General features: G+C 42.9%; 1 protein-coding gene across 3 annotated transcripts; it reads right to left on the bottom strand.

Annotated features, from left to right (window-relative positions):
• Positions 1 to 29,024: 29,024 nt before the first annotated feature.
• On the bottom strand, positions 29,025 to 161,789 carry LOC148534549 (lipopolysaccharide-induced tumor necrosis factor-alpha factor homolog). 3 transcript variants are annotated; one of them, XM_088466911.1, is made up of 8 exons: positions 160,582 to 161,083; positions 155,775 to 155,869; positions 148,608 to 148,689; positions 73,403 to 73,506; positions 71,351 to 71,458; positions 38,239 to 38,304; positions 37,985 to 38,135; positions 29,025 to 29,133 (listed from the first exon to the last, which is right to left on the bottom strand). In XM_088466911.1, exons 2-8 carry the CDS (start codon positions 155,851 to 155,853, stop codon positions 29,025 to 29,027), a joined length of 699 nt encoding a protein of 232 aa, XP_088323037.1. In that variant the 5' UTR covers positions 155,854 to 155,869; positions 160,582 to 161,083. The 3 variants fall into 3 exon arrangements, with proteins under 3 accessions (XP_088323037.1, XP_088323038.1, XP_088323039.1); XM_088466912.1 differs by lacking the exons at positions 29,025 to 29,133; positions 37,985 to 38,135; positions 38,239 to 38,304; ... (1 more) ...; positions 73,403 to 73,506; positions 160,582 to 161,083 and adding exons at positions 119,366 to 120,194; positions 129,011 to 129,137; positions 134,326 to 134,430; positions 161,642 to 161,789 and having other exon boundaries at positions 148,612 to 148,689; XM_088466913.1 differs by lacking the exons at positions 29,025 to 29,133; positions 37,985 to 38,135; positions 38,239 to 38,304; ... (1 more) ...; positions 73,403 to 73,506; positions 160,582 to 161,083 and adding exons at positions 119,366 to 120,194; positions 129,011 to 129,137; positions 134,326 to 134,430; positions 161,642 to 161,782 and having other exon boundaries at positions 148,624 to 148,689.
• Positions 161,790 to 271,504: the final 109,715 nt, after the last annotated feature.

Here is a 271,504-nt window from a genome sequence, read left to right as displayed (position 1 = left end):
TCTCTGAAGAAGCTCCACTTCCTGGATCAAGCCTTGGAATGGAACACTAACGTGTTTCAACTATAGCTTTAGTCTCTTTCAAGGTGTAAAAAATGGTGGAGTAAAGTCCATATATATACCCTCCCTAGGTATCTCATTGGCTAGTCCCACAAAGGTTAAAACATACACTAATATACACTGAAGAACGGTGAAATCCGAATGGTAAGTATTGTTACATAAATGGGTTAATCATATGTGCATAGAGAACATAAAAACATTAAAGAACCATAGAAAACAGTAAATCATGCTGAATTGGAACGCGGAAATGTCTCTCTTCCGATTTGGTAGTGACACGCAGACAGGAAGTGACACGTGCGTCGGAGCGTGTATGACACGCAAAAATTCATCACATCCGGTCCGGAGTGACACGCAAACGTCACTTCCGGCACCGGGTGGACGAGGCCAAAGATTTCTACGTTAAGAAGGCATTTTCCCCGCTTTCACCCACACAATGGGCGGTGCTTATCTGACAACGTTGTCATGTGACTAGAGGCTTTTAAAGGGACACTCATATAAAAAAGGGACACATTCATATAACAGAAAGAAGTCTTTCACGCCATCTTAGACCATGGAATTTGAATTAAACTGGGACATATAGTACCAATGGGCTAAACTTATATAATTGCTACATAAATATAAAAAATATCAACCATTTAAAAATATTTAAAAATAGTTAAATACTGGGAATAAAAACAGGAAGATATCATAAATAAATTTAAAGTGTGGAAAGTCATAAGAACCATTTTAACTCGAAATCAGTATTCAAACCATTAGGTTTAAGAGTATTGAGATCAAATATATATTTCATTTCTGTCTGGGCCAGGTGGGCTTCCTGATCTTTTTCTCCAATGGTTCCACACCTGTTTGATTATAATCATTTGTTTAATATTACCGATTGAGTTGTTATGTACTTCTTTAAAATGAGCAGATAAGGAGTGATTTTCGAAGCCCATTTTAATATTTCTAAGATGTTCTACATTGTACAGGCTGTGTTTGAAAAAAAAAAAAAAAAAAACTGGTTGGTACTTTCTCTCTCCACTATATCTCTCTCCGAGGCTTGATACTTCTCCCCCTGAAACTTAAGAAAATCAGATACCTGTTGCTGTTTTGTATTTACAGAAATAATTGATGGCCACATCCTTGTAAGCATCCTTAATATAAGTGTACACATATGAATCTTACTGTACCACTGGTAAACAAGGGTCCTGCAAGTTGTTGAACTTAAATGCTATAATGCATGAGTGGTGTGAATAGCTGTGTAACAGACACCTCTACATGAAATATAACTGAAAGTACAATATTATGTTTAGCAAACCATATTTACTACTCAGCAGCAGCTGACCCAGGTGCACCTTACAGCTATATATACAGTTGAGGGAATGGCGCTTTATAGATGAGGATAGTGCCAAAGGCCAACAGAAAACTTGAGTCAAAGATCACCATACTGGGCGCTAGTTAAAGACCCCTCTCCCTATTCTTACTATCATGTGAATAAAACAGTCGCTTACTTATGATTGAGTATGTTTCGTATATTGGAAAATACTACCAGTGTATTTTATTTTCTTGGTATAGCGATGTCTGTGTGCTTCTTAATGATCCCTTTTTAAATGACTTCTCTGCTACCTTGAAAATAGTTTATACATCTAGGCTGCTATTTGTATGTTTTAACTTGAACACATGCTATATAAGTCTGATGAAATGGGTGAAGGGGAACAAGAATAGTATGGTTTGTGGTTCCAGTGGTCTGGCGAGAACCAGCCAGACACGTAGATTGTTATTTCTGTCTACCAAAGCATGTGGGATATTCAACGTTAACTTTAAAAAAAATCCCTATCTCCCATTCATAATTGGACCACGGCCACATACACCTGACCTGATTCCTTTTCCTCCATTTAACTGGGTGGAATTTACAATTCAGAAGAAGAGAGAGAGTTACTTAAGCCCGCTGCTTAATTGAGCAAAGTGAGCTAAATTACTTAGTTGGGGATTTGAAACTTTCAAAGCAACAGGTTGAAATATTAGGATCCAGGTTACTCCAATGAAATTTGCTTGCTAAATCCAAAAGGTTTTCTGTGTTTAGAAAGTGACATAACCTTACATGTTACTATGAAATGTAAGGTTCCCCTTGTGTCTGTAAAGAGATTTGATGGAGGAACTATGGTGCCTAAAGCTAAACCCTCTTTCCCACACCCTAACCCTCCCGGGAGGGGGATGCCTAACCCTAAGTCCCCCCCTTCCCCGGGATTCCTAAAGCTGACTCTCTTCGCCCCCAACGCGGCTAGAACCTAAGACACCCTTAGTTCGGTGTGTCGGGATTTCGTCTTGGGGCTAATGATAGGTGTCGGGATTTCAACGCCTATCTTTAGTCCCATGTCGAGATTTTGGCGGACGGGATAGCAGCTGCCGGTATGCTGACTACATCCGTTGGCAAGTCTGTGATGATTTAAAAGGAGTTGCTTGGACTGCAGGGTGGTTTTATGAAGTGGTGTTTTCTGTGCTTATGGGATAGTTGAACATCACAGCAGCGTTACATTGTGAAGGACTTGTCCATAAGAGAGTTTGTCCCCAAAAGCACTATTAAGTATGGCCCTTTTAGTGAAATCTGAAATGATGCCTCTCCCACCATTACATTATTAAGTTAGGCCTCATGAAAAAAAAAAATTGTAATGGCTATGTACAAAAATGTTGAAGGTGTTGCGTAGAAATGAGCGGTTTGGATTTTTGCAAATCCGAACACTCCTGAACTTGGGGTTTCAGAGTAGTACCAAGGCTCGGGTGTTCCAGCCAAGTTCGGGTATCAAAACGAGGAAAAACTTAATTTTCCCAGAAATCTTGTGTTTTGGATTGCCTATAAGAGTCTGCCCTGTGCAAGATGGAGCCTGATCACAAGGGACAGTGTATGAAGAGGGTGTGGACTTAAAGAAGGTCAAGTGGTAAGAAGGTGTACGAAAGGGCATTCCTAATCTAAATGTTAGACAATCTTTTAAAAAAGCATCACATCGAAGTACGAAGTTAAAAAATGTAAAATTGCAAACATGCCATATACCACACACAATGGCAAGTTAAGGCTCAGACCATGTCCTTTATTGTGAGTTGTTGTCCTGCTACTGTTCTTTCGTACAGAATGCCTATAGTGAAAGCCAGGCCAAATGCAGTCATGCATCTTCTGTAACCTCGCATGCACCACCACCTCGCTCTGAGTCTAGATGTGTCCCCTCTAAAACAGGCAAATCAGGGCTCAAAAGAACAGTAAGGCTGAACAAAGAGTTGACAAAATTCACAGATCCTTAAGGAGAGTCAACGAGTGCTATGTGTATCTGACATTTCTGATCCCCTGCAAATGTGAGAATGAGTATTAGTAAAAGTAATGATTATGGTTTAGACATAGAAATTGAGGAAGTGCAACAGGATGAGGGGGATAATTGTGTATTTGACACTAATAAGGATGTTGATGAATGTTTTGGAAAGAACAAGTTGATAAAATTCATGAGGATGTTTTGTGTCGGCCACCAGTGGCAGCAGATCTTGCCATTGATGGACATTGTCATGCCTGGGCATGAAACAAAATAAACACACCATCCGTGTGGAATCATTTTTACCCAAATCCTTACAACATTTGTCAAGGGATTTGTACTGCGAAAGTAAGTAGGAATATTAACTCATACTTGTTAATCATTTGCAGCTAGTGCCTGCAAATTATGTATAAAAATCTGAAAAATCATAAAATAACAAGTAGTCCAGCATCAGTTACCTGCAGCTTGGATAGATCCCATCACGTGCAGTCTCCACCTTCATCAACATCATTAATGATTGAAGGTAGTCCTCCTGCATCCAATTTACAAAGGCAAAGTGACTCCTCTATTCCAGGATTCCCAAGAATAATTCTTGTACGGTAGGGTTGCTACTGCTGCAGATGATGAATCTTCATCACAGAAGGGGACCAAGACGACTAGTATTTTTTAAACAATTGACTGTGAAACAATTACTTGCAAGAAGAGCCAAGTATGACAGCTGCCATCCTGTTCCACAGTGGATTACTGAAACCACGACTCACTTATTTCCATTAGATTTGCATCCAATATATCCAGTTTGCATCAATGCATCTGGTTTTAGCTGATTAGTCGAGGTCATGTGTCCCACTACCAAATTCCATTTCTATTCTGTTTTGCCAGAACAGCAATTCCTCACCTGTACCGACATTAAAAAAAAAGTTATTTCTTCAGGTTCTATAGGGTCCACAGGAATTACCTTAGGGTATGTGGTTGGAGTGATCCAGGCACTAAATAGGTACAAACTTTAGCTCCCAGGATGCACTGGGTCCTCTGCATATACCCCGCCCCTGGCTACAGGCACTTTAGTTTTTTTGTTTGGTGCGAAGGATCTGTGCACCTTATACAGGGGACTGCTCCCGCAGTTTTTTTTTTTTTACATGAGTAAGCAGCGTAGGCCGGATGGACGGCAGTGCTGCTGCTCCATCTACCGACACCGCAACACCAGTGGGGGAACTGGTGAAATTGGCAGGTGCCAGCGGAGTTTGATAGCCGCTGGGACTGCAGCTGGAGACATCAGGGAACCAGGTAAGGTGGTTCCCCGCTTGCAGGGAACCAAGTGGCAGTCTTTACCTCTGGCAGTGGCTCCCACTAGACCACCGGGGCATAAAAGTTCCTGCGCCGGGAACAGCATAAGAAGCCAGTGCACCCGGTGGATCAACACCGCCTAGAGGAGGTAGGCTGTCCCTGGCTTCCCCAGCCCAGACGCTGGTCCAGAGACTAGGTTTCTTGTGTCTGGGTTGCTCCTCCCTGCCTCCCTGTTATGAGATGCCCAGAGACCACTTTCAGCTGCTCTACTGTAGATGTGAATCTCAGGAGGTTTGGTCAGTCTCTGTGTATATCTCTCCTTAGGTGGCCAGGTTATACAGAGCTCAATATCCTACTAAGCTTTCATACTTTTCGTAGTTGACTAAGAGCTTATTGCATATATACAGATATATCATAGCATTGTATTGTATTATGTAAGTTCTGTGTGTTATACTGCCTCTTTTCTGAATAACTCAGTTATAACTATCACTGCTATTTCTCTTCATAACCCTCTGCTACAGGTGTGTGGGTTATTTTGGGGGTTGACACTGTCACATTGTATTGCTTGGTATAACAATGTATTATGTCTAAAGATAAGGAGAAACAGGAGGCCAAAGCCCCTGTGCTGGTTTCATGTATGGCCTGTCAGGTGGGCTTGTCCCCTCGGGATTTCATACAGGATGGATTGTGCGGTTGCTGTTATAAGGTACCACCACATCAGTTCAGCCTACCAACTCCTGGGCAGGTACCCCCTTGGGCTTCCTTTTCTCAGATTATGGTGCAGGTTGTGAACTGTTTTTATCTACACCCATGCCGAACCCTACTATGGGGTACTCTAAGCAGCTACAACCTATGTTTATGGATGGATGTTTATGCCCACTCAAGCCAGAGTATGGTTCCGTCCCCTGCTGCATTTCAGCAAATGCAAGCAGGCAGGCCGGTAGTTCCTAAAACCAGAAGGCGGTCAGCTTCTTCCTATCAGTCCGTTCAGCCTGCACATTCTGATGCATTTTCAGATGATTTTGAAGAGGTACAGGGGTCCTCTCAGGAGAGGAGTAGCATCTGGCAATAGTGGATGCTCCCTCCTTGATTAGGGCGGTCAAAACTATTTTAAACACAGATGGTGAAGAGCCAGAACCTAGGAAGTCTCCGGTGTTCATGTGCCAGTGGGTCTTTAAGGCTGAGTTTCCTAAATCTCTCGGAACTTATGGGGGAAGCATGGAATTCTCCTGATAGACAATTCCATGTTACAAAGAAGGTTACAGCTTTATACCCCCTCCCACCTGATGCTAGATGGGAAGTTCTGCTGACTGTGGATGCTCATGTGGCACATTTAATTAAGAGCACCACATTGCCCATACCATTTGCTTCCTCCTTTAAGAATTCAGGAGCTGCTACCCCCTGGCCATGGCCTGGATATCTAAGGCCATTGAAGGATGGACAGGAGCACTGGAAAATACTCTTCCATAGGCTTCCAGAGAGCAGATGATGTTTATCTCCTATATCAAGGAGGCAGCCTCCTATATGGGAGAGGCGGCATTAGATGCCGGTATTCTGGCTTCTAAGGCATCAGCTACCTCAGTTGTTGCTCGCAGAGCCCTATGGTTAAGCAGGAAACTGGAAAGCAGATGCAGGGTCCAAAAATACATTGGAATCCCTGCCGTTTATGGGCGGTATTCTGTTTGGCACAGTATTGGATAAGATTGTAGCTACTCTGGCAGCTTCCAAAGCGGCTGGTCTGCCTTCAACTACTAGACCTAGGCAGTCATCCTTTCGAGCCTTATGCCCGCAAGGAAAAGCGAAAGTTCAGTCTTCCTTTCGACAACCCAGTTCTCGTAAGAGACTGCAAACTAAGATCTTGGGCAATCAGACGTCCGGCTTCCAAGTCAGATGATAAACCCTCGCCCTGATGGGGCGGGTCTCCACCTGGGGAATCTTACTACAGTTTTCGGATACCTGGCATCGCACAAAAGATGCCTGGGTCAGGGAAGTGGTCTCTCAAAGGTACACCCTTAATTTCTGGAAAACTCCCCCACAAAGGTTTTTTTTTTGCACAACTCCTCCCTCGGAGTCTGCAAAGGCCTTAGCCCTCCAGCAGGCCATTAGTTCCTTGCAGGATTCAGGGGTAATAATCCCAGTTCTGTTAATAAACAAGGAAAGGGTTACAATTCCAATCTATTTTTGATCCAGAAGCCCAATGGGTCCCACCGGCCTATTCTGAATTTGAAAGGTCTCAACAAATTTATCCGGCTGCCCAGGTTCCGTATGGAAATTCTTCGGTCAATTGTTCTGGCAATGGAACCGGGAGATTTTATGGTGTCCTTGGACATCCAGGATGCATATCTGCATTTGCCAATTACACCATCCCACCAAAGGTGTATGCAGTTCTGTAGAAACATTTCCAATTTCAGGCACTGCCTTTTGTTTTGTCAACAGCTCCGCGGGTCTTGACCAAGATAATGGCTGTAATGACAGCCTACCTCAGGCATCAGGGAGACAGAATACTGCCATACTGGGACGACCACCTGATATTGGCACAGTCTCCAGAGGTATTACAGCATCATCTCGACGATTGCCTGCCTACACAGACACTGCTGGATCATAAATTGAAAAAAATCATCACTTTCTCCAGTACAGCAGATGGTGCATTTAGGTGCACTCCTGGATCCTCTGGCACAAAGGATATTTCTGCCAGGAGACAAGATTGTGGACCTTCAATTGCGGGTTCACAGATTTCACCGCAATCAGACGGTGTCTATACACTCAACGATGCAGGTTCTGGGGTCCATGGTGTCCACCTTCGACATGGTGGAATATGCTCAGTTCCACTCCAGGCCACTGCAACAACTGATCCTCTCCCGATGGTGCGGGGAGTACCAATTAAAGTCAGACGATCTGTCTTTCTCCAGAGGTTTGGCTTTCCCTCTCATGATGGTTGCAGACGTTTCATCTGAAAAGAGGTCGCCCCTTCTCTATTCCAGATTGGGGTACTCCTCACTACGAATGCCAGCCTTTGCGGATGGGACGCAGTGACGGGTCATCACACCTTTCAGGGAAGATGGATGACCACGGAGGGTCACCTATTCATAAACATCTTGGAACTTCAGGCAGCATTCAGAGCACTCGTTCAGGCACAGGATATACTGAAGGGCAGGCCTGCCCAGATACAGTCCGACAACGCGACCGCAGTAGCCTACCTCAACCATTAAGGAGGCACATGAAGTCTGGCTGCCATGGCGGAAGTAACAAACATTTTGGTCTAGGCAGAATATCATCTTCCAGCAATCTCGGCAGTATTCATACCAGGAGTCCTCAACTGGGGACGTATTTTCAATGGTGTAAGCATTTAAAAATATGATCCTAAAGTCTTTAGGGTTTCACAAGTGCTTGTTTTTCTCCAGGCTGGGTTAGACCTGGGTCTCTGTCTGGCCACCCTAAGAGTTGAGGTATCTGCACTCTGTTTGGTTTCACCGAAGGATCGCACTGCTGCTTGATGTTAGGAAATTTTTTCAGGGTGTTCTGAGGGTTCAGCCTCCCTTTGTCACTCCGGTAGCTCCGTGGGATTTGTCTTTGGTCCTCAGGGCTCTACAGGCTCACCCATTTGAACCCCATCAGTAGACCTTAACTGGTTGGCAGAGAAGATTGTTTTTCTTCTTGGTATCTCCTCTGCCTGCAGGGTCTCTGATTTGGCAGCCCTTTCCTGTCTCTCTTCCCTTTTTTTATTTTTCATCAGGATAGAGTTGTTCGTACCAGGATAGGTTACCTTCCTAAGGTAGTATCCCGTTTTCATGTGAATGAAGAAATAGTGGTTCCAGTCTTCAGACCTCCTTGGTAGGTGAAGCTTCTCTGGATGTGTTGCGGGCCCTACATATCTACACGCAGATCGCACCAACTCCATTAGGTAAAATGGATTCTCTTTTTGTGTTGTATGGCTGTCATAAGCGAGGCTGACCAGCTAACAAACACACTGGCTAGATGGCTTCATATGACTATTTCTCAGGTTTACACACAAGCTGATCTCTCTGTTCCAAACACAGTAACAGCATATTCTACTCGATCTGTGGGACCATCATGGGCGTTCCATTGTGGTGCCTCTGCTGAACAATTGTGCAAGGCAGCCACGTGGTCTTCTATCCACATTTTACACATTTGATACTTTTGCCTCTCAGGATGCTTCCTTTGGGCGTCGGATTCTCTTTTCTACTAAACAGGAGCATCCCCCATCCTTAAGGGAACTGCTTTGGGACATCCCCAAGGGTAATTCCTGTGGACCCTATGGACCCAAAAAAGAAAATAAGAGTTATGGTATAACATACTTTTTGTTAACATTTTCTTCGAGATCCATAGGGTCCACAGGGTACCCACCCTAACGGACCTGGTTACTAACGCACTATTGGCTAATCTTTTTTTTTTCTTTTGTATTTCAATGATTCCCTCTTCTAAAGCTGGGCATCCACTATACAATTATCTGTCAGATATCTGTCCAATCTAGCTGGTTGAAATGAAATCTGGTAATGTATGCGATGAAATGACAATTGACCATTTGCTCACAAATACTGGAAAACAGACAAAAATTTACTTTCAGCCAAATTGGTTAAAAGTTAAAACACACAAATTTAACCAATTTAAACAATTGTTTTTTTGTCCTCTTTCCCGTGTTTAAAACCATATGATTGACTGTCATTTGCTCCCATTCATTACCAGGTTTTCATTCCAACCAGCCAGATTGGACAGATCTCTAAAAGATAATTGTATCGTGCAGGGGTGGGGAACTTTTTTTTCTGCTAAGGGCCATTTTGATATATATATAATATTATTCATGGGCCAGGTGCAGTCCACACTCCCTCAATCACATGGGGGCGGGGCCACGATTGCCGGTGAATACAGCAATGCCCGGAGTATCCTGAGGCTGCTTTGGGAGCTGTAAGGGCAGTGGTAGGACGGTCAGATGGTCACAATAATGCTCCTGGAGCACTGCTGCATAGATTCTGGTTGCAGGGTGCCATTCTAGGCACCGTCCTAGCCAGATGAGGCTAGCAGAGAAAAACTCTATGGGCCAGACCAAATGTCCCCGCGGACCATATATACGGCCCCCAGGCCTGAGGTTCCCCATCCCTGATCTAGTGGATGCCCAGCTTTAGAGAGTGTGTTTCTGATGTACAATTCTCCTCTCTCCTTCTCCTGCCTTGGGCTTGGTAACAAATGAAGTGCCTGTAGCCAGGGGTGGGGTATACATGGAGGAGGACCCAGTTCATCCTGGGAGCTACAGCTTGTAACTGGTGCCTGGATCACTCCAACCACATACCCCAAGGTAATTCCTGTGGACCCTATGGACCTCGAAGAAAGAGTTGAGTTATAGTATAACATACCTTTGTTATTTTGCCTGGAAAATGTTAGTATACTAACTATTCAGATAACTACTGCAGCAGCATTATCGAACAACATACAATGCCAGCTCATTCATAGACGGGCAACTCCCTGGCTTCACTAAGATCTTTTGGAAAAACTCAGATGTGATGGCAAAATGGCTTACCCCGCTAGGTCAATTTTTCAGGGTTTGGCATTTCCCATAACTCAAGTAACATACTAGCATTACAACTGGGTGAATTTCAAGACATGTCAGGTTTCTTTTTCATCCACTGAGGTATAGTCTGTGGTGTCTGGAGCATGGCACCTTAAATTCTAGGTGATTTCAACCTGGTTCGTCTATACCCACCTGACTTCAAATTAGTAGCTACATCGTGGTTCAGCCCTCACTGTATGGAGTTTCACCACAGAGACCGTGTCTGGCCACCACTTCTCCTCTACCTTCTTCTCATACAGAGTTGAGGTCTGTGAGTTACATTAGCGGGGGCTCTGATATGCTTTTAATGTTTTAGTAACACTTCTGTGTCTGTACTTTTATGGTAGCCATTCAGCAAGGGACAAGGCCTGATTCAGCTTTGGGGAAAAAAAAAGAGTACAATATTGCAAGTAAATGTGCATCTTGGTAAAACCGTTCTGCACTGCAGGTGATTCCGTTTTAAAATGTGTAGCGACATTTAGATTTGGGAGGAGTGTGTCCAAACTAAAATCTAAATTGCAGTGTAAAAATAAAGCTGTGCAGTATTTGTGGGCTAAATATAAAAGCAGCCAGTATTTAACCTACATACAAAAGAAATTTATGTATTTGCACCCCTTGCACTGCAACATGGTTTGTCCAGGTTCACATTTACTTGCAATATTGTAATCTATTCCCTGAAACAGGCCCTTATTCAGCAATACTGTTACAGTAGTTTGTATTGGTTTTCTTTCTATCTTTGCTGTGTTGTTCACTGTCTTCCTCTCTCCTAAACTATGCAGCACTCTGTCAGATTGCATGTCAGTGTTTTTTAATTAGTAACTCCATAGCTACTAATGGTGAGTTTGACATTTTGTATGTTGTTGTTGCACTTTATTTATAACCATTGAGTAACTTGTGACTGTTGAATTTATTCTTCTAATTTGCCTCTACCCAGTCACAATATGTCAGGGAAGGGCGGAACGTTCAAAAAGTTTTTGCTTGTGCGACATATAAAACAAAATTTTCACATGCACATTCAGACTGGGTGGCGGTTAGGGATTCTTATGCAGCGGAGGTTCAGATTGCGACAGCGCCAGTGAGTATGTCTCCTGTGGATGCACCAGCTTAGGTGACCATACGGGTCGGGCCATGTCATAATTATTCTAGACAAGTGAGTATAATCCCTTCTCTGGCAGGACCTTCAGGCAGTCCTCCTCCTGATGTAGCCACTCAGTCAATTGGCACCTAAACCTTCTTAGTCACTTGAGCCCAGGGTTTGGCCCGTTCAGTCCAAGGGTTGGTACAAGCTTCCTCCTCTTTCAGAGAGGCTTCTGGATTCCTAGTTCAGAGTTGTCAAAAAGGCGGAAGGCTCATCAGAATCTGCGCCTTCCAACTATTTTCCAGTCGGGACAAATCTAGCTCTGATGGATTATTTCAAGATTTAAAAGGGCCTCCAGAAGAATCAGTCCTGTATCTATCTTCGGTACCAGATGATGATGCATCTGATGCTCAGGGTGCAGAAGCCTTAATTAATGCAGTTCGCCAGGTACTAAACATCTCTGCTGCAAACTCCTCAGAGTCTCAGGAGGTAGCTTTAATAGGAAATGAGAACAACTGGTTACTTTTCCAACCTCCCCACAATTGGATGACTTAGGGGTAAATTTACTAAAGTGTTGATTTTTAGAAGTGGAGATGTTGCCCATAGTAACCAATCCTGTTCTAGCTATTATCAAGAAGGTGCTAGTTAAATGTTAAGTAGAATCTGATTGGTTGCTATGGGTAACATCTCCATTTTTAAAAACCCGCACTTTAGTAAATATACCCCTTAATGTCTGCTGCATGGACACATCCAAACTGCAAGTTTACACATGTCAAGATTTCTTTTTTCTCTTTACCCGCTGCAAACCGCAGACAGACCCAAGTGGGAATCCCCGCCATTGGTAGATCATTCTGCTTCCAGACTGTCCAAAAAGACCACCATCCTGGTACCTGCATCAACTTTGTTCTGGGATGGGTTGGGTCGTAAGATTGTCTACTCTCAGATCGATTTACGTGGCTGCTGGGACTTCTCTAAGACCCATCATGGTATTGGCTTGGGTAAATAAAGTAATAGAACGGGGCAGACATTCTTCCGGAAGGCCTTCGCTCAGGTGCTCCCAGCGCTGATCTCATTCTCTTGGTAGAGCACCTAAAAGAATTTGGCATTTTATTTGGCAGAGGATGCTTTAGCTGCGAGCCTGGTTTGCAGCTGTCAAGATCTTCAACCCGGTTAGTAGTACCTTCATCTGGATGACTAACAGATTGGGGTCTGCTGGATATTGATTTTATGGCATCTTGGCTCAACCACAATGTTCCTTTATATTGCTCCAAGGTGCTCTGGTGGTGGATGATCTGTGTCATGGACCTTCTGTCTCATCTACCTGTTGCCGCTATTTCCTCTTCTCCCTGGGGTCCTTTAAAGGCATTAAACAGGAACGAGTTACTGTGATCTTTGTGGCTCTGAATTGGTGGAAGGATTACCCTTGGCCTCTTTCTCTTCATCTGATACTGTTTCTTCAAGTGGATTTGGATGCTGGTCTGCGCCTGGGATCTATGAGTGTGCAGGTGGCAGCTCTGTATCTTAGGAAGCAATGCCAAGTGGTGTTGGAAAAAGACAAAAATTATGCAAGGGGTTCTCCATCTTTGGAATCGGTATGATATCCCAGCAGAGGCAGCGCTGGAAATCCTGATCGTGGTAAGGTAAGTATTGTCTAATCTAACCTAATCCCCCTAACCCTAACCCTCCTTAGGGGTGCCTAACACTAACCCTCCCTCCCCCTAGCCTAACCCTCCCGGGGGGGTGCCTAACCCTAAGTCCCCCCCGGGTACCCTAAACCTAACCCCCCCCCCCGGAGCTGTCCGCTCGCGGTGCCCGGCATCCACTCGATCGGGATGCCGGGCGCCTCTCTCCCGGCGTCGGGGAAATGAGCGGCGTCTAGATATAGACGCCGGTCATTTATCCCACAGCGGGATAAAGCAGTCGGGAAGCTGGCAGCCGGTTTACCGATTGTATGCCCCATCATTAACTCCCCTTTCTTCATCCCACAGTTCTGAGTTAGTCTTCCAAGTAAGGCATGTTATCTTCCTCTTTGCAATTGCCGCTGCGAGGAGGGTTTCCGCACTAAGTGCCTCGTCTTGTCAATCTCCTTTTCTGGTTCTCAATTATGACTGGGCGGAGCTCTGTACTAAACTCTCATCTTGTTAAAGGTTGTCTCTAAATTCCACATAAATCTCTCTGCTTCCCGAACTTTGAACTTACAGTTGTGTCCTCATACACCTAACCTAAGTATGTTATGTGGTGAGAGTGAGACACCACATCCCGTACAACTCTGTTAGCACCGAGCTTCTTTGTCGATTGCACTAATTAGTTTGATATGCAACACTTTTATATTTGTGCAACTTAATCTGTATACGAAGCACAATACAACATGGCGTGGGAAAAAAACAGCGGCCCCTGCATTGTGGCACTTCGTATACAGATTCAGACTCCGTCTCACACAGAGATACAAGTGTCGCAAATCAAATCAATTGGTGCAGTCTCGTGGTGTTTCCTAGTTACATCACCAGACACTGGGTTTCATCCCTGGTGATGCTCTGCCAGGCCTCTACTGCAAATGTCTTCAGTTCCTGCTTGTTCTTGGGGCATTTTCCCATCAGTTTTGGCTTCATCAAGTGAAATGCATGCTCAATTGGATTCAGGTCAGGGGATTGACTTGGCCAATGCATAACATTCCACTTTTTAGCCTTAAAAAACTCTTTGTTTGCTTTTTGCAGTATGCTTCGGGTCATTGTCCATCTGCGCTCTAAAGCGCCGTCCAATGAGTTCTGAAGCATTTGACTGAATATGAGCATATATTGCCCGAAACACTTCAGAATTCATTCTGCTGCATTTGTCAGCAGTCACATCATCAATAAATACAAGGGAACCAGTTCCATTGGCAGCCATACATGCCCACGCCATGACACTACCACCACCATGCTTCACTGATGAGGTGGTATGTTTTGGATCATGAGCAGTTCCTTTCCTTCTCCATACTCTTCTCTTCCCATCACTCTGGTACAAGTTGATCTTTGTCTCATCTGTCCATAGGATGTTGTTCCAGAACTGTAATGGCTTTTTTAGATGCTGTGTGGCAAACTCTAATCTGGTCTTCCTGTTTTTGTGGCTCACCAATGGTTTACATCTTGTGGTGAACCCTCTATATTCACTCTTGTGAAGTCTTCTCTTGATTGTTGACTTTGACACATATACATCTACCTCCTGGAGAGTGTTCTTGATTTGGCCAGCTGTTGTGAAGGGGTTTTTCTAATAAATAATTCTTCTGTCATCCACCACAGTTGTTTTCCGTGGTCTTCTGGGTCTTTTGGTGTTGCTGAGCTCTCCGGTGCGTTCTTTCTTTTTAAGAATGTTCCAAACAGTTGATTTGGCCACACCTAATGTTTTTGCTATCTCTCTGATGGGTTTGTTTTGATTTTTCAGCCTAATGATGGCTTGCTTCACTGATAGTGACAGCTCTTTGGATCTCATATTGAGAGTCGATAGCAACTGATTCCAAATGCAAATGTCACACCTAGAATCAACTCCAGACCTTTTACCTGCTTAATTGATAATGAAACAATGAGGGAATAGCCCACACCTGTCCATGACATAGCTTTTGAGTTGATAGTCCCATTACTTTTGGCCCCTTAAAAAGTGGGAGGCACATATAGAAACCGTTGTAATTCCTACACCGTTCACCTGATTTGGATGTAATTACCCTCAAATAAAATCTGAAAGTCTGCAGTTAAAGCACATCTTGTTTGTTTCATTTCAAAGCCATTGTGGTGGTGAATAGAGGCCAAAATATGAAAATTCTGTCAATGTCCCAATATTTATGCACCTGACTGTATATACTGTATTCTGAACCAAATAGCCACTGGCGCTGAACAGAGTCACAATAAAGTTAAACAATCCCCACGCAGCTGTCCAATATGGTAGCAAGCCAAAAAGAAACTATAAAACGAATGGTTGGACAGCGCTGATGAGGTATAAATAAGTCAAAAAATATGTATATCAACATGTGCCCATGGTTGTAATATAAATCAATAACTATTATTAAACATATATTTATGCTCAATTTGAAAATGTATATAAAAAAAACACATCACATCTGTAAATGCATACCAATCTACGAATAATATATCTATAAATATAAAAAAATGTGTCAGGTAGATTGGAATAATTTAAAATGTCCACAGCAGCAAAAAAAAAAAAGAGGATTTTTTTTTAGGAGAGCTGTAAGGGCAGCGCTGTGACCGTCTGAAGTCTCCTAAGGAAGCTCCAGGTGGCACTGCTGCAAAGATTCTGGCTGCAGGGTGCCAGTCTAGGCCCTGCTAGCCAGATGAGGCTAGCAGAAAAAAAAAAAAAAAACTCTGAGGGCCAGACCAAGTGATTCCACTGGCCTTATATGGCCCCCGGGCCTGAAGTTCCCCATCCCTGACATAGAAGGAGGGCAAGTTACCACCTTACTGCAGCACACTGGAAGATACTTTTATTTGTATGCAAGCTACTGAAACCATTTGAAATTGTAACCAATTAGGAAATTTCAGACACTGCCAGGTCACACTCGAACTTAAACTACAGGAAATGCAGCTAGAGAAGATAAAGGAGGAGATGAAATTAAGCGATTCCACTAAGTTTGTTGGCCTTCTAGATCAAGTTCCTTATTCTCTTTGCCAGGGCTCAAGGGTTTGGATCATCTTGCAATTGAATCAGTAACTTTTTCCAACCATGTTTAATCCTATGTAATGTCTGTCTTTCCAACTGGCACAGATTTAAAGAGATGCATAGAGCTCCTTGCAAGCAAGTTGTAAGCTCGAGTTGCACATGACATGATGACGTCTCCTGCAAATGACCTTTTCCAAGAGACCCACTGGTGATAGTGATACGGTGATTGACACCTCTACTGTAACATAATCTGATATTGTAAGCATCAAAAAAATTTAAGATTCATCATATCCAAGGACAATACCATCGTGCACCACTTTTCATTATGGGCTTTGCCAAGATTATGTGTGTTTGACAGGCAACGTATATTACTGTACTTTACTGGGACGTTGATGTTCTGTATCTTGCAAGACCTTTCATTACCAGCTTCTCATTTAGGTGTATAGGCCCAGTTTCTGGCAGCTTCTCCTCATATACAGAGTAGTATCATCCTCCTTATCATACTTTATTACATGTGTTTTCATTTAAGATTTTTCTCCTTTTAGTAGATGTTGAAGTATCAGCTCCAGCTTCTCAAATCTCTTCTAGAGGGCACGGCAGTAGTATACATCTCGTTCTGGACAGCCAGTTGTCAGAGGCATTGATGTTCTCTATTTTGTATCTTGTATCTGTATGATTTGATTGGACCTGTGATTTGCTGGTTGCATTCAGTGTGTTTGTAAACTCCTATTTGAATGCTTGTTTTTTTAGTAGTTTTTTTCTACGTCATTGGAATTGGAGTACCAAGTATTTAATCACTGGTATTGGGCTTAGGGCTGTGATTTGCCGGTTGAATTCAGTGTGTTTGTAAACTCACATTTGGATGTTTGGGGTTTTTTTTAGTAGCTTTTTCCATGCCAGTTAATACTTACTACTCTACCTCCAATCACTTGTATTGGTCTGAGGGATGTGACTTGCTGTTTGGAGAAGTGTGTTGGTAATATATTATATTTTTTATTAGCATTTCATTTTAAGATATTAGTTCTTGAATTATTAAAACATGCTATAGGATTGTATAGTTTAATACACTTCCATCCTGTCTGCCACTGCTGTGGTACTATGTGTTTGTGCCACTGATCTGTCACTTAGTTAACTAGCCAGCTTGCTGCTGCCTTTGGCCAATATTGGTGAAAACAGTATTGTGAGATGGTCAAAATTGACATGAAATTAATGCAATTGATGTTAATATTGTAGGAGCAAGGACAGGTCCAAATTATATGATTTTAGCTATTTTATAATTTTTTTTAAAGAAATCCAAAACAATTGGGAGTGTTTTTATCAAAACACAACTATGGTTTTGAACCTAAACATGAGGATCTGCACACATCTCTAGTTTTGAATATTTGAAAGGGATATATTAAGCATCGCATTATGGGTGCGATATATCCCGACACTAACCACATACATACCGGCGTTAATACCGCTGATATGCACATACAAATGTGATTAAAATCACATGACCCATGAGGACAGTTTTCGAAATTGAATGATGCCAAGGAATGTATATTTGTAGGCCTAAAAATTAGACTATTTTTTAAAAGACAAAACCTTTTGAAGATGGACAATGTGGCTAAATTAGCTGCATGGAAATCCTTCGGATCTATGGTTGGCGGGATTTTAGAAAATAAAGCTGAAAACTTTACAGAGCTGAATTACAGAATAGCTACGAAAAGTTAGGATGCCGTATGTCATTGAAGATACATTTCTTAAATTTGCACCTGGGCTTCTTACCGGACAGAAATGTGAAAAAGTGCTTCTATGATCCAGTTATATATCAAACTTGGTCCGAAAGATGTTTGCTTATAGAAAGGGGAAAAAATTTTAGTTTTGAGTAAACTGTAGAGGGTTGATAATCTGTAAAAAAAAAATTGTCTAGGTAGGTTAAAAAAAAAAAAATAGTCTGAGAATTTTCTAAGCTAGTCTAAAGACAGAGTTTCAGGGAATGCTTGACATTTTGGAGGTTATTGGAAAGTTGAATAAAAGGGAGGGAATTGTCCGCAGATGCAGACCACGAAAAGTCCTGTAACTGAGAATGAATGATCTTTTGAGATAAGTGAATAGATGTATATTAGTGCACTTTTGTTAATGGCTTTGGGTGGAATGTATCAAGCATCACATTATGGATTTGATATATCCTGCCACTTACCACATACATACCGGTGTTAATAATGCCTGTATGCACATACAAATGTTATTAAAATCACAGGACCCTTGTGTACTTCTGCACCTGTGCTGGCCGATGCGTGAGCCATGGGGGACATTGGGAGGGATCCTATCTGGGTACAATGTGAAAATAAGCCCATAGGCCTCTATTGGGCAACGCGTGAAGCCTACCAGGTACAAGCACTGGAAAGTTTTGCTTTCTGGAGCTTTTTACATATGGGGAATGTGGTCAACACTGCATTTTGACTTTAGTACATCCCGTCTTTTATATATTAGCAGATGTATTTTATATTGGATGGGATAAAATAAAGACAACCAATGTAGGGACTAGCAGGGTAGAGCAACAGTAGAATTATTATTTGTGGTTAAAATTACTCGTCCTATTTAAATGTGTTATTTTGCAGTTCTATAGGTTTGTTTTATAAAGTTCTTTACATCTCTGTCCAGCCTAGAGATGGGAAGTTGTTTCTGTGGTCTTGTCCTGGAACACTAAATATAGCTCACTATAGGGGGTTTTAGTGCCTGGGTTGATGATAAATTCATACATTATGGTCTAGATCTTCCTGGCATAATGAAATATCTTGGCCTCACACAAGTAGTTTCCTATTTTACCCACAAAAATGGTCACATACTTGATCTGGTCTTCTAGACTGGTCTAACAATTACTCTAGATATAAGTTCCTGTGATGATCCTTGTTCTCTTGTCCACTATCCCCTTAGGGGTGGACTCATTGACTAGCTTTGATCATGTTGGTGTAGGAGACAAAAAAAAAATAGCCTGGAAATGTGTCCTATCTATGATCTGGAATCGGGCAGAACTCAAGAAAAAAGAAAATGTATGCCGCCTTTTAAATCTGCATTTTTATGTACCATGAAGTTATGTATAATCTATGGGTGAGTGGGTTCGGATTTCTGAAATCCGAACTCCCCCCGACCCGAGGCCGATCCAAGTCAGGCTCGACTTTTCCCGCCTGACTCGGATCTGAAATCGAGGCAAAACGTTGTCATCCCGCCTTTCCGAGACTCGCGGGTTTTGGATTCTATATAAGGTACCCGTGTCGGCGCCATTTTCTCACTCGGCTGTGGACAGTGAAGAGGGAGGGTGGGAGTTAGGGCTGGCTGGGCTGTGTAGTGTAGTGTTGTGCTCTGCTGTGCTGCTGTTGTCCATAGGGGCTGTGTCCACTCCACCAAAGTCCATAGGGGCTGGCTGGACTGTGTTGTGCAGTCAGTTGTCCATAGGGGCTGTGTCCACTCCAAAGTCCTGTGCAGTGTCCCAGTCCTAAAGGGGTGCTGCAGTGTTGTCCAGGGGGTGCTCTGTCCATCAGGGGTGCTCCCTCCAAGTGCAAAAAAAATAAATATTTTTTTCTGATTGTGAATTGTGTGCACAGTAGCCTCACGTGCGCCTGTGTCATAAGTAAAGGGCCGGCTGGCTTGACCATTAAAAGGGTGCTGTAACCCCCAAAGTGCACTCCAAACAAAATAAAAAATTATTTTCTGTGTTTGTGAATTGTGTGCACTGTGGCTGCACGTGCATCAACAAAGGAGCAGCGCCAAGCATGCGTCTGTCTGTTAAAGGGTGGTGTAACCCCCAAAGTGCGCTCCACAAAGAATAAAAAATTCTTCTTTTTTTTCTGTCTTTGTGAATTTTTTTGCTGTAGCTGCGCGTGCATCAACAAAGGAGCAGCACCAAGCGTGCGCCTGTGTCCCATAAGTAAAGAGCCGGCTGGCTCATTTCTTAAAGGGTGGTGTAACCCACAAAGTGCACTAGTCTCCAACAAAAATAAAAAATTATTTTCTGTGTTTGTGTGCGCCTTAGCTGCACGTATATATCAATATAACATAAATGGAGGACCAAACTTTCTCCGATAAAAATAAAACGGGGAAAGATCAAGAATCACTTCCTCCTCGTGCTGAAGCTGCTGCCACTAGTCATGACATAGACGATAACATGCCATCAACGTCGTCTGCCAAGGCCGATGCCCAATGTCATAGTAGAGGGCACATACAATCCCAAATGACCTTGAAAAAACATTGAAATCATCTGAAGAGAAACGTAAACTTGCCAATATGCCATTTACGACATGGAGTGGCAAGGAACGGCTAAGGTCTTTCCCTATGTTCATGACTAGTGGTTCAGCTTCACATGATGATGGAAGCCCTCCTCCCGCTAAAAAAGCACAGCGAAGAACTGTGTATTCTAAGAAGATATCACAAATACCCAAGGAGAGTCCAAGTGTGGTGGCGGTTGCGATGCCTGACCTTCCCAGCACTGGACGGGAAGAGGTGGCTCTTTCCACCATTTGCACTCCCCCTGCAAGTGCTGAAAGGAGCACCCACAGTCCACTTGCTGATATGCAAATTGAAGATGTCACTGTTGAAGTACAACAGGATGAGGATACTGGTGTAGCTGGCGCTGAGGAGGAAGTTGGCGAGGAGGATTCTGATGGTGATGTGGTTTGTTTAAATCAGGCTCCGGGGGAGACAGTTGTTGTCCGTGGGATGAAAAAGCCCATCACGGTCATGCCTGGGCAGAAGACCAAACATTCCACCTCTTTGGTCTGGCAATATTTCTATCCAAATCCGGACAACAACTGTCTTGCCATATGTACCATATGTAAAGGTGAAATAAGTAGGGGTAGGGACGTTAACCACCTAGGACAGTGTTGGCTAACCACGACACTCCAGCTGTTGTGGAACTATATATCCCAGCATGCCCTGCCACAATTTTAGCATGCCCTAATAGCAAAACTGTAGCAGTGCATGCTGGGTTATGTAGTTCCATAACAGCTGGAGTGTCAAGGTTAGCCAACACTGACCTAGGAACATCCTCCCTTATACGGCACCTGCAGCGCGTTCATAAAAAGTTACTGTCAAGTTCAGAAACTTTGGCTAAGACCGTAAGCAGTCCAGGGACACCTAAATCCCGTTGTCCTGTTGTATCCAAGCGCCTGCAAACCACACAGTCAACTCCCTCCTCGTCAATTTCCTCCTTAGTCAGGATCGGAAGTAGTCCTGCAGGCCATGTCACTGGCATGACTGACTCTCCTATCCGGGATTCCTCTGGAGGATCCTGCATTGCTACGCCTCCTGCTGCCGCTGCTGCTGTTGCTGCTGCTGGGAGTCGTTCATCATCCCAGAGAGGAAGTAGGAACACCACTACTTTTACTAAACAATTGACACTCCAACAGTCCTTAGCGAGGAGGATGAAGTACGACAGCAGTCATCCTGAAGCAAAACATATAACTGAGGCCTTGACTGCTATGTTGGTGTTAGACATGCGTCCGGTATCCGCCATTAGTGCAGTGGGATTTAGACAATTGATGGAGGTAGTGTGTCCCCGGTTCCAAATCCCGTCTAGATTCCACATCACTAGGCAGGCGATACCGAGACTGTACAGAAACGTCAGAAAAAGTGTCCTCAGTGTCCTGAAAAATGCAGTTGTACCCAATGTCCACTTAACCACGGACATGTGGACAAGTGGAACAGGGCAGACTAAGGACTATATGACTGTGACAGCCCACTGGGTAGATGTATCGCCTTACACAGCAACAACAGCAGCGTCACCAGCAGCAGCATCTCAGAAACGCCAGCTCGTTCCAAGGCAGGCTACGCTGTGTATCACCGGTTTCAGTAAGAGGCACAGCGCCGACAACCTCTTAGAGAAACTGAGGGAAATCATCGCCCAGTGGCTTACCCCACTTAGACTCTCCTGGGGATTTGTGATATCTGACAACGCCACCAATATTGTGCGGGCATTACATCTGGGCAAATTCCAGCACATCCCATGTTTTGCTCACACAATAAACTTGGTGGTGCAGAATTTCCTGAAAAGCGACAGGGGCGTGCAGGAGACGCTTTGGGTGGCCTGAAAAATTTCTGGCCATTTTCGCCATTCAGCGACTGCGTGCCGAAGACTGGAGCGCCAGCAAACACTCTTGAACCTGCCCCGCCATCACCTGAAGCAAGAGGTTGTGACGCGGTGGAACTCAACCCTCTATATGCTTCAGAGGATGGAGGAGCAGCAAAAGGCCATTCAAGCCTATACATCTACCTATGACATAGGCAAAGGAGGGGGTATGCACCTGATTCAAGAGCAGTGGAGAATGAGGGTAATCCTACGTAGTGTGCCCAAGACGGCTGCCTCATTTGGTACCTATTGTGGGTGGAATATATAACCCATGGAAGTTATTTCCCAAAATGTCTGCACCAACCCTGCAATATGCTTATTGTGCTCTCTAGGTTTCGGTTGATTTTAATTATCTCTGTGTGGTTTTCTATTTTTTTGCAACACCAAATCCTTGTACAATGTACCATGTTTTCTGATGTCTTTAAAGCGACCTTGAATCCTAAGGGAGAAAAGCGCTATATAAATAAAATTATTATTATATGCGCCTTCCTCTCCGTCTACTCCATCTGTGTCTCATCTGTTTGTCTGCCCTTCCACTTTAGAATGCAAGCTCTTATGAGCAGGGGCCCTCTACCCTCTTGTGCTTCTCCTTTACTTTCATCTACTACTTAACCCCCACTAGGGCACCTAACACTTGGTTGCTGAAGCTCTGCTGCTTATGTGGGTGTTGTGGTCGCTAATGTAGCAATGTATATTATCCATGTCCTTGTCCTGCATTCTATTGTATTGTACTGTATTGTAAGTCTTTACACAGGTATTTGTTTATATACTTTGTAAGGTGCTGCAAAACACTTGTGGCGCCTTATAAATAAATGATGATAATAATAATAACCAATCTGCTCGTAACTGTCATTGTACAGGCTGTTTGAAAAATTAGTTAGGAGCTGATTGGTTGGTACTTTATCTCTCTACTTTTTCTCTCTCCAAGGTTTAGTACAAAGGGGGAGATGTATTAACGGTGACATCGCCGTTGCGGTACATCCCCCCCGACTTCGCGTACATACTGCGGTTCATTACCGCGGTATGTACCAAGGATTTCGCAAAGGACAGCTCTCTCGATGAGAGCAGTCCTTTGCGATGCTGCCGGGCAGAGGGACTTCCGGATTGAACACCCAGAAGTCCTTCTGCGCATGCGCAGAAGGGCCGCGAGCTGCGGGGGCTCATGGGAGTGATCCGATCGGATCCCTCCCAGCCCCGAGCGTCACGCTAAGAAGCCCATAGGCTTCTATTGGGTAACGCCACCTGAAGGTGGCGTTACCTAGCGACACGAAGCAGCAGAATGCAGCGTATTCTGCTGCTTAATACATACGGGGAATGCAGTAAAACCCACGAAAACTGCATTTTCGGGGGTTTTACCGCATTTTGCCGTTAATACATCTCCCCCATAGACCCCAATATTTCTAAAAAAAAAACAAAAAAAACGAAGAACTGAGTCAGACCTTAATAACAATAATAGAGAAGCTTGTGTAGATGCAAAAATACTACTGTACATATTAGAGATGAGCGGGTATGGTTTCCAGGAAAACCAAACCCACCCGAATTTGCCCGATCCAAGTGTAACTGAGCCAGGATCGGATCTCCCCACAATTTACGGATTCCAGAACAAGGCAAAACGTCATCTTTCCAGCGTCGGATCTTGCGTATTTTGGATCTGATATAAGTCCCTACTGCGGTGATTCAGGCACCATTTGACACAGGACTGGATGATAGGAGGAGTGACGAACTAGAAAGGACCCACATGTCCCTTAGTGTAAAATTGGCCGAGCTAGCATTTGATGTAGGCAGTTAGCAAAACATTGTTTTTTTATTTTTATAGTGCAGGAACGGTATGCGTTCAGCATCCCAGAGGTCAGGATGCCGACGCCAGTAAGAATCCCGGCATCGGCAACCCGACCGTCGTAAGTCAGGAATCCTAGGCTTTTAAAGTAGGAATTTTTTTTGGTTAAAAAAATATGTTGCAAATTAGTAATAGATCAGAGAAATAATAACCAATAAAAATGTTGGTCTATGCAAAACAGACCGTCCCCAATAATAAACATTTTCAGAATCAAACAATTCCCTCCCTCCCATATACTACCCCTTTCCACCAACCTTCCCTTAGTGGTGCCTAACCCTAATTCCCACCCACCCCCCTTTCACCGGGCTAACCGCACATACTTACTCGGATCCTTGATTTCGGCAGTCGGAATGCCAATGCCGGTACCTTGATCCCATTCAGGATAGCGGCGTCAGCATTTTGCCGGGCAGAGGGATTCCGGCATCTATATAAAAACGCCTGGCATCCCGTCCGCCGGCATACTGACTACATCCTCTGCTGTCGCTTTGCTTAGTCAGCCAGCTAGCTTGATACAACCTTTTGGCCTAAACTGGATACAAACAATTTTGTGGTCAAAATTGACAGGAAATGACTGGAAATTAAGGAAGTTAATAATACTGTAGGAACAATAACAGGCTCAAATTATGTGACTTTAGCTGTTTTTTTAATAATTTTTTGATAGAAATCCAGATCCAAAACACGTGAGCATGACTTTGGCAAAACCAAAACACGATGATGAATTAGAACCAAGACCACGGGGCCGGCACACATCTCTAGTACATATGTTTCTGCAGCTGTTTTTTGAGATGTAGGTAAATATATATATCTAGCAAATAGATGTGTCTTGAGTAAAAATTGTGTCCATCTACACCTTGTAAACTGTCATCAGACCTGTGCAAAGAGGTGTATCTTAAAAATGTCTAATGTGATTTGTCAATAATTCCCATTTCACAACTCACTAGAATGATAGACAAGAAACTAACATTCATATGAATATTTATTGTTATATTAACATTTATACATAGTCATACTAACATATTTAAAGTGTGCTCGAAAAGTAGTTTTGGAACAACATATTTATGATCATACCCAATTTAATGTGCAGTTCATATCACACACACAGACATTGTGTTAGAGAAAAATGGCTACAAAACATTGCACCTCTTCTTCCGTTTTTCTTTTAATCTTAAGCCTGTATGCTTGAAGTGTAATTGAAATGGGTTGGGTATGGGATGCCGGCGCCCGGGGGGTCAGAATCCCGATGCCGGCATACCGTCATGGTTGGCATACCGACAATGGTTGGTCAGTATGCTAACTCCCCCCCCGTCTCTCTTCCATAACCCTCCTCCCTTCCGGGTGCCTGACCCTAGCCCCCCTAATGCCTAAACCTAACCTCACCCTCCCCACACCCTAAACCTAACCCTCCCCCGCTAGTGCCTAACCATTGCCCTAGTGCCTAACCATAACCACTAAACTGTAGCCTAACCCTCCACCCAACCTTGCCACTTATCTTCGGTATCCGAGCAGTCGGGAAGCCGGTGCCAGGATTGTGACCGGCGTCAAGATCCTGGCGCTGGTAATGTAAGCGTAATTGAAATTAATGTGATCTCTTAAATGCCATGTGTGTTTCTATAAGAAACCAAATATAATGCTAATGTCTTACAGCAGGGACAGACCCCTTAGTCAATATATTGTAGTCATCCTCTATTTCAAAACACAAACTTAAAGCTGGGTACACACTTGTCCAATCCTCTGGGGATCCAACTTCAGACCAGACTGTTGTCACAATCCTACTGGAAACCTGGTCACAGATTCAACATCCAATCAATGCTTACACTGCTGTCCAATTTTGATGCAGATCTCCAATATGCATCTGTGTCACCGTAAAATATTTGACAGACCAGCTGCCACTCACACACACATTTACATAATAATGGTAGATGTTATGATGTTGCAGCATTAGCATAAATACATAGCTGCATCTAAGCATATGATACAGATGCTTTATATACTGTACTTCCTGTGCTCTATAGCAGCCTCTGTGTCAGGTTACGGGATGCAATCGGGAAACCGGCTGACATGATCCCGACAGCCGGCTTCCCGACTGCTTTATCCCAGCGTGGGGTAAATGACAGGCGTCAGCCGCGTGGGGGGAGGGTTAGGTTTAGTGTACCCTGGGGGGGACTTAGGGTTAGGCTCCCCTCCGGGAGGGTTAGGGTTAGGCACCCCCCCGGGGGGACTTAGGGATAGGCAGCGGGGAAGGGGGGGTTAGGCTTAGGCACTTGGAGGGGAGGTTAGGGTTAGGCACCCCTAAGGAGGGTTAGGGGGGGTTAAGTTAGTTATTACTTACCTGGGGACGATCAGGATTTCCAGCGCTGTCGGGCTGCTGCTGCCGGGATCTGTTCATCTATCGGGCTGCTGCTGCCGGGAATCGGCCATGCGGCCGGCGGTATTTCAGACCAATTCCAGGACACTGCCTATATGAGATGGATGGTGCAGGAACAGCATATTCAAGCTAATACTGGCTGGAAAACCAAGCAATTATTTTATTAAATAGAAAACTATATAACCTGAGCTTCCCCACGCTACAGGCAGCAACATGACATGCTGGCTAGTCCCCTCACAGGGCTGTAGTCAGATTTGTGACTGTTGACATCCTGACTGTTGGGATACTGACAGTGGCATCCTAACTGTCAGAATACAGAGGAGCCATTCTGAGAGTTGTCAGACAGGCACAGGGCTCATGCTAGCAGGCTAGCACTGTATGTAACATACAGGTATCACTGCCATGTACATATGTGGACTACTGCATTGACATGTGCATGCCCATATAGCACCACAATTCAGTGTGTATGTGCTGTACTGCACTGATATGGGCAGGCCACTTTACTGTACTGTAACAGAGCCTTTCTGTGTTTGTGCATGCCCACCTTGCATTTGTACAGCAGTGGCTGCTGGTGAGGAGCAGATGTGTCCTTACACAGCAGGGACAGGTGGCGTCTTCATGCTGCTAGACACAGTAGCGTTGTGGGCAGATGTCTGCACCATGCCACAGGCTAGTAGGGTCCCTGCAACAGCAACGCTCAGCTCTCCTGGCTCCCTGTTAATTCCAACCCCCCAGCTGTCCTCAGCTCCTCCAAGTGCAGGCACAGAGTACAGTTGGATCCCACTCTGGTCCCAGTCCTCTGATACAGCTGAGGCCAGCGGGCTTTGTGAGGAGATGCTCTAAAGCTGTCTACAGGCAGTGGGTACTCATATGAATGCATCAGGAAAAGACTTGGAGAAACCAGTCGCAAAAGCATACACACTTCTATATCGATCGGGTGATCGGTGGCCTGGTCTCCTGATTTTTAAGTAGGTTTATAAATCTTTTGACAACCAGGAGTGTATGAAACCAGAGGTTGTGTCAGCGTACACACTCTTCCAATGTCTGACCAATTGGTAGGTTGAGTGTTGGATTGAATGTAAATTGTACAAATGTGTACCTAGCTTAAGAGCTTTACAGGTCACATAATCTAAACACTACCCATTACTAAGCAGTCAACAGCAACCAAAATACGTATTAAATTAAGTGTGGGTTTCAAAGATCACTTGTTAGATTTAAAGCTCTGCATATGTTAGTAATGCTGGGCATACACATTACAATGGGAAGCCGACGGATGAAATCCCGACCGCCGGCTTCCCGACTTTCTAATCCCGGCAAGGTACTAATGACAGGCGTCGAAATCCTGATGCCTGTCAATAGACCTACGCCGGGAGCCCGACACCCGGCATACCGATCGAAGGTAAGCCGAGTGAGGACAGCCGGAGGGTTAGGGGCTCCAAGGGGGGACTTAGGGTTAGGCACCCCCCCCCGGGAGGGTTAGGGTTAGGCACCCTTAAAGGAGGGTTAGGGTAAGGAATTAGGTTAGCGGTACTTACCAGAATGAACGATCGGGATCTTCACCCCTGCCGGGCTGCCGCTGTTGGGATTAGAACCGGCAGTAAATAAGAATAATTGTGCATTGAAAGACTAGGAATGGAGTAAGTAAATTCAGAAAATATAAAGATAAAAGAAAAACGAATATGGTAGCTGATTCAGAGATATATGTTCATGGGAGGATGAACGCACATCTCCGATGTTTAGGGGGTCTATGCCTTTGCTGGACCCATTCTGCGATCTCGCTCACAGACCCCACCAAGCCAGGAGGGATGAAGCCAGGGTCTGCGTTGGCGGACCAGACACCAGCCAGGCTGAGGGAAACTTCAGCTCCTGCAGCCTGACCAAATGAGCGACCATCGGTCGCGATGGTGGTCGTAGTGCTGGGATCACAAAGGAAGCAAGGAGGTGTCTGTCACCTCCTTCCGCATTTGCATCTGAGATGGATGGATTTGCACAAATGCGAATCCATCCATCTCTGAATTAGGCCAAAGTGGAAAATTGGTGGACAATAGTTTAGGTGCTCTAATATTAAAGACACGTGGCATGTATAGAGAGCTAAGCAGCCAATCTGTTGGTTGAATCAATATACACTAGAATACAGACTATAAATTCACTAGTAAATTGTGTTGAGGGTTAAGAACAGGTGATGTACTGTACAGATTTTCATTAACTGATCCCATCACCGTATTGCAGTATGATAATGTTAAGTTTAATGCACAATTGTAATTCACCTGTATGTAAGGAGGGAAATACCAAAAGTAAATTTGCAATTTTCCTAAATGCCAGAAAACAGATGAATATGGTCGTTAGACAAGTTTGTTAAATGTTTGATCTAAACAATTTGTTCAAACAACAGTTTTTGTCCATTTTTCGGCATTTGGGAGCAAATTGCTGATTGCCATTTGCTTTCATAACTTACCAGATTTTCATTCCAACCAATCAACTAGTTGGATTGTTGGACAGAAAATCTTTGTATGTATGCAGCTTCATGGAGCTCACAAACATTTAGCTCCCATGCAAAGTTTTTACAGCCTCAATGGCCCACCTAGTGTATCACACTTATTGCTCTTTTGGAGATGTGGGCATTTGTGCTCACACATGGCAACTTTGTATGGGCTGCACAAATAAGCAATGTTAATTTTATTTGCATTTTTATAATCCCATGATTTATGTGCCTGTTGCATGCCCAATTTAATCCAGTGCAATATAGATTTAGTACATTGTATTCTTTTCTCAAAGTCTTCTCTATACATATGTAATTCCTGTATAATTCCTACAGACGTTTGTATTTGTGGATGAGGTGTTTGCAGTAGGGACAGTAGTGGTTCACATCTTTGCAACTGTCGACACACAATGGTATTAAGCAGCAACCTATGAAACACCTAAAAAAAGAAGAAGAAAAATAGATTAATGCAGGTGATACAAAATACACATTTTTCACTGCGGTAAATAAATTTACATACTGTACTTTGTCCATTTCTAGAATATTAGATTTAGTACTTTTGGGAGTTCCTCTATGATTATGGTAATAAACCTATTACCCAGATACTTGGCTGTACTCTATACTAACAGTTACACAATATAGTCTGCTAAGTTCCATATTTATTTATATATATTGTATACATACATACACACATCATTCACAGATATATATATATATATATATATATATATATATATATATATATATATATATATATATATAATTTTTATTTTTTATTTTTTGTCCTGTATGGTTTATTTGGAAATGCACCTTTTTTTTACATATGTACTAACTCATGGAATAAAGTAAAATGTATTTTTTTTTTATATACCATACTGCATTTGGAATACATCTTTTTAGGAACTTTTCTGTGAAATTGCTGCTGTTTGGCATCTGTGTTGATCTATTTTACCTTACGGATGATTTTTTCTATATTTGAACTGCACAGTGATACTTTCTCCATTTTTTGCACAGAGACACTTTGAATTGTGGTGGATATGGCTGAGGGGTCTTACTCAGGAGGCAGATATACCTTTTAACCCACTATTGTTCCCGGTAGGGGATATTTTCAGCTACTCTGAATCAGAGGCTGAAAGTATACTAGAAAAAGAATGCCTATATGAACAAGTTGAACTGTTACCTCCTGAATTTATTTTTAGAGATTTTCTGAAACTTAAATAACGAGAAATTGATTTCCAGTATCATGGAATCTGCTTAAATGACTACTATAGGTCTAAAATGATTCCCTGTGGCTTCAGGATGAAAAACGGCCTGACCATTGGCAGATATGACCCTCAATTCTGCAAAAAATGAATCGGGATATTAAATAAATGTTCCTTCGATCTGATGCTCCTAGTTATTGAACAAACAAAGAAAGAGTTAAGTACAGTCAAAGAGAAGATTATATCATTTGAAACCTCTACCGAGCTAGCAGATTGATGCTGAGACAGATTGAGTGTCTAAACTGAACAACCAGATTTCAATTTATAAACGTGATTTATTGAATTCAAGAAGGAAAACTCACTAAAGGTAGAAACTGATTTTTTACAACATCGAGTGTGGTTGGCAGGAGGTGTATCCAAAATGCCAAAAAACCTTCTTTAGACACAGATATCCTAAATCTGCTTTTGAAACTGACTCTTTGGCAGACACCACTAGCACTGCAAGTGATACTGAGTAATCTTCTAGTAGAAAGATACCTTTGGGGGCATGTAACCAGTCAAAAAATACCAGAGAGGTGTTAAATACACCAGACGAGACGGACAGTCAAAAAGGAAGGGGTCATGGAAAAAAGCCACCACTCCCCAAGAGTAAATAATTTTTAATCTTTTCTCTTATGAACTTACAAAGGCCTGAGATCAATTTACTAAACAAGGGACTTTCATTCCGAATATGCCTTTCCAGGATTTTCAATGGCAGATTGAAAAGAGCAAATTGAACAGGCATCTTAAATTGAAAGAATTCTTTAACAACAAGCCACCTAGTAAGGATCCAGCTCTTCCACCACAACTAAAAAAGATCCTCAGATGCTCTAATTTTGAGCCTATATCAAACAATGTTTACATTAAAACCTATATGTGCATGCTTGAGGAGGAGACTAATGTTATTACTAAAGTACCACCCCTAGTATACCCTAATTTGTCACCAGATGAAAGAACGGCCATTAAGACGCTATCGGACAATACCAACTTAATTATACGGCCAGCAGATAAAAGGTGGCTCAATTGTTCTACAGGACATTGGAGATTACAGACTAGAGACATTGTGGCAATTGAATGACACTAGGACATACTGTAAATTACAGGAAGACCCTACAGCTATGTTTAAAACAGAACTCACATCTATATTGTCTTCAGCCTTTGATAAAGACATTATTGAGAGAGACATTTTTGATGCCTTAGGGCCTGATTCAGACCCACTCGCGAGCGGCTGTCCACTCGCAAGTGGGTCGATGGTGTGCACTGAGCATGCGCACGACGGAGGGAACTCCGTCGTGCGCATGCGCCAGACGCGACGAGCGAAGGAAAGTCCTTCGCTCGTTGTGTCCAATCAAAGGGGGCGTGCTGTCAATGTTGATTGACAGCACGCCCCCTTTGGTAGGTGTGCCGGGGGCGTGCCTCCCTGACGGGGGCGTTCCCACGGGAACGCCTCCCGTCAGAAGCCGGCCCACTGACATCACTAGTGATGTCAGTGGGAGTGATTTTGGCTCTGATAGAGCCAAAATCACTCCGGAGCTTGCGGTTGAAAACCTCAACCGCAGGCTCCGGCTCGCAATTTCGATGGTCGCGATGGTCTCGACCATCGCAGCCATCAAAATGCACGCTCGTATAGCCTGTGGGTGGTGACCCACAGCTATACGAGCGTCCAGAAGGACGCTCCATTTTCATGGAGGCCGGCACTCATTCAGAGCGTGCGGCTCTGAATGAGGGCCTTAATTCCTTAATTCCCATTTACTCCACTATTTTACACCCTTCCAAAAGTGCATAAGGCCATTAACCCTCCTCCAGGTTACACAATTATTGCTGCCAGAGGTTCCTTATCACAACCTTCTTCCATTTTTTTGAACGCCATACTACAACCATTGGTCCAACAAAATAAGAACTATTTATTGGACACTACGATGTTCCTTAATAAGTTAGAAAATTTAGAAGAAGTGCCTAATGAGAGTTGGATGGTGTTTGCAGATGTAACCAGTCTGTACACTGTGATCCCACATCGCGAGGGGTTGCAGTGTGTTAGACTACTATTACAGATAAGAGATTTATATGATATTGTTGACCTTTGTCTTTTGTTGCTAGAGTTTGTTCTGACAAAGAATTTTTTCTTGTTCGATAGTTGTTACTACTTACAACTCACCGGGTGTGACATGGGTTCAGCAGTCGCCCCGGCGTACACTAATATTTACATGTTCAGCATCACACAGGAAATTTTCTTTAAGGATTATGATATATCTTCTAAGACCATTTTTTATATTTGGTTTATTGATGACCTGTTTATCTTATGGAGTGACTCTGAAAACAGGTTAAAGGCGACTACTGACAAGTACAATGCGACAGATTCTCCTGTTAAATTAACAGTTAGAATGAATCAAGAAAGCATAGACTTCTTAGATGTATAAATTCTGAAATTAAATAATGTTCTGTCTACTACAGTACATACAAAGCCCTCATATCACAGTACACTGTTACACATGCATAGCTGCCGCCCCAGGAATCTAAAAGTGGGTTTGCCATAGTCACAAATGGTAACCATTCATAACAGAACTTTTAGCAAAACATATCTGTACCTCCCCTCTCCTTCATGGTCCCCTCATAAATGGGTCGCAACATAGAATTTGTCTTTTTGGAGATGATCGTCAGGGGGCTTGGCTTACCCAATCTAGCACTCTATCAAGCTGCGTGCTTGGTTGATCAGCTTAGTGATTGGTCGACTGTTCTTAACCCTAAACCTTGGGTTAGGCTGGAAAGTGATATGCTGGGCAAATTCCCCTTTGTGACTTACTCTGTATTCCATCTAGTTCTAGAGCCTCTTTAAAATCTATTTCCAGGGCAACACTAGTTTCTCTTAAAGCATGGGATGGCCTATCCGCCCTCCTACAGTTTAGCCTACCATCTGTCCATCTTTGAATTCAAGGTCTATCATATTTAATCCCAAATCTAAACCTGCTTCCCTGGCACCTTAATGGTATCCGCACCCTACGTGACCTCTTTATAAATAATACTCTGCATTCATTCGTCCAAATACAAGCTTGCTTCTCCATCCCCTCTAGAGATTTCAATAAATTCCTTCAAGTCAGACACTAGATTCAATCCTTTCTGCCATTGGTAAGCTCGACTGGTATGGTCTTCAATTTCTCGCAAAGGAGGTGTATCTTTTTGGTACTCTCTAATACTTACGACAGGAGAACCAGATAAGTCACCAGCCATTTTTTAATGTTTAGACTCGCATGTTTGGACGCAAGTATTCTTTTCTATTTCTAAAATGTATATATGTATTTCACATATTGAAATGTATAGGAAATTGTTCTATTTTATTTACTTGACTCCTGATAGATTGCACAAAATTTGGCCTTCCCAATCTGGTTTATGTTGGCGTGCATGTGGTCAAGTTGGAGAGATTTTCATATTTTTTGGAATTGCCCTTTGGCTGAAGGTAGAGGATTTGATTCTGAAAATTACCAGCCTGCGGCTGACTCCCTCCACTGCTCTCTTACATATATTTCATGATGATGTCCCAGTTTACTGCAGATATTTTATAAGTCATGTACTTATTGCTACAAGGGCAGCTATTGCTCAGTTCTGGAAGCAGGATAAACCTCTCCCCCTTTCTTTGATTATGTCCAAAATAAATTATAGTTTTCTGATGGAAACTTTGAACTGCCCCTACTCCTCTTCTGCTAACTCGCCGATGATAAAGTGGTTCTGCTGGCATGAGTTCATCACGGTGGGTCCCTGGCCTGGAGTGAATGGAGCTGAGTCCTGGCTGCGGCTCCTTATATGGAGTCCAAAACCCACGAGAATCAGACTCCAGGAGGATGACGTTCGGCCTACATATGACATACTATAGTGTTTCTTTTATGTTCTGTATTTTGGTTTGTCTATTAAAGATGTAGAGTGTTCTCTACTATTCGTGTATGTTATACACTGATTTTGATTTTTGTTTATTGTGGTGTTTTGATTTTCGTGAATTACATTTGCCTTTACCACCCCCCGTTCTTTTTTTCCCTACTCTCTTTTTTTCTGTACCCCTTCTTTTTGTTTGAAAAAAAAATGCAATAAAAATGGTTTAAAAAAAAAAAAGAATAACCATATCATGACAATATTGCGTTCAAACCGATTGTATTGTTTTATTGGATAATGAAATTTATATAGAGGAAGCTGTTAGACTCTTGGGTAATTGTGGCTTATATAGAAAGCTAACAATACCCAACCAATAAATGTTCAGTTTGTTAGTAAATAGTAATAGAGTAAAACAACATGGTCACTTTGCTGCTTAGGGTAGTCAGCTGTTTAGCTCCTGATGTTTTTACTGAAGTGACAAATGGAAAACTCCATTATTTAAAAGTATACAACCAAAAGCACTAAGAATTGTGAAATAAATGTCTTCTATAGAATTTGGTGTGTGTTACATCATTGTCATGGGTCAACTGTAAAGTCACACTACAACATGCTGAAAACAATATTACTGTGGTTCCTCCCCCTAGCTAACATCCCAGACACTAATACATGTAGCCAATTTCCTGTGCTATCTACATAGCTCTTACAACCACAGCCAAAAAACAGGAGAAAGGGCTGGAGAACCAAACACAAGCCGCAATTATGAAATTCTATTTTATGATTGGTCTTCTTGCTCAAATTACTCTGTGATTTCAGTGTTGCATTATTGAGCTGACACATCCCGGGAAAAAAATCCTGCATGGAGTAGTCACTGGGACTTTGGCTAGGGGCATGTCAGTAAAATTTTAGTGTGGGTGGCAGTGCAACTTTAAATTAAACAGAATTTCTTTTTTTTTTTAAAGCCTTGTAACATAGCAATTATACTAATTGTGTATTACACTGAGGATCAAATAATGAATTGCATTGTCCACTGTTAAATCGAGGTCCCATGCTGTCTTCCCTAGTGGAGAACCATTCTTAATATATACAGTAATACCACACCCCAAATCATTCAGGGCCTAATTCAGAGGCGCCTGCTATTCGAACGCAACAGCGATTTTCACATTGTTGAATGATTATTTGTAACTGCGCAGGCGTGAAAAGTTCGGAAAACCCCTACAGCCCATGCGTTACTCAGAGTATATGTACAATGATGCTGTTGCAATCAAGACAGAGGTTATCAAATATGGGGCAGTTAAGTGATGGACGATCATGGGGGATGACTGGGATGTGGCCTAAAATGAGCGCAAAAAAGTCTGTCTTATAGACTATTTATGGGGGTGTCGTGGGGATATAAGTGAAAGTGGATGAATTCTCAGACGCAGACACAGAGGCCATAGTCAGATGGAGACACTGCACTTGCCATAGGGCTAGTGCAATTGTTGATGGTGCAGCAATGATGGTGTGTGGAGAATGTACAGCAGTGTTACACTGTGCAGAGACACTGAAAGTGGGCTTGTAAAGGAGCTGGTTACTGCACCAGGGGTGGAAACGAACAACAGATGCAAGAGCGGACGCAGCAGCTTCCACCTCTAAATCAGGCTCTCAATGCTTTAATATAGTGACACTGCCACACCCCCTCCAACAAGAAGGATAGGAAAACATTCTGTTGCAGGTCATGGAGGCATGTCCAGCACTTGTTATGTGTTGGACAGATAGTGTGCGCCGAAGTGTCAGTTCAGCACTTAGGGGTCAATCTAATTAAATGCAAGTTAACTTGTGCGAGCCATTGTTACAGCAAGCTCGCACTGCGACTTGCCGGTGCAATACAATACCAAACTATTTAGGAAAGTCACATTTGTTTGTGAGAACCCCCCTCAGGGTGTGAGATGGTGGAAAATCTTTATTTTAATGTAAAAATGTCAGGACACAGTGCAGTATCCATTGGACAGCCTCCTATTGACTAATTAGGCATTTAAATTAGCTTAATTGCCCAATAATTACATGCCATTTTTGGGAATTTAAACGAAAAATGGCCTCAGATTACCCCCAAATCAACTTTTTTGTTAGTTTAGGCACCCCAAATGTAATTACAGTATCTTTTTAAATAAAAAATAATTGTTCTATATAAGTTTATTTATATATTTTTTATAAAAGTTAAATTAACACAAAATATTTTTTTTTGCATTTTTTCTTTACTTTGAGATTAAAAATGCACAAATCAGCTATTTGACACTATTTAAGAACCCCCAGTACTTTCCTTATGTCCACTAACAGCCTTCTATACGATTCTGCTACTGAAATTGTCACTTTTGTGGAGTCCAGAAAGAGAACAAATGAGTGTGGTATAAGAGATAGACAGTAATTAGATAGACAATGTCTAGATAGACCCCATATGTTAGAAAGTCAGTAGGTCGACAGGTACAAAAGATCGACAGGGTCAAAAGGTCGACACAAAAATGGTCGACACACTTTAAAAAAAATTTTTTTTAGCCCTCACTCTAACTCTAACCCTAACCTTCCCCTTGGTGTCTAACCCTAACCCTCCCTCCTGGTGCTTAAACTAACCATCAGGGTAGCTGCCTGACCCCAACTGTCCCTTTTAGTGCCTAACCCTCCCTCCTGGTGCCTAACCCTAACAATCGGGGCAGGTGCCTGACCCTAACCGTCCCTTCTAGTGCCTAACCCTAATCCTCCGGTAAGTGCCTAACCCTCCCTTCTGGTGCCTAACCCTAACCATCTTGGTAAGTGCCTACCCCTAACCCTACAGTAAGTGCCTAACCCTAAACCTAACGCTAAATTTAAAAAAAAAAAAAAATGATGTCAAACATTTTTTTTGTCGACCATTTTCATGTCGACCTTTTGACCCTGTCGACCATTTGTACCCGTTGACCTTCTTACACGTCGACCTTTTGTACCTGTCGACCTTTTGTACCTGTCGACATATTGACTGTCTAACTTCTGGGATCTATCTAGACATTGTCTAACTAATTAATGTCTAACTACAGTCCGGAACCCAGAGAAAACTGTTTCCGCCATGAAAAGAAATAAATCTATTTCCATCATAAAAACAAAAAGAAAAATTAAAAAGGAATCAAATACCCATCCAAAATATGATTAACAAGCCTCCAATGTTTTATTTTCCACTTATGCATAGGACATATACTGTGCTATTGTTGATTTTTCCCTTCTATCTAAAAGAATGTTATGTTCAAAAATTGGTCCAGTAAATGTATACTGATTAAATTGATAATAAATACAGTACATTTGAATCCAGGTCAATTAGCTTCATTTAGGTTGATAGCACCACCATTCACGAGCATGTCTAACTAAAGGGAATCATGCTTCTTACATCATTATTAGAAATCTACATTGCATTACATTCATTAAATCAGAGGTTCCAAAACTCCGCCATTAAAGTCCACATTTAAGGATATCCATGCTTGCGCATAGGTGATTTAATTAGTACCTTAGTCCAGAGGTTCCCAATCACGGTCCTCAAGGCTCCCCAACAGTATGCAGTTGGGAAGCCGGTAGACCTAATCCTGACAGCCAGCATTCCGACTGTCATATCCCGGCAAGGGTCTAAAGACAGGCGTCAATATGCCGACGCCTGTCATTAGACATACGCCAGGAGACCGACGCCCGGCATCCCGATCGAAGGGACGCCGAGCGCGGATAGCCACAGGGGGGGGGGGGTTAGGTTTAGGGCTTCCAGGGGGTACCTAGGGTTAGGCACCAATAAGGGAGGGTTAGGGGTTAGAACTAAGTTAGCTAAAACTTACCTGAGGACGATTGGGATTTCCACTGCTGCCGGGATACTGGTGTCGGGATTCCAACCCCCGGACGCATGTAAATCATACCGATTCCTCCCCAACAGTTCAGGTTTTAGAGATATCCATGGTTGAGCATAGGTGATTTAATTAGTACAGTACCTCAGTCAATTTGATTTAACCACCTGTGCTTAACCATGGATATCTCTAAAACCTGAACTGTTGGGGAGCCTTGAGGGCCGCGTTTGGGAACCTCTGCCTTAGTCAATTTGATTTAACCATCTGGACTCAAGCGTGGATATCCTTAAAACCTGAACTATATTGGAGGTGTTTGGGAAAATCTCCATTAAATACATGATTGTAAATTAACTGTACAACTCACCCAAAGAAAAATAATAGACAACATAAAAGGGTTGTTAAACACCCTGATTTGTACTCAATTGTTGTCATACATGGCAGGTTGCAAGAAGGGCAAACAGTCTGTCCTGGAATATCTCTCAGATTTGTCTTCACAAAGGCTTCAGGCAGTAAAACTAGTTATAACATAGAGATAAACAAGGGAGTTTATTAGCATGATTATTCAGCATTACATATTTCAGCATCAAATGACTGTTTAATTTAATGGTTTGCACTTACCTAGCTGTGGTTGTTGTCCTAATTCGCTATATGGTGGTGGTGGTGGATAGGCTGCTTGACCCCAGCCTTTAAAAAAGATAGAAAGAAGCAAATCATAAGGATTAAACTTTTGCAACACTTTTCAAATTAATTGCAAAGCTTCCTTTCTGTTGTTAAAGGGAAAGTCTCCCACCTGACATGCCACCAACAACATACAAATATGGGAGCTGCAAGCACAGTGGAGGCCCACAAAAGGATAAAGGTTCATAAAGAAACTAAAAAAAAAAATTGAAGGAGAGGTGCTGCCACCATCCAATCAGGTGTCCCCATTGGTTACACACCTCTTTGGACACCTGTTGACATTCTACATGGCTCTCCAATCCTCTATGTGTTTGGAGGACTCCACTGTTTCAGAGAGTCCAGTAGAGATGCTGGGGGAACTGACAGAGGATTTTGGCGGTGGTCCATAGATGGCCCAGTAAATCTAATCCACTAAATCAATATATAGGGCTGAATTCAATTAGACGTGAAAAGCCGTAATCGGCGTAAAACTGTTTTGCCTATTGCCGCTATTCGCCTGTTCAGAACTTATCTCCAAATTCAATTCCAGGCGGAATTCGCCTAAGCGGAAACTCAATGCATTGCAATAGGAAAAAAGTTTCTCCAATGAATAGCCGGTGACAAGTGCAAAATCTTTATTTTGGGTGCAAACAAGGGGAAACGACTCAGAACCCTAGGGACAGCCACGCAAAGGACAAATCTGCCAAAAAAAAACAACTAAGAACACCCCAAAAAAGACATGTCATTTTTGGGTGAAAAAGTAAAAAGTGGGGAGACAAGCATAAAAACTAGTGAAATAGGCTTCTTGGGGGGCTGCAAGGATGGGTCAGGTGTTTTTGGGATTGCAGGTGCATGCAGCAGGTGGATTTTTCAAGTTTTTAAAAAATTAACTTTCAGATATAAAATATGCTAGCACCCATTTTCAAGTACCCCAAATTTGACTGGAATACTTATTTTCACTGAGAAAAACCTGCTTTATGCTATTCTTCACCACTTTTACAAAGACGCTAATAGCAAGCAATTTACGCAACTTAAGTACCCCAAATAGTTTTATTAGGGCTATTAGTGTACATCTACATTGATTCCCTATGTTAGTGCATCTTTTTCTGGGGTACAGACTTATTTCCCCAATTCTTTCAGTAGTTTCCGCCTGTTCCGCATTCGCCTGTTTTGGAATTGAATAGGGCGAAAAGCGGGGACACGCACAAGGATTTCGCCTCTGAAACAGGTGGAATGTCGGTCAGGCAAAACTTTTCCGTCTTTTTGCGTCTAATTGAATATGGGCCTAAATGAGAAGAAGACAGGGGAAAGATCAAGTGTCTTTAAGTGTCCCAATAATACACAACAATACTTATACTACTTGTTATGTGGGGATGATAGCTCCACTTTAAAGCAGGCTTGAATTCATTTAAACATTTATCCTCTTGAGCTACTCCTTGTATAAAACAAATTCTCTATTTTCAGGTCTTGCTAAAGGCTCCTAATGGCCATATTGTTCAAATATTGTATGAAGGATAATCCTCTGCATCAATTCTTAACATGTATCGGTCTCCAACAGTCTAAAGCTGGCCACACATCTAAAGATTATCTGTCCAACCAGCCAACTTGTTGATTGGTTGGAATGAAAATCTGGTAAGGAATACAATCAGCAATTTGCTCCCAGATGCTGGAAAATGGACCAAAACTGTTGTTTGAATAAAGAGTTTAGATTAAACATTTAACAAACTTGTCTGATGCCATTTTCATCTGTTTCTGGCATTTAGGAGCAAATTGCTGATCATCATTTACTCCCATACGTTACCAGATTTTCATTCCACCCAATCAACAAGTTGGCTGGTTGGATCTAAGTTGGTCTAGTGTGTGGCCAGCTTAAGAGTAGACATCTGCGGACCTGTAATTCTCTGCCCTAGCTAAAACACCAATCTAATGATGGACTTGTTCACTGGTTTATACACAAAGAAAAAATACAGGTGCACAACTCCAAATTAACTGATTATATATAAATAAATACATTTTGCAGTAAATACAATAGAGGTTTTTGGCATAATCTTGGCCAAGCTTATGGGCCTGCCCACCATATCCGGGTAACATCTTGTCGGGCAGGTCCCTAACATACTAAGGCTCAAATCCAGAGCGCAGGACACCCCCAAACTAGCCCAGCCAATCACACCCCAAAGCACCGCTCTAATAAGAAAAGTGAAGTGTTAAGAGCAGCCGCTGGCCGCATATAAAGCATATAATGATATGGTTTCATTTGAATTGTTGTCTTACTGAAGATCACTGTCCCCCAGTCTCTTTTTCTAATAATACCAGCGTTCCTACTGTCCAATATGTGTCTCCTGCACAATCGTCTTGGTGTCTTCAGCCCATCCACCCCTATGTGTCTCTTCAGTGCTTTCCCCTGCGCCTCTTCAGCGCCATCATCCAGCGCCTCTCCAGCACCATCATCCTGCGGCCATTTTTCCGGTGTTCTGAGCAGCGCTGACACCCGACACAGGACCACGTACAGATAAGTTTAAAATAATATGGGTACAGGGTGTGCAGTGCGGGGCCCCCCTGGACCTGGTGGCCCATGTGCCCCACACACACTGCACCCATTATAGATACACCACTGCCCCAGCATCTCCTGGCTGCCCCAGTACCCCTATTTCTTCCCTGTCCCTTCCCAATGAGGCCATGGCCCTTTTTCAGGTGCACTATCTTATGTCCCTATGTAAAAATGAGGGGGGCGCCAATGCTCTCTCTGGCACCAAAAAGTCTAGTTACCTCTCTACTGCTCTTGTTCCCAATCATTCAGCCACTGATGATGGTGCAGGTGTAGTGCAATCAGGGCATTCTGTGTAGTAGTCCTGTCCTGTATGTTCAGGGATGTTCAGTTCCTAATGTGCAGAACAAAGGGTTTATTTAGTAAGTGTTGGGTTCTCAAACCTTGCGCTTTTGATTGTGTTTATGCCCCAAATTAGAGTGGTGCTTTGGGGTGTGATTGGCTGGGCTAGTTTGGGGGTGTCCTGCGCTCTGGATTTGAGCTTTAGTATGTTAGGGACCTGCCCGACAAGAGGTTACCCAGATATGGTGGGCAGGCCCATAAGCTTGGCCAAGATTATGCCAAAAACCTCTATTGTATTTACTGCAAAATGTATTTATTTATATATAATCAGTTAATATGGAGTTGTGCACCTGTATTTTTTCTTTGTGTATATATCAATGGTCTCCACAGGTAGCACCTCCAATTATATATATATGTCCAGAATGTGCAGTCTGAGATCTATTTTCTTTGTAACCTAATTAGTGCATTGATTTGCACACCTGGGAAGCCTGAGCCACTTCCCACTCAGACTAGCACTTCTACTACATTGGTTACAGCATGGAGTCTGGCAATGTAATATGCACACCAGTCAGGGCACAATATAGGTAAGTCCTGCTAATATTTAGACTGCGTAGTGCAGCTTTGGTTCATTTTTGGGGTGTGGGTCCCCCTAGATTGCTTTGCTGATCTGCTTCAGGGCACCGCAGTATAACACATTTTCCTTTAACACATTTTAATACTTCACTGTCTGTTTCCTTTATATATATGTATTTCACTTTTTTATTTTTATGCTTTATATGCGGCCAGCGGCTGCTCTTAACACTTCACTTTTCTTATTAGAGCGGTGCTTTGGGGTGTGATTGGCTGGGCTAGTTTGGGGGTGTCCTGCGCTCTGGATTTGAGCCTTAGTATGTTAGGGACCTGCCCGACAAGAGGTTACACGGATATGGTGGGCAGGCCCATAAGCTTGGCCAAGATTATGCCAAAAACCTCTATTGTATTTACTGCAAAATGTATTTATTTATATATAATCAGTTAATTTGGAGTTGTGCACCTGTATTTTTTCTTTGTGTATATATCAATGGTCTCCACAGGTAGCACCTCCAATTATATATATATGTCCAGAATGTGCAGTCTGAGATCTATTTTCTTTGTAACCTAATTAGTGCATTGATTTGCACACCTGGGAAGCCTGAGCCACTTCCCACTCAGACTAGCACTTCTACTACATTGGTTACAGCATGGAGTCTGGCAATGTAATATGCACACCAGTCAGGGCACAATATAGGTAAGTCCTGCTAATATTTAGACTGCGTAGTGCAGCTTTGGTTCATTTTTAGGTGTGGGTCCCCCTAGATTGCTTTGCTGATCTGCTTCAGGACACCGCAGTATAACACATTTTCCTTTAACACATTTTAATACTTCACTGTCTGTTTCCTTTATATATATGTATTTCACTTTTTTATTTTTATGCTTTATATGCGGCCAGCGGCTGCTCTTAACACTTCACTTTTCTTATTAGAGCGGTGCTTTGGGGTGTGATTGGCTGGGCTAGTTTGGGGGTGTCCTGCGCTCTGGATTTGAGCCTTAGTATGTTAGGGACCTGCCCGACAAGAGGTTACACGGATATGGTGGGCAGGCCCATAAGCTTGGCCAAGATTATGCCAAAAACCTCTATTGTATTTACTGCAAAATGTATTTATTTATATATAATCAGTTAATTTGGAGTTGTGCACCTGTATTTTTTCTTTGTGTATATATCAATGGTCTCCACAGGTAGCACCTCCAATTATATATATATGTCCAGAATGTGCAGTCTGAGATCTATTTTCTTTGTAACCTAATTAGTGCATTGATTTGCACACCTGGGAAGCCTGAGCCACTTCCCACTCAGACTAGCACTTCTACTACATTGGTTACAGCATGGAGTCTGGCAATGTAATATGCACACCAGTCAGGGCACAATATAGGTAAGTCCTGCTAATATTTAGACTGCGTAGTGCAGCTTTGGTTCATTTTTGGGGTGTGGGTCCCCCTAGATTGCTTTGCTGATCTGCTTCAGGGCACCGCAGTATAACACATTTTCCTTTAACACATTTTAATACTTCACTGTCTGTTTCCTTTATATATATGTATTTCACTTTTTTATTTTTATGCTTTATATGCGGCCAGCGGCTGCTCTTAACTAGGGGTGTGCACCGGCCACTTTTCGTGTTTTGTGTTTTGGTTTTGGATCTGGATCTTTCTTCGTGTTTTGGATCTGGATTGGTTTTGCCAAAACCACCCTTCCGTGTTTTGGGTTCTGGGTTTTGTGTTTTGGATCTGTATTTTTTTGAAAAAAAGCATAAAAACAGCTAAAATCACAGAATTTGTAGGTTTTTCTGCTCCTATGCTATTATTAACCTCAATAACCTTAATTTCCACTCATTTCCAGTCTATTCTGAATACCTCACACCTCACAATAGTGTTTTTATGTCCAAAAGGTTGCACCGAGGTAGCTGGATGACTATGCTAAGCGACACGAGTGGGCGGCACAAACACGTGACCCATCTAGGCTTGAAACTGCAGTGGCAGACAGGATGGCATTGAAAAACTAGGCCCCAAACTGTACATAATGCAAAGAAAAAAAAGAGGTGCAAGATGGAATTGTCCTTGGGCCCTCCCACCCACCCTTATGTTGTATAAACAGGACATGCACACTTTAACAAACCAATCATTTCAGCGCCAGGGTCTGCCACACAACTGTGGCTGAAATGATTGGTTCGTTTGGGCCCCCACAAAACAAGCTGGCAATTTATCTGTCCCTGCACAAACTGGCTCTACGGAGGCAAGATGTCATCCTCATCCTCCTCATCCACCGATTCCTCACCCTCTTCAGTGTGTACATCCTCATCCTCACAGAGTATTAATTCGTCCCTGCTGGAACCACAGGTCCCTCTGTACGTTCTGGAGGCTGGTCTCCCTGGAAGAGTTGATAATTCATTTTATGAACATCATCTTCTCCACATTTTGTGGAAGCAACCTCCTACGCCTTTCGCTGACAAGGTTCCCGGCTGCACTAAACACTCTTTCGGAGTACACACTGGAGGGGGGGCAACTGAGGTAAAATAGAGCCAGTTTGTACAGGGACCTCCAAATTGCTTCTTTTTCCTGCCAGTACAGGTACGGACTGTCTGACATGCCTACTTGGATGCTGTCACCGATGTAATCCTTTAACAGACAGACGCACGCTTGTCGCTGCTGCTTTGAGGATTCAAGTGCGGCTACAGCCCACACAATTCACAAAGACAGAAAAAAAAAAAGAATATTTTTATTGTTTGTGGAGCACACTTTGAGGGTTACACCACCCTTTAACAGACAGACGCACGCTTGTCGCTGCTGCTTTGAGGATGCAAGTGCGGCTACAGCCCACACAATTCACAAAGACAGAAAAAAGAAGAAGAATATTTTTATTGTTTGTGTAGCACACTTTGGGGGTGTCACCACCCTTTAACAGACAGACGCACGCTTGTCGCTGCTGCTTTAAGGATGCAGGTGCGGCTACAGCCCACACAATTCACATAGACAGAAAAAAGAAGAATATTTTTATTGTTTGTGTAGCACACTTTGAGGGTGTCACCACCCTTTAACAGACAGACGCACGCTTGTCGCTGCTGCTTTAAGGATGCAGGTGCGGCTACAGCCCACACAATTCACATAGACAGAAAAAAGAAGAAGAATATTTTTATTGTTTGTGTAGCACACTTTGAGGGTGTCACCACCCTTTAACAGACAGACGCACGCTTGTCGCTGCTGCTTTGAGGATGCAAGTGCGGCTACATCGCACACAAGTCACAAACACATAAAAAAAATAGTTTTTTATTTTTTGGAGCACTTTGAGAGTTACACCACCCTTTAACAGACAGACGCACGCTTGTCGCTGCTGCTTTAAGGATGCAGGTGCGGCTACAGCCCACACATTTCACAAAGACCGAAAAAAAAAGAACAATATTTTAATTGTTTGTGTAGAACACTTTGAGGGTGTCACCACCCTTTAACAGACAGACGCACGCTTGTCGCTGCTGCTTTAAGGATGCAGGTGCGGCTACAGCCCACACAATTCACATAGACAGAAAAAAGAAGAAGAATATTTTTATTGTTTGTGTAGCACACTTTGAGGGTGTCACCACCCTTTAACAGACAGACGCACGCTTGTCGCTGCTGCTTTAAGGATGCAGGTGCGGCTACAGCCCACACATTTCACAAAGACCAAAAAAAAAAGAACAATATTTTAATTGTTTGTGTAGCACACTTTGAGGGTGTCACCACCCTTTAACAGACAGACGCACGCTTGTCGCTGCTGCTTTGAGGATGCAGGTGGAATCTAGACGGGATTTGGAATCGAGGACACACTACCTCCATCAATTGTCTAAATCCCACTGCACTAATGTCGGATACCGGACGCACGTCTAACACCAACATAGCAGTCAAGGCCTCAGTTATACGTTTTGCTTCAGGATGACTGCTGTCGTACTTCATCCTCATCGCTAGGGACTGTTGGAGGGTCAATTGTTTAGTAAAAGTAGTGATGTTCCTACTTCCTCTCTGGGATGATGAACAACTCCCAGCAGCAGCAACAGCACTAGGAGGAAGTGGTTCTTGATCTTTCCCTATTTTATTTTTATCGGAGAAAGTTTGGTCCTCCATTTATGTTATATTGATATATATACGTGCGGCTAAAGCGCACACAAACACAGAAAATATTTTTTTATTTTTGCTGGAGAGTAGTGCACTTTGTGGGTTACACCACCCTTTAAGAAATGAGCCAGCCGGCTCTTTACTTATGGGACACAGGCGCACGCTTGGCGCTGCTCCTTTGTTGATGCACGTGCAGCCACAGTGCACACAAGTCACAAACACAGAAAATATATATTTTTTTGGTTTGGAGTGTACTTTGGGGGTTACAGAACCCTTTAACAGTCAAGCCAGCCGGCCCTTTACTTATGACACAGGCGCATGCTTGGCACTACTTTGTTGATGCACGTGCGGCTACTGCGCACACAATTCACAAACACAGAAAATAATTTTTTTTTGGGTTTGGACTGGAGTGTACATTCGGGGGTTACAGCACCCTTTAACGGTCTAGCCAGCCAGCCCTTTACTTATGACACAGGCGCACGCTTGGCACTACTTTGTTGATGCACGTGCGGCTACTGCGCACACAATTCACAAACACAGAAAATAATTTTTTTTTGGTTTGGACTGGAGTGTACTTTCGGGGGTTACAGCACCCTTTAACGGTCAAGCCAGCCGGCCCTTTACTTATGACACAGGCGCACGCTTGGCACTACTTTGTTGATGCACGTGCGGCTACTGCGCACACAATTCACAAACACAGAAAATAATTTTTTTTTTGGTTTGGACTGGAGTGTACTTTCGGGGGTTACAGCACCCTTAATGGTCAAGCCAGCCGGCCCTTTACTTATGACACAGGCGCACGCTTGGCACTACTTTGTTGATGCACGTGCGACTACTGCGCACACAATTCACAAACACAGAAAATAATTTTTTTTTTTGGTTTGGACTGGAGTGTACTTTGGGGGTTACAGCACCCTTTAACGGTCAAGCCAGCCGGCCCTTTACTTATGACACAGGCGCACGCTTGGCACTACTTTGTTGATGCACGTGCGGCTACTGCGCACACAATTCACAAACACAGAAAATAATTTTTTTTTTGGTTTGGACTGGAGTGTACTTTCGGGGGTTACAGCACCCTTAACGGTCAAGCCAGCCGGCCCTTTACTTATGACACAGGCGCACGCTTGGCACTACTTTGTTGATGCACATGCGGCTACTGCGCACACAATTCACAAACACAGAAAATAATTTTTTTTTTGGTTTGGACTGGAGTGTACTTTCGGGGGTTACAGCACCCTTAACGGTCAAGCCAGCCGGCCCTTTACTTATGACACAGGCGCACGCTTGGCACTACTTTGTTGATGCACGTGTGGCTACTGCGCACACAATTCACAAACACAGAAAATAATTTTTTTTTTGGTTTGGACTGGAGTGTACTTTCGGGGGTTACAGCACCCTTAACGGTCAAGCCAGCCGGCCCTTTACTTATGACACAGGTGCACGCTTGGCACTACTTTGTTGATGCACGTGCGGCTACTGCGCACACAATTCACAAACACAGAAAATATATTATTTTTTTAGCACTTGGGGGGAGCACCCCTGATGGACAGAGCACCCCCTGGACAACACTACAGCACCCCTTTAGGACTGGGACACTGCACAGGACTTTGGAGTGGACACAGCCCCTATGGAGAACTGACTGCACAACACAGTCCAGCCAGCCCCTATGGACTTTGAAGTAGTGGACACAGCCCTTATTAACAACAGCAGCACAGCACAACACAGCCAGCCCCTATGAACTTTGAAGTAGTGGACAACAGCAGCACTACACTACACTACACTACACAGCCATAACTCCCACCCTCCCTCTTCACTGTCCACAGCCGAGTGAGAAAATGGCGCCGACGCGGGTACCTTATATAGGATCCAAAACCCGCGAGACTCGGAAGGCGGGATGATGACGTTTTGCCTCGATTTCAGATCCGACTCAGGCAGGAAAAGTCGAGCCTGATTCGGATCGGACTCGGATCGGGGGGGTTCGGATTTCAGAAATCCAAACCCGCTCACCCCTACTCTTAACACTTCACTTTTCTTATTAGAGCGGTGCTTTGGGGTGTGATTGGCTGGGCTAGTTTGGGGGTGTCCTGCGCTCTGGATTTGAGCCTTAGTATGTTAGGGACCTGCCCCACAAGAGGTTACCCGGATATGGTGGGCAGGCCCATAAGCTTGGCCAAGATTATGCCAAAAACCTCTATTGTATTTACTGCAAAATGTATTTATTTATATATAATCAGTTAATTTGGAGTTGTGCACCTGTATTTTTTCTTTGTGTAGCACCTCCAATTATATATATATGTCCAGAATGTGCAGTCTGAGATCTATTTTCTTTGTTCACTGATTTAGCCTGCAGAATGCATCCTTGGGGGTTTATTTACTAAGCGTTGGGTTCTTAAAACCGGCACTTCCAATCATGTTCATGTCTGAAATGCAAAAAGGCAATGCTGTTATTAACCGTGTTTTGTTAGTAAAATCATTGCCTCTCTAATTTGGGGCATAAACACAATCAAAAGCGCAAGGTTTGAGAACCCAACACTTACTAAATAAACCCTTTGTTCTGCACATTAGGAACTGAACATCCCTGAACATACAGGACAGGACTACTACACAGAATGCCCTGATTGCACTACACCTGCACCATCATCAGTGGCTGAATGATTGGGAACAAGAGCTGTAGAGAGGTAACTAGACTTTTTGGTGCCAGAGAGAGCATTGGCGCCCCCCTCATTTTTACATAGGGACATAAGATAGTGCACCTGAAAAAGGGCCATGGCCTCATTGGGAAGGGACAGGGAAGAAATAGGGGTACTGGGGCAGCCAGGAGATGCTGGGGCAGTGGTGTATCTATAATGGGTGCAGTGTGTGTGGGGCACATGGGCCACCAGGTCCAGGGGGGCCCCGCACTGCACACCCTGTACCCATATTATTTTAAACTTATCTGTACGTGGTCCTGTGTCGGGTGTCAGCGCTGCTCAGAACACCGGAAAAATGGCCGCAGGATGATGGTGCTGGAGAGGCGCTGGATGATGGCGCTGAAGAGGCGCAGGGGAAAGCACTGAAGAGACACATAGGGGCGGATGGGCTGAAGACACCAAGACGATTGTGCAGGAGACACATATTGGACAGTAGGAACGCTGGTATTATTAGAAAAAGAGACTGGGGGACAGTGATCTTCAGTAAGACAACAATTCAAATGAAACCATATCATTGATGCAAATGGTACCAAATGAGCAAATATATTTTATTAATATAAATTTGTTTGATAAGGGAATCTCACATTTGTCCTGGCCAAAAACTTCTGTTACTAGTATTATTTAGTTGAATACTGTTGCATGATTGTGACATTGGCTTTATTGCTACGGAAACAGGTGGTTTCCAGACCATGTGATCTCCTGCATGAATAGTGACTACCGACTTAAGACATGGCCTGTCCAGGATCAATTTCTTCAGAGGTTCCCCATTACAGAGAAATTATATAGGTAAGAAAATTCTCATTCACATGCTGTGTTTATTCACTTGAGAGAGGGACTGTGGGCATGCACATCAGCTCCTCGAGCGGTGAGCATGCCCCTAGCATGACGAAAATGGCGGGGAGTGGCTTGCAGTCATGGCATTTCAGGTGAGGCCACACCCCTTGCCATGAGGCCACGCCCATTTTTTTGGGCGCGCGCCTAACGCGCACACACAGGGCCTCTTTGGTGTTTTTTCCAGGGCCACTTTCAATTCCCAATCCGCCACCTGATATGAGGCAATATATATATATATTGGCCAGTACTGGGATGGGAGACCTCCTGGTAATACCAGGTGTTGTAGTGTCCATACATATTTACAACAGGGCGTATGACATTCAGTCCCTGAATGAAGATAACTCTCCACCTATGCTTAATGGTACTCTATACACCCCTGCCTATACCTTCTGATATCCAGCCTATAAGCCTCTAAAGATGACGCTATTTTGCGTACGCAGTTATACAGTAAATAAAGACTCCAGACCTAGAACCTGTGGTTCCAAAGCGCACAGTATTATTCAAGTAAAAGTACAGTCAGTTACACGCTAGTTATAAGTAAAATTTAGCGCAAAGGAATTATACTGACCCAAGTACAGTTATACATACGCAGCGCTCTGGACCAGATGTAGGCATCAGCAAGAAACCCCTCGTCAGTCAGCATTCAGCACGAAGACTAGGAACCCAGGGTCAGAGCACACCTATTTATACCCCCCCAGAAATAGACAACACAATAGAGAAGTTTGTTGCTAATACCATTGCTCCTAAAGGAGAGGACATATGTTACAAGGCATCTAACAGGTTGGTTCAAATAGACACAGTCCAGCCTCTAACAACTGGTGGTCTCTGGTTTCCCGCCTTATGCAAATCCTAACAGTTGGTCATATAATGTACATTTTGTTGCTTGAAGTCTCTGCGGTCCATAAGTTGAGAATGCATGTTGCGATCTCTACATCGATGTTACCGGAATACTGTTGAGAGAGTACGCATCATACAATACCAAACATGGCTTATTTATCACGTATAAAACCTTAGTTACAAAATAATCTTTATTTCATAGCAATTATAGTAAATGTGCATACTTGAATCTTATACCTTAAAGCTTATGGAACCTTGTATGTGGATATGTAATGTGTGAGTATGTGGGGTTTGATGTAAAGACGCTAGTTAACTTGGGGCAGATGCGTGTGCATGAAGCTAATATTTGGCGTTTTCATACAAGATCTTATGCATTCGCTAATATGCGACTAGTTAACTGCGCAATTGTGCGTATTAATGTGTGTATGAGAAATGGTGTAAGATGCAATCGCATGATGCTAATAGTAATATCGCCACATGTACTAAAGTGTGAGTTTATCTAAAATGGCGCTTGGGCAGCCATTCACAAAATGGCGTCTTGCGATTTCATTTCAAAGATGGCGTCTTGCGGCCAGTCGCAAGATGGCGTCGCTGCGATTCAATTTTAAACTGATCTTGTCTCAGCCAATAATCCAGCTTTGACAGTGGATGAATGAAGGCCTTACAAATGATCCCTCCTTTGCTATCTTCATAAATATATCTACAAGTTAAAAAGGAAAATTGCTCTTATTCAAAAAAATTATCTTTTTTAATGTTTTTTATTCCATTTATCCTTTTACAATGGTCAGCTCTAAAATATAAAATATACACGTGGGTCGCTTAGCAACATACTGTGCAATCGTCATTATCTCTTAATATTTTATCTAACTATCCCTTTTCTTAATTAGCGTATCTGGTTTACCTTGTGAAATGTTTTTATATAGTATGTCGATCTATATGGATTTACTTTATGTCCCCTTAAATGTCTAGGCTTACTGGTCAATATTATTATATTATTTTTTTTTTTATTTTTTTTTTATATCACTGTATAAGTTTGGTGTTGTATCTCTAGTCTATTACTATGGGCAAAAACACCCTATTCCAAAATGGTGCACGTAACTTCAAAAAACGATTAAGTCTTTCATTGGCTTTCGCAGATAGATGGCTCGGCGAATAAGGGTTGTGACTAAGTCAGGATAAGAGGACGCCGGGCCGAGACGGGACATCTTGACGCTAAATATGGGCGGACATTCGGTGCGATGATTGTTACCACGTGGAGACTGGAGTGAGGGCGGAAGTCACATGGACCAGACGGAAGTCAACTTCCTTGCCGGATGTCCCCTTGTAGATCCAGACGATGACGGAAGTTGTTTCCCACGCCAGATACCCCCACGTGTGCCCGGATGAGGATGGAAGCCACATCTTTTGGGCGGAAATGACTGGATGGTTTTGAGTATTAGTGACTCATATAGATTATGAACATTTAATATATTTTGACATATACTGATATTACTGGAATACTGATTCATGCTATAATTGTTACATTATTTTACAGGAGTGTTTTAAAAGCTCCGTGTGTTACCTCTTACAGCTATACCATATATGAGGTAATCAATTAACTTAATGTGGCTTAAACAGTTCTGTTTAAACCTGGTATAAATATGGAGTCATGTTTGGCAGCTGTCATCCCTTGAAAATGTCCCATTTGATGAAATGCATTGGGAAAGCTGTACTTTTGCCTTTATGAGCTACTAACATAAGCATTTTAAAATCTGTTGCTGGTTTTAAATTAATTCTCCATGCATATCATCTTGCTTTTTATATATTATTGGGGTTGTGCAATATTTAACATTTGCACTTTATTCAAAACTATGGTGTTGAGATTCTCTATTTATTGTGTTTTTAATCATTGCTATTAAGTATTTATCCATTGCTCTTATAATTTAAGAGGTCCTTTTAAACTTCGAGATACTAGACACTTTAGAGGACCAATTGTATCTTATTTGTGTCTATTGTGTGTGTTCCTATTGTCTGTCTTGAATTATTTATTATTTGTATAATTTGGAATAAATTGTCTATATTTTGTCGAAACTGGATTATTGGCTGAGACAAGATCAGTTTAAAATTGAATCGCAGCGACGCCATTTTGCGAAATGGCCGCCTAAGCGCCATTTTAGATAAACTCACACTTTAGTACATGTGGCGATAATACTATTAGCATCATGCGAATGCATCTGTGACCATCGCCATAAGTTACGGCGATTCACCAAAAGCCTATTTCATGACTTTACGTATTATAAAGGATATATTTCAGAAATGGCTTTACAGTATGCCAAAATTGCATTGCATTAGCTGAATAGAGCAAATGGCCAAGTGACAACTAGCTTGTGTAGCTAAACTTCCTGGAATAACGTCTGCTCTCACTCCAGGTGGTCCGGCTAGAATACACACCTACATTAGCAAGCTTCCTGCAATGACATGACTTCAAAGACTAGAGTGTGATCTTAGGTTTGTGTCATGTAGTTGGGCTATTTGCATTTACACAAGAGACTGGGAGAATAAAGGGTTTTTCTTTTTAGCTTGGGAAAGGGGGGGGACTGCTGACAGAGTGGGCATGTGGAACTATCATGCTCAGCAATCCACACTGCTAGATGTTCACTTAGTAAGTGTTAAGTGCACCATTTCTCATACACACATTAATATGTCTTTACATCACACCCCACATACTCACACATTACATATCCACATAAAAGGTTTAATAAGCTTTAAGGTATAAGATTTAAGTTGGTTCAGTTAGAATAAATGCTGTGAAATAAAGATATTTGATAACTAAGGTTTTATACATGCTAAGAAAGCCGTGTTTGGTTTCGAACTGATGCGTACTCTTTCAACAGAATTCCAGTGCTATCGGTGTGGAGATCGCATCATGCATTCCCAACTTATGGACCACAGAGACTACAAGCAACAAAATGTATATTTTATGAACAACTGTTGCATGGATGTAGCATGGGGGTGGGAAGGGCAGAGACCACCAGCTGTTAGAGGCTGGGTGAGTCTATTTGAACCAGCCTGTTAAACGCTCTGTAACAGATGCTTCTCCCCTGGGAACCAATGATATCATCAACAAACTTCTCTATTGTCCTGTCTATTCTGGGGGGGTATAAACATGTGTGCTCAAACACTGGGTCTGAGTCTTCTTGCTGAACGCTGAGGGACGAGGGCTTTCTTGCTGATACCTAACATCTGGACCAGAATGCACTGCGTATGTATACTGTACTTGGGGTCTGTATAATTCCTTTGCATCTAATTGTGTATGGATCAATAGCGTGTAACTGATTGTACTTTTTACTTGAATAATACTTTGTGCTTCGGAACCACACGTTCCAAGTCTGGAGTCTTTTATTTACTGTATGACTGCGTACGCAAATTGGCGTCATCCTTAGAGGTTTATAGGTAGGATTTTAGAAGGTACAGGCAGGGGTATATAGAGGTTCTGATCCAGTATCATCAGAAGGGGGCTCATCGAGTGAAGTCACTTACCTACTCACACTGCACATGCGGCTATCGATATCTCAGCAAATGGTGGAGTGGCCACATGCAGACGCTTTGTGCTGAAAAATCGCTATCCGTTTTCGTGTGAGCCAAGGAAGCTGACTAGAATCCAGGGACAAGAAAGGAAAAAGTTTGTTTTCCTTTGTTGATAGAACCTAACGTTTAAAAGGGGTGCCGCAGTATTGAGTACGCAGCTGAGTCGCAGTTTTGCGCACAGTAAAAGACGCACTTTTGCGTACGCAGCTAAAAAGTCATTATACGGTTGTGTGGTAGTCGAATTATTTTGTATGTGGCTGGTCACACAATAGCGTATACGTACTTCCGGTTGTGCTGCCATGGTGTTTAAACAAAGCAGTTGAGTTTTACATTTTTCAATTGTAAGCAATATCTGGGTTAACGTTTATTTTTCTGCGCAGGAAAAAGTGTGTAACAGTGAGTATGTGTTGGACAGTTAAGGGTATCGTATGATCCTTAAGGGCTAGGTGCAAGGTTTAGTCTAGCCGCTCGGTAAGCAGCTTACCATCCAGTACACAGAGCAGGTGTATGGTTTGTTATTTTTGTTAGGGACTGGCTCAGTGTTCAATAATATTTGAACATTGTAGTTGAGCTGCACTAGGTGTGATTGTGAGCTGAGAGATAATAGGTGAGCGGGGGCATCTAGAATTTCTTCCGTAGGTGAGCGGGGGCATCTAGAATTTCTTCCGTAGGTGAGCGGGGGCATCTAGAATTTCTTCCGTAGGTGAGCGGGGGCATCTAGAAATTTCTTCCGTAGGTAAGTGAGAGTATCTAGATTATCTTTCACCAGTTTAAATCTTTATTGAAAAGCGTAGGATTTTGTCTCAGAATGGGAGCCACGCAAACAGTAGAGATGTTAGACAATGATGTGCTGCTAATGAAAGCTCCGATTGGATCAGCCCGTCGTATTATGCATACTAAGTACGGTACTTATGCAATAAGGTATTGTGATGTATGGTTTAAAATGACGATGAAGAGTGTTAGACCGTTTCCCAGAATTGGTAGTTTTGATAAGAATGTATTAGATAATGTCCGGGATCACATCAGTCTGATGCGCTCCCAAGAGAAAAAGGTCAAATATTGTGAATGTTTAAAATTGTGGCAGTATGAAGGGGATGCGTGGCTTAAAAATGTGGAAGCGATGCAAACTAGCATCGTGAGCGCATTGCCAGAAAATACATCCGCGGCGCTAAATTGCAATATGGGCGAGCCGCAAAATGGCGAGCACTAGCGGCAAGGTAGCATTGTGGAGAGTATTGTCAGCAGTTCACGCTCACCTCCCCCACATTATGTGGATGGAGGTGCAAGTACAGTTACCAAAAATACCCATACAAATGTAACAAGCAATTTGTACCCTCTCTTAAGCAACCATAACGAAAATGTTTATGATGTGGATGATGAGCCTATTGTAATATCTGCCATTTCCCATGCTGTGCAAATGATAGATGCTGCAGCACCACAATCATGGGTGGTGCCGCCATCTCCATCGGTAACAGTAAGGGAAGTGTTAACACCCTCTGCACCCGTAGAGGAAGTTGTTCATACCATATGTAGCAGCAGCAGATTAAACCCCCAGTCAGGTAACCAGTTCAAAGGTAGCAGCGCTGCCGGTCTGCATCCCATTCGGACGATAACTGTTCCGAATGGAAATGCAGATGCGAACGGTGTAGTGCCCACGAGGGAAGTAGTAATGCATTGTCCCTGGACAAGAGCAGAACTAAATTCCATCAGATTTTTGAGAAATTTGGGTAGTTCACATGAGCCAACTAATAAAGATTGGCGTGTGGTGTTAAGGGCATGTCTGCCATGCAATACCGAGGTGACAAAATTTATCACGGATTGTGTATTGGATGGCGATGTTCCCTTAACAGACCAAGTAAACCAAGGTAACATTTCCCGCATTGTAACTCAATTGGGTATATATTTTCCAGTAGTAGTTAACTGGAACTAAATTTTCACAATCAAGCAAAAGGAGAGTGAAACTGCAGAAGACTATTGCGACCGGGCTCTGCAGGCTATCACCCAGTACACTGGGATAGAAGATATTAAAGATAACACTCACCACAGGGGAATGATAGTCACGGTACTCATGGATGGTCTGAAAGAGAATTTAAAGACTCGGGTTCAGACCTCACAGCCTGGCTGGAGGGGACACAAAATAGATAACCTCATAGAGTCTGCCATAGAACATGATAAAAATATCACAAAGAAGAGAGAGACCCAGAGCGAAAAACTAATGGCTATCAGTATCCAAGCTCTGGAAGGAATGACAATAACATCACAGCCAACCGACACACCTGCACCTGAACAATTACACATCCTCACCAATCCCACACCACAGCAAACACATTCTTTCCCCACATATCATACACAACCACAGGCCTCATACTACCCACAAACTTCATACCTCCCACCATACCCTTATCCTCCATATCCTTACCCATACCCACCACCTTTCCCTCTTGCTCAAATCCACACAACAATCTTTTCATCCACCTCGCTCGAAAACATGTTTTAACTGCAACCAAGCGGGACACATAAGTAAGTACTGCAAAGTAAAGAACACCACACATGAACACGGGTTTCCCATGGGTTCATAGGTAACCCCAGTATCTTCTCCCAGGCCTTATATGACTGTTTACAATCTTTTCAACCTGCCAATGTATCTGTTATAATGTAAAATGTGGACGATTTATTGTTGTATTTTAGGTCATGTTTAAATTATATTAAACTGTTGTGCTTTATCTCCCACTCATAGGACACAAGGTTGCTAAGGATAAACGGCAGCCATGCCAGGCTGAGGTCGACTACTCGGAATACTATCCAACCCAGTGGCCCAGGCATTATTTAGAGCAGTAGCTATTAATAACAAGATTTAATTGCAGGAACCTGTATGCAGATACTATATCCCTAGAATTATTTTTACAGGTGACGTTTCCAATGGGTAACAACACTAAGATTATCCCAGGCTGTCTTTTCCTTTATTTGCCCCCCTTTGAGATACTGTTCAAACATCCAGCCTCATGTGAAAATATGATAATGAGGTTACTGTGCAGGGTCTCACGAAGATGAATGAGAATAACCGAAATTGAAAGTATTATTAACTAACATGTCTAATGCAAACTGTAATAATGTCAAACCTGGAGAATTTGTTATGATCCAAATTTTTTTTAGCTCAGGTTGTTTGACTGATCAGTGGAAAGGTCCATATCTGACGATACCCCATCCTCAAAGGGTGGCCGGGGAAGGTACGTGGGTCCATCCCATTCACTATAGGGAGGTTAACCAACCGGTGGAGATACAAGGTGGAGACAAGGCCGATAACGTGGACCTGTCGATTGCGAGCTTGTGCCGGAAGGATTAAAAAGGTGACGGTGAGATATCTGAGCTAAAGAAATGTGTAGATCAGTGCTTCCAGCAATGGAGTGGTCTGCTGTGGTCATCCTAGTTCTTTTTCTTTCCAGAGTTTTTGTTGTGATGATCTGTTTGGGGATACTCAGTGTCTGTGATGGAGGACCGATTGAGGAAATGGTAGCTGATGGCAGTGCTGATGGAGTGGAGTCAGGAGGAGTGCAATGCCAATCAGGGGAGTGTCTGACCAATTTTAATATTGTAATTGTTTTGTTATTTGGGAAGAATACTTCCAGAAGTTATGACCCTCACACATGTTGAAATGCTTGGTATACATAAAAACTCACCATCACCATATCTTCACACACAATATGAACACAGAGGCAAAAGAAACATGATACCCGGTGATGTGCATAAAGCCACTCAGTTAATTAGTGGGACAACTGGCTTTCAAGTTGTAGTGGCACTGGATCCCACCAGGATCGCTCGGGGAACACTAAATTTTAGATATATTCAGGAACTTGCTAAATTCATAGATAATATCACCGAGATGTACGATGACACATTCAGGTATACAGGGAGAGAATTGCAAGCGTACAAGAAAGAACTGGTGCAACACAGGCTAGTGTTGAATTATTTAACTGCTGTTACTGGAGGGTATTGCGTAATGTTAGCCACCCAATTTGGAGTAAAATGTTGCACCTATGTCACCAATGATACCAGCGACCCCATGGAGGTGATAGGACGGAGGATGGATGAATTCTGCAGGTAAAATGGGAGTTTTGTAAGAACCATAATGCTTCAGTGGCTGAAGTAGGGGAAAAGATAGAAGGATGGGTTTCATGGCTGAACCCAGTAAAATGGTTCTCAGGTCTAGGGGAACTGATCCAGGAAGTGATTGCCAGCATAGGCAAATTCTTGACCCTTATACTAATTGTCATCATAATAATTGGCATATGTGTCCGGTGTGTTCCTATTGTGTTGAAGTGTGGAAAATGTAAAAATAGAGTAAAACGAAAGAATGAAATCATGATGGTGGCCAGTATGAATACCGAGGTAAATACAGAACTGCATTACAACCCTGAGCTAGGAACTACCATCATTTAATGTATTATATTTAGCCATGCATAGAATGTATTATTGAAATATTATTTTTAAAACACCTCAGATAATGTAAAGTCTAAATTCCCCTTCAAGACTGCTTTTATAAGACTGGTGCATCCCCACACCTTTCACATGATCTTCCAAGATCAGCGGTGTGCGTATAATAGTAGTTTTATGTCCCCAACCAGAGACACATTATTGATGGATTAAGAACCACCTTGTGCCATCCCATAATAACAGTAAATAATATGTAAATGTAAGCCTAAATTAAATTTTAAGATCAGATTGTGATAGCATGTTGTTCGCTATCAAAGAGTGGACTGTCGAAACTAGATTATTGGCTGAGACAAGATCAGTTTAAAATTGAATCGCAGCGACACCATTTTGCGAAATGGCCGCCTAAGCGCCATTTTAGATAAACTCACACTTTAGTACATGTGGCGATAATACTATTAGCATCATGCGAATGCATCTGTGACCATCGCCATAAGTTACGGTGATTCACCAAAAGCCTATTTCATATTACGTATTATAAAGGATATATTTAAGAAATGGCTTTACAGTATGCCAAAATTGCATTGCATTAGCTGAATAGAGCAAATGGCCAAGTGACAACTAGCTTGTGTAGCAAAGCTTCCTGGAATAACGTCTGCTCTTACTCCAGGTGGTCTGGCTAGAATACACACCTACATTAGCAAGCTTCCTGCAATGACATGACTTCAAAGACTAGAGTGTTATCTTAGGATTGTGTCATGTAGTTGGGCTACTTGCATTTACACAAGAGACTGGGAGAATAAAGGGTTTTTCTTTTTAGCTTGGGAAAGGGGGGGGACTGCTGACAGAGTGGGCATGTGGAACTATCATGCTCAGCAATCCACACTGCTAGATTATCACTTAGTAAGTGTTAAGTGCACCATTTCTCATACACACATTAATACGTCTTTACATCACACCCCGCATACTCACACAGTACATATCCACATAAAAGGTTTAATAAGCTTTAAGGTATAAGATTTAAGTTGGTTCAGTTAGTATAAATGCTGTGGAATAAAGATATTTGATAACTAAGGTTTTATACATGCTAAGAAAGCCGTGTTTGGTTTCGAACTGATGCATACTCTTTCAACAGAATTCCGGTACTATCGGTGTGGAGATCGCATCATGCATTCCCAACTTATGGACCGCAGAGACTACAAGCAACAAAATCTATATATTATGAACAACTGTTGCATGGATGTAGCATGGGGGTGGGAAGGGCAGAGACCACCAGCTGTTAGAGGCTGGGTGAGTCTATTTGAACCAGCCTGTTAAACGCTCTGTAACAGATGCTTCTCCCCTGGGAACCAATGATATCATCAACAAACTTCTCTATTGTCCTGTCTATTCTGGGGGGGTATAAACATGTGTGCTCAAGCACTGGGTCTGAGTCTTCTTGCTGAACGCTGAGGGACGAGGGCTTTCTTGCTGATACCTAACATCTGGACCAGAATGCGCTGCGTATGTATACTGTACTTGGGGTCTGTATAATTCCTTTGCATCTAATTGTGTATGGATCAATAGCGTGTAACTGACTGTACTTTTTACTTGAATAATACTTTGTGCTTCGGAACCACACGTTCCAAGTCTGGAGTCTTTTATTTACTGTATGACTGCGTACGCAAATTGGCGTCATCCTTAGAGGTTTATACTTAGGATTTTAGAAGGTACAGGCAGGGGTATATAGAGGTTCTGATCCAGTATCATCAATTCATATATACTAATTTTTTGCACTTGCATTTTAATTATTAGAGACACCTGTCGCTATATCACCATTTCCCCATATATGTTCTTGATAAAAGTCATGTGAGACTGAAACGTTGAACAAGGCAGACACAGTTGTCAAGTTTGATTCTTTCATTTCATCAGACCTGTGAGTGCCGCCTTTCCCTTTCTACATATGCAAGTGGGTGTTCAATTGAACTTCCAGGAAGGCACCAAGGCAAGTAATTTATTTTGCATTTATGTGGAGTGCCAGCCATTTGACTATATATATATATGTTTTAAAGGATGGCACTCACCAGTAGTTTGCAGTATTTAATATTCAAAAGAGAGGGCTTACATACAGGGCGACGTTTCCGTCCACTACACGAACCTTTCTCAAGCAGTCAAGCCTCAGGTATAATGAATACCAGGTACAGGTCCCCAACAATCAGATCTGATTGTTGGGGACCTGTACCTGGTATTCATTATACCTGAGGCTTGACTGCTTGAGAAATGTCCGTGTAGTGGACCGAAACGTCGCCCTGTATGTAAGCCCTCTCTTTTGAATATTAAATACTGCAAACTACTGGTGAGTGCCATCCTTTAAAACATATAAATTGCTGGAGATCCTGGGATTATGGTATTGCAGCTGATATGCACCCCTTTGACGTGTATGGACATTGCCTGATGTGAGTGCTGGACTTTGGATATGAATATATATATATATATATATATATATATATACATCCAAGATCCGGCACTTATGATGTGCAGATCATAGCCAGCTGAGTGCCCTCCGCAGACAGCCCCAGAACCAGGATGAACTGAATATAGTATCCACAGGGCGGCACTCCGTAAATAAAAAACTTCAAACAACACTGCTGAGTCTGCAATGTTTCAGCACTTTAATCTGCCTTTTTGTCAAGCGTAAAGTACAAAAAGTGTTTTTGTTCTTTATGCTTGACATATTTGAAGTTTATTCTTTACGGAGTGCCACCCTGTGGATACTATATTATTATATATATATAGGTAGTCACAATTGCTCTGACACCCCATGTTCTTATATGCAAGTCAAACTTTGTCAGCATATACCACAGTTGTCATTAGTTAGTATGCTTGGGTGTGGTTCTATCTCTTTAAGCCAGTGAGCCAGCACCTAAACTTATTGGAAAAGCATAATGTGTATTTAAATCTATGTGATACCTAGAGCAGGGCAGTTTCTAGGGTCTGAGGCTCCCAGTGCGAGCAGTCAAAATGCCCCCCCCCCCCTTCCCTCAAGAAGCAGTAATATTGTGGGCGTGGCCTAATCATGGGGGGTGTGGTACCACAGTAAGGGAGCGTTGTCTTGAAAGACCACAGAATGTCAGCTGCTGTGACTACTGAGCCCAGGGGTGGCTAACCTGTCAGAGGCAAAGCGCTGAAAAATATATGTAGTTAAGAGAAAGACAGACATCATGCGCGCGCCTAAGGCGCGCGCGCTAAAAAATTGGGGTGTGGCCTAGCTGTCACAAACCCACGCCGCACTTGTGTGTGCATGCCTTTGGTGTGACCCCATTAGTAGTGCCCCCTATAGTCTTGTGCCCCTTGTAGTCATGTCCACATTAGTAATGTCCCCAACAGTGATGTCCCCAGTAGTAGAGCCCAGGTGCCCCCAGTGGTAGTGTTTCGCCCAGCAGAAGTGCCCCCAGAGTAATGTCCCCAGTAGTAGTGCCCAGATGCCCCCAGTGGTAGTGTTTCCCCCAGCAGAAGTGCCCCCAGAGTAATGTCCCCAGTAGTAGTGCCCAGGTGCCCCCAGTGGTAGTGTTTCCCACAGCAGAAGTGCCCCCAGAGTAATGTCCCCAGTAGTAGTGCCCGGGTGCCCCCAGTAGTAGTGCCTCCCCCAGCAGACATGCCCCCCCCTCCAAGTATTGTCCCTAGTAAAAGCCGCGTGCACACACAAAAAATAAAAAAACACTAATACTTACCATAAGCCCCGCTCCGGCGTCCGCTCCGCTTGGCTGCTCCTCTGCACTATGGGAAAGACGTCATGAGTCATGACGTCTTTCCCATAGTGCTCACTGGGGGAGCCGGAAGCCGGAGCTTCCGTCTCCGGCTGCTCTGCTCTGCTCTGCCCTGCCCTGCCGGGCGCCCGCTGGTAACTGAATCTCAGCAGGCGCCCGGCAGTTCACAGGCTTTCTACAGCAGGGGTCGGAGGAGGCGCGCCCCGTGCGATTGCACGGGTCGCCCGGCCCTAGAAACGGCCCTGACCTAGAGCCAAATGCTCATATTTTTGAAAGTCGGCATAGAGACTGACCAGAATGGGAAGACCGTGATGTGGTTGGTCAGCTTGACAAACTATTGCAATACTTTGGAACTAACATTCCCTGGAATCATACGTACAGTTTGGAATATAGTGGTGAGTGCTGAGTTTTATGAATTTTTTTATTTAAATGTTGTGGTCACATACCACTGGCACCGCAGATTTTTGAGTGCCGTGGGCAAAGCCAATTGTATGTATGTGTAAATATATATATATTGGAAATTCGAGGCGGCACTGAAGGTCTTATTATGCTTTTATTCCATAAACGATACCAATGTTACAGGGCTTCAGCCCTTTTGTCAAGGTTTTACCAACGTTTCAGGGCATCAGCCCTTTTGTCAAGGTTATACCCTTGACAAGAGGGCTGACGCCCTGAAATGTTGGTATCGCTTATGGAATAAAAGCATAATAAGACCTTCAGTGCCACCTGGAATTTCCAGTATGCTATCTCATTAAGGAGGGCACGGAGGCAAGTTGCAGTGTGTATAGGAGTGTGCCGGACCGATGCAAGTATGTGTATATAGTCACAATTCATGAGGTAAAATGTATGTGTGTGTCATGTATTTATAATGGAGTATTGTACTTCATGATATATATATATATATATATATATATATATTTTTTTTTAAATGTATTTACATATTGGTTTACAGCAGGGGTGGGGAACCTTTTCTCTGCCGAGGGCCATTTTGATATTTATAACATTATTCGCAGGCCCGGTGCAGGACACGCTCCCTCTGTATGATGTCACATGATGCAGGACCACAATGCCAGTGATTTACAGCAATGTCCTGAGCATCCTGAGGATGCTCCGGGGAGCTGTAAGGGCAGCGGTGTGACCGTCTGCAGCGTCCTAAGGGTGTTTCAGGCGGCACTGCTGCATAGATTCTGGCTGCAAGGTGCCATTCTAGGCACCCTGCTAGCCAGATGAGGCTAGCAGAAAAAAGCTCAGAGGGCCAGACCAAATGATAGCGAGGGCCTTATACGGCCCCCGGGCCTGAGGTTCCCCATCTCTGGTTTACAGTATGAGGTACTTTTTTTTCTCTGTAGTGAGGTTGTGCCCTAGTGTGTGGGATGCACATCCACTGGAGAGAAAGGGGTGGAGTGATATAGCTGGGAGTGATTTGGTTCCTGTCAGGGAAAAAGGGTCCGCTTTGAGAGAGGTATATAAGAGCAGTCAGCAGCAGCTGAAAGTTAGTCTGCTGATCCCTCCATTCAGTGCCTGCCCTCCAGTGTCCCAGGCAGCCGACGAGCGGTGATGTGCTGCTGGGCACAGGTGGAGGCTGGTAGGCAGCAGTCGTAAACTTGCCCTGCCTGGAGAGGTACTTGCGGTGGTCCAGGTCCAGGCGGAAGAAGCAGCTGCAGAATCCCCAAGGTGGATGGCTCCTGCGGCGGCAAGACAGCGGATACCCAGTACTCCTTCATCCAGAAGGAGGCTGAGCGCTGTCCTAAGGATCAGCACCAGTAAGGAGGGACCGGCTTCAGCACTGCCACAGCCAGGCAAGTTTCTCAAAGTCGGTGATAAGGCTGAGCTGATTGGAACCTGACAGCAGTAGATGTATACCTCAGTTCATAATGTGAGAGAATGGACTCTGCTTAAGTGGCCAGTTCCCATCAGTGATCGGGTATCAGTGAGTTTCCATTACATACACTGAGCAGTCATAAGGGGGAAGAGCTGGGGGAGGGATAAGGAAATTTTTATGCCATTTTTATGCACAGGCAATAACAAATAATCTCAGCTGGCCATTACCTACAGTACCAGCCTGTAGTACAGAGGAGTTTGTAGCCCAACTGAAAATAGAGACTGCTAGAGAGTTTATAAGCATAAACTGAGTGATCACAGTGACAATTTAAGGGAGGATAGATGTCTGGAGTTATCTTATTAGACTTGTATTATTAACTATATACATCTAAGTTATTACTTCATATACCGGGACAGAGTATTACTTTGTTCAGTTAAATATAACCACTCATATTTTAATGCATTTATGTATTCTGTGTGTGAAGGTAAAGTGTTAATATTTGCAAGTGTCAGTTTGTGAAAGTAAGTAAAAATATAAATATGCTGTGATATAATCTGAACGTGAGTTTACTTACATTAGGGAAGTGGTTGGGAAAATACCTGGTAATATTAATTCACATAACTACTAGAAGTTTGTGACTTAAGCGGCCCATACACGGTGCGATGAAGCAGCCGATCCGACTGATTGGTGCGATTTGGCTGCTACATCGCACCTTGTATGGGCCTTATGTTGGCCCAAGCGCGCTCCCGTGGGGTCGTACATCGCATCTCCTGATCGCACTGGAAAACCAGTCAATCAGGGTATGTGATGCGCGATCCCATACAGCACTATGCGGTTGAGGCAGGGGGGAGCCGGCATATCAGGCGATCGGCCACCCGATCGCACTGGGTGTGGGGACCGCTCGATATGTCGGACGTCGGATCCCCTGTCGCCTCTCATGGTGCTATCACACCGTGTATGGCCGGCATTAGACTTCTAGTTAGGTTTACCCAAGCAAGCCTAAGGGCCGGATTCAATTAGGCACGAAACATTGCATTATGGTGAAAAGCATTCACAGGTACGAACTTTTCGCAGATAAATGATCGCATGTGCGAAAACTCCATAGACAGAAACAGGCAAAAATTTTCCCCATCTTGGAGCAGGTGCACAATGTGCAAAATCCATATTTTTGGCTAAAAATGTGGCGACTTGGTTCAGTACCCTTTAGACACCAACCCCCCTCATCCCCCCAATGATTACTTAAGCAAAAATATTTTTTTATTTAACTTAATTCCCCATAATATGTCATTTTTGGGATGAAATTTTTTTTTATTTAAACAACACTTTATAGACACATAAATATACTAGCACTCATTTTAATTTACCCACATTTTAACGGCAGTAATTATTGTCTCCAAAAAATATTGCTTTTATAAATTTTCCACACTTATGCAAGTATGCATATAACAACCATTTCACACAATTTAAGAACCCAACATACTTTTATTAGGGCTATTAATACACTTCTATATTGATTTCCTATGTTAGTCCTTTTATGGGGTACAGACTGATTTCCGAAAAATGTGCTGTACTTTTCGCTAGTTTCGTCATATGCAATTATCACACATATGCGTTTATGCGTGTTTTGGAATTGTTTAGTGCTGGAAAAGGAGCGCGCATTGCAAAAAGACGCAAAAATATTGCAGTTTTCGTTTTAATTGAATCCGGCCCTAAATTGCTTATTATGGGTTTTCCCAAGTAGGCCCATTACTACTTAATGATCAGGGCAGTCTCCAGGGGTCTGAGCACCCTATGCCGGCCCGGTACGCTGCGCCCCGCTATCACGACTGAAATTGGGGGTGTGGCCTCATTACCATAGGCCACGCCCTCTACATGACATTATACGGAGGCGTGCCCGCATGGCATGCCTCCAAGTAACGTCACGGCTGGGGGTAAAGCCCAGCCCTCCGTCACTGGCTGGGCTTCCATTCACACTCCGGGGGTCCAGCACCGCCACACAGCTGCGGCGGTGGGGGTGCTGGTATTTAGGCAGTCGTCTAACCCCTTTTCAGAAAACCTCATGTGAAAAATACAAATAAGTAGATAAGATGGATATTCTACCATGATAGACAGTTATATGAAAAACAATATTCATAAATAGTTTACGGAGGTGCTCCTATGAGAGTAAGTGAAGTATACAGAGGTCAAAAGAGAAAAGAACAGTACTCTCTTTTTAGGTGCCGGTATTTAGGCAGTCGGCTTCCCGATTGCTTCCCGATCTAAGCACTGGTCAGAAAACCTCATGTGAAAAATACAAAAAAGTAGATAAGATGGATATTCTACCGTGATAGATAGTTATATGAAAAACAATATTCATAAATAGTTCACGGAGGTGCTCCTATGAGAGTAAGTGCAGTATACAGAAGTCAAAAGAGAAAAGAACAGTACTCTCTTTTTAGGGGCACTAATCCATCATGAGTGATTCTGAGGCATGTATTAAAAATAAAACTTAACTTTTAATGTAGTATATTAAAAAGAAAAAGCAAAAAACTCACATAGATACAACATCAAAAAATAATAAAATAGCATGAATAAATATTTAATCATCTTGTTTGAAATATTCAGGGTCTCACAGTTGCTGAAATAATACGTCAGTCAGACCCTACTGACCTAATGCCAGATTAGTACATACTGTATGATAATAATAATTAAATTGGGAACAGTAGGCAAACATATAATGATTTTTACACAGTATAATCAACAAATTTGTTAAAAAATAGTTCAATACTATCCCCTGGCGAACAAATATATATGATATAATTCTATATAAATCAATGGGAGTAGTTCCCAGATATAAATAGACTGCGGTCACCACAGTAATATCAAAAATACAATAATCAATGCAGCCAATCAAATGGTATAGGCCTTAAATAAGCAATGAATATCTCTGCAGAGCAGTATTATATATATAATTAAAACCAGGTACAGTTCTCTGCTGAAACTTAAACTTATAAACAAAAAGTAAATCATGAAAGAAAATTATTCTTATGTATCAGAATTTGCATAGAGACAATTGGAGATCAGCGTAACCTGTAGCAGGGTTAAATACAGTAGATAAATTCAGATGTTGTTCAGTTACAATATCTCCACATTGCATATATCAATCAATTTGCACCGGTTATTAATTGTATATGTTCTAGACAGACAGAGGTACAATCAGAGTGTATCAACCAATTAGCATTGGATAATACTCATACAGGTTGAGTCTCCCATATCCAAAATGCTTGGGACCAGGGGTATTTTGGATAATGGATTATTCCGTATTTTGGAATATTTTGCATATCATAATGAGATATCTTGGGAATGGGACCCCAATTTACACACAGAATGCATTTATGTGTCATATACACCTTATACACACAGCCTGCAGGTAATTTTATACAATATTTTCAATAATTTTGTGGCTCAAAAAAAGTGCGTGTGCATACATGAATTTCATTTATGTTTCATATACACCCTATACACACACAGCTTGAAGGTTATTTTATACAATATTAATAATAATTTGTGCCTTAGACAAAGTTTGTGTACATTGAACCATCAAAAATCAAAGGTTTCATTATCTCAGTCATGCCAAAATTATTCCGTATTTCGGAATATTTGGATATGGGAGACTCAACCTGTATATGTCCTAGACAATCAGAGATATATGGTTAAATATGAGTGTGTATGTGATTACACCAGCTCATGCATAGAGATCAGTATGATCAGATTCATGGTAAAAGGATACAGAAATAGTTAACTCCTATTCATCCCACAATCACAGGTGGCTAGCAGTGAATGATGTGTGAGCGGACCTGCTGTATAGGGGTATAAAAAAGCAAGTGGCATCAAGGTGTGGGCCATCCTTTCAAACCTCTGTTTGTTACTCGGACATCACTAGGTGTAGCCCGGGACCAACCCCAGTGTTGACTTTGACATGCCACAACTGTCGTTTTATTCTGGTAGGAACCCATATTATGTGAATACGTTTGGTAACATATTGTGATACGTTTGGATATTGGACGTGATTCAGACCTGCTTGCTAGCAAGTTATCGCTCGTTGCTGGCGATGTTTGCAAATGTGCACATGCGTATAGTACGCAGTGTGCAAACTAGTACGAGCGATCGGGATGCTCTTGCTCGCCCTGCAAAGACAGCCAAGAGAAATGAGTGACAGGAGAGGCCGTTTGTGGGTGGTAACAGGGGCAGGGCAGTAGTAACGGGGGAGTGGAGTTGCAGACGCAGGCGTGCCTGAGTGTTTAAATGCCGTTTCAGAGGCATTTAAACCCTAATTCCAGTCATTTTCAGTAATTTTTTACCACCTCATAGCATGTACCCATACACACACCTTAAGCATTGTACACATACTCACTGTACCACCTGGTTGAATTATACACTGAAGTGCTCGCAGTGCTTGCGGTAGGGTACAGTCAACTGCAAGCGCTGAAGTCATATCCGATGGTCCCCGATGTACCGATGGTTGTATATATACTTCCTGGAGATGACGTTCGCTAGTGGGCAGCTATAAACAGGCTGGTGGGCGTCTCAAAACACAAAGTGATCGCTCACAAAGACATAGTAGGCGTGCTTATGCCTTGCCGTGCGAGCGCCTGCCTTGACATCACTTAGCTGAATTTCCATACGCTGGGAGCGAGCGGCCGCATCTAGCGAGCGGGTCTGAATCAAGCCCATTGTTTTAAAAAAATATTTTCTATACATATAAAAAGTGTGCTGCACCAGATTTTTCTGATTACTTTACATATGCAATGATGGGAAGCATGATGTTGTAGATATATTAAGGAGTCATCTAAGATCACACTAAGGGGTCTATGTAATAAAGCTTGATGAGAGATAAAATTGTGAGAGAAAAAGTATTAACCAATCAGCTCCTAACTGTCATTTTTCAAACACAGCCTATAAAATGTAAGTTAGAAGCTGATTGGTTGGTGATTTATATCTCACAATTTTATCTCTCATCAAGCTTTGATACAAAGGCCCCTAAGGGCGGAATTTATCATAAAATTGTGAGAGATTTAGTGGTCTATGTACTAAGCCTTGGAGAGAAATAATGTGGACGGAGATAAAGTACCAACCAATCAGCTCATAACTGTCACTGGTTTGCACTTTATCTAAGTCCACTTCATCTCTCTCTAAGGGCTCTATTTATTAACATTATTTTTACTAAAATAAAGTGAAAAAGGGTGTTTTCGAGATTTCGGGGGGCATGGCTTAGTGACGGGGCGGGGCTTAGCGACGGCCGGTCGACGCAAGCGTCGGCAATTGTCACGGTATTTTTGCAAAAATACAGTGATAAGTGTGCGGAGGGGATTCGCAGGGACAGAGCTTTATGGCAATGCAAATTCAGTCGGTAAGATCACAACTACAATCTGCATTCAAAATGCGGATTGTGGTAAATAGAGCCCCAAGGCCTAGTACAGTACAACCAATCAGCTCTTAACTGTCATTTTTCCAACACAGCCTGTAAAATGTAAGTTAGAAGCTGATTGCTTAGTACTTTATCTCTCACAATTTTCTCTCTCTCTCCAAGCTTTGATAAATATCCCCCTAAAGGCGATATGAAAGGCTTTCATCTTTATTCCTGACAGTAAGTGTATTCAGTCACACAAGACTGTGGTTTGGGATTTTTTATGGCTCTACTGGATAAGGAGGACTTCTCTACATTTTTTTATTTAATTTATGGGTGTATATTATTGTGTCTTTTACAGTAATACACATTTGTAGTTTTTCTTTTATATTTTCAAGTGTATTGATTCTTGAAGATTTGGAAACAGCGCTTAAAGAGTAAATACAGTCAGGTCCATAAATATTGGGACATTGACAGAATTTTCAGATTTTGGCTCTATTCACCACCACAATGGCTTTGAAATGAAACAAACAAGATGTGATTTAACTGCAGACTTTCAGATTTAATTTGAGGGTAATTACATCCAAATCAGGTGAACGGTATAGGAATTGCAACGGTTTCTATATGTGCCTCCCACTTTTTAAGGGGCCAAAAGTAATGGGACAAACTAAACAATCCTAAATCTAACTTTCACTTTTTAATACTTTGTTGCAAATCCTTTGTAGGCAATTACAGCCTGAAGTCTGGAACGCATAGACATCACCAGACGCTGGGTTTCATCCCTGGTGATGCCCTGCCAGGCCTCTACTGCAAATGTCTTCAGTTCCTGCTTGTTCTCGAGGCATTTTCCCTTCAGTTTTGTCTTCATCAAGTGAAATGCATGCTCAATCGGATTCAGGTCAGGGGATTGACTTGGTCATTACATAACATTCCACTTTTTAGCCTTAAAAAACTCTTTGGTTGCTTTTGCAGTATGCTTCCGGTCATTGTCCATCTGCACTGTGAAGCACCGTCCAATGAGTTCTGAAGCATTTGACTGAATATGAGCATATAATATTGCCCGAAACACTTCAGAATTCATTCTGCTGCTTTTGTCAGCAGTCACATCATCAATAAATACAAGGGAACCAGTTCCATTGGCAGCCATACATGCCCACGCCATGACACTACCACCACCATGCTTCACGGATGAGGTGGTATGTTTTGGATCATGAGCAGTTCCTTTCCTTCTCTTCTCTTCCCATCACTCTGGTTCAAGTTGATCTTTGTCTCATCTGTCCATAGGATGTTGTTCCAGAATTGTAATGGCTTTTTTAGATGTTGTTTGGCAAACTCTAATCTGGTCTTCCTGTTTTTGTGGCTCACCAATGGTTTGCATCTTGTGGTGAACCCTCTATATTCACTCTTGTGAAGTCGTCTCTTGATTGTTGACTTTGACACATATACATCTACCTCCTGGAGAGTGTTCTTGATTTGGCCAACTGTTGTGAAGGGGTTTTTCTTTCCAGGGAAATAATTATTTTGGCATCCACCACAGTTGTTTTCCGTGGTCTTCCGGGTCTTTTGGTGTTGCTGAGCTCTCCGATGCGTTCATTCTTTTTAAGAATGTTCCAAACAGTTGATTTGGCCACACCTAATGTTTTTGCTATCTCTCTGATGGGTTTGTTTTGATTTCTCAGTCTAATGATGGCTTGCTTCACTGATAGTGACAGCTATTTGGATCTCATATTGAGAGTTGACAGCAACTGATTCCAAATGCAAATGTCACACCTAGAATCAACTCCAGATCTTTTACCTGCTTAATTGATAATGAAATAATGAGGGAATAGCCCACACCTGTCCATGAAATAGCTTTTGAGTTGATAGTCCCATTACTTTTGGCCCCTTAAAAAGTGGGAGGCACATATTGAAACTGTTGTAATTCCTACACCGTTCACCCTATTTGGATGTAATTACCCTCAAATTAAATCTGAAAGTCTGCAGTTAAAGCACATCTTGTTTGTTTCATTTCAAAACCATTGTGGTGGTGAATAGAGGCCAAAATCTGAAAATTCTGCCAATGTCCCAATATTTATGGACCTGACTGTATATCACAATTTTTTTACAATCACAAATATTTGTGTATAAATCCAACATCCAATGTGAAAATTGTCTTGTGAGATTCACATATGAATGTGGAACATTTTCCAGACTGTTCTAGAACTTTGAAATAAACACAATTTTAAAGGAAACTAACTCACGAAAAAATTAAGATTATACATAGTATCTGATGTAGCATACCTGCTTGTTGGTACAGTAATTGGCCTTCTGTATTTATTGCATATGGTGGTACTGTAGTGGGCATAGCCAGGGCTGATGTAGGATATCCAGGGATAATTACTTGATCTCCTTTTAGTGACAAGAAATAATTGTTTATTAGAACATAATGTCAATCAATGGTGATGCTTTACAGTTCTTTCTACCATCAGTCTAGTATGAAACTGTACAGGTATAGACACATGGCCCAATTTCAGCTGCAATCACCTTGTGATAGCTAGACAAATACTAACCATAAGATCCTCGGGGAAATGCATTAATTATATAAACAGCACTTTTTTTTAAATGTATGATAAATCTTTAAAGCTTCCTCTATTGTGGTCCATTAGGCAATAAAAAAATGTGCATTATTAGAGCTTCTACACTTCATAAAATGCTCAATGAACCCTATGTAGATGGCAGCACTTAAGCATCCAGAGTGAAGACCAAGGATATAGACTGTCCTACAGTTTGCATACTGATTGTGGATTATAGACCACATACTGTAGATAGACCTGTCCTAAACCTCCCTGTGAATAGAGCAGTATCAGTCCTGAAAATAGTGATAACAATGTTAATACTCATGGCACTGACTAATATCTGGATGAATCATGTACAGATTTTCAGGGTTTTACAAAGTCAACTATCCATGTATTACACTTATAGGGGTCGATTCAATTAGCCTTGGATTCTGTTCACTTCTGGCTGCGACTTTCTGCTATTCAATTAGAAAATCCAAGTTTAGTAAAAATGGGTCTCAGTGAGACTTAACGCAACTTTTAGTTTGGAGTCCCTGAGTATACGAAAAGTAGAGGAAAATCTTTATTTTGAGGTCAAAATGTTGGGACTCTGCTTGGTACACCCCTCTCAGTGAATAATCATACACATGGCATTTAATAGCATAATTGGCCAATAGTGACATCAGCTTTTCAGTCATTTTCTGCAAAAATCCTAAGAAAGGGTTGAATTACAGGACACGTATTTTGGGGGTGTTTTATAGATTGGCAATGAGTTTTTGATCTTGCAAATGAGAATTACAAGTGTTTTAATACTTGCTTAAAACCACTTAAAAATCACTTTAAAGACATTCTTCTGTACCCCCAAAATAATCTAGACTGTTTAATTTGGTAATAGACACTTGCTTACTATAATTTTTTCACTGTTAATAAAAAAAAAAAGAAAAATCAGTCATTTGACACCTTTTAGGAACCTAAAATACTTTGCTTATGGCCACTTATAGAGTCTGATTCAGAGGTGGACACCTGCGACTTTAGGAAAATGCAGCTACAAAGTCCTTCCCTGTGTACATTCATGTTTATGAATGTGCAAGGGCTGAAATGGGTGAAAAGGGACTTGTTTGGGCACCCAAACGGCACTTTTCGCAATCACACCCAGCACTTTGGTCAAGGAAAGCCGAATTACGTGGCTAAACCCGACCACTTTGGGCATGATCAATGCGAAAAGCAGTAAAAATTGAATAGTGCTGTGCGATCTCCCGTCACTTTAGATGGGAGATTCGGATGGCGAAAACAATTGACTACCGCCCTCTGTGTAATGAATGCGCTAAATGTGTTTTTAGGGATTTTCATACAAGCACAGTCACAAATAAAATTTCTCAACTACATCAGCATCAAAATTGCATGCGACTCAGAATCAGGCCCATAGCCTTCTATATTGTTATCCAATCTTACAGTATTTGCAACTTTTTTGAGGTTCAGGGTCATTTCCCCACTTTTTCACACACTTCGCCCCCAGGTTGCACACTGTAGAAATACCTCATGACATTGCCACGGGTTCCGCATGCACTTGTCAAAAACCCTGCAAAGTGGGCATTAATATAACTTATGGCTTCCACAGATAGAACTCGCGACTCATTGAATCAGCTTAATAGTGTTAAAATGTCTATTTTTTCATATCTATTTAGTGGAATAGGTTTTTTTTTAGTCACCCTTTTAGTAACTTATTAATTTATAATTTATATATATATATATATATATATATATATATATATATATATAATGTGATTTACATAAGTACCTGTTCCTTGGACCTGTACTTGTGGATCCATATTGATTCCATAGGTTGGAGCTGGCAAGGCCATATCTGTTGCAGCTGTGACTTGCTGTCCTTCTTTAGACATACTTGGAAAGTTACAGACTCTGCTGAAAAAAAAGTAATTATTAATTAAGAATTTCACTAAAGTCTAACGAAGATAGAAATGTGGGTGTGACACACGGTCATGCCCCCAAAACAGCACACTTCAGGGGGCGTGACCTCGCATGTATTGTCACACCGGATGTCACCACCCACAGTGACGCCACTGACTACAATCTTTATAAAACACCATAGTTCTGATCTGTTTTTATATTAGCAACATATTGCATATACTTCTAATTAGGGAACTGAGGTATACATCATGTGTCAATAGATATATGTGTCAAGAGAAGGTAAATGGATGTCCGGCCATCAAGACAATAATTATATTTTTTGTCACACATTCCTCTATCTTCACTTGATTCAATAGGCACCAGATATGTGCCAAATCATAGGGGTGCTACCACTTTAACTCCAAGAATACTAAATAAACTTGAAAAAAAAAATATTTATTAAAAACTTTAATTCGACTCAGTTGTTTCCACTGCATGTTAATACAAAATTTATTAAAAAAAAACAATTAAGTCCCGAACAGACACTCTCCTGATAACATGTATCCCAAATACTAAGGGTAATTATGTTCTTGTTCAGAAACTTTACCTTATTGTTAAAATTCTAGAATATGAAATGTTCATATCGTATAACAATGGTTAGTCATATGGCCTCCATGCCAAGTTCCTCCTTTAACTTCTTCTTTTCTCAACATATAAAAGGACCTTTTTATATTATTGAAGTATTCTGGGTAAACATGTAATTAGGAGAGCACCTGTGCAGGACTTAATTGTTTTTATACATTTTTGTCTATTCAGAAGTAATGTGAACTGCTATTTTGTCTCTCTGGCTGCACTCTCTCCAATTCTTGCACTTTGTGTTAATAGACAGTAAAATATTTTTTTCTTGTATACGGCTCATATTTGGGTCTAATATTAGGACATTATAAAAAAAATCATAGTAGTGGTGTGGATTATTTTGTCATAATGTTGACATGTCTACATTGACCATGTCGACATTAACAATGTCAACACTGATGAAATGTTGATACAAAACGAGCATCCAAAATCCCAATGAGATGATTGATTACAGTAATAATATAACTATGAAGAAAAACAAATCTGAAACATAGAACAATGTATTAAAAGACAAGAGAAGTAGTGCACTATAGAATTGTTTTCTGGGCCTCCCTCCCACCCTTATGTTTTATATTAAAAAGGACATGCACAGTTTAACAAACCAAGCACTTCAGTGACAGGGTCGTGTTTGTGGTTGAAGTGCTTATTTATTTGGGCCCCCACAAAACAAGGTACCAAATGGCTTAAGGTGGCTAGCAGTGTTGTTAATCGTGTCTACATTTGGAAAATGTGTTAATATTATCATCACCCAATATTCGCTCATCTCCAATGAAATTAACAGTTAGAGAAGTCTCTGCACTTTGTTGTAATTGGCGGCAAAGGTCTTCCTCATAAAATTTGTAGTTGATTTTTATGAACACCAATTTGTCCACATTTTTAGGAAGTAGCCTCCTACGATAATCACTCACCAGGTTCCCGACTGTGCTAAACACTCTTTCTAGGTACACACTGGAGGGTGGACAGCTCAAGTAAAGCAGAGCTAGTTTGTTCAAGGGGCTCCAAATTGCATTTTTTTTTCTCCCAGTATTCAAAAGCACTGTGTGACATGCTAATTTGTACATTGCCAATAATCCTCCATCATTCTATTGAAGCTTAGTATAGCATATTGAGTCATAGTAGATGTGTCAATAATTTGGGGCATTTCTTTTAAGCCTGACTAGATGTCATAATGATGTTTGGTGCACTGAGTTGTCTCATTCTCATCACCAGTTGGTCTTGAAAAAGGTCAGTTTTTCCCTGGAAGCAGCATTTGCAAGAGAAACTGAAGCAAGAGATGTTGTGTCATTTGCCACTTGTGATGACAACTTGCTTGCATGGTGCTTTTTGCATCTCCTCAGATCTGTGTCAGTTGGAAAGAAAGACATTACATACAACATAAACCTATGATCAAGCATGGTTGCCAACATATAGTGATCCAATTGCAAGATGTTGCAAACCTTTTGGTCCTGGTGAAGGAAATAAAGAAATTAATCTACAAGTCTAACATACTTAACATAATCTTTGTTTCATCTCCTCCTTCAGTTTCACTTCCTGCTTTTCCAGTACTTAAAAGAATCACCTGGCAATGTCTGAACTCACTTCATTGGTTACTAATTCAAATGGTTTCAATCCGTTACATAAAATGGAGAGTATTCTCCATTGTGCTGGAGTAATGTATAATGTCCCCCCTCTTCCAGTCCCTATGTAATAACTTTTTGTGTATGTTTGGATGGCATGTTGCTTTTCTTCTAGTCACTGAGGCATATAAAGGGTGGAATTTCACCTGGTTGCTACCTCTTGCTTCAGTTGGTGGCATGGCAAATGGAACTGTACTTGCACCTGCTGCAATCTTCTACATGCAGTTGCTGAATGTCAAAAATGGCCACAGGCAGCATGTCCACAGGCAGCTGTTATTTTCTAAAAAATTCTGAACCACCAAGTTTATTGTGTGTGCAAAACATGGTACATGTTGAAATTCATGCAGTTGTAATACTCATAAAATGTTACTTGTGTTATCTGAAATGACAAATCCTAAGGAGAGTCTTAGCGGGGAAAGACATTTTGCTATGAAATCCCTGAGTTTTTCCAACAGGTTGACACTGTTATGGCTCTTAGTGAAGCCTGTGAATGAGCTGGGATTGTGTGTTAGATACTTCTGCTGCTGAAGGCAGTACACCCACTTAGTGGGCTGCACAGTCATGTAATCTTTAGTTTGAACAGTACTACTTGTCCACATATCTGTAGTTAAGTGGATATTCAGTACAATGGCATTTTTTAGGCCAAGAATAGGTATATTTTAATTGTCCCAGGGCATCCAAGATTTTGTTGTTCTGGTAAATTGGAATCGAGATGGAATTTGGTAGCAGGGACAAAGGACCTCAATTAACTGTCTAAAACAAGATGCATTGATGGCAGATACTGGACACAGATCTAATGCTAGCACAGCCATATTGGCTTCAGTGATCCACTGTACAATTGGATGGCAGCTTTTATTCTTCCTCTTGCAAATGATTATTTCAGTCAATTGTTGTTTGAAACTTCTTGTCTTTTTGGTCCCCTTCTGTGATGAAGATTACACCCAGCAGCAGCAGCCCTAGCATGCATGAATTATTTTTGTGAATCATGGATAAGGAAGGAGTCAGTTGACCTTTGCAAATTGGATGCAGGGGGATTACCTCTTATCATTGGGAGATTGATGATGAAGGTGTTGGTGGTGAAGATTGCATGTGCTATGATCTATCCATACTGATGCTGGCTGAAGCTGGTCTGCTTTTTATTATTTTAAAGGATTTTTGAGATTGGTTAAATAACTTTCATGAACTCACTGCAAATGATGTAACAGGGAGCAGGTGCCTAGTTGGTTAACTTACTTTGGCCTCAAAAATGATACAGATGGTCTTACAATTGTTATCAGGATTTGGGTAAAAATAATTCCATGCACAAGACGTAGCTCTTTTGGTATTATACCCAGGGATGACAATAGCCTTTTTCTTATCACTGACAGAAACTGCTGCCACTGGTCACTGACTTACTTTGACACAAAGAACATCCTCCTCCTGAATTTTATAAATGGCTTCTTGTCCAACACATTCATCAGCAACATCCTCATTAGCATCAGATACACAAATATCACCCTCATCCTGTCGCACTTCCACTATAGCATCATCAATTACTATGTCACCATCATTACTTTTACTGCTACTCATCCTCATATTCTAGAGGGTGCAGAAATGGTGGAAGGAGCCTTCTCTACAATTACAGTTTCATAAATGTCAGACTCACACATAGCACTAGTGGACACCTTTGCCCTGATATTCCTGTTTTAAAAGTTAAACATCTAGTCTTAAAGTGAGAAGGTGTTTAATGTGAGGTTACAGAAGATGCCTCACTGTGTTTGGGCCAGCTTACGCAATAGGCATTCTAGGATATAAAACAGCAGTAGTAGGTCCTCCATTTGCAAAGAAAGTCCATGGTATAGCCTTCCTTGCCACTGTGTGTGGCACGTTGGCAATATTAATTTTTTTTACAGTAAATGTTCCCTTTACTGTTAGAGATTGTTTTTTTCTTTAAAACTGTGAAATATTTTTTACATTTAAAGTGCCATTTCTTAAACCTTCTTTCTCCTTCAGTAGATGTTGAAATACTATGACTGGCAGCAGCCACAGCACTAGTACTGGGTTGCTGCTCCTGCTCTTCTATCGGCTAAGTAATGCTACTGTTGTTCAAAAAAACTGCGACCACACCAAGTAAACGTACAACCATGGGTGTAACTACCATAGGTAGGGGTGCAGCTGCTATTGTCCCGAAGCTGAGGGGGCTCATCTTCCTTGTCAAAGTTACATGTGTTAGGTACATTTTTCATCATTAAGCTGCATACACACATAACGATTGAGTTAATGAATGATTTTAGTAAACGATTTTCTACCTTGAAAAAATTGACTAAAATCGTTTACTAAAGTTGTTCATTTACTATGTTCATTTAAATGTAATGAATGATTTTTATGAACTACAAACAATTTTTGCATATTAACTTAATGAAAATCATTGAGTTGACAAGTCTGACTGAACTACAAATGTGAACGCGCTTGAACAATAATCGTTCATCGTGTAAATCAAACAGTAGTGATAATTCCTTGGCGCTCAGATATACTTAAAAAATTTTAAAATAAAATTATAAGCATTTTATTGGTGACATGAACAACATATAAAAACATATAAAATCCACAGATGATAAAGTGCTATGCAGTACTGAGTAATTTCATAAGGTACTGAAATGTGTTAAAACATATCCATTATATGGATATCCTGGATAATATTGCACAAAGTCCAAGGTGCTGGTTAATAACGTGGGTGCTGAATATGCATAAAATAAGAGAGAGGATCCTACCCAGCAGAAGATATGGAGCCACAGGATGTTAACAAAATACAGGGTAAAACCGGATTACCCTGTATAGGCTCCACAAGATTTCATCCAAAAAGGCAGGATCGTCTCCCAGGTTGGTCCAAATAAAAGTGCAGCATGCAGGATCCACCAACGCGTTTCGAGCAACTATGGAGCTCTTTGTCAAGGTGTAGATCTTAAGAATGCTTCCTATCTTCCTTTATACCCCAGCTAAATGAAATAAATGCCGCAAACCAGAAGTGCGCGGCCGTCAACTTCCGGTTTGAGGTCCATGTGCTCCAGCGTGTATACCGGAAGTGCGTCATCCCGCGACTTCCGGTTTCTGTTCAAACGTCGATAGCACATAGAAATTGAAACAAGTTGTTCAGAAAAGGAAATCCCAAAACGTTTTTCAAAGGATTCTTAACCATATGTTCAATGGAGGTTCAAATGGTGGATCAATACCTCAAACAAATATAAAAAACAATTAGTGATATATTATGGTAAATAACGAGGGCAATTGTTAGATGCTTTAAATAAACATATAATTGAAGGCTAATAATAAATATCATACATGTAAAACAGGGACGGTTACAGAAACCATTTTAATTCGAAGTCCTTGTTAAGACCTCTAGGTAATAATGTTTCTAAATTAAAAATCCACTGCATTTCTCTTTGTGCAAGACGACTTTCAATGTCTCTGTTTTTCCAAGAACTTTTAATGCAGTCTATCGCCATAAATCTTTTGATATGATTTGGAGAACAATTATGAATTTTTTTAAAATGTTCCGATAAGGAATGTGTCTCCAATCCCTTTTTAATATTTCGAATGTGTTCACTCATACGTGTTTTAAGGGCTCTAGATGTTCTGCCGATATAGATCAAACCACATCAACATTCGATTGAATAAATAACATTGATAGAATGGCAAGTTAAAAAATGAGTGATTGAAAATTCTCTATTGTTCATGTAAAACGTAGATATTTTTGTTTCTTTGCTTTTGACTGTTCTGCACATAATGCAGACCCCACAATGATGAAATCCTTTGGTTCTGATTCTCGTTTGATTTTCTATGTCTAGAGTCCCGGCCCTGCACATCTCTCATTGAAGGTCTCCATGTGCGTTTGGGCGTGTGCCAATTCCCGTAATTTTCTGGTCGGTTATTTCTCTTTCAAAAATTAGAAGGGTTAAAAGAATGGAGAGAATTGTGGTTTCTCCTCATGTATGATATATCATGTATGATATTTATTATTAGCCTTCAATTATATGTTTATTTAAAGCATCTAACAATTGCCCTCATTATTTACCATAATATATCACTAATTGTTTTTTATATTTGTTTGAGGTATTGATCCACCATTTGAACCTCCATTGAACATATGGTTAAGAATCCTTTGAAAAACGTTTTGGGATTTCCTTTTCTGAACAACTTGTTTCAATTTCTATGTGCTATCGACGTTTGAACAGAAACCGGAAGTCGCGGGATGACGCACTTCCGGTATACACGCTGGAGCACATGGACCTCAAACCGGAAGTTGACGGCCGCGCACTTCCGGTTAGCGGCATTTATTTCATTTAGCTGGGGTATAAAGGAAGAAGATAGGAAGCATTCTTAAGATCTACACCTTGACAAAGAGCTCCATAGTTGCTCGAAACGCGTTGGTGGATCCTGCATGCTGCACTTTTATTTGGACCAACCTGGGAAACGATCCTGCCTTTTTTGATGAAATCTTGTGGAGCCTATACAGGGTAATCTGGATTTACCCTGTATTTTGTTAACATCCTGTGGCTACATATCTTCTGCTGGGTAGGATCCGCTCTCTTATTTTATGCATATTCAGCACCCACGTTATTAACCAGCACCTTGGACTTTGTGCAATATTATCCAGGACTATGTTTTAACACATTTCAGTACCTTATGAAATTACTCAGTACTGCATAGCACTTTATCATCTGTGGATTTTATATGTTTTTATATGTTGTTCATGTCACCAATAAAATGCTTATAATTTTATTTTAACATTTTTTAAGTATATCTGAGCACCAAGGAATTATCACTACGGTTTGATTTACACTATTATATGTTGTGGGATTTGGGAATCCCACATTGTGTTTAATTTCACCGGCAGACTCTGAGCATTTTTTGCGCTTAGAGGAGTTCTATATTATCATAGATCAATAATCGTTCATCGTTTGACTCAGAAAGTGAACGATTTTTTCAAACGATTATCGTTGAACGATAATCGTTCAAAAAATCGTTGTGTGTGTATGCACCTCTAGGTGGTACATAGGGGCCCTTGCAAGTTTTTGCTATGTTGCTCAATTATCTAGTTACGCCATTGCGTACAACAATGAGGAATTTACAATGCAGTTTTATTAGAGGAACAGAAATATTTTTTAACACTTGCTAAGAAATTATTTGGAGGGAGGGGGGTGGAACCACCACACACATCAGCGCTTACACTGGAAGGAAAACACACTATGCAATTTAAAAAATAATAGATTTTTTTACACAAACACTTGCAATTGTTTTCATGCACTAGGAGGAACAGGTTTCCTGTGCGAGTACTGTTTTGGGGTGCAGGTGATGTGGTGGGAATACCACCTCACACACCGCCACTCAGACTGGAAGGAAAAAACACTATGGAATTTTTAAAAATAATTGATTTTTTGACACAAACACTGGAAATTGTTTTAATTCACTAGGAGCATCAGGTCTCCTTTGCAAGAATTGTTTGAGGTGCAGATGATGGGGAGGGGATACCACCACGATGAACAGTAATATATGCTGCATCACTCGTCTCAACACACACTTCTTGAAATACACAATATTTTTAAATTTAATTACTAATGACTGCAGGTTTATTTTTTAGACATCAGGAAAAAAATATATATTTCTTTGCAATATTTTTATGGCAATACAAAATAGTGGTTGCTCATATCAGCTTAATGGTTGAAAATGCTTGTAAAGCATTACACCCCTGGACTCCCCTGTACTCTGGACTACAGGAAAACTTAAAAAAAGTTTCCCTCTACAACACTGCAAAAAAAACCCACGCCCACTCTGGGTCATAATTGCATACTGTTGTGCCACTTGATAACATCACATACATAAATATATTTAAGTTGAGAGCCAACTCACCTAGGAGGTACCCCAGAAACCTCCAAATAGCACTACAGGCACCAGCACATCCTCCCAATGCTGGTCCCATCCATGCCTCTCATGGAATACAAAATGCTGGTTGCTCATATCAGCTTAATGGTTTTTCACAGGTGCTTGTGAAGAGATGGATTTACTCTGGTTTACAGAAACATTTTTTTCCCTCCAGCACACTGCAAAATGTTTGAATACTACATGATAATAGAAATCAAGAGGTCTTTGTTGCATATATTTGCAAATAGAAAATTTGTAAAAAAAACTGCCCTGGTTATTTCAATTAGTCAAAGGCTTTCCACAAATCTAAAATATATTTTTAGTTTATTAGTAACAATAAGTAGATACTTATATTCAAGTTTAAGAGATATATATACATAAATAGTTACACTAATGCGTAATAAAATCACATAATATGAAATCAGCTATGTAAAGGAGCCTATCCATTTGCCGACTTTCTGCACGATGCAACCAAACCCAGGAGGTTTTGGTTGGAAAGTGCAGAAAGTCTGCTAGTGGATAGCCAGCAAGGACCAGCGATGCACGCGCATGCTGGGTCCTTGCCGACCCCGACTATCTATCGAACATGCCGGTCAACCTGACGACTGTCATCAGGTTCGGCATGTTAATAGATAGGGAGGTTGGGCTCCTGCACTGAAGACGTTCAGTGAACGTCTTTCAGTGCAGTGCCTGCATCTCAGCGACATGAAAGTCTGAATGCTGGACGTTCAGACTTTCATGTCGTTAAATGGATAGGCCCCTTAAGAGGTTTATCCTGTGTACTAATAGTCCGAATAATGAATTCAACACGTATTGAGGAACCACATAAAAAGTAAATAATAAAAACACTTTCTCAGTTAGATGAGGGTCAGAAAGCAGTGTCCAATGTCATAGGATTATTCCATACATTCCTTTAAGGTGACCACATTTTTCTGTTAAAATGTCTGATGAAGTTTAAAGGCTTACCTGCTCCTTGTAAAGCCGACAAATAGAGAACCAGTAGAGTGCTTGTTAATATGCAATCGGTTGATTCATTCGCACTGCGCATGCATCGCAGTGCGCAAGGCAGATGCTGTGATCGGAACTGCAATCACAGAGGCTACGCAGACCCATGGCAGAGTGATTGACAGGAAATGCCATTTGTGGGTGGTGACAGGAAGGGGGAGGGTTGGCTGAATACAGGCGTGCCAGTGCGTTTCAACGCTGTTGCAGGGGTGTGCATAAATTATCCACTACGATACCAGATGCCGCCTGAGGCGTCATAGCGTGCGCAAAAGTAAGCAATTCCTGAGTAAGGTCTGGGCTTCATTAACTGTCTGATGTACTCGATGCTAGCGATTGTTTCTCTATGTTAGCCGTCTTTATGTCAGGCTGCAATCGCAATGTGAATGCAAACATTTACATGTCACCGCTGATATTAGCAACTGCAGAATAGCGATTCATAATGAATCAGGCCCTGAGTCCGGACTTCAGTGCAGGACATCCACAGCTGTCCCGCGTATTAGCCGCTCTGGTCTCCGATCATATTACAATGTGCTTGGAATGGAGGACCCGCCGGCTTTCATGTAGTTCACCAGCAACTGTCGCGAGTATCAGCCGCTCTCCGATCTTGCATCGGTATGCTTTAATTGCAGGGCCCGTCGGCTCTGGGATAGTTCACCAGCACCTATCACAAAAGGGCTACCGATCTCCAAGTAGCGTGTTAGGACTACGGGGCACGCTGGTTTCCTAGTCCCATATAATAGCAGGCAATATTCTGACTTAAGTCAGTGCTGTTTAATAGGCAGAATCCTTCCAATTCATTGGTTCACCAGAGGAGTGGAGCATAAAGTAGTATGGACACAAATCATAGCATATTTGTGTCCTGTCAGTTTGCAGATAGCATTCTTCTGCTGACCAATCACAGTATGGAGATATACAGTTGCCAGGTTTATTTATTCAAGAGAAATCATTTCTGCAGTAAAGAAAAATCCCTCGTTTCTCTTTGGGGTTTAATCCTATGTATTGCTATACCCAATCCACAAAATTTAAAGGGTGTTCACATATTCATATTAGAATATTCCATGGATGTATCCTGCAGTTGCCTGTTATTTTGCTGTAATCATACTGTTCACAAATCATAGCATAAAGATATGAAGGTGGCCAGCTTCACTCATTAATGTACAATTGTCTGCACTAACTCCTGTGGAGACTAGAGCCATCTATATGTAACTTTTATTAGGGGTTACTAGGATGAGTTACAAATATGTTATGTATGAGGTAAATGGTTAATAAATATATTATGAGGTAAAATATAATATTAACATATATGTACACTGTAGTGGTGAGAGTTAATGTTAATGTGATGTACTTAATTTATATACATTGTGATTAAATATATATATATATATATATATATATATACACACACACACACACACACACACACACACTGTATATAAGGGCACAGTTGTGCCCTTATATTAAGGCTGTATCTAAAAAAACGGATTTCTCCACAGAGACTTCTGGAGGGGGCGGCAGGGTGTTCAAGAGGCTACACCTCAAAAGCTATCAGAGATACGGATCTGAAATTTAGCATGGCCGGGTAGAACTGTCACTGGGTGCTGCACGCCAAATTTCAGGGCATAAACATAAAAAATGAGGATTTGGGAGTAATCTAAAGCTCCAACTGTCACTTTTTTCTGACATTCTCAGTTAGGAACCCTTTTCTACTATAGTCTATGGGGGAATTTTGGGAAGGCATAACTCAGGGTAGGGGTGGAATTTAGACTTGGGTTTGTTTTATTAGGTAGGTATTGTACCAGGGTACGTGCTTTTGGGGTTCAGATAAATTAGAAAGTTACAGTTTTTAAACTATTACCTCAAGAATGCGCCATTATAAAAAAAGGACTTTTCAACTTGTTGCGCAGCCTCAGTAGGAGCCTCAAGCAGGTGTTCTCACTGTAGCTTCACTTAGGTGCACAAAGATGGCCGTCGTTTGTGGACGATAGCAGCGCTGGAAAACACCAATGGTAGCAGTGGCGGGGACATGGAGGTGGCGGTGGGGACATCAGCGGTGGCACGGGTGTCGGCGGTGGTGCTGGTGTTGGCGGTGGGTCGCGGGTGTCGGCGGCGCAGGTGTCAGTGGGACCCAGCGGTGGCAGAGGTTTGGGCATTGGCTGCGCGTCTGGATCTGAGAGGATCCAGTCCCCACCAGCCATTCTGCTGAGTATGGCAGCGGCGCCCATTTCAAAAATGGTGCCTCAGTGCCATTTTTGAAATTCAAAGCTGGCCGCAACAAGCCAATCACGGCTCTCGGATCCAGGCCCGCCACCGACACCCGAACAGGCACCGGTCCTGCAGCTGCCAGGTGCCGCCGACAATGATGTCGCGAGCCATAATTGGCTTGCGGCTGCCATCTTTGATTTTCAAAGATGGCCACCACGAGCCAATCATGACTCGCGACGTCATTGGAGGTGGCAGCACCTGAAGAGGACCACTGAAACCCTGGGGAGGTGGCAGCCACTCCCCAGGTGAAGACGTTGAAGCCCTGGCGGGTTGGCGCCATCCAGGCAAAGACGCCATAAGTCCTAGTGGGCAGTAGTCATGAAAAAGAGCTGACACAGGCTGTCGCCCACTAGGTGAAGACGCCAAAACCCTGGCGGGTTAGCACCCACCAGACAAAGACACCAGAAACCCTAGTGGGTGGTGGCCACATAAAAGAGCTAACACAGACTGGCGCCTGCCAGGTGAAGAAGCCAAAGCCCTGGCGGGTTGGCACCTGCCAGGTGAAGATGCCAAAATTCCAAGTGGGAGGCAGCCACGAAAAAGAGCTGACACAGGCTGCTGTGCGAAGACACCAGAAGTCCTAGTGGGAGGCAGCCATGAAAAAGTGCTAACACAGGCTGTCGCCTACTAGGCGAAGACACCGAAGCCCTTGCGGGTTGGCACCTGCCAGGTGAAGATGCCGAAATTCCAAGTGGGAGGCAGCCACGAAAAAGAGCTGACACAGGCTTCCACCCACTAGGTGAAGATGTCAAAGCCCTGGTGAAGACGCCGAAGCCCAAGCGGGTTGGCACCCACCAGGTGAAGGTGCCGAAGCCCTGGCGGGTTGGCGCCCACCAGGCAAAGATGCCAAAAGTCCTAGTGGGTGGCAGCCATGAAAAAGAGCTGACACAGGCTGTCGCCCACTATGTGTAGATGGCGCAGCCCTGGCGGGTTGGCACCCGCCAGGTGAAGACACCAGAAGCCCTATTGGGTGGCGGCCACGTAAAAAGGCCAACACAAGCCCTTTATTGGGGGGGTCCCCAGATCCTCAGGGAACCCCAGCCTGGACTGAATAGCGGTCAGGGTTGATGCTGTGGCTTGGGTGCCCGTTAGAAATATTTCTGAGCTGGTTCTGGAGAATACAGGGGTACCCTACTAATTTTTTCCCCTTTATTTCCTGAACCAAGACCAGATAAGAGCCCAGTGCTGGTTACGCAACTTACGGGGGACCCCTACGTCATTTGTCCCCCATTTTGGCAACCAGGGCTGGTTCTGACTATCCCGGTGCTGGTTGTGCTTAACTACATGGGACCCCTATGTCATTTGTTTCCTGCATTTAAGCATAACCAGGACTGACTGCCTGTGTTTAAAAAAAAAAAGACAAAAAATATGGCGTGGCCCCACTTACCAAACAACAACACCAGGCTTTGGAGACCCAGTACTGGTTATGCTAAATACAGTGGACAAATGACGTAGGGGTCCCCTGTATTAAGCTCAACCAGCACCAGGCTTTTCAAAACCATTCCTGGTTGCCAAAATACGGGGGACAAATGACATAGGGGTCCCCAGTATTTAACACAACCAGCACAGGTCTCTGAGCCGGTCCTGGTTCTGGAAATACAGAGGGAAAAATGCGTAGGGTCCCCCTGTATTTCTCAGAACCAGCACCGGACTCCTCCTAGCAGGAGGTGATGCCACAGCCAGGGGAGCCCTTTCACCCGGCCCCCCAGGCCCAGCGCCACCCCTGATCGCTAGTCAGCCCAGGCCGGGGATCCCTGGGGAGTTGGGGACCCCCCCAACAAAGCCGGGTAGAACCCCAGGCCCAGGCTGATAGCCCCGGGCTATCCTCAGCATCCCTGGGCGGTGGGTGCTGGGTTGATTTATGTAAAGTGTGGTGCATATGAAAATATAAATATTCTCTTTTGCTGTGGAACTACAGTTCCCATCAAGCCTCCCCCGCATGCTGGCACTTGGAGAACCACAAGTATCAGCATGCGGGGCATTACGGGCTTGCTGGTACTTTTAGTTCCACAGCAAACGCAATATTAAAGAAAACACACAACACACCGTAGAAAAGTACAATTTTATTAAAACATACATGCACACACACATGCACACACTATCTCACATACTCACCTAGTACCCCTGAAGCCATTCTGTCTTCATCTCCAGTAGATAATCTAATGGGGAGTACCTGTAATAAAAAATTCCATACTTGCCTCCTCCTATGCGTAGATCAGATCCTCTTCACACAATTCAGGGTCTTGGCAAAAAAAAAAAAAAAGATATCCGGATCCTCACAGATTAGTAGTGATCTCTAAGAACACTACTACCCGAATGACAGCTCCGCCTGGGATTTCAGTACAGAAATCCCGATGCGGAGCACTCATTGGCTGAGAGAGGTGAGCCTTCCACCTCTCAGCCAATGAGCAGTTCTCACCATTGAATTCAATGGTGAGAACTGAGCGTGCGCCACTTTTGAAATTCAAAGATGGCCACCGCGAGCCAATCACAGCTCGAGATGTCATCGCCCCACCTCATCGGCTGGCTTAAATTCCTCCAGCGCGAGTTGCCATGCACTCAGTTGGTGGCGGGGAGGCAGCAGAGAAGAGCTGCCGAAGACAGAAAACGCAGCGGAAGCCTTGGATGGGCAATGGCCACGTAAAGGAGCTTAAAGGCCGTCGCCATCCAGGTGAAGATGCCATAGAAGTCCTGGGGTAGCGGGAGCCATGTAAAAATGTAAAAAAGCTTAAGGCTGCCGCCCCCCAGCTGAAGGTCCCACTACATATAATATTGAAAAAAACAGTGTCTGTCTTTTTTATTTGAATATTTATTTTGCAGGGGTGCCACGCCTTTTAAAAAAGCTATGAAATTCCATAGACAAAAAACCTTTTGCAGGGGTGCCCCGGCTGCTGGTACTTGTGGTTCTCCAAGTGCCAGTATGTGGGGGATGCCTGCTGGAACCTGTAGTACTACTGCAAAAGACAATATTTATATATTCATATGTACCACATAACACAAATCAACCCAGCACCCACTGCCCAGGGGTGCTGAGGATAGCCCTGGGCTATCTGCCTGGGCCTGGGGTGCCCTGGAGAGGGGGACCCCTTTAATGGGGGTCCCCCAGCTCCCCAGGGATCCCCGGCCTGGGCTGACTAGCAGTCAGGGGTGATGCTGCTGCTGGAGGGCACGATGAAAGGGCTCCCCTGGCTGTGGCATCACCACCCTGCTAGAAGGAGTCCGGTGCTGGTTAAGGGAAATACAGGGGGACCCTACGCATCCCCCCCTGTATTTCCAGAACCAGGACCGGCTCAGAACCCTGTGCTGGTTGGTAACCAGGGCTGGTTCTGAAAACCCTGGTGCTGGTTTTGCTTAATACGGGGGGGACCTACATTGTTTTTCCCCTGTATTTAGCACAACCAGTGCTGGGGCTCCAAAGCCCAGTGCTTTTTGCCCTCTAGGGGGTGGGGCTATGCCTTTTTTTTTTTTTTCTACACATTCAATTTTTAACAGATGCGTAGATGGATCTCACTGCTGCATTCCTCCATCTGTGACTTATTGATTTGATTTTCTCAGGTGCATACGCACTACCAGTGAGTCCTCTGTCGCCCACTGATGCCCCCTTTGCACTGCACCACTGCCACTGGCCGGGCTCGGCAAGGAGAAGCAGTACAGCAGTGAATGGTGAGCCGCCTGCTAGAAGACTCGCAAGATAATGACAATGACGTCATCATCTTGCGAGTAACGTCCAGGAAGGAGAGGAAACGGTGCGCGCGCGTGGGAAGGTACGAGCATGGCAACCGCTCTCCCCACACACCACCTGGGGGCCCTGACTATTACCACTGCTGACCCGCAGGCCGCAGCCGCATTAGTCTATTGGGTCAAGACGCGGCTGGGTCTGGAAAGTGCTCCTCACAACACCCGGCTATTACCGCTGCTGACCTCGGGCCGGGACACCACCATCTGCAGCAAGAAATTAATATTCACTGCAGATTATGGTGTCCAGGCCCGCGGTCAGCAGCGGTAATAGCTGTTGCCATATGTAAAAGCAGCACAGTATACAGGCATACCAGGGACATTGGTTGCCTTAATAGGATATGTGCAGCCTGCAGGAGGTTTGTACATTGCATTGTAGGGCTAGGATACATTAAAGGCGAATATCTATTGCAAGGCACCTCTGCTTTTTCCCTTCATGCTTGTATTCCTCACACCTTTTCATCCCAGCTTTCTGCAATACCTCTTTATATGAGAATGTGCATTTATCCTAATCAGAAATCTAGAATTCATTGTCCCTGCATGTTCCGATTGTAGCATCTGCGAGAGGAGCTCCTGGGATGTGGGGGTGAGATAAGGGAAAATACAATTTGCAACCACACCTCCCACCCACCATACACCCCTCCTCTCTTCCACAGTTCAGCAATGCACAATCTGCCATCAACAGTGGCGTAACTACCATGGGTGCAGGGGGTGCGGCTGCTATGGGGCCCGGCTCAACCCAGGGCCCGGCCTTCCCCCTGCACCTATGGTGCCAGGCCGCTGTCCGCTGCCCTTCCCTCCGCACCCTCCTCACTCCCCTATCAGTCTCCTCACTCCCCTCTACTGCACTTACCTGCTCCTTGGTTGGGTCCCCCCCCACTCTGTGGTCGCGTCTTCCCAGTCAGCTCCGGCTCTCCCCATTGGCTGATACTGGGAGAAGGTGTGGCCATCTCCTCCCAACATCAGTCAGTGAGATGGAGCCGACCGGGAGGGAAGGTGGGTCTGCCCTGCACAGCGCGACCATGGATCAGGTAAGCCGGGGTGCGGGGGGGCCTCAGACCGGGGGGGGGGCAAGAGCGGGATGAGATTGGGGGCCCGCGAGCTTAGAGGGGGCCCATAAAATGTTTTGCTATGGGGCCCCTGTAGGTATAGTTACGCCCCTGACTGCAGCCCCACCTCTGGAGCCTCCACCAATCATAAATTACCAGGGAAGTCCAGACCAGAGCATTGCGTCCCTCCTGGAGAGGGTCATGTTGGGAGGTATGATTTAAAATATATATATATATATATAAAATAATAATAAAACTAAACCTTCAAATATGTTTTCAAGCAACTGTTATGTTGATGCAATTCAGTATATATATTTGAACAAGAGTACTGAGTGGCCATTATATTACTGTGTCAGGTGTAGGTAATAGTGCTGCAAGCTGCACGTATATATTTCACAGGCATTGGAGACAGTTGCAAAAGGAGGCGGAGTGATAAAGCTGGGAGTGATTTGGTCCTGTCAGAGAAAGAGGATCCAGTTTCAGAGTGGTGTATAAGAACTGTCCGCACAATTGACAGACTGCTGTTCGATCCCGTCCACTGCACACCTCCCCGTGGCTGCGGCTGCCAAGCTATAGACAGAGTTAGGCACAGGGGAGAGTGTAGCCCAAGAGAGAGTCCAGGTCCTACCTCTTAATTAGAGACAAGCTGGGGATAGTCTGGCCAGAGCAGCTGGGAGAGAGAGGAGCTGGGTAGCCAGCCAGTCAGTGTCTGCGTCAGCTCCATGGTGGCAAGTAATTAAGATGCCAGCTGAAATATAAGAAACTCCACCCCAGTACACAATGTGAGGTTCCCCGCTAGCCACCAAAGACAGTGTGAAGAGCTGGGGGAGCGACAGCTGAAGGGATCCACAGGCAGCCAATCGTAGGGAAGCTGTACTGGTAGGGTAAGATAAATATTGACTGCACTGCGTACACCATAAGCGGCATTTGAATAATGCAGGCGAGTAGTGGCACCATGTACTCATAGAGCCTATGTACAAATTAACAGACTGCTCAGCTATATAGTCAGACTTTATAAGAGAATCAACACTCCATCTAGTGGCCTAATGTAGCAATTGCCATAATTTATTGAGACAAGTTGAAAACATAAGAAGCCTCACAATATATATATTTTGGTGCTACGAGACTTTTTATCCACAACTCTAACCAACCTATACCAATCCATCTATGGACTGGAGCTCCATTTTTAATTTCAATTAAAAATATATATGCATATATATGAGGACTACATCTATATTATTGATATGTAGTTCTGGTACCAGTTAACACAAAATAAACAGTTATATGCCCCTTTCTTGTATAATGTTAGTGAATGTCTAATTAATTGTATTGTATAGCTTAGTTATTAAACATATTCGTGTAGGGACACCTTGTGTATCTAATTCTCTAGGCTGTTACTATGGGTTTAGGGTAATTACATACAACAAGTGTTATTTGGCTATGTAACGTGACTGTTTTTCTGCAATTTGTTTGTGAAATTACCTAATGGTAGCGAAGAAATAAAACTTACACCATATACCGGGTACGGTATATCCGATGGTAAGTGGTGACTGATATATACACAGGGGTAGGTGCAGTGGTGTAACTAGGGGGGGGTGTCAAGCGGGGCTCGTGCCCTGGGTACCATCGGACACCGACCAGGACATGGGTGGTCAGTGTAGTGCAGACCGCATAGAGTGCAGTCCGCATTACACAGTAACAAACACAGCCGCTGGCTAGTACACTTGTGCTACCTGGCGGCAGTGTGTTTGTTTTGGCAGCAGCCAATGAGAGTCAGACACTCTCATTGACGGCTGCGCCCACTGCCGGAGCCGGGCTGGAGCTCACTCATGAGCTCCATCTTCCGGCTCTCGCAGTGGGTGATGGGAGAGAAGTCATGAACGGCGGTGGTGGGCGCAGGAGTGGGGTTTAGTGTTTGTTTTTTTGTTTTTTTATACGTGTTTGTCTTTGATACTGCTGGGAGGGGGCAACTACAGGGGGCACTATATAAGGGGCACTGCATTGGGAGGTCCACTAATGGATGCACGGCATTGGGACGGGACTACTACTAGTGTCACTATACAAGAGGCACTACTGGGGGCACTGCATAGGGGGGACTACTACTGGGGGCATTATATAAGGGTCACTGCATAGGGGGGACCACTACTGGGGGCACTATATAAGAGGCACTACTGGGGGCACTGCAAAAGGGGGCACCACTACTGGGGGCACTGCATAGGGAAGACTACTACTGGGGGCACTGCATAGGGGGACCACTACTGGCGGCACTGCATAGTGGGGACTACTATTGGGGGCACTATATAGGAGGCACTGCTTGATGCACTGCAAAAGGGGGCACTGCATAGGGGGGACTACTACTGGTGGCACTGCATAGGGGGACTACCACTGGGGGGACTGCATAGGGGGGACCACTACTGGAGCAGAGTATAAGGGGCACTACTGGGAACCCTGTATAAGGGTGACCACTACTGGGGGCAATATAAAAGGGACACTACTGGGGCACAGTATAAGGGGAGACTACTACTTGAGGCACTCTATAAGAGGCACTACTGGGGCACTGCATATAGGGGACTACTACAGGGGGCACTGCATAGGGGTAACCACTACTGGGGCACTGCATAGGGGGAACTACTACTGGGCACATTTTATAATGGGCACTGCATAGGGGTAACCACTACTGGGGGCACTATATAAAAGAGCACTGAAAAAGGGGGGACCACTACTGTGGGCACTGTATAGAGGAGACTACTACTGAGGGCACTGGTTAACGGGCACTGCATAGGGGGGACTGGAGGTAGTACTACTGGGGCACTATATAAGGGGCACTGCATAGGGGGACCACTACTGGGGCACTGAATAAGGGGCACTGCATAGGGGGGACCACTACTGGAAGGACTGCATAGGGGGACTACCACTGGGGGGACTGCATAGGGGGGACCACTACTGGGGCAGAGTATAAGGGGCACTACTGGGAACCCTGTATAAGGGTGACCACTACTGGGGGCAATATAAAAGGGACACTACTGGGGCACAGTATAAGGGGAGACTACTACTTGAGGCACTCTATAAGAGGCACTACTGGGGCACTGCATATAGGGGACTACTACAGGGGGCACTGCATAGGGGTAACCACTACTGGGGCACTGCATAGGGGGAACTACTACTGGGCACATTTTATAATGGGCACTGCATAGGGGTAACCACTACTGGGGGCACTATATAAAGGAGCACTGAAAAAGGGGGGACCACTACTGTGGGCACTGTATAGAGGAGACTACTACTGAGGGCACTGGTTAACGGGCACTGCATAGGGGGGACTGGAGGTAGTACTACTCTGGCACTATATAAGGGGCACTGCATAGGGGGACCACTACTGGGGCACTGAATAAGGGGCACTGCATAGGGGGGACCACTACTGGAAGGACTGCATAGGGGGCACTGTATTAGGGGCACTACTGGGAGCCCTGTATAATGGTGACCACTACTGGAGGCACTATATAAGGGGCATTACTGGGGGCACTGCATAGGGGGGACTAGTACTTGGGGCACTATATAAGGGGCACTGCCTAGGTGGCACTGGGAGCACTGTATAAGGGGCACTACTGGGAACACTGCATAGGGGGGCTCCTACTTGGGGCACTATATAAGGGGCACTGCCTAGGTGGCACTGGGGGCACTGTATAAGGGGCACTACTGGGAGCACTGCATAGGGGGGGCTACTACTGGGGGCAATAAATAAGGGGCACTGCATAGGGGGAGCACTACTGGGGCACTGTATAAGGGGCACTGCATAGGGGGGACTGGGGGGAATACTACTGGGGAACTATATAAGGGGCACTGCATAGGGGGGCACTGCTGGGGCACTGTATAAGGGACACTGCATAGGGGGCCACTACTGGGGGAACTGTATAAGGGGCACTACTGGGAGCACTGCATATGGGGGGACCACTACTGGGGGCACTGAATAAGGGACACTGCATAGGGGGGACCACTACTGGGAGCACTGCATAGGGGAGACCACTACTGTGAGCATGGCATAGGGGGACCACTAGTGGCACTGTATAAGGGGCATTACTGGGGGCACTGTATAAGTCGTACTACTGGGGGCACTATATAAGGGTGAACTACTGGGGGCACTGCATAAGGGGCACTGCTACTGGGGACATTGCATAATGGGCTCTATTACAGTGGTCACTGCAAGAGGGGCACTACTACTTGGGGCATTACAGAATGTTCCCAGAGTGACTAGAAACGGTGGTGTGTCTTGCTGCCATGCCCCCATTTCCCGGTGGCCACTCCCCTTATGGCATGTGGCCACACCCACATTTTCAACGCATGCCTTCGGAGCACACCGACTTGTGGGGGTGGCTATGTTTTTTAACTTGCCCTGGCCTCCAGATACCCTAGTTACGCCACTGGGTAAGTGTCATATAGCTGTCAAAGTATAATTATCATCACTTCTACATCATAAGAGGGTTTTCCAAAGTATGCCCATTGCCACATACCAATACTTGGGTGGAGGCACTGATATAGAAAAGGTATACCACTTAACGGGAGGTTAAGAGTGGGTGCATTCTATTCACAAAGGTAATTTTTAACCTAGGGTCCCTTTAGAGGTTAAAGGGGGCATTGCACATATTTAGTAAGGAGGAATGCCAACACATGTTTTGCTTATACCATGTTTTGTCCAGGATAATAGGTCCTCCCTGACCTTTATAGAATAAACTGGTGGCAGCCCGTGTGTGACAATGGATGTGAGAATACTTTATAGGATTATTTTAGGTAATCTGTAGATGGGTTATAGATGAACGAGATTGACCTCTGAAATATTGAAGTAACGTTACAATATCAAAGTTCCGCACTCAGTGAGTGCTTGTGTTTCGGACAATTAGGAGAACATTTACTAAGGTGAGAGTTTTCAGAAGTGGAGATGTTGCCCATAGCAACCAATCAGATTCTAGCTATTATCTTCTAGAAGGTGCCAGTTAAATGTTGTAGAATCGGATTGGTTGCTATGGGCAACATCTCTAATTCTAAAAACTTGCACTTTAGTAAATTACCCCTTAGTGTCTGTCAAAATGTATCCCTGACAATTCTGAAAGCGGTGGGATTAGATCTTTTTTATTTTCAGTCCTCAAAGTACCTTCCAGGTTTTAAAGATATCCATACTTGTGCTCAGATGGTATAATCAAACTAACTGAGGTTCTAATTAAATCATCTATGCTTAAGCATGGATAGCTTTAAAACCTGGACTGTTAAGGTAAGTTGAGAACCTAGTTTGAGAACCACTGTTCTAAAACATCTAATACCCCTTTCAGACTTAAGCCTCAAACCCGGGTTTTTGCTCTTGAATGCGCATCAACACGGTTCTGGTGTAAGCCTGAAAGGTGCAACCCGGGTTGACAGTTCTGGGTCCGTGATCCTGCTCACTAGCAGGGTTTTTCCCAGGACTTGCAACCCGGGTTGATGACCTGGCTCAAGTGTGAAAGGTGCGACCCGGGTCTTGATGACCGTTGTCACGCCTAAAACATACTGATTGGCTGGGGACAATGGCACTTGGAGATAAGGTAATTTCCAAGCACCCACTGAATACTGCAAGACCCAGGTCAGGTGTGAAGGGTGACGACCCAAAAATAATATGGGGCTTATCCCTTAGTGTAAAAGGGTTAGCCCGGCTTCAACCCATAATTAGTGTCCCAGGTTCAAGCCGAGTTGAAGCTGGCATATTATGTCTGAAAGTGGTATAAGTAGTAATTTGAAGAAATTATTCTGAACACTTAGGGGTAAATTTACTAAGATGGGAGTTCTATTTGAGAAGTGATGTTGCCCATAGCAACCAATCAGATTGTACTCATTTATCTAGCACCTTCTAGAAGATAATACCTGGAATCTGATTGGTTGCTATGGGCAACATCACATCATAACAGAACTCCCATCTTAGTAAATTTACCTTTTAGAATCGGTAACAACGGATTATATAAACAAGACTCAATGCTTATAAGTGGTTACCAGATATACATGCATGCACATCATGCATACAATACCCTTTCCTTCTTTTTTTCTTTGGTAGTGTTACTGTTAGGATGCCAGCCGATTCCTAGAGGCAAAGCAGTTTTGAAAAGCCTCTGCAGAGAGGTCTTCAGTGGAATAATGACACAAAAAAGCAATGATGGTTTGTGCGTTATTGGAGAATGACGAAATTGATCAAAGTGAGGATGTGGTCACACAACTAAAATATCCACTCACCATGATCGATATAGCAGAACTTAGTGCAGAGAACCAGCTAACAGCTATCTCCTGCCGTATAAAGGACCTGATTGTGAGTCGCAAGCAATTCCGATATTCACGCAAATGGTCTGTTTTTGATATGCATTTAAGTAGCTACAAAGAGACACAGCGCATGCGTCCCATGGTGTGCGCGCAGAGCCACAGTAGCGATTGAGACGTATGGTCTCAGAAATGTATTGGGCATTCCCTGGCAGTGACTGGGAGGTAGCTATACAGACACACATAGATGTACTATCTTATAAGTGTGTTATGCCAGTGTCATGTGCATTTCATATAACTAGTTGTGAACTTAGACACCTAATCGCTTACATTGCATGCCATACTCTAACAGAGATTCTGCACCTAACATGGGGCAGGTGCAAGTTACGATGGTGCATCTGATGGTTGCATGTAAAGACGCACCAAGATGGATGGTTTCATCGAAAATGCACAAAGTGGGCATCCCAGACCTTGAGAATTTAGACAGCACACTTGTACTGTACACCAGGAGAAGGGAATGATACTAGCATTAGCATAATGTTGTAGGAGTGACTATGGAAAAACATACTTAAATGGTCACAGATGCGCGTGACTCTGAATCAGCCCAAAGTCTCACAGAGATTATCCAGCTGAGGATGACTCAACCAATGCTTTCATTATGTATTCCAATGGACTCTTATTCCAAGCGGCAGGCCGTGTCTTGTGGAACAGCTGAGATATCTAGAGGAGAGTATTGGAATAACTGTTAAAGAGGTATCATATTATGGGGAGCTCTAGACCCCATTCAGGCTAGAGCAGTGTCACCAGGTAGCCACCGAGGTGCACCGTATAAAAGTGTCTTAGTAGAGTCACTATGGGATATGTTACTGAGGAGCCGCATTCAGATGTCCAGTTTACTCTGCAGCATAAAGCTGATGTGCTAGCTGTGTTGCTGGGGAAGATTGCTTATGAATAGGACGTAAAAATCTAAGTCAGCTTGGCGCTAGTAAAAGTTTATATATAAATGTATAAAAGTATAAATATGTAAAATAGCTGCATACACCTAAGGGTTTGTGAGGAACCCCAAAAAAATTAGATTACCTAGGTAGTCTCAGACTGTGACAAGCACAAGAAGAATGTTGGTGTTGCGCTTATAAATGACCAATTCAAATGTTAATTTAATAACAAATATGTGTGATTGTAATATTGGTGCAAATGCTAAATAATATATAGAGAGAGATTTATTAATCATAAATTTGGTGTCTTGACTCTATTTTCTGCCATGCCCAGTTATTAATTAATTTAATATTTGAATTGGTCATTTATAAGCGAAACACCAACATTCTTCTTATGAATAGGACGTACTGTAATTGCTGGCGATACATATTTTGTGAGAGAAGTGGGAGTGTATGATAAAGTTACCAATAGTATGAGACAAAGTAGGCTGTTGTAATGATGCCAAATTCTGTGATAACTCAGTAGAATTGTGTAATAGAGATGAGGTCATCTATATTAATGTCATTGTGTGTGCAGCATGTTGCATTAGGGTGTGCACCCAAAGAAATCTAGAGAGGGATATTCAAAGCTGAGGGGCATGTCTAGCACCACCCAGGGGAATGTCAAGCCCTTTCATGCCATGAGTCCCCGCCCTCATATCTCCCCAATCTACACCCATATTATCAATCATACCATCAATTTACTGCACTGGTCCGTCATCAGCCCCTCCTGGGTCAGGGATAATTAGGACATGGAGGGCACCACTACACTCCTACACTCACTACACTGTTATTTCATCAGAATACCAGTGGCACCAATAATTTTACTGATGAGCACAGAGACAGTGTCTGACATTAGAGTGTACCTCAGTGCACACACTAAACCAGGGGTATTTATCATGTGGCCCTCGCCTATGATACACACAGAGACCCAGCTGATCCCCATTGAGTTTTTAACGATCCCAGGCAGCAGTGTTTGGAGCGGAAATAGTCTTAATTTTATTGCTTTATTGGCATCCCTCTGGCAGTTTTGGACTGCGCTGCAGCCCCCACCTTGCAACCGCCACTGCCTATGATTAATGTTGAAATCTGCACTCTATACAAATACTTGATGGCTCTGAAATAATTTGTGATGCGTTTAAACCCTGTAATGAGGTAAAAATGGTATGATAATACTGAAGTCAATTATCAGCATAGTATTTAGACAGTAGTACATAAGAATGTTGAATCTGTAGCAGAATCTTTCCCGAACTGTTTGCAGATCTCACATTATGGGGTAAATTGTGGCTGGGTTTGTGGTCGTTTTTAGTCGATCAATAACCCAACCTGACCAAATCAGAAGGAAAAGGACAGAAAACCCATCCAAACAATAGACCTGTCTAAGGTAGACAAGCTTGGGGTCGACATCAGATGTCAATTGAAGCTGAAACCCGACGGGTGATAATCAGTTGGTTTTTTGACAGCGATGTCAGTCAGTTACAGTCAGTATTGGTTTAGAACCAAAAGCGATGGTTATTAAATTTACCCCATGTGTTAGTGCCAGTGAGAAACTTTTCTACCTACACTGAACTTGCCACTGATGGTGTTAGAGTGCTAGCTGAAAATGGTATAGGTGACCATGTTAAAATTGTCAATGTCAGAATCTAAACCTGTATTTGTGCAAATCTCACACACAGCGGTAGGGACAGCAGATGCTATCTCTGCAAATGTGCTGCATTAGATGGTTCACATGATCCTTTGATTGATTATGTGGGAATACAGTAGGTACCGACAGTGGTTTGTATTACCATGTGATTGTGAGGAGGGGCAGAGAGAAAATGTGTGTCCTCCTATCCTAGGCCTATAAGTGCCCAATCAAGGGGTAGGTGTGTAATGATCCCACACATCTGAAAATGCGAGGGAGGGGTGTGTTCTCCTATGTAGTCCCCTAGAAAAGTTTAAATTAACAGGGCCAGTGTAAGGCTTTGGGGGACCTGGGGCTCTTTAGACAGTAGTCCCCTATGGAATAAAATTAAAAACAAAGTCTCTCACTCTTTCACCGTCTTTGTATCTCTGTGCACAGCCCAGACTGGACAAGCAGCAATGCTTTCTCAGTGCACTATGGTGTCACAGCATCTCTACTCCGATCCTCAGAGGATGCAGTACTGTTTTCCTAGCTGCAGTGGTGCTTGTGCCTGGCCAGGATCTTGTGCCTATCAGTGAACAGGCTGCATTTGGGGTACATGCAGTTTCCACACGCAGCTCCCAGAGTGACCCTGCATGGACACCTCCAGCACATAATTGCAGCAACGAGAACATTTGAGATTGAGATTCCAGCCGCAGCCAACATGTCAGTCAGACACCTCTGCTGCTCCCTCTAACTTTCAGAGAACCTGAGCAGGCTTTCTGCCTCCTTCACTGTCAGTGGGAAGCAGTGAGAGTGGTGTACACAGGTAGGAGGGAGGAGCCCGCAGAGGGGATCATTATTGGTGATGCAATAGGTATTACGGTCTGGCTCTTTAAAATAATGTTGATTTGAGAGGACCACATAAAGGGGACCACAACATTACCTCTGTGCAGACCAAGGAATGTGGGAAAGGGCCAATGTGCTACACTGACAGAGAACTGTGGAACAAGGATAAAGAGCAGAGTGAAGAGTGAGTGGTTCTGTCACAATAGCAGAGATTAATAATTAATTGATGTAGGAAGTTGTGACAGCTTGTTGGAGGCAACTCAGATAGTGGTGTTTATCCAAGGGAAGGGGGAGTGGAAACCCCAAGCACTGGCATAGTAGTAAAAATATAGGTAAGTGGTAGTTATTTTTTTAGTTACATTTTTGGGATATAAGAGCCTAAAGTGGTGAGTAAATATGGAGTAATTAAAAGAAAAGTAGAAGAACTCAGATAGTGGGTCAGATGCAGAGGGGTAGGAGGGAGTTCCAGGTCAGATCCAGGCCCCAACTTGTGCCGTAGCTCTCCCTGGAAGTACAAAGAATGTGACACCGATGGACAGGAATGAGGAAACCGGGCTGTATCAGGATGGCTGCCCCCAGAAAGTGTCCATTGGGTAATTGAGCAAAAAGCTTTTACCAAGAGCATGGTACAAGGTAGAGGGGTATAGGCTGTTGGCAGGTGGTCAACCTCACACCCCATTTAAAGGATAGGGCTGTGAAGTTCATGGCATAGTTAGGAAGAGGAACATTATGAAAAAAGTCCTCCATTAATAATAGAATTGACTATTATTGTTTCAAAAATAAAATAAAAGTAGGGTCAATGAGGGCAGGTAATGTAAATTATATTACAGTAGCTACCTTTTGGTTTGTTAATGTGCATTTGTACAAGTGCATTTGTAAGACAGTTCTATTATTCTGTGACAGCTTGTGCCAGCACACCCAGGGGAAATTTGCATGTCAAATCTTCAGGTGAATCAATATGTAGTAAATACACATTTATCTTTCAAAAGTCATGTTCACAAAGGATTACACAACTGGTCAGAGGTTTAGGCAGCCACTCATAGGAGTGCTGTACATCACATCACAAAGAGAAATTACGAAGTGTTTAAATGGGTAACAGTTTTGAAATTATAAAACCTCAAGGGGCTCAATTTCAAATCGGAAGCCTGTCCTATATTCTTTCAGTAATATAGTCATCTGTAAGTTTATTTTCTGATTTATTTATACCTTTTTATTTTAATTGATTTTGCAAATATTCTTTTATCAATTCTGTATGTCATTTCGTAAGCACTGCATTATTTTGAAACACATTAAAATCTAATGTATTATGTTTGCCTTTGATTGTTAACCCTTTTAAACGGATGCGAGAAGCGTCAACTCTCTACTTACCAGGCAGCAGAGTGTGTATTGAGTGTGTGCATTTGTCAGTAAGTTAGGTTCTCCCTGACCTGAATAAAAGGGAGTTGTGTCCGCCTGAAAGTGACAATAGATGTGAGAATACAGTTTTCCGATATTCTAGCTCATTTCTACCTCAGTGATAGGTCACAGAAATTGAGCAATGAAATATTGAAGTTACCTTACAGTAGTATTCATAGTCCAGCACTTAGCGACTAGTTATTTTTCTGACAATTGATGCCAGTCAGGCCGTGCCATACAGTGACCAAGAACTGGAGAAATATGGAAGATCTGAGCTCTACAGTCTTACTTTATGGAGAAAATTATAAATCGGTAGAAGAAAGGAAAGAATAAAAACTGACTGACTTATTCTGCTTCTCTGATGACAGAAGAATCCCTATCTGTAGCAGCAGATATATCCGGTAGATGACTAAATGGATCCTTAGATGATCTGAAAGATCTCAGAATGGCAGGATCTGGGCCCAGAAGTTGGAAGACTTGAACCAAATGCCAAAGATGATTGGGACGTAAGATGGGGTCTTGTGAAATACAAATAAGATGTCACATCAAGGACACTAGTCTAGAGGTTTAGCATCAAATGTTGAGGGATATTAGGAAGTGACATGTCTCATTGTGTGGAGGTTTTTCCTTACATCATGCCATATGACAAGCTTTGTCTTTCCCATCTTCACATAACGAGGCAGAAGACAACAAGAGAACCCTTTTAGACAGTTGTCTATCTTTTTTCTCATCCTTTAGCAACGTATTAGCCTCCCAATTTGAACTGTAAAGATGACACTGCCATAATTTATTACAAACTCAAGTATATTTGCTCTATTGATCACCTGTTGTAACACGTTACCCCCACCTGGTAGTGAGATTGTATGGTTGTTAGGGTTTCCTGTCCTGATCAGGCAAGGGTGGCAGTTATTAATCTGGTTTCTCCCAATAGAAATGTGAACATGGCACACTGAGTACCAGGACTGACTGCAAAGTGCAGTTTCAGCCATTTCAGATCTCTGTGAACTAAAACATAGTAAGATGCAGGTATATATGGTTTCTAAAAAACCTGCACTCAGTCATTTAATACCAATGTTTGTGTGGCTATTTCCTATCAAGTGTCAAAGCCGAACGCACAGATGTATCGGGACGAAAAGATAGTGGAGTGCGCTACTGCGCAGACCCATGCTTAAAGTACCTCCAGGGAAGCTTCATTCCCTGATCCAAGATGGCCACCAACATAAGCACTGCACATGCACGGGGCCATCTTGTTACGGTGTAAGACTGACATAGTGAGAGATGGATGACTCCCACTACTGCTGTTCCAGCACCCTGCACTGCTAACCATATCAAATATGCACTCACTGACTAGTGAGGTGAATCAGACCCCGCTCCGCTCCATTTAAACCAGTGTATCACAGCGAGTACGACTGTACAACACTTATCACCAAATAAACCATCCATCTGGTTAAGCAACTGGGGTGTCTATAGTGATAAGGTATTCCACTGGTGTGTACATAACTTTGCCATACCTCTGCACCTGTATACAGATATTTCCAACAGGTTATTTGAAAATGGTATTCAGAAGAGATAACACCTTATCCTTTTTCCACCCCTTCGCAAATAGATTTTTCACAATAAGGAATGGATTCCATGCAAGGCTGATTATGAGCTAATGCTCGAAGTACTGATTTAGAGATCAATGGGAACATGGTAATTAATGTAAGTAATTACGAAATTGTAGATTACAATGGTGACAATGATTTACAGGTTATATATGGTCAGGGTGCATCATATAAAGCGTGTGCTCCAGGATACAGCTCCAGTGGGAGGTGCCAGCTGCAGTGGATCAGCCTTTTTTCAATGTTTAAAATATACTGCCCTGAGCCATCCACATGTCCTGGGAGGTCTTAGAACTGCACAAAATTACAGGGAATCCACTCAGTTTCCATAGAGGATGCAGCTCAGCCCACTCCTTTACAAATTCTGTGCCCCTTGACCTCTGCTTCTGTCACATGACCTATGCTCCTGCCCTTTGACTTCTGCTTCTCCCACTGATATCTGCTCCTTGCTCACTGTTTTAGAGTGAGAAGAAGCATTGTCTCCACTTCTTAGCTTCTTTATTGTACACGCCCTGTCTATAGATCCACAACTGAATGAGCATCAGTTACAATAATAATTATACAGGGCCCACAGCACAGATGGAGCACACAGATATACAGGTACAGATGCCGCAGGCAAAGTTTTTTGAACTTATATTCTATTTTAGAAAAACAGTGTAAGTAAATATATTGTAAAGTGGTAACTTCGCTGGTGTCTGTAATCCATGGGTGTATCTGTATTGTATGGTGGCAACTAGGATTCAGGGACATGCAGTCAGGGTAGTCAGAGTTTCCCCTGTCATACTCTTGAGATTTGATATAAAAATTATTCTAATAATACAAAAAAGATATTTATAAAACTTATAAGCAGCATCTTTGTTTATTGTAATAATTTTTATAGTTAACACTCACCAGCTTTGTGGAGCTCCCTGGAACTGCGGGGAGATGAGAAATGAGGCAGCAACAGCTCAGCCTCGCTTCTGTATAGTCAGACACTGCTTGCAGAGCTGGGGACGGGGCCACACCACTGACTGTAAGCTACACAGAAAGAGAACTAATAAAGGCATGCCTCAGAGTATGGGGGGGGGGAATGCCTTGAGCACTGGATGGGTATTGTGACCAGGAAGTGCACTGCAGTGTTTAAAGAGCACAGTCAGCAGCAGCAAGAGAAGACACAGTGATGTAGGTAGGAGAATCGATGAACACAGTAGCTTAGTGTAGTGGGCGGAGAGGGATACAGTGAGTAGGGGGTGAGTAGGCTCCCAGCACTCAGACCCATCTCCATGTGTGCCTCTCCAGCCATTGACTTCACCGCATGTCACTGCTAGGATTCTAAGTGTAATGTATGGAAATGTACTGTATATTGTATGGCGGTCATTAGGATGCATTGTATGGTGTGCTCTAGAAATCTTACTATATTATATATCAATGTGACAAGATGACGGTCCAACAACCTTTATCTCATCTCGACCAAAGTAGTGACACAGACATTGAACTTTTTACAGCTTTCCCTTGCTTCTCACTATATTAGTGGAGCTGCATGACCAGTGAATATCCTTGTTGCCTGTTATTATTATTATTATTATTATCCTTTATTTATATGGCGCCACAAGTGTTCCGCAGCGCCTTACATAGTAAACAGAACTAATAGGTGAACAAGGAACAAGTAACTTACAGTACATTACAGTGCAGGACAAGGACACAACTTATATACATTGCTGAAATAGTGATTAAAGCACTCACAATAAGCTGCCGGGAGTTGGCAGTCACGTGTTAGGTGCCCTATGGGGAGTAGAGAGTAGAAGAAAATGTAAAAAGAAGCACATGAGGGAAGAGGTCCCTGCTCATGAGAGCTTACATATGCTAAAGACTGGGGATATTGTAATGTACATTTTAATAGCATAGGTAATGTTGCCAGATTTGTTAGTATTACCTTTATAATATGTGGGAAGTTGTCATTGTTTCCTTACATTGTTTATATATAGGATTTAGAGGTACAGGGAGGGAATCTACCCTAGTCAGCTAACTATCTCCAAAACCCCCACATGTGCAAATCACCAGGACCAGAGATAACCAAGTTCAGTGTTGTATGTTCAATCTTTTATTTGAATTGAAAGGTACTTATTATTCACAAGAATGACATCACCAGACTTTAAGGGGGGTATTCAATTGTGAGCGAGGTTTTGTCTACAAAAAATTACACGGATCTAGAGCCCAATTTTGGAATACCGCGATTAATGTGCACTCCCGATATCCGAGGTATTCAATTTACAAAAATAAACCTCCCGATGCTCAAAAATGAAAAACCTTGCACCGAATTGCTAATCTCACCCAGGGCCGAAACTAGGATTTTTGTCACCAGGGGCAAGACAGTAATTTGGCGCCCCCCATGTAATTCCCCCTGCAGTAGTGCCCATATTGTAATGCCCCCATAGTAATGCCCATATGTTAATACCCCCATAGTAATGCCCCTGTAGTGCCCACCATACAGTAATGCCCCTGTAGTGCCCATGCTCCCATATTAATGCCCCTGTAGTGCCCATGCTCTCATAGTAATGCCCCTGTATTGTCCATGCCCCCATAGTAATATCCCTGTAGTGCCCTTACAGTAATGCCCCTGTAGTGCTCATGCCCCCACAGTAATGCCCCTGTGGTAATGCCCCTGTAGTGCCCATGCCCCAATAGTAATGCCCCTGTAGTGCTCATGCCCCATTAGTAATGCCCCTTATTGCCTATGCCCCCATAGTAATGCCCCTGTGGTAATGCCCCTGCCCCCATAATAATGCCCCTGTAGTGCAGCTTATTAAAAAAAAAAAATACTTACCTTGAACCCCGCTCCTGCATCCAGCGTCGCGTCCGGTCCGCCGGCTGCTCCTTGGAACTATGGGGGAGATGTCATGACGTCTCCCCCATAGTGCCCGTGGGGAGAGCCGGAAGCTGGAGTTCGGGAGAGAACTCCAGCCTCCGGCTCCGGCTACACCGCGTCGCTGCAGAGAAGGAGCCGGGCGCCCGCTGGTAATAAATATTACCAGCGGACGTCCGGCTTGGAGCCTCTCTGCAGCGCCGGGCTGGAGGTCACTGGCACCAGGTACAGCGGCTCACCCGGTGCACGTGCACCTCCAGCCCCCCCCTAGTTGCGGCCCTGATCTCACCCATAATTGAATACCCCCCTAAGTCACCTTTAACCACAAAAGGGAGACTATAACACACTACTTATGGTAATGGTCACTATACCACCTAAAAATTTTAACTGACCATCTGAAAGCAGACAGGGACTGCAAGTGGGGGTGGTGACCATACGGAAGGAGATGAAAGAGGCACAAGTGAGAGCCTCACGAGCATAGTTGGTTATTTTCAGTGAGAAACTGGCATCGAAGTTGTGGCTTCTGCCAGGTGCAGTGAGGTTCTGCAGTATATTTGCTTGGTCCATTGGGAGCTTACCGTAGATCAGTAGTTTGCTTCACAGGTAATCTCTGTACAGGGTGTATAGATAGTCTTTGGTGCAGAGGCTTCCACTGATAATCTAATCAGATTTACAGCAAGGTCTTGAGCCCCAATTTAAGATGTCTAATTTAGACATAACTTCTACCTTTTCAAGAAAGCAGTGCAAAATTTATGCATGTATAATATCTGGCGACACAGGACATGACTTCTGGTAGTAATCTGCTTAACACAGGCAATAATAATAATGCTATAAATATTGAGGGTTAATGCAATACATTTGCTCAGTATAAGGAGTCAATTTACTAAGATTTGATTTGGTCCTGATTTGTTCCGTTTTTCAACTCTGATAGCCATTTTTAATCGATCCTGTTTTTTTCACTTAAAAACAAAAAAAAAAATCAGGAATTTACCAAGCTCCCAGTTTTAACAGGATTATTTTGATTGATGGTGTATTTGGTCGATCCTGTCTGTTTTGAATTCCCAATTTCACTGGCCAAATTTCTCTCCCGAACAAGCAGCCTGCACGTATCGGTGAAATATGTGCAGACTGCTTGTTTATTTTTTTGTATGCTTTTAGGGTTAATTTTTTTTTTTTTTTTTTTAAATGACATGGAGCTTCCCCCCCTAAAACAGAACCAGCCCCGGACTTTTCATAGCCAGTCCTGGTTGTTTAAGTACAGGGGAAAAAAAATGCGTAGAGTTCCACTGTGCTTCGTACAGCCAGCACTGGGCTCTGGGAACCAGTTCTGGTATTACAGGGAAAAAAAAATGCGTAGGGTCCCCCTTGTAATTCCCAGAACCAGCACTGGACCCTTTCTAGCGGGGGGGCTGATGCTACATTAATGTAGTACTAATGGCACATTTGTTTTTTCCCAATGCAGGAAGCTACTAATTGTGGAAGTATTCTAGAAGTTTTATATAACGTAGCATTCAAGATTCATTACATATAGACAGGGCCGGATTAAGGGCAGGGCAACAGGGGTGGTCGTCCTGGGGCCCCCACTCACTGTCCCCGACCCCTGGCCACATGCCCAGCGAAAAGGTTGATCGTGATCTACTGGAAACTCACGGAGCTCCCGCCTGTACATCGCAATCAACTTACGGTAAGTGGGAATGTTGGCCTCTGAATACTGATCGCTTCAGAGGCCAGCGTTCCCAGTGATGCAGTGCACGGGTGACATCATGACATCACTCGCACACTGCAGAGGAGAGGAGCCTGTGCACCAGATCCAGCAAACAGCGGCAGCAGTAGTAGTGACGGCGGCGGGACTCGGGAGCTTTGACTGCGTGGAGCGAAGACAGGCAAGTTTTTTTTTTTAACAGGGTTGTGGGCGGGTAGGGAGAGCTACTGGGGGCACTACTTTACGGGGCACATCTACAGGGGTCATTTAAGAAAAGGCACAACTACTGGGGGCATTGCAGGGGGCATTGGAGGAAAGGCACAAATACTGGGGGCATTGCAGGGGGCATTGGAGGAAAGGCACAAATACTGGGGGCATTGGAGAAGGGGCACAACTACTGGGGCATTTAAGAAGAGGCACAACTACTGGGGGCATTGCATGGGGCACAAATACTGGGGGCATTGGAGGAAAGGCACAAATACTGGGGGCATTGGAAAAGGGGCACAACTACTGGGGGCATTGCACGGGGCACAAATACTTGGGGCATTGGAGGAAAGGCACAAACACTGGGGGCATTGGAAAAGGGGCACAACTACTGGGGGCATTGCAGGGGGCACAAATACTGGGGTCATTAGAGGAAAGGCACAAATACTGGGGGCATTGGAGAAGGGGCACAACTACTGGGGGCATTAAAGAGGCACAACTACTGGGGGCATTGCAGAAGAGGCACAAATACTGGGGGTATTGGAGGAAAGGCACAAATACTGGGGGAATTGAAGAAGGGCACAAATACTGGGGGCATTGGAGGAAAGGCACAAATACGGGGGGCATTGGAGAAGGGGCACAACAACTTCGGGCATTGCAGAAGGGGCACAACTACAGGGAGCATTGCAGAAGGGGCACAACTACAGGGGGCATTGGACATCAGGCAGATAGAACGGTATGTGTATACAGACCTTAATCCGGCCCTGCGTATAGATACCAATCACAACCCAGGTTATCAACAGTCAGTTCCACTTCTCCGCATTGTTCAGATATTAAACATAATAAGCCTATGCCATCTTGTAATCTATTCACTCTAGTTATGCTTTGTTAAAATGCCAGGGAAGGCCTACAGGTACTTCCATTATACAATGCAGTTTACACTACAGCAAGAGACCGACAGCATATGCCATACAATGTATTTATTTTAAAATGTATGACACGCATAACCAAAAATGTAATTTAACAAAAAGTAAGGGTAAAATGGCAACCAGAAAAAAATGGTTTCTGCCAAGGTCATTTCCCTTGTTAATACATACCTACCAGAATATATTGGTACAATTGGGACCTTAATCTGCAGAAACCAGGCCCACCTATTCACATACACTTTCTGTCTCTTTGAAGGCAGGGTGTGGATTAACAGAGACAGTAAAAAAGTTGACAGTGTCTAGATAGACACCTGGTAGACAGGGATAAAAGGTTGAAACATTAATGGTCGACAAGGTCAAAGAGTTGACACAAAAATGGTCGACATGATTTTTTTTTATCAGGGTCCTGAATACTTAGGGTAAGCACCAGGAGGGAGGGTTAGTGTTTGGCACTAACAGTTTGATGGTAGGTGCTGGACCCTAACTGTCCCTTCTAGTGCCTAACCCTGACTTTCCCTCCTGGTGCCTAACCCTAAAAAAAAAAAAAAAAAAAAAATCATCAGGTGTCAACCATTTGTACATGTTGACCTTCAGTGTGTCGAATTTTTGTCCCTGTTGACCTTTTGTCCCAGACGACCTATTGACAGTCTAACATTTGGTGACTATCTAGACATTGGCAACCTTTTTACTGTCTATCTACAGTCCAGAACCCTTGAAGGCAATATGTAGTAAATCTTTTAAATTTGGAATCCCACTTGTGGTACCCCAGATGTATCAGGCAGTGAAACGAGTAGAGAAGTGAACCAGTGGAGAACTTACCCATAGCAATCGATCAGCTTCTACCTATCATTTTATAGAATGTACTTGATAAGTGTCGATTCGGTATGAAATTCAAATCCCGGCAGGGCCAGCCCGTCATGGAAGGAAATCCCGATAGTCTAGAAGGTAAGTATAAACTAACCCAACTCTAACTCCCTAACCCTCCTTTAGGGTGCCTAACCCTAATCACCCTCTTTCCCCGCCGCCTAAACCTAAGTCACCCGGGGGGGGTGCCTAACCCTAACTCTCCCTCCCCCTAGCCTAACCCTAATCTCCCGGGGGGGGGGGGGGGGGGGAGTGCCTAACCCTAAATCCCCCCCGGGAACCCTAAACCTAACCCTCTACCCCCCCACAGCTGTCCACGCTGGGCATCCCTTTGATAGGGATGCCGGGCACCGGACTCCCGGCATAGGTTAACCCTCACCGGAATGCTGTAGTCTAGATGCCGGCGGTCGGCATTGTGACCGCCAGCATCATAAACATATACCGATAAGTGCTACTGCTCAAAGCCAATTGGCTGCTATGGGCAGCTTATCTACTGGTCCACTTCTCCACTCTTATCACTGTTTGAAACATCAACCCCATATGACAAAAGGTTCACCAGAAAATCCTTTTTTTTTTTCACATCACAATATATTTTGCCTTTGTTTACAAATTACACATTTTTGGTATTGAAATGTGTTTTTTGCCTGTGTATAACTTATTTATTGTGTTTCACCTGCTATTCTGGAAGCAGACTTTTCTGTATTCAGGCAGTTGTTCAATTTTAGTGCTATTGGACACCACATGCAGCTGTTCTCTATGTACAATTCTATACAATATATGAAGCAGCGATATGCTGTAACCAAATGCAACATACATAAACAACTCTGGTTGTACAGATAAAAGCATGTCATCATATAAATTGGCGATCTTTGTGCGTGTGATGCGTTTTCAGGCTATAACCTTTTAAAAGATAAAAATCTGCTTTCCAGTCGCATGATTCTTTATGACACCATCTTTATTACTAAGCAGTGACCTTGGTTGAGGAATAGTTGTTGGGTCATGCTGTAGATATTTATGAACTTACGTCTTAAGTTCATTCTAATAATAGCAGCAAAAATAAACATTATTACTTTTATACAGTGGTGTAGGAAATATTTATAAACGGGTACAAGACATAAAATACTAACTTGCTTTTTGTTGTTAATCCTGATCAAATTACAATATAGCATAATGCTACAATTGTTACAGAAAGTATGTAATTACTGTAAACCAAAATAGGACAATCTATATTCTTAAATACTGAGCATTCTAACCTTGAATAAACATAGATACAGGGTAATCCAGAAAGTAAAGACAGTTCGTGCATTCCCCCACACAGGTCACTCATTCTTCTCTTTCTTGGTCAGATGGTCTCCCTAACTTTTTTTTCTAAGTGCTCTGAGACTGACGTGCTGTTATGGTTGTTTTTGGCGATGTTGTGTGCTGAAATAAACCCTACTATGCAAAATAACTCAGAAAGTGATAGTGGCTGAAATAAATCATCAATTAAAACAGGTTTATGGTGATGTGAGAGAGTTTTGTGAAGTGTTCAATAATGGACAAACAAGTGTACGTGATGTAGATCATCTGGGATGCCCAGCACTTGTCACAGTTTTGGGTGGGAGGTTTTTGATGATCCACCTTATAGTCTGCACCTTGCTCCAAGCGATTTTCACCTTTTCACTAAGCTTGGAAAATTATTTGGAAGTGATAAGTTGAAGCTTGCGACCAACAACTAGTTCAGTAGGCAGCAGAGTACAACAAGGGGAGCCCAAAAAGTACCAAAATAGGCTCAACAGGTGTAAAGAAAAATATTTTAACAGTGATAAACAAATGTATCTTTATCACCGCAAGAAAAATAACCAGGTGCAGCCAATAGAAATAGGTTTTCTACTGTTGAAAAAGTTTGTATCTGTATCTAAAAGCTAATAATATTTGCTTTGGTGGTGTAAAACTTTCAGCGAATCATTTTACATAGGCAGACGTTTCAACCAACAGTGTGATATTGAAATTAGCGTGCTAAGGGGCATATGTATCAAAGCTTGATGTGAGAGAAAATTGTGAAATATATATCACCAGCCAATCAGCTTCTAACTTACATTTTGCAGGCTATGTTTAAGAAATTAGTCTGGAGCTGATTGGTTGGTGATTTATATTTCATAATTTTATCTCACATTATGCTTTGATACATATGCCCCTAAAACAAGAAAGTGATAAAATAGCATGTAATTGCAGATTACAGCAATAATTGTCTGCATTAGGTCTATACTTCGTATACCATGTGTATAGCAGAAACAAATGTTTATCATGCGTGAACTGGTAAAGTAAATAAAATACAATAAATGTCCAGTTACCAATCACATATATTACAATGTCCAAGCATATATAGTACATTCCCATGACCCTCCCATACATTCTTAATTCCTACCATAGTTTCATGGCCAATCATGTAATAATGTAAATCGTGCAGCTATATAACCCCATCATCCAGATTCCAAAGTTGCTGCTGCCATTCAAAAGGTACAAAGACAGGCATTGGGCTAAGCAGGAACTATAGAATTGTGAAATGCATGGAGTACTACCATGGTAACACTGTATAACCAATGATAAAAAAAAGTTTCTCCTATACAGTGATATCAACATGTGACCATGGGACATGGAAAGTTTATAAGCCTGTTGAGCAGAAGTCTATTTTCAGAGTGGATCTTGCATGTATTTGCTCTGCTCATCCCATGGAAATAAAAAGCACTCACAACTATTGGTGAGGCAGAGTCATACAAAAACCAAATGCATCTCCACTTTTAGCTCAAGAGCATAATTTGGTTGTAATGGGGCATTCTCATGTAAGCAAAGTTTAGAATGGGCGGGTTAATGGAACTGCGGGCTATGTAGAGAAGTACATACAAGGAGAAACTTATATTCAGACAGATCTGTTGCACCAGGAATAAGGCTGGTGCAAGTGCACACACACACATTATGAGGACATGTATAAAACCAAGCTCTGTGCATGGACTGCCCAGTCCAGGTACATAGATGCATACATTACTCATATGGCTGAATATATACATTTAGCTCCATGCACATAATGCAGGAGGAAATACGACTTACTTGTTCAACTGGCAGGTAGGCAATGCTTGATAGTGTAATATCTTTGATACCAGTAAATTTGAGGTATATGCTCAATGTATATGCGTGCCATATATACACTTGATAGTTAAGCATATCAAATGATCTTTAAACATCACCCAGCAGGATTCCACAATGGGAAAACACTTTTAACACGCTCCTTCCTTCAAAACTTCAGGATGCCACAGTTTAGATTACAGCAACCTGCTGGCTGATGTTTAACAACCAGTTGATACGCTTAACTATCAATTGTATGCATATACATTGAGCCAGAGCCGTAAGTAGACTTTTTGGTGCCCTGTGCCAGAGAGAGCATTGGCGCCCCCCCTATTATTAAATAGGGATATAAGATAGTGCACTTGAAAAATGGCCATGGCCTCATGTGGAAGGGCCTTGGAAGAGATAGGGGACTCCAGGAGATTTTGGGCATAAAAGAGGAGGAAGCTACAAGTGAGAATAGTAATAAACAGGAAAACTGACAGGCCCAAACAGTGCCCCCTGCCCTGCGGTGCCCTGTGCCATGGCATTGGTCGTACTACTCTAGTTACGGCCCTGCATTGAGCATATACCTCGAATCTACTGGTATCAAAAGATATTACACTCAGGCACTTGTCCTTTTCCCCTTTTTATATTTCTAGAAACTATCCATCTTACCAAGCGGCAAATTGTAAGGACTGAGCAGCCACATATACAAAGGAGGAGCATAGTATGATTTCAGCACTCGAGGGAGGAAATGAGCTGGTTCCTCCTCTTGCACACAGACTGTTTTTGACTTTTCCTGGTGATTGGAAATACACTTTTACATATAAGAAGCAGCGCAACAATTCTATCATCGTCTCATGCATTGGTAATTATTTATTTTTATCAGAGTGAAAATGTTTTTAAAATATATGTACATCTTGTGTTCACCTCCTGATATTTCGCTTCATATACACACACACACACACACACACTGGTCCATCACATAGCCTTTAGTCACTGAACTGCTCAGATTGGATATATGCTGCACGATATACAGTAAGCAGTTGGTGCCAAAAAACATAACTGGAGAAGGATATTCCTGGATGCATTACAATATTTATTATTATTATAATTGCTATTGGATGGGATAGTTGGTAGCAGCAGGCAATACCTTGCCAAAAAGGCCATCCCATGCTAGTATGTAATCCAAAAACAGGACGTATGAAATATTTTTTATAGATCTACAAAAACAGGACACTGAATTCCATAAGATTATCAGTTGGCTAAAAAGAAGATAGCTGGAGAATGATAGGGGCTAAGCACAGCAGTAAATCCAATGTTCATGATCATTATTTGTATGTTGGGAGTGGACATTTTACCCTTGTAATGAAGCACATATAAGTCCATCAACAGTGAGTCTTCCAGTTTTTGCAATAAGAGGCTCCTATGCAAACAAATGTAGAGGTAGCAATATCTTAAATGGGAATATCTGGTGTGATCACCAGTAAGACCCATAGAAGTCACAAAGATGTACTACATGCCTTCATAGCAAAGGCTGCTGGACAGAGTGACACTTGTAGCTCAGCCATCATCTGTAAAAATAATAACAACCCAAAATAGCTCTCTCCCCCCCTCCCTGACTATCCAGTCCTCTCTAAAATTTTGGTTAAATAGTACTATAAAGAATGCAATACATTTTAAGGTATGTCAGTTTACATATATTTTTTCTCTATAACGTTATGTTGAATTCGTCCCAATTTTTAATTGCCAAACTTTCCTAGATTAGTGCACTTTACTTGTGTAGACTGGTGCAATGATCACACTCATCAACAAACCGTGAAAGACAACAAATACAATCAATGCAGAAAGCCCTACTGTATAGCTATAATATTGCATATACAGTCACCCATTTAAGAGTAAATGAACAGTTTTGTTTTATGAACATAAAAAATGTAAATCATACCAAAAATATAAGAAAAAAATGTCTAAATGCATTTCTTTAACAAATCTAGATTACAAAAAGAAAAATAATAATCCTACCTGTTACAATAAAGCACAGAGCCTTGCAGCGATCCTCTCCTGAAGTGGGGTTATGAATTATCAGAACAGTTGAACATATCAGGCCATAAAAATAGGGTGAGGCAGGTTCAAAGTTTAACCAACTAATCAAATGACGTTCTAAGCATGAAGGGGGAAACAAGGTACATTATACTATGTCTTGAGAATTTCCGCATTAATGAAGGGGATGAAAATGTGTAAATATGAAGCAAATGTTAGCTAGATATATAATTAAAGAACTCTCATTTTTCACTACTACAACTCAGACAGACTAGCACGTTATATAGTGTCTGGAACCCCAGCATTCAATAGATAAATTCTGCTTCAGTCCAACGAAGGGAGTTGGTATTTAAAAAAACATATCACCTTTTAAGAGCTGAACCCCAAGGCCCTATCTTTACAGCTCACCCTGATGGAAAGGTTTCCTGTTTTCCATCCTCCCTAGACCAGTTACGTTGTTTTTGTGCCCTAATATTACCTTAACTCCTAACCATTCTGCTTTTTCTTCAGGCAGACTGGATTGTACATTTTCAAGTTATCAAATATTTTATTGGACATTGCACGGCTTTGTCAACATTTTAGATAACTACAGCTGGGTACAAACCCGATAGATATATCTTCAGTTCGACTGATCTGCAGATAAATCTGCAGATGGTTATTCATACACACTGAACCACCATCACTGCCATCTGTCTGGAGGTCGCATCGCATCCCCCTGCCCGGCAGAATGTGCAGCAAGTGTACGGTCGGTCGTCGGACTGCACGTACACACAGCACAATGTGCAGATATATTTGACAGCCACTATGCTGCACAGAGTATAAAAACAGGGAGACTGACAGCCGTAGAGCTTCCCAGGCTTTAGAAAGGTTCTAGTGCTTTTATCACTAAAGTAAAATAATGAGTTATACCTTACAGGATTAACTGTATCTTTCCTTAAAAGTTTTGCTTTGCCTCCTCCCCTTGTGCTTTTTAATAATTAGAACCAACTGTTGCTCCTTTGTCAGCCGCGGGTTTGTAATTGTGCAGGATTGCGCACAAATGACAAATACGGCTGGCTGCAGCCCACGGTAGACAGCATGGGATGCCATAATAGCAAGGGAATGGCTTTCAATAGAAAGTGCTGCTATCACAGTCCGTACTGGCAGTCCCAGGGGGAGAAAACACCTTTCCCATGGACTTCTTGCCCACCATGTGATTAGCACGGAGCACTTCCATGGGAAGTCACTGCTACTGCTAGGCCGTCCCTGTGGGTGGCAGATTTTACTGGAAGGGGAGGAAGGGGGGCTACAAGACAAAAAAACACCAAGGTGAGCTCAGGGAGGACAGAAACCTCCCATGGAGCAGAAGGGAAATGCTGTGCTTTGAGAACATGAAACATTTCATTTCAACAAAATAACCTTGTTCCAAGATTGTGTCTTTAGCAATGTAAGTTCAATCCATTAGACCAGATGGCTGAAAACATTAAAAAATTAATTCTTGATTGTACATACATAATGTAGCTTATGCAATACATAATCATAAACTCTTAATAAATCTACTGCTTTTCTGAAACAGGAAAATTTCAGTGTTTTTTCCATGAGTCAGAGCCCTTACCTTAGCAAACATTGCAGCAGGACTCAAATTGAGTCACAGAATTACCATTAGCTGGAAGCAAATTTGTAAAGAATATGGGATAAAGTACATTTCAACATGTCAGTGCAGAAGCGATACAGATGTAGTCAAATATTCTGGCTTCAAGGTGATCTTTTATCTTTTACAAATAAAATGCTGATTGCTGGACAACTGTATGAATAAGTGCATACAAAAGGTAATTTGTCATTTACTTTTTTTTTAAACCTTTTATGTCAAAAAGGTGAATAATAATAGACATCTCATACAGTAGTTTATAAATCTCCATTAAATGTAGACTCAATGAGCATGACTGAAAGCAGCCTTACCATAAAGCACAGTCTAATTAGAAAGCCAAGAAATTCTCTGCTAGTTTTAAAACTCCCTGTGCAGGATGCATCAATGCTAAAAATGCTGTCAAACCTCTGAAAATGCTGGTTTAGGAGGTTTGACTGCATTTTCCAGCTAAGCTTTCCAGAGCTTGGACGAGATAGGCAATGCCATCTGTGATACCCCTAATTTTGGCAGTATCACTTGTGTATTATGAAGGGTAAAAATACCTTTTTGTTTATAAAAGATGTACATGTTTTATTGTAATTATGAATTAATGTTCTTTCAAAACTGTAACAAGTACATGCCTCGTTGTGTGCCAACAGACTGTCCCTATTTCCCCTGGGATTATGGCCTGCTTTACCGGCCTGGGACAACTGCTAATAGTGGGGCACAAGGCAAGAACTCCCCCTCAATTCTTGAGGGAGAGCCCAGCATGTCCTGGAGCCCGGAGCAGTGCTTCAGCACGCGGGACCGGAGCCGCCTTGTGTAGGAGATCCGGAGGGATGATATAAAAGGGGCTACCTGATGGACCGTTGGGAGTCCTGTGGTGCGGAGAAAGAGTAGCGGAGCTACGCCAGAGCATTTACCTGAGGGGCTGTGGCAGGGCCGTAACTAGGGTAGTGCGGCTTGTGCCATGGCACGGGGCACTGCAGGGGGCACTGTTCAGACCTGTCAATTTTCTGTTTATCATCAGTCTCACTTGTAGATTCCTCTTATTTCATCCCAAACATCTCCTGGCCTCCGCTATCTCTTCCCGGGCCCTTCTCCATGAGGCCATTCTGCTTTTTCGGGTTATTTATATCCCTATTTGAAAATGGGGGGGCACCATTGCGCTCTCTCGCACAGGGAACCAAAAAGTCTAGTTACGGCTCTGGGCTGCACTGAACGGGCAGCAGCAGCCGGCTGTCTGGAACAGTGGAGACTTCCTATGAGCCGCAGGAGGAAGCAGGTCTGCCTGGCCAAGAGGAGGGTCAGGGGCAGTGGCCAAGTATGGAGGCTGGGACCTGAATGGAGGAGCTGGCTGGAAGGGGCGGTAATTGCCCTAAGGAGAGAGACAGAGGTCTGTAACCAATGACAAGCACAAGTAGCGCTCCGCATTACTACAGTGTCATCCAGCTGACAGCCTACAGCAGCTAATGCAAGGGACTTAGTCATTTAACACATTATTATACCCGATACCCGTGTAGCGGCCCCATGGACAGGAAAGATAAACAGTAGGAGCAGCCTGTTTCACCTCAGAAAGTGACAGATTCAGGTTATAACCCAATCTGCAATTAATTTATTGGGACAGTGTTCCAGTTATAATCAGTTGCTGAAAATTAGCAGGAGGCTTTGTTATTAAATGGAAACCCCTACATGTAGGATGGGGATGTAGTCATTGCGGCCGCCAGTCACAATCCCGATATTGGAATGCCGGCTAGGGATTTAGGATAGGTGTCGAAATACAGACACCTATCATAATACCGATGCCGGAATGCCAAAGATGCTATCCCGAACAAAGGTAAGTCTGGGGCACCCTTAGCGTTAGATTCGGGGGGGCGGGAGGGTTATGATTAGGGAGTCTAGTGGGGTTAGGATTTGGGGGGGTGGCTAAGGTTAGGCACCCCTAGGTGGGAGGGTATGGTTTAGGCACACCCCCCGGGAGGGTTAGGGAGCGGTAAGGGGGGGTTATTGTTAAGGACTCCCGGGGGTAGGTTAGGGTTAGACACTAGGGGGAGGTTAGGGTACTTACCTGCCCCAGTCAGGATCTAATTCCTGTCAGGCATCCGCCACCGGCATTTCAATCCCATTCCTCTTATTTGGACTCTGCAGGTCCTTATAGGAGCAACATTATCAGTTTAGCAATACAATACTGATTAATCCAATGTTTAAAGTAAATTACAGGACAGCCTGCATTATACCACTGATTGTAACAGCTTTACTCACTGTTCAGAAGGAAACAGACAAGCAGAGATAGAAACAATTAGCAACTCAGTTGCTCTATTTGAAACATTCACTGGTACTGCTACAAATGTTGCCAGATCCCCTCTATTTGGCCAACAGCACAGGACAGGATTAAACTGGGTAACACTTAGTAGTGCAGAATTATGAATAGAGCTAGGAAACTGCTTCAGTGAATTCCTAAGGAGCCAGTAAGCCAAGTTACTCATGGTCATTCATGTTTTCCAGAGGAAAGTAAGTTCGCCAAGTCAACACTTGTTGGCCAATTTTCTCTGTATAGGTGGTGCACAACTAGTAAACTATATTGACTTTTGAGTTTTCATAACACTTATGTTATAATATACAGATACTTATATGATATTTAGTTAAAGTATAATTGTACTTCTTTATTGTTCTGACCTAACACGCTTCATTCTTAGACAAACAGCCCGGAGGCAGAGCAGTTCCAGCAAAATAAAGTATTCCTGGGTCATGTGTAATCTCTCCATATTGCATAGTTTTGGCATGTATCATATGTAATATATTAAGTGAAATATTGTTGTCGATATTCTGATTACCTCCTTTGTACTTATTACTGTTAAATAAAGTACAAGAGTTTATGGTACCAATTGGCCTGATAGATATTGTATGATGATCAGAGTGCTTTCTCTTCTGTTACAAGAGAATCAGAGGAGGAGTGTTCCTGAAAGAGATCCCACTTAGTATGGTAAGACACCAGACATCTTCAGTGTTAAGTGTAGGGTGTCACACATCTATAGTTTTTTTCTGTTAAATTCCCCTAGAGGGATCCCTGCATCTTGATCATGCGCAGAGGGACTCTCGACCACACCACAAAGGACAGATCATATCAGAAGAGCTGTCCTTTGCTTAAATATTCATGCATACAACATTACTAAAGACCAGTATGCATGCGACCATTGGAAGGATGCATCGCATCAAAAAAGCGATGCTTGATGCATCCCGTACCCTCTCTCTATAGCAGGGTTTCTCAAACCCAATCCTCATGGAACCCTAACAGTTCATGTTTTCCAAATCATCTAGCTAGAGCACAGGTGTGTTCACCAACTAACACAATAGATCTACAGCTGATAGTAATTAATCCTATGGATACCTTGAATACATTCACTGTTAGGGTTCTATAAGGACCAAGTTTAAGGAAGACTGCTTTACAGTGTTGAAGTTGACATACTTACATTCAGCCAAGTAGGACTGACCTTCTTGACCCAGCCACAGAGCACACAAGGTGACTAAATAAACCACTATAATAGGAGGAGCAGTATTTATAGATGTCAGAGGATGGATAATTCTAATAGTAGAAACTAATGTATAATTATTTGCACAAAAAAAAGGTCAGTTTCCTGAAATGGACATACATGAGACACCTTTGTGTGTGTATGCTAATACATCAGAACAGAACATTTCTTGCGGTATCTCTCTTTTATTCTGTAACCAGCAAATGGTAAATATGCAGTACAAACAAGGTAAATGAAAAATCATTCATAAAAAAGGTAAATCTCACCTTTACATAGTAAAGTGTATTTTCTACAATATTAAGTGCTGATAAACAAATATAACGCATAAATACTAAGACTAGATAAATGCCGTATGCTATAAAACACAACACATACTGTATAGCAAAAGTAAATCACATTTACAGTAAATGAGGTGACAAAGGCATTTAAGCTATGACTGGAGAAGGGTAAAATAACACAACATACATTAACAGACTATATCTATGTGCCTCTTTAAGAGCACAATTTGTGCTGAGTTTTAAGAAAGAGGTGACCTAAAGTTGTGTGATTTATTTACATCTGTTCTCACCCAGATTAATGATGCGCCCATGTCTACAAACACTTATATGTGGACTGTCTCATAATTATGTGGCAAAACAACCAATGTGAACGAAACAGTCTACACCATACTATGGTACAAACACAGACTGAGTTATTATTCCCAATTAAGGAGAACAGGCCAGATTTGTAGAACCCTGTTCTTTAGAGCTAACATTTTGTATCAGGTAGTGATATTATGACCTTCATTATATTATGAGGCTTGTGTTTATAATCTGTACAAGAATGCATAAAAAAACACTTCATTTCAGTCATTGAGCCTGTTCTCAGTTCTCCAATACAAGTGAATTACATTCTTTTGTACTTATAGATAAGACAGTTACAACGAGGGCAAAAGTGGTTCACATCTTTTGTGCGGTTCATACAGAAGGGAATGAAGCAACATCCAGCTATGAACCTAGAGAAGAATCAAATTGAAATCCTGGTTATAAATGATCATTATTTGAATAAATTAGTACCGCAAGAAAAATCCTCTCTTATCCCTTCTGAATGTATATCTTTCCATACAATTGCGCAATAGAAACAAATGTAGCCATGTGCAAAGATGTAGAGGAACAACATGTGCAAACTTCCACAGAATATTCGCCACACTTCACTTCTCTTTTGACCTTGTGTGTCCCCAGGGCAACCCCAACTCCACCACACAGCAGAGTGAGCTCACCGTATTCTCTCCAGCTTTAGTCAACTAAATTTTGCAAAATGGATTTATAAATACAGTGCAGACAGTGCCATAACTAGGGGTGGGTGCCCAGGGACAAGGATTTGGCACTGTTGCTGCCCTGAAACACCTGTATTTGGTATGCAGGGTGCATGGAACAGCACTCTGCAGCCTTAAAGAAGCAGTCTGGAGCATACTGAGGAAGCTCTGGATGCTCATCGTCTCTTTGGTCCTATAGGCCCGTTCCCTCTCATTATGATGTCATAAGGTTACATTTGGAGGCAGACACATTTTATACTTCTAAAGCGCTCAGTGTAAAGTTATATATTCTATGGAATGATGAAGTAAAAGCAGAACTGTAAAAATATATCACTGCATTTTTGCTTTATGTAGACATATGCCATGAAAAGTGCTCCATTTTTAACCCCTTCTTATTTCGGATTACACCAGAATACCTGGACAAACCAAGATCATCATAAAATGATCTGCAGTATTTACATCTAGAATATATTCAGCAGTTTAAGCAGAAAATCACATCTATTGTGGGGTTTAAAGCTCAGTTTATTTAAGAAAGTTGTATAAATTAAATAACAGTGCCTGACAACAGTCTATAGCTGGTCAATAAGGAACATTAGCAGATAAGGAAATTGGGGATCAAGAGGAGCCATTAGGTGACTATTATGCAAGTTATTACTTCCAGTCATGTGTTTAAAACTTACAGACTTTATAACCATTAACAGACAGACACAGACTGACTTATGCTGGCCATACACGCTACAATTATCGGGACGATCCGCCCGATATCGGCGGATCACCGCGATAATTGGAGCGTGTGGGGGGGCGACCAAGGGTTAAATATTGCTCAGTCGGGAATGCTGGATTGTCCAGCATGCCCGTCCGATGCAATATTTCCCGTTAAACTGTTGGCCGCATCGGGAAGTGTATGCCCAGCGTGGCCGACAGACAGACATTTCCTGTGTTCCTTCCTACGGAAGGAACAGGGAAATGTCTCCTCCCCCGGGGGCGGAGCGTGGATGTCTGCCGAATACACTGTGAGAGAAATCTCGCAGTGTATGTTGGCGACTTCTGCGGCTGGCAGCCGGCCAGATAAAACGTCTGTCGGTCTGACAGACATTTTATCTGGTAGTGCATGCCCAGCAATAGGAACGTAATCACCTGACAGATCAGCCAACAACTCTTTCACATGGAGATAAACATTGCACAGTTATAAATGCAGTACAATTAACTATTATCATGAAAGCATACATGCATGTACTGTGTGATATGCGCACACTGGATTGGGTACGGGATGCTGATGCTCGGGATCCTGGTGGTCATAATATTGACGCCGGCATCCAGATCAGGTTAGAATGGCTCAACAGAAAAAAAAAATATATATAAATATATATATATATATATATATATATATACATACACACATATATACACACATACACACACACACACTCCACTCAACCCAATGATGCAGCAGCGTGCCCAGGTGCCCCTCCAAGTAAAACTAGTGTATAGTCGACAATGACGGTCGGGCTCTCCAGGTCTCAATACTCAAAAAAGTAACGACAAGCTACAGCAGTAAAGTCAACGCGTCAGAGCTCAACGCTCTTTTATCAAGACGGTTAAAGAAATACAGAATATATATATATATATATATATATATATATATATATATATGTTCAATCCACGTCAGCTTGTCTGGAGTCCCGATGATGTCATAGGCGTGCCTCACGCCGATGGTTGGTGACTCACTAGGGGGCGTGGTGGTGATGAATACCATCACCAAGGAAACTAATGGGTATGGAACATAAACAGGCATCACATGACACAAAGGCAGAGAGCACACAAGGATAACTGGCAGCAAACATCATGAGCGGCTAAAAACACATAACTATGTAACTGTGCAGAACCCAGTGACAATATAATAAACCTAATCAAATGGTAACTGGCTGTATAATTACATCACTATACATGTCACTAAATGGTCATGCTGCAGTGGTGACTGAACAGATAGAAAAAATAAAATCAATAATAATAATAAATGACGGAGGCTCTGTACAAAAACAACTCTTATGCAGTAGCACCTAGTGAATGAAAACTGGTCCTACATAAAGGACCATGTAAAGTCATACATCTAATAACTAATGATAAACTGAGAACTAAAAGGGTCTCATACAAAAATGGAGAGAATCAGATGAGAGTATTAGAGAAAACAACATCTCACTAAGGCCCCCTGGGTGCACTGTTTGCAGTGTGTTGATCCCATAGGCTTCTTTCTGCAGTAGCGACTGATCTCTATCTCCCCCTTTACAATTTGGGGGTACCTAGTCAATCATTTTGTATCTGATCGTAGATACACCATACTGGTGGTCTCTGAAGTGTTTCACTACTGGTTGATCCGAACCTTTACCATCGATGGCTGCCCTAATATTAGAACGGTGCAGGGCCATTCTCTCCTTCATTTGTCTGGATGTCTTTCCAATGTAAAACATGCCATAAGGGCACCTGATGAAGTACAACACATACTGGCTAGAGCATGTAAAGTGGTTACTTTATTAAACATTTCTTGCTGGATCATGGATGAAAAAAAGCATTGCCGGTTTCTAGGAAGCTGCAAGTAATGCATTTGCAGTTTCTGGCTTGGCGAGACAAAAAACGAGTACCGTAGTTTATGGTTTCACATGTTGACTAATGTCATTATGTACTACAATGTCTAATGTTTTTGCCCCTCTTGAAAGATGGTAAAAAGGTAGAACCTTGTAAAGAAGGCAATTTGGGGTCATTAGCAATTATAGGCCAGATGTTTCTAGCGGTACACACCAATTGTGAACTAGCAGTCATGTATTGTTGAGTCCAGACTATTTTATGCACTTTGGATTTTCGTCCTGTCAATATTAGTGATCTGGATACTAATAGTACTTTTTCTTTAGCTTTCTTGAGGGTGCTGTAGTGGTACCCCCGGGACATATCAATCTGGGTGATAGCATCGTCTCGGTCACTACAAATTCTCAAAATTGTGAGTATGGGAGTCCCCATTTCAATGACGGTGGATGATGACTACCTGCTTGTAATACAGTGTTATGGTCAGTTGGTTTGAAGAACATTGAAGTACTGCACATTCAGTTCAGATTAATAGTAACGTCCAAAAAGTGTACAGAATTGTAACTACATTCATATGTTAATTTAAATTGGGTGTTCTTTATTGTTTAAGTCTGATCAGTTGTATAAATCATTCTTGAGGGCCAGACCATAAAAGGAAATTGTCATCTATATACCGTGAATATCCATCCAATGATATGTTTAGCAATGTTGGCATCAGAGAAATAGCAATCTTCTTCTACATGGAACATGTATATATTTGTAAAGCTCGGTGCCACACATGAGCCCATGGCGCATCCTGAGAGTTGAATGTAAATCTTCCCATCGAATAAAAAAATTGTTTCTACTCAACTTGCGTTCCAAGAGTGATGTAAAGAAATCAATGTCTGGACCTGTGTACAGCTCATTACCGCTAATGAATCTACTAATCTGACAGTGAAACACCATGGAGGTAATAATTCACTTCGTTTCTTTAAACGGGACAACTGTGTTATAAGCTGTTTTGTAGTATCATCTCCAGAGGTATCCTGTAAATTGGCTTCAAATAAAATAGTCTCTGCTTCAGTGTCTGTAAATAAAAAAAAAGGAAGGCCAAGAAAGATATACCCCAGGAAGATGATGTCTTCAATTTGTCAACTCGTGTGTTAACCACTGATTAAATCAAAGTCTTCAACAAAGGTTTATCCTTTGTCCCCACCTGCCTTCTGGATATTTTCCAAAATAAAACGGATTTAAGTTTGATTGCAGACTCAAATGAAAAGAACATTTTGGCCCAGCAATGACACTTACCAGTGGTATTCCGGTGCGTAAAAAAAAAAAAATCTACATTCATTCCACATTCCTCTAATTTGAGCATCAAGTGTTTCACCAACCACATGGACAATATATCGAATTACACTCCATTGGAGCATTCCATCCAATGCAATTTATCACATAGTGAAACACTAGCCCTACAACAGCTTGGCAGTTACACAGATATCACAATTCGCCCGCCGATAAAGGCGGGGGAATTGTGGCACAGGATTTGTCATCATACAAAACTGAAATATACCGTCAATTATCCGATCATTCAGTCTACGAGTTGATGAATGAAGATCCGACCAACCGATTTCAAACAGAATGGTTTGACTTATTGAACCAGGCAGTAGATAATATGGTCATAACTGCTAATACCAGAGATGCTTTGATACAAGATGGTCCCAAAATACCGGTACTATATACCATCCCTAAATTGCATAAGGATGCTAACTGCCCTCCAGGCAGACCTATCATCGCTGCTAGAGATTCATTATAGTACAGGATCTCACAATTCCTGGACTATTCCCTACAGCCGTTGCTTATCACTAAATCATCTTTTCTCAAAGATACCACAGCATTTATCCTTAGACTACAGAATCTTTCACCTCTACTTCTCGTCATCTGATGTGTACAATTGACGTCTCCAGTTTGTATACGAGTATTCCCCATAGTGAAGGTATTGAGGCCACCCGTAGATTCATTAGCGGTAATGAGCTTTACATAGGTCCAGATGTTGATTTCTTTACATCACTCTTGGAACGCACATTGAGTAGAAACTATTTTTTATTCGATGAGAAGATTTACATTCAATGCTCAGGATGTGCCATGGGCTCATGTGTGGCACCGAGCTTTGCCAATATATACATGTTCCATGTAGAAGATTATTTATTTTTCTCTGATCCCAACATTGCTAAACATATCATTGGATATTCACGGTATATAGATGACATTTTCCTTTTATGGTCTGGCCCCCAGGAAAGATTTATACAACTGATCACAGACTTAAACAATAAAGAACAGCCGGTTAACATATGAATGTAGTTATGATTGTGTACACTTTTTGGACGTTACTATTAATCTGAATGTGCTGAATACTTCAATGTTCTTCAAACCAACCAACCGTAACATGGTATTACAAGCAGGTAGTCATCATTGACAGTCATTGAAATGGGGACTCCCATACTCACAATTTTGAGAATTTGTAGTGACAGACGAGATGATGCCATCACCCAGATTGATTACATGTCCCGTAAATTTCTTAAACGGGGGTACCACTACAGCACCCTCAAGAAAGCTAAAGAAAAAGTACTATTAGTACCCAGATCACAAGCCCCAATATTGACAGGACCAAAATCCAAAGAGAATAAAATAGTCTGGACTCAACAATACACGACAGCTAGTTCACAATTGATGTGTACCGCTAGAAACATCTGGCCTATCATTGCTAATGACCCCAAATTGCCTTCTTTACAAGGATCTACCTTTTTACCGTCTTTCAAGAGGGGCAAAACATTAAAGACATTGTAGTACATAATGACAGTAGTCATCATTTCAAACCATCAACTACTCAATTTTTGTCTCACCAAGCCAGAAACTACAATGCATTGGATGCATTACTTGCAGCTTCCTAGAAACTGGCAATGCTTGTTTCCATCCACGATCTGGCAAGAAATGTTTAATCAAGTATCCACTTACATGCTGTAGCCAGTATGTGGTGTACTTCATAAGGTGCCCTTGTGTCATGATTTACATTGGAAAGACTTCCAGACAAATGAAGGAGAGAATGGCCCTGCACCATTCTAATATTAGGGCAGCCATCGATGGTAAAGGTTCGGATTAACCAGTAGCGAAACACTTCAGAGACCACCAGCATGGTGTATCTATGATCAGATACAAAATGATTTACTGGGTACCCCCAAATTGTAAAAGGGGGAGATAGAGATCAGTCGCTACTGCAGAAAGAAGCCTACTGGATCCACACACTGCAAACAGTGCACCCAGGGGGCCTTAATGAGAAGTTGTTTTCTCTAATACTCTCATCTGATTCTCTCCATTTTTGTATGAGACCCTTTTAGTTCTCAGTTAGTTGATCATTAGTTATTAGACATATGCCCTTACATGATCCTTTATGTAGGACCAGTTTTCATTCACTAGGTGCTACTGCATGAGAGTCATTTTTGTACAGAGCCTCCATCATTATTGATTTATTTTTTCTATCTGTTCAGTCACCACTGCAGCATGACCATTTAGTGACATGTATAGCGATGTAATTATACAGGCTGTTACCTTTGCTTAGGTTTATTATGATATTGTCACTGGGTTCTGCACAGTGTTACATTGTTATGTGTTTTTAGCCGCTCATCATATGTTTGCTGCCAGTTATCCTTGTTCGCTCTCTCTGCCTTTATGATGTGTCATGTGATGCCTATGGTTTATGTTCCCTCCCCTTAGTTTCCTTGGTGATAGTATTAGTTACTTCCACGCCCTCTAGCGAGTCACAGACCGCCGGCATGAGGCACGCCTATGACGTCATCGGGACTCAGACGGGCTGACGTGGATTGAGCACTTGGGTGTTTCTGATACAGGTATGTTTATGTATGTGATGTATTGCATTTTTTTAACAGTCTTGATAAAAGAGCGTTGACTTTATTACTGTAGCTTGTCGTTACTTTTTTGAGTACTGAGACCTGGAGTGCCATCCATAATTGTCTGAATAAATTATTATATATATCTCTATCTGACAATGATATAATCAGACAATATATTCACAACACTTCACTTTTCCACATTTTGTTATGTTAAAAGCCTTATTCCAAAATGGAATACATTAATTTTTGTCCTCAAAATTCTGCACACAATACCCCATAATGACAACGTGTAAAAAATTTTTTTGAGATCTTTGCAAATTTAATAAAAAAAAAAAAATTAAAAAAAACCCCACTAAAAAAATAAATAAAAAAAATCACATTTACATAAGTATTCACAGCCTTTGCCATGAAGCTCAAAATTGAGCTCGGGTGCATCCTATTTCCACTGATCATCCTTAAGATTATCCTACAGCTTAATTGGAGTCCACCTGTGGTAAATTCAGTTGATTGGACATTATTTTGAAAGGCATCCACCTGTCTATATATAAGGTCCAACACTTGACAGTGCATGTCAGAGCACAAACCAAGCATGAAGTCCAAGGAATTGTCTGTAGACCTCCGAGACAGGATTGTCTCAAGGCACAAATCTGGGGAAGGGTAGAGAAAAATATTTGCTGCTTTGAAGGTCCCAATGAGCACAGTGGCCTCCATCATCCGTAAATGGAAGAAGTTCGGAACCAACAGGACTCTTCCAAGAGTTGGCCGGCCGTCTAAACTGAGCGATCATGGGAGAAGGGCCCTAGTCAGGGAAGTGACCAAGAACCCAATGATCACTCTATCAGAGCTACAGCTTTCCTCTGTAGAGAGAGGAGAACCTTCCAGAAGGACAACCATCTCTGCAGCAATCCACCAATCAGGCCTGTATGGTAGAGTGACCAGACTGAAGCCACTCCTTAGTAAAAATCACATGGCAGCCCTCCTGGAATTTGCCAAAATGCACTTGAAGGACTCTCAGACCATGAGAGACAAAGATTGAACTCTTTGGCATGAATGCGAGGTGTTAATGTTTGGAGGAAACCAGGCACCGCACATCACCAAGCAAATACCATCCCTAGAGTGAAGCATGGTGGTGTCAGCATCATGCTTTAGGGATGTTTTTCAGCGGTAGGAACTGGGAGACTAGTCAGGATAGAGGGAAAGATGAATGCAGCAAGGTACAGAGACATCCTTGATGAAAACCTGCTCCAGAGCGCTCTTGACCTCAGACTGGGGCGCCGGTTCAACTTTCAACAAGACAACGACCCTAAACACACAGCCAAGATATCAAAGGAGTGGCTTCTGGACAACTCTGTGAATGTCTTTGAGTGGCCCAGCCAGAGCCCAGACTTGAATCAAATTGAACATCTCTGGAGAGATCTGAAAATTTCTGTGCCCCAACGCTTCCCATCCAACCTGATGGAGCTTGGAGGTGCTGCAAAGAGGAATGGGCAAAACTGCCCATATATAGGTGTGCCAATATTGTGGCATCATATTCAAATATACTTGAGGCTGTAATTGCTGCCAAAGGTGCATCAACAAAGTATTGAGCAAAGGTTGTGAATACTTACTGCATGTACATGTGATTTCTAAGCTGTAAGAAAATCTTAAGGATGATCAGTGGAAATAGGATGCACCCTAGCTCAATTTTGAGCTTCATGGCAAAGGCTGTGAATACTTATATGAATGTGATTTCTTTAGTGGGGATTTTTTTTTTTTTTTAAATTTGCAAAAAAAAAAAAAAAAAAAAAAAAAATCTAAAAAATTTTTTTTACACGTCGTCATTATGGGGTATTGTGTGCAGAATTTTGAGGACAAAAATGAATCCATTCCATTTTGGAATAAGGCTGTAACAACAAAATGTGGAAAAATGAAGCATTGTGAATACTTTCCGAATGCACTCTGTGTGTATGTATGTATGTATGTATGTATATATATATATATATATACATACTCTTTTTTTCTTTTGAACAGCGTCATACTCTATACAGTATCCAAAAGTCTAGCAAATATACATACCCCAAAAACATAATGCCTGCACATAAAAGCCAGGTAAGAAGTCCAGAACGAAAGGCCACCCTAGTTACAACATTCTGATGGCAGAACGGACATGTTGTGGCACCAGGCAAATCAAACAGAATTCCACCTATTAAAAAAGAAAAAATGTAGAAGTGCAGAATGTATAGAAGAAAAATCTCAGTTGATATGTAACATTGATTTATTGCAAATTATTTTTTTCCCACATGATACACTGAAATTCATTATTACAGTTATACATTATACCAAGGTTTAGGCGGAGGAAGTGACTAAAGCCAGAAGAGATTGCCCAGCTATGAGAGAAAGCAGACGTGCTACCTTTCAGGTTCAGAGTGGTACAAATCATAAAAAGGATTGGAATCTGGGTTTTCTCCTGACTCATTGACCAACTACCTGTTTGTGTGGACCCTGGTCAGTGTTTCTTTAAAGATTTTACAAGTATTTGGCTTTTTTTATTCTGGCCCATGGGCACCTCTCCGGTGTCTGTCCAGGCTAGCGCTGAGATCCACTCATGCTGTGCATCACTCCCAGATGGCACAGAGGTCCACTCACGCTGCACATTGCTCCCGGCTGGTACTGATGTCTGTGCTGCTCCTGCCTAGTCTGCTCAGTGTCCTGTCACTGAGCATGGAGATGGCTCTCCACAGCCCCTTGTTCACAGTGTGTCTTCCCAGCATGATTGACACACAAGCTGCACACCAGAGAATAGGCGCAGCCATGTTGGACTCTTTCACCTGATGCTCTTCCTCCACTTAGAGCGCTGCTCCCAGACCAGCTGATCACAGCATCCAATACCTGGAGATCCTCTCCTATAAATTCCATTTCCTGACGGGCCTCTGTTGCCAGTACAATGCTGCTTCTGCTGAAGTTACAGCTCTGTGCTGAGCTCCCAGGTACTCTGTATCTGTTTGGTCCCAGTCCATTATATTCCAGTTCCAAGTCTGGTTATCGAGTCTCCTATTCTATCTAACATTCCAGTCTGGTTTTACCACAGAGAATTGTTAAAATTAACCTTTATCGTTTCAAGCTGATACCTCCAACCATCGGTCCCAAACCGATCCAGTACTGCAATTCATCAACATCGGTCTCAAACCGATCAAGTTCTTCAATTCATCATCATTGGTCCTAATTCGATTCTACCCATCTTTTCAGTATTATATATCCAGTTCCCATTTAAACCAGCTTTTCAATAAAAAGACATTTACTTTACTGTCCTCGCCTTCATCATAGTTCACGTCACCTGGCTGGTTTTTACAGTGCACGCAGTAGGGTATGGTCAGCAACAAGCGCTGCAATCGCATCCGATGGCACCGATGGTTGTATAGACTTCCTGGAGACGACGTCCGCAAGTGGGTGTCTTTAGACTAGCTGGTGGGCATCTGCATACACAAAGCGATCACACGCCAAGACATAGAGGGTGTGCTAATGACTTGCAAACGCCTGCCCTGCTGAATTTGCATATGCATCGGGCGTGCGAACACAAAAAGCAAGGGGTCTGAATCAGGTCCTATGTCCCGGGTCAGATCATACAATGTTCTCTGTAGAACTTGACACTAGCGCCTCTCTTAGCCCTGCCTCACTTAATAAATCATTGCTTCTGAAACCCGATTTAGTAACAGAAACTGGGGAGGCTATAGAATAATTTTATACTCTTCGCATCATTCCCTGGACCTTTCCCCTCCCATAAAATGGGAGGGGTTTAAAACCACTTTAGATGGTCACTTAATATAGGTGATCTGTGGTTCTGATCATCTTGCCTTAAATAACAGTATCAATTGAATTGATTCAAGAGGGTCATCTATTCTGACAATGTCACCTGCCTCTAATTAATGTTTGCACCTTTTGGAGCTTTTCGTATAAAAACTCAGCAATCCAGATGTATCTGATATCAGAGTTGGTCCCTGCGAAAACAATATTTTGCTACATACTGATGACCTTTTATTAACAATGACCAACCTCAATAATAAGTAATGACTCTAAATAGAGCACTCAGAGTTAGGGAGCAGAGAGAATCAAACTCATTTCAGGTGGTGGAAACTAGAGATGTGCAGTTCGGCTTTCCTGAAAACCAAACACACACGAACTTTGGAGTTCCAAGCCAAATCAAGCCCCGGCTCCAATCACTTTTGTGGTTTCGAGTAGAACAGGGTCCTGGTTTGGTTCTGCAGTAAGTTTGGAACTCAGATTAAAAAAAACAAGTCTCGGGTTCTGGATTGCATATAAACAACAGGTCTAATTGACGGATTTTAGATATTTTTATCAATTTTAAAGAAATCCAAAAAGCAAAACCAAATCCTTACAAAAAAAAACAAAAACAAAAAAAAAACACCACACTTGAGGGTGGTTATGCCAAAACATTTGAGGGTGGTTTTGACAAAACATGGGGGGTCCATACACATATTTAGTGGAAACGCAAAGTTAAATGTCTGGGGATCTATCTAACATATAAGACCAATTGTACAAGGAAAATTACCACTTGAAAAACATAACGGCAAATTTACATAAATGGAATTCATACCATATCACTTGGACTGGGCAGGCCTGTGCAGTAAAGACAAATGCTCTACTAAAGCTCCTATGTTTGTTCGAAAGTTCCTTACCAGTGGATGTATGTTTATCTGGGCAGGCAGTGGACCATGTGTGGAAAATGCACACACTCTAAAGACCTGCAAAAGGATGAGGGTTTGGGAATCCCTAGCCTCTCTTTCCTTGCCACTTATCTGATTTACTATGTTCTCTAGCACTCACCTAACATTAGAGTGTGGGTATGCAAATCAGGACCAGATTAACAATGTGGTGGGTGGAGCTACAGCTCCAGGCCCTCCCATCAAAATAGGCCCACAGGATTTTTTTTCTTCCTGTTACAGCCTGCCTGCTGCCGTCTGACTGAGGGGCCCCCGCTCCCCCATCCTCCACGGCCACCTGCGGTTCAAACACCTAGCATATATTTGGTAGCTGCAGCGCAGTGGAAGGTTTCACTAGTACTAGCCCACCCTGCGCTGCATAGTCTTAAGGACTGGTAGGGAGGCTCCTCCTCCAAGTGCCATGACATCACTTCACTCATTCTAAACTCTGCACCAGCAATGGTTTCCTCATCACCCCTGCTGCACAAGATACATCTGCTTCCCCGGTGTGTGGTTGGTAACTTTGGATGATCTCGTTGCAGCCAGAGGAGGATTTCATCCTCCAACTATAAAGGTACTGCCTCGCACTGACTGGGGCTAGCACTGCAGTGAGACAGCAAACCACACGCAGCACCCGGGCTGCACTGACTGCCACACAAACCCTCATCTCCACAGCTTCAAAGAAGCCCAGATTCCCACTACTGGCAGTCCCCTTACCCCTTCTGCTTTCCCCCTTCCACACGCTTACCTGTCCCTGTATGCTCATCTTCCCTCACCCTTTGCTACCTGTTGCTGCCTAATATATCAGACCCCTTTACAGGTGCAATTGTATCGAAATAATAAATGTTATTCACTTCACCTATTAGGGGTTTTTAATATTATGACTGATTGGTATGTGTGTGCATAATAATAATATATATATATATATATATATATATATATTATGTCAGGTCACCTCAGTGTGCCCCTGCTCCTCTCCATCCCCAGCTCTAATACTATAGCTATGACAGTGCTGTGTTGCCCCATACATCACAGAGGGACGTATTTGACAGCATGCTGTTCTTCCTGTCTTTCACGCATGATATAGTGGACGGCACAGTGGGCATGATGGCGCAATCACATCATTGTGGCCCCACCCTTCCTAAACAATGCGGCAGCTATCTATCTGCAATGTGAAGCAGGGGACAGGGCCACAATGACGGAATTCAGTACAAATCGCGTCACTTGCCATCTGGACCGCCCACTGAACTTGGGAAGGCCTCAGGCGTCACTGGGAGACCCCTTAGAAAAGGGTCCTATGTGGCCCTGAATATAGATAGATATAGTCATATTTGTTTATTATTTGTGGCACTTAGGAACTTTTTTTTTTAGTTCTTATTATGGTGTCTAGATCTAATTTCTTCTGGTGAAACACTCCCCTGCGCCGGCACACAATAGGCCTTTCATACATTTCAGCTCCAGGCCCAAGTGAACCTTTATCTGGCACTGATACAAATAATCTACACCCACTAACTTAGACTTGATAACCTCCTCCTTCTAGGTCCTTCCTCAGAGTAGAGCCTCAAGCATTAAAAACCACCCACCCGTAGCATTTTCTTTGAAAATTTTGGAATGCCACAAAATCTCTTTAATCAGATACTCCGCTTTCTCATATCAATAGGCCTTTCCCCCTATGTTTGTTATGCGGCCCTCCGTATGGATTAAAATGCAAATACTGTAACTAGCGTACATTCTTAGAAGTAATGAATGAAGATACTAACAAATGGGAGCGGGACCATGGAAGACCCTGGAACTGGACAGTGAACTCCTTCCATAACTAATGTAGCATCATCCAACAAATATATGCATATCAGGGAACATACTATTAATGTTTAAATAAAGGTGGTAACTTGTTCCCTCAAGACTACAGAAAATCTTTCCAGAAATCACTAGCTTTTGTGGGAAGGTTCCTTGCCCTACATTTGGTGGGAGTTCCCAAGGCTATCCCCAATATGGAAGGAAGTAATAAATCTCAAATTTAACATAACATATGTATGCATGCCTGCATCTGTTACTCACCGTTACATCAGCCCATATTGGACACTAAAACGGAGACTAGTGCTGCACATACTAAATGCTGCCACGTCTCAGATTAGACCTTTTACAAAAACTCACCACCTACATTTTAAAATCTATACTAGACATATTTTGGATTGTGTGGCAAGAAGCATATCATTTGCATTATTGCTAATTCTCCAGCCAAATTCCTGACCATTGTTTTAGATCATCAGAGTCCCACCAGAACTAAACTAGATTCTGCTGAGAGCATTGTCCTTGAAATTTAGTCACTGACTGCTTTCATGTACATATTCCCATCTTGACCATCTACCCTTCGATTTAGCATTTCTGCTCGATTTATATGCGATTCATGTTCAGCAATTAGTTTGCATATATGGAGGTGAATTAATTCATCTAGTATTGTGTACAACTGAACAATCACACTTATCTACTGTACATTGCATTCACCCAAGGTGGTCTAATTTGTGTTGCTATGAGTTTAATGTTTCCCAATGCTTGTACATAGGGGTCTCAAATTGGAAGAGTTCAGTAGGAAAAGGATAGATTACATTTGCATTACTAGGGAACAATGGAGTTTGAAATACACAATTAGTTAAATGAAAAGCATGCACTTACCAATGTATGCAGCCGGTGGTTGGGTTCCAAGTTCTACAGAGAAACCGGGAGCTGGTTGCGGACAGAGAACTTTAGGTTGTTGTGGCGTACAAATTGCAGATATAGCTATACAACAAAAACAAAGGAGGGGGCTGGAAGATAGGTTTAATGTATACACTGATTCATAGGAACTGGATTAAGTGAAGATCCAACAGTCAAAACCATATTTACAAAAAACAATTTAAAAACACCTTGTTTTGTTGTCTTTTTATGACTAGTATAAGCCAAAATATACCAAGGCTTTAAGAAAGAAAACAAACAATTAAAATTTACACAGCATACACATATAACAAGATTAAGGACCAAATGTAACAGGCACCAATTTGGCAAAAAAGTGCTGAAAGGCTGATCATGTTGAAAGAGGATAATCCTGCAGATGTGCTGACGAAAGGGGCCACATCACATTCACTTATGATTTTTGAGTAAAAGTGGACTAGAAGTCATTTGATACAGGTTGCGACATAAATGTTGAAATTAAGTGTTTGTAGGCTTGTAGCGAGGGAGGGTGGGGGGCTATTGAAAGAGGACTGTGCTATTGCACAGACTCTAGTCTGATGGACTCCAGTATTCCTGTTCTCTGTGCCCTGTTTCAAGATGGCACACCGCGCTCGCTACTGAGCATGTGCCGGTGTCATCTTGTCTGTACTGTGAGAGTAACATGGTGGGAGAAGGAAGTTTCCCGCTTAGTTCCTATTAGAGACCAGGGTAATGCCTACATTTAAATCTGTTCCAGCATCCTTGCACCACTACCAGTGTGCAGCATACACTCACTGGCTGAATGGAATCCCACGCCGCTCAAGCTCTGCTCCATTACCAATATACATATAACAGTGAGTACGACTATCCTTCAATAAACCAACACCACTGGGCTGGACTGTTCATAGTTTGAGTCATTCGCTGGTGTGTGCCTACATAACTATACAATAAAAATACCTGCACACACCATTTGCAACATATGAAGACCCCAAGAAGCCACATACAGAATTCCACCTTTTATTTTTTTGTGCAATATTTAATTTAATTAATAATTTTCAGAATTTAATTTTATAAATTTAAACATTCTATAATTCAGATGAGCATTAAAACAGAGTACAACTTAAATAACTAAGTAAAAACACACATCATACAGTGACATTGGTGTAAAAGATAGAGATGAGCGGAACGGTTTTCCAGAAAACTGAAAACACCAGAATTTGGGGTTTCTGATGAGAATATAATCCCAGCTCAGATCTTCATGCCAACTTCGAAAAGGAGGCAAAACTTAATTTTCATGGAAACCTCGGATCTTGTGTGTTTTGGATTGTATATAAAACAGTCCATCCCTCTTGATCAGACGACATTTCACACGAGAGGATGTGGGCGATAGTTGTGCTTCAGAAAATTCCATTAGAACACCATTAGCAATAGTATTAGATTAGAGAGAGTTGTAGTAGGCAGATTGAGTAGGCTGAAGGGTGACTGCAAGCATGTTTGTTACGGTGTGTCTTTGTCAGGTTCACTAGCTAGCAACTGCAATCCAGTGCACTGCAAACAGGCTACTATATATTAGTTTGTCAGATATAATAGAACAACGAACAGGCTGTTGTATATATATTGCCAAAGTGAACTTCTTGCACTTGTTTTTTTCACAAGGATATCTAATCTAACACTGCAGTATACAATTTATATTGTCATTTGTGTATGAGGGTAGACCAGCAGTGTGAGTACAAGATTATTTGTCCAAAAATGACTGTGCTGCTGTCAAAGATAGAACACCTCTTTCCTCTAAAAAAGAATAGAATTAAAAAAATACTTTTTATGTGCAGTTTATAAATCAATTTAAACAATATTAAAAAAAAGTGCACGTCTTGCAAAGGCAGTGTATATTAATGCACTGTCGGTATTGTAGTCTTGCCCCCATTAGTTGTACCACAAAAAAAAACTAAAGTGGAAAAAAGAAAAAAAAATATTTTATCTGGTATCAAAAAAATCTGCAGTGTTCATAAAACTGTATGGTAAAAGGTAACTCCTTCATTTCCCTCGCTCATTGTACATTCACTTTGTGTGGTGGCAGATAAGCTCAACTATAGTAGCTAGCTTCACTCCTATCCTGGTGTAAAAGATAAATTAATCATGGATCAGTCGATAGAAGAAGAGAAACCTAGTACTACTGCTGGCAGACATAATACTTCAACATCTACATTTTAAAATGAGGTTAAAGAAGGTGTAAGGAAGAGCACCTAAAATCAAAAAAGTACGATGCATTTTACAATCCTAACCACTTAACTGGCTAGTATTTTTATATATATGTATGTATACATACTTTTTTTTTTTTTTTAACACAATATTCTACAAATAATATTTTGGAAAAAAAAATCACTGCATGCGGGGGCAGCAGAGGCACTGCTATGTAGGGTTGGCCATTGGTAGGTTAAATATCGATGGTACTATTGGTGGCGAACCTCAATGGTATGAAACCATCAACGGGGAACCATCATTGGTTTCGCCCACCAATGGTCATCACTGCTCTGACTCAAGGGACCAATCACAATCGAGGGCAGGGCACTGCGGGTTGTGTAGGGGGTGGAGCTATACTCAATGTACTACTGCTGAATAAAAAGAAAAAAAAAAAAAAAAAAAGAACACCATTGCCTGGCTTTGTGCCATCAATAGGAGAGTACAATTAGTTCTTCAAATTGATGGCAAAACCACTGGTGATTAACCATCGATGGTCATTAACCATCCCATCTGCTATATTTATAAACTGGCAGAGGGGGGCACTGATTACGTTACAAATGTCCAGGTGGCTGCTCCACTCTGCAGCCTACAGGTATATAAAGGTGCAGAGCTACTCCCTTCATCACTTTACCCCAGCAGCTGCAGAGAAGAGCATCTGTCAGGTTTAGACAGGAGCAGTTATTAGAAAAAAGAAAAAGGAGTTGATGGTAATGGGCGCACAAATCAAATATATTACAAGATAAAATTTAACTTTTAATGGTTATTACCTTAAAATGGATATCCCAATAAGGGAAAATATACAGTGAAATATAAAGTAAAAAAATTGATATCAAAACAAAACACACATGTAAATAAAAGAACGGCAGGTCCATATATATGATATTTAGGGATGTGAATTTCTTAAATTTAAATACAACTAATACCAATAAACGATCTATATCATTGTGGACTGGATTATAACCAGCCCATAACAAATAGTTAATAAGACAGTATATTAATATGCCGATGTTTTTCCGTTTGGATGTAATTTAACAGCAGTGAACTGCTGATGTATGGGAAACAAATACTTTAATACAAAAATATAGGTATCATTTCAATTGAAGGATTTTAGTAATTGTATAATAAGAGATACCTTCATGATGTGATATACAATACCCTAAAATATTGGCATTTACCAAGAGGTGTAATCGGTAATTACCACGACAAATCTGAAGTGGTGCTTAGACAATATTAATACAAGCAATCCCTCTTTGTGGCACACCCATTACAGTGGATGATATACTTACCTTATGAACCTAATAATATAAGGGCTATGGTCTTACATTATCACAACAATAGTCCATAGTTAATGAATATTTGTTTTGTCGCATACCTATCATAGCATCCATAGTGGTGAGGTATTAATTGATAATAGCTTTCCATTGTGTGTAGGGATTCCTCCCGACAATATATGTTTTGACATTAGTCAATACTGCACAACAACACATCAGTGGACCTGCCTTTCTTTTATTTACGTATGTTTTGTTTTGATATCAATTTTTTTACTTTATATTTCACTGTATATTTTCCCTTATTGGGATATCCGTTTTAAGGTAATAACAATTAAAAGTTAAATTTTATCTTGTAATATATTTGATTTTTGCGCCCATTACCATCAACTCCTTTTTCTTTTTTCTAATAAATGATTCAATTTGGTTGATTAGGGCTGCACCCCCATGACTACGAATAGATATTATATTAAGATCATATAGGGGTTTTGTATTATATGATAGAGTGCAGGTATTTATTCCCCCTTTTCTCTTTTCCTTGATAAAGAATTAGACAGGAGCAGACCAGCTCCTACTCACATGTCCCCAGCGACAGCTAGGAACAACCACAGGGTATAAAAAAGGAGCAATCTTGCTCCTTTTACACAATATCCCGGCGGCTGCAGCAGCTGGGTGGAGGGGGTCTGCCGCTGCTGCCCACAGTGATCAGGGCACACTAGGGGTGGAGCCATGGGTGTTGAGGGACAGGGAGGTCCCTCCAAAACTGGTGGCTGCTGGAAAATAATCTTCCAACAGCCGCCCACAGGGTGTTCGACTGGTCAAGGCATCAGGTGTGACCTGGTCAGGGAAGGCCCAGCCTGGTGTGGTCATATCTAATGTGATCGTGCCAGGCAAGTGGTTAGGTACTGCTGAAAAATGTTAAATATCCAATATGCTATACAGCACATGCAGTGGCAAGGAAAGGCTAAAGACCATGGTCTTTCTTTGCAAGTGGTGGTCCTGCTACTGTTCTTTCATACATTAGAACATACAATGCAAAAGCCAGAGCCAAACAGGCAAATCATTGCACTAAAACAAACACCAAGAGGGAATTCAATTAGCCTCATTGATTTTTTGCACACGAAAAACTGTTTTTTGTGCTACAGTATTTAATTACATGCCTTTTTTGTGCAAAAGAAATCATGGATTCTGTGTGTATTTAGGTGAATCCCATAGGATCACAGACCTATGTCTGTTCGCATGCGCAAACATGAAAATGGGGTAATTATTGGGAATAACTGCCAGCTTCAGTGCCACTTGAATTACTGCAGCTAATTAAATTCCACCATAAGTCTGAAGAACAACAGTGTTCACAAACTTCAGATTCTTGAGGAGAGTCTAAGGGTGTCCAAGCATTCTATGGGTAGGTTTCACTTTCTGACACTGCAATTCCAGAGAACCCTTCTTCCACCATTTCTGAACCCTCTAAAAATGTGAATATGAGTTGTAGTAAAAGTAATGATGATGGTGGCTTAGACATAGAAATTAAGGATGCTACTTTGGAAGTGCAACAGGCTGAAGAGGATAATTGTATCTGACACTAATGAGGATGTTGATGATGAATGTGTAGGAAAGAACAGTTTAAGATTCAGAAGGATGATGTTGATTGTGTCAAAGTCAACAACCAGTGGCAGCAGTTCTTGCCAGTGATAAGTAGAAGAACATTATCATGTTTGGGCATAAGATAAAAAGAGACACTTTGGAGTGTGGAATAATTTTTACACAAATTCTGACATTTGTCAAGGCATCTGTATCATTTGTGAAGCCAAAGTAAGTAGAGGTAGTGACGTTAACCAAGTAGGCACCTTACTTATTATGTCATTTACAACGTGTTCATGCAATTTATTTATTAAAATCAGTAGAATCATGTAAAATAACAAGCAGTCCAGGATCAGCTGCCAGCAGCATGGATGATTCCCAGCACATGCAATCTCCACTGCCAATAACTTCATCACTAACCTCCTCATGAATGATCAGAGGTAATCCTGCACCCAATTTGTAAAAGGAAAACAGACTCTTCCCTATCCAGGAGTTCTAAGAAGAATCCTTGCCTGCTGGGAGTGAATAGTCCTCACAGAAGGGGACCAAGAAGACTAAGGGGTATATTTACTAAAGTGCAGGTTTTTAGAAGTGAAGATGTTGCCCATGGCCACCAATCAGATTCTAGCCATTATCTTCTAGAAGGTGCTAGATAAAGGTTTAGTAGAATCTGATTAGTTGCTATGGGCAACATCTCCACTTCTAAAAACCCACACTTTAGTAAATACACCCCTAGTAGTTTCAAACAATTGACTGAAACAATTTGCAAGAGGAACAAACTATGACAGTAGGCATCCTATTGCACAACAGGTCACTGAAGCAGTGATTGCTATGGTAGCATTAGATATGCATCCAATATAGGCCATCAATTAATTTGGTTTTAGACGATTAGTTGAGACAGTGTGTCCCCAATACCAAATTTAATTTTAATTCTAATCTACCAGAATAGCAATAGCAATTTCTCACATGTAGAAAATGCCATTGTACCAACAAACCACACTTATCTACAGATATGTGGACAAGCTGTAATGGTCACACAAAAGATTACATGACTGGGACTGCCCACAAGGTGGGTGTATCACATTCAGCATCAGTATCTAGCACACAATGTCATCTCATTCATAGATAGAGAGTAGCCTATCACTGGCTTGAATCTGAGAGACAAACTCATGGATAGGATAGCAAAATTACTTACCCTGCTATGTCTCTCCTCAGGATTTGTAATTTCCAATAATGCAAGCAAAGTTTTATGATCTTTTCAACTGGGCAAATTTCAATAGATGCACAAATATTAAACTTGGTGTTTCAGAATTCCTTAAAAATACTACAGGTGCATGCAGAAAATGCTGACTTTGACCCATAAAATGTCTGGGTATTTTCTGCATTCAGTAACTGCATATAGAAGATTGCAACAGTTGCAACAAATTTCAATTTCACATGCTACCAACTGTAGCAAGAGGTAGTTATAAAAGGTGAAATTCCACCTTTTATATGCTTCAGCAACATCTTCCAATTGGAACCATGCTTGATCCTAGGTTTAAGTCCTATGTAGTGTTTTCCTTTCCAACTGACAGATATTAGGAGTTGCAAAGGGCTTCTTATGAGCAAGTTGTCAGCTCAAGTGGCACATGACACAGCAATGCATCCTGCTTCAATTTCTCCTGCATATGCAGCCAGAAAAATGTTTTACCTTTTCCAAGAGACCCACTAAGGGTGATGAGTCAATTCAGCAGACCAGAGTGAAACATATTGAGATCTAATCATGCTTAAAAGAATTGCCCACACAACTTTACAGTGACTAATTCTGATAGAATAATCACAAATAGAATAATAGATTACTTGAATGATAATGTACAAATTAGCATTATACAAAGTCAATTTGAATACTGGGAGGGAAAAAATGCAATTTGGAGCCCCTTGCTCAAGCAATGATGTTCTTGTTACCAAACCACCAGTATGTACTCTGGAAGAGTGTTTAACACAGCTGGGAACCTAGTGAGAGATCAGTGCAGGAGGCTACTCACAAAAAACAAAATTTGAAAAAATTTCAGTGGGGATAAGCTAATATTGAGACTTAAGGATGAAGATATTAACAACAGTGATAAGGGTTATGATGAGGATGATAACATCTTCCAACTGTGAGTAAGATTAACACTGCTAGCTATCTAAAGTCTATTGACAGCTTTGTTTAACCAAACCACCAAGATGTTTTCTTTTGAGAGGGTCCAAACAAATCAAGCACTTCACGGTCTATTAAACCATGCACGTCTCCTATTTAAATATACAACATAAGGGTGGGTGGGAAGGCCCAAGGAAGGCCTACCATGCACCACTTTACCACTTTTCATAAAGGACATTGCCCAAATGTTTCATCAGACATCGGAGAACTGTTGGAGATGCAGTTCCGCCCTGGGTACACCATTCCATCTTTGGCAGGCATGTCCTTTGACAGTACAATACTGGCAAAATGTTATAAAGACTGTGGAGGTGGTCATGGATGCAAGGTTTGGTTGCTAGCATTATTCACTATGCTGACCTGAAAACACAAAAACCATTTTAGTGGAAACATTTGAGAAATGCTGAAATGGAAGGTTTGCCCAACACTGGAGAGAATCCTACACCCTTCCTCTGAGGGAATGTTAGGTAGACTAGAGTACTAGCGATCTTTCATCTCAACAAATTTTGAGGTAGGCTTGGAGCACTTGTAGAAAACATCTGAACTTGGAGAGACCATTTTTCATAATCAAACATCTTTACTGCGTGTTATTTAATGGTCTATTTGACTAAACCCCTATTGTATGTTTTGCAAATGCTTTTAACTTTTATGATTCCTTCTGGTATTTCTAGACTTGCAATATAAAGTTTTCACCTTGCATTTACATTTACATTTCCCTTTCCTATTTACTGCAATATAACTTTATAACTTGTCAGACAGCTACAACTACTATACACTTAAAACTTTATTTGACTAAGGTCTGAGCATCAGTTTATTATCCACATTGGTCTCTACTGCATGACGGTGAAACCCCAGCATTGAATTGGGAATGGAAACCATATCTTAGAATGTAAGCTCTCACGAGCAGGGACCTCTTCCCTCATGTGCTTCTCTTTACATTTTCTTCTACTCTCTACTCCCCATTAGGGCACCTAACACGGGACCGCCAATTCCCGGCAGCTTATTGTGAGTGCTTTAATCACTATTTCAGCAATGTATATAAGTTGTGTCCTTGTCCTGTACTGTAATGTACTGTATGTTACTTGTTCACCTATTAGTTCTATGTACTATGTATGGCGCTGCGGAACACTTGTGGCGCCATATAAATAAAGGATAATAATAATATCTTGCATCCAATCAGAACACTAGAACGTTAACAGCAGCAAATAGCCTTTCAGAATTAAGGAAGGAAATTTATATGTCTAGAGGTAAAACCCAAAGGTTGAAGGTAGTTTACAAGTGCCAATAGTTGGCTGTTAAAGTGTGTTCTCTGCTTCTGAGCAGGTTCGTTAGTTGGTGTTGGTTTAAGTGATGGATTTATGGGTGGGGTTGCAGTGTTTTGCAGCATATTTGCTTGGTACTGGCCTCTTTTTTCTTCAGAAATTGATAAGGAAAGTGGCATTCTATTATTGTAAAATGAAACAGATGGAATTTGATAGCGGGGGCACAACAGATACATTAATGGCAGATATTGGACAGAGATCTAATACTAGCATAGCCGTCATGGCTTCCGTGATCTGCTGTGCAACTGGATGGCACTTTCATACTCGCTTCCTCTTGCAAAGGATTATTTAACAGTCAATTGTAAATAATTCCACACAGAGATGGATTTTTTGGTCTTATGTCCAGGCATGACAATGGGCAAGAACTGAACCCACTGGTGCCTGACATACACAAACAGCATCCTCATCAACAACATCCTCATTATCGCTGACATCAGCTATACAAATATTCCCCTCAACCTGTTGCATTTTCTCAGTAGCATCCTCAATTTGTTTGTCACCATTTTATACTTATGCTTCTCATCATCAGATTTGCAGAGGGTGCAGAAATGGTGGAAGGAGGCTTCTCTATAAGTACAGTATCATATGTCAGACTCACACATAGCACTTAGACTCTTGAGATGTGACATTTCTGAATGCACAGTGCCCGAATAAGCTTCATATGGAATAGCTAAGGTGCTTGAAAGCAGCTTAGCTATTCAGTCTATGCCGATATGGTAATGCAGCAGGAGGCATCAAGCCTCCTGCTGCATTCTGTATCCGAACTGCATTGTCCAATGCAGCATTGGACATTCTGTGGACCATCAGCCAGCTAAGGTGACCCATGGGATTAAGTAGCTGTGAGGAAGAGGCCAGGAAATCTCAGTCAGCCAACGGAGATCCTGGCCTCTTTCCTCCCCCCCCTCTCCCGACACCAGTGACACGCTACCATTTCAGGAAACTGAGGTCATTGCCGCCCTCTCCTTGCCCTCAAATGGCAGCAGACTGTCAATCACTGACAGTCTGCTGTCAGTTTACACAGGGGATCACAGACCCGTTTTGCACATGCACAGAATCTGCGTTCAGCAGTGCACTAACATGCACTGCTGAATTTGGCCCACAGTTTGTACTTCCGCCTTAGTGTTTTATTTCCTGCACTGATTTGCTGGTTTTAATTTTGACACATTTTCTAGAACGAGTGAGAAAGTGTTGCATTATCATATGAGCTAACAGATGAAGATGCCTGACTGGCAGCAGTTGCAAAACCACCACTCACAAATTAAAACTAAGGCCTGAGCCTTTCCTTGCCACTGCATGTGGTGTATGGCATGTTGGCAATTTTATATTTTTTGGCATGAAACTTTCCCTTTATTATTAGAGGTGATGTTTTCTTCTTTAACATTGTGGAACATTGTTTTGATTTCAGGTGCCCTGTCTTACACTCTCTGGGCCTGATTCAGACCCGGACGCTAAGCCGATGATGCTCGCTATGGGCGATTGTCACCCATCTGCGCATGCGCAAGCCAGTCATTGCGATCGGGAATTGTGTGCTCGTTGTACACAGACTGAGCACTGCTTTGAGTGAGAGATAGTGCCATTTGTGGGTGGTAACAGGGGAAGGTGCTCGTGAACGGGGGAGTGGTGGTGCGAACGCAGGCTTGTCTAGGCATCAAAACGGAGTTTAATGGGTGTCCATAATTAGCATGGAGGTGTCACTGTACACATCACTTTGTTGTATTTCAGCCTGCAGTGATCGCAGTGCTTGTGGTGGGGTAAGGTCTACCTCAAGCGATGCAAGCAGCTCCGATGGCTCTTGATGTTACTGATTAGTCACACACTTCCTGGAAATGACGTGTGCTAGGAAAGAAAAGTTGGCATCATTACACCAGCGTGCGCTCACTCTGCCATCGCTCTCTAAAACATAGAGGGAGTCCTTAAGCCGTGCGATCGTGGAATTTGCATACCCGGTCCCTGACGGCTGCAAGAGAGCGCAGCTTAGCACCCGGGTCTGAATCGACCCCTCTATTTCCTTGAGCACCGGCTTTAGTAGATGTTGAAGGACTAGTATCATCATGATTTGCAGCAGCTGCAGCGACAGTACTTGGTTGCTGCTCCTGCTCTTCTGTGGATCACGATCAGTCCATATCAATTCACAGCACTTCTAATATTAATATTTTTTTATAAAAAGGAGTTTATTTTATTTTTTAACAAAATGACACAATACACTGCTCCTACATGGCTTATTTTAATGAAGCACAGTGCCCTGTAAAAAGAAAGCATAATGTTAATGGTGGTTTTTGTTCTGAGAATAGTATTAAAACTGTTAAAAGTCTAGACCTGAGTTGGATGCTGCGTATATATATATATATATATATATATAGTCTGACTTTTTATTTAACAGTTTTTAGACTATTCTTAAAATGGGTTGGGTGCGAAATACCGGCAATTGGGATGCCAGCTGTCAAAATGCTGACAGCGACATCCCGATGCTCGGTATCCCGACAGCATTATAGGTAAGTATCCTAACCCTCTCCCTTTAACACTCTAACCTTTCTTTGTGCACCTTAATCCTCCCTACCCCATACCTTAACCCTAACCCTCCCCATTAGTGCCTAAACCTAACCCTCCCCCCTTGGTGTCAAACCCTAACACCCCACTAGTAGTGCCTAAACCTCCTGTCCGTAACCTAACCCTAAAGTGGTGCCTAAACCTAACACCCCCCCCAAGTGGCTAACACTAACCAGCCTACTACACATACGATCGGGATGCCGGTTGTTGGTATTTCGGCATCAGCATCAGGTCTTCTGGTTGGAAGTGGAGATTTCAGCTGTAGGTATCCCAACTACATCCCATCAAAAGCCATTTATATGTATAATTACTATATAAATAAATTTTATCTAAATAAATACATATTTATTTTCATGCTGGCAAGGTGTGTGCCCCTCAGTTGCTGGTTTAGGTGCAGCTATAGAGCCCCTCTGCTTTGTCCAATTTGGTGGTGTCCCTTCTGTTTGCATGGTTTGCAGGATTTTACCAAGTTTTCAACTTATGACATTTTTAAAAGGTTGGAAGCAGCTAACCCCAACTCTTTGGGATTTCAGATGACCAATGACTTGCATATTGGGGGTTTGTTAGTTTTGTTTGTAGTTCTGGTTATGAGGTTTTGTTTTTTGGTTAGCTTTTTATGGCCTTTCACTGCGCATTTCAGGTGAACCAGACATTGTTGAAAAAGGCCCCACTTTGTTGCTCTTTTCTCAAGTTTTAGCAAGTATATTCTCTTTTATGCAGGATTCAGGGTTTCAAAACCAACAAGGGCATTTGTGGTATGGCCATCTAAGTGGTGTAGCATTCGATTTAGCTTAGAAAAGGGTCAATTTGGTGAGGTCACATTTATGTTAACATTCGGATGCATTGTTGTGTCCCTTCCTGTGATTGATTTCAAAGACACAGATGAAGGTTTGTTTTTGTTTATTGAACATTTTTTGAGGAGAGTTTCTTAAGTCTAGTATGCATACCCTGCAACATGACCCCTTCCATCTGGTACAAAATGTTCTGCTCCTGGACTTCCCACCCATTAGTTCAACACAGGTGACTGCATATACACATTAAGTGGGACATAGCAGTGGCAAATGCAGGATATCTAGGAGGGGTGTTTCCAAATGCTTGATTTAGTGAGTGAGCGCGGCAAGTCCATTAATAATTAGCAATTAACCAGTTTTAGTATGAGTCATGCAAATTGTATTGTGTGTCATAATTCCAGCATATACAGGACCAGTAATCACAGTAAGGCATTAGATGCGGCAGTAGTGCCTTCCTGTCTGACCTAAATGTTTTTATTTCAGATGTGGGCACCATTCCAGAGCATAGGAGCAAGTCTGGGAGAGCAACAGAAGAACCTAGCACTGCCCTGGACATATATGTACATATTGGTATCCTTATGCACTGGATAGTGTATGATTATACAGTATTAATAATTAACCCTATTGATGTTCTATAGCAGTGCACCCCTAATACTGCGTGTTTTCCAACTCTCCTAGTTGGTGCACAGGTGTATTTATTACTGGCTGACATGTGTAAATATATCCACAGGTGGTGCTAATTACTACATTTGAGAAACTGAGGAGAACATGCAGCACTAGTAAAATTCTATTATATTACTGTTTCTATTGTGGTTATGGTTTGGGCTGGGGAGTTTCCAGGCAACCGGAAACCCCCCTGCGTTTGCCTATGGACATACAGGAGCAGAAAATTTAGTGCCTGAAGGAATGGGTCATGTTGGAAGGTTCGAGTATGGTGGTGGCTTGTGTTCCCTATTGAAGTGTCATGTGGCAGGAAAAAATGGTAGCAGTGGCTGGCTGGCAGTAGTGCTCTCCCCACCAATACATGGGTTAGGATAATTCTACCCTACTGGGGAGAGGAGCACCACCTGTAATTTTTGTGTATTGGGAAGGGAGCTCGGATACCTTGAGCTATTGGTAATGGGATGGCAGTTGGGCATTTATGAGATGAGCAGATCTCATGGCAGGTAGTGACCTGTTCTCTATTGTGCAAGTAAGTGAGGGTAGAGACGCCTATACCAGGGACAAAGTTTACAGAGAGGCAGGAAGCCACAGACACAGATAGTGAAAGCAGCATCGTCTCCAACAACACAGTATTTTGAGGCTACTGTCAAAGTGAAGATTGGAGCAAGAGGGAGAGAACAACATCTAAATGAGACAAACACTAAACAAAAAACAAACTTGTTTTAACCATGATAAAATATGTTGAAATCTACTATCTTATTACACAAATGCTTTGTGTTCCTGAGTAATAAATTATGTAGGGCAAAATCAGCTGGTCTCCTATGTAGGCTTTCAATTAATCTTAAGTTTATAGGGTTTCTTTATCAAAGACTTAAGTCCTGAAAGAAAAATGTAACTTTTATTTTTTGAAGGATTTAGGGCATTTAAATATTCATTAGCACACCCTCTGCTGGAGATTGGCTATCACCAGCGATAGCCTTATCCAGTACATTCTACAATGCTTTCTCCTGCAAAGCATAAAGAAACCATTTTAGCATGTGCAGCTGCTGTTGCCAATGCCATCGCAGGACGGTGCTAGCCAAGGTTAGCCACAGCAAAAAAAATAAAAAAATGCTTTATTTAAAAAAATATATATATATTACCGTATTTTCTATTTTTTTTTTTACATTTTATTCTAAAACAAGCTTATTGTGTTTTTAACAATAAATCTAGACATAGAAGCCAGGCTTCTAGTCCCTGCGTGCATACAGAAGCTGATAAAGCTCATGCAGGCACACCTTGACAAGTAACTGCCCTGTCAAGCAGCAAGACTACATTTATCATTGTCAGCTAGTGCTGCCAGGGAGCTGAGCTCAGTTGCCCTTGTGACTTTTTATTTTGTCTTTAGAAGTTACCGTAAAAAAAAATATGTTTCTGATGCGGCAATGATCAATGAAAGAAAATATATTTACGAAAGCATTTTAATTAATAGACCCCTAAATGTCTTTTACCTGAATCATGTGTGGAACTTTGGACATAAAGGAACCACATTAAATTTTTTACATGGTACCTTGTCGATTACATTTGTTTCCCCATCATTTACACGTTAAAAGTCACCTCTTCATGTCACTGAAACAGCAATCCTGATCCACAACATGTTGCATTAAACAATCCCAGGGCACTTCCAGTAAACACAGTGTACTTACAGTAGCTCTCACCTTGTGGCTGTGTGATGGTAGGCAAAGGCTGCATGCAGTATTGTGGAGTAGACAGGAGTCGAGGATCTGTTGAGATTGTGAAACATCACTTTAGTTCAACATACAGTAAGATACAACATTGACAAGTTTAGTGTGTAGGACATGCTCGTTGGCTGGAACCCACATGTAACCAGCCAATGAGCGGCTGTTACATGAAAAGCGGGCGCTGATTGTCTATGGGAAATACAGATGATAGCGATCATCTGTCATTTCGCGCAGTGTAAATATATGTGACAACATATACTTACACCTGTCTGCCTTGGATCGGTTTACTCGATTTTTTTATTTTGAGTAGGGAGATGCTACGGAGAGCGGCGCCAGCTTTAGGAGAGTATGGGATCTATTTTCCAGGTACTCCCAGTGGATTCTACATGGACAAGGGGACAGACCAGCTGGCAGCAGGTAAGTATGTAATAAAGTTGTACTATATACGGTGTGCGAGTTGTGGTTATTTGGGGCTGGTTATGTTTTTTGAAGGGGAGACCGCATGTAATTTTTAACAAAACACATTTAACCCCTTTTTTTTTTACAGGTATAACACACAAGTAGCCTACATATATCTCACTGATAGGTGCAGGCTGCTTGTTTGGGAGAGTTTTGCAGAGAGAAAACACTGCAATCTTGGGTGAGTAATCTCATCTAAACTTGCTACTCAGGGGAGATATCTCGATCTGCTTCACCATCGGAAAACTCACTCTCAGCTACACTCACTTCTTAGTAAAATCTGTGAGTTTCAGGAGCCTCAAATTATCAGAGTTTCGGCGATGTTAAATGAGTTTATAAAAAACAAAAAAACAAAACAAAACAAAAAAAAAACACACAACTCGATCATACTCGAATCTTAGTAAATTTACCCATAAACGTGCTGAAACACTTTCTTTTTGGTAAAACAGACAAATTAAATAAAAAGCTCCCAAAACCTTCTGTGTACACACATGCCAAAGTGTCAGATACTATTTTACTTCTCTAGAAGTGTTTCGTCTAGTTGGCTAACAGAGATTGACAGATTGCAAGAAGAAACATTTCTTGATAATTATAGGGCAACTTAAGCATATTTACACAGATTTTTCTTCACATAATTGTGGTTAATAAATATATATTTTTAAAAATACCAATTGTGCTACTACTTCTAGGTTTAGAGTAGGGATGAGCTGGTTCGGATTTATGAAATGCGAACCCTCAAGCCCCCCGATCCGAGCCGGACTCTGTTCCCGGCTCGGGTTTTCCCGCCTGACTGATCTGAAATCGAGGACAAACTTATTAATTCCGCTGTCGGATCTCGCAGGTTTTGGATTCCATAAAAGATCGCCGCGTCTGCGCCATTTTTCACTACGGCTGTGAACAGTGAAGAGGGAGGGTGGGAGTTAGGGCTGGCTGGGCTGTGTTGTGTTGCTGTTGTCCATAGGGGCTGTGTCCACTCAGTCCATAGGGGCTGGCTGGGCTGTGTTGTGCTTCTGTTCATAGGGGCTTGCTGGGCTGTGTTGTGCTGCTGTCACAGGGGCTGGCTGGGCTGTGTTGTGCAGTCAGTTGTCCATAGGGGCTGTGTCCACTCCAAAGTCTATAGGGCCTGGCTGGGCTGTGTTGTGCAGCATCCCATAAAGGCTGTAGTCCTAAAGGGGTGCTGTAGTGTTGTCCAGGGGGTGATCTGTCCATCAGGGGTGCTCCCCCCAAGTGCAAAATAAACCAATAATTTTTTTCTGTGTTTGTGAATTGTGTGCGCAGTAGTCGCACGTGCCTCAACAAAGTAGCAGCGCCAAGCGTGCTCGTCTGTTGTAGGGTGGTGTCACCCCCAAACTGTCGGAAAAAATAAATAAATATATTTCTGTGTGCCTTAGCCACACGTGCATCAATATCACATAAATGGAGGACAAAAATTTGTCCGATAAAAATAAAAAATAGGGAAAGATCAAAAACCACTTCCTTCTAGTGCTGAAGCTGCTGCCACCAGTCATGACATAGACGATGAAATGCCATCAACGTTGTCTGCCAAGGCCAATGCCCTATGTCATAGTAGAGGGCATATAAAATCCCAAATGGCAAAGTTCAGGAAAATGACCTTAAAAAATAAATTTAAATCTTCTGAGGAGAAATGTAATCTTGCCAATATGCCATTTACAACACCTGCAAACCACACCGTCAACTCCCTCCTTGTCAATTTCCTCCTCAGTCGGGATCGGAAGTAGTCCTGCAGGCCATGTCACTGGCATGACTGACTCTCCTATTCGGGATTCCTCGGGAGGATCCTGCATTGCTATGCCAACTGCTGCTGGGAGTCGTTCATCATCCCAGGGAGGAAGTAGGAAAACCACTACATCTTTTACTAAGCAATTGACCCTCCAACAGTCCTTAGCGAGGAGTATGGAGTACGACAGCAGTGATACTGAAGCAAAGCAGATAACTGAGGCCTTGACTGCTATGTTTGTGTTAGACGTGCATCCACTTCACTAGGCAGGCGATACCGACAATGTACAGAGACGTCAGAATAAGTGTCCTCAGTGTCCTAAAAAATGTGGTTGTACCCAATGTCAACTAAACCATGGACATGTGGACAAGTGGAACAGGGCAGACTAAGGACTATATGACTGACAGCCCACTGGGTAGATGTATCGCCTTATGCAGCAACAACAGCAGCGTCACCAGTAGCAGCATCTCAGAAAACCAGCTCATTCCAAGGCAGGCTACACTGTATCAGCGGTTTCAGTAAGAGGCACACCGCCGACAATCTCTTAGAGAAACTGAGGGAAATCATTGCCCAATGGCTTACCCCACTTAGACTCTCCTGGGGATTTGTGATATCTGATAATGCCACCAATATTGTGTGGGCATTACAACAGGGCAAATTCCAGCAAGTCCCATGTTTTGCTCACACGATAAATTTGGTGGTGCAGAATTTTCTGAAAAACGACAGGGGCGTGCAGGAGATGCTTTGGGTGGCCCAAAAAAATTTCTGCTCACTTTCACCATTCAGCAACTGCATGCCGAAGACTGGAGCACCAGCAAACACTCTTGAACCTGCCCCGCCATCACCTGAAGCAAGAGGTTATGATGCAGTGAAACTCAACCCTCTATATGCTTCAGAGGGGAGGAGCAGCAAAAGGCCATTTAAGCCTATATATAGGTAAAGGAAGGGGTATGCACCCGACTCAAGCGCAGTGGAGAATGATTTCTGTGTTGTGCAAGGTTCTCCTGTCCTTTGAACTTGCCACACGTGAAGTCAGTTCAGACACTGCTAGCTTGAGCCAGGTCATTCCCCTCATCAGGCTTTTGCAGAAGCAGCTGGTGAAAATGAAGGAGGAGCTAAGATGGAGCGATTCCTCTCAGCATGTGGGACTTGTGGATGAAGCCCTTCATTCGCTTTGCCAGGATTCGAGGGTGGTCAATCTGCTGAAATCAGACCACTACATTTTGGCTACCGTGCTTAATCCTAGGTTTAAAGCCTATGTGGTCTCTGTTTTTCTGGCTGACACAAGCCTGCAGAGGTGCAAAGACCAGCTGGTGAAAACACTGTTAGCTGAAGCGGAACGTGACGCGTCAACAGCTCCTTCATTTTCTCCGGCAACTGGGGCTGCCAGGAAACAACTTAGGTATCCTAAGCAACCTGCTGGCAGTGATGCAGGGCAGACAGGACCAAGTTTGGACATCTGGTCCAGATTGATGGACCTGGCAACAATTTCTGACATGTCTACTGTCACTGCATATGATACTGTCACCATTGACAGAATGGTGGAGGATTACATCGGTGACAACATCCAAGTAGGCATGTCAGACAGACCGTTCATGTACTGGCAGGAAAAAGAGGCAATTTGGAGGCCCCTGTACAAACTGGCTCTATTTTACCTGAGTTGCTCCCCCCTCCAGTGTGTACTCCGAAAGAGTGTTTAGTGCAGCCGGGAACCTTGTCAGCGAAAGGCGTAGGAGGTTGCTTCCACAAAATGTGGAGAAGATGATGTTCATCAAAATGAATGATCAATTCTTCCAGGGAGACCAGCCTCCAGAAAGTACAGAGGGACCTGTGGTGGTGGATACCAGTGGGGACGAATTAATACTCTGTGAGGATGAGGATGTACACAACACTGAAGAGGGTGAGGAATCGGTGGATGAGGAGGACGACATCTTGCCTCCATAGAGCCATTTTGTGCAGGGACAGATTAATTGCCAGCTTGTTTTGTGGGGGCCCAAACGAACCAATCATTTCAGCCACAGTCATGTGGCAGACCCTGGCGCTGAAATGATTGGCTTGTTAAAGTGTGCATGTCCTGTTTATACAACATAAGGGTGGGTGGGAGGGCCCAAGGACAATTCCATCGTGCACCTCTTTTTTTTCTTTGCATTATGTACTGTTTGGGGCCTAGTTTTTCAAACTGCCATCCTTTCTGCCACTGCAGTGTCACTCCTAGATGGGCCACGTGTTTGTGCCGCCCACTTGTGTCGCTTAGCATATTCATCCAGCTACCTCGGTGCAACCTTTTGGCTTAAAAACAATATTGTGAGGTGTTCAGAATAGACTGGAAATGAGTGTAAATTAATATTATTGAGGTTAATAGCATAGGAGCAGAAAAACCCACAAATTCTGTGATTTTAGCTGTTTTTATGCTTTTTTCCAAAAAAATACAGATCCAAAACATAGAAACCAGAACCCAAAACATGGAAGGGTGGTTTTTGACAAAACCAATCCAAATCCAAAACATGAAGAAAGATCCAGATCCAAAACATGAAAAGTGGCCGGTGCACATCCCTAGTTTAGAGTAGGGATGTGCGCCGACCCCAGTATTTTGGTTTTGGATTTGTATCTCCTTCATTTTTTGATCTGAATTTGGTTTGGTCAAAACCGCCCTTGTGTGTTTTGGATCTATAATTTTTTTCAAAAATTGATAAACTGCTAAAAATCACAATTTGGGCTTTTGTTCCTACAGTATTATTACCCTCAATAACATTAAATTCCACTCATTTCCAGTCAATTTTGACCAGCTCACAATATTGTTTTCATCTGGTTTCAGCCCAAACTTTGCACCAAGCTATCTGGCTGACTAAGCTAAGCGGCAGCAGCAGGCGTCACAAACACATGGCAGTTCAACTGCCAACATGGCACATAAGGAAACACATATTTTCATTAATGAAGAGGCATGAGCAAGATATAGTATGTTTGTAGTTGAAGACAGGGAGATGAAGGGTTGATTGGTAGTACATTTTATTTACTTAATTGATTCTGAAGCAAATTTATGGAGGGAGGAGGGTAGAGCTTCGGTGAACATTATGTCCTATGTTTTGTCCACAAAACCAACTTGGTGGTTCAGATTGAGAGGTAGGTTATAAAGGTTATCAGCCATAAATGGCGGTACCCAATTAGCTTCAAACATTGTTCAGATGCTAATTGATCCCCTGAGGCTATCTAATTAGCCCCAAAGTCCGCCTCAATGCCGGCCCTAATTGGGGATTTGTTTTTGGGACCTGATGGCGAAAACACATAAGTTCACGGATTCTATGTGTTCTCAGGTTAATTATCCAATTTGTTTGCCCCCAAAACAAATAGGATACAAAAGAAAAAAAAAAAAGGGATATCAGTGAAAAATCTGTTTTTTTTGCCCCCCAAAAAATATAGGGGCTAATTGGATACCAGTCAAACTGTCACTGTAACGTCATGGTCCCTAGTAACTGCATCATGAAATTGATTGGTTAAGCCTACAAAAATGCATGCTGCCCCTATGTTTAAGCCACATGTCCATTTAAAGTTAGATTGTACTAAGCAAATTCACACTTGCCTACTGTCAAATCTCAGGTGGCACTTCCAGACACCCGTAAGAGAGAGCAAGTCTCCTGGAGCCACCACTGACCTGACCTGATTTGTTCTGAAACGCTTCGAGGCCTCAAGATTAACGGCATTTTGTAGTGGTGCTAGTGATATACAATGAAGCAATTGTTCCTCATGCCCCCCACTTTGCCACACCACACCCCGCAGAGCTGGCCTAGGTGCCTCCTTTCGGAAGAGGCAATCAAGAAGTTGGCAAGTATAAGCAAATTGTACCACCAGACTTGGCACCAGGAACTGTGTGTTCTTTAATTAAAATGTACAATAAATAGATGAATTCCATTTTTATGACCATTTTTTTTTTTTATGATGAATTCCATATTTATGACCATTCTAACAATTTGCCACTCTATGCGTTTTCTGTTGCTCTCTAATTTCCCTATTGTCAAATAAAACCAGAACCCTATTCCATACCTCCCAACTGTAGCGGTTTATGCTGAACAGTCCTCCTGCAGCTGGAAAGTCAGGTATTTCTTCTGTAGAAGTACTTTGTATAGCAGAATACACAGCATGTGGGCAGGTGAGATACTGTAACTAAGGTGCAGCATAATGCATCACAAAGCTAGACATGATTCACCTGGGAATGTGACCATATCCCATAATAATATGTCCCCTGCCACATTTCATCTGTGTAATATAATAAATGTATTCAATCTATAACTGAAATTATCAATGATTATTGGCAAACATACTGTATATGAGGAAAAAGGGAATGTGATGATAGAAGGGGGCATGTTTAATGCCATCACCCTAGGTCCATGTCTATGTTTTCCACAAATATGTGCCAGTAACTATGGTGGAGATGTATCAAGCACTGTAAATAGTGGAGAAGTTACCCATAGCAACTAATCATGAGGTAGATTTACTAAGTACACTCTATAAATTGATAGGTAGTACTGATTGGTTGCTATAAGTAACCACTCCGCTCTTTACACTGCTTGATAGACCCCTCATTAGGGAAGAGATTATGTCCTAAGCCTTGGGGAGAAATATAAAGTACCAACCAATCAGCTCCTGTCATTTTTCAAACACAGCCTGTAAAATTAAGTTAGGAGGTGGTTTTTTGATACTTTATCTCCATGCACTTTAGCTCTCTCAAAGGCTTAGTAAATAGACCCCTATGCCTGCGTACTAAGTGCACATTATGAAGTGGGAGCATGGTAAATATGGCAGACGCATTTGTGCACAAACCTTTTTTTCCTCAGAGTAAACTGTTAAAAAAATGTACACTGAGACGTGCCCAGGTTATGCCCTGACAAGCCCAAACCATTACTCTGACTATTATGCAGTCCAAAAATGCCCATACCTTCTGGCTGTTGGTATGTTGGAAGATCGGTACTCATCTTATCCATATTTGTTGTGCTTGAGATCTTCGAGTTAATCATATCTATACTTTAAGCACTGAGGAAAAAAAAAAAAAAAAACAGTTTGACAGAAGAAAAGCCAGAAAAATGCACCATAATAAACAAAAAAAAAATGCTATGTATTTCTTTCACCACATATCCAAATAAAACTAATTTGACATATTTCTTGAACAAAACTAACAGTGATTCTCATTTTTGGTGGGTGGGTAGGGTGAACTTGATGGCCCCAAACTGGCTTGTGTGTTTTACCATACCTTCCCTGTGTTTCTTTGGACTGTAGTGGGCAGCTGTGTAGAAAACCCTAAACAGTTATGGGAAAAGTGTAAAAAAATAAAAATAAAAAATGGGAGGTAGCTTTTGCATATACACAGAAGTAAATACATATAAGCATCCATCCTTTTAAAATCTCTGATCTTGGACATTCCTGGCACAGGGGATATAACGGGAATTTATTTTCTTAGTATTTTCAATATTGAGGAGGAGATGGTAAGAAGAGGCTGTAAGTGTCAAATGCGCTAGAACCAGCACTAATTCACACTTACATCAAATTTTGTACTATACGAAAGCAGATAACAGAGAAAATCACTTTTTGCTATGATATATGCAAACATCTAACCAGTGTCGTCCCTCCAATGGATGGCCCCGATTCGTCCAGTAGAGTAGTGTAAAAAGGGGCGGGGTCTCACTGTAAGTGGGCATGGCCCAAACACCCCGTTTTAGTTGAGGGTACCCCACGTAAAATGCTCCCGGGGACCAGTGTATTTGCACTGCCGGCTCCCACACTGTGTTAGGAGCACAGTGCTGCACGTGATGCTACAGTGCAGCACCTGGCTCCTGTCACTGAGACGGCACTTTGGTGTCACACCTGGGTGCGGGCCGCACCCTCCTTGTGATGCCACTGCATTTGTGGTTTACCATTTCTACACACATCGGCATGGTTATCTGCCAATGTGTGTAATTTGCAGTGTTGTCGTCCATGGATGCTCGTCCGCGCATAAAATCTTGCAATGTTTGCGAGATCTTGCGCATGCACAGCAGTGGCGTAACTAGGGCAGGGTGAGCGGGGTTCGTGCCCTCGGTGCCGTTGGACCGGCGGCGCGCCCCCGGCCAGGGTACCGGCCCGCCCTTGTTAGCCAGTGTAGCGCCAACCGCAATGAGTGCGGTCAGCGCTACACATTTGCACAGGACCAGCGCTAGGCTTCCAGCGCCGGTCCTGTGCTGCACGCCTGAGCCCGTTCCCTCCCCCTGAGCGCTTGCCCAATAGCGCTAGGAGGTGGGCTCAGGCTGTGCATAACACACGCATCGCCGCCAGCGCTGGCGGCGATGCGTGTGTTAAACAGCAGCCAATGAGAGTCACAGACTCTCATTGACTGCTGCAGCACCCACTGCAAGAGCAGGACTTCCGTCCGGCTCCTGCAGTGGGTAATGGGACTGACGTCATGACGTCTGTCCCATAATGCTGAGAACGCCAGCCCGGGCGGACTGGCGGGTGGGAGCGGCATCGCGGACAGGAGCAGGAGCAGCGTGGAATAAGTATATTTTCATATATATTTATTTTTTAACCTATTTGCACAACGGGGGAGGGGGGTGGCTACTACTGGGGGGACCTCTACTGGGGGAGGTGTGGCTACTACTGGGGGCGCCATTGGGAGGACCTCTACTGGGGGGGGCTACTCTACTGGGGACTACTACTTGGGGGGGGGGGGAACTACCACTGGGGGCATTCTAAAAGGGGCCTATTACTAGAGGCACTGCACTCGGGGGACCACTACTGGGGGCAATTATAGGAAGGGCCACTACAGGGACAACTGGATAGGGGGGTCACTACTGGGAGCCTGCATCAGGGGGACCACTACTGGGGACACTGCATGGGAGGGGGGGGGGGGGACTACTGCTGGGGGCACTATATAAGGGGTTTACTGCTAGGGGCACTGCGGGGACCACTACAGGGGGCACTAGATAGGGGGGGATCACTACAGGGTGCCTGCCTAAGGGGACCACTACTGGGGAAACTGCATGGGGGGGGGGGGGGAGAGACTTCTGCTGGGGGCACTATATAAAAGGGCACTGCATATGGGGGGGGGGGACTACTACTGGGGGCACCATATAAAGGGCACTGCATAAGGGGATACCACTACTGGGCGCACTGCATTGTGCGGACTGCTACTGGGGGCACTGCATAAGGGGGACCACTACGTGGGGCACTGCATTTGGGGGGGCCACTACGTGGGGATACTGAGTAAGGGGAACTAATTGGGGGCTGTATAAGAGGGACCACTACTGGGTATACTGTATAAGGGGCACTACTATGGGCCTGCATGAGAGGGACCACAACTGCATACTGGGGGTACTGTGTAAGGGGTACTACTGGGGTTAAGGTGCATATGGATAGGAATGTTCAGTTTGAAAATAAAGGGGTGTGTCATGTTGACGCCCCATTTTTAAGTGACCACGCCCATTTTTTTTTGCCACGCGCGCCTTCGCCGTGCGCACATCAGAAGGGTGAGGCTCCCTTTTCAAATTTGACCTGGGCGCCAAATAACCTAGTTACACCACTGATGCGCAGTAAGGCCGAACAAGAGACAAGATGCAGCACTTTAGTACTAGGCTGATGCGCTATGTGACTTACACGGATCGCCGAAGTTGTCCTCCACTCTGGCTGATATATCTTGGTGTTATTGCTTCACTGTAATTAGAGGCAAAGCAGGAAGAGCTACTGAGCTTTGCTGGTTTTTCACAGCAACAATCTATATCCCCAGATCTTAGTGGCAAGTTGCCATGGTTCAAATGTGATAACTGGTGACAAGTTACTTTGAGTAATAGCAGGAATTGATACTACATTTTCATGCAGGGGTGATTATTTTATTGATTGAACCACTTCATTGACAGAAACTTGACCTAAAAGGGAGAACTTTTAAGTTTCAATATGAAACCTGAATAGATTTTATGAAATGTGTAGCAAGAGAATGATACTATATCAATCAAAAACACCAGGAATACAAGTGTCTATTCACTAAGCTTTGGAGAAAGATAAGTCCCAACCAATCAGTTTTCAAAACACGGCCTGTAAGCCAACAGTTAGGAGCCGATTGGCTGGGACTTTCTCCATTTTATCTCTCTCCAAGGCTTAGTGAATTGACCCCATAGCAGGGCCGGCTCCAGGGGTCAGATCACCCTGTGCCGGCTTTTTACAGGGTGCCCCTACATTACGCGTGACCGAAAATGGGGGCATGGCCTAATTACCATAGGCTATGCCCCCTACGTGACGTTATTTGGAGGGCACGCCTCCAAATAACATCAGGCTGGGGGGAGCCTCACTAGCTGGGCTTCCCCCAGCCCTCTCCCTCCACTGAATGGCTGCCTCGCTCATGCGTGCAGCATCCATTCAGACTCCCGGGCTCGGCATCACCGGGGGTTCCCAACCTCCCAATTTTACCACCCGCTGGCCACTTCGGCCCATGGGTGGAACAGCGGGAGGTTGGGGAGAGGTGTGCCCTCTATGGGTGGCGCCCCTGTTCAACTGCACTGGCCGGACACCCCTAGAGCCGCCCCTGCCCTATAGGCTTTCGATTATGATGAAAGACTATATTATGCCAAGGTATATTTCCTTGTAGAATTTTTTTTTTTTTTAACGCATCAATAAAAAAAAATATATGCTATTAAAGTTAAATAAAATGTCACATTGGCACACACTCCATTAAATGTTTCCACTGTTGTTCTTAAGGCTAGTAGCTCCCTGGTACTGCAATGTAGACAGAGCCCCAGCAATGAGGAGGGATTTCAAATGTCCATAGTTATTTACAGCGTTATTCTGTACAATACACAAGTCTTCCTAATAAATACTCAAGTGTTAATAGAACTGATTGCATATTAAGATTATAAACTGTAATCTGTATAAACAAACTGTCACATATTTCAGTGTTTATAGCTTGTGACTACATTTTTTTTTACTGTTGGTAACAGAATAAGAAGGGAAACAAAACAAACTATGCATCTAATAAATGCTATTTCAGTTATTCATTTCACGCTAACAAAATCATTCAGAAAAGATTACACATACAGCTTTGTTGTACTTAACCCAGCGTTAGGTGCACCTCTGGGACTCCCAGGTTCAGGCGCAGTGCGCCTGACAGGCGCCTGTTATAAAATAGTCATTAGCACCTAATTAACTCAATTCTAACGTTCTCAGTGACCTTCATTAGGATGTACAAAGAGAGAATATATGGAAATCTGATTCACAAAACCACATTAACCTTAAAGCAAGTAAAACAAAAAAATACTACATTTTAAGAGGCGCTGTGTGCCTATAGGTGTATACACACACACAACAATTTTTTGAACGATTATCGATAACGATATTTAGTTATCGATATATAGAGTTATAGAGTTAAAACGATGAACGATTATCGTTCATGCGCGTTCACGTTTGTAGTTCAGACTTATCAACTCAACGATTATCAGTAAGGGAATATGCAAAAATCATTTGTAGTTAAAAAAACAAAAACGTTCATTACATTTAGTAAGTGTACGATTTAATAAATGATTTTCATTCATTTTTCCCTTGAAAAAATTTACGAATAGCTTTTACTAAAATTGTCCATTTACTAAATCATTGTGTGCGTATGCAGCTTAAGAGGCCACCCTGGACAAACCTACATATGTCCGCAAAATACCCACAACCTTTGTAATTTTCATTCATAAAATTAGCAAAATACACAAAATTGTGAGAATATAAAAAGAAATACGTACTTTCAAAAGTCGGACGAGTTCGGGCGCAATGAGCCTGAGAGGCCAGGAAGGTCACTACTGCACTCCACGCAGCCGGCGGGAAAACTGACTAAGGGGGTTTCAAACAGCACCCAGAGATAGGAAGGTACTAGGAGGGGCAGGCCCCTGCGCCCCCTTGCGACAGAGAGGTGAGAGAGAACAGCTTTGTGGCGCCTGTCGGGCCAGCTGCGCCTGACGCAGGGTTGAGAGAACAGATCAGTATTTTATTTTTCATATGGATGACAGACCACTATTACTTCTAGTTCCACAGTCTCCTTGATAAAGTACCCATGTACATTGCTGAACATATAGGCTAGCAAAAAAAAAAAAAAACTACTGAACTTTTGTTATAAATGTCTCTTAAGTTGCATCCATTGCATAATGAACTGGAACACAGTTGTTCCTGCTAATCAAAGTTTTAATTGCCTATATTTTACTTTTTAAAGCTGTGTTTATAGGAAATATCTGTAACTGTTTAAACAAAAAAGATAAAAATAAAAAAGGAAAACCAGCAAAAAAGCATTCAACAATTCCAAACACAAGGGGCTCAATTTCATTTCATGTGATTTGCGTATGGGTAAGGGTGGACTTTTATTTGCCATATGCAGTACCCCAAACAGCATAGATACTTGGAAATGTTTGTGTGCAGCTCTATGGCATCAAACATTACTCAGCAATTAGGTTTTGCATGGGATTCACATTCAGGAACATTGCACCTGCAACTTGCGGGTAACTAATTTGACCCCACAGAAAATGTATTGCATACAATTAGGTTATATACCTCACAGAAATTGTAAATCAGATGTATGCAGAATAATAAATTCAGTACAAAAGGTGCAATTTTTTTTTATATTAATATGGAAGTTTTTGCAGTCTTCATTTTAGTCAACAGATTATTTCACTATAGCTTTACTTGTAAATAATAAAAGGAAACAATCCACAGTGGTCAAAATGGTTTTCAAATGTTTCTAAAAGCATAATCATAATATGTTATATTTTAAACCCTCATCAAATAATACAAAAAATATAAACTCTAACTTACATTCAACTCAGCCAGTGTTCATTACTATGCCAGCACCCTCCCAATACAGGGCCTAAAGATAAACACAGCTGAATCAATCCCACTGTGCTCAACAGTGCCATGTGGGATAATTACTGTCTCAGCTAATTAGACTCATTTGGAGAAACTCCCTTTACTAGAGGTAATGGCGTAGGAAAATGTGGAACACTCAAGCCTTTTAGCATTGCTGAACAGTCAGATTAATACATTTAAAGCTGGGTACACATGTAAAAATTTTCTGTCCAACCATCCAACTAGTTGATTGGTTGGAATGAAAATCTGGTAAAATATGGGAGTAAATGATGATCAGCAATTCGCTCCTAAATGCCAGAAAACAGATGAAAATGGTCATTCAGACAAGTTTGTTAAATGTTTGATCTAAACAATTTGTTCAAACAACAGTTTTTGTCCATTTTCCGGCGTTTGGGAGGAAACTGCAGATTGTCATTTGCTTTCATACTTTACCAGATTTTCATTCCAAACAATCAACTACTTGGATTGTTGGACAGAAAATCTTTGTGTGTATGCAGCTTTAGTCCACACAAGGTCCCAGACAAGATACTAGTTTTAGGTACCATAACTATATATATATTAGGGGTGTGCACCGGCCACTTTTCGTGTTTTGTGTTTTGGTTTTGGATCTGGATCTTTCTTCGTGTTTTGGATCTGGATTGGTTTTGCCAAAACCACCCTTCCGTGTTTTGGGTTCTGGGTTTTGTGTTTTGGATCTGTATTTTTTTTAAAAACAGCATAAAAACAGCTAAAATCACAGAATGTGTGGGTTTTTCTGCTCCTATGCTATTATTAACCTCAATAACCTTAATTTCCACTCATTTCCAGTCTATTCTGAACACCTCACAATAGTGTTTTTATGTCCAAAAGGTTGCACCGAGGTAGCTGGATGACTACGCTAAGCGACACGAGTGGGCGGCACAAACACGTGGCCCATCTAGGAGTGACACTGCAGTGGCAGACAGGATGGCAGTTTGAAAAACTAGGCCCCAAACAGTACATACTGCAAAGAAAAAAAAGAGGTGCAAGATGGAATTGTCCTTGGGCCCTCCCAGCGCCAGGGTCTGTCACATGACTGTGGCTGAAATGATTGGTTCGTTTGGGCCCCCACAAAACAAGCTGGCAATTAATCTGTCCCTGCACACACTGGCTCTACGGAGGCAAGATGTTCTCCTCATCCTCCTCATCCACCGATTCCTCACCCTCTTCAGTGTTGTGTACATCCTCATCCTCACAGAGTATTAATTCATCCCCGCTGGAATCCACAACCACAGGTCCCTCTGTAAGTTCTGGAGGCTGGTCTCCCTGGAAGAGTTGATAATTCATTTTATGAACATCATCTTCTCCACATTTTGTGGAAGCAACTTCCTACGCCTTTCGCTGACAAGGTTCCCGGCTGCACTAAACACTCTTTCGGAGTACACACTGGAGGGGGGGCAACTCAGGTAAAATAGAGCCAGTTTGTACAGGGACCTCCAAATTGCTTCTTTTTCCTGCCAGTACAGGTACGGACTGTCTGACATGCCTACTTGGCTGTTGTCACCGATGTAATCCTTTAACAGACAGACGCACGCTTGTCGCTGCTGCTTTAAGGATGCAGGTGCGGCTACAGCCCACACATTTCACAAAGACAGAAAAAAAAAAAGAATTTTTTAATTGTTTGTGGAGCGCACTTTGAGGGTTACACCACCCTTTAACAGACAGACGCACGCTTGTCGCTGCTGCTTTAAGGATGCAGGTGCAGCTACAGCCCACACATTTCACAAAGACAGAAAAAAAAATAAGAATTTTTTAATTGTTTGTGGAGCGCACTTTGAGGGTTACACCACCCTTTAACAGACAGACGCACGCTTGTCGCTGCTGCTTTAAGGATGCAGGTGCGGCTACAGCCCACACATTTCACAAAGACAGAAAAAAAAATAAGAATTTTTTAATTGTTTGTGGAGCGCACTTTGAGGGTTACACCACCCTTTAACAGACAGACGCATGCTTGTCGCTGCTGCTTTGAGGACAGTATCATATGCAGTGACAGTAGACTTGTCAGAAATTGTTGGCACGTCCTTCAGTCCGGACCAGATGTCCAAACCAGCCCTTGACTTATGACACAGGCGCACGCTTGGCGCTGCTACTGTGTTGCTGCACGTGCGGCTACATCGCACTCAAGTCACAAACACATAAAAAAAATATTTTTTATTTTTTGGAGCACTTTGAGGGTTACACCACCCTTTAACAGACAGATGCACGCTTGTCGCTGCTGCTTTGAGGATGCAGGTGGAATCTAGACGGGATTTGGAACCGGAGACACACTACCTCCATCAATTGTCTAAATCCCACTGCACTAATGGCGGATACCGGACCCACGTCTAACACCAACATAGCAGTCAAGGCCTCAGTTATACGTTTTGCTTCAGGATGACTGCTGTCGTAGTTCATCCTCATCGCTAGGGACTGTTGGAGGGTCAATTGTTTAGTAAAAGTGGTGGTGTTCCTACTTCCTCTCTGGGATGATGAACAACTCCCAGCAGCAGCAACCGCACTAGGAGGAAGTGGTTCTTGATCTTTCCCTATTTTATTTTTATCAGAGAAAGTTTGGTCCTCCATTTATGTTATATTGATATATACGTGCGGCTAAAGCGCACACAAACACAGAAAATATTTTTTTATTTTTGCTGGAGAGTAGTGCACTTTGTGGGTTACACCACCCTTTAAGAAATGAGCCAGCCGGCCCTTAACTTATGGGACACAGGCGCATGCTTGGGGCTGCTCCTTTGTTGATGCATGTGCAGCCACAGTGCACACAAGTCACAAACACAGAAAATATTTTTTTTTTTGGTTTGGGCTGGAGTGTACTTTGGGGGATACAGCACGCTTTAACAGTCAAGCCAGCCGGCCCTTTACTTATGACACAGGCGCACGCTTGGCACTACTTTGTTGATGCACGTGCGGCTACTGCGCACACAATTCACAAACACAGAAAAAATATTTTGTTATTTGGTTTGGAGTGTACTTTGGGGGCTACAGCACCCTTTAACGGTCAAGCCAGCCGGCCATTTACTTATGACACAGGCGCACGCTTGGCACTACTTTGTTGATGCACGTGCGGCTACTGCACACACAATTCACAAACACAGAAAAAATATTTTGTTATTTGGTTTGGAGTGTACTTTGGGGGTTACAGCACCCTTTAACAGTCAAGCCAGCCGGCCCTTTACTTATGACACAGGCGCACGCTTGGCACTACTTTGTTGATGCACGTGCGGCTACTGCGCACACAATTCACAAACACAGAAAATAATTTTTTTTTTGGTTTGGACTGGAGTGTACTTTGGGGTTTACAGCACCCTTTAACGGTCAAGCCAGCCGGCCCTTTACTTATGACACAGGTGCATGCTTGGCACTACTTTGTTGATGCACGTGCGGCTACTGCGCACACAATTCACAAACACAGAAAAAATATTTTGTTATTTGGTTTGTAGTGTACTTTGGGGGTTACAGCACCCTTTAACGGTCAAGCCAGCTGGCCCTTTACTTATGACACAGGCGCACGCTTGGCACTACTTTGTTGATGCACGTGCGGCTACTGCGCACACAATTCACAAACACAGAAAATAATTTTTTTTTTGGTTTGGACTGGAGTGTACTTTGGGGGTTACAGCACCCTTTAACGGTCAAGCCAGCCGGCCCTTTACTTATGACACAGGCGCACGCTTGGCACTACTTTGTTGATGCACGTGCGGCTACTGCGCACACAATTCACAAACACAGAAAATATATTTTTTTGGTTTGGAGTGTACTTTGGGGGTTACAGCACCCTTTAATGGTCAAGCCAGCCGGCCCTTTACTTATGACACAGGCGCATGCTTGGCACTACTTTGTTGATGCACGTGCGGCTACTGCGCACACTATTCACAAACACAGAAAAAATATTTTGTTATTTGGTTTGGAGTGTACTTTGGGGGTTACAGCACCCTTTAACGGTCAAGCCAGCCAGCCCTTTACTTATGACACAGGCGCACGCTTGGCACTACTTTGTTGATGCACGTGCGGCTACTGCGCACACAATTCACAAACACAGAAATTTTTTTTTTTTTGGTTTGGACTGGAGTGTACTTTGGGGGTTACAGCACCCTTTAACGGTCAAGCCAGCTGGCCCTTTACTTATGACACAGGTGCACGCTTGGCACTACTTTGTTGATGCACGTGCGGCTACTGCGCACACAATTCACAAACACAGAAAATATATATTTTTTTGGTTTGGAGTGTACTTTGGGGGTTACAGCACCCTTTAACGGTCAAGCCAGCCGGCCCTTTACTTATGACACAGGCGCACGCTTGGCACTACTTTGTTGAGATGCACGTGCGGCTACTGCGCACACAATTCACAAACACAGAAAAAATATTATTTTTTTAGCACTTGGGGGGAGCACCCCTGATGGACAGAGCAGCCCCTGGACAACACTACAGCACCCCTTTATGTCTAGGACACTGCACAGGACTTTGGAGTGGACACAGCCCCTATGGAGAACTGACTGCACAACACCGTCCAGCCAGCCCCTATGGACTTTGAAGTAGTGGACACAGCCCCTATTAACAACAGCAGCACAGCACAACACAGCCAGCCCCTATGGACTTTGAAGTAGTGGACAACAGCATCACAGCGCAGCACAGCACAGCACAACACTACTCTGCACTACACTACACTACACAGCCCAGCCAGCCCTAACTCCCACCCTCCCTCTTCACTGTCCACAGCCGAGTGAGAAAATGGCGCCGACATGGGTACCTTATATAGGATTCAAAACCCGCGAGACCCGGAAGGCGGGATGATGACGTTTTGCCTCGATTTCAGATCCGAGTCAGGCGGGAAAAGTCGAGCCTGACTCTGATCGGACTCGGATCGGGGGGGCTCGGGGGGGTTCGGATTTCAGAAATCCGAACCCGCTCACCCCTAATATATATATATATATATATATATATATACACATGCATATGTGTGCAAATATATATATATATATATATACATACAAATATATATATATATATATAAATATATGGTACTTCCGTATCTTTGCGGCTCCCGCTACTTAACTTACTTAGGCACTACATAAGGTATTGTACTATTGACTTTAGCTAATGTATTTCGGTGCTGACGCCGCGCGATATTTCTGTTTTGTCCCCCACTGTTTTGTCCCCATTTCGTGCCCCCCCCCACGTTGTTAGTGGTAAAAATTTACCCAAAATGATGACGACAATTTTCTTTACCCGCCGAACACTCACCGCATATGAACAGCCGAACACACTCGCCCCCACATATGAAGATACGTAAGTAGCGTAGCCAGCAGGGAGCCGCAAAGATACAGAAGTAACATATATATATATATATATATATAGATATACATTAGGGGTGAGCAGGTTTGGATTTCTGAAATCCGATCCCCCCGAGCCACCCCGATCCGAGGCCGATCCGAGTCAGGTTTGACTTTTGTCGCCTGACTCGGATCTGAAGTCGAGACAAAACGTCATCATCTCACCTTCCGGGTCTCGCGGGTTTTGGATTCTATATAAGATACCCGCGTCGGCGCCATTTTCTCACTCGACTGTGGACAGTGAAAAGGGAGGGTGGGAGTTAGGGCTGGCTGGGTTGTGTAGTGTAGTGTAGTGCAGTGTAGTGTTGTGCTGCGCTGTGCTGCTGTTGTCTATAGGGGCTGTGTCCACTCCTCCAAAGTCCATAGGGGCTGGCTGGACTGTGTAGTGCAGTCAGTTGACCATATGGGCTGTGTCCACTCCAAAGTCCTATGCAGTGTCCCAGTCCTAAAGGGGTGCTGTAGTGTTGTCCAGGGGGTGCTCTGTCCATCAGGGGTGCTCCCCCCAAGTGCAACAAAAAAAATATTTTTTTCTGTTTGTGAATTGTGTGCGCAGTAGCTGCATGTGCATCAACAAAGTAGCGCCAAGCGTGCGACTGTGTCATAAGTAAAAGTCCGGCTGGCTTGATCGTTAAAGGGTGCTGTAACCCCCAAAAGTGCACTCCAAACAAAATAAAAAAATATTCTCTGTGTTTGTGAATTGTGTGCACTGTGGCTGCACGTGCATCAACAAAGGAGCAGCGCCAAGCGTGCGCCTGTGTCCCATAAGTATAGGGCCAGCTGGCTTGTCTGTTAAAGGGTGGTGTAACCCCCAAAGTGCACTCCTCAAAAAATAAAAAATTCTCCTTCTTTTTCTGTCTTTGTGAATTGTGTGGGCTGTAGATGCACCTGCATCCGCAAAGCAGCAGCGACAAGCGTGCGTCTGTCTATTAAAGGGTGGTGTAACACCCAAAGTGCACTCCAACAAAAATAAAATATTTTCTTCTGTGTTTGTGAATTGTGTGCACTGTACGTGCATCCTCAAAGCAGCAGCGACAAGTGTGTGTCTGTCTATTAAAGGGTGGTGTAACACCCAAAGTGCACTCCAACAAAAATAAAATATTTTCTTCTGTGTTTGTGAATTGTGTGCACTGTACGTGCATCCTCAAAGCAGCAGCGACAAGCGTGCGTCTGTCTATTAAAGGGTGGTGTAACACCCAAAGTGCACTCCAACAAAAATAAAATATTTTCTTCTGTGTTTGTGAATTGTGTGCACTGAACGTGCATCCTCAAAGCAGCAGCGCCAAGCGTGCATCTGTCTGTTACAGGGCGGTGTAACCCTCAAGGTGCGCTCCACAAAGAATAAAAAATTATTCTTTTTTTTTCTGTCTCTGTGAATTGTGTGGGCTATAGCCTCACCTGCATCCTCAAAGCAGCATCGACAAGCGTGCATCTGTCTGTTAAAGGGTTGTGTAACCCCCAAAGTGCACTCCAACAAAAATAAAATATTTTCTTCTGTGTTTGTGAATTGTCTGCACTGTGCGTGCATCCTCAAAGCAGCAGCGCCAAGCATGCGTCTGTCTGTTAAAGGGTGGTGTAGCCCTCAAAGTGCGCTCCACAAAAAATAAAAAATTCCTCTTTTTTTTCTGTCTTTGTGAATTGTGTGCACTGTAACTGCAAATGCATCAACAAAGGAGCAGTGCCAAGCGTGCGCCTGTGTCCCATAAGTAAAGTGCCAGCTGGCTCATTTCTTAAAGGGTGGTGTAACCCACAAAGTGCACTAGTCTCCAACAATAATAAAAAATTATTTTCTGTGTTTGTGTGTGCCTTAGCCGCACGTATATATCAATATAACATAAATGGAGGACCAAACTTTCTCTGATAAAAATAAAATAGGGAAAGATCAAGAACCACTTCCTCCTAGTGCTGAAGCTGCTGCCACTAGTCATGACATAGACGATAACATGCCATCAACGTCGTCTGCCAAGGCCGATGTCCAATGTCATAGTAGAGGGCATATACAATCCCAAATGACAAAGTTCAGGAAAATGACCTTAAAAAAACATTTAAATCATCTGAGGAGAAATGTAAACTTGCCAATATGCCATTTACGACACGGAGTGGCAAGGAATGGCTAAGGTCTATCCCTATGTTCATGACTAGTGGTTCAGCTTCACATGACAATGGAAGCCCTCTTCCCGCTAAAAAAATCAAATGAGTTAAGCTGGCAAAAGCACAGCGAAGAACTGTGTGTTCTAAGAAGATATCACAAATCCCCAAGGAGAGTCCAAGTGTGGTGGCGGTTGCGGTGCCTGACCTTCCCAGCACTGGATGGGAAGAGGTGGCTCTTTCCACCATTTGCACGTCCTCTGCAAGTGCTGAAAGGAGCACCCACAGTCCACTTGCTGATATGCAAATTGAAGATGTCACTGTTGAAGTACAACAGGATGAGGATACTGGTGTAGCTGGCGCTGAGGAGGAAGTTGGCAAGGAGGATTCTGATGGTGATGTGGTTTGTTTAAATCAGGCTCCAGGGGAGACAGTTGTTGTCCGTTGGATGAAAAAGCCCATCACGGTCATGCCTGGGCAGAAGACCAAACATTCCACCTCTTTGGTCTGGCAATATTTCTATCCAAATCCGGACAACAACTGTCTTGCCATATGTACCATATGGCAAGCTGAAATAAGTAGGGGTAGGGACGTTAAACACCTAGGAACATCCTCCCTTATACGTCACCTGCAGCGCATTCATAAAAAGTTACTGTCAAGTTCAGAAACTTTGGCTAAGACCGTAAGCAGTCCAGGGACACTTAAATCCCTTTGTCCTGTTGTATCCAAGCGCCTGCAAAGCACACTGTCAACTCCCTCCTCGTCAATTTCCTCTTTAGCCAGGATCGGAAGTAGTCCTGCAGGCCATGTCACTGGCATGACTGACTCTCCTATCCTGGATTCCTCCGGAGGATCCTGCATTGCTACACCTACTGCTGCCGCTGCTGCTGTTGCTACTGGGAGTCATTCATCATCCCAGAGAGGAAATAGGAACACCACTACTTTTACTAAACAATTGACCCTCCAACAGTCCTTAGCGAGGAGGATGAAGTACGACAGCAGTCATCCTGAAGCAAAACGTATAACTGAGACCTTGACTGCTATGTTGGTGTTAGACGTGCGTCCGAAATACGCCATTAGTGCATTGATTTAGACAATTGATGGAGGTAGTGTGTCCCCGGTTCCAAATCCCGTCAGGATTCCACTTCACTATGCAGGCGATACTGAGACTGTACAGAAACGTCAGAAAAAGTGTCCTCAGTGTCCTGAAAAATGCGGTTGTACCAAATGTCCACTTAACCACAGACATGTGGACAAGTGGAACAGGGCAGACTAAGGACTATATGACTGTGACAGCCCACTGGGTAGATGTATCACCTTACGCAGCAACAATAGCAGCGTCACCAGTAGCAGCATCTCAGAAACGCCAGCTCGTTCCAAGGCAGGCTACGCTGTGTATCACCGGTTTCAGTAAGAGGCACACTGCCGACAACCTCTTAGAGAAACTGAGGGAAATCATCGCCCAGTGGCTTACCACACTTAGACTCTCCTGGGGATTTGTGATATCTGACAACGCCACCAATATTGTGTGGGCATTACATCTGGCAAATTCCAGCACGTGCATGTTTTGCTCACACAATAAACTTGGTGGTGCAGAATTTTCTGAAAAGTGACAGGGGAGTGCAGGAGACGCTTTGGGTGGCCCGAAAAAGTTCTGCTCACTTTCGCCATTCAGCGACTGCGTGCCGAAGACTGGAGCGCCAGCAAACACTCTTGAACCTGCCCCGCCATCACCTGAAGCAAGAGGTTGTGACGCAGTGGAACTCAACCCTCTATATGCTTCAGAGGATGGAGGAGCAGCAAAAGGCCATTCAAGCCTATACATCCACCTAATACATAGGTAAAGGAGGGGGTATGCACCTGACTCAAGCGCAGTGGAGAATGATTTCTGTGTTGTGCAAGGTTCTCCTGTCCTTTGAACTTGCCACACGTGAAGTCAGTTCAGACACTGCCAACTTAAGTCCCCTCATCAGGCTTTTGCAGAAGCAGCTGGAGAAAGTGAAGGTGGAGCTAAGATGGAGCGATTCCGCTCGGCATGTGGGACTTGTGGATGAAGCCCTTCATTCGCTTTGCCAGGATTCCAGGGTGGTCAATCTGTTGAAATCAGACCACTACATTTTGGCCACCGTGCTCGATCCTAGGTTTAAAGCCTATGTGGTGTCTCTCTTTCTGGCCGACACAAGCCTGCAGAGGTGCAAAGACCTGCTGGTGAAAACACTGTCAGCTGAAGTGGAACGTGACATGTCAACAGCTCCTTCTTCATTTTCTCCCGCAACTGGGGCTGCCAGGAAAAACTTAGGTATCCTAAGCAACCTGCTGGCGGTGATGCAGGGCAGGCAGGACCAAGTTTGGACATCTGGTTCGGACTGAAGGACCTGGCAACAATTTCTGAAATGTCTACTGTCACTGCATATGATACTGTCACCATTGACAGAATGGTGGAGGATTACATCAGTGACAGCATCCAAGTAGGCATGTCAGACAGTCCGTACCTGTACTGGCAGGAAAAAGAGGCAATTTGGAGGCCCCTGTACAAACTGGCTCTATTTTACCTGAGTTGCCCCCCCTCCAGTGTGTACTCCGAAAGAGTGTTTAGTGCAGCTGGGAAACTTGTCAGCGAAAGGCGTAGGAGGTTGCTTCCACAAAATGTGGAGAAGATGATGTTCATAAAAATGAATTATCAACTCTTCCAGGGAGACCAGCCTCCAGAACGTACAGAGGGACCTGTGGTGGTGGATTCCAGTGGGGACGAATTAATACTCTGTGAGGATGAGGATGTACACAACACTGAAGAGGCTGAGGAATCGGTGGATGAGGAGGATGAGGATGACATCTTGCCTCCGTAGAGCCAGTTTGTGCAGGGACAGATTAATTGCCAGCTTGTTTTGTGGGGGCCCAAACGAACCAATAATATCAGCCACAGTCGTGTGGCAAACCCTGGCACTGAAATGATTGGTTTGTTAAAGTGTGCATGTCCTGTTTATACAACATAAGGGTGGGTGGGAGGGCCGAAGGACAATTCCATCTTGCACCTCTTTTTTTTCTTTGCATTATGCACTGTTTGGGGCCTAGTTTTCCAAACTGCCATCCTGTCTGCCACTGCAGTGTCACTCCTAGATGGGCCACATGTTTGTGCCGCCGACTCGTATCGCTTAGCATAGTCATCCAGCTACCTCGGTACAACCTTTTGGACATAAAAGCACTATTGTGAGGTGTGAGGTGTTCAGAATAGACTGGAAATGAGTGGAATTTAAGGTTATTGAGGTTAATAATAGCATAGAAGCAGAAAAACCCACAAATTCTGTGATTTTAGCTGTTTTGATGCTTTTTAAAAAAAAATACAGATCCAAAACACAAAACCCAGAACCCAAAACACGGAAGGGTGGTTTTGGCAAATCCAATCCAGATCCAAAACACGAAGAAAGATCCAGATCCAAAACCAAAACACGAAAAGTGGCCGATGCACACCCCTAATATACATTTATATGCTATAAATGAAGCAAAAATCTACCAATACTCAGAAAAAAGTTACTGTACCAGCACTCACCTAAAGGTACATGTGGATACAAGAACAATAGTATACTCTAGATAAGTCTTCAGAATCTTACTTTATTAATTTCTATAACAACTCCATCAGTTTGCTTCTGTTTTCGAGAATTAAAAATAATAGGAAAAATAAGTGCCAGCAGAAAAAATTATATATATCCAAAATATAGGAGATTTTCATAGATACCGTATATACTCGAGTATAAGTTGACCAGAATATAAGCCAAGGTACCTACTTTTACCACAAAAAACTGGGAAAACTTATTGACTCGAGTATAAGCCTAGGGTGGGAAATGGCAGCAGCTGGTAGTGCCCCCAGTAGTAATTTCCCCTGGTTGTGCCCCCAGTAGTAATCCCTCCTGGTAGTGCCCCCAGTGGTAATCCCCCCTTTCAGTGCCCCCAGTAGTAATCCCCCCTGGTAGTACCCCCAGTGGTAATCCCCTCTTTTAGTGCCCCCTGTAGTAATCCCCCCTGGTAGTACCCCCAGTGGTAATCCCCCCTTTTAGTGCCCCCTGTAGTAATCCCCCCCTTTTAGTTCCCCCTGTAGTAGTCGCCCCCTGGTAGTGCCCCCTGTAGTAATCGCCCCCTGGTAGTGCCCCCTGTAGTAATCGCCCCCTGGTTGTGCCCCCAGTAGTAATCCCTCCTGGTAGTGCCCCCAGTGGTAATCCCCCCTTTCAGTGCCCCCAGTAGTAATCCCCCCTGGTAGTACCCCCAGTGGTAATCCCCTCTTTTAGTGCCCCCTGTAGTAATCCCCCCTGGTAGTACCCCCAGTGGTAATCCCCCCTTTTAGTGCCCCCTGTAGTAATCCCCCCCTTTTAGTTCCCCCTGTAGTAGTCGCCCCCTGGTAGTGCCCCCTGTAGTAATCGCCCCCTGGTAGTGCCCCCTGTAGTAATTGCCCCCTGGTAGTGCCCCCAGTAGTCCCCCCCCCCAGTAGAGAGAGACGTAATAAGAATAAAAAAAAAAATCACTTACCTGAAACCCCCGCTTCTGGTCCCACCGCTAACAGCTCCTCCGGCCGCTTTGCATGGGAGAGACGTCATTACTCATGACGTCTCTCAAATTACCTACTGCGGGAGCCGGAAGATGGCTCCCGCAGTGGGAGCAGCAGCAGCCGCTGAGAGTCTAACAGTCTGACAGACTCTCAGCGGCTGCTGATTACAGCAAACACACAGTTGCCGGCTTCGGCGGCTGTGTGTTTGTGCTGTGTAGTGCTGACCGAACTCCGTCCGGTCAGCGCTACACTTCACTCGAGTATAAGCCGAGGGGGTACTTTTTCAGCACAAAAAATGTGCTGAAAAACTCGGCTTATACTCGAGTATATACGGTAAGAGTATTTATCACATATCACTAACAGTAATGTTTCTGAACACCTAGCTTTCAGATACATTGGTGTTTGTGACATGAGATAAATAATAAAGGATAAAGGATAATAATGATACTTTCATCTATGAAGACCTGGGGTAGATTTACTATAGCTTCTAAAAATGAAAAGTGGTGCTGTTTCCAATAGCAACCAATCAGATTCTGTCTATCATTATCTAGGATGCAATAGAGAAATTATAAGCAGAATGAGATTGTTTGCTATGGGAAACACCACCACTTTTAATTTTAGAAGCTTTAACAAATCTACCCACTGGAATACTGCCTATTATTTCCATTAGCATTCGTACTTACAAGAAAAGGTCACCTAGGCACTTAACACTACATTATATTGGAGTGCCATTATTATCATTCTATAAATACATATATATATATATATATATATATATATATATACAAGGATGTTTCAATAAGTAAGGCAACAAGTCCTCTGACATGTGTAATGTTCTCTATTTCATTATAATTTCCCACCAATCCAGAGCAGGTAGACCACTGCTTCCCCTCACAGCCATTAGACTGCAGCTCCTATCAGTCATACTGTCCCAACATTAGGTGTAATATGGCAGGAGTGGTGGAAATATGGTGAAAAATTGATGTGTCTAGTGCGATCAGATTTCTTCATATAAAGGGAACATCAGCAGCTGAAATTCATCGCCAACTTGTTGAGGTGTATGGTGATAACAACATGTCACGCAAACAGGTTTGGATTTAGTGCACGCCCTTTGATAACAGCAGGACAGACATTCAAGATGAGCAGCGATCTGGCCAGCCAAGCACGTCCACCACAGATGACAATTTGTGCCGCATTGAAGGTCTGATTCAGGGGGACAGATGCATTCTAGTTTGTGATATTGCTGATGAACTGAATAACTCAGCTGGTACTGTGAGCAATATAGTTCTTGAGCAACTGGGGTGTAGGAAAAAGTGTTCACGCAGAGTACCGAAACAACTCACAGAAATTCACAAAACCAGTAATGGAATTGTCTCTCGTGCACTTGATACAGTATCGTGAGGAGGGAGTGTAGTTCCTGCAGTGTATACAGGCGAAGAAACGTGGGTGCATCATGTGACACCAGGGCTGAAGCAAGCATCCATGACATAGAAAAATGCATCGTCCCCACCAATAAAGAAATTCAAAACAATTCAATCAGCAAAGAAGGTCATTGCGGTCATGTTTTGGGACCACATGGACATTCTTGTTGATTTCCTCACCAAGGGAGAAACTGTGAATGTTATCCGCTATTGTGACACATTGAGATGGTTATGGAGGGCAATGAGTTGAAAACAACCTGGGTTGCTGTGAACAGGTGTTGTATTGCAGCACAATAACGCCAGAGCACACTCATCCAACCACACATGTGAGTAGTTATGATGCTACCATTGGGAGGTACTGGAACATCCCCACTACAGCCCTGACCTAGCACCAAGTGATTTCCATCTCTTTGGACCATTGAAGAAGCACCTGGGTGGAAGGCAATTTGCAACCAATGGTGTATATCAGCAAACTGTTATGTTCTGGCTTCAGGCACTTGACACTGATTTCTTCTATGCCAGGATAGATGCCTTTGTTTACCATTGGAACAAATGCTTAGACAAGTATGGGAACTATGTGAAAAAATATTCTGTACCAAGGCCATACTATTGATTATACATATATATGTACCAGTCAAATTAATATACGCAATGATATATCTTGTTACCTTATTTAATGATTTAGATTTCTCTTCTGTTCATTCACTTTGCATTTTGTTAATTGGTCAACATAAACTATTAACACTTCTATTTTTGAAAGCATATAAAGCCCTCACTCACAAAATCATTTCTGATGGCTGTGGCTTCTCTTAACATTTACTCACCGTGACAAAGATCTGACATCAGACCAAAATGTTGGAATATGTGCAATAATACAGGTGGTATGTAATCAATAAAAGTCTTTTTACTGCTGCAATGGTGAGTGCCCTCCAAACTTCTATTTTTATTTTATATATATATATATATATATATCTTTGTTACTCACCTTGACAAAGGGGCACTGATGCCCTGAAATGTCAGCCTGTTTTCCTAAATATGGATTAACCACATTAATTAATTTGCCTATTTGAGACTAGGAGTGCCGCTATTGTCTCCTGCTGCTATATATTGTGGTATATTGTGGCAGTATCACCAGATGTGACACTGATGAGCAGCAGATTCTGTATGGGGCAGGGGAGATCCACCCACACAGACTAGAAAAGCATTGTGGAAAGATGCCTAATTGCTGCCTAATTGCTGCCTAATTGCTGCCTTGTGGATAGAGCTCAGGTGTGGGCTGATGAGAAGGCAGACCAGGCAGGCTGCTGTGGGAAACAATCTATGTGGGATTGTGGCAGCCAAAAAGCCCAGTGAAGCTAAGCGAGCCATTGGGGGCCAGGAGGCCTGTGTCTAGACCATGCAGGAGGCAAGGGGGGACCACAAAGTCTCCGACTGCGTGATCTGTATGATACAGGGAAGGCCACCAGGACTGTTGTTGGCAGACTAGCTGCACCATTGATAGAGAGGGCTCAAGAAGTGAGCTAGTGCCCTAAGAGGGGGCTAGGTTGTTTTTTATTTTATATTCTTGTTTCCTGACTATCATGCTGAAGTAAAGCACCTCTTCCTTTATTTTACTGGAATGCCGTGTGTGGACCCTCATTAAGCCCCTAAACACTGCACCAATTCACCCTCTGCTGAGCTAATTATCCCCAAGCCATCACTATATATATATATATATATATATATATATATATATTATATATATAGAGAGCGAGAGAGAGAGCAGTGGGCATTACTGAGAGCACTCACCAGGCTTTCCAATTCATGCCATCTTGAAGTTTTTATTAATTGACAGCGACATAGTTGACATTTTATATGACACTATGTTGCTGTCAGTGAATACAATTTTCAAGTTGGAATGAATTGGAAATCCTGGTGAGGGATCTCAATAATACCCACTGCTCTAGATTAAGGCATCACATTTTCTGGTGACCTTTTGATGACGCACCCAGAAACAACATCTATCTATCTATCTATCTATCTATCTATCTAATCACAATCCGGCACTCCTACTCACACTGGATATCTTCCTATGTGCTCTTGCTATACAATTCACAGATTCACCTTACTAGTACTGCGACTAGGAAGAAACATGGCACTTACAGGAATTTTTAAATGAACTTATTTATGTAGAAAGCATACTTGCATTAATACACCTTAATCCTCATGTAAAGTCAATGTTAGAGGGCCTCCAGGGACCCCGTCATCAGGACTGAGGAAATGCAGTATAGACAACCTGAATCAAGCATAAAGATCACTTTAATAATCCACAAGAACCCTACAAGAACATGAGAACTCCCTACAGATATTACTGTACCTGGGATCAGAAGCGAACCCATGACTTCATAACTTTGAGCCAGATAATAGTCAGATGATGTTATTATCATCTACCAATAAACAAATCAGTTTATTTTAAGTTATAAAGAAAAAAGTGGGTTCTGAATACACAGAATAGTATCATACTTTAACTACTACTTTATAACTTTTACTGTTATATCTTTCCTATTCAGCTCTCTCTGCCTTCTTCTATGTTTCTTTCCCTTTAACTTGCAGTAGTTTATATATCTGAGGTCCATTGACCTCAACTGAAATGAAGGCAAGCTTCACAACTGAGGTTCCCTTTCACAATTTGCGAATCTCTGCCAAAGCCTCTCTGTACCACACTAAGGGGGGAATTTAATTGAGTGCAGATCTGGTTAAATCTCCAGTTCTCTGCAATTTTATTGGCTGAATAACAAACTGATTGATTTTACCCAAAAATTTATGAAATCCTGTCATTATCTAACATCAGTTGCAGCAAATTCCCATCCTTTTGTAAATGCAAATCACTGGCAATGTGCAGCGTGTTTAAAAACCTTAATCAACATACTGTATGGTTATCCCAAACCGCTGGAGGTTTGTTGAAAACTTCTGCTATACTGTACTTTTGGGCTTCTGTACATAGGGATACTTGGGTCAATGCTAAGTAGCATTGACCCCATCTTAATAACCCTTACCCTAAAAATGAAACAATATGTCTCATTAATTAATAAGTTATTTTTGTACACCATTTAATTAATAAGTAATTATTTGTTCCCTTTAAATAATACAATTATTTTTGTGTCCCTCTAATAATATTTCAGAATTACATTGCCCCTTAATATTTTTTTTTTGTATAATCTATTTTTAGTGAAAGAAAATCAGCACGACACACATATGGCCAACAAATACCAGCACATAACCATAAAAAAGTCTTGCTATAACCAAACAGTATACTGCTGATATAGATTAAAAAAAAAGTAAACATTTTAAAACAATAAAATAAATAGAAGTAAAGTACAACAAAGGGGGAGAAAATAAGGAAAGAGATGTAGGGAAGGAAAAGTCACCCATTTTGATAGTCATAGGGGCAGAAAGGGTATACACTGAGGTTTCCTTAAAACTCAACCAACTATACTAAGTGGCCGTAAAATCAGAGGAAGGCGATTTCAAAGAGGTGAGATCTTTCACAAGCATATAATGATCCACTCTCTGGAACCACCAAGAGATAGGATGAGGACCTCCAAAAACACGGACAGTCGCCCTTGCAGCATTCACCAGATGTCGGAGTGAGGACTTTTTATAAATCAAAATAGATATATCCATTAAGTTGAGCAGCCAAGACTCAAGCATATTAGGTAAGGTAAGACCAGTGATCAATCACGTTATCCACCGAACTGTCTCCCAGAAGTCAGCCAGTGCCACCAACTATGGAGAAGGGAACCTGGCTACCTCTCCAACATAGAGCAGGTAAATTTGGGAACATCTGATGTTTGTGTACAGGGCACATGTACCACCTAGCTACAATCTTAAGAGTCTCATAGACTTGAAGTGAAGAGGAACTAGCAAAGGTAAAACCAAAACTTTGGGACCATCGGTCTTCCATCAATTCCCTCCCTAGTTCACCATGCCAAGCAGAAACATAGGAATGTAAAGTGGCCTTAATACATTTTTATGTAATATTTGTTGGAAATGTGTGTACAGTTGATTGTTTGTCAGAGTTAATCTATACATCAGTAGAATGTGTGATTTACCCAAGGATAAGTCCAGTGTAGTTTAACCAGACAGTGTGGTTTATTGAGAAACCGATAGTACAGCCATACTCACTGTTACCCTGGTTGAAGACAATGAAGAGTAGCAGGGTGACTTTCTCTTGGATTTGGTAACAGTGTGGGTGCTGTAACAGTGGTATTGCGGATAAAAGGTTGCAGGTCTCAGGAGCTAAAGGGGAGATACCTATCTTCCATTAAATCTCTCATACATAGTGGCAAAATGGCACTATGCATGCACAGTAGTAGGGTCTGGTGGCCATCTTTGTAGTGTGAGTAAAGTGTTATCCCTGGAGGAGCCATATTGGAGTCTGCACAGTAGCACTCTACTATTCTAACAACACCTTCGCTGCAAGCTTCTCCATGTTACACAAGCTCACAATTGTAGCTTTCACATAGCAACCTGTAAAAAAGTGAAGTTAGGCATATAAAAGAACAATAGCCAAGCATTATGCACTTTATTGGCTTTGAATTCAACTTGCGTGTTCTCTCTTTTGGTATATGGACATAAGCAGTACTTCCAGATGTTCTAAGATGTTTCACACTTGGTTTTCTTTGACCAGGCTTCAATAGGAGTTATGTCTTTTAGGGTAACTGTTGGTGATGATTTTCCAGGTAAACTGCTGCATACTTCTGCATGCATCTTGCTTTCATCAAGAGTATATGGTTTACTTGTTCACTAACACTATATTGCTCTGGAGCATAGCTAATGGTCAAGTGATGCTCTATTCCATATTTTCTCAAGAATTGTTCCACCTTTCTGTTGAGATACAGATAGGCCCAGATAGTTTGTTTCTTATAGCGCAACATTCAGGTTTCTGAGTCGCATCTTCGAATGTTGTGTGATGGCTGTACTGTGGTGCACTGTGGCATTCTACAACATAAGAGAATCCATGGCATTTAATACACCACATAACCGATGAGTGGCAAGTGCTCCACTGATTAAATTTATACTACTGAATACCATACTGTAGAAGTGGATGGATATCCCTGACAAACGGGCCAATCACGTTATCACAGTGTATTTGCATGTTGCATGTTCGTACAACCAATCTTTTTAATGATATTGCAGAAGCTCGTTGAATTGGATGCAAATCAGTACACATACAGTACTGTATGGTAGTGTAATTGGCGTGTTGTTATGACAGTATAACCGATGCATTAACGAGATGCACACACAGTTTCACTGAGACGGGATGAACATTTATTATTATTATCAATATTATTATGCTTCCTTCACTGCACCCTTCCTAACTGTAGAGGGTGGGTGGAGTGCATAAGGATTCAGTAGATGGATGTGAAATCCTTCTTGGCCTAGTGGTAGAGTGGTGGTTTAACATTGCCATGGTCCAGGGTTCAAAACTCACCAAAGCCCAATACTATTTAGTAATCATGATTACTTTAGATTCATTCCTCTATAGTTTTCAATAAGACCATACAGTTATGGGATGCAGGGGCACAAATGTCGTGTTCACAGGGGCTTAAACGGGTCAGATGCAGCCACAGGTGTTGGGGTTCAGGGACTCAAACACGACCTCAGTTTTCAATAAGACCACATGATTTCCTGTTCAATAATGTTGCAGTAGTGTATTGAGGGGTTTGCCTTTCCTCAAAACTACTACAGAGCCCTTAGAGTCTTAAAAATTCTACAGCAAGCTGTAAACGACAGGGTGTACCTGTAGCGTCCAAAGTACGGTACGGGCGGCACTACTGCAGCAATTCTGGCTGCAGGGTGCTATTCCTGGTACCCTGCTGCTAGAAGCACAGGCCGTGGGGTGGCACCGCTTGAGTATACCTACTATAGTTACTGCCAAGATGTGAGTAAGGTGCACTACTGTGACATAACCTGGATAAGGGGCATGACTGTGTGAAGTCAGACAGCCCTTGCCTGCCCTGCCCTGTCACAGATTGTCCATGAGCTAAGTGCTTCATCATCTGTTATAAAATACTGTAACATCATAATGTAACATGATAACGAAAATGGATCAGAACCTCTATATACCCCTGCCTATACATTCTAAAATCCTTCCTATAAACCTCTAAGAATAACGCTAATTTGCATATGCAGTCAGACTGCAAATAAAGACTTAGACGTGGAATCTGTGGTTCCAAAGCACAAGTGTTATTCAGGTAAAAGTTCAGACAGTTACACGCAATTGATCTATACACAATTTAGGCATAAAAGGAAATAATACAGACCCAAGTACAGTATACATACGCAGCGCTTCCGGACACGGAGATAGGCATCAGTAAGAGACCCCCAGTCATACAGCATTCAGCATGAAGACTGAAGACTAGCATTCGTGCACTCATATTTATACCCCCCAGAATAAAAGGACAATAGGGGAGTCTGTTGCTGATATCATTGGTTCCCAGAGGGGAAGCATATGTTACAGCATATTTAACAGGCTGGTTCAAATAGACTCTCCCTGCCTCTAACAGCTGGGAATCTTTCTAATCACGCCCTCTGTAACATCCTAACAGTTGTTAATGAAATAAAACATTTTGTTGCTTGTAGGTTCTGTGATCCATAACTTGAGTTTGCATGATGCGATCTCTCCACCGATAACACCGGAATGCTGTAAAAAACATACGCATCAGAACAAAACCAAACACAACTTGCTTATCATATATAATACCTTAGTTATCAAATATCTTTATTTCTCAGCATTTAAACTAACTGAACAAACTTAAATCATATACTTTAAAGCTTATTAAACCTTATGTGTGAATATGTAATGTGTGAGTATTCGAGGTTTGATATAAAGACGTATTAATGTGTGTATGAATATGGGTGCACTTGACTCTAACATCTTAGCATGCTGGGCCAGATAGTTCTACATGTCCTCTGTCAGCAGGCCCCCACGTTTCCTGTGTTCAAAGGAAACTTTATTCTCCCGGTCTCTTGTGTGAAAATGCAAAATATCCCAGCTACAAGAGACAGACCTAAGGTGACACTCTAGCCTTTGAAATCATGTCATTGCAGGAAGCTTGCTAATGTATTCTAGCCAGACCACCCGTAGTGGGCAAACACTATGCAGGAAGCTTACTACACAAGCCAGTTGTCACCTGGCCACGTGCTCTAATGCAATACTGTAAAGCCATTTCTGGAATATATCCTTTATAATACGTAAAGTAATGAAATAGGCTTTTAGTGAATCGCCGTAACCTATGGTGATGGTCACAGATGCATTCGCATGATGCTAATGGTATTATCGCCATATGTACTAAAATGTGAGTTTATCTAAAATTGCGCTTAGGCCAATAATAATAATAAACATAATAAACAGTGGGGTTTTGGTTCATGAATTGATCAATGCATTTAAGCTTGCAGCCCATCGTCACGGGACCCCACTTTACTGCAAGTCCCTACTCTATTGCTCAGAATTATAACATGGACATAGCCATCACATTAGTGCAAACTTGCATTTAACAACATCCTATGGACAGATGAAACAAAGATCAACTTGTACCAGAGTGATGGGAAGAGAAGAGTATGGAGAAAGAAAGGAACTGCTCATGATCCAAAACATACCACCTCATCAGTGAAGCATGGCGGTGGTAGTGTCATGGCGTTGACTTGCATGGCTGCCAATGGAACTGGTTGCCTTGTATTTACTGATGATGTGACTGCTGACAAAAGCAGCAGAATGAATTCTGAAGTGTTTCGGGCAATATTATATGCTCATATTCAGTCAAATGCTTCAGAAGTCATTGGACGGCGCTTCACAGTGCAGATGGACAATGACCCGAAGCATACTGCAAAAGCAACCAAAGAGTTTTTTAAGGCTAAAAAGTTTAATGTTATGCAATGGCCAAGTCAATCTCCTGACCAGAATCCGATTGAGCATGCATTTCACTTGATCAAGACAAAACTGGAGGGAAAATACCCCAAGAACAAGCAGGAACTGAAGACATTTGCAGTAGAGGCCTGGCAGAGAATCACCAGGGATGAAACCCAGCGTCTGGTAATGTCTATGTGTTCCAGACTTCAGGCTGTAATTGCCTGCAAAGGATTTGCAACAAAGTATTAAAAAGTGAAAGTTAGATTTAGGATTGTTTAGTTTGTCCCATTACTTTTGGCCTCTTAAAAAGTGGGAGGCACATACAGAAACCATTGTAATTCCTACACCGTTCACCTGATTTGGATGTAATTACCCTCAAATAAATCTGAAAGTCTGCAGTTAAAGCACATCTTGTTTGTTTCATTTCAAAGCCATTGTGGTGGTGAATAGAGGCCAAAATATGAAATTTCTGTCAATGTCCCAATATTTATGCACCTGACTGTATATATATATATATATATATATATAAATATATATATAAGCTCCTACAAAAACGGCAGCACTCAGAGACTTCCAACAAAGTGATGTATTCAAAAAACATGTTAGACGCCAACGTTTCAGGACCACAATGTCCCTTTGTCAAGATAAGTACTTGACAATGGGACATTGTGGTCTCAAAACTTTGGTGTCTAACGTTGGTGTCTAACATGTCTTTTTGAATACATCACTTTGTTGGAAGTCTCTGAGTGCCGCCGTTTTTGTAGATGCTTGTGGATTTCATGCATGTGGAGGGCACCGGAGCTGCTGAATACCTCTTAAAGTGAGTGGCAATCCAAACCTTGAGAAGTGTCTGCTAAGTACAGAGAACCAGTTGCAAAGATTCCAAATGGAGAGGAATACCAAAGAAATGGAGTGCAATGTGAATTAAGTGTGGCAGAGTCTGAAATAATTGTACAAAAGTTGAGACTTGCTGAATATGAAGTTGTGGAGAGCAATCTGCTGCAATCTGAGAGCAAGTTGGAAAGCACCCTGGCGAAAATTGCCCAGCTGGAAGAGCAGCTGTCTATGGCTAAGAAAAAGTTCAATATGGTAGTGGAAAATCAGAAGAGGAAAAGAAGTAATAATATTCTGAAGATGGATTCTGGACCCAAAATGCCGTCCAATGTCTTCGCTGAACCCAGTGTGACATAAACACAAGCAGCAATTGTTACAGGTTGATCTTGAATAGGCTGGCATGCATAGTGATATGCTACTAGTACAGAGTGTCTTGTGTGATGAGCAGTGGGACCATAGAGATGTCCTCATTAACGATTCCAGTGTACAAGAAGGGACAGAAGTATCAGAGTTGGGAAATTCCCTAAAGGTCCATCTTGTAAGAGTGGATGAGATTCCTTGCAGTGTTTTTCAGCTTGCAGTGATAGCTGAGGGTGTGAAGTCCTCCCAAAAGGACACAGGTCCAGTTTGCAAAACTGGGTCCGAACTTAAAGAACTGACGTATACAGATGGTGATTGCATGACCTGTCAAGCAAAGTTGCAGGATGTACAAAAGTCTACGGTGATAGTGATGGCTTCAAATGATGAGACTCACTTGTTGCCGAGTGTTCAGAGTGACATGAATGTGACTCAGTCACACAATTTTGCTGTGGAAAGCAGCACCTTGGAGAAAGTTAATTCTGAGAGTCTTGTGAAGAATAATACTCATGTATGTGAAACAATACCTTCATGCAAGCAGAAAGGAATTTGCAATGCTGCTGAATTTTTCTATGAGGAAGTGGAGTGGTCTCACATGATAAAGCTTAAAGCAAGTAGTCCAGCTAGACAGTATTTGAAAAAAAAAGATCTCTGTGGAGAGTGAACTTCAACCTGTGCTGGTGGAACATGTTTAAATTGTTAATCATATTTTCAAGGCTCAAAAAGTGGGAGCATAAGAAAATGCAAGTGACCTATGCCTTAATGAAGTGGCAGATAGCCATCATGAGATAAAGTCTGTGGATAAATGGAGTAAAGACTCAAGTATCTTACATGGACATGAGAGTCTGGAATCTGAGGGTGGCAGTGCCAGTACATGGTTTGTTGACATAAAGCCAAGATCCAGAAGTTGTGATGCTGATGACTCTCAGGATACTGTTGACCCCTTCAGAAGAGGAGCTATCAGTGAAGTATGCCAGTAGCCAATACAGGGCTTTAAGGCTGAAGGTTAAAGATGTGACAAGCAGAAGTTGGCCGAAATGTGTGCCTTTTAGAGGTTTAAGCAACAGGAAACTTTGTTCTATAAAAAATAACAAAGAAAAAGCTGTTCTTGGTCTGAATCAGAAGATTCTGAGGAAAACAACTTGCTGGATTTTGATGCAGTTGACAAATATGAAGATGAAGCATGTCACTTTAGGAAAAGTTACTTCAAGTTTTTAATGCCTGACGTGGCACCTAGGGATGAGCCTCAAGTACTGCATAAAGAAAGCAAGAAGTACCATTGCTACCATAAAGTGAGGAAAAAAGTTAGGAAGAAAATAAACTCCAGAATCTGGAGGATGAGACCCCCAGAGATCACAAGAGTTTGTATGACCGGGTATGCGGTAGAGGGACATCATCATGAGAATGCTTCATCCCATGTTGCTGAACCCAAGGGTTTCAAGCTGGGGAGGGGGATATGTGGCAGTATCTCCATAAATGGCACTGGTGAGCAGCAGATTCTGTGTGGGGCAGGAGATATCCACCCTAACAGAGGAGAAAAGGATTCTGGGAAGATGTGTAATGGCTGCCTTGTGGAGAGAGCTCAGGTGTGGGCTGATGAGAAGGCAGACCAGTCAGGCTGCCATTGGTGACAGCCTAAGTGGGACTGTGGCAACCAGAGAGCCTAGTGAAGCTTAGCCAAGCCATTGGGGGCCAGGAGGCCAGGGTCCGGACCTGCAGGAGGGACCACAAACCTCTCAGACTGTGTGACATTGAAGCAGCTGGGCTGCAGGCTGAGGAAGCCAGAGCCTATACCGGTAGGATACAGGGAAGGCTACCAAGATTGACTTTGTTTTGGATAGCTGTGGCAGCCAAGTCAAGCCAGGCTGGAGCCGTCAATAGACCTGCAGAGAAGCAAGCAAAGGCTTTATTGGTAGACTAGCTGCATCACGATAGTAAGGGGTCAGGAAGTGAGTTAGATGGCCTAAACAGGGGCTAGGTTGTTTATTATTTTCTGTTTCCTAGTTTCCATGCTGGAAAGTAAAGCACCATTACATTAATTTACTTGAAAGCTGTGTATGGACCCTCATTCAGCACCTAAGCACTGCACCAATTCACCCTCTACTGAGCTATGGGCCTGATTCAGACCCGTTCGCGAGCGCTGAGCACTCGCAATCGGGTCGATGTTGGCCAAGTGTGTATGCGAACGAGGGAACCGGCTCCGCCGCGTGCATGCGCGAGACCCGCATAGCGACGGGCAAGCCGTTGCTATGGGGCTCGCTAAAAAGAGGGCATGCTGTCGATGTTGAGTGACAGATTGCCCCCTTTGGTGATGTCAGTGGGAGTGCTTTTGGCTCTGATAGAGCCAAAAGCACTCCAGGGCTTGCGGCAGACGAGACCCTACCACAAGGGTCTCATCGCAAGCCCAATGGTCGCGATGGTCTTGACCATCGCGACCATCTTTTTGGCCGCTTGCTATAGCTGTGGGTGGTCAACCACAGCTATGTGAGCGGCCAGGAGGCTGCTCTAAAAAAAGAGAGGGAGGGCACTTATTCAGAGCGATCACAATATATATATATATATATATATATTTTTTTTTTAATGAGAAACAACTAAAGCAGCGCTCCATTTAAAAGGTAAAAATACACATTTTAATAATACAAGACAAATTTAAAATCATTACATGACTCACAACTAGGGGTGAGCGGGTTCGGATTTCTGAAATCCGAACCCCCCCGAGCCCCCCCGATCCGAGGCCGATCCGAGTCAGGCTCGACTTTTCCCGCCTGACTCGGATCTGAAATCGAGGCAAAATGTCATCATCTCGCCTTCCGGGTCTCGCGGGTTTTGGATCCTATATAAGGTACCCGTGTCGGCGCCATTTTCTCACTCGGCTGTGGACAGTGAAGAGGGAGGGTGGGAGTTAGGGCTGGCTGGGCTGTGTAGTGTAGTGTTGTAGTGTAGTGCAGTGTGGTGTTGTGCTGTGCTGCGCTGTGCTGCTGTTGTCCATAGGGGCTGTGTCCACTACTTCAAAGTCCCATAGGGGCTGGCAGGACTGTGTTGTGCAGTCAGTTGTCCATAGGGGCTGTGTCCACTCCAAAGTCCTGTGCAGTGTCCCAGTTCTAAAGGGGTGCTGTAGTGTTGTCCAGGGGGTGCTCTGTCCATCAGGGGTGCTCCCCACAAGTGCTATAAAAAAAAAATTGTGAATTGTGTGCACTGTGGCAGCACATGCATCAACAAAGGAGCAGCGCCAAGCGTGCGCCTGTGTCCCATAAGTAAAAGGCCGGTTGGCTTGTCCGTTAAAGGGTGCTGTAACCCCCAAAGGGCACTCCAAACAAAATAAAAAAATATCTTTTTTTGTGTTTGTGAATTGTGTGCGCAGTAGCCGCACGTGCATCAACAAAGTAGTGCCAAGCGTGCGCCTGTGTCCCATAAATAAAGGGCCAGCTGGATTGACCGATAAAGGGTGCTGTAACCCCAAAAGGGCACTCCAAACAAAATAAAAAAATATCTTTTTTTGTGTTTGTGAATTGTGTGCGCAGTAGCCGCACGTGCATCAACAAAGTAGTGCCAAGCGTGCGCCTGTGTCCCATAAGTAAAAGGCCGGCTGGTTAGTCCGTTAAAGGGTGCTGTAACCCCAAAAGGGCACGCCAAACAAAATAAAAAAATATATTTTTTTGTGTTTGTGAATTGTGTGTGCAGTAGCCGCATGTGCATCAACAAAGTAGTGCCAAGCGTGCGCCTGTGTCCCATAAAGGGCCAGCTGGATTGACCGCTAAAGGGTTCTGTAACCCCCAAAGGGCACTCCAAACAAAATAAAAAAATGTTTTCTGTGTTTGTGAATTGTGTGCACTGTGGCTGCACATGCATCAACGAAGGAGCAGCGCCAAGCGTGCGCCTGTGTCCCATAAGTAAAAGGCCAGCTGGATTGTCCGTTAAAGGGTGCTGTAACCCCCAAAGGGCACTCCAAACAAAATAAAAAAATATATTTTTTTCTGTTTGCGAATTGTGTGCACAGTAGCCGCACGTGCATCAACAAAGTAGTGCCAAGAGTGTGCCTGTGTCCCATAAATAAAGGGCCGGCTGGATTGACCGCTAAAGGGTGCTGTAACCCCCAAAGGGCACTCCAAACAAAATAAAAAAATATTTTCTGTGTTTGTGAATTGTGTGCACTGTGGCTGCACGTGCATCATTGACGGAGCAGCGCCAAGCGTGCGCCTGTGTCCCATAAGTAAAGGGCCGGCTGGCTCATTTCTTAAAGGGTGGTGTAACCCACAAAGTGCACTAGTCTCCAACAAAAATAAAAAATTATTTTCTGTGTTTGTATGCGCCTTAGCAGCACGTATATATCAATATAACATAAATGGAGGACCAAACTTTCTCTGATAAAAATAAAATAGGGAAAGATCAAGAACCACTTCCTCCTAGTGCTGAAGCTGCTGTCACTAGTCATGACATAGACGATAACATGCCATCAACGTCGTCTGCCAAGGCCGATGCCCAATGTCATAGTAGAGGGCACATACAATCCCAAATGACAAAGTTCAGGAAAATGACCTTGAAAAAAACATTTAAATCATCTGAAGAGAAACGTAAACTTGCCAATATGCCATTTACGACACGGAGTGGCAAGGAACGACTAAGGTCTTTCCCTATGTTCATGACTAGTGGTTCAGCTTCACATGACGATGAAAGCCCTACTCCCACTAAAAAAAAATCAAACGAGTTATGCTGGCAAAAGCACAGCGAAGAACTATGCGTTCTAAGAAGATATCACAAATCCCCAAGGAGAGTCCAAGTGTGGTGGCGGTTGCGATGCCTGACCTTCCCAGCACTGGACGGGAAGAGGTGGCTCTTTCCACCATTTGCACGCCCCCTGCAAGTGCTGGAAGGCGCACCCACAGTCCACTTGCTGATATGCAAATTGAAGATGTCACTGTTGAAGTACAACAGGATGAGGATACTGGTGTAGCTGGCACTGAGGAGGAAGTTGGCGAGGAGGATTCTGATGGTGATGTGGTTTGTTTAAATCAGGCTCCGGGGGAGACAGTTGTGGTCCGTGGGATGAAAAAGCCCATCACGGTCATGCCTGGGCAGAAGACCAAACATTCCACCTCTTTGGTCTGGCAATATTTCTGTCCAAATCCGGACAACAACTGTCTTGCCATATGTACTATATGTAAAGGTGAAATAAGTAGGGGTAGGGACGTTAACCACCTAGGAACACGGCACCCTTATACGGCACCTGCAGCGCGTTCATAAAAAGTTACTGTCAAGTTCAGAAACTTTGGCTAAGACCGTAAGCAGTCCAGGGACACCTAAATCCCTTTTTCCTGTTTTATCCAAGGAATCAGTGGATGAGGAGGATGAGGACGACATCTTGCCTCTGTAGAGCCAGTTTGTGCAGGGACACATTAATTGCCAGCTTGTTTTGTGGGGGCCCAAACGAACCAATCATTTCAGCCACAGTCATGTGGCAGACCCTGGTGCTGAAATGATTGGTTTGTTAAAGTGTGCATGTCCTATTTATACAACATAAGGGTGGGTGGGAGGGCCCAAGGACAATTCCATCTTGCACCTCTTTTTTTTCTTTGCAGTATGTACTGTTTGGGGCCTAGTTTTTCAAACTGCCATCCTGTCTGCCACTGCAGTGTCACTCCTAGATGGGCCACGTGTTTGTGCCGCCCACTCGTGTCGCTTAGCATAGTCATCCAGCTACCTCGGTGCAATCTTTTGGCCATAAAAACAATATTGTGAGGTGTGAGGTGTTCAGAATAGACTGGAAATGAGTGGAAATGAAGGTTATTGAGGTTAACAATTGCATAGGAGCAGAAAAACCCACAAATTCTGTGATTTAAGCTGTTTTTATGCTTTTTAAAAAAAAAATACAGATCCAAAACACAAAACCCAGAACCCAAAACACGGAAGGGTGGTTTTGGCAAAACCAATCCAGATCCAAAACACGAAGAAAGATCCAGATCCAAAACCAAAACACAAAACACGAAAAGTGGCCGGTGCACACCCCTACTCACAACTAATGTGTATGAATGAATGTAAGCACAGATGATTTTTTTTTACCCTGTCAGGCCCAATGCCAGCTTCATAGACAAATTTTTGTACTGTACTGCATCTGTTTGTGTTGTTAATCGGGTAGAGACTTGTCATGCAGTAGGATTTTTTTTTACTGTACTGTACATCACAGTGGTTTTTTTTTACACAGGAAGTGAATGGCGCCAAAGGCACCAGGCAGAGGGGGACCATCCCCATGCCCAGGAGGCCGCAGCAGGGCAGCACTGCCCTTCCAGGCATCGTAAGTACTGTAAACTACATTGTCTACTATCTCCCTACTTTGTTTTCTTTTCAAAATGTATTTATCCCTCCGGTACTCCAAAAGGATCATACACACTAGACGATATGCTCCATGAGCGATCTTGTCTAGTGTTTGCCCGGGCTCTCCCAGGCAAACGATACAGTATGAGCATTCACACTGAACGATATTGTTAAAGACATCATTAAGGATCCATGGGAAAAATGCGTCGTTAGCAATATCATGCATACACACTGGATGATATGGAACCATATGAACCATAACGATGTTGTTATCGTCCATATGGTTCAACTTATCATGTAGTGTGTATGCGGCTAAAGACCCATCTCCATCTCCCACCTCTTCTCCTTACATACGAATTCTTACTTGTGTTTTTTTTTCAGTACGTTGCAGTATGGTTCGGTGACCTTGTCTTAAGGGGCATACACACTAGATGATTTTGATGAACGATAATGATATTGTTCAACAATATATCGTTCATATCGTCTAATGTGTATGCACTAAATGACCAACGATGCACGCTCAACGATATCCCCAGTCGTCTGTACATGCAGCCCAACCTAGAGATATCATTAATGATGCCATGCTGCCGAATGCAGCATGCCCCCCCACCCCCCGTCATTCGTCGCTGCTGGCATCATCAAGTGTGTATACAATTGCCGATGCCAGCACCCCCGCCAGGCTCATTGCTCACGATATCGGCTCATACACACATCATCTTGTGTGTATGAGCCATAACTGTATACTTTCAATAAAGTGTAATAATAGTAATAGTACTGTCTGGCTTTATTTATTGAATTTTTTTTCAATTGTTTTGTGGCAAAATTACATTGTGCTCTCTTTTCATAGTGCCAGACACGGAAAAGGAAGAGCAGGAGGAGGAGCCAGCACAGGCCCAGGTAGCCACAGTAGGACCAAGCAGTCCTTCTAGGCCTCGTAAGTACTGTACCTCTACTGTACACTACTGTACTGTACATTGCCTATCTCTCAACTTTAGTTACTTTTTTAGAATGTCTCTCTCCCTCCTTTACTCCAAAGACCAATCTCCAACCTCTGCTCCTTACAAACAAATTCTTAATTGTGTTTTTTTTTTGCAGTACTATGCAGTTTTTTCAGTGACCTTCTCTTATACTGTCAATAAAGTGTAATAATATAATAGTAATACTGTAGTACAGTCGGGCTCTACTGTATTTATTACATTTTTCAAATTGTTTTGTGGCAAACTTACATTGTGTTTTTTTTTCACAGATGAAGAGCCACGCCACCACTGCCGCCGCCCTTCCAGGCCTTGTAACCTTGTAAGTACTGCACACTACATTGTCTTCTATCTCTCTACTGTTTTTTTCCTTTTCAGAATGTCTTTCTCTATCCTGTATTCCAAAAGGATCATACACACTAGACGATATGCTCCATGAGTGATATCACCTAGTGTTTGCCCAAGCTCTCCTGGGCAAATGATACAGTATGAGCATACACACTGAACGATATTGTTAGCTGTATCGTTCAGTGAGGTCAGCCTGCTCCATCCACGAACAGGCTGAGTCTGATAATACTGTATCTTCAGATTCTCATGCAAGTTCGGGGGATGGTAGACATCGTTAACGATCCGCAGGAGCTTGCATCGTTAGCAATATCTTGCATGCACACTGGACGATCTGGAACCATATGAACCATAACAATATCGTTATCATCCAAATAGTTCAACTTATCATCTAGTGTGTATGCGGCTAAAGACCCATCTCCAACCTCTTCTCCTTACACACCAACTGTTACTTGTGCTTTTTTTTCAGAACTGTGCAGTATGTTTCGGTGACCTTGTCTTATATGGTCAATAAAGTGTAATAATAGTTAGAGATGTACGCCGACCCTCGTGTTTTGGTTCTGGATCTGGATATCCCCTGGTTTTGGATCTGAATCTGGTTTTGGATTTTTTTCCTTGGCAATTTGGTTTTTCGGGTTTTGGTTTTGGATCTGGATTTTTTCTTAAAATATCATAAAAACAGCTAAAATCGCATAAAATGCGCCTGTTTTTGTTCTTACAGTATTATCAACCTCAATAACATTTATTTCCAGTCATTTCCAATCAATTTTGACCACCTTACAATATTATTTTTGTCATCTAGTAAAGGCCAAAAGGTTGCATCCAGCTAGCTGGCTGACTAAGCTAAGCGACACAGTGGGCGGCACTAACATGTGGCAGTTCAGCTTCCAAGTTTCAACACAGATACAGTGTGTTATACAGTGTGGGTTGGATACAACAATAGTGCACTTACTGTGACAGCAGTGTCGGCACTGTGGGGTTCTGGCGGTGTCCTCAATGCGAGAGTGCCAGTGGTGTCCTCAATGCGGAGGTGCCATCAGTGTTGGCAGTGTGGCGGCATTGGCAGAGTGGGTGCCCTGGCAGTGTCCTGAGTGCATAGTGCTGGCAGTGTTGGCAGAGCGGAGGTGTCATCAGTGTCCTCGGTGCAGGAGTTCTGACAGTGTTGACTGTGCAGGGATGCCCTGGGTGTGATAGTAGTGGCAGTCGCTGATGGAGTCCTCAATATGTGTGGCAGTAGTGCGGGCGTGCTGGAAGTGTCCTTAGTGCAGGGTGCCGGTGGTGTCAGCAAAGCAGGGTTACCAGTGGTGTCCTCAGTACATGTGTGCTGACAGTGTCGACAGTGCAGGGGTGCTAGTGGTGTCCTCAGTGTGGGAGTGGCAGCAGTGCTGGCAGTGCCTGCAGTGTGGGGGTTGCAGACAGTATCCTCAGTACATGGGATGGCAGTGCTGTGGTGCTGGCAGTGTCCTTAGTAAAGGGTACTGGTGATGTCGACAGTGCGGTGTCTTTAGTCCCGGTTTGCTGGCTGTGTCGGCAGTGCAGGGGTTGCTGACGGTGTCCTCAGTATGTGGAATGGAGTGCTGCGGGGCTGGCATTGTCCTCAGTGAAGGGTACCGGTGATGTTGGCAGTGCACGGGTGCCAGCGGTGTCTACAGTGCAGGTTTGCTGGCTGTGTCAGCAGTGCAGGGGTTGCTGACGGTGTCCTCAGTACATGGAATGGCAGTGCTGCGGTGCTGGCAGTGTCCTCAGGGAAGGGTACCGGCATGTCGGCAGTGCAGGGGTGCCACCGGTGTCCTCAGTGCAGGTTTGCTGACTGTGTTGGCAGTGCAGGGGTGTTCTCAATGCAGGGTGCTGGTGGTGTTGGCAGAGCGGGGGTGCCAGCAGTGTCCTCAGTGCATGTGTGCTGACAGTGTCGGCAGAGCAGGGGTGCTGGTGGTGTCCTCAGTGTGGGAGTGTCGGCAGTGTGGGGGTCACTGATGGTGTCCTCAGTATGTGGGGCAGCAGTGCAGGGGTGCCGGCAGTATTGGCAATGGTGGTGTCGGCAGCGGGGGATGCTGCCAGTTGTGGTGCCGGCAGTATTGGCAGCGGGGGCTGCCGGCGGTATCAGGCAGTAGGGGATGGAGGGCTCCATCTTCTTTTGCTTCCTGTGTGCATATTAAATGGGCTTAACACTGATTGGCTGAGAGCCACGACAGATGGCTCTCTCAGCCAATCAGCATTAAGCCCGCTCAATACAAAACCTCATGACAGTGGGATCACAAGGTTTTGCCTCGGGTGAGGGATCCGGGGCAGGCAGGGAGATCCGTGCCTGGTCAGATCGCCCTGGATCCCCAAAATTTGGGTGGGTTCGGTTCTCTGAGAACCGAACCTGCTCATCCCTAATCTGTGATCAGGTGCTGTGTATGCCTGTAGAAGCCAATGACCTGCTCTGTGGGGAGAAAAAAAGGTACAGTATTGCAACACTAATATACAATACTTTGACATCCACTATGGACTGTTACTACTGTAAATACAGTACTTTACCATGAGTCATGCGCCTGATTGGATGTGGCTGTGGGCTCTGAGCCTGTTCATGGCCCGATCTGACTGTATTGTGAAAAAAAATCATTATTCACATTACAGAACAGTACTGTATTATTGATCTTTATACCGTATGGTGCTACAATGTTTGAATAGCTCCTAACAAATTACATAAACAAATGAGCAAAACAATAAAACAGCTACTGTACGTAATGTACAGTAAAAGATAATGCAGGACAAGTACCGTACAGTACATGGGTTACTGTAGGTGCTGTTGTATGGAGTAGATAATAGTGTACTGTAAGTAAAAGAAGGAAAAGCACAAGAAGGGAGAGGGCACTGCTCATGAGAGCTTACAGTACATTTTAAAGGGTGCATGCAGAAAGTGAGCATGGAACAAAGGGATAGTATGAGAGATGGTTGGGTTTAATGAAGTGGGTCTTCAGAGCCCATTTTAAGTGTAGTCAAGGTGGAGAATTCCAGAGGGAGCAGCATTTGCAAAATCTTGGAGATGGGAATGTGAGGAAGTAATAACTAGGCAGGATGTAAATGGGATAGTATTGGGTCAGTGCTTTATAAGTGAGGGTGAGAAGATCGATTTGGATTCTGAAGGGGAAGAGGAGCCAGTGTACTGCTTGAAAGAGAGGAGGAAGATACAATAAGCTGGACAGCAGCATTGAGGACAGAATTGAGTGGGGAGAGGTGGTACAGTAGTAAGGTACAGTATGCCAGATACAGTAAGAGGATGTTACAGTAGTCCAATCTGGTGATGACTAGTGAGTGGAAGAGGGTCTTTCTAGCATCTACTGTAGGGTGAGACAGCCTCAGATCATGGAAATGGCAGGACTGCGTGAGGTACTGAATGTGTGGTTTTAAGGAGAGGGAGGATTCAAGGATAACTTCAAGACACATGAAAATCTTGCCACCTTCAAATCTCACCACAGTTAAAATACACACAATGGAAAATTATACTAAGAAGTACAGAAAACTGTAACAAATTAGAAGTACTGTACCTCGGCAGGCATGAGCTCTCAGCCCCTGTTGGCCACATGGTCCCTAACAATACCCGATTATTTGGGGATGTGGGCGTAGGAGCTTATATGATAGCCTGCGAAATTTAGGATGTGTTGCAAAACAACCTGGTTTTGCCTTGTACATTCCATGATTGCAGATTAAAAAATACATGGATACTGTACTTGCCGGAACTCCAGCACAGCCTGCATCTCGCTAGAGTATTACAAAAGCCCCATAGTCTGTCTGTTTTGGAAAAGCAATAATTTACATTGCAGTATAGTTTGAATATGGTGATGTACAGTGCATTATTTACTATTACTACTGTACAATATTTACTTTATTTACCTTCAATCTCCTCCTCCTCTGTGTCCATAGGCTCTTCTTCTAAAGGTAAAAGGAAAAAGAAAACACATTGGCTCTACATGGAAGTGAAGTGTGAAAGTGTGAAGGGGGGACATGATGGAAACTATTCAGGGGCATTTCCAAAGAGGAGGGGGCCCGTGTGCAGTCTCCGACATCCGACATAGAGTCTATAGTGTATGCACAGGTCACCGAGAAAATGGCCACGGTGGCCATTTTCCCTGTACTGCGCATGCATAAATGACGGGAAAATGGCCACCTCGGCCATTTTCCAGTCCTTTTACAGTGCTGGAAACCCGTGCCAGCGTGGGACTTCAGAGAGGTAAGTAATATTATGGGAGCAGGGTGTGCGGTGCGGGGTCCCCCTGGACCCAGGGGCCCATTTTCCCTGCACACCCTGCATCCTTTATAGATATACCCCTGAAACTATCAACTATACAGTATCAAGGCTATTAATAAGGTAGAGTGCAGGTGGGAGAGAGACAATCTGAAAAGGAACATGCAGTACACAGTGGTAGAATACAATGTGCTGTACACTACAGTACTTATGGGTCTGGGGAAGGCTGCTGTCCTCAAGGGACACTTCCTCTATTATGAGGTAGTCTGTGTGTCAAAGAAAAACAAAATGTTGTAAAGTCATAAAATTACAGTAACTACACAGTACTGTGGGCCTGATTCAGACCCAGACGCTAAGCCGTGGACGCAGGCTATGGCCGATAATCCCCTGTTTACGCATGCATTTGCATCAAAATGTGAATGCACGAGTCACTCACTGTGCTCGGGAATTGTGCGCTCATAGTACACAGACTGGATGCTAATTTGAGTGACAGGTAGTGCCTTTTGTGGGTGGTAACAGGGGAAGGAGCTTGTGAATGGGGGAGTGGATGTGCGAACGCAGATGTGTCTGGGCATCTAAATGGCATTTTATGGGTGTGCATAATTAGCAAAGAAGCGTCATTGTACACGTCACTTGGTTGGATTTTAGACAGCACTGATCGCAGTGTTTGCGGTGGGGTAGGGTCTACCTCAAGCGCTGCGTGCATCTCCGATGGCTCTCAATGTAACCGATTGATCATACACTTACTGCAGATGACATGTGCTAAGAAAGAAAGGTGGGCGTCTATATACTGGCGTGCGTTTGCTCTGCCGTTGCTCTCTAAGGCATAGAGGGCGCCCTTCCACCAGACAGTGCGATCGTGGCATTTGCATACCCGGCCCCTTTTGGCTGTGTGAGAGAGCAGATTAGCGTCTGGTTCTGAATCGACCCCTGTGTCCCTATCAGTACTAACCATTACCACTATCAGAAGACTCCTCCTGGGGTGGGGACTTGTCCCCTTCGGTTTCTGGAACTGTGGAAAAAAACACAGTTGTTATTTTGCCCAAAAATAGTGTGAAAAATTTCAAAAAATAAAGCCTGGCATTACTACAGTATTATTACAGTATTATTACACTTAATTGACAGTATAAGACAAAGTCACCGACACATACTACTGTTACAAGTCGCGGTCACGACTTGTTTCCCTCCAGCAATGTACCTTGTATATGTATCTATGTATATATGTATGTATTCTACTACCAGCTCTGAGCCACACCACTGACTCAAAGCCGCACCATCGGCATTCAAAGCTGCACCATCAGCGCTTAAAGCCACAGCACTGGCTCTCAAGCTGCTCCATCAATTCATCGGTGCTTAATGCTGCATCATCAGCTCTCAAAGCCACATCACCGGCTCTCAAGCCACTCCATCAATTCTCCAAATTCTACTACCAGCTCTAAGCTACACAATTGGCTCAAAGCCGTACCATCAGCAATCAAAGCTGCACCTTCGGCGCTCAAAGCCGCACCTTCAGCTCGCAAAGCCACACCACTGACTCTCAAGTCACTTCATTAATTCTCCAAATTGCACTACCAGCTGCATAGCCGCACTATCGGCTTCCAGACTGCTCCACTAACTTTTACTTGTATTCAGTATCTCACACTATTCTCTGGTTCCTAGAGGTAATCCATGTAAACCACTACTACTCCGAGTTTTAAGACCAGGCGGCCACTTAAGTACCGGTGAATGCTTCCAGTTCTAAGGGAACAGCGGGTGGCTGTTAGTGGCGGAAGACCTTGTTAGCCTGGGTTCTAAGGAGTTTACATGGAGTAGCCTTAGGATCCATAACAACTACACAGTACTGAAAAAAAAAGTAAGAATTTGTGTGTAAGGAGAAGAGGTTGGAGATGGGTCTTTGGAGTAAAGGAGGGAGAGAGACATTCTAAAAGAGAAACTAAAGTTGAGCAATAGAAGACAATGTACAGTATAGTGGTGTACAGTAGAGGTACAGTACTTACGTGGCCTGGAAGGGCTTCTTGGTCCTGCTGTGGACGCCTGGGCCTGTGCTGGCTCCTCTTCCTGTTCCTCCTCTTCCATGTCTGGAACTGTGAAAAAGAGAACACAATGTAATTTTGCCACAAAACAATATCAATAAATACAGTAGAGCCCGATTGTACTACAGTATTACTAATATTACACTCTATTGACAGTATAAGATGAGGTCACCAAAACATACTGCACAGTACTGAAAAAAAGCACCATTAGCAATTCCTGCGTAAGGCAAGAGGTTGGAGACGGGTCTTTAGCCACATACACGCTAGACGATAAGTTGAACCATATGGACGATAATGACATCGTTATCATTCATATGGTTCCAGATAGTCCAGTGTGTATGCATGATATTGCTAACGACGCGTTCTCCCACAGATCGTTAATGATCGTTAAGTTCATTGCCTGAACTTGCAGGAGAATCTGAAGATACAGTATCGTCAGATTCTGCCTGTTAATGGATGGAGCAGGCTGACTTCACTGAACGATATCATTCAGAGAGCCCGAGCAAACTTTAGATGATATTGATCATGGAGCATATCATCTAATGTGTATGATCCTTTTGGAGTACAGGAGGGAGAAAGACATTCTGAAAAGGAAAATAAAAAAAAGTAGAGAGATAGAAGACAATGCAGTGTACAGTACTTACAAAGCCTGGAAGGGCAGCGGCGGCGGTGGAGCGGCTCTTCATCTGTAAAAAAAAAACAATCTAAGTTTGTCACAAAACTATATTAAAAATGTCAATAAATACGGTATAACCTGACTGTACTACAGTATTACTATTAAGACAATGTGGTTCAAATAATGGCACCAACTAAATGTAAAGTGGCAAGAGTAATGTATGTTTATTTATGTTAACGTTACTAAAACTGGAGTCGCATTGCTCATGTGGGTCTGATAAATAACAAGTAGGGAACTATGTAGGTGAATACTAGTTACCCTATTTTATTGTCTCTGAATATTTAGGTAAAAAGTCAGTTCATCCATAGATAGGCAAATAATATATATGTTAATGAAGTCCAAAAGTGGTGTTACGCTCTGGAGGAGTGGTGTCCCGTGCCCTCTGGTCCATTAACTTACCCTGCTTCTATCTTAAAGTATGCGTGTCTTCTTCCTGGTGGACTCCTCAGGTCTTATCCGCACCTGTCCACTGACTTCCATGAAGTGTGTGCCCCATTACACACTCTCAATCATGCCCGATGTAATCCCCAGTCACTGCGAGACTTCCGGGTCTCATGCTTTCTTATGATAACATGGTCTCCTGTAGTATCAAGCTGTGACCAGTACTCCAATCAGCCCGAATGGTGAGGAGCAGTGGTGGCTCTAGAGGTGGGGCTGCAGGGCAGTCCAAAACTGAAATAGGGTAGCCACACCAACTGTCATTCCAAACAACGCTGGCCAGGACTCACTGGCAGTTGGTGTGGCTCGCTTATTTCAGTTTTGGACTGTGCTGCAGCCCCACCTCTAGAGCCGCCACTGGTGAGGAGTCTGGGTGCATTGTCCAGTCATGTTGGAGGCCAGAGTGTGTGTGCCTGGTTACACATTCTGTGTCTCCTGCTGAAGCTCTATGCTGGAAGTCGACCTTCTGAGGCTTCCAGGTACAGTTGTGGATATTGCGAGATCTCGTGAACCTATGTAGCTTGTCCAGGGGATCCTGGCCAAAGCAAGTCTTACTAGTAAAGGGTAGCGAGTGAGTGTCTAATATTGCTCAATAAAAGTTCTTAATGGGTGTAGTAGTCCGAAACATAGCGGCCTGCATGGCTTTCCTCAGGGACATAATCAACAAGTGATCTATGCTTGTTTATTTAAGGAGGGAGATACTCTGATAATCCTCCCTCTGGGAGGTGTCCATTGTCAAGGTGATGTAAATGTAAATAAACAATTAGACAATTAATTTGGTTGTCTTATTAGCGTATTTATCCTGTATGCTTATGCTACTCTCTAGTGGAGTATTGTGTGTGTAAAACAGTTTAAGGATGTTTTAATATATAAAGACAGCAGACTTATGTACATTTGATGAAAGATGCCTTTTACACATATTTCATGCTTCCTACCATACAGGGAAAATGTTGTATTGCTTAAAATAGCAATCTTGTGTATATTTTTGAATCAAGCATAAGATATAATTTTATATATTGAGATGTATACCTAAGGTAACCTAGGTATCTGGAAATATTGATTAGGTATCTTATAGATGTTATTGCAAACCCCGATTATTCATGCTTCCTGATTTCTATGGGTGTCCCAGTTATTGGATCCAGTGTGTGATATGGTTGTGTGTTAATATATTTATGAAAATTATGTAATAAGAGAATTCTATTTGTAGTCACAATCTACTTAGCGGAAATGTTAGTCATAAGGTAAATTATTACTGCTACTGGAAGTATGCATTAGTGCTTGATGATGGATCTCACCTCATTAACTATGTTAACGCATCTTGGAGATTGTGGCCCTGATTCAGAGCCGGACGCTCTGACAGAGTGCTCGCTCTGAATCAGGGCGGTTTTTTTTGTTATGGAGCGGCCTCCCGGCCGCTTGCATTGCTGTGGGTTGCCACCCACATCTAATGCGAGCGGCCAGGATGATGGTCACGATGGTCAAGACCATCATGACCATCAGGCTTGCGATGAGACCATTGTGGTAGGGTCTCGTGGCCTCAAGCCCCAGAGAGCTTTTGGCTCAAGCAGAGCTGAAAGCTCTCCCACTGACATCACTTGTGATGTCAGTGGGGCTGCCCCCAAATGGTAGGCGTTCCCATGGGAACACCTCTGTCTGGGCAGCCACCCCCCTGACCCACTCACCAAAGGAGGCATGCTGTCACTCAACATCGACAGCATTCCCCCTTTGGTGTGAGACCCGGAGCGATGGATTGCCCGTCGCTATCCGGGTCTCGCGTATGCGCACAACAGAGCTGGCTCCATCGTGTGCATGTGCTCTGGGCCACCATCGACCCTGTTGCGAGCACTCAGCGCTTGTGACCGGATCTGAATCAGGCCCTGTGTTCTCAATGTGAAAATCCAGAGTTGAGAGGCACAATTATATTCCTGTATGGTTAGGTATTGTTCTTATCTGTTTATTGCTTTGTTGAAATCACCTCCCCTGTAGTGTTGTAGTGTAGTGTAGTGCAGTGTGGTGTTGTGCTGTGCTGTGCAGCGCTGTGCTGCTGTTGTCCATAGGGGCTGTGTCCACTACTTCAAAGTCCCATAGGGGCTGGCTGGACTGTGTTGTGCAGTCAGTTGTCCATAGGGGCTGTGTCCACTCCAAAGTCCTGTGCAGTGTCCCAGTCCTAAAGGGGTGCTGTAGTGTTGTCCAGGGGGTGCTCTGTCCGTCAGGGGTGCTCCCCTTAAGTGCTATAAAAAAAAAAAATTCTGTGTTTGTGAATTGTGTGCACTGTGGCTGCACATGCATCAACAAAGGAGCAGCGCCAAGCGTTCACCTGTGTCCGATAAGTAAAAGGCCGGCTGGCTTGTCCGTTAAAAGGTGCTGTAACCCCCAAAGGGCACTCCAAACAAAATAAAAAAATATCTTTTTTTGTGTTTGTGAATTGTGTGCGCAGTAGCCGCATGTGCATCAACAAAGTAGTGCCAAGCGTGCGCCTGTGTCCCATAAGTAAAGGGCCGGCTGGCTAGTCCGTTAAAGGGTGCTGTAACCCCCAAAGGGCACTCCAAACAAAATAAAAAAATATCTTTTTTTGTGTTTGTGAATTGTGTGTGCAGTAGCCGCATGTGCATCAACAAAGTAGTGCCAAGCGTGCGCCTGTGTCCCATAAAGGGCCGGCTGGATTGACCGCTAAAGGGTTCTGTAACCCCCAAAGAGCACTCCAAACAAAATAAAAAAATGTTTTCTGTGTTTGTGAATTGTGTGCACTGTGGCTGCACGTGCATCAACGAAGGAGCAGCGCCAAGCGTGCGCCTGTGTCCCATAAGTAAAAGGCCGGCTGGCTTGTCCGTTAAAGGGTGCTGTAAACCCCAAAGGGCACTCCAAACAAAATAAATAAATATATATTTTTTGTGTTTGTGAATTTTGTGCGCAGTAGCCGCAAGTGCATCAACAAAGTAGTGCCAAGAGTGCGCCTGTGTCCCATAAATAAAGGGCCAGCTGGATTGACCGCTAAAGGGTGCTGTAACCCCCAAAGGGCACTCCAAACAAAATAAAATTTTTTTTTCTGTGTTTGTGAATTGTGTGCACTGTGGCTGCACGTGCATCATTGAAGGAGCAGCGCCAAGCGTGCGCCTGTGTCCCATAAGTAAAGGGCCGGCTGGCTCATTTCTTAAAGGGTGGTGTAACCCACAAAGTGCACTAGTCTCCAACAAAAATAAAAAATTATTTTCTGTGTTTGTGTGCGCCTTAGCAGCACGTATATATCAATATAACATAATTGGAGGACCAAACTTTCTCTGATAAAAATAAAATAGGGAAAGATCAAGAACCACTTCCTCCTAGTGTTGAAGCTGCTGTCACTAGTCATGACATAGACGATAACATGCCATCAACGTCGTCTGCCAAGGCCGATGCCCAATGTCATAGTAGAGGGCACATACAATCCCAAATGACAAAGTTCAGGAAAATGACCTTGAAAAAAACATTTAAATCATCTGAAGAGAAACGTAAACTTGCCAATATGCCATTTACGACACGGAGTGGCAAGGAACGACTGTCTTTCCCTATGTTCATGACTTGTGGTTCAGCTTCACATGACGATGAAAGCCCTCCTCCCGCTAAAAAAAATCAAATGAGTTAAGCTGGCAAAAGCACAGCGAAGAACTATGCGTTCTAAGAAGATATCACAAATCCCCAAGGAGAGTCCAAGTGTGGTGGCGGTTGCGGTGCCTGACCTTCCCAGCACTGGACGGGAAGAGGTGGCTCTTTCCACCATTTGCACATCCTCTGCAAGTGCTGAAAGGAGCACCCACAGTCCACTTGCTGATATGCAAATTGAAGATGTCACTGTTGAAGTACAACAGGATGAGGATACTGGTGTAGCTGACACTGAGGAGGAAGTTGGCGAGGAGGATTCTGATGGTGATGTGGTTTGTTTAAATCAGGCTCCGGGGGAGACAGTTGTTGTCCGTGGGATGAAAAAGCCCATCACGGTCATGCCTGGGCAGAAGACCAAACATTCCACCTCTTTGGTCTGGCAATATTTCTGTCCAAATCCGGACAACAACTGTCTTGCCATATGTACCATATGTAAAGGTGAAATAAGTAGGGGTAGGGACGTTAACCACCTAGGAACATCCTCCCTTATACGGCACCTGCAGCGCATTCATAAAAAGTTACTGTCAAGTTCAGAAACTTTGGCTAAGACAGTAAAAGACCGTAAGCAGTCCAGGGACACCTAAATCCCTTTTTCCTGTTTTATCCAAGGAATCAGTGGATGAGGAGGATGAGGACGACATCTTGCCTCTGTAGAGCCAGTTTGTGCAGGGACACATTAATTGCCAGCTTGTTTTGTGGGGGCCCAAACGAACCAATCATTTCAACCACAGTCATGTGGCAGACCCTGGCGCTGAAATGATTGGTTTGTTAAAGTGTGCATGTCCTATTTATACAACATAAGGGTGGGTGGGAGGGCCCAAGGACAATTCCATCTTGCACCTCTTTTTTTTCTTTGCAGTATGTACTGTTTGGGGCCTAGTTTTTCAAACTGCCATCCTGTCTGCCACTGCAGTGTCACTCCTAGATGGGCCACGTGTTTGTGCCGCCCACTCGTGTCGCTTAGCATAGTCATCCAGCTACCTCGGTGCAATCTTTTGGCCATAAAAACAATATTGTGAGGTGTGAGGTGTTCAGAATAGACTGGAAATTAGTGGAAATGAAGGTTATTGAGGTTAACAATTGCATAGGAGCAGAAAAACCCACAAATTCTGTGATTTTAGCTGTTTTTATGCTTTTTTAAAAAAAAATACAGATCCAAAACACAAAACCCAGAACCCAAAACACGGAAGGGTGGTTTTGGCAAAACCAATCCAGATCCAAAACACGAAGAAAGATCCAGATCCAAAACCAAAACACAAAACACGAAAAGTGGCCGGTGCACACCCCTACTCACAACTAATGTGTATGAATGAATGTAAGCACAGATGATTTTTTTTTACCCTGTCAGGCCCAATGCCAGCTTCATAGACAAATTTTTGTACTGTACTGCATCTGTTTGTGTTGTTAATCGGGTAGAGACTTGTCATGCAGTAGGATTTTTTTTTACTGTACTGTACATCACAGTGGTTTTTTTTTACACAGGAAGTGAATGGCGCCAAAGGCACCAGGCAGAGGGGGACCATCCCCATGCCCAGGAGGCCGCAGCAGGGCAGCACTGCCCTTCCAGGCATCGTAAGTACTGTAAACTACATTGTCTACTATCTCCCTACTTTGTTTTCTTTTCAAAATGTATTTATCCCTCCGGTACTCCAAAAGGATCATACACACTAGACGATATGCTCCATGAGCGATCTTGTCTAGTTTTTGCCCGGGCTCTCCCAGGCAAATGATACAGTATGAGCATTCACACTGAACGATATTGTTAAAGACATCATTAAGGATCCATGGGAAAAATGCGTCGTTAGCAATATCATGCATACACACTGGATGATATGGAACCATATGAACCATAATGATGTTGTTATCGTCCATATGGTTCAACTTATCATGTAGTGTGTATGCGGCTAAAGACCCATCTCCATCTCCCACCTCTTCTCCTTACATACGAATTCTTACTTGTGTTTTTTTTTCAGTACGTTGCAGTATGGTTCGGTGACCTTGTCTTAAGGGGCATACACACTAGATGATTTTGATGAACGATAATGATATTGTTCAACAATATATCGTTCATATCGTCTAATGTGTATGCACTAAATGACCAATGATGCATGCTCAACGATATCCTCAGTCGTCTGTACATGCAGCCCAACCTAGAGATATCATTAATGATGCCATGCTGCCGAATGCAGCATGCCCCCCCACCCCCCGTCATTCGTCGCTGCTGGCATCATCAAGTGTGTATACAATTGCCGATGCCAGCACCCCCGCCAGGCTCATTGCTCATGATATCGGCTCATACACACATCATCTTGTGTGTATGAGCCATAACTGTATACTTTCAATAAAGTGTAATAATAGTAATAGTACTGTCTGGCTTTATTTATTGAATTTTTTTTCAATTGTTTTGTGGCAAAATTACATTGTGCTCTCTTTTCATAGTGCCAGACACGGAAAAGGTTAGAGCAGGAGGAGGAGCCAGCACAGGCCCAGGTAGCCACAGTAGGACCAAGCAGTCCTTCTAGGCCTCGTAAGTACTGTACCTCTACTGTACACTACTGTACTGTACATTGCCTATCTCTCAACTTTAGTTACTTTTTTAGAATGTCTCTCTCCCTCCTTTACTCCAAAGACCAATCTCCAACCTCTGCTCCTTACAAACAAATTCTTAATTGTGTTTTTTTTTTGCAGTACTATGCAGTTTTTTCAGTGACCTTCTCTTATACTGTCAATAAAGTGTAATAATATAATAGTAATACTGTAGTACAGTCGGGCTCTACTGTATTTATTTACATTTTTCAATTTGTTTTGTGGCAAACTTACATTGTGTTTTTTTTTCACAGATGAAGAGCCACGCCACCACTGCCGCCGCCCTTCCAGGCCTTGTAACCTTGTAAGTACTGCACACTACATTGTCTTCTATCTCTCTACTGTTTTTTTCCTTTTCAGAATGTCTTTCTCTATCCTATACTCCAAAAGGATCATACACACTAGACGATATGCTCCATGAGTGATATCGTCTAGTGTTTGCCCAAGCTCTCCTGGGCAAATGATACAGTATGAGCATACACACTGAACGATATTGTTAGCTGTATCGTTCAGTGAGGTCAGCCTGCTCCATCCACGAACAGGCTGAGTCTGACAATACTGTATCTTCAGATTCTCATGCACGTTCGGGGGATGGTAGACATCGTTAACGATCCGCAGGAGCTTGCATCGTTAGCAATATCTTGCATACACACTGGACGATCTGGAACCATATGAACCATAACAATATCGTTATCATCCAAATAGTTCAACTTATCATCTAGTGTGTATGCGGCTAAAGACCCATCTCCAACCTCTTCTCCTTACACACCAACTGTTACTTGTGCTTTTTTTTCAGAACTGTGCAGTATGTTTCGGTGACCTTGTCTTATATGGTCAATAAAGTGTAATAATAGTTAGAGATGTACGCCGACCCTCGTGTTTTGGTTCTGGATCTGGATATCCCCTGGTTTTGGATCTGAATCTGGTTTTGGATTTTTTTCCTTGGCAATTTGGTTTTTCGGGTTTTGGTTTTGGATCTGGATTTTTTCTTAAAATATCATAAAAACAGCTAAAATCGCATAAAATGCGCCTGTTTTTGTTCTTACAGTATTATTAACTTCAATAACATTTATTTCCAGTCATTTCCAATCAATTTTGACCACCTTACAATATTATTTTTGTCATCTAGTAAAGGCCAAAAGGTTGCATCCAGCTAGCTGGCTGACTAAGCTAAGCGACACAGTGGGCGGCACTAACATGTGGCAGTTCAGCTTCCAAGTTTCAACACAGATACAGTGTGTTATACAGTGTGGGTTGGATACAACAATAGTGCACTTACTGTGACAGCAGTGTCGGCACTGTGGGGTTCTGGCGGTGTCCTCAATGCGAGAGTGCCAGTGGTGTCCTCAATGCGGAGGTGCCATCAGTGTTGGCAGTGTGGCGGCATTGGCAGAGTGGGTGCCCTGGCAGTGTCCTGAGTGCATAGTGCTGGCAGTGTTGGCAGAGCGGAGGTGTCATCAGTGTCCTCGGTGCAGGAGTTCTGACAGTGTTATCTGTGCAGGGATGCCCTCGGTGTGATAGTAGTGGCAGTCGCTGATGGAGTCCTCAATATGTGTGGCAGTAGTGCGGGCGTGCTGGAAGTGTCCTTAGTGCAGGGTGCCGGTGGTGTCAGCAAAGCAGGGTTACCAGTGGTGTCCTCAGTACATGTGTGCTGACAGTGTCAACAGTGCAGGGGTGCTAGTGGTGTCCTCAGTGTGGGAGTGGCAGCAGTGCTGGCAGTGCCTGCAGTGTGGGGGTTGCAGACAGTGTCCTCAGTACATGGGATGGCAGTGCTGTGGTGCTGGCAGTGTCCTTAGTAAAGGGTACTGGTGATGTCAACAGTGCGGTGTCTTTAGTCCCGGTTTGCTGGCTGTGTCGGCAGTGCAGGGGTTGCTGACGGTGTCCTCAGTATGTGGAATGGAGTGCTGCGGGGCTGGCAGTGTCCTCAGTGAAGGGTACCAGTGATGTTGGCAGTGCACGGGTGCCAGCGGTGTCTACAGTGCAGGTTTGCTGGCTGTGTCAGCAGTGCAGGGGTTGCTGACGGTGTCCTCAGTACATGGAATGGCAGTGCTGCGGTGCTGGCAGTGTCCTCAGGGAAGGGTACCGGCATGTCAGCAGTGCAGGGGTGCCACCGGTGTCCTCAGTGCAGGTTTGCTGACTGTGTTGGCAGTGCAGGGGTGTTCTCAATGCAGGGTGCTGGTGGTGTTGGCAGAGCGGGGGTGCCAGCAGTGTCCTCAGTGCATGTGTGCTGACAGTGTCGGCAGAGCAGGGGTGCTGGTGGTGTCCTCAGTGTGGGAGTGTCGGCAATGTGGGGGTCACTGATGGTGTCCTCAGTATGTGGGGCAGCAGTGCAGGGGTGCCGGCAGTATTGGCAACGGTGGTGTCGGCAGCGGGGGATGCTGCCAGTTGTGGTGCCGGCAGTATTGGCAGCGGGGGCTGCCGGCGGTATCAGGCAGTGGGGGATGGAGGGCGCCATCTTCTTTTGCTTCCTGTGTGCATATTAAATGGGCTTAACACTGATTGGCTGAGAGCCACGACAGATGGCTCTCTCAGCCAATCAGCGTTAAGCCCGCTCAATACAAAACCTCATGACAGTGGGATCACAAGGTTTTGCCTCGGGTGAGGGATCCGGGGCAGGCAGGGAGATCCGTGCCTGGTCGGATCGCCCTGGATCCCCAAAATTTGGGTGGGTTCGGTTCTCTGAGAACCGAACCTGCTCATCCCTAATCTGTGATCAGGTGCTGTGTATGCCTGTAGAAGCCAATGACCTGCTTTGTGGGGAGAAAAAAAGGTACAGTATTGCAACACTAATATACAATACTTTGGCATCCACTATGGACTGTTACTACTGTAAATACAGTACTTTACCATGAGTCATGCGCCTGATTGGATGTGGCTGTGGGCTCTGAGCCTGTTCATGGCCCGATCTGACTGTATTGGGAAAAAAAATCATTATTCACATTACAGAACAGTACTGTATTATTGATCTTTATACCGTATGGTGCTACAATGTTTGAATAGTTCCTAACAAATTACATAAACAAATGAGCAAAACAATAAAACAGCTACTGTACGTAATGTACAGTAAAAGATAATGCAGGACAAGTACCGTACAGTACATGGGTTACTGTAGGTGCTGTTGTATGGAGTAGATAATAGTACTGTAAGTAAAAGAAGGAAAAGCACAAGAAGGGAGAGGGCACTGCTCATGAGAGCTTACAGTACATTTTAAAGGGTGCATGCAGAAAGTGAGCATGGAACAAAGGGATAGTATGAGAGATGGTTGGGTTTAATGAAGTGGGTCTTCAGAGCCCATTTTAAGTGTAGTCAAGGTGGAGAATTCCAGAGGGAGCAGCATTTGCAAAATCTTGGAGATGGGAATGTGAGGAAGTAATAACTAGGCAGGATGTAAATGGGATAGTATTGGGTCAGTGCTTTATAAGTGAGGGTGAGAAGATTGATTTGGATTCTGAAGGGGAAGAGGAGCCAGTGTACTGCTTGAAAGAGAGGAGGAAGATACAATAAGCTGGACAGCAGCATTGAGGACAGAATTGAGTGGGGAGAGGTGGTACAGTAGTAAGGTACAGTATGCCAGATACAGTAAGAGGATGTTACAGTAGTCCAATCTGGTGATGACTAGTGAGTGGAAGAGGGTCTTTCTAGCATCTACTGTAGGGTGAGACAGCCTCAGATCATGGAAATGGCAGGACTGCGTGAGGTACTGAATGTGTGGTTTTAAGGAGAGGGAGGATTCAAGGATAACTTCAAGACACATGAAAATCTTGCCACCTTCAAATCTCACCACAGTTAAAATACACACAATGGAAAATTATACTAAGAAGTACAGAAAACTGTAACAAATTAGAAGTACTGTACCTCGGCAGGCATGAGCTCTCAGCCCCTGTTGGCCACATGGTCCCTAACAAGGCATGAGCTCTCAGCCCCTGTTGGCCACATGGTCCCTAACAATACCCGATTATTTGGGGATGTGGGCGTAGGAGCTTATATGAAAGCCTGCGAGATTTAGGATGTGTGGCAAAACAACCTGGTTTTGCCTTGTACATTCCATGATTGCAGATTAAAAAATACATGGATACTGTACTTGCCGGAACTCCAGCACAGCCTGCATCTCGCTAGAGTATTACAAAAGCCCCATAGTCTGTCTTTTTAGGAAAAGCAATAATTTACATTGCAGTATAGTTTGAATATGGTGATGTACAGTGCATTATTTACTATTACTACTGTACAATATTTACTTTATTTACCTTCAATCTCCTCCTCCTCTGTGTCCATAGGCTCTTCTTCTAAAGGTAAAAGGAAAAAGAAAACACATTGGCTCTACATGGAAGTGAAGTGTGAAAGTGTGAAGGGGGGGACATGATGGAAACTATTCAGGGGCATTTCCAAAGAGGAGGGGGCCCGTGTGCAGTCTCCGACATCCGACATAGAGTCTATAGTGTATGCACAGGTCACCGAGAAAATGGCCACGGTGGCCATTTTCCCTGTACTGCGCATGCGTAAATGACGGGAAAATGGCCACCTCGGCCATTTTCCAGTCATTTTACAGCGCTGGAAACCCGTGCCAGCGTGGAACTTCAGAGAGGTAAGTAATATTATGGGAGCGGGGTGTGCGGTGCGGGGTCCCCCTGGACCCAGGGGCCCATTTTCCCTGCACACCCTGCATCCTTTATAGATATACCCCTGAAACTATCAACTATACAGTATCAAGGCTTTTAATAAGGTAGAGTGCAGGTGGGAGAGAGACAATCTGAAAAGGAACATGCAGTACACAGTGGTAGAATACAATGTGCTGTACACTACAGTACTTATGGGTCTGGGGAAGGCTGCTGTCCTCAAGGGACACTTCCTCTATTATGAGGTAGTCTGTGTGTCAAAGAAAAACAAAATGTTGTAAAGTCATAAAATTACAGTAACTACACAGTACTGTGGGACTGATTCAGACCCAGACGCTAAGCCGTGGACGCAGGCTATGGCCGATAATCCCCTGTTTACACATGCATTTGCATCAATATGTGAATGCACGAGTCACTCACTGTGCTCGGGAATTGTGCGCTCATAGTACACAGACTGGATGCTAATTTGAGTGACAGGTAGTGCCTTTTGTGGGTGGTAACAGGGGAAGGTGCTTGTGAACGGGGGAGTGGATGTGCGAACGCAGACGTGTCTGGGCATCTAAATGGCATTTTATGGGTGTGCATAATTAGCAAAGAAGCATCATTGTACACGTCACTTGGTTGGATTTTAGACAGCACTGATCGCAGTGTTTGCGGTGGGGTAGGGTCTACCTCAAGCGCTGCGTGCAGCTCCGATGGCTCTCAATGTAACCGATTGATCACACACTTACTGCAGATGACATGTGCTAAGAAAGAAAGGTGGGCGTCTATATACTGGCGTGCGTTTGCTCTGCCGTTGCTCTCTAAGGGCGTCCTTCCACCAGACAGTGCGATCGTGGCATTTGCATACCCGGCCCCTTTTGGCTGTGTGAGAGAGCAGATTAGCGTCTGGTTCTGAATCGACCCCTGTGTCCCTATCAGTACTAACCATTACCACTATCAGAAGACTCCTCCTGGGGTGGAGACTTGTCCCCTTCGGTTTCTGGAACTGTGGAAAAAAACACAGTTGTTATTTTGCCCAAAAATAGTGTGAAAAATTTCAAAAAATAAAGCCTGGCATTACTACAGTATTATTACAGTATTATTACACTTAATTGACAGTATAAGACAAAGTCACCGACACATACTACTGTTACAAGTCGCGGTCACGACTTGTTTCCCTCCAGCAATGTACCTTGTATATGTATCTATGTATATATGTATGTATTCTACTACCAGCTCTGAGCCACACCACTGACTCAAAGCCGCACCATCGGCATTCAAAGCTGCACCATCAGCGCTTAAAGCCGCAGCACTGGCTCTCAAGCTGCTCCATCAATTCATTGATGCTTAATGCTGCATCATCGGCTCTCAAAGCCACATCACCGGCTCTCAAGCCACTCCATCAATTCTACTAATTCTACTACCAGCTCTGAGCTACACAATTGGCTCAAAGCCGTACCATCAGCAATCAAAGCCGCACCTTCGGCGCTCAAAGCCGCACCTTCAGCTCGCAAAGCCACACCACCGACTCTCAAGTCACTTGACTGGCACTACCAGCTGCATAGTCGCACTATCGGCTTCCAGACTGCTCCACTAACTTTTACTTGTATTCAGTATCTCACACTATTCTCTGGTTCCTAGAGGTAATCCATGTAAACCACTACTACTCCGAGTTTTAAGACCAGACGGCCACTTAAGTACCGGTGAATGCTTCCAGTTCTAAGGGAACAGCGGGTGGCTGTTAGTGGCGGAAGACCTTGTTAGCCTGGGTTCTAAGGAGTTTACATGGAGTAGCCTTAGGATCCATAACAACTACACAGTACTGAAAAAAAAAGTAAGAATTTGTGTGTAAGGAGAAGAGGTTGGAGATGGGTCTTTGGAGTAAAGGAGGGAGAGAGACATTCTAAAAGAGAAACTAAAGTTGAGCAATAGAAGACAATGTACAGTATAGTGGTGTACAGTAGAGGTACAGTACTTACGTGGCCTGGAAAGGCTTCTTGGTCCTGCTGTGGCCGCCTGGGCCTGTGGCCGCCTGGGCCTGTGCTGGCTCCTGGAACTGTGAAAAAGAGAACACAATGTAATTTTGCCACAAAACAATATCAATAAATACAGTAGAGCCCGATTGTACTACAGTATTACTAATATTACACTCTATTGACAGTATAAGATGAGGTCACCAAAACATACTGCACAGTACTGAAAGAAAGCACAAGTAGCAATTCCTGCATAAGGCAAGAGGTTGGAGACGGGTCTTTAGCCACATACACGCTAGACAATAAGTTGAACCATATGGACGATAATGACATCGTTATCATTCATATGGTTCCAGATAGTCCAGTGTGTATGCATGATAATGCTAACGACGCATTCTCCCACAGATCGTTAATGATGTCTTCCATTGCCTGAACTTGCAGGAGAATCTGAAGATACAGTATCGTCAGATTCTGCCTGTTCATGGATGGAGCAGGCTGACTTCACTGAACGATATCATTCAGAGAGCCCGGGCAAATATTAGATGATATTGATCATGGAGCATATCATCTAATGTGTATGATCCTTTTGGAGTACAGGAGGGAGAAAGACATTCTGAAAAGGAAAATAAAAAAAAGTAGAGAGATAGAAGACAATGCAGTGTACAGTACTTACAAAGCCTGGAAGGGCAGCGGCGGCGGTGGAGCGGCTCTTCATCTGTAAAAAAAAAACAATCTAAGTTTGTCACAAATTTATATTAAAAATGTCAATAAATACGGTATAACCTGACTGTACTACAGTATTACTATTAAGACAATGTGGTTCAAATAATGGCACCAACTAAATGTAAAGTGGCAAGAGTAATGTATGTTTATTTATGTTAACGTTACTAAAACTGGAGTCGCATTGCTCATGTGGGTCTGATAAATAACAAGTAGGGAACTATGTAGGTGAATACTAGTTACCCTATTTTATTGTCTCTGAATATTCAGGTAAAAAGTCAGTTCATCCATAGATAGGCAAATAATATATATGTTAATGAAGTCCAAAAGTGGTGTTACGCTCTGGAGGAGTGGTGTCCCATGCCCTCTGGTCCATTAACTTACCCTGCTTCTATCTTAAAGTATGCATGTCTTCTTCCTGGTGGACTCCTCAGGTCTTATCCGCACCTGTCCACTGACTTCCATGAAGTGTGTGCCCCATTACACACTCTCAATCATGCCCGATGTAATCCCCAGTCACTGCGAGACTTCCGGGTCTCACGCTTTCTTATGATAACATGGTCTCCTGTAGTATCAAGCTGTGACCGGTACTCCAATCAGCCCGAATGGTGAGGAGCAGTGGTGGCTCTAGAGGTGGGGCTGCAGGGCAGTCCAAAACTGAAATAGGGTAGCCACACCAACTGTCATTCCAAACAACGCTGGCCAGGACTCACTGGCAGTTGGTGTGGCTCGCTTATTTCAGTTTTGGACTGTGCTGCAGCCCCACCTCTAGAGCCGCCACTGGTGAGGAGTCTGGGTGCATTGTCCAGTCATGTTGGAGGCCAGAGTGTGTGTGCCTGGTTACACATTCTGTGTCTCCTGCTGAAGCTCTATGCTGGAAGTCGACCTTCTGAGGCTTCCAGGTACAGTTGTGGATATTGCGAGATCTCGTGAACCTATGTAGCTTGTCCAGGGGATCCTGGCCAAAGCAAGTCTTACTAGTAAAGGGTAGCGAGTGAGTGTCTAATATTGCTCAATAAAAGTTCTTAATGGGTGTAGTAGTCCGAAACATAGCGGCCTGCATGGCTTTCCTCAGGGACATAATCAACAAGTGATCTATGCTTGTTTATTTAAGGAGGGAGATACTCTGATAATCCTCCCTCTGGGAGGTGTCCATTGTCAAGGTGATGTAAATGTAAATAAACAATTAGACAATTAATTTGGTTGTCTTATTAGCGTATTTATCCTGTATGCTTATGCTACTCTCTAGTGGAGTATTGTGTGTGTAAAACAGTTTAAGGATGTTTTAATATATAAAGACAGCAGACTTATGTACATTTGATGAAAGATGCCTTTTACACATATGTCATGCTTCCTACCATACAGGGAAAATGTTGTATTGCTTAAAATAGCAATCTTGTGTATATTTTTGAATCAAGCATAAGATATAATTTTATATATTGAGATGTATACCTAAGGTAACCTAGGTATCTGGAAATATTGATTAGGTATCTTATAGATGTTATTGCAAACCCCGATTATTCATACTTCCTGATTTCTATGGGTGTCCCAGTTATTGGATCCAGTGTGTGATATGGTTGTGTGTTAATATATTTATGAAAATTATGTAATAAGAGAATTCTATTTGTAGTCACAATCTACTTAGCGGAAATGTTAGTCATAAGGTAAATTATTACTGCTACTGGAAGTATGCATTAGTGCTTGATGATGGATCTCACCTCATTAACTATGTTAACGCCTCTTGGAGATTGTGGCCCTGATTCAGAGCCGGACGCTCTGACAGAGTGCTCGCTCTGAATCAGGGCATTTTTTTTTGTTATGGAGCGGCCTCCCGGCCGCTTGCATTGCTGTGGGTTGCCACCCACATCTAATGCGAGCGGCCAGGATGATGGTCACGATGGTCAAGACCATCATGACCATCAGGCTTGCGATGAGACCGTTGGGGTAGGGTCTCGTGGCCTCAAGACCAGAGAGCTTTTGGCTCAAGCAGAGCTGAAAGCTCTCCCACTGACATCACTTGTGATGTCAGTGGGGCTGCCCCCAAATGGTAGGCATTCCCATGGGAACACCTCTGTCTGGGCAGCCACCCCCCCCTGACCCACCCACCAAAGGAGGCATGCTGTCACTCAACATCGACAGCATGCCCCCTTTGGTGTGAGACCCGGAGCGATGGATTGCCCGTCGCTATCCAGGTCTCGCGCATGCGCACAACAGAGCTGGCTCCATCGTGTGCATGTGCTCTGGGCCACCATCGACCCTGTTGCGAGCACTCAGCGCTTGTGACCGGATCTGAATCAGGCCCTGTGTTCTTAATGTGAAAATCCAGAGTTGAGAGGCACAATTATATTCCTGTATGGTTAGGTATTGTTCTTATCTGTTTATTGCTTTGTTGAAATCACCTCCCCTCCAATTATGTGTTAATTGTTTAATCCCTATCAGTTTGAATCCTTTAGAGTTGCTGTTGTGTATCACTTTGAAGTGGTGAGATAAATTGTGGGTCTCCAGGCCCTTGCATATGTTTCTGATATGTCCTGCAGATCTTAATTTTAGTTGTCTTATTGTCCTGCCAACATATTGTAGCCCACATGGGCATTCTGCCAAATATATGATTCCTGAACTTCCATGATGATGTGTTCCTTGATCCGATATTCCTTTTTGGTTATAGTTTATATAAAGGAGTGTGTTTTCTTGGTTGTGGTCACACATGTATGACACACGGAACACATTCCGCACTGAAAGAAGTCTCCTTGTAGGTCTGTGTTAGATAGGGATTTTTGTGTATGACTTGTTGGAGGAATATGGTTTTTATTCAGTCTCATGTTCACGTTTGGAGCTTTTTTAAATATCACTTGAGGACATCAGCTAATTGCTCGTCCTGCAGCAGGGTGTGCCAATGTTTTTGTAATATTCTTCTCATGGAATTTGAGTCTTTACTGAATTGCATTATGAATCTTGTAATGTATGTCTCCTTTTTATTTTGTGATTTTTGTGGATTCTCTAGCATGGAATCTCTATCAACTTCAAAGGCTGTTGTGTAGGCTTTCTCTATGTCACTAGGCTTGTATCGTTTGGATATGAATTGTTTCTTCATTTCTGTCCCTTGTTGTATGCAGTCTTCATCCTGTGTGCAGTTGTGTCTTATCCTCCTGAATTGGCCCATGGGTATGCTTTTTAACCAATTTGGGTGATGGCTGCTTGTGTATAGGATGTAGCTATTTACATCTACTGATTTTGTGATAAGTCTTAGTGTTAATAGTCTTCTTGTCTACAGAAATGGTCATATCTTGAAAATTTACTTCCTGTTGCCTATAATTATTAGTGAATAGCAAATTTATATTGTTATTAATGTATTCTGTGAATTATACTAGTGACGGTTCACCTCCCTTCAAAATAAAGAAGATGTTGTCTATGTACCCATGCCAGAGGACCAGATTTGTGCAGAGTTCGACCCTGGATCAGATGGTATCTTCTTCCTAGGTGCTCATAAAAAAATTTGCATAACTCAGAGCAAATCTTGTCCCCATGGCTGTGCCCGTTGTCTGCCAAAAAAACCTTGTTATTGAACCAAACGTAATTATGTTTTAATATGAATTCAATTCCTTTCACTAGGAAGTTAATCTGATCTTTCTGTAGGGACTCATCTAATGTGAGTATTTCATGGATGTCCTGTACTCCTTGTTTATGATCTATTACCATGTATAAGGAGGTGACATCACTGGTGCATAGCCAGTGGTCATCCTCCCACTTTGTATGGTGTAGTATTTTCAAAATGTTGGTGGTGTCTTGTAAATAAGATTTTTGTTTTTTTACTTACGGTTGGAGGAATCTATCAATATACTGTGATAAGTTTGCTGTTAATGAATTTATACTGGAGATTATTAGTCTGCCTGGTGGTTTGTGTATGTTTTTGTATATATTGGGCAGATAATAAAAGACCGAGATGACTGGGTGTTTGTTGTCTAAGAATTGGAACTCTTGCTTTCATCAGAATCCCTTTGTTTATATCTTCTGTAAGTAGTTGTTGTAGTTCTAGTTGGTATCTATTGGTTGGGTTTATATCCAACACCTCATATGTTTTAACATCCCCAAATATCCTGTTATACTCTTCTACATAATCCATTTTGTTTAGTAGTACCACCCCTCCCCCTTTGTCAGCTAGATTGACAATTAATTCTCTATTGTGAGTAAGTTCTTTAAGAGCATTCGTTTGGTGGTTTTGTGTTTTGCTTCATGTTTTCTATTTCTTTGGTGACAAGTGACTCAAATTTCTCATTAAATGGGCCCCTAAGACACTGTGGGTAGAAATGTGAGGCAGGTTTGAGGTCTGAATGTCTGAAACAGGATGGATTTTGGTTTGTAATCTAATTTAGTATTGTTTAAGTGGTACTTCTTCAATGTCAATTTCCTAATAAACCTGTTAAGATCTAGGTATGTGTAGAATTTGTTGAGATTCCTCTGTGGGGCAAATTTTAGACCTCTGCTAAGTACTGATTCATGGTCTTTATTCAGTTGCCGTGGACTTAAGTTGAAGATCCCTGTTGTTTGTGTTCTGTTTGCCTCTTTGTCTTATTGTTTTATGGGTGTGTTTCCCTCCTCTATAGCCTCTTCTATTTCTATTAACTTCTATTAACTAGGAGGGAAACACACCCACAAAAGGAAAGCGATTTATTGAAAAGTAGGAGCGGTTATGCTTGCTGTCAACTTATATTCAAGCCTTAGGGAAGTTTATAGAGGGGACAGAACATAACTACATAGGCTGGTAGCAGAAAATCAGCAAGCGATACATTCCACAAGAAGCATTTTAGGCTCTTTTAATAAGTGCAGATATTTCAGTGTGCTTCAGCTCTCACTCACCACCTGTGAATATTCTTCTGGATATTCCCTTTGCTGTGTGCCATCTAGATGCCGCTTTTGTGATCTTATTAATTTCACTCCTGCATCCGCACTCACTTTTACAGCCCCTTGTTACTCCCAGGGCCGCACATCCTACTAGGTGCTCTTGGTGCAATGACCTGTGGGAATACAACAGCAAAGCCCAAATTCCTTTGCAGGAATCCCTGGTGAATACCAGTACCTCATTAGACTCTGTACCCCTGAGTTGTTCCTAGCGTGTAATAACACAGAATCCTAATAACTTCAGTCAATCCTGACAATAGGATCTGACCATAATGGGTTCTGCATGAGATCCAGTTCAAGAAATAGATCCTATGCAAATCTTTTATGCTTGGCTGGACAAGCAAGAAGCTACTCAGAGCCATGTAATGCTTATTCTTTGAGAGAAGTCCACTTACGTTGATGCCCTTCAAGCCTCCCTAACCTGGAATTCAGCCAAAACACCATCTGCCCCAGATCTGCCAGTCATTCAAAGAAGTGCAACTAATCTGCAACACCTATCACCTTCTAAATTTGATGTAGATCCTAAGCAATGCTGCAGATTTCTAAATCTGTGTACAATTCACTTTGAGTTTCAGCCGGCAAATTTTCCCACAGACAGGACAAAAGTGGAATATATGGTTTTGGTCTTTTCAGTTCAAGCTTTTGCTTGGGCTTCTGCCCCATGGGAAACAAACAATCTTATATTGATCAATATCCTGAAGGTGTTTTGACTAATATTTGATGACCTGGGATGGGTGGTTTCTGCGACATCAAGTCTTCTGCAGTTACATCAAGGATCCCAGTCAGTTGGTCAATAAGTAGTCTGCTTCCGAGCCCTGGCTTTAGAGTCTAACATTACAGTCTAACAATGAGTCTCAGGTCACAGTTTTTTCTCAAAGTCTGGCTGACCACAATGAGAGTGAATTACCCCATGGGAACTTCTTGTCACTGATGTGCTTTATTCTGTATGTGAATCTGGATTTAAGTCACTGATAGGTGTGAGGTCTCTGGTTGGTGTCTGGAAGTTGGCAGGTCTGATGCAATTCCTGCTCATGGACTGATGTGTACTGAGGATGCTGAAAGTACAGCTGGGATGGTACAGAGCTGTACTAGAAGCTGATTATTGGGTTGGAACCAATTATACCGGATATCGGATAGGAACTGATGGAGACTGGTATCGTACTGGAACCAAAAGAGACTGATGTCGGACTGGAACCAATGCAGGATCACCAGGATGGAACCAAGAAGTTGCTAGGATAGGTATCTGCAGGAGCTCTCACATATAACACAGCAAGGCTGTAGACAGTATTGCACTGGCAAGTGCTTAGTGCTGGAGAATTTCTTCAATGCCACTGGAAGAGCAGTGATGTGCTGCAGGAATCAGGTGAGAGCATATTGGAGTCCTATTGGTTGGTGGAAAGTCAGCTGACACAGACTGTCATGGCTGTAACCAGGAACAGGATGGATCAACTTGGGATGCCAGAGGAGAGAGCTACCTGTGTCCATCAGGCTAAGGCTTCAGAGAGAGAGCACTGAGAGGACAGTGGACTGGAGCTGGAAGCCACAGCAGCAGGGACTGTGGCCACAGAGGAGCTCCTGATGAGACCCCCATGTTGGTGGCTGAAAACTTGGACCTGCAGGTAAGAGAGCCAGTGGCGGGGGACATGTTTTATGATACTTCTGTCCTCCCTTGATGATTACATTTTCTTGTCTACCAACACCAATTTATGCCTTCAAAAAAGGTCCACTGAAAAAAGGAATTCTTCTTGTCCTAAAATTCACCTAGCCACCCAGTTTTAGGCCTGTGTACAGGCCCAGGAAGAGCTCTCTTGTTTAATACCTCAGGAACAGGAAATATGATATAGGAAAGATGGTTCAGAAACAAATTGTGCTTATATTGAGCTTCCCCTGACCAGCTTCTGGTTTCTAAACTCTCCCAACACATATTTAGACTGCTCCTTTAAAATCTCTCTAGAAATTTCATCAGGATCTGTTATTAAGGCTGCTCTATGGATTCAGACTCTACTACATTGTACTTCATCACTTCTACTCTGGTCAGTAAGCTCAAGTTTCCAACCCAACCCTTGGAAATACCACTAGTCATCACTGCCATCGATGTAAGTCCCAGACAGGAAGGAACATTTCACCTTCAGACCATACCAATTTGTCTCCCAGTTGGGGTGCTACACTCCACATTAGTCTCATTCTTGGTCCTGCCTCAATTATCAGCATCATTAGTTCTCTGTCTTTCCTGACTCCAGCTTCATTCCCCACAACTGGATTGGACAACTTTCCAAGTTCTGACTTGGGAACCCTCCTGTTTAGATAGCTGTGTTAGCAAAGTATTTCTGATTAAATCCAAGAAAATCTCTGCCATCTTCCTCACCTGCTGGCACAGAGTTTTTCTTTTTATAAAAAGGATGACTCCCTGATAGTCAATACAGGGGCACAGTCCTCCATATTTTTTTTTGTTTACAAAGAAATTGCCTGCTCCAGCAGGAGAAGATGATGTGCAGATGAAGCATTCTCCAACATATATGTTTTGACATAGATTGGGTCTCAGGTAGGGAGAAATGGTAAATTCTTCCTCTGAGTGGAATCTTTCCTGGAATAATATCAATGGGACAGTCCCAGTTCCTATGCTGTGGTAGAGTCTCTGTGGCCTGTTCATTGAACACATCTTGGAACTCCCTATAAGAAGGATGCATTGGAGATACTTCTTTTAAGCCAAAACTTGAGGTATTGTCTAGTCAACATGCAGATTGTGTTGTTGAAGCCATGGATACCCGAGGAGAAGTGGGTTGGTGGCCTAAGGAATAATGAGAAAGGATAAAGTCTCAGAATTAAGTACACCCACCTTGGGTGTCACATAGAGAGTATGTTGCATAACAGTACCCCCAGGGATATGACTGCCATCGACTGCTGTGAGGTAGGTTGGAGCAGAAGTAGCAATAAACAGAAAACAGAATGCCCAATTCTTTATCCAAGTCTGCCATCATGAAATTTATATCTGTTCCTGAGTCTAGGAGAAATGCAAAGTATACAGAACCTCAAGGTAGCTTCAAGGTACAGTAGCATAAATAACACAGTCAGGATTTTGTGGAGAGTCAGAAGACACTCCTAGACTGACCTCTCCACCATCAGTTAGCGGACATTTTTCAACTTTTTGCAACAGGACCCAAGCATATGACCAGGACCGTCACAAATAAAACATAATTTCTCTATGAAGCGCTATTCTTCAGGGATGAGATGGAAACAGCTGATTTGCATTGGCTCTTGAGAACTGGATGACTTAGGCCTGCACTTGGCTCTCCCAACAGAGTTCCACATGGATGTAGAGTGGAATGAATTTGTCAAGGCTGGGAGGTAATTCACAAGCTGCTAGCTAATCTTTAATACGATCTGACAAGATAGTGATAAGCACCTAATCGTTTAAAGGACAAAGTTCTGAATTGCACTATATATTGTCCCACAGAGTGAGAGCCTTGGCAGAGTTGAAACATTTCAGATGCTGCTGAGGTGGTTCTCCAAGGCTTGTAAAAGATCCAGTAAAATGTGGTCAGGAAGTTGTTAATATTATATAGAAGGTGCAAGGTATAAAATTATTTACCAACTCTTTGCCTAGGCTGAAATAATTCATAGACATGCCTGTATGTAGAAACACAACAATGGATTTATTCTAAGTAATTAATATTAATCAGAATGGAAGTTGTTAATATCTGATAGAATCAGATAAGAATTTTCCCACAGTGGAGATGCCTATGTCAGAGCTTGTGCAGATAGTAATGAGATGATATAGGGGATTTTGGTTCTTGCTGTAGAAAATTTCTCGAAGTGAATGTTATATCAGTTTAAAAGAAACCTCTGCAGGACTTAGGGTTCCCATCGTATATGGCTGATGTGGGAAGATAAAGCCTAGATGACAAGGGTGGAGTACTATCCTCATAGGTTCAGATGTCAGAAGTGAGGGTTGTCTGTTCAGAGATACTTGAATAGAGTCCATATGTGTAGATAGGTCTTGAAGAGACCTTATATATTGGCACTGATTGCCTTCTTGTCTCGCCAATCAATAATCTAATATTTGGGCAGCGTCCATCTTTGAGGTATTTGTATATTCATATCAAAACCCTTGGGATTAGCTGTATTCTTAGGAGAAGGGAAAAAACAGGTGGTCATAAAAAATGGCGCTAATTGTCATAAATTCTCTTACATTAGAATGTATCATTAACGTAAAAGTCCGTCCAATTCTGTGGTGTAGAAAATCCCTGTTGTAGATGTAAATAGGACTAGTGCATATATGGATCAACAATTCTTCATTTAATGGTTCATTTCAAAGAAGAAAAGAGAAAAAAATCATAGTGCAACACTGTAATCCAAAAAATGCATAGGAATTTATTCAAACATTACACTCACATAGTTTAAAAATTAAAACAGCATGTAACCACAAAAAGTGGTAACTCCAAAGCAATGTCTGCTGACAAGAAGTATTTCACCGTTATTGATACTCCAGATATATCAGGTTCTCACCGGTCCCGGGCAGCCAGGGTCCCCGAATATAACAATGGAGGATGGTAAATCAATTGGTGGTCCAGCAGTGCAAATGAAAAGGTCCTTTCTCACCACGGGCTTAACATGTTTCGGACGTTATAGTCCTTCCTCAGAAGCCTAATGGTGAGACTTTACAACATGGTTTAAATACCCTACAAACCCCTCCTTTGGGGTGTATCCATTCGTTTTCCCGCACTTCCGCTAACCGGAAGTGCGTCATCACATGTGTCCCGCGAACCGGAAGTGCGTCATCCAAAATGGCTGCGGTACTTCCGGTTTCGCGGAGGTCCTGCGTTCCATATACAGGAAGTAGATAATGGTAATCCCCAGCTTAGTTATTCAGGGTTTCCATGGAAACAGGAGAAGTGTACGATTCAAGCACATGGATGAGCAATTAGCAAATGTAAACAGGAAGAGACCCTGATATATCTGGAGTATCAATAACGGTGAAATACTTCTTGTCAGCAGACATTGCTTTGGAGTTACCACTTTTTGTGGTTACATGCAGTTTTAATTTTTAAACTATGTGAGTGTAATGTTTGAATAAATTCCTATGCATTTTTTGGATTACAGTGTTGCACTATGATTTTTTTCTCTTTTCTTCTTTGAAATGAACCATTAAATGAAGAATTGTTGATCCATATATGCACTGGTCCTATTTACATCTACAACAGGGATTTTCTACACCACAGAATTGGACGGACTTTTACGTTAATGATACATTCTAATGTAAGAGAATTTATGACAATTAGCGCCATTTTTTATGACCACCTGTTTTTTTCCTTGTTATATGTGTGAGGGATTGGTAATATTCCTCGGTTCATAATAGGCTGCTTTTTTGTATTTGCGCAATTTGGGATTCACATTCTGTTTACACTATTGTATTCTTAGGAGATTAGATGAAGTTTGACGGCTGGATACCAGGGTGAAAACAGCACAGAATATAGTCTGTATACTTATACTGAATGGAGTGCCAGAAGCACGATGAGTACAGCCTATGGATAATGCTAATCTCAGGACTGTTGTACAGCAGAGGCAGACTGCACATGGAATAACAGCAAATTACCTGTAGTACTAGTGGTATTCAGCAGGATATGTTGAAACTGGAGTGTTGTACACCACTGAGCAGGATATAGATAGATACACCTACGTGTAGTGGAGCACCTACTGGATAAGGTGCAAAGTGTAGAACAGCGCTGATAGATAGCTGAGTGAATGCAGACTGAAAAAGTCCATAGCCGCACAGGTAAAACAGCTAAAAAAAATAATAATAAATAAATGTAAGTGTAAATAGAACTGTGACTATAAGACTAGTAGTATAATGTTTATTGAATAGTGTATTCAACTAAAAGATCCCTATATATCATATTCAAGAGAGGGAAAGTTTAGCCTACTAGTGGTGCACCCCAGAGTCAGGTAAGGTCAAATACAAAGTTATCCAAGAAGAAGGTAGGTACCTGAGTCAGTTTGATTCTTGTTCTCTTCTTGGATATCTTTGTAGTTGAATGCAGACTGAATCAGATGCATAATTCATTTGTAATAGCTGGTAGCTGGAGACTGAGTCAGATGTAGAATACACTTGCAAATGCAGGTTGCTTGTAACTGAGTCAGATGCAGGAGGGGAGATCATGGGTGAACAATATGTCCCATGTTTTGCACACAAAATCAGCTTGGTGGTTCAGAATATTTTTAAAATGAAAGGGGCATGCAGGAGATGCTGTCTGTGGCCATAAACATTTATGGACATTTTCGGCATTCAGCAATTGCATGTCGAATATTTCAGCGGCTGTGGCAGTTCAACTTCCAACATGGCACATCAGGAAACAAATGTTTTTATTAATCAAGAGGCCTGAGGGAGGAGGGGAGGCATTTACAAAAATATAATTGTATCGATCACATCAGTCCTTGCCCTTTGGTGGTTCTGCATTTTTTTTTAAATGAAAGGGGCATGTAGGAGATGCTGTATGTGGCCATAAAAGTTTCTGGACATTTTTGGCATTCAGCAACTGCATGTTGAAGACTTCAGTGGCTGTGGCAATTCAGTTACCAACATGGAACACCTATGAAAGAGAATGGCACTGCAGTAGCAGAAAGGATGGTCAGTTTAATAAACTATAACAATAATGTTTGTCATCTACACTAAAACACAGTCAGCAATGCCCCAAACAGTGCATAATGCAAAGAAAAGAGGTTCAAGATGGAACTGTTGTAGGGCCCTCCCACCAACGGGAGTAATGCCGGTTTCGCACCTGCCCATTATGATTCTTGAACAAGTGGATGAACTATGAATGTGGCAGCCCACAAAATGGAAGCTCTGAACAGGAAGGGGGCAGAGGGATTTAAAGTATGGTACTAAACATCTCTTATATTGTTCTTCTGGGATTATGTTTGGGAAGGCTGGGAGGGGAGGGGGATGAACATCTCCAGATACCATCACAAAATAGCCTCTCCTTTTGGTGGTTGCATTGCATCTGACCAAACATGGCTGTTATGATCAAGGAAAGCCAGGTCCACCGGGTTGGTATCTACAAATCAAGGTTGAAAAATGGCATAAGTGTACTGTATTTTGCAAGTATTTTGTGATTTTAGTTGAAATAAATACAGTATGAAACAAAATAAAAAAGCAAGTGTTAGAGCAGCGGCACAAATGCACAGTGCTTATATGAATACACTGGGGTACGGCCTGCAGCATCACAGTGCTTATATGGATATACTAGGGTACAGAAGCATACACTGGGGTACATCCTGCAGCGTCGTAATGCTTATATGAATACACTGGGTACAGAAGCATACACTGGGGTATGGCCTGCAACATCACAGTGCTTATACAGATACACTGGGGTATGGCCTGCAGCATCACAGTGCTTATACGGATACACTGAGGTACAGCCTGCAGTGTCACAGTGCTTATACGGATTGTCGAAGCCGGATAATTGGCTGAGACAGAATCGGTTTAAAATTAAATCTGCACGACTCCATTTTGCAAATGGCAATGAAATGCCATTTTGCGACTGGCCGCCCAGCGCCATTTTAGCTAATCTCGCCCATTATAAGTACATACGGCGATGCTATTATTTAGCGTTGTGCGATTCCCATGCAATAGAAAAATGTTAAAAGTCCTCATCATATAAATACAGTCACTAAAACATATAAAATGATTAACCCTGCAAAACACATACTATGGTGTACTCCACAAAAACGTAGTCGCACAATGCTAACTAGCGTCTTTTCTCAATACCCCAATACTTACACACTGCACACTTACATAAAAAGGTTCCCTAGCATTAAAGTGTGATATTCAAGGTTTATTCAGTATTAGTAATGTTGTGAAATAAATGTTATTTGATATCTAAGGTTTAGTACATGGTAAGCAGACCGTGTTTGGTGTCAACCTAAACCACTGTATCTTTGCAGATTTACGGTATCATCAGTGAGGAGATCACAACATGTGTCTGCAAACTATGGATCATAGAGAGTTAAACATTAAAATGTACTCTGTAATGTAGCCATCTTAGATTTACTATGCAGTGGGAAAATGGACACAAAAGAGCTGTTGGAGGCTGGATTGTGACCATATGAACTGACCTATGAACTATACTGTAACAGAAGAACCAGGAAGAAGAACCAATGGAATCATGCCAATCTGTTCTATTGTATTGCCTATCTCTGTAAGGGTTTATATGTGGGCTCTCTGAAACTGGATCTCAGTCTTCTTGCTTTGCTGTTGACGAAGGTTTCTTCTTTGATGCCGGGATCTGGGTCCAGAGCGCATGCGTATGTAACGACTGTACCTTGGGTCTGTATAATTTATTTGCGCTAATTGTGTTTAGATCACAGCGTGTAACTATCTGTTTTTATGTTGAATAATAACTTTTTGTGCTTTGGAACCACAATCAAAGTCTGAAAGCAATTATTTCTTGTGCGACTCATAATGCTAAACAGCGACAATTTTTAGAGTGTATTGGTAGGTATGAATTGATAGGTAGGAAACGATAGTTAGGGGCTCGCAGTGTGAAATCACGCTACCGGTCACTTGGTAACACTCAGTCAGCGATCTCTCAGCAAAAGGGTGGAGGCGCCATAGCAGGAAAGAACGCATTGTGCCTTCGAAAACCTGCTACCACTTTGTTGCTGAGAGCCCGCTACCTGTTATTGTGTGGTTCAAGGAGCGCTGATTAGAATCCAGGGACAAGGGAGGAAAAAGTTTGTTTTCCTTCGTTGATAGAATTTTATGTTAAAAGGGGAAGTCGCACAATAGCGTAAGGGTAATAATACGTTTGGTGTAGTAGTCGCATTATTGTGTATGCGAACTAGTCGCACAATAGCGTATACGTATTTCCTGTATTGCTGCCATGTGTTTCAAACAAAGCCATTGAGATTGCATTGTGATATTGATAGATAGCATTGTTGTAAATATATTGATCAGTGTTGCCATAATCTGGGAAAACGTGTATTTTTCTGCGCAGGAAAAGGGTGTGTAGCAGTGAACATTTGTTGGTAGGGGTAACATGTTCCCTAGTTAAGGGTATCGTAGGACGCTTAAGTGCTAGGCGCCTGGTGTCGGCCTAGTGGCTCGGTAGTAGATACCGCAGTCTATACACATAAGCAGGTGTAGTTGTTGTCCTTGTTGTAGGTATCGGCTCTCAGTGTGATTACAGTATTCAGTGATCAGTTAGGGTTATTTGAGCATTGTAATTGAACCGCACAGTTGTGGCAAATTGTGATTGTGAACTGAGTAGAGGGTGGACGAAATCACTGAAAAGGGTAAGTGTTATTGGAATGCCAAAATGCTAGCAGTTGAAAGGTAGTCAAAAAGGGATTAGGTGCGTGGAAGCAGCCTGGTTATTCTATCGATAGGTGTGTGGGCGCATCCTGTTAATATCGTCCACAGGTAAGTGAAAGTAGCCTTGACGTACTTTCACTGGTCTAAATCTCTATTGAAAAGCTTAGGGTTATTTTCCCAGAAATGGGAGCCAAGCAAACAGTAGAGATGTTATATGATGTGCTGCTGTTGGAAGCGCCGCTAGGGTCAGCATGGCATATTATGCATACTAGGTATGGTGCTTATGCAACTAGGTACTGTGATGTATGGTTTAAAATGACAAGGATGAGTGTTAGACCATTCCCCAGAATTGGCAGCTTTGATAAGGAGGTATTGAACAATGTCCGAGATAGCATCTGTATGGTGCACTCTCGAATGAAAAAGATAAAATATAACGAGTGTTTAAAGTTGTGGTAGAATGAGGGGGATGTGTGGCTAAAAAGTGTGCACACAATACAGGAGAGTGTACACGCAGCGCTAAACTGCAGTGCATGTGCGCCTCAGAATAGCGTGCACGCATGGCATGGTAGCATTGCGGAAGGTATTGCCAGTGGTTCACGTGCACCACCACCATCCTATGCGGATGGAGGTGGAGGTACAGTCGATGTAAAAACCCATAAAAATGTAACAAGTATCTTGTACCCTCTCTTGAGTAATCACAAAGAAAATGTTTATGATGCAGATGATGAACCTGTTGTTATGTCTGCCATTTCCCATGCTGTACACATGTTAGATGCTCCATCACAACAAGCACGAGTGGTGGCCCCATCTTCATCAGTGATAGTACAGGAAGTGTTAACATCCACTGCACCCATAGAGGAAGTTGTTAACCATATACATAGCAGTAATAGACTAAGGGTCTGATTCAGACCCACTCGCGAGCGCTGAGTGCTCGCAAGTGGGTCGATGGTGCCCAGTGCGCATGTGCATGATGGAGCTGGCTCTGTCGTGCGCATGCGCATAACCCAGATAGCGATGGGCAAACCCTACCACAAGGGTCTCGTCGCAGGCCAGATGGTCACGATGGTCTTGACCATCGCGACCAACTTCCTGGCCACTCACTATAGCTGTGGGTGGTCACCCACAGCTATGCGAGCGGCCAGGAGGCCGCTCTAAAAAAACAGAAGGACGGCCCTGATTCAGAACGAGCGCTCTGTCAGAGCGTCTGGCTCTGAATCAGGCCCTAAATCCCCAGCCAGGTAACAAGGTCAAAGGCAGCAGTCGGTCTGCATCCCATCCGGACAATAACTGTTCCAAATGGGAATGCGGATGCGAACGGTGTAGTGCCCACAAGGGAGGTAGCAATGCATTGTCCTTGGAGAAGAGCTGAGCTAAATTCCATAATGAATGATTTCCCTGACCCTAAAAAGGAATTAGCGAAATGCCATAGACTTTTGAAAAATTTGGGTAATGCTCACGAGCCAACCAATAAAGATTGGCAAGTGGTGTTAAGGGCGTGCCTTCCACACAATATTGACGTGAAAAAGTTTATCACAGATTGCGTATTGGATGGAGATGGTCCCTTAACAGACAAGGGTAACCAAGGTAACATTACCCACATAATAACTCAATTGGGTGTATATTTTCCAGTAGTAGTTAACTGGAGTAAAATTTTCACCTTAAAACAAAAATAGAGTTAATCTGCAGAGGATTACTGTAACCGAGCTCTGCAGGCTATCACCCAGGACACTGGGATAGAGGATATTAAAGATAGCACTCATCACAGGGGAATGATCATCATGGTACTTATGGATGGTTTAAAAGACAATCTAAAGACCCGAGTTCAGACCTCACTACCTGGCTGGAGAGGAGTTACGGTAGACACACTCATGGAATCCGCTATTGAACATGATAAAAACATCCTCAAAAAGAGAGAAACCCAGAGCGAGAAGCTAATGGCTGTTAGTATTCAAGCTCTAGAAGGAATGAATGTAACTTCACAGCCACCAGACACACATGCACCTGCACAGCTATACTCCCTTACCAATCCTGCACCACCACCACAGCCCTACCCCACTTATCACACACAACCTCAAAACCCATACTATCCACAACCACCATATTACCCTCAAAATCCTTATCCACACCCACAATCTTACTCTACCACACAACCCACACAGCAACCCTTTCACTCACCGCACTCACGAAGGTGCTTTAACTGCAACCAAGTGGGACATGTAAGTAGGAACTGTAAGGTGAAGAAGGTAGGACCCCCTAACCAGGGAGTACCTGGATATCCACATAAGGGATATACATAGAGTAGAGGAAATTTCCAACAGTCACCAGCTCCAATTGTGGCCTTAAATGTTGTATTGGAGAGTGAAAGTCAATGCTAGGGGTCAGGTCATACCTGTAGTCTACAGATAGTCAGGTTAACGGGAAGTACTAGGGAAGAACCGGTGATGATGGTTGATGTAGCTGGTATTAAATATCCTTTTCTTGTAGACACAGGGGCGACCAGATCAGTGATAAAATCTCCCGCTAATTTACAGGTGACCAGCGAGACAGTGCCAGCAATGGGTGTAACGGGTAAAGTGCAACATTATCCTGTAACTAAATCTGCAGAGGTTACTATCGGGCCATTGCATACCAGGCATTCTTTTCTCCTGGCAGCAGAGGCTCCTACTAACCTACTGGGAAGGGATTTGTTATGTAAGATGGGATGTGTCATATACTGTACCCCTGATGGTATAGTTCTAGATATCCCAGAGAGAGTTGTAAATGAGGTGAGGGATATGTTGGACACTCACCAAAGGATAATGTATCACTCTACCGGTTCAGGTAAAAATCCATCTCAGTTAGATCAAATGTTATCCAAAATGCCAGGTTTACTTTGGACCAAGGATGGACAGGACACTGGATTAATGGCTAATGTAGCTCCCGTAATGGTAAATCTAAAAAGCGGTAGGCAAGCTCCAAAAATTCCCCAGTACACATTAAAACAGGAGGTAGAGTTAGGGGTTTATCCCATAATTGAGCGATTATTACAGCAGGTAACTTTAGTCCATACAGCAAGTGTAGCCAACAGTCCCATCTTTCCTGTGAAAAAAAGTGGTTGGAGGGGTTATAGGCTGGTACAAGACCTTAGAGGGGTTAATAAGGTAGTAGAGAGCCAATTTCCCATAGTGCTAAATCCAGCTGTCATTCATATGCAGATACCACCAAATGAACCCATTTCACTGTCATTGACCTCTGTTCTGCTTTCTTCTCTGTACCTCTTCATCCTGACTGTCAGTACCTATTCGCTTTTACATACAGGGGTGTACAATACACATGTACACGATTTCCCCAGGGTTTCATAGACAGCCCCAATATCTTCTCCCAGGCCTTACACGACTGTTTACAATCTTTTCAACCTGCCAATGGATCTGTTCTAATACAATATGTGGATGATTTATTGTTAAGTTCTGATTCGTTTAGGTCATGTTTAAATGATACTAAACTTTTATTGCTTCATCTCTTGCAAACAGGACACAAGGTTGCTAAGGACAAACTACAGCCATGCCAGTCCAGGGTTAAATACTTGGGACATTGCCTAACCCATGGGTTATGACATCTGACAAATGACAGAATCCAAGCCATACAGACCATGACACTGCCGCAGAACCAACAGCAAATTTGTACCTTCTTGGGAATGTGTGGATACTGCAGAATGTGGATCCCAGGTTTTTCTATTTTGGCCTTGCCATTACAGGACTTAGGGTCTCATTCAGACCCAGTCGCAAGTGCTGAGCGCTCGCAACCGGATCGATGTTAAGGTTCTGTGCACAGGCAGCAGCCGCACTATGTGTGCGCAAGCCCTGGAGCGAGAGAGAAATTCTCTTGCTCCGGAGCTCACTACAAAAAGGGAGGCTGTCGATGTTGATCGACAGCTCTCCCTGTTTTGTAAGCGGGGCGGGGGGGTGGCTATGGCTACACAAACAGAGGCGTTCCTGACGGAACACCTGCCGTTTTGTGGGCGGCCGCACTGACATCAGCAGTGATGTCAGTGCGGAGCTTCCTGCTCGATCAGAGCAGGAAGCTCCCTGGGGCTTGCGGTTGCTGAGACCCAACCTTAGGGTCTCGTCGCAAGCCCTGAAGGTCGCAATGGTCAAGACCATCGCTCCAAAAAAAGAAAAAAACACCTTAATTTAGAGCGAGCGCTCTTTCAGAGCGTCCATCTCTGAATCAGGCCCTCGTCCTAAGTGGCGGAACTGGTGGCATTAAGGAGAGCGTGTGAGTTAGCAAAAGGTAAATCTGCTAATATCTACACCTACTCAGCAGCAGGCACACCAACTGCACATTCCAGACATATAAAAGGACTACTGACAGCAATCCAATTGCCTAAGGCAGTGGCAGTAATTAAGTGTAAAGCCCATACATGTGAGAATGATCCAGTGTCACTGGGCAACAGCAGGGCAGACAAAGCTGCAAAATGGGCAGCAGGGTTAAAAATGAATGTACCAACTGAATAAATGATGACTTTTCAAACAATTGACCTGCTGAAATTAATTGAGATGCAAATTTTGTGTTCCATTCAGGAAAAGGCAGTCTGGAAGTCCAAGGGATGTGGGCAAGAGTCCTCTGGACTCTGGAGAGATGGACAAGGTAAGCCAGTGGCTTCCAAGGCATACTACCCAAGCCTGGCTGAGGCAGCACACGGTCTGACTCACTTGGGAAAGCAAGGTATGTGCAAATTGGTGAGAGCATACTGGTGTGCACCGGGTTTTTCTTCTTTTCTTCTCAAGCAGAAAAGAGAGCAATGTCTTGTCTGACCTGCTTGAGGAAAAACATTGGGAAAACAATGCCTACCGAACCATCCTACATTCCTCCGACCGACAGACCTTTTCAGGTAATACAAATTGATATCATCCAATTACCACCCTGCAGGAATCTCAAGTATGTATTAGTGTGCACTGATGTGTTTTCTCATTGGGTTGAGGCATACCCAGCTGCCACTAATACTGCTGCGTTTACTGCCAAGAAAATTGTTCAGGAGTTTGTATGCAGATACGGTATCCCTAGAATTATTGAGAGTGATAGGGGTACTCATTTCACAAGTGATGTTTTCCAAAATATGTGTAAGCTGATAGGTATTAATAGTAGACTTCATACCCCCTACCGACCGCAAGCCAGTGCCAAGGTGGAGAGGATGAACAGGACTATTAAAAACAAATTAAGTAAAATCATGTCGGAAACTGGACTGGTTTGGCCAGAAGCAGTACCACTTGTCCTTCATAGTATCAGGACAACTCCTAGACCCCCTCTCAATCTGTCCCCCTTTGAAATACTGTTTGGTAGACAACCTCATTTGATTATAAGCCCACAGGAGGACTTGAAAAGTAACAATGAGGTAAGTGTAAGGTATCTTATAACAATGAGTAAACACTTAAAACAGCAACAGCAGAATCTGAAATTGTTGTCACATGATATGCCTGAAACAAACTGTCATGATGTTGATCCTGGAGAATTTGTTATGATCAGAAATTTCTTGTGTTCAGGTTGTTTTACTGATCGGTGGGAATGTCCATATCAGGTGTTACTGACGAGTACAACTTCATTGAAGGTGGCGGAGAGAGATACCTGGGTTCATTCCACTCACTGTAAGAAGGTCAAAAAACCGGTGGAGAAACAAGGCGGAATCGAGACAGATAACGTAGACCTGTCAATTGCGAGTCTGTTCCGGGAAAGTTAGAGGTTACAGTGAGATACCTGAGCTAAAGAAATTTGAAGATCAGTGTTTTCAGCAATGGTTTGGTCTGCTGTGGTTATCTTTGTGTTTTCTCCCAGAGTCCTCATTATCTTGTGTTGTTTCAGGATCTTTGGAATCTGTGATGAAGGACAGAGGACAGAGGATGGAGAGGGGAGCTGATGGTGATATCAATGGAGTGGAGTCGGGAGAAGGAGCAATACAGTCACAAGGGCGGTATCTGACCAAACCCACTACAGTAATTGTAGAGATCTGCTATTCTGGATACTCGGAGACAGTGTGAAGGTCTATCATCTGAGGATTATTGTATGTGTTAGTTCTGTGGGTCTGTAGTCAATGAGAGATGCATCCAACAGTGCCAACCTAAGTATAACCAGTATTGGGGTGGGTATCCTTTAGAGGATTGTCATACTATGGTGGGCAAAGTTTTAAACCAAACCGACTGTTGGGTGTGCTCTCACATGCCCCAAGGACAGCATACTGTAGGATTAGTGCCATTTCCATTAGATGTCTCTGAGATTTTAGAATTACAAAAAGGGAAGACACTGGATGGAAAATTTCTTAACATCAAACCACCCCATTTTAAACTCCACCAGTACCAGGTAGATAAAACACTTTTGTGTTTGAACATCACCATCTCCAATGAACCAGGAAGTTGGGAGGTGACTGGGAATAACCAGACGATGACCTTCTCACTAAGAGCTGATCATGAGCCTATGAATTATGAACTGTTACACACAATTTGGTTGGGTGGAAGACACTTCAGGTATAAATATACACTAAGTAACACCAAAGAAATGGTTGGCAGAATACCAGAAGGATACTGTGCTAGGGTTATACAACCAGAAACGTGTATTAGCCAGATGGGAGAATCTGAGATAGGATCATTTGTCAGGGAAATGTGCTGGATGATAATGATGCATTCTATTCCTTATGTTCTCCCCGATGATGTATATTTTATATGTGGAAGGAAAGCGTATAAGTGGCTCTCTCCGAGTTCCAAAGGTTTGTGTTATTTGGGAAGAGTACTTCCAGAGGTTATGACCCTTACACATGGTGAAATGCTTGGTAGTCATAAAAACACACCATCACCATATCTTCACATACAGTATGAACACAGAGACAAAAGAAATATGATACCTGGTGACGTGCACAGTTAATTAGTGAGACAAAATGCTACCAAGTTTTGGTAGCATTGGATCCCACCAGGATCGCTCGGGGTACACTAAATTTTAGATATATCCAAGATTTTGGTAAATTAATAGATAATATCACCGAGATGTATGATGACACATTCAGGTACACAGGTAAGGAGTTGCAAGCTTACAAGAAAGAACTTGTGCAACATAGACTAGTGTTAAATTACTTAGCTGTCACTGGAGGGTATTGCATAACTTTGGCAACTCAATTTGGTGTAAAATGTTGCACTTACCTTACAAAAGATTCCAGCAATCCCAAGGAGGTGATATACCGGAAGATGGATGAAATTCTGCAGTTAAAATGGGAATTTCGAAAGAACCATAATGCTTCAGTGGCTGAAGTAGAGGAGAAGGTAGAGGAATGGGTTTCTTGGTTGAACCCAGTGAAATGGTTCTCAGGTCCTGGAGAGTGGGTCCAAGAAATGATTGTGAGTATAGGTAAACTCCTGATCCTCATACTGGTTGTCATCATAGTAATTGGCTTATGTGTCAGGTGTGTTCCTACTGTGTTGAAATGTGGAAAATGTAAAGATAAGGTAAACCAAAAGAATGAAATTATGATGGTGGTCAGTAGTAACAATATGAATACTGAGGTAAATGTAGGACTGCATTACTACAACCCTGAACTAAAAGGTACCATCATATGATGTATAAGATTTACAAATGCATGAAATGTGTTGTTAAAGTGTTATTTTAAAACATCTTAAATAATGTAAGTCCCTATTCCCCCTCAAGACTCCCTTTAGAGGATTGGTGCATCCCCACATCTTTCCCATGATCTCCCAAGAATCGAGGTGTGCGAATAAGGGTAGTTTTATGTCCCTCCCAGAGACACATTATTGATGGTTTAAGAACCACCTTGTGCCATCCCATAATATAACATTAAATAATATGTCATAATGTAAGCCTAAATTAATTTTAAAATAAGAGTATGATAGCATGCTGTTTGCTATCAAAGGGTGGATTGTCGAAGCCGGATAATTGGTTGAGACAGAATCGGTTTAAAATTAAATCTGCACGATGCCATTTTGCGAATGGTAATGAGATGCCATTTTGCGACTGGCCACCCAGCGCCATTTTAGCAAATCTCACCCATTATAAGTACATACCGCGATACTATTATTTAGCGTCATGCGATTCCCATGCAATAGGAAGATGTTAAAAGTCCTCATCATATAAATACAGACAGTCACTAAAACATATAAAATGATTAACCCTGCAAAACACGTACCATGGTGTACTCCACAAACACGTAGTCGCACAATGCTAACTAGCGTCTTTTCTCAATACACCAATACTTACACACTGCACACTTACATAAAAAGGTTTCCTAGCATTAAAGTGTGATATTCAGGTTTATTCAGTATTAGTAATGTTGTGAAATAAATGTTAATTGATATCTAAGGTTTAGTACATGGTAAGCAGACCGTGTTTGGTGTCAATCTAAACCACTGTGTCTTTGCAGATTTCCGGTATCATCGGTGAGGAGATTGCAACATGTGTCTGCAAACTATGGATCATAGAGAGTTAAAACATTAAAATGTACTCTGTAATGTAGCCAGCTTAGGTTTATTATGCAGTGGGAAAATGGACACAAAAGAGCTTATACGGACACACTGGGGTATGGCCTGCAGCATCATAGTTCTTATATGGGTACACTGGGGGGTATGGCCTGCAGTGTCTCAGTGCTTATATGGATACACTTGGGTACAGAAGCATACACTGGGGTATGGCCTGCAGCATCACAGTGCTTATACGGATGCACTGGGGTATGGACTGCAGCATCACAGTGATTATGTGTGTACAGTGGGGTACAGAAGCATACACTGGGGTATGGCCTGCAGCATCACAGTGCTTATATGGATACACTGGGTTATGGCCTGCAGCGTCATAGTGCTTATATGGTTACACTGGGGTACAGAAGCATACACTGGGATACGGCCTGCAGCACCACAGTGCTTATACGGATACACTGGGGTATGGTCTGCAGCATCATAGTGCTTATATGGTTACACTGGGGGGTATGGCCTGCAGTGTCACATTGCTTATATGGATACACTGGGGTAGAGCACAAAAAAAATCTACTTTTTAACTTTTTTTTTTAAACTTTTCTTGACTTTTTTTTTTACAGCCCCAGGATGGACAGAACACCCCTGGATGGACAGCACACTGGTTGGACAGCATACCCCTGGATGGACAGCACACCCCTGGATGGATTGCACACTGGATGGACAGCACACCCCTGGATGGACTGCACACTGGATGGACAGCACACCCCTGGATGGACTGCACACTGGATGGAAAGCACACCCCTGGATGGACAGCACAGCACACCCCTGAATGGACCGCACACCCCTGAATGGACAGCACACCCCTGAATGGACAGAACACCCCTGGATGGACAGCACAGCACACCCCTGAATGGGCAGCACACCCCTGTATAGACAGCACAGCACACACAGCCTGCCAGCCCGCCCTCCCTCCATGGAGACTCAGCAGCAAATGGCGCCGATCATCGCGGAGAGGGGCATATATGTAATCCAAAACCTGTGAGAATCCGATGTGGGATTGATGACATTTTGCCTCGTTTTGGATTCCGAGTCATGTGGGAAAACCCGAGCCTGGCTCGTATCCTGCTCGCATTCACTATGTTCGGGCAGGTCCGGATCTCTGAGAACCGGACACGCTCATCTCTAACTAAAACCAATATCTGCCTAGTATTGAAGTCACGTGTACAAATGCCTGAGCAATTTTAAAGTAACACACACAAATGTTTTTCCTATTTCAAGGAGATCCCGGTCACATGACCACATGTTGTTCATGAGACTTTATACCTCTTATTTACATGTTGTTACATCTGTTATTTGGTAAAATTTGCTAAGATGACTCATAGCAGTCATATGGTTAACTCCAACCATGTGATATATCCCCTATTGCTGTACCTTGTGGTTAAATACTCATAATAACCAGTGTGTCTCAATGATCATATGACAGTCGGATGTCTGATAGTAAATGCATATACCAATAAACATCCTGATATTAAAATACATTAATAATAGCATTGCATGACAAATAGTTTTTGCTTATATGCAGTAATTTATATATAGAATCCATAATACCAATAGATTGAAAAAAACTGATTGACAGGATTCAGGCTATTATATATTACTCTTCTGTTATAAAGTGAAGAGTGGTGATGTACATGCATGTAGATGCATTGTACTTATGCAGAGTAAATCGCCTGAATGGTAGGACCTATAGGAGGTTGTACAGAGTATAATGTGTATGGAACATATATATATACTCTTCACATAAATAAATACAAATACACTTAACATACATCATATATAAACCTTACATATATAAAAATAAATAATATATTTTTTTTGGGGGGGGGTAAAAATACAGAGATATCAAGGAGATATGCAGAGCAGTGGGAAGGTAGAAATTGAATAAAGTTGAAGGGATGGCAGACCGGAGATAATGAGACTGGACAATCACTAAGATCTCCAGTGTATCTCCCCCTAAAGTTCTACAGTATATGATGGCATTTAGTTCCAGTGCTTCATTCAGACCATCTGGAAATATAGAATTCAGTTTGTACATCCAGCATAACCCTTGTTGGCACAGGTGCTGATATCACTGACCCAGTCAGTACTGGTAATGTGTTCAATCCCTATAATTTTTAATCCTTTTGGTTTACTATCATGGTATTCTTGAAAATGTTAAGGAATGCTATGGTAAGTCACATCATCAATAATGTTTTGTTAATGTTCTAAAAATCTTCTTTTAAGAGGACTACTATTTCTACCAACATAACATGGGCAGTCACAAAAGAGGACATACACTACAAATGTTGTATCACAATTGATGAATTGTTTAATGTTTATGATGATCTCAGAATTCCTTGGGGAAAAGGTTTTAGTTTTATTTTGGACATGATTACATGTAATGTACTTATTTTTTCCACACCGGAAAAAGCCTACAGGATGAGAGGGTAACCAGGTTTTTGTAGAGTGTTTGTTTACTGTCAAGGTTTGAGATAGCTAGGTGCTACAATGCCTCCTCACTCTTCGTAACTGACCCTTTTGAAATATTTGTTTTCCATGGTTTATGATATCCACTATGGAAATGTGAATTATTATTTGCATCCACCAGTTTACCAAAATTTTAAATTACAGTTTTATTGCCAACTATGTTAAGAGTTACATCGAGGAAATTAATGGTAGAGAAGTTAAAGGTGTGTGTGAAAGAGAGATTGAATGAATTAAAGTTTAAATATTTAACAAACAAAAGTGCAGTTTCATAGAACACCAAGGCTGATTTTCCTTGCCAAAAGTTCATTGTTTGCTGATCTGCTTTGTCTGTTTCTCTACTGATTACCGTTTTTCTACCATATTCAATATAAAATACTTTTACTTACACATAAGGCTATTAACTAAACCACATTACTATTAGGGTGTGCAGTCTAGAACCCTTCCCCATACTCTCTACTATGTGGGTTAGGAGAGTTTGCTTTGATCCTCAGTCCACTGTATCTGTGGCCACCTTTGGGGAACCACCACCATCTCCTGGGGTAGATGGCACTGCGCAGCAGCTGAGAGATTACTCTAATCCAATAAATTGGTGCAACTTACCTCAGCCAGTTTTATTATGCAGCAAAAATAAAATAACAAAAATAAACAACTTGCCGTCTGGCACTACTAAACAAAAAGTGATTCTAGCTCACCAACAAAACATACAAGAAGTTTTACCAGGCACAATTCACTTGGATTCAACAGCAGGTTTCTCTCACAGAGACAGTATAGACTCTCCTTTTACCCAGTGTGTCTCCCCCATGATCAGCCTAATAGCCTTTAAAACTCACACACACAGCTGAAAGCGATAATTAGCCTTCTGTGATGCCGAAAGCCCAAAAACCAAAACTGGGTCTTTTGGATGGAACCCACCCTCTCTTTCCATCTATAAACCATAGGAACTCTTTTTCCAGCTTTGTCAAAAAGCCCACAAGGCTGAAAATAAGAACACAATTGTTTTCCTGGGGTTTTTAAAATACATAGGTTAGGAACCTAGAGCAAATATATCTGCCTTCTACCACTATGCCAGTGAACTTGTCACACATCCCCCTCCCCTGTTTTGACCTAGGGGGTAGAACACTTGCAGCCCCTAAACGCATTAGCTAGTGGGACCCGGGCCTATGTTCCACAGTAAATGTAAATTCCTGCAAGGCTAAAACCACCTTGTTACCCTGGCATTGTGGCCTTTTTTTTTACTGACATCCACTTCAATGGGGCATGATCCGTTATGAGCTTAAACTGTCTGTCTAAAAGGCAATATCTCAAGGTGTCTAATGCCCACTTAATGGCCAATTACTCTTTTCCAACAGTAGCGTACCTTTTTTGTGTTCATTGAGTTTTCGGCTCAAATAAACAATGGGGCGCTCATCCCCATACCTACTTTGGGACAACAATGCACCTACCCCTACCTCTGAGGCATCTGTCTGAACCACAAACTCTTTAGAAAAGTCAGATGTTATCAATACTGGTTATGTACATAAGGCCACTTTCAATGCCTGAAATGCTTTTTCAGCCTCAGGGCCACATTTCACCATGTTAGACTGTTTTCCTTTTGTAAGGTCTGATAGCAGCACTGCTGTGGTGGAAAATTTTGGGATAAACCATCTGTAACACCCAGTGATCCCTAAAAATGCTCTAACTTGTTTTTTGTTTACCGGACGGGGCCAGTTTTGTATAGCTTCAGTTTTCTTTAACTGTAGCTTAATCAGACCTTGCGGTATTCCTATGGAATACCCCAAGTATTGAACCTCTTCCATTGCTAGGCAACATTTCTTAGGGTTGGCCGTTAGGCCAACCTTCCCTACTGAGTCCAGCACCACCTGTACTTGGACTAAGTGAGATTCCCAGTCCAGACTTTGGATTACCACATCATCCAGTTAGGACGCTGCATACTGTCTGTGGGGCTTTTAAAATTCTGTCCATTTCACGTTGAAAGGTTGCTGGGGCCCCATGCAACCCAAAAGGCAACATCCAATACTGGAACTGCCCTTTTGGAATAAAGAAAGCTATTTTTTCTTTCACCCTATCAGTTAAAGGGATTTGCCAGAAACCTTTCGTCAGGTCTAGTGTTGTGAGAAATCTGTCTGTTCCTAGCCTCTCTATCAACTCTCCACACAAAGCATGGGATACACATCAATTTTGGACACTGCATTTAATTTATGAAAATTGTTGCAGAAGTGTAGGCTACTATTAGGACTATGGGACTGGGCCACTCTGTCATGGCTGCTGACACTTGAGACTCCTGGGAGGAGGCAGGCCTACTAGGCACAATAAACTGGGGTGGCTTTAGGAATTACCTTTTCATGAAATCTGGATAGCACGGAATAAAAGTAAATACAATTTATTCACCAGAGAAATATAATAGCAATATCTCACATAAAGTCTCAACAACTCTGAGGTTCACATAAGCAATAATGAGTATAGGAGAAAACCCCCATATTGTCTTTAACACAGAAAAGTTAATATGGTAGGGAACCCCGAGTCCAGTATGAGGCTAACACCTCAGGATGGTATAGAGGAGCTTCACCTGGGTGGAACCCTGTAGTGAAGGAGATCCAGAGCAGAGTGAGCTTTGTGATGCAGTGAAAGATGAAGCAGGGTTGAGCCCTGTGATATGGTGAAAGACAGAGCAGGGTTGAGCCCTGTGATGCAGTGAGGTTGAAGCAGGATTGAGCCTCATGATGCATTGAGTTCAGAGCAGGGTTGAGCCCTGTGATGTGATGAGGTTGGAGCAGAGTTGAGCCCTGTGATGCGGAGGTTGAATCAGAGTTGAGCCCTGTGAAGCGGCGTGGTTTCGGAACAGGGTTGAACAGGCAAAGTAAATAGTGTAGCAAAAGGTGAAACCACAGTAGTGGAGCAAAAAGCAATACTTAAGCAATGGCTATGCTGAGCTCTGTAGTGCGGCTGGTAACCGGCATCAGAAGTTTAGCTGGAACATGAGCGGAGATATAGCAAAGTCCACAGCAACCCACAGGCACAGCAGGGATCTGGCAGGAGTCCAAGAAAGACTTGAAAGTAACATTGCACAGACACTGAGACACAGTTAGTAACAGGCTTTATACTAGAGGTCTGTGATTCATAGGAAGTTCACAACATGTAACCCAAATGGAATCAGGTTTGAAATAATGAGCAATCTAGGAATCCCACAACCTGACAACACCTTGGAAACAGATGATCACTTTAACTCTCTATACCCTGTATGTGAAGAACACCAGCAAGCAGGATAGCTCCTCCAACGACTACAAAGGAACTTTGGAAAAAGTAATCTATCTTTATGTACTGAAACAGTCTCAGTCCTGACAGTACCCCCCCCCTTTTTGGGTGCCGAACACCCACCAGGTTTTAATGGGAATTTAGCATGAAAATTACATATCAATTTAGGAGCATGGACATCACACTCTTTAATCCAAGATCTCTCCTCCGGGCCATAACCTTTCCAGTCTACAAGATATTGTAATTGATTTTGATGCTTACTGTACATGAATCCAGAATCTTATCGATCTCAAACTCCACACCTCGAGCAGTTGTTATGGGAGTTACTTTAGGCAAGCTGTCATGAAATTGATTAAGAATCAATTGTCTAAACAAGGAGACATGAAAGGCATTAGGTACACGCATATTTGGAGGTAACTGTAACTTACATGCCACTAGGTTGATAATTTTTATAATACGAAAAGGACCAATATACCAGGGAGCAAACTTCATAGTGGGTACTTTAAGTTGATGACAACCAGACATGATCCCCAACAGAGTATTTAGGAATAGCTGAACGTTTTCTATCAGCAAATACCTTATAATTATGAGAGGCTTTCCTAAAACACTAATGTACCTGTCTCCAAATTCCAGAAAAATATTGGAGGGTAGCTTTGGCTGCTGGAACGTCCACTGTAGGATTGATTGAAGCTCAGGAACTCGAGGATGCCGACCAGAATTGGCAAAAAAAGTACTTACACCTGTAGCAGACGAATAATGAAAGTTATGAGCAAACTCAGCCCAAGGCAAGAAATACATCCAATCATCTTGAGAAGAAATATACATTCTCAAGAAGGTCTACAACTCCTGGTTCACTCTTTCGGTTTGTCCATTTGACTGAGGGTGATATGCAGAATAAAACTGTAATTTAATTTGCAATGATGAACATAAAGCCCTCCAAAACCGAGCAACAAACTGGACACCCTGATCAGACACTATCTCAGAAGGAAGTCCATGAAGATGAAATATCTCTTTGATAAATATTTGTTCTAATTGGAGGGCTGATGGAATTCGAGCCAAAGGACAAAAATGAGCCATCTTGGTAAAACGATCCACCACTACCAAAATAACTGTACACCCCCTAGACTCAGGAAGATCTATAATAAAATCCATGGAAAGATGGGTCCATGGTTAGGTGGGAATGGGTAGTGGATGGAGAGGACCAACTGGAGTCTGCCAGGAAGACTTATGTTGTACACACTTAAACAAGAACGTATAAACTCTTGGACATCTTTTTTCATGGAAGACCACCAATAGGAACGTTGCAAAACTGAGTACATTTTATGAACCCCTGGATGTCCAGAGAAACGAGAATTAGGAGCCCAGGAAAGAAGTTTACCTCGTAACTCTGGTGCCACAAATATCTTCCCAGGAGGAGGATCAAGAGAGATGGAAATTGAAGAAAAAGCCAGAGGGTTTATTATACAGTACCTTTGATCCTCATTTTGTTCTTTCTCTTCCAACATTGAGCGTGAGAGTGCATCTGCCTTTTTATTCAATGAACCTGGACGATACCTGAGGACAAAATCAAAATGAGAAAAAAAGAGTACCCAATGAGCTTGTCGTGGGTTCAGACATGGGCAGTTTTCAAATACAACAAATTTTTATGGTCTGTAAAAATAGTAACAGGGTGCTTTGCACCTTCTAATATATATCTCCATACCTCCACAGCTAACTTAACAGCTAACAACTCTTGGTCCCCGATGGAGTAATTACTCTCAGCACTAGAAACCTTTTACTGTTCTCCCATCTGCAGCCACTTGAGACAAAATAGCCCCAACTCCTTAAGTGGAGGCATCCACTTCTAGCATAAATGGCTTCTCAACATCAGGTTGAACTAGAATGGGGGCCGTGGAAAATGCATCTTTGAGAGTCTGAAAGGCATCCAATGCCTCTGGGGACCACACTGTGGGATTAGCCCCTTTTTTGTCATAGCAGTAATTGGAGCTACAATCGTTGAAAACGCTTTGATAAACTTTCTGTAATAATTGGCAAAGCCTAAATATCTCTGAATAGACTTTAATGAAATGGGCAAAACCCAATCTTGAATAGCCTTTAACTTCTCAGGGTCCATCTGAAGTTCAGAACCGCAAATGATATACCCTAAAAAGGGTATCACTGGGACTTCAAAAACACACTTGGAGATCTTACTATAAAGCTTATTAGCTCGAAGACGACTTAAAACCTCTTTAACATGGGTATGATGATCAGAAAGATTCCTGGAAAAAAATCTAAATATCATCAAGATAAAGAATAACAAACTGATAAAGTATATCTCGGAAAACTTCATTCACAAACTCCTGGAACACCGCAGAAGCATAACATAAACCAAAAGGCATGATGAGTTTCTCATAATGGCCATCTTGCGTATTAAACGCAGTTTTCCACTCATCACCCTCTTTAACTCTGATCAAATTGTAAGCTCCCTTTAGATCAAGTTTAGTAAACAGTTGAGAACCCTTAATTTATTTTTTACCATGATCTCAGTTAGACTTCGAAAGTGGATACATGGATGAAGACCACCATCCTTTTTCTTTACAAAAAAGAAGCCCGCTCCAGCGGGAGATGAAGAAGGCCTGATAAACCCCTTTCAAAGGTTATGTTGCACATATTCCGACATGGCTTGAGCCTCAGGAACAGAGAGAGGGTATACTCGACCTTTGGGTGGCATTTTACCAGGAATAAGTTCAATAGGACAATCCCAGGGATGATGCGGTGGAAGTTCATCTGCCGCCTGCTCAGAAAAGACATCAGCAAATTCATGATAAGGCTGAGGGAGAGAAGGTGGAACATCTACATTCACTTCAGCCAATCGTACCACAGGAATCAAACAATTTAATTTGCATTTAGGACTCCAAGAAAGAATTTGAGAACAAGTCCAATCAATATGAGGGTTATGAAGAGTTAACCATGGTAAACCAAGAAATATATCATACATAGAAATAGGTAATACCAAAAACTCTAAACTTTCTTCATGCAGAGCTCCTACCCTCAACTTCATAGACTTTGTTTGATGCGTTTCATATCCATTAGAAATTCTAGTCTCATTAACTGCAGAAAGGGAAAAAGAACGGGTTAATTTGACAACAGGAATTTTTAATTTCTGAACCAAAGACAGTAAAATAAAATTGCCAGCTGCTCCAGAATCTAGCAATGCAGAAAACTCTTGACATGAAGAACCAAAATCAGGAATGCTCACAGAAATTAAACAATCCTTGTCACACGCCGGCCTGGAGACCCCAGAATCAGACCCCGTCGCTTACCTGTGCGGGCGCTGACCCGCGCTGTCTTCCGGCTCCCGCGCTGTACGCTGTTGTCCTCAGGAGGGTCCCGCTGCTGTGCTGCTCCCACGCCGGCTCCTGCTCACCGCTGGTCCCCACTGACTACCTCCAGGAAGCACTGTCCTCCGGTCCATGGGCACGGCCATCTTGGATTGCCCATGTGACCCCACTTCCACCAATGAGGAGCCTTCTCCTTCTCTCTCAGCCTGTCAGCTCCCAGTGTCCACTATAAAAGGATCCCCAATGCTCACACAAGTTGCCAGAGCAACTAGTTTCTTAGTTTAGCTAAGTAGCCTTCCCACTGCGCTCCAGCCGCTCCACGTAGATGCTCAGCTACCAACGTCTACCCACGGCTATCCAGCCGCTCCACGTAGCCTCTCAGCTACCAACGTCTACCCACGGCTATCCAGCCGCTCCACGTAGCAACTCAGCTACCAACGTCTACCCACGGCTATCCAGCCACTCCACGTAGCCACTCAGCTACCAACGTCTACCCACGGCTATCCAGCCGCTCCACGTAGCCTCTCAGCTACCAACGTCTACACACGGCTATCCAGCCGCTCCACGTAGCCACTCAGCTACCAACGTCTACCCACGGCTATCCAGTCGCTCCACGTAGCCACTCAGCTGCCAACGTCTACCCACGGCTATCCAGCCGCTCCACGTAGCCTCTCAGCTACCAACGTCTACCCACGGCTATCCAGCCGCTCCACGTAGCCACTCAGCTACCAACGTCTACCCACAGCTATCCAGCCGCTCCACGTAGCCACTCAGCTACCAACGTCTACCCACGGCTATCCAGCCGCTCCACGTAGCCACTCAGCTACCAACGTCTACCCACGGCTAACCAGCCGCTCCACGTAGCCACTCAGCTACCAACATCTACCCACGGCTATCCAGCCACTCCACGTAGCCACTCAGCTACCAACGTCTACCCACTGCTATCCAGCCGCTCCACATAGCCACTCAGCTACCAACGTCTACCGTAGGCTATCCAGCCGCTCCACGTAGCTTCCTAGCTATCTCGTTACTGCGGCATTCCTCAAACTCCTGTCAGTTCGCTGCACCCTCTCATGCGGAGAAACTTCATTAAGCCAAGCCTCCTCCAGCGAGCGTCTGCGCCAAATAATACAGATCCAAGGCCCAGTCCGGGAACACAGCTCCTAAATTCCACGTTTGTGACAATCCTTTTTGTGGGAAACTTTAGAAAGTACCCCTAGTTTGACTTCCCCTCCATCAACTGGGGACAATCGTTTTCCCGGCCTTATTGGACATTAAGCCAATAAATGATTTGAGGATGCACAATACAAGCACAAATTAGAACGACTCCTACGTTGCTTCTCAACTTCACACAATTTAGCTTTATTAATTTGCATAGACTCATCATATGTACTATGAAAAGAGCGAGACTGGGGAAGAGAACTTCGAGAACACTCAGAGTGACTCCTCTGAACCCCTCATTCTCGTATAAGCAAATCAATTTTAATAGTCAATGAAATTAACTCATCCAAATTATCAGGAAGATCCTGAGTCACCAACTAATCTTCAAGTCTCTCAGTGAGACCATTCCAATAGGCTGCTCTTAATGCCTCATTATTCCATTTAAGTTCTGCGGCTATAGTTTGAAAATGAACCACATACTGACCAACTGGAGTTGTTCCTTGCTTTACTCGCAAAATATCCACAGACGCGGCCACTGATCTTCATCAAATATCCTTTTGAAAGTAGAAACAAAAGCTTGGTAATTAGACATTAAGGCATAATTTCTCTCCCATAAGGAGAGGCCCACTCAAGAGTAGCACCAGACAATAATGACATAATATAACCCACTTTAACACGAGAGGTGGTAAAACTTTGAGGTAACAATTCAAAATGAATCTCACATTGGTTGAGAAATCCTCTACATGTTTTTGGATTACCATCATAAGAGGTAGGAGTCAGTAAATGTAAATGAAAAGCAGAAACCCCCGATGTACTTGCAACAGGAATCTTGAGTTTATCAAGACATGTGGAAAGATCCTGTAGACATTGCAAAACTTGAACTTGAGTGTTTTCCTGTACTTCCAAACGAGAGGTCAAACCCTGAAGAACCTGTACCCCAGTAGCCTGTTCCAGATCCGGATTCATTTTTAGGTCTGTGCAAACTGTCATGGCTGCCGACACTTGAGACTCCTGGGAGGAGGCAGGCCTACTAGGCACAATAAACTGGGGTGGCTTTAGGAATGACTTTTTCATGAAATCTCGATAGCACGGAATAAAAGTAAATAGAATTTATTCACTGGAGAAATACAATAGCAATGTCTCACATAAAGTCTCAACAACACTGAGGTTCACACAAGCAATAATGAGTATAGGAGAAAACCCCCATATAGTCTTTAGCACAGAAAATTTTATATGGTAGGAAACTCCGAGTCCAGTATGAGACTAACACCTCAGGATGGTATAGAGGAGCATCACCTGGGTGGAACCCTGTAGTGATGGAGATTTGGAGCAGAGTGAGGCCTGTGATGCAGTGAAAGATGGAGCAGGGTTGAGCCCTGTGATACGGTGATAGACGGAGCAGGGTTAAGCCCTGTGATGTGGTGAAAGACGGAGCAGGGTTGAGCCTTGTGATGCTGTGAGGTTGAAGCAGGGTTGAGCCCCGTGATGCAGTGTGGTCGGAGCAGGGTTGAGCCCTGTGATGCGATGAGGTTGGAGCAGGGTTGAGCCCTGTGAAGCGGTGTGGTTCCGGAACAAGGTTGAGCCCTGCAGTGTAACTAGAATCTGGAGTGGGGTTGAGCCCTGCGATGCAATGAAGGTTGAAGCAGGGTTGAGCCCTGTGAAGTGGTGTGATTCCGAAACAGGGTTGAGCTCTGCGACGTGACTAGAATCCAGAATGGGGTTGAGCCCCATGATATGGTGATGATAACTGTAACGGTGCAGTTGACAACTGTATCGAATATGGGCTCGATGTCCACAGCAGTGAGAGACAACAGGCAAAGTAAATAGTGTAGCAAAAGGTGAAACTACAGCAGTGGAGCAAAAAGCAATACTTAGGCAATGGCTAAGCTGAGCTCTGTAGTGCGGCTAGTAACTGACATCAGAAGTTTAGCTGGAACATGAGCGGAGATATAGCAAAGTCCACAGCAACCCACAGGCACAGCAGGGATCTGGCAGGAGTCCAAGAAAGATCTGAAAGTAACATTGCACAGACACTGAGACACAGATAGTAACAGGCTTTATACTAAAGGTCTGTGATCCAATGGAAGTTCAGAACATGTAACCCAAATGGAATCAGGTTTGAAATAATGAGCAATCTAGGAATCCCACAACCTGACAACACCTTGGAAACAGATGATCACTTTAACTCTCTATTCCCTGTATGTGAAGAACGCCAGCAAGCAGGATAGCTCCTCCAACGACTACAAAGGAACTTTGGAAAAAGTAATCTATCTTTATGTACTGAAATAGTTGCAGTCCTGACACACTCACTATTAGACTCATTGATGATACCAAGCTCTAGCATATTTTCAACCTCTTTAGACAGCCTCATGCTTTGCTTTGGGAATTCTATATGACTTTGGATGGACATTAACCCCTGGCTCTGTAATGATATCATGCTTTATTATGGCTATTTGGCCTGGCAGTGCTGAAAACAAATCCCTGTTCCTAATAAGGAACTCCCTAGTCTCATTCTTTTGAGTGGCTGACAGGGTTTCGGACACCTTTGCTTCTGGAATCATAGGGATTGAAGCTACTGGCAGGCTAGGTACAGCTGACAGGGTTAGTCTTTCTTTCCAAGGTTTGATTAGGTTAACATGATAAATTTGTTCAGGCTTTCTTTTGCCTGGTTGATACACTTTATAGTTAACCTCATTAACTTTCTCCCTGATCTCATACAGACCTTGCCATTTCGCCAAAAACTTGCTTTCCACTGTGGGAATCAGAATAAGTACCCTATCCCCAGGGATAGTTGTGTATGGACTCAGGCATTCTGATTATATACTTATTGCTGGGCTTGTTTGGCCTGCTCAATATGTTCCTTGATGATGGGCACCACAGCCACAATTCTGTCCTGCATCTGTGACACATGTTCAATTAAACTTTTATAGGGGCATGGGTTATCCTTCTGACATCTCTTTGGCAATATCTAATAACCCTCTGGAATATACAGCAGATCAAAAGGAGAGGACCCTGTAGAGGACTGGGGTACTTCTCTGATAGCCAACATAAAATATGGCAATAAGTAATCCCAGTTTTTCCCATCCTTATTAACAACCTTTTATAGCATACTTTTTAAGTGTTTTGTTGAACCTTTGTACCGGCCCATCAATTTGCGGATGGTACACTGACGTTCTCATATGAGTCACTTTGAACAACTTACATAACTCCCTCATAATTTTAGACATAAAGGCAGTACCTTACTTTTGGTATTCCCACCCTACTAAAAACATGTACGAACTCTCTAGCTATTGTCTTGGTTGACATATTTCACAAAGGAGTTGCCTCTGGATACCAAGTAGCATTATTACGAGGATATATTGATGGCCCCATGCTGACTTTAACAAGGGCCCAGCAAGATCCATGGCTATCCTGTCAAATTGGCAGCTGTGACAGGAGGAACAGAACTCAGAGACCACTTTATAAACCCTGGGCCAAAAAAAAATGCTGTAACACCCTCTTAGTGTTTTTTTCAGCCCCTAGATGCCCTGCTGTGATGTGACTATGAGCTATGTTCAACACAGTTCTCCAATATGGCTGGGGTACCATGAGCTGTTCTATCACATCCTCACCCCTTTTTATCACTTGATATAACAGCTCATTGCGTAGGGCCATGTGTGGGCACCCAGGCTGTTAATCAGGATGTAGCTGCTTCCCATTAGAAACCTTTACATTTTCCCTGGCTCTTGTTCAGATGCAAACAGATCCCTTCCCACTTCACGGTTAGGCATACTACCAGCTCTGTCTACTCTTCTTCCTTTCTGGGAGGAGATATCTCATTTTGTTCTATTTTCCCAGCCATACCAGCATAATGGCCTGGGTCTGAGGGTTTTATGGTCACCCCTGTGGCTACCATATCACCAGGATAGTCTTCTGACTTTACAACATTCATACCTGTGACCACATGAGACCCCTAAAGGTTCCAGAAATGGGGAAAGTCTCTCAATATTATCACCTCATTTGCCAAGGAAGGGACTAATCCAACCTTAACAACAGCTGTACCACAAGGCATTTCAACATTCACTACAGCAGTATTATAATGGCGAGTGTCACCATGTATGCAAGTTACCCCAATAGTTGGTTGCTGGGACTTTTAAGCATTTATCAACCCAGCTCTTACAAAGGTAACAAGGCTCCCTGAGTCTAATAATGCCTTTACATGATTATACTCCCCAACAATTTCACACATTTGTTTTTAGTATTTGGCTGTAGGTGCAACTATACAGTCTAACATGGCAAAGTAAGACTTTCTGCAAGACTCAAAGACAGCATCACATTGCATGGGTTCTTGCAATTAGCAACAACATATCCTGGCATTCAACATCTAAAACACTTTATCACCTGGCTGTGAAGTCTTTTAGGTGGCTGGGATCTTGCTGTTCCCACTGGCCAGTGTTTGGACCAAGCTTACCCAGCCTCTATTTGAGGCTGTTAATGTACTCATGTTCTGGGACCTGTATGGCTTGCTGCTGTTCCTTGTTGCTCAGATAAGCTCACTATGCACTGATAATTATCTATGCACATTTTTTATTTACGCTTAATTTCTATCTTTGTTTAATAAATCACATTTATTTAGCATATTGCACTATATGTATTTGTTATTTCTTATATATGCACTAAATGCAACATTTTCAGGGAAACTTTTGGAGCTGGCAGTTGATTCCAGGATTGTTCACAATCACAAGCATTATTAGCCCAAGAATATTTTCTGGGCTTATACATTGTATGTGTGCATTTCACAGAATTTGCATGACACTGGGAAAATTTATATTTAATGCACTAGTAGATGCCTGTGCCTTTATTTTATATATATATATATATATATATATATATATATATATAGGGTTCCAGATATATCCTGTGCCTAGTGTTCATGTGTTGCTCAGCTTTCTAGAATGTGAATAGTACTTATCCCTTTTCCAAATAGAGTCCCAAAATTCCATTATCCATACCAGCAGTTATTGTGCTCGATAAATCTGAAGCAGCTGGTAGGTAAATATGCAAGAATAGATAGGAAAAAATCTATCTGCTCTGGTGGGACAGTCCTAGTGATGGCTCCTACTTTTTTACTGTCGGGTTTATTGCCTGGGCTGCAGTCGAAACCCCCTGCGCAGCAGCGGCACACTGTTGTGCACACCCAACAGTCCACATAAACTCCTAGGGCCAAATGTAATAGGGTGAGAGTTTATAAAATGTGAGAGTTTAACTGTAAACTCTCACACTTTTTAAACTCAGTAAATGTAATAGAATCCGATATCATGCAAACTCACATGTTTTTAGACTCAATAAACTCTCACGACTTAAACTCTTTTCCAGCTGTTTTCTCGACCAATGTGAGAATTTACTACTAAACTCTCACATTTTCTAAACTCTCACCATATTACATTTGGCCCTTAGAATCAGGCTAGAGAGGTCTTCACCTACAGAAACCTCTTTTCCCGTAGAGATTTATGTTCTCACATGTACTCAGATGTCCCCAGGTCCTATACTGAGGATAGTAGGACAGCAGGTGGCAGCAGGAAGAAAGCTGGAGTGGAAATCAGGCTGTAATAAACCAGAGTCCGGTAAAGCCTGCATACAGTCAGCAGCAATAGCTGAGATCAGGTTATAAACTGAGATAGAGGTGATTCAGGAATCAGCTGGAAGTTATGCAAGCTGAACAGAGGGCTGTCTGCAGTTTTGGGCAAGATTCAGGAAGATCAGGATGACAGCAGCAAGCTGGAAGGTTTACTTGTAGCTGGATATGAGAGGAGAGCCAGGATTCTAATAACAAGCAGGAGGGTTTAGGGAGCTGTTAACATCTATGGGCCTGATTTGGTAAGGATCGCCATTGCGATCACGATAGCGATTACGCACGCAGTCAAACTGCGAAGATATGCTAATGGTTGAAATCGCAATGCCATACGCAACCAAACATAAGGACGCCCACTTACATTGAGTACAATCGCAGCCTCATGCACACTTGCAGAAGGTCTGACCTTACTCATGAATTGCTAACCTCAATTGCTTTTTAAAGGAAAAAATACCACTTTTCTGTGCATGTGCCGTTTTGTTTGTAGATTATTTTTCCTTATTTTTATGCGCATGCACATTAATTAGGGACTGCATGTATTATGAGCCACTGCACTAATAGCGATGGCTCACACTTCCCGCAGCATCCCAGCCATAACCAGGTGACCAGAAAGCTGTATTGCGGCCGCATTGCATTTTGGTCCCAGTCATTGCTTCTGGCTGGGACACTGTATTATGCAGCAGATGCATTGCATATTGGTACGGGCAGGTTACCTAGCAGCCGGGACACTTTTCTATACAGCCTCTGCCTCCTTCTTACAGCTGCATCTCATTATGATCATTAGGAGGCCTGTCCTAAGGACGTATTCTGATTGGCTCTTGGGAGGTTAAATCACACTCATGGCTTTGCTGCATTGCCAGTTACAACATCCATGCCAGTCATAAGGCCTGATTTATTACCGAGTGCAACTGTGATTACACACGCAATCGACCAATTGTTGCCTTCTGTGCATGCGTATGCCTCGCAGTGCGCAAAGTCCACTGCGTTCGGGACTGCGATTGCAGTGACTACGCAGACCCATCGCAGAGTGATTGACAGGAAGTACTATTTGGGGGTGGTGACGGGGGGTGGTAGGCGAAACACAGGTGTGCCAGTAGATTTGAATGCTGTTGCAGGGGCGTGCATAAATTAGCCATTGCGATGCCATACGCAGCTTGAGTGCGATGAGTAAAATACACCCACACACAAAAAACCTGAGCGCTAACCAGTCAGAGCCTTATTGTTGAATATCGGTGCAGCAGTAAATACAGAGGTGATTGCCAACCTCACTAGAAATTAAGGAAAAAAAGTATACTGTGCTCCAATATTAATTGTAGGGACACAGGGAAAACACAGATCACGTGAGTATTCAAAATTTAATTGAAGATTTGTGCCAAACACAGTAACAATATAAAATAATAAAAATATTGGATATGACAATACACTCCAATGGTTGGTTATATTGAAATTGGAAGTAGAAATAAAAAATTATAAAACAATATAAACCATAAATACACAAAACGGGACAACAGAGGAGTTGATCAGGTTCAAATATTGTGTCACCAATATTGTGTGATAAATGTTGCTCCAGCCAATCATCTTCCAACTGTCATTTTTCTAACAGTTGATAGTTGGGAGCTGATTGGCTGGAGCAGCATTTATCATACACAGTTAAATTTATCACTCGTTTTGGTGATAAAACTCGTTAGCAAATGAGGCCCAAAATCTGCTCTGCTCCCTCTAACACCCTTTCTGTCTTGCATAACACATTTCAAACACACAAATTTCAATAATTCTGAATTATGATGGCAAATCTTTCACTTTTCAAAAAGGTGTGAGAGTTAAAAAGACAGTCTCAGCAGGTAAACTGCAGCTACACTGGGTCTGTCTATGACAATAGGGTTTGTACTGTACTGTATAAAAGGCTCCAGGGCTGGATTTGCTTTGTACAGTGTACTGGTCAGTCATCTGAATTATATATTGGCCACACAAAACTGTATTTTACAGTATACTCCTATAGCTGTATAATGGTCACATAAGACATATAAGCATAAATGTATACCATTGATGTGATGTTTGGATTCACAACTGTATACTTCTAATGTGGGAGCTGTGCACTCTGATACTGCACCTATATGCATTGTTCCTCTGTGTATATATATTTGGTACGTTGCTATACTAAAATGCTTGTGTAAAGCAGCAACTTCCTCTGTAGATAAACCTTGCCCAAACAGAGGGTAATCCATATCACTAACATGCAGCTAAGTGCGTTCTTAGTTCTTACACTCTCTCATGCAATATTTGTTTGTTCTTTCTTTCTTTCTTTCTTTCTTTCTCATTTTGTACCTTGTACAACTTGTTCCTGTTATTCAATTTGTTACAGGAAATTTGATAAGTGGTTTGTAAACATTGTAAATGATTGTTCTGCTCCAATGTGGTTGAAAACACAATGAGAAGTAATAGCAGTCAGCAAACTTGTATTGTAGAGAATTTGGAAGGGAGGAGGTCATGAGATCCGTTACCTCAGCAAAGCTATTGAATTGCTATTTACAATGTTCCAGTCATCCTACTAAATTTGAAATATAAATTTTCATATCATGTTGTGTGAAACACTTGTGGTAACGACACTTGTTTTTCCATACCGTAGAACAGAAAAACATTTCTTTGGACACACCTTATGAAAATTCAGTGCATTGCACAATATGTGTTAATTTGATGAGCGGCTAATGTCTTTGTTTAAATTGTCTAGAATATTGTCTACTATGAGGTGATAGTCGTTTTGGACAAGTGCCCAAAGTGCCGTGATGGTGTTGGTTGATGTGCTCAGTCTTCTGCACACTCATACACCATTCTCTATATACAGCATTAGTTGATGATGAATATTGCCAGCACTTTGTTTTATGCAGACAAAAAGCATATTACAGGACGCATTTCAAGGTCAGGCACGTTTTGCAGTGGCAACTCCATAACTCAAAGCCGCACAACTGACGCTGGCTGCAGTGAGAGTGGCTGGGAATGGAATATGTTGCCAATATACCCCGACGAATCATTAATCCAAGCCAGAAGCTACTCGCATAACCGTTTTTTCCCCCTGTGAGAGGGAAACTTACTTTTAGGATACTTTTCTTTTACAATGCACTGGTGGTGGCTGCGGGTCTAATAAGCTGCAGCAAACCCTTGCACTATCCAACCCAACACCCCTCTGTAACCCGTCCTCACAGTGCCAGGCTTCCAGCAAGTCTCTGCTCTGCCTCAGAGCTGGTGCCGATGCTCCTGACACTCTCTCTCTCCTCCCCTCCATTGCAGAAGATGAGGAACTGGAGATATCTGCTGAGCCATTGGGACTGTAACAGGATAATACAACACATAGCAGGACCAGTAAGCATGTATGCAACATGTGCCTATCAGTCATTCATGAATTTGCAGTTATCACTATCCCAGTTGGTGGAGCGACATTTTTTTAATTCTTTACTGTCTGCTGAAATGCAGCTGTATCCATGTGCATTACATTTTGTATGCCCCAATTCGTACTTAATGTACATGAGTTTGCTAGATATGAATTGCCTAATATAATTTAGTCTTCAGAGGAGATGTCACCACTGCCTACATGCACAGGATTCTTATCCTTGTTTGAAATTGTCATGTTTGTCATGGTTTATTCACATCTGAGCACCATGACTCACAAGTCCGTTATTTCAGTAGCATTGACATTGCCACTGACATGGTTTCTTTTCATGACAGCTTTGTGATGATACATTGTCCGAGCACATTTGGTGAAATAACAATCTTTTTCATCCCATGGGGTCAATGTTTCAGCCTGATACCCCAACTGTTGGGTATCACACAGTAGTGAGCACTTATCTACTTCACTTGGTGCTAGAAGGTGCTCATAATGCATTTACATTGCAGCAGATAAATTACAGAAAGTGATTATTGCTTTGGGCCTAGAGGATCCTTTCTTGCATCCTAAAGATTATCTACTGTAAATATTTTGCAGAATCAGTAAAGAAGATAGTGGGCTGTTACTGATTTGCATGTAAGTTTAAATGTGTTTGCTTCTAGTGAGTTTTAGAATTTTGCGGCAAAGCAAACATGCATATTTCTGAAATTTTTCTCTCTTTCTGTATATTGTGCATTACTGGGTGTCAACTGGTCTCAATTGGTGACAAATAGGGAAAGGGGGTGCTAGGCTAAAGCCTTGCTTAGGGTACAGAGAGACCTTGCATCAGCCGTGCTGAGAGGAGGCTCCAGATTTTACCTCCAGTGCAGGAGCGCAGATAGGCTGCTGCCTCATGGAGGAGCGGGGGGGGGGGGGGGGTGAGGCACACAAGCAGCGGGCAAAGCTAGTGGTAGACAAGTGGGTGAGAGCCTCCTTTAGTGCCCTGCACCCATAGAAGACTTATTCTTGCCCTAACCAATGTAGTGTGCCCAACATGGTTTCCTCGCCTGGGACTCTCTTATGTAGTATGATCAATGCATAGTTCTGATGATCTTCCAAGGATTTAGTCTAGAATTTTTATCTCCCCCATTATGTTATACATAGAAGAGGGTGGGGCACCATATGGTTATGAATTATAAAGATGTAAAAATAATAATAAATACTCTAGGCAGGATTTAGGAGAAATGGATTATTGACTCAATTTATTGATCAATATAAGCGTATTACATAAAATGTACATAGCAAATAACATATATATCACATATTAAAATATATCATAATAAAACTAATTTAAGTAGAGTATTTGACCACAAATGATATTTGAATGTCAATAGACACATAAATAAGATTGTAACAATAAATGTTGCCAAATTGCTGCAAAATATTTTTTCTAGTTGCAAAAGGATAAATTGCAATTCAGAAATGTAACAGCAGGAGAGTAAGTTGCTTTTTTCCATATATTGATATACTGTATAGATAAATAAAAAAATACACTGTTGATACCAAAGGATACCCTGCTGTTTAGGATATAATTGTGTTATGTGTTTGATCCAGTAGACGGAATATAACAATTAATGCCATGTGTACGGCAAAGATCATTAAATACTTGTAATGTATAAATCCATAAAATAATATTATAAGGAATTAATACAGGTTGAGTCTCCAATATCCAAATATTCCGAAATACGGAATTTTCCGAAATACGGAATCTTTTTAGCATGACTGAGATAATGAAACCTTTGATTTTTGATGGTTCAATGCACACAAACTTTGTTTAAGGCACAAAATTATTAAAACTGTTGTATAAAATGACCTTCAGGCTTTGTGTATAAGGTGTATATGAAACGAATGAATTTCATGTATGTACACAAACTTTGTTTGAGTCACAAAATGATTGAAAACATAGTATAAAATTACCTGCAGGCTGTGTGTATAAGGTGTATATATAACATAAATGCATTCTGTGTTTAGATTTGGCTCCCATTCCCAAGATATTTCAATATGGTATGTAAATATTCCAAAATACGGAATATTCTGATATCCAAAATACCCCTGGTCCCAAGCATTTTGAATATGTGAGACCCAACCTGTACAGCGTCTGAGTCACAGTAAAAATTATGTATTAAGCAAGGTCAGTGTTACCAGGATCCCTTGACATGAAGGGCCTGTTGTCAGCTGTAGTCCTCCGGTGAAAAAAATATTACCATAATGACAGGACACACACTGAATGGGTTAATCCTTTATTAAAAATAAAAAAATCATACACACTTCATACTTACTAACTCCTTGGCTGTGCTCGGCCCTCTACTTTCCACAGCATAGTCCACTGGTCTTCAGAAAATAACAAACTGGCCACCAGTTCTCACGGACTATGCAAAGTGACAGGTCACTCCAGGGACACTGTCATTGAAGTGAATAACGAAGCACTTAGTGGCTTATAGATGGACGGTTTCTATGGCAATATCCACTGAGAGTGGTTGTTGCCATAGAAACTGTCTCTTTCCAATAAGCGTAATGGTCAGGGGCTCATTTACTGGATCCCGATTCGGCAACTTACACAGTGACTGGTGCCCTGAACCAAAAGGGCTACCACAGCATTTTGCAGCACTATGCATTACCCTTTGGTCTACACCTAATTAATCAAGGATTCATCCTAGAGATAATTACCCAAAACATACCTTCAGGTTATGTCAGATCTACCTTTGAGCAAAAGAACAAGACAGTTGTAGCGATAAGTGGTTCGGATTCGGAGAAATCCAAACAGAACTGAATTTTGGGGTCCAGACAAATTTGGTTCTCAAAATGAGGCACAACATAATTTTCCCGGAAATGTCATAACTCATGTTTTGGATTGCATGTTACTCCCTCCCTCATGATTTCATGTGCCATTTTACATAGGATAGTGAATGGCGAGGGTTGTTGGCTGTTGTTGTGCTGAGAGTTTTAGGTGGTTGGAGTGGTTTGGAGTGGATATATAATTAGGCATCTATAATGTGTGTATCTGTGAGGGTCAGACCCTCTAGCAAGAAATCTGCAATACAGGCTCCTCCTGTGTATGTTTGAAAGTGAGCTGCACTTAAAATTGTTTTCACAAAGGTATCTATTTACAGTATATATTGTGTATGAGGACAGAGACAGTACTGTGATTGCAAGCTTAGCTGGCCAATGATCTAGTTTGCTCAGTGTTGTGTCTTGGAGGAAAAACAATGCATAGTCTTTTAAATTGTACATGTCAAGGGGAGATTATCAGCTCCATGTACTAAGACTCCACTTTCCGTGGTGTTAATGCTGCTCCTGCTTCTCCTGTTATCATCGCAAAGCAGGAAGCAGATATCGCAAGTTGAACGATAAGTCACCCTCTTGGCGATGGCCGCATAGACACACCATGCCTCTACAATGCGGATTCACCTGTAACTTCCTGAGTCCCGTGCAGCAGCACTAGAGAGAACATTTATTTATTTAACAAACTTTATTGACATCTAGACAAAGTGAAACAAAGCTTCCTGCTTCTTCACGTGAAGAGTAGATAACAGCATCTACAGGTGGTGATACCAGCACAGGAAAAGACACCCAATGGTTAATAATTACTCACCTTAGTAACACCTGGGACACTTAGTGCTGCCATAGGTGCCTATGGTAGCGCTAAGTGACCCAGGTGCAGCATCCATATCCTAGCTAGCACTTAAAGCTAACAGGATGAAGCTGAACAGGATGAACATGCTCCAGAGTTTTAAAAGTACTTTCTTAACTCTGCTGTGTTTGTCCCAGCTAGAGCTGACATTCGGCCGCGCTGTGACTGCACATCACTCCTTGATCACGTAGAGGTCCGCCTGCACTGCACATCGCTTCCATCTGGCTATGAGGACTCTTCGCACTGTCCCTGCTCTGTGCTCTCAGTGGAGCAGATGTATGAAGCTCTGGAAAGTGATGAAGTGGAGAGTGACAAATGAACAGCCACTCAGCTCCGAACTGTCATGTTACAGGCTGTGTTTGAAAAATGACTATTGGGAGCTGATTGGTTGGTTGTTTATCACTCTGCACTTTATCACTTTCCACAGCTTCACACATCTGCCCCAGTGTTCTGTGTCTGCACATGGAAGTGGCTGTATGCAGCATTCTGCTCTCAGTGTGTTTACACAGCATGCTAGTACTCTGGCTGCACACCAGAGTTCCCTCCAAAACCTAAGTTTGGGTGCAGCCATGTTAGACTCTCCTCCACCACTCAGAGCGCTGTTCTCAGTCCAGCTGACTGAAGTATCCAATCACTGAATGCTCAGCTCTATAAGTTCAACTTCCTGACTGGCCCAGATTGCCAGTACAACATCGCTTCTGCTGAAGTTACAGCACTGTGCTGAGCTCCCAGGTACTCTGTATCTGTACAGTCCCAGTCCATCCAAATCCAGTTCCAGTCTGGTGAATGTAAGTCTCCATCTACCTCAGAATTCCATTCTGGTCTAACTAGAGACTTGCTTCTAGTAATACAACATTGGTTCCAACCCGATATCTACATCATCGGTTCCAGTCCGATAGTTTCATCATCAGTTCCAACCTGAGGGTTACATCATCGGTTCCAGTCCGATATCAGCATCATCGGTTCCAGACCAATATTAAAATCATCAGTTTCAGTCCGATATCTGCATCATTGATTCCAGTCCGATATCTGCTTCTTCAATTCCAGTCCGATATCCTCTCATTGGTTTTGGCCTGAAAGTCCAGTTACCATCCATCCAGCACTCATTACTCCACCATTACCTGGATGGTCTCATCTTCTACAGTTCCAGTTTAATAAAGATATCTTGTTCTTGATCACACCATTACAGTGGCGTAACTAGGGTATTTGGAGCCAACTTAAAAAACGGATCCCCACCCCTTTGTATGTCAGCTGACTTATGAGAAAGAGCTGGATTTAAGCCTCCCAGCTTCATTCATGCCTCATCACCTCCTGCTTCACCCTCACACACATACCCAAATCAGCCCCAACCCTGAGACGTGACACTGTGTACACATTTGAAGGGTATATATCTTGTGCATTAGGGGCATAGGCCCTCAATCAGAGCCGCTCGTAAGCGGCAGTACGCTCGTAGCGTTCCGATGTTGTGAAACCACGCATGCGCTGGTGTTACACTGCGCATGTGCGTACGGCTGATTGCGATCGTTTTTTTAGTCGTTCGTCGAATAGCGAACAGGAAGTGACATGTCAAATGTGATTGACAGAACAGGCCATTTTTGGGCGTTGACGGGGGTGGAGATGGGAAAACGCAGGCGTGTCGAGGCATTTTTTGGGCGTACATAAATTATATCATGCGAACGGCAAACGTGATCGGAACAAGTCATACGTCACTGTCTGATCCACTTTCCGTTCAAACTGCTCGCACAGCTTGTGGTCTGTTATACTCTACCACAATGTCGATGGTCTCGTCCACCTTCCCGTGCCTCTTCGGTGTTTCATCGATTTATCATTTCTTGCCAGAAAAGCAATCAACTTAGAATTGAAAACAAGCTTGTAATGTGTTTAGCAACTATTTTTTTTTTTGTAGCACAAAACCGTACGCAGGTGAAATACTCAGCTGCTAATTTCTGGATTAGACAATCAATTAGCGTACCAATTTTTCTTTTTTTTGGGGGGGGGGATTTTTATTTTTGGTTTTGTGTTATTACAACAATATTGTCATCATGTTTGTGTTTTAGCAACATTTTTAATGGTCCCGGAAAATTCGCATCCATTTTGTTTTGGCAAAGTGTTCCTTTAAACTCCTAAATGGTTTTTAACCCTTTGGAATCTGAATTAAAATTAATGTTTTTTTTGTTATTTTTTGGGGGGGGCCGGGATTACCTAAAAACCATTTTTAGAATAATGTCACAATACAATGGAGCAGATTTTGAAATTTTTTATTTTTTACACACATTTTTAGTTTTTCATGTGCATTTGCCATTTTTCAGTTCTGGTTAACGTCAAAAATTTTGACAGAAAAAATACAAACACAACAATAGTGGCATTTGCCCAAAAGAAAATAACACACATTAAAAACAATTCACAAGAAAGGAGAGGGAAGTTTTGGCCCTTAAGGAATATGGGGCAAGCACAGAAGGATTGTGGGAAAATTAGCCAGTGCTGTCATCGCTTTTTGCCCCGTTTGGCTGGGGTAGGGTGGGAGCCTGACCGGGTCCGGGATGTCCTTTGGCTGGCCTGTCCAGAGGCAGATGTTGGGGCCTCTGGACTAGGCACAGGGCTAGGCACATTTGGAGGGATGGCTGTTGTTGTGCCAGAGGTGGAGGATCCTGATGTTCCGGCAGGAAGGGAGGGCGGCTCCACCATGTGCTGGCGAACGAGCTGCTCCAGGGCATTGGCAATTCGGATGTTGGCCCTGGTATTTTCCGCCAGGGCCTGACCAATGGTCACGTTGGCCACAGCATTTTGCTCCATGGCCTTCGCCACCCGTAGCAGACTGGCGACCATCCTCAGCAGAATCTCCGTGTGGTGATCCGATTTAAAATTGAGATCCGTGAGGAGGGCCACTGCCTGCGAGGGGGATTGCCCTGGACTGGCTTCTGCAGGGTCCCCAGCCGGATCTGATGCTTCCTCCCCTGCAGAGCCAGCAGAAATTCTGCGGCCAAGGCTCCCCTCTGGAGCAGACTCATCCGCCTGTGTCTCTGTGCGAAAAATGAGAAAAGAGTAACATTAGAATCTACATATTGTCACAAACACATTTCAGAGTTGGTAACATAACAACATTTACCTGGGACAACATGAGGAGCCGCAAAGTCTGGCATGTCCGTATCCATGTTGGACACGCCAAACACCTCCTCATACTGCACACACCTCTGTGCCAGCTCTTCCAAGTCATTAAGCTCCAATGACACAGGGGTGGGACCCCCACTTGTCCCCCTTGCATGCCTAGCCCTCTCTGCCAGTTTTTGTTTCAGCCGATATTTAAAATCGGTCCATCTGTGGGTGAAAAAGTTTGCATTATTCCTGCAGTATTTGGCCCAGTAACCACTTTTTATTAAAATGTAGTTTTTACATACCGGCGTTTGACATCCCGGGGTAGACGTTCAAACTCACCCACCCTATTGACAGCACTGGCTATCTCCTCCCACATTTTCCACTTCTGGCTTGCACCCATATTCCGATCTGCCTGTGGCAGGGTGTCAACACACATTTGTACCAAAACCTCCATCTCCTTTCTTGTGAATTGTGGCTGCCTTTTTTTTTTGGTTTCTTTTGTTGGCCTACTCGGCCCAGCAGCCTCTTCCACGGCATCCTCAACACCTTTTTTCAAAAACATTGTTTAAATTTAGATGTCAAACTTTCTCTAAATTCGGGTTCTAAATAATCCTTTAATCCAAAAGAGACAAATACTTACCGGGCGCCTCTTGGCCATTGTTTTGCTGGTCTGTAGCCATTTTGAGCACAACAACTTGAACTACAGCAGACCGTTTCTGAATTTCCGTGACGTATTTATACATGCGTCCTTATTATTCGTCCGCATCATTGATTGTGCGCTCCTATGATCTGTCCTTAATTTGAGCAGGAAAATAAAGACTATTTATGGCTTTTTGCGACTCGAGTCGAGTTGGCGGGTGATGATTGTTGGAGGTTTCGTTTGTAGGAGTGGATTGATGGCAGGATTAGTGGATTGAGGCAGATTGTTGGAGTTGGTTGGAGTTGGTTCTTGTTTGTTTTTTGGGATTTTCCGTTCGCTTTTTTTTTTGGAGGTTATTTTCTTTGTTGGTTATTTTTTGAGTATGTATTTTTTACAACTCCTTGAAAAAATAAGGGATCTACAAACCAAATGTTCTTATTTTTTTATTTTTTTATTTTTTATTTTTTTACAGTTATTTTGGCTGGGCCCCATTGAAGTTTTTGGACTGTGACTTATTTGTCGAATTTTTCATGATTTTCCAATTTTGATGTGTTGGTCTTCGCATACGTTTTGGCCAGTAATGTTTTATTTTTAATTTTATCAATCATGTATTAACACTAAATATAGCGTAATGTTTAGCCAAATATATTTCCTTTGTTTTTCCCTAAAAAAAGCGAACTATTTAGCGCACTAATGTTTACTTATTCCCCATGTAAAAATGCTAACTATTTAGCGCACTAATGTTTCCTTATTCCCCATGTAAAAATGCGAACTATTTAGCACACTAATGTTTCCTTATTCCCATGTAAATATGCGAACTATTTAGCGCACTAATGTGTCCTTATTCCCCATGTAAAAATGCGAACTATTTAGCGCACTAATGTGTCCTTATTCCCCATGTAAAAATGCGAACTATTTAGCGCACTAATGTGTCCTTATTCCCCATGTAAAAATGTGAACTATTTAGCGCACTAATGTGTCCTTATTCCCCATGTAAAAATTCTAACTATTTAGCGCACTAATGTGTTTTTGAGTATAAATTTGGGCATTCTTGTTTGTCCACTCAATGTAGGGTGCATTTTCCAAATAATGTGTGCTCCCCCCTATCTTTTAATGCATTTGCCAATTTTTTCAGATTCCGATCTGTCCCCCAAAAATTCTAACACGAATTTCTAATGTTGAAATGTAGGTTGTTGCACTCATTACAATACCCCGGCATGTAAGTATCTTTGGATTTTGCAGCAAAGATAAGTATATTTTTGTTTTAACATTTTCAGCAAACATTAACTACCTGGCTTACCATTTCAGGTTGATGTTGGTCGTATTATTTTGGCCATGCTTCCAGAACCCGACCAACCTCAACCTCATCCCAGGCGTAGGCATCGTAGGCGTGCAAGGCCCCAAATATATAGAACATGTGTCACCCTTTTTGGAATGCCCGATGATGAGATTTTAAGACGATACCGTCTTCCTCCACAAATCATCATAGACACTCTCTCATTAATAGAGAGTGATCTTGAGCGGCAAATTGTCAGTCCTACAGCAATACCACCACTTACGCAATTAATGGCGGTGTTACATTTCTGTGCCTCAGGATCATTTCAAACCATGGTGGGAATAGTGGCCAGAATCTCCCAATCCTCCTTTTCAAGGATCCTGAGGGCAGTGATGGAGGCCCTTTTCAAGCACCTCCATCATTTTATTAAAATGCCATTGGATATGGGTTCCCTTAGTGTGGCAAAGGCCAATTTTAGCAAATAGCTGGCTTCCCACACATCATAGGGGTTGTGGATGGTACTCACATACCACTTCAGCCTCCAGCATGGCTGGAGGCAATTTTTAGGAACCGCAAGCACTAACACTCACTGAATGTAATGGTGGTATGTGATGCCTCCCTCCAGATCCTGTCCCTGAATGCCAAATTACCCGGGAGTGCACATGACTCATTCGTCATCCGGCCATCAGGGATTTGGCATAAATTAGACAACCTATAAGCTGGTGATGCATGGCTTCTGGGTAAGTGGAGACTTTTAGTTGAAACCAATGCAAAGCTTGATACACATTGATCCTGATTGTTGTATTTGTTTTTTCACAGGAGACAGTGGCTACCCTTGCACACCCTGGCTGCTCACTCCTTATGTGGCTCCCACACCAGGGCCACAAAGTGAGTATAATTCCACACTTACAGCCACCAGGCAGGGGGTGGAGCACTGTATTGGCCTTTTAAAAGGCTGATTCAGATGCCTCCACCGCTCTGGTGGCGAACTCATGTATTTGCCGGCTATGGTTTCGAAAATTGTGGTCCTGTGAGGGATATTTCACAACATCGCCATAAGGAGTGGTGTCCCAATGCAGCCAGAGGATGCCTTACCTGAGGATGGCCCCCCCGAGGTTGGTCGGAGGTCAGTATGTGGGGGGGCCATACACGATGATGTGGTGGCTAGATTTTTCAGGTAATTATTGACAAACATTTACTTAATTGTCCCAATGTCTACATGTACGATTTTAATGTGCCTTTTTAATCTTGTTTTTCTGTTTTATTTCTTGTCTTCCTTTCCAAACCATGTAAAAACGATGCCTACTACCTGATCCACTAAATTGTCTACATGTGGCCACATTTGAACTAACTTGGGGAAAAATAATTTCATCACCTCATTTGTGGATTGATGTTGGCCTGCTACTTATTTCAACAGTTCTTGAGTTTTTTTAGTTTTTTTTGAGTTTGGTGTCGGTTGTTTTTTGTAGTGTGTTTTCACTGTGTGAATTGCTTGTCACAATTCACTTTCTGTTTGTGTTTGCTGTGTATTAAAGTTTTGTTTTCCATTAAAAAGACTGTTTATTTACACATTACAAGCACGTGTAACCTGGCTCAAAAAATGCCACCTTTCATAATGCCGAATCCTGTAATGTGTGAAATGGTTAAATCTTTGAACATGCTTTGTGGCTTAAAAAAACAACAAAGGTATTTGGGTGAATCAGTAGTTTGTTAAAAATAGGCATAAGCAGGTTTCAGTTTCTATTTACATTACCCACCACAAGAAAAACAACAAACTGTTGGTTTTTCAACAAACCTATTGGTATGGTGAGGTGTTTAATGTGGCAGCTTACATACTTTCTAGCGCTTTGTACAATCTAATTTACCTTACTTTAAAGAACATGACCAAATAGTGGACTTATGGAAGGTTAAACAATGTAATATTTTCAGTCAAGAAATGAGACTCGTTAACATACAACGCTATTTTATTTTTGAAATCATACAAAACTGAATAACACAAAACTAAAAAATCATCTCCGAAGGAGCGCCGCCATGTGGTCCAGGACCACTAGCATGGCAATGACGTGGCCACGCAAGGTGGCCAAGCCCTCCTGCATACCATGCATCCGCCTCTGGTCCTCTGTTGGTATAAAAAAAGGGATCCTTAATGAAATGACACCTTACATTATAAGTTTAATAAACAAACTAAACAAATAAATCTAGTTGCAAACAAGATCCAGTTTTGCAGCAAAAAATCAAGTACTGGCAAATGCTAAGATGGTATCAATACTAAATTATAAATGAACACACAAAAAGGCGAGCCAAAAAGGACGAAGTACCCTTGTTAGGGTAAACCAAAAATACACAAGAATGAGTGTTTTGACATGTGTGATATGTATCAGTGGAAAATATCCAAGACATTGTATATCCTTTTAAAATTTTATTTTTAAACAAAAGAAAGGGAAACATACCGGTCATTGGGCTTGATGGTCTTGGAGGCCCTCCATCCTCCTCCTCCTCGGAGGTGGGCCAGTGCTGGTGGGTTAAGGGAGGGGAGATGGCGGAAACGGGTGACGGGGTGGAAAATCGAGGGGGTGGTGGAGGGGAGGGTGAAGAAAAGAGAGGGGGTGGTGGAGTGGAGGGTGAAGAAAAGAGACGGGGGGTGGAGGGGAGGGGGAATTTTGGGGGTGGTGCAAATTGGGAGAGGGAGGGGACTCAGCTATTGGCTGGGCAGGGGTGGAGGGGGAATTGGGGGAAGGTTGGGGAGATGGGCTGGGACTTGTCGTCGGCGTCAGGGGCCGAGCCCGGCGACGAAGTCTGCGGCGAGGCCGACTTCTGCGTTCAGCCCCTAAATGATTATTGAAAAATGATTTTATTTTTTTTTGGAGGGGGGGTGTGGAACACAAATTTACAACTTAAAAAAAATAAAAACATTCAAAAAAAGGAAAACATGCACACGCAGGCATGTCAAAAAACAACAAACAGGGCTATACAGAAAACATGCACACGCAGGCATGTCAAAAAACAACAAACAGGGCTATACTGAAAACATGCACACGCAGGCATGTCAAAAAACAACAAACAGGGCTATACTGGAAACAAACATGCACACGCAGATAGGGCCGCAAGAAACAAACAGGGCTATACTGGAAACAAACATGCACACGCAGATAGGGCCGCAAGAAACAAACAGGGATATACTGGAAACAAGCACATGCAGGTAGGGCCAAAAAAAAAACTCCAAAAAAGTAAAACAAAAAACACTTACTTGCAGCGATCCTTAGCAGAAAACATGCCAGCAAGCGGGGGGTGCGGCACCGCAGATCTGACCACCTGCGCTCTAATTGCCCGACATTACGGCGTGAGCCGAAGGAGCGAACCTCCGCATAGGCCGATCACTAGGCCCGGTTGGTGATGGAGGGAGGTTGGCTGGTGATCCTCCGGTCCATGACCTCGGTGAGGACCAACAGCTCCCGTGTGGTAAATGCGGAGGCTCTCATGATGGCAATGATTTTTTTCACAACAAATAGTTTTAATAAAGGCCAGAGAAAACTTTTTATTGGCTAATGTACTTTGTAAATTAACAGGAACCATTGTATTGGTTATTGTATGAGTCATGTGTCCTACAGGCTCCAAAATATAATGTGAGTTATGAAAGGCTTCATGCAGTGACATGCGTAAGCTAATTTAAATAAAGAAATTAAAATAGGAAAATAGGCCTATCATAAACACAGGAAAACAATAGGATAATTGGTTACAACATGTATTTTTGATAAAGTAAACCATTGGTGAAACCGTACGTATTCTGCGGGAAAAATGACACACACGGACAAGAATAAAGTTTATTGAAAATGAAAAAAAAAACGGATTGTAAACATATGAAGAGCAATTAAGCTAATTAATATATTGATTGGCATGATACGATTAAAGTATGTATGCAGAATGAACGAGCAGGTAATCAAAATCTGACAGGCACACTTCCGGTTTGGACTTGTGCGAGTAGTCCCTGCAACCAAATTTGGAGATGGACGGTCGCAATTTTGCTTGTTCGTTAGCTATAGGAGGGGTTGGGAGACTTTGGGGCGGAAGATTAGCTACGAGCGAACTTACGAGCGAGCGCTTGAATTTACATTTTCTCGCTCATTCGTCGAACGAGCGATCAGCCACTTGTGTACAGCTCTGAATCAGGCCCACAGACAGTACTGTGATTGCAAACTTAGTTGACCAAAGAGTACTGTGCTGAGCTGCACCTAAAAGACATATTTTTAGCCTTTTAATTTAGATATTTAGATATTTCAAAAGAAAAGTGTGTGTGTTTGAGAGGCAGTGTATATCTGCGAGGAAGGCATCAAATATGGTAGTACTGGGTGTTTTGGTCTCATCAGCAGCACCCCAAAATAATAAGAGCAAAAAGAAAACATTTCTTTCTGGTTTAAAAGAAACTCTGAAAACTCTTTAATAAGCTTTATAATATAATAGTTTGTGTGTGTGTTAGAGAGACAGTATATATTGCTGTACTTACTGTGTTTTGGCCCTATCCGCTGCACCCAAACTAATAAAAGTTGAAATAAGACATTTTATTTCTGGTTCAAGTATTTTAATAGAACTGCATGGTAAAGGTAACAGTCCCTCACTTTCCTATCTCATTGTACATTCACTTGGAGTGGTTGCAGTTACAAGTTCAAGTACAGTAACTTAATTTCTGTCCTGGTATACTATAAATCAATCACGAATCAGTCTATAGAAGAATATGAGCATCCCAACACTAATGCTGGCAGTCATAGTACTTCAACATCTACTTTATAAAAGGTCAAGAGGTAAGAAGGTGTAAGAAAGGGCGCTCCAAATCTAAATAATGTTTGACAATCTTTAAGAAAATATCCCCTTTAACTATGAAGGGAAAAGTTATTGCCGAAACATGCCATACACCACTCACAGTTGCAAGAACAGGCTCAGACCATAGTCTTTCTTTGCAAGTTGTGGTCCTGCAACTGCTTTTTCATGCACTAGAATGACTATTGTGAAAGCTAGGGCCAAAGACAGTCAAGCATCTTCTGTAACCTAGCATGCACACCTCCTCGCTCTGAGTCTAGATGTGTCTCCTCTAAAACAAGCAAATCAGTGCACAGAAAGTACAATAATACTGAAGAACAAATTGTGTGTTCACAAACTTCACAGATTCCTGAGGAAAGTCTTAGGGTATCTACGAGTGTTTTGTTTGAGTCTGACATTTTTGATTCTGACAGTAATCCCAGAGAAGCCTTCTTCCACCATTTCTGAACCCTCTGCAAATGTGAGAATGAGTAGTAGTAAAAGTAATGTTGATGATGGTTTAGAGTTAGACATATAAATTGAGGAGACTACTTTAGAAGTTATAAATGTGCAACAGGATGAGAGGAATAACTGTGCATCTAACACTAATGAGGATGTTGATGATGAATGTGTTGGACAAGAACTAGTTGATAACATTCAGGAAGATGATGTTGTTTGTGTCGAAGTAAGTCAGCTACCAGTGCCAGCACTTCATGCCAGGGATAAGAAGCTCATTGTCATGCTGGGGAAAAAAATGCTATCTGTGGCATTTGTAGTGCAAAAGTAAGAAGAGGCAGGCACATTAACCATCTAAGCACCTCCTCCCTGTTACATCATTTGCAGCAAGTTTATTCAAGTGGTTTATCAAAATCATATATAAGAAGAAGCTACCAGCAACATGGATAGATACCAGCCCATGCAATCTACACTGCCAACAAGTTCATCATCATACTCCTCATTAGTGATCAGAGGTAGTCCTCCTGCATGCAATTAGCAAAGGCTAACTGACTCCCATAATGCAATCCACGATTCCCAAGGAGAATCCTTATGCACTAGGGCTGCTGCTACTCTGGGTGAATCTTTACTACAGAAGGGGATCAAGAAGACTAGTTGTTTTAAACAACAATTGACTGTAAAATAATCATTTGCAAGAGGAACCAAGTATGATAGTCACTGAGGATCACTGAAGCCATGATGTCTATGTTAGCATTAGATCTGCGTCCAATATCCGCTTTCAACACATCTAGTTTTAGCCAAGGTCATGTGTCCATGCTACTAAATTCCATCTCAATTCTATTTTTGCAGAACAGAAATTCTTCACCTGTACCAGGACATTAAACAAAAAGTTATTACTTGCCCAGAAAATGTAATTGTATCAACTATCTACTTAGCTACATTTATGAGAACAAGTGGTACTGGCCAAATGAAAGAATACATGACTGTTTGAGTATATCACCTTCTGCAGCAGTATCTCACACACACCAGCTCATTCACAGGCAGGTTACTCTCTGTATCAGTGGCTTCACATAAAAGCATACCAGTGTCAATCTGTTGGAAAAACTCAGGGATGTGATAGCAAAATGGCTTACCCCACTAAGACTCTCCACAAGATTTGTAATTTCCAATAACAAAACAGTCATTTTATTAGCCTTATGGCTGGGTGAATTTCAACACATACCATGCTTTGTGCACACAATATGTCACAATCAGGGCTGACAGGCTGCAGAGATCGCGGTCTTTACTGCTCCGGGTGTGCTGGCACAGAGTCTCTGGCGGGGGTGCAGGGTCCTGGAGAGCAGTGCTGGGTACTGTGAGCCTCCGCAGACTAAGGGCTTCCATCTGGAGGCAGGTGAGAGGGGATGAGACTGACAGCGCTTCCGCACGGTGACCACGGCCATCTTGGATTTGGGTCACATGTTGATTTGGGCCAATCAGGTAACAGCCTGGGCTAGGGAGGCTAGCAGCCAATCCTGCACAACCTGAGGGTACTAAAGGGCTGTCAAGAGGCTCCTTAGATGCTAGTGCAACATCTATCACAGTGAGCTAGTTCTCTGTGCTCCCTTGCTCCTTAAAGTGCCATCGCTCCAGTGTGTTCCTGCAGTTTCACCTCTCAGCCTTCGTGCAGTTCTGCTCCTGTTGCTACCTGTCTCCTGACACCATCTACCCATTATTTGCCCAGCCTACCCCGGTTCTCTGAGTACCACCAGCGTCTCCCAGCTTTGTCTCACCCCTTTGTGTGTACCATTCCTTCATGAGTCATACCCCCCTAAGACCGGCTGCTTTCAAGTATCAGCAAATGAACCTTCACTCACCATCTGACTCCACTTCGAGTCCAGGTGCACGTCAAGCCGTGACACAAACTAGGTGATTCAGAATTTCTTAAAAAAAACAGGTCCATATATTGTAGGAGATGTTGACTCTGGCCCTTAAATTTCTGGGCATTTTCAGGAGTAAGCAACTGGATGTACAGTAGATCATTGCAGTAGCTGCAAGAAAATTTAAATTTGAATTTCCACCAACTGAAGCAAGAGGTAGCAACCAGGTAGAATTCCACTCTTTATATCCTTCAGCATTAGGAGATGCAACTAAGCAATTATTCTAAGTATTTTGGACTTTTAGATCATGTTATTTAATCACTTAACTAGGATAAAACAGTTTGCAGCATCTTGCAATTGAATCACTACATTTTGGCAACCATGCTTGACTGTATTTTTAAGTCTTCTGTAATGTTTTTCTTTCCAACTGACACAGATCTTAATAGATGCAAAGAGCTCCTTGCGAGCAAGTTGTCAACTCAAGTTTCACATAACACATCTCCTGCTATAGTTTCTCCTGCAAATGCTGCTACTAGGAACAAAAATGAACCTTTTACAAGACACCCACTGATGATGATGAGTCAACTCAGCACACCTGAGTGAATCATTATGACATCTCATCAGGCTTAAAAGAAATGCCCACATATATTGACACCTGTAGCATGACTCAATCTGATCCAGTAAGCATCAATAAAATGGTGGAGGATTACTTTAAATTAGCATTTTACACAGTTTCTTTGAATTCCTGGAAGAAAAGAGGCAATTTAAAGCCCCTTGTACAAACTAGATGTGGTGTACTTAAGCTGCCCATCCTCTAATGTGTACATGGAAAGAGTATTTAGAACAGCTGTGAACCTTGTAGGTGATCGGTATAGGACTATGGTGGTGAACCCTGGCACTCCAGCTGCTGTGGGACTACATATCCCAGCATGCCCTGTTACAGTTTTAGCATTTCCTAATAGCAAAACTCTGGCAGTGCATTCTGGGATATGTAGTCCCATGGCAGCTGGAGTGCCAGGGTTCACCACCACTGGTATAGGAGGATGCTTCCAGAAATGTCAAAAAACTGATGTTCATCAAATTAACTTCTAATTATATGAGGAATGTCTTTTCCACCAATTACAAACAGAGACTGTATTGTGGGATTC

This window comes from Taudactylus pleione, unplaced genomic scaffold, assembly GCF_031769625.1.
Source record: "Taudactylus pleione unplaced genomic scaffold, aTauple2 ptg000066l, whole genome shotgun sequence".
Lineage (NCBI taxonomy): Eukaryota > Metazoa > Chordata > Amphibia > Anura > Myobatrachidae > Taudactylus > Taudactylus pleione.
The sequence above is the reverse complement of the archived record's forward strand: the minus strand, read 5'-3'. Positions and strand labels throughout refer to the sequence as shown.

Coding starts and splice junctions, on each gene's coding strand:
- LOC148534549 (XM_088466911.1), bottom strand. CDS start 155,853: ATGATTAACTCGAAGATCTCAAGCACAACAAATATGGATAAGATGAGT. Junction 73,507..148,607: donor CAAGGTGAGAGCTACTGTAA/GTACACTGTGTT, acceptor TAACTTTCCAAG/TATGTCTAAAGAAGGACAGC. Junction 71,459..73,402: donor AGTACAGGTCCAAGGAACAG/GTACTTATGTAA, acceptor TGTCACTAAAAG/GAGATCAAGTAATTATCCCT.